This window comes from Leptonotus elevatus, chromosome 2, assembly GCF_054856555.1.
Source record: "Leptonotus elevatus isolate MCC_2025b chromosome 2, RoL_Lele_1.0, whole genome shotgun sequence".
Taxonomy (NCBI): domain Eukaryota; kingdom Metazoa; phylum Chordata; class Actinopteri; order Syngnathiformes; family Syngnathidae; genus Leptonotus; species Leptonotus elevatus.
In genome coordinates, this window is record NC_141240.1 from 17,033,658 (window position 1) to 17,320,842 (window position 287,185).

At 40.0% G+C, this 287,185-nt stretch overlaps 11 protein-coding genes across 35 annotated transcripts; 9 read left to right on the forward strand and 2 right to left on the reverse strand.

Annotated features, from left to right (window-relative positions):
* The first annotated feature begins 21,769 nt into the window (after positions 1-21,769).
* LOC147178626 (solute carrier family 41 member 1-like) lies at positions 21,770-37,122 on the forward strand. Of its 3 annotated transcripts, none has more exons than XM_086067443.1 (11): positions 21,770-21,912; positions 23,328-23,674; positions 29,910-30,017; positions 30,463-30,534; positions 31,291-31,435; positions 31,775-31,921; positions 32,247-32,391; positions 32,551-32,630; positions 32,942-33,076; positions 33,491-33,639; positions 34,947-37,122. In XM_086067443.1, exons 2-11 carry the CDS (start codon positions 23,363-23,365, stop codon positions 35,115-35,117), a joined length of 1,464 nt encoding a protein of 487 aa, XP_085923569.1. In that variant the 5' UTR covers positions 21,770-21,912; positions 23,328-23,362; the 3' UTR covers positions 35,118-37,122. The 3 variants fall into 3 exon arrangements, with proteins under 3 accessions (XP_085923569.1, XP_085923570.1, XP_085923571.1); XM_086067444.1 differs by having other exon boundaries at positions 21,899-22,045; XM_086067445.1 differs by lacking the exons at positions 21,770-21,912; positions 23,328-23,674 and adding an exon at positions 25,970-27,584.
* A 1,208-nt stretch (positions 37,123-38,330) lies between these two features.
* Positions 38,331-60,021, forward strand: pik3cd (phosphatidylinositol-4,5-bisphosphate 3-kinase, catalytic subunit delta). Its single transcript, XM_086067442.1, has 23 exons — positions 38,331-38,752; positions 40,290-40,476; positions 41,459-41,687; positions 42,520-42,743; positions 42,894-43,070; positions 44,846-45,001; positions 46,267-46,356; positions 48,903-49,124; positions 50,221-50,317; positions 52,571-52,701; positions 52,778-52,828; positions 52,922-53,089; positions 54,297-54,418; positions 54,499-54,642; positions 54,718-54,817; positions 56,202-56,362; positions 56,826-56,935; positions 57,030-57,108; positions 57,195-57,362; positions 58,166-58,289; positions 58,707-58,852; positions 58,938-59,070; positions 59,146-60,021. The coding sequence occupies exons 2-23, from the start codon at positions 40,336-40,338 to the stop codon at positions 59,281-59,283; spliced, it is 3,111 nt and encodes a 1,036-aa protein (XP_085923568.1). The 5' UTR covers positions 38,331-38,752; positions 40,290-40,335; the 3' UTR covers positions 59,284-60,021.
* Positions 60,022-60,630: 609 nt separating this feature from the next.
* On the forward strand, positions 60,631-82,700 carry ctnnbip1 (catenin, beta interacting protein 1). The gene is made up of 4 exons (XM_086067446.1): positions 60,631-60,792; positions 73,975-74,089; positions 74,510-74,600; positions 81,234-82,700. The coding sequence occupies exons 1-4, from the start codon at positions 60,644-60,646 to the stop codon at positions 81,290-81,292; spliced, it is 414 nt and encodes a 137-aa protein (XP_085923572.1). The 5' UTR covers positions 60,631-60,643; the 3' UTR covers positions 81,293-82,700.
* Positions 82,701-98,419: 15,719 nt separating this feature from the next.
* On the forward strand, positions 98,420-129,435 carry clstn1 (calsyntenin 1). 4 transcript variants are annotated; one of them, XM_086067042.1, is made up of 19 exons: positions 98,420-98,622; positions 111,399-111,521; positions 114,030-114,059; positions 115,327-115,522; positions 115,695-115,903; positions 116,351-116,500; positions 116,713-116,898; positions 116,978-117,226; positions 118,791-118,912; positions 118,992-119,154; positions 119,397-119,447; positions 120,187-120,344; positions 120,459-120,607; positions 121,181-121,425; positions 123,367-123,537; positions 123,611-123,756; positions 123,838-123,973; positions 124,511-124,695; positions 126,428-129,435. In XM_086067042.1, exons 1-19 carry the CDS (start codon positions 98,541-98,543, stop codon positions 126,620-126,622), a joined length of 2,946 nt encoding a protein of 981 aa, XP_085923168.1. In that variant the 5' UTR covers positions 98,420-98,540; the 3' UTR covers positions 126,623-129,435. The 4 variants fall into 4 exon arrangements, with proteins under 4 accessions (XP_085923168.1, XP_085923170.1, XP_085923169.1 ...); XM_086067044.1 differs by lacking the exon at positions 119,397-119,447; XM_086067043.1 differs by lacking the exon at positions 114,030-114,059.
* Positions 129,436-130,739: 1,304 nt separating this feature from the next.
* On the reverse strand, positions 130,740-134,156 carry lzic (leucine zipper and CTNNBIP1 domain containing). 2 transcript variants are annotated; one of them, XM_086067048.1, is made up of 7 exons: positions 133,976-134,156; positions 133,675-133,798; positions 133,171-133,306; positions 132,617-132,715; positions 132,437-132,532; positions 131,659-131,734; positions 130,740-131,581 (listed from the first exon to the last, which is right to left on the reverse strand). In XM_086067048.1, the coding sequence occupies exons 2-7, from the start codon at positions 133,773-133,775 to the stop codon at positions 131,526-131,528; spliced, it is 564 nt and encodes a 187-aa protein (XP_085923174.1). In that variant the 5' UTR covers positions 133,776-133,798; positions 133,976-134,156; the 3' UTR covers positions 130,740-131,525. The 2 variants fall into 2 exon arrangements, with proteins under 2 accessions (XP_085923174.1, XP_085923175.1); XM_086067049.1 differs by having other exon boundaries at positions 134,017-134,155.
* Positions 134,113-138,047, forward strand: nmnat1 (nicotinamide nucleotide adenylyltransferase 1). The gene is made up of 5 exons (XM_086067046.1): positions 134,113-134,257; positions 134,960-135,112; positions 135,231-135,414; positions 135,984-136,108; positions 136,293-138,047. Exons 2-5 carry the CDS (start codon positions 134,998-135,000, stop codon positions 136,691-136,693), a joined length of 825 nt encoding a protein of 274 aa, XP_085923172.1. The 5' UTR covers positions 134,113-134,257; positions 134,960-134,997; the 3' UTR covers positions 136,694-138,047.
* Positions 138,048-138,190: 143 nt separating this feature from the next.
* rbp7a (retinol binding protein 7a, cellular) lies at positions 138,191-143,129 on the forward strand. Its single transcript, XM_086067050.1, is given in 6 exon segments — positions 138,191-139,574; positions 141,614-141,735; positions 141,737-141,793; positions 141,876-141,934; positions 141,936-141,975; positions 142,823-143,129. Coding segments are annotated over 6 exon segments (408 nt in total). The 5' UTR covers positions 138,191-139,501; the 3' UTR covers positions 142,880-143,129.
* A 1,122-nt stretch (positions 143,130-144,251) lies between these two features.
* On the forward strand, positions 144,252-161,775 carry ube4b (ubiquitination factor E4B, UFD2 homolog (S. cerevisiae)). 2 transcript variants are annotated; one of them, XM_086069147.1, is made up of 29 exons: positions 144,252-144,579; positions 145,455-145,674; positions 145,807-145,942; positions 146,045-146,132; positions 146,882-147,026; positions 147,110-147,335; positions 147,510-147,959; positions 148,925-149,026; positions 149,878-150,019; positions 150,184-150,284; positions 150,705-150,819; positions 151,036-151,119; positions 151,441-151,497; positions 151,750-151,866; positions 152,059-152,157; positions 152,237-152,350; positions 153,178-153,376; positions 153,908-154,046; positions 154,140-154,239; positions 154,409-154,536; positions 154,627-154,725; positions 154,993-155,228; positions 155,356-155,482; positions 155,579-155,723; positions 157,179-157,313; positions 157,463-157,654; positions 158,271-158,445; positions 159,782-159,928; positions 160,324-161,775. In XM_086069147.1, exons 1-29 carry the CDS (start codon positions 144,556-144,558, stop codon positions 160,386-160,388), a joined length of 4,107 nt encoding a protein of 1,368 aa, XP_085925273.1. In that variant the 5' UTR covers positions 144,252-144,555; the 3' UTR covers positions 160,389-161,775. The 2 variants fall into 2 exon arrangements, with proteins under 2 accessions (XP_085925273.1, XP_085925274.1); XM_086069148.1 differs by lacking the exons at positions 147,510-147,959; positions 148,925-149,026.
* Positions 161,776-162,974: 1,199 nt separating this feature from the next.
* Positions 162,975-217,907, forward strand: kif1b (kinesin family member 1B). Of its 17 annotated transcripts, none has more exons than XM_086066995.1 (54): positions 162,975-163,281; positions 164,737-164,895; positions 179,948-180,024; positions 180,131-180,310; positions 181,404-181,472; positions 182,361-182,539; positions 183,164-183,275; positions 184,227-184,304; positions 184,396-184,461; positions 184,624-184,641; positions 185,032-185,107; positions 185,514-185,592; positions 185,667-185,809; positions 186,457-186,498; positions 187,501-187,572; positions 188,461-188,672; positions 189,344-189,423; positions 189,589-189,664; positions 189,889-189,942; positions 190,712-190,774; positions 190,967-191,046; positions 191,581-191,687; positions 191,899-191,982; positions 192,107-192,287; positions 192,366-192,438; positions 199,049-199,154; positions 200,317-200,465; positions 201,228-201,406; positions 201,494-201,634; positions 202,677-202,928; positions 204,047-204,165; positions 204,285-204,370; positions 204,443-204,572; positions 204,815-204,968; positions 205,120-205,210; positions 205,285-205,403; positions 205,479-205,534; positions 205,693-205,893; positions 206,942-207,050; positions 207,333-207,399; positions 207,545-207,629; positions 207,815-207,920; positions 208,149-208,175; positions 209,297-209,411; positions 209,495-209,628; positions 210,088-210,149; positions 210,242-210,387; positions 210,480-210,740; positions 212,508-212,579; positions 212,654-212,775; positions 212,905-213,057; positions 213,160-213,352; positions 215,135-215,253; positions 215,336-217,907. In XM_086066995.1, the coding sequence occupies exons 2-54, from the start codon at positions 164,790-164,792 to the stop codon at positions 215,376-215,378; spliced, it is 5,904 nt and encodes a 1,967-aa protein (XP_085923121.1). In that variant the 5' UTR covers positions 162,975-163,281; positions 164,737-164,789; the 3' UTR covers positions 215,379-217,907. The 17 variants fall into 17 exon arrangements, with proteins under 17 accessions (XP_085923121.1, XP_085923125.1, XP_085923123.1 ...); XM_086066999.1 differs by having other exon boundaries at positions 188,539-188,672; XM_086066997.1 differs by lacking the exon at positions 208,149-208,175.
* Positions 217,908-220,025: 2,118 nt separating this feature from the next.
* Positions 220,026-227,907, forward strand: pgd (phosphogluconate dehydrogenase). Its single transcript, XM_086067717.1, has 13 exons — positions 220,026-220,168; positions 220,480-220,555; positions 220,969-221,148; positions 221,959-222,024; positions 222,102-222,220; positions 222,362-222,431; positions 222,521-222,655; positions 222,723-222,912; positions 225,119-225,249; positions 225,334-225,467; positions 225,551-225,650; positions 227,215-227,337; positions 227,527-227,907. Exons 1-13 carry the CDS (start codon positions 220,161-220,163, stop codon positions 227,644-227,646), a joined length of 1,452 nt encoding a protein of 483 aa, XP_085923843.1. The 5' UTR covers positions 220,026-220,160; the 3' UTR covers positions 227,647-227,907.
* Positions 227,908-229,543: 1,636 nt separating this feature from the next.
* On the reverse strand, positions 229,544-236,781 carry tardbpa (TAR DNA binding protein a). Of its 2 annotated transcripts, none has more exons than XM_086067719.1 (5): positions 236,065-236,781; positions 232,336-232,499; positions 231,543-231,683; positions 231,261-231,431; positions 229,544-231,189 (listed from the first exon to the last, which is right to left on the reverse strand). In XM_086067719.1, exons 1-5 carry the CDS (start codon positions 236,303-236,305, stop codon positions 230,695-230,697), a joined length of 1,212 nt encoding a protein of 403 aa, XP_085923845.1. In that variant the 5' UTR covers positions 236,306-236,781; the 3' UTR covers positions 229,544-230,694. The 2 variants fall into 2 exon arrangements, with proteins under 2 accessions (XP_085923845.1, XP_085923844.1); XM_086067718.1 differs by having other exon boundaries at positions 231,540-231,683.
* Positions 236,782-287,185: the final 50,404 nt, after the last annotated feature.

Consider the following 287,185-nt stretch of genomic DNA (forward strand, 5'->3'; position numbering starts at 1 on the left):
CTAGGGAGTTATGATGAGGCAAGCAGCTTCTTGTTCTCAAGTAGCCCAGAATCTGAAAAAAATAAAAGAATGCCACAATGACGGCAGTCACTAAAGCCTCGTTTCCACCGCCGGTATCTACCCTACTCTACTCTACTCTGCTCTGCTCTACTTGGCTCTGCACCAAAAAGCAGTGTGTCTCAACTGCCACGGCCACCACCCGCAAGACCCTCCTCACTTTGCCAGTGATGTCATGGTAAGGCGACCGCAGCTGCACTGCACACACAGGCAAAAACAATGAAGAGCGCAGATGGGGTTTTTTTTGTAACTGGTGCTTGGTTTGTGCCTGTTTATTTCAGCCTGAAGACATCAAATGAATATTGCAGCAGCCAGAAGACTGCATTCAATAATGTTAAAAAGGTTTGACCTCCTCAAAAGTCCAAGCATTAATCTGTTTGGAAGCCATTGTTGTCCTCTCTTCGTCGTTAATGGCAGCCGTTTTCCCGGGGTGGTGGTTTGCGCAGCTGCACATTGATGACGACATGTCCCGAACCAATCATTGGCCTCCAAAATAATGACGTCACGTTTTGGAACTGGGTCACTTTTTTTAGAACCGCAAAGGAGCAGGTACCAGGAAAAAGGTGAGTAGAGTAGAGTAGAGTAGAGTAGAGTAGAGTAGAGTAGGGCCCGCCGGTGGAAATGAGACTTTTACAGCCCATATGTGATTTTTCTTTTCCATTAATTATCAAGTGACCCATAATGTGATATCACTGTGTTTAGAAATAGTGAGCAAGAGATATTTTGACTTTTATATCCTCTGTAATCCTAAACACCCCCATTTTCTATGGTTTACTGCTGGAGGCATCTTGCGGTGAAAGTCTCGGGGTGTCTGGGACCACAGCAGAGCCCTGCCAAGCCATTGTAATGTTAAAATAGCCACTGCATTCTTTACACCAACACAAACACAGAGCCGAGCTTGGAAAGTCACCCATTTTGTTCGCAATTCCAAAAGTGTCTTGGAGCAAAGATGGTAATAGTTGTTATCTAAAACTAATGGGTGATTTTATATAATGACTGTCAAGAATTGAGCAAACAGTCATTAAGATGAGAACTCAACGGTTTTTATAACCTTACTGCATTGTCATATCTACATTTATAATGTGTGTCAACATCTCTATGCAGTTTATCTAGATAAGTGCACAATCTAGATACATAAAGCCATAAAGTTTTATGATACTGTCCCACTATTTCAACTAAATGGCAAACCTAAGAAAAAACTAAATCTTAGTGCTAATTTTAATAAAGTAAAACCTTTTAAAAAATGGATTGGCATGCACATTGAGAGCTCTTCCTGTTATTTTTTCTTTTTTACTTTACTTTTTTAAAGATTTATTTTTGAGAGAAAGAAAGAAAGAAAGAAAGAAAGAAAGAAAGAAAGAAAGAAAGAAAGAAAGAAAGAAAGAAAGAAAGAAAGGATGAATGGATGAATGGATGAATTAATGGATGAATGGACGAATGAATGAATGAAAGAAAGAAAGAAAGAAAGAAAGAAAGAAAGAAAGAAAGAAAGAAAGAAAGAAAGAAAGAAAGAAAGAAAGAAAGAGAGAAAGAAAGAATGAATGAATAAATGGATGGATGGATGGATGGATGGATGGATGGATGGATGGATGAATGAATGAACAGTTTTCCCACAGCTATGTTGTGCTCCATCGGTAGGATCGTGGGTGAGCTGGAGCATATCCCAGCTGACTTTGGGCGAGAGGCAGGGTAAAGCCTGGATTGGTCATCAGTCAATCACAGGGCATAAAGCCAAACGGCGGGAGCGGCATGACTCAGTGGTAGACTCAAACCTCAACCCATGTGACCATGTTGAAGTGTCCTTGAGCAAGATAGTGGACCCCCAGTTGCTCCTGGTGCTGTGTCATCAGTGAGTAAAATGAGGAAACAGTGTAAAAGCACTTACCTAAAAAAAAAATTTTTTAAGTGCTTACACTTCTACTATAATTCCACAAAGACTACAAAAGCCTCAAATTCCAATATGAACGTAACAAAGTTTATGGATGACTGTCATCAGAAAATTTGATTTGCATAGTTGGGCTTTCCATATAAAAGTTGCCCATGTTACTTAATACACTGGCAATCCACAAGTAACGGCATGTTAGTAATTGACACGTATTTTTGCTCCAGTCGGTGAACATTTTTACTTGATTCTGTGGGGAAAACAGCCAATAACATTAGCGACGGCCCGTGAGCTCCTTTAGTTAATGTTCAAGTGTGTGCAAGCTCAATGCCACGGCTTTTGAACACACACACTCCAACTCAACTCAACAGAGTTTTTTGTCTTAGAAATAACAACTGGGATTTTCAGTCAAAAGGCCTACACGTTAAGGTGAATACTTAAAGGGTTTGCAAACCAAATGAAATAGTCATGAACTTCACAGCAGATGGAAGAAACAAACATTAAAGCACACGATGAAAGGCCTTATACATTGCATTCATGCTGAAAGAACATTGTGTTTTCGTCAATCTTAGTAATTTGTTCTGCACATTCTTGAAGTATAACTGTCTTACTTGTAGATTGTGATTGCTGAAATCTGGGCTATGCCTTATTCAATTGCCATGACTGTAAAATGAGATTTGCTTTCAAAAAGAGCTGTTATAGTAAGAAAAACATTTTCTACCATTCTCTACTGAATGTCCTCTTTCTTTGAATTGCGGGCATTTTGTTGTGATTGCCCATGCTGTCAAAAATAAAAGAAGACAATCCAAGTGTAGACTGTCCTGCTGGGTCGCTGAAATCTGCATGCCAATAAAAAAGGATAAGTCATGTTCTATATCAAAGGGCTCAATTCAGTACAGTGGCAATATAGTTTGCTGTGGTATGATTGGAAGAAGTAACCCCAGCAGTGGCTTGCAAACGGTTATAAATATATATTTTTTTTACATATAACACATTTCATACTTACAATTTTACAATAATAATAATAATAGTTCTCACAATCATTTGTATTCTCTGTGTTTCATTCCTATTGTCAACACAGATGACCACCCAATCTTGAATAATTACAACAGAATGTCTAACCACTACTATATCATTCCATTTGGTTCGCCCAATGAAAGGAGGCAAAAATGCAAACATCTTTGCTATATTTATTGGACTATGGATGGATGCTGAAAAAACAGCATGCACTGCCTTCAAGTAGGGATGGGTACCGTTTGCATTTGAACCGGTTTGTTTTCCAATTGTCAGTATCGGTACTTTTGTTCTGCTGTTTGTGGTAATAAATGTTAATGAGCCAGAGATGATGGAGTAAAAAAAAAAATCATGGTATAACATCAATAAAGTATCAATAATACAAAAAAATAATTAATATTACAAATTACAAAGTGAGAAGCAAAGCGGCGGTGCTCCCTGCATATTGACCATTTGCACCGACGTCACTGCCCTATGACGGATGGCGGAAGGAAATGATTGTTGAATGGAAGTGGACGTGACCCGGAGCAACTTAGAGACTAAGCGACTGCTATTTTACAAATTAAAAGTTATTATTGCCCATAGAGCCATGGAATCTATTACTTCAACCGAAGTTCGCCTGTCAGTCGAAGTTACACATTTAGTCGGGACTCATAGAGCGCGATATTTACTTAAGTTGGAGATCGCTAGTTTGAAAACAGCACTTACCTTCTGTTGCGTGCTGTTTTTACCAAGTTAATCAAATCGCCGACTTTGCCGGAATTCACAGCGCACGACCTATATCATTATGTAGTCAATGCCTTCTCTTTTCCTTACACCGGGGCTGATTCAAAAGCTTGTCGCTGGCTGAGTCTCTGGGACGAGATGCTACGCTCACACCGGGGGACAATATACCTCGTAATGCAATGGTAAAACTTGCTAATCATGCTAACTGTCTTAGTTTTACATAGTCGGTTCTATGTTGAAACGCTGTGACGATGTTATGTTACTACGTTTACTAGCATGGAACAAACGACTATCGTAGTGGCAAGCTATGCGGTAATTTCATGAATATGACTCCGCCTCCAGAGTGAAAAACACCAAGCACAAAGACGAAATCCCCCATTATTAAATAGTCAAATGCACTTAATAGTTTTAAAGAAGGTGCATTTTAAAACTAAGCTGTGTGTCCATGCAGTTGGAGTGGACGCTGACTATCTGGCTTGTTAATGTGATTTGAAACACGCAATTCGGCACTTCTGTTACAATCTTTTTTAGAGTGTGCGTTTACTAGTAAAATGTATGAACATTTATCTACTAATTACAACATTTATCTACTAACGTCGCAAAAAATGATCGCTGCAAATCCGTGAATACTTTGTGGGCTGCCGGTCCTTTCTCTTGATTGCTGCTACCAATCGATGTCTTTTGTCTTCATTCGTAGGTATGCGATAAAAAGCAACATTTGGTTTACTCCTTTGTCTGTCTGTGCAACCGACCGCACAGCAAGATATGGCCATTTTATAAGATAATCGATTAGATAAAGCCCATCTAGTTGGTGTATAAACTTTGTGATTACTTCGCTGTCAGCCTCTGACGCCTCATAAATCATAATTTTTGTGTAGACATCAGTTCAGACTTCAGTTTAGTTTTTTGTTGTTTTTATGTAAAGTCTAGACATTGTGCCACAAAGTTGCTGGTTTGTTGTCGCGATTACTGACAGTCTGTTCACAAACAAAGCCATTACTATTTTGTTGTTGCTGTTGTTGTTTCGATTGAATGTACTGCTTTGAGGATGAACCTAATTAAGTCCAAGGTGGAAACGACTGACTATCTCAAATGTGCCAAATTTTGCACTAGCACAATGCAGAACGATGACGCAATGTGAGCTAATAGGATTGAGAGCGTTTTTTTCTGAACACTCATCTGTAATGCAACATGATGAGAAATTGGACGTGTTAGTGGGGTGTTACGACGTTGCAGCAGTGATTGGGATTTTTATGTTATAAACCAGAACTTCTTTTGGGATGTCTACTTTCCTCTGTCACACAAGAATGTACTGACATGCATGAAGACCTTGTGAAGGTTTGACTTCCAAGAGAGAAGAAGTAGGATCACTTTCTCACACACACACACACACGCACACACGCACGCACACAGAGCTTGAGTCTGAGCTTTGTCTTGAAGACAAGACTTTAAATGTTACCACATGCTTAAAAACCCAGCAGTGTGTGTGTGTTCTATTCAAGTCATGCTCACGTGGTTGTGTTCATGCATAGCAGAATATACAGTATGTTTGCATGTTTTCCTCTGTGTGTCGGAAGTCTGGAATGCAAGAGACTGTGGGCACTCGTTTTATTGTCCACTGTTGATTACTTGGCAGAAAGTGCTTTTTTTTTCCTGTTTAAAGTCAACAGAGAGAACACACACACACACACCTTGAGGTTACAGGCACATTAGTAGAAAGCACACAAGGATTATGTAAGAGGATGCATGGCCACTCAGACAATGTCTTTTCCAGAAATGGCCCATCGTGGTTCAAAACGATCTGCTTATTTCAGTTTTGCTCAGCGGTCACACTATTTTCTGCACTTGTGTACAGGCAAGTGTGTACGATCCAGCAGTTTCACACACGTTTATATGAATGTGGGAAAAGCTCCTGACAATTCCAAAAAAAACATTTGTCTCGTAAAGGGATCCAACCAACATCACGCTCCAGAACCACAAAGTGAGGAGAAAATCACAACCAGCATATTTGGAAGACTTATTTTGTGCCATCCGAGGCTGCTCCCATAGATGGTGTGAAAAAGAACAAATGTAGTTTTGTCAAAAGTGTCTTCCACTATTGGACTATATATTTCAATTAATATAATTAATTATTTCTTAAAAGAGGAGGCGAAATGATTGCTGTGCTCCCTTAAAGTGACTGTGTGTAATCTTTAGCACCATCTAGTGGTGAACTAATAATTAATTCAAATTGATTTCAATAATATGCCAAAAATATGTTCTATCACATCAACGTACATTTCTTTATATAAGCATAGTTCTAGTAATCGCTAATAATTATATTACATGGCTGGAGCCTCACCTTACAAGAGTCTGACATGTTTCGCTGCCATCTTCCTGCTACGGATGCCCATAGGACAACTTTGCGAATGTATTCATCCCTGATGGTGCTTGCATCTAGTGTTGGACCCAATGTGTCGACTGTCGCTTACCTTCCACATCTAGGTGCAGGTGGTCGTCATTAAGTCCCGTGATTTGGGCTCCCATCACTTGCCACCTTCTGATTTGCTCTCGCAGGCTTTTTCAAGTTTTTATTGTTGTTGTTTTTACTAGCTTCTCCAGATAGCTGCTCTTGTTAGCTGCTCGGGCTAAATCCAGCTAGCACGGTCTTTTGGCGTCACTGGGTTTCACACCGGCTTCCAAGTTACAGTTGCTTCCCGAGATCCTCATTCGCCAAAACCAAAATAAGAATTGGTGGTAGGCTTGCGAAGTGTGGTCTCTCTGAGTCACTGTAGCGTGCGTGCTTCGAAATACATGCACTTCGGCTTCAGTTTATGATATAGTGACATCTAGTGGTCAACTATTACACACTGTCACTTTAAAGTGCATGAATCAATTCAGTGGACTGTTTATGGCTAAAAATATGTACTGGTACTTAAAATAATTCACTGGTAGTCGCATGGACCAAGGCTAAAATAGAACCCATCAAAATGTAGCATTAGTCCATCAGTCGAGAGAGAGAGAGGGAGGGAGGGAGACAGAGAGAGAGAGAGAGAGAGAGAGAGAGAGAGAGAGAGAGAGAGAGAGAGAGAGAGAGAGAGAGAGAGAGAGAGAGAGAGAGAGAGAGAGAGAGAGAGAGAGAGAGAGAGAGAGAGAGAGAGAGAGAGAGAAATTATTTAATAATATTCCATTTTTTATCCAAATGAGATCAGATGATAGGATGTAAAATGCTTGTAGAGTCTGCATTTGCAAACTTCAGGGCAGTATTTGATTTGAATATCCGTGAATCTGTTTTAACTTGGCAAGGTCGTTCCAAGCCAAGGGTTCTGCTGTGGCTGTCGAAGCTTCTTGAACTGAAGCAGAAATTTGATTTCAGTCATGCAAGCAATAAAAACCTTCTGTGAGTCTTCTCTCTTTCATTTTATTACACATTCACTTTGATGGCTTTCCAATGTGTGAGTCTGCTGGCAGAAAATAATACCAAAAGCTGTTTTGTAACATTCTCGAAAATCCAATTCAAGGTTGCACACAAACTGACATTTGATTCAAAAAAGTACCTTAGCGCTCACTGTGAGTAGTTGCTGAACCCCACAGGGAGAGTGTTCCAATAGACATGCAGCATAAAGCCGAATAAAACAACAATAGTGTTTGTATTTGAAACCTGCTTCTCATTAAGAGATGAAAAAAAGGAAACTTTAATTAGACCCATGTTTATTTGATTGGAGGTCATTTTTAAAAGATTAGATTTACTTATATTTTTAATCTTGCAATGTCCACGTACAGATTTTAGAGACTTGTGCACCAGACTTACAACTAAACACAATTTCACAAACAGTATGTTGTAGTGAGTCAGTGACATTTCCACAAGACAAAAAAACACATTGACTTTGACAGCTGTTTTGTCATGCTTAAGTGACAGTAGAGATGGGCTTGTCATTTACTTCACTCGCTATGGTGTGTTTTACAACCTCGCTGCATTCTGGCTGTTTCCCTTTACTCACAGCAGGCCATTGGCCCTGTGAAAGGAATCAAAGACTCTCACTCACTTCATTATATAACTGCACCGCTGCCTGTTTTGCAACAGTTTCTCTTCATTTTAAAACTAGAAGCTGCCACCTATGGGACAATTGGCAATCAACAGCAAAGTGCAATATTTACTAAAGTACCACTCATTGTCACACCCACTTAAATGGGGCGAAATTTGTTCTCCGCATTTGACCCATCCCCTGAGGGAGCGGTGAGCAGCAGCAGGGGCCTTTCTCCGGAATCATTTGGTGATCTAACCCCCAATTCCAACCCTTAATGTTGAGTGTCAAGCAGGGCGGCAATGGGTCCCATTTCATAGACTTTGGTATGACCCGGCCAGGGATTGAACCCACAACCTCCCAGTCTCAGGGTAGACACTCCACCACTAGCCCACTGAGCTGGTAAATGTTAATGACAAGAAAGTTAGTTTCTGCTCTTACTGACTGTGCTCATCTCATTCACTGCCATTGACGGCTATGGATGTCAGGAATTCATTAGAACTATTTCTATTAGTTTAACATTTTTTCCACTTTTGTTAAGTTTTTTTTTGGTTGAGTATGAAAACCTAGAAAAAAAATTTTTTAGAACAGATATAAAATTGATGATTAATCGTGAGTTAACTAGTGAAGTCATGCCATTAATAACAAAAAAAATGAATCGCCTCACGCCCCTAATTTTAAATAGTCTTTTCTTCTTCTTTTTTAAAGTAATTTTAATTGTTATATTTTTAATAATCTTTTCTTTTTTTTAAAGAAAAAAATATTTAAAAAATTAGGGACGTCAGGCGATACATTTTTTTAAATCATAATTAATCGCATGACTTCACTAGTTAACTGACAATTAATCACAATTTGTATATCTTTTCTAAATGTACAATAAAAAAATCTAGGTTTTCATACTCTTGTTAACAAAAGTGGGAAAAAAAATTAAACTAATAGAAATAGTAATAATATAATATTTTTGACGTCTATAGCCGTCAATGGCAGTGAATGAGTTCATTACTGAAGTCAGTCAATTAGTATAATTAATTAGTGACTACAATTTGTCAGTCAGTTAGTTAGAGTGTAAGTTTGTTCCAGAAGTTAGTGTGCTTGTCAAATGTCAATTATCTTAATTACTGTTGATAGAAGTTAGTTAGTTAGTTAGTTAGTTAGTTAGTTAGTTAGTTAGTTAGTTAGTTAGTTAGTTAGTTAGTTAGTTAGTTAGTTAGTTAGTTAGTTAGTTAGTTAGTTAGTTAGTTACAAAAGGCACCCAGCTGCTTACTTTCTCTCATCCCAACAAATCTGTCTTTTTTGCACACAAGCCATGTATGCACCCTGGTTGGAACAACCCTGAAATGCGGCCCAGTGAAATCTAGCCCTGTGCAAAGCATGCACATGAAGGTGAATATATCATATTGAATGGTTTGATTCAGTTAACTGCTTGGCGACAAGTTACTTGCTCGTGCTCTTTGACAGAAGGAAGGTTGTAGAGCACCGCTGGTATGAAATGACAAGCACAAATTGATGGAGCTCCAAACATGCATACAGTCATAAACACGTTCAATGTTCTGATTAAATTAATTTTATTAGGTTTATTTTATACAGACAGGGCTTGACACTTTTTTGCTCACAAGTCACTATGGCTAGTGGTTTCCCACAATTATAGCTTAGCTGATGATGATAACTTGGATCTTTTTTTTCAGTTGATGTAATTTCCCTCTCTGCCAGTGTCATATCATAACTGATACAATTCTGACTGGGTATACACAAACAAAAAAATAAGCCAAAGCTTCTGAGTTGTTTGACCGTACAAAGTATTTGATGTCCCAAAGGTCAACTGTACTTTATTTGCACACAAGCATGACTGCATACATTTGCAGGAGGGGTTGTGGCCCCGGGCATCCACCTGAGGGGGGTATCCGCTCCAGAGGATGCTACACAACCCCATCTCCATAGATGAAAACATTTCAAATGGTCACCCAACCGTAATTGGCTCGATGTTCTGTCCGCTCCCCCTGCCCCGTTGACAATCGTTTCCCAAGGGGCATCAGTCTTGGACACACAAGTGTCAGAAGGCAGATTTACCGGTATGTCTACAGCAGGGGTGGCCAAGTTAGGTCCTCGAGAGCCACTTTCCAGTCCGTTTTCCATGTCTCCCTCCTTCCGCGAAGTTGAATGAAATAATCAGCTCATCAAGATCAAGACCAAGATCCTGATCATGAATCAGGTGTGTTAGTGGAGAGAAACATGGAAAACAGGCTGGATAGTGGCTTCAGAGGACCGAACTTGGTCACCCCTGGTCTTCAGCAACTGGCAAAATATCTCCAAAATATTCAGTCTGCACCAACCCACCAGGAACAACCCCCCACCGCTCAGGCCCCCACCCCCACTCTCCTTATGTGCATGTGTCTATAGTTTTCATATACTGTAATTTGGAGAAATTAAAAGTCACATCATATCATATGGTGCTGACCAGGAATAGCAAAGGAAGGGGAACAATGCTTTTCTTTGTTACAATGAAATACAACAGACACAAACAAACATTTTCCCTATGAGTAAAGTACCATTCAATACCTTGCTTTTTCCCCCTACGTCTTGTCATGCATAGCACTTCCTTAATTTTGTTTTGATAATAATAATACTGGTGGGCAGCCTCAAAATGATTTTTAATGTAAGCAGCATGAGCTTGCATTTTTTCCTCCTCTGACAGATTCAACAACTGCTCCAGCAAATGTGATTTATGGCGGTCAAATACTGAAACGCACACAAACCACACTCAGTAACACACAATTAAACCGTCCATTCAGCCATCCATTTTCTATACCACTTATCCTGTTCAGGGCTGCGGGGGAGCTGCAACCTATCCCAGCTGACTTCGGGCAAAAGGCAGACTACACCCAGAGACAACCATTCGTTCTCCCACCGGCCAAATTTATTATTCAACACCCTACGATCTCTTCTGGTCAATCGTTTCTTATTTCACCTTAGTGACGACCTGGCTATAAGTGGCTATAAGTGGCCCTTGAAAGCGTGTCACATTTTGGCTTAGTTGCATAATACTGCCCCAACGCTGAGTTTTCCAGCCCGTGACTTGAAAGAATAGCTGGTTGAAGACAAAGAAGACCGCCATTTTCGAGAAATAGCCAAAGTCCAGTTGTTATGATTGGTGTCCTGCCCTGCACCTGTACTCGTCATCCTGTTTCCTTGTGTCATCCAATCATCTCCCCCAGCCACTTGTGTCTTGTCCAGGTGTCTCTCGTTGTATTTAGTTCCCTGGTTTTGTTCAGTCTTTGTTGGATCATTGTCACTGTCACCACTCTGGTGTTTTGTTGTTACTTTGATTTTTGGTCTTTTCATAACTTTGTTGGGTTTGTTTATTTTGAGTTTTACGCAGTTCCCCTGTTAGTGTTTTTTGTTAAATAAATCGTTTTCAGTATTACATGCATGCCTGCCGTGGTTCTCCTGCCTTCCTGCATTTGGGTCCTCTACTCCGCACCGTGACACCGGTGTATCCACTGTTTTCCTCACCCATGCATGCATCTGCCAACTAATTGACAAGTTTGCCGAGTTTGTGATGAAGTTCTGCCTCCACGAGGAGAAATGTCTGTCTCTTGCTGCTCTTTTACCACTCACCCTTTTCTTCGGAATCTAGGCAACTTCTCCAAATCTCTTAATGCCATCCTGATCGTCATGGTAACTAAAGCGGACTGGTCACCACTGTATGTGGGTTAGCAGTGGCTGTTATACATACATCTCAGCTCAACTGAGCTCTCAAAACAGGCTAATTTCTGAGAAGCTAGGAAAAAGTAGTGTCCAATTTCTTGATCCTTGAGGAAAAGAACAATAAACAGAATGAAACATTGTTTAAAAAAAACTAACAATAGCATAAGAGAAAACAGTGCTATAAATTGTTTTGTTTTTTGCTGTTGAGTGAGGCGTCAAAAGGGGCAAAACAAAAGTTAGCCATTTGTAGTCAGTAGAAATGTGTGTGCGTTATAGTATCTTTGTATGTGCACATTGATCCTGATAAACTAACCTGGAACTGGTCGCTTTCCTGTATGCGTAGGGAGGGGGGGCTCATTTCAAACAGTATATATTAACAAACATATCAAGAGTTCAGTCTTACAGAACAGTAGCAATGTGAAAAATAGCTTAAATATAATTGTAAGACTACTATCCATGCAGAAATAAAGTATTTTGTCAGCAATACTTGTCATTGTGCGATGATGTTGGTTAAGAAAAATGGAATTGAATTAAAATTGAAACAAGTGAATAAAGTTGTTTTCCTATGCTTGAAAAGAAGCACCAATTCAACTCTCGTTGACACAATGACATACAGAATTCCACAAGTTTAAGGAAAAGTGATAGAAAAGTTAGATTTGGGTTTCTGAAGAGGCACATTTTCTTGGCATAAGTTCCCAAAATTGCTCTATTGACCCCAACCTGTAAACCCAAACTTATAACGACGCCGAAGTCATTTTTTTCAGATTTTTCACAAAACACAAAAAAAATTAACGATTTGCATCATGATGGGATGATTTAGGCAAAACAAATCTTTTAGCAGAAATTATTTTAAGAGGGTGACAATAAGCATCTTTGATTGACTGTTCTGTTTTGATATAATCACAAAGACCGTTAGAATTCACAAGGAATTGCGCATCCCAAGAAATGGCATACATAAATGTGTGCGTGTGTGTACAAGCATTTACGTAATGACATAATATCCTTCAGTAAAGGCTTTGGCGTGTACAACTGTATAAGGAGCTCCAATCATCCATCAGCCGGCAAAACTTACGCCTTATTATGCAACATGTCCCAGCATAGACACAGTGAGCACACTGCAGAACATCAACACGTGTTCCTATTGGCTCATTCAGTAACAGCTGACACACATGCACACTCTCTGCACATGCACGTACAGTACATGCTGATCAAGTTATGTGATCTAAACATAAACATAATCTAGAGATTAAGGTATGTGTGTTGTACCTGCCAACATTTTAAAGTATGTATCCTGCATTAACCTGAGACTCTCACAATGAGTTACTCGGAACCGGGTAATAGGAATCGACAGTATATGCAAATAGTCGGCAATGTCACTTTGTAAAGAAACAATAATTACAGACGTGGAACAAGAGCTTATTATGCATATTTGGTAGATTTAAAATCTGACTTGAGACATGTGTTTCCACTGGACACATTAGCAGTGCGGAAAATGCAACCCATCTGGAGAAGCATTGTAAGCGCCATCTCTACAATGACACTGTTGTCCTCCATTGTTATTTTCTTTTTGAAGTTTTAACATATGGCCAGATTGACAACTTGCATACTCCTCCGTGAGTCATCACCTTATCGTGGTGGAGGGGTTTGCGTGTCCCAATGAACCTGGGAGCTATGTTGTCCGGGGCTTCATGCCCCTGGTAGGGCCACCCATGGCAAACAGGTCCTAGGTGAGGGACCAGACAAAGCATGGCTCGAAGGACCCCAATGATGAATACAAACTTTGGATTTTCGTTTCCCTTGCCCGTACGCGGGTCACCGGGGCCCCCCTCTGGAGCTAGGCCTGGAGGTGGGGCTCGAAGACGAGCGTCTGGTGGCCGGGCCTACACCCATGGGGCCCGGCCAGGCACAGCCCGAAAAGGCAACGTGGGTCCCCCCTCCCATGGGCTCACCACCGGTGGAAGGGGCCAAAGGGGTCGGGTGCGCAGTGAGCTGGGTGGCAGCCAAAGGCGGGGGCCTTGGCGGTCCGACCCTCGGCTACTGAAGCTAGTTCTGGGGACATGGAATGTCACCTCTCTGACAGGGAAGGAGCCCGAGCTGATGTGCGAGGCTGAGAAGTTCCGACTAGATATAGTCGGACTCACCTCCACACACGGCTTGGGTTCTGGTACCAATCCTCTCGAGAGGGGCTGGACCCTCTTCCACTCTGGAGTTGCCCACGGTGAGAGGCGCAGAGCAGGTGTGGGCATACTCATTGCCCCCCGGCTGGGCGCCTGTGCGTTGGGGTTTACCCCGGTGAACGAGAGGGTAGCCTCCCTCCGCCTACGGGTGGGGGGGACGGGTCCTGACTGTTGTTTGTGCTTATGCACCGAACAACAGCTCAGAGTACCCACCCTTTCTGGAGTCCTTGGAGGGTGTGCTGGAGAGCGCTCCCCCCGGGGACTCCCTCGTTCTGCTGGGGGACTTCAACGCTCACGTGGGTAATGACAGTGAGACCTGGAGGGGCGTGATTGGGAGGAACGGCCCCCCCGATCGAAACCCGAGCGGTGTTTTGTTGTTGGACTTCTGTGCTCGTCACGGACTGACCATAACGAACACCATGTTCAAGCACAAGGGTGTCCACATGTGCACTTGGCACCAGGACACCCTAGGCCGCAGTTCGATGATCGACTTTGTAGTCGTGTCATCGGATTTGCGGCCGTATGTGTTGGACACTCGGGTTAAGAGAGGGGCGGAGCTGTCAACTGATCACCACCTGGTGGTGTGTTGGCTCCGATGGCGGGGTAAGATGCTGGTCCGACCAGGCAGGCCCAAACGTATTGTGAGGGTCTGCTGGGAACGTCTGGCAGAATCCCCTGTCAGAAAGAGTTTCAACGCCCACCTCCGGCAGAGCTTCTCCGTTGTCCCGGGGGAGGCGGGGGACGTTGAGTCCGAATGGACCATGTTCCGTGCTTCCATTGTTGAAGCGGCCGATCGGAGCTGTGGCCGTAAGGTGGTTGGTGCCTGTCGGGGCGGCAATCCTCGAACCCGCTGGTGGACACCAGCGGTAAGGGATGCCGTCAAGCTGAAGAAGGAGTCCTATTGGGCCTTTTTGGCCTGTGGGACTCCGGAGGCTGCTGACAGGTACCGGCTGGCCAAGCGGAATGCGGCTTCGGTGGTCGCTGAGGCAAAAACTCGGACATGGGAGGAGTTCGGTGAGGCCATGGAGAACGACTTCCGGACGGCTTCGAGGAAATTCTGGTCCACCATCCGGCGTCTCAGGAGGGGAAAGCAGTGCGCCATTAACACTGTGTATAGTGGAGATGGGGTGCTGTTGACCTCGACTTGGGACGTCGTGAATCGGTGGGGAGAATACTTCGAAGACCTCCTCAATTCCACCAACACGCCTTCCTTTGAGGAAGCAGGGTCTGGGGACTCTGAGGTGGGCCCCCCTATCTCTGGGGTCGAAGTCACTGAAGTGGTTGGAAAGCTTCTCGGTGGCATTGCCTCGGGGGTGGATGAGGTTCGGCCGGAGTTCCTAAAGGCTCTGGATGTAGTGGGGCTGTCGTGGTTGACACGTCTCTACAACATCGCGTGGACATCAGGGACAGTGCCTCTGGATTGGCAGACCGGGGTGGTGGTTCCTCTTTTTAAGAAGGGGGATCGGAGGGTGTGTTCCAACTTTAGAGGGATCACACTCCTCAGCCTCCCAGGTAAGGTCTATTCGGGGGTGCTGCAGAGGAGGATCCGTCGGGAAGTTGAATCTCGGATTCAGGAGGAGCAGTGTGGTTTTCGTCCCGGCCGTGGAACAGTGGACCAGCTCTACACACTCAGCAGGATCCTTGAGGGTGCGTGGGAGTTCGCCCAACCAGTCCACATGTGTTTTGTGGACTTGGAGAAGGCGTTTGACCGTGTCCCTCGGGGAGTCCTGTGGGGGGTGCTTCGGGCCCCCTGATACGGGCTATTCGGTCCCTGTACGACCGATGTCAGAGTTTGGTCCGCATTGCCGGCAGTAAGTCGAATTCGTTTCCTGTGAGGGTCGGACTCCGTCAAGGTTGCCCTTTGTCACCGATTCTGTTCGTAATTTTTATGGACAGAATTTCTAGGCACAGCCGGAGTGTCGAGGGGGTCCGGTTTGGTGGCCTCAACATTGCATCTCTGCTTTTTGCAGATGATGTGGTGCTGCTGGCTTCTTCAAGCCGTGATCTCCAGCTCTCACTGGAGCGGTTTGCAGCCGAGTGTGAAGCGGTTGGGATGAGGATCAGCACCTCCAAATCCGAGACTATGGTCCTCAGTCGGAAAAGGGTGGAGTGCTCTCTGCGGGTCGGGGATGAGGTCCTGCCCCAAGTGGAGGAGTTCAAGTATCTTGGGGTCTTGTTCACGAGTGAGGGTAGGTTAGAGCGGGAGATCGACAGACGGATCAGTGCAGCGTCTGCAGTGATGCGGACGCTGTATCGGTCCGTTGTGGTGAAGAAGGAGCTGAGCCGAAAGGCAAAGCTCTCGAGTTACCGGTCGATCTACGTTCCTGTCCTCACCTATGGTCACGAGCTGTGGGTCGTGACCGAAAGAACAAGATCCCGGATACAAGCGGCCGAAATGAGTTTCCTCCGCAGGGTAGCCGGGCTCTCCCTTAGAGATAGGGTGAGAAGCTCGGTCATTCGGGAGGGACTCAGCGTCGAGCCGCTACTCCTCCACGTTGAGAGGAACCAGTTGAGGTGGCTGGGGCATCTGGTTCGGATGCCTCCTGGGCGCCTCCCTGGGGAGGTGTTCCGGGCATGTCCTACCGGCAGGAGGCCCCGGGGACGACCCAGGACACGCTGGAGAGACTACGTCTCACGGCTGGCCTGGGAACGCCTTGGGATCTCATCGGAGGAGCTGGCTGAAGTGGCTAGGGAGAGGGAAGTCTGGGCTTCCCTGCTAAAGCTGCTGCCCCCGCGACCCGACCCCGGATAAGCGGAATTGAAGACGGAACGGAACGGAACAACTTGCATAGAAGTCTGCGCTTCCTGTGTTCACTCGTGGGATAAAGTATGATTTAACAACGCTGTAATATGGAGGCCAAGCAAGTCGTATAAAGAAACATTATGTCCGTGCACCACAACTGCTTGTTCTTCCCGGTCTTCCAAAAGCATTTTTCAAATAGCTTGTAGCAGTTTTCAAAAGTCTTATTTCTTTTTCATTTCATTCATGTGTCACCCACAAGAATAGACACTTCTGAAAACGTGTTTCCACAAAATGAATTGGCAGTCCTTGCTTTAAATGCCAAAGACGAAGGAAAGTACAGTATCCAGTTACCGTAGAAGCCATTTTAGCCAATGAACATCTTGAAGAAAGTCAATAAACAAATGGTACAACAAAATAGGACAAGCCGCAGTGGAAGCTAATTAAATCATAAACACAATAAGAAGATAAGATCGATCATAAAATGAGTCTAGTCATTAAAGAGTTTTCCCATCATGCAAATGTTGAAATCTTGAAAGCTTCAGCTGCCTGGAGGCACCATGTGTGGATTTAGACTCAGCAATTAGAATCCATAGGTTTTGGATAATTATCAGGCATTCTGTGCATTGACAGATGGCAAGGAGTCACAAAATACTGAATGCACGCACGCTTCTTACCATTTCAAAGCATCTGTCTCAAAGACAACTCTGAAGGCATGTGTGCAGCTGCTCTTCACAGGCAAGTGGGCCAGTATAATGCTGAATGAATCACTCTCTGATGCTTGCATTAAGATTACGTATTAAAACCCTACACATAAATCGGACTGTAGAAAGAAGCCACACATTAATCTTATGTATGCACACACAAGAGTTGTGGAACGATTATGTTGATGTATTGCAGGAGTGGCTCCGTCTGTAAGCAATAACTGGCTTCCATAGTTTTTTTATTGTGGCTTATGTGGATGAAGAACCTCATACCATAGGTGATTGCGGTGTCGCCTATTGGACATAATGCTGCAATGTTGTCTTTCCAAAACACATGGATAAGTTAAATACGAATGTGACAATTGTGCCCAGTCACACACTCAAGTCAATATGACACACATGTTCCAGATTTGAGTTACTTAAAGTGAAATAGAGTCAGAACTGTTAAAAGTGAGAAACCAAACAACTGGTTATCAAGCAAGTGAAGAAACACATTCAACTTTCACCCAGGAAAATTACGACGGAAGACAATTTTCATGGAAATAATTGTTGCAAAAGTGGGTGAAGCCCTTTGCATGTGTGTGTGTCCGTGCGTGTTTGTGTGCGTGCATGTGTGGACGAGGCGATAAAGTGAGGAAAGTAGAAGTATCACAAGGCAGCTGGTGTGATCAGCAGCAGGTGCTCCAAGGTAGACAAGAGTTAGATTATTTTACTTTATATTTAAAAAACAAATCTTTATATGTCATAAAAGTTGTTTGTATATATATATATATATATATATATATACATAAATGTGTGCGTTTGCGTGTACTGTGTATCTATATATATATTAGGTTTTAGATGGCGAAGCATTTTCCAAAGTGGTTGGTAACTGACAAATAATTAAAAATTGAGTCTTCTGTGTATCAGATCTGCCCTCTGGTTCCATTCCAAATTTGAATGCTTCTTTACAAACGTACAGTAGCATAAAGTGTCAGAAAGCCGCACATTCACTCTGACCACTCACTGACTGGCCAAATAGTCTCTCTGATAGCATGGCTGGCAACACGAAACTGAAGGATTTATTTATAGCCATATTACAAATTTGCGTGATAGTTTCCACCATGCTTGCCAAAGACTCTGCAAACACATGACCACCTAACTGTCAAGCACTGTGCTTATCAACACACATGTACTCCGTCAGTGATAGCCTGTGAAATGGACAAAGAAACACACAGTCCCACTTAAAATAATAGTGACGTGTCATAGGTACGGATGTGTGTGTATGTACGCTATGTAGTTGATCTAATTTCCTATTAAGGTGTTAATGAGGTGCTGCAGCCGTGCAGCCAGGGTGAAACGACATCACATTCACTGTATCACGAACCAACAACTCAAAGCCTATTGTTTTGAATATGTCTGTTGAGAATAAACTGCTGCAAACTCGATTTCCAGGTGAAAAAGTATCCATGTTTACAATATTTACATTAGAGCTTATTGGCATTAAAACCATAAGGTTTTCCTGATAGATCAAAACCTTACAGTGTCTCTGATTGAATGCATTAATTTCATATATAATATGCATCAATAGTGTTACGCGAGACCCCAGGCCACTTTTCCACTAGAACAAGGACTGCGGGTTGTAATTTCAAAATACCGTGGAAAACTGAGAAAACCACGTAACAGTGAATGCATCAGTCGCCATACAAACAATAATAGGGGGTTTAACTCAGGATGTGTTGACCAGGGTAAGAAACGCACCACTTTTTCCAGCTCCTTCCCTCTGGTCGGTGCTATTGAACAATGCACACCCAAACCAGCAGGCATTCATATTGACAATTCCGAGGCTCTGTGTGAATGTGCACACTAGCACTCATAGTACACTACTAAGGGGTCAAACCCATTTTGTAGGGGTATCCGAATGAAGGTGGCAAGTCAGACTTTTCTAACTGCAAACCAGAAAGTGTGCATGGGGACGCCCCTTTAAACTGGGAGATCCGAGTTGAAAAGTCTGTGCGAAGGGAAATAATAGGGAATAAAGTGACATATTTACTGTAACACTTTATTTATTATAACCCTAATTTAGTTATTCAAAGTAAGTAACTTCACGTAACCCAATGGGATTTGGACTGACTGCGTTAACCAGAACAACAAACAATTTATCGTAATCAGCCATCGTTGTTGTTTACATTTGCCTTTATTACTTAAAGTAGGATCAGTCCGACTTCCCACCTTCCTCGAAGGCAACATTAACTGGTGAAAGGAACCTCTCCACTCAATGAACAGCATTGAACTTTGGATCATAGTAATTTTTTTTTTAGGATTCTTTTGATTTCAAAATATGATCAAATGCTGTTTGACTACTATAACAATCTGACTGGTTTGTATGCTAGTCACAGGTAAAAGCAATACAATATGCCATTTTGTTTTCATTGCGCGGAAATATCAGAAATGCCCAGGTGTCCAGTTCCAGAGGTGGGCAAACTCGATCCTCGAGGGCCGGAGTCCTGCATGTTTTGGAGGTTTCTCACTTCCAACACAAGCTGATTCCAATCAACAGGATCGTTATCAGGCTTATACAGAGCTTGCTGATGAGCTGATCATATATCAGCTGTGTTGGAGAAGGGCAACATGCAAAACCTGCAGGACTTCGGCCCTCGATGCCCACCTGTGAGTTATACAGTATATACTGTAAAATTAAATGGTTTGTGTGTCTTGTGATTGACTTGTAACCAGCTGGGATCGGCTCCATTTATCCATGACCCATTGGCCCTAATTAGGAAAAAGGAAATCTAGAAATAGAAAACAGAAAACAGATAGATGGATCGATCTAATGGCCTGCTGTCCTAATACTTCTTTGTCCATGTAGTATGGATCTCAGAGATCATGGCGCTTTGAGTCAGGTGACTTGTAAAGAACCTCTTTCATGAATACATGCTACCTTCTAGTGGCGAAATGGATAACTGCTGCTTAATCAATTGTGTAGATATTTTGACTCCGCTTGTAACAAACACGAGAGGTCATATACCTCTTAACTTCTAACCTCCAGACACATAACATATAGACGCTAACATATAGCAAGTCTACTACTGTTCCTAATGAAGTGGCCAACTGGAAGAAGATCTAACGGTTAGGAAGGCACACTGTTCTTATGACTAAACTTGATACCATGATACTGTTCATCATACATGTGTTTACCATATGCATATCTCACAAATCCTTTGATGAACTACAAGTTCATTTAGCTTTTATTTTTGTGAAATACCGAGTTACCCTTTATATAAATACAAACAGATACATCATTTTTTGGTTAAGAGGTTCTTTTATAAACAGTTAAGGGGCTTTATAGTTAATATTTGTTTGCAACTAGAACGTTGCAAGTAAGTCATATTGGTGAATCAGACAACTCTAAATAGTCTGATGTTTAGCTGTGCTAAACAAAGGCATATTTTTTTTATTTTTTTTTCTATTATTATTATTTATTTATTTTATTTTTTTATATAATGCATACTTTTACTGTTTGTTTATTTTTGTTTTGTTTTTTGGTAATAGATTAATTTAAGTAACAACAACAAATCTGAAGAACCGTGTGGGGCTGAAAGAGCACTTTTTGGCCAGCCGAGCCAAAAGAGACAGTTCTCTAAAAGAGATGGGATTCCCATCACTACAGTGTGAATGCATATATGTGCAACATATTAGATATGATTAGAGAATGCCACAAATTAAAGACAGCAGTTTCCAGAAAATGTTTCTAATTAAATCAGTAAAGCTCATGAGCCTTAAAGAAAAAACACTGGTAGTCAAAATCACCATGAAAGTCAGTGTGGTTCTTATAAGTGGCCTGATTTGCAACTTGATGATAACCTCAACTTGATTAGAAACTGTCTTTCCAGTGTCGAGTATTTTTGTTCCACGGCTGACAAAGTGCAAGTTATGTTGGCTGCTGTCATCACCCCAAGCAGAGATGGAATAGGACAGGAGGAAAGGGGTGGAGGGGGGTTTTCCAAATCTGCCAATGCCATGAAATTCAAGACGGTGCCCCATGATGCAAGCACACGTCTTCTTCATATATTGCATGTAGTACTCAAGACACAGTTTAAGCTCAAGAAAATATGTTCTTAGACTCAATATAGACAGACATTTATGTTCAAAACAGTTGCAGACACACGCACCCTCTCTCTGAGCATAGTGTAGTTATTCTTGGAAGCTTGCGGCTAGCTCGACTACATGAGCACTAACCCACAACTTCTGAAGACAAAGGTAAGGACAATAAATTAAATCTCAACCTCACTTTCAGTTAGTTATTCCCACTGTGTGTATTATAGCCTTATGTATGTTGCATTGTGGGAGAACAGAAGATGTTCTTTTCTAGCCACAGTGACATAATGAGTACCCGGTTCACTCAGCATGAAGATCATTGGTCTTACTTAAAGAAAGGCAGGCATATGTTTAACACTTCATTGTATTGTCCTGTGCAAAATACAGTCAAACTTCCAGCCAATATATTGTATTTTAATGACATTAAAACCCTTCCTGCCGAGGAAAAAAAAAGTATTACTTTTTAATGTTGATGTATTGAACATTTGAGTTTGATAAATGAGGTGTGAATATGTGTGATATTGAAAGGCTAGCACTGTACAGCACAGATGAGGGCGAACAGTTACACGTGATATCCACATGGGGGCAATCTTTCAGTTAATAACGCTTTTACTCTATTTTTAGCCAATCAGAGATTGCCTAGTTTTCCAGCGGTTTCCATAGGAGCGATATTATGGGCTGTGCGCGTGGCTACTTCCGGTGTGCAGTCGTTCTCCCCAGTCCCAACTCATCCGGATTTTTCTTTCTTTGTTTTGATAACCGATTTAATGGACACGGATAAATGAATGCTTTCTCGCGGATTTTCGGGACATCTTGGCCGTTTAATGTGTGTATTTATATTTGTTTTATTTTAGCAATGGCTGTGAATTGGGTTTTTAGAGATGGAATCGAAATAGTAGGTGTTTGCATGCTGATCTCCCAGTACTCCAGCTTCCCCATTCCCCAAACATGTTTCCTAGGTAAAATACAGATTTTAAATTGCCCATAGATGTGGTTATGAGTGTGAATGGTTGGTTTTTCATATGTGGTCTGCGTTTAGCACATGAACAAATTCAGCCTGCTTCTCGCCCAAAGTCAGCTGGGATTGACTGCAGCGCGTGAGAATAAGAGGCATTAGAAAATGAATAGATGGAAAAGACTTGGTTGGAATTAATATAAGTACAGCACAAATCTTGTTCTTTCTTTTTTTAAATCAACAGTTGAATTCCCTGCATGTGCCTGAGTTAAGTCCTTACTATTCAAACATTCTCTGAGAAAATTGGGAACCTTTTGAAAAATACCTTAACAATAAAATTCCTGGAACTGCACCTGTTTCAGGTTAGCAACAAAATTCCATTGTTTTTCTTTTCTTTTTTTCTTGGACCTAGGGAACTGTTCACGCAGTGTGGCCATTTTATAGTTTTCAATTAACATGCACGTTTTTAAAGATAAAGACAACCCGAAACATTTCTTTACGACATGTCTATGCAGTTCCACCAGTATAAACACGGTATTCTGTTTAAAATTGTGTTTGTGGAACATGAGTTCAACACAATCCACCCGTTTGTATCCATCATGACCATTTTGCCACTTGCTGTCAACTTAAAATGTCATCATCATAGTTGCTCAGGTAATTACCATTCATGACTTGGCTCACCTGTTCTCTGAAGCTGATTCGTGATTGGCCGTTACCTCAACCCTGAGTAATTGTGATGTTATTTTCATTCAACAGCAAGTGGCAAAATGGCTGCCCCTGAGATGGCTAAAAACAAGTGGATTTTTTTGCGGATTTTTCATATTCCACAAATGCAATATTAATCAAAATGCTATGTTTAGACTAGTAGGGAAACAACATATCGTAAAGAACATTTTTGGGTTGATTTCCCCTTTCAAATAAAGTTGGAGGAAGCCAAGTTACTGGGTGAAAGTGAAACACCATGCAAGCATGGGGGGAACACTCGTGAACGCTGATGTGATGAACATAATTCTGCCCACTTTAAAATTGTTTTGTTGAAAGTCAATGTATTAACTGCGCACAGTCCTACTAACTAACTAACAAACAATCAAAAGAAGAAATTTGGCAGCGATAAACAATGTTTTGTGAGCAGTTAATTCCAATGTCATTCAGTGCAAGTTGTTTACTAGATGTTTCCTCAACACAGAGTAATCAAGACTTGTCATTTTAAGGATGATCTTTATAGTACACAAGTGTAAAACACATGTCTTCTATAATCCCTAATCACATAATTTGTATGTTCCTAGATTAAACCAGTGCCATTACTACCAGTACAGACATCATGCCTGGCGAAGACAAGACATCACAACAAACCCGCCAGAGGAAAAAGAACAAAAAGTCCCGCTCCAAAGGAAAGAGCCCTGTTGCAGGTCCCAATGCTGGTCTGGCTGGTAACTTGGATGGAAAACCTGAACTCCACTTACCCCCTATCATTCAGCCGCTTCCTAAAAAGCCATCGGAAGTGAGGACTAAAGTAGCAGTAGCCAAAGTTGAAGAGGAGTCATCCCGAGCAATATGTCTGCAGGTTCTTTTTCCGTACCTTCTGGCTGGAATGGGAATGGTGATGGCTGGAATGGTGCTGGATAATGTACAGGTGAGTTTAATCAAAAGGAGGATATCAGATGAGCAGGTGCTGTTGTTTATTACAAACCTGGACGATAGCCAAGCGAAGTATAGTTCTGAAAGTAGAGGCAACAAGTTTTAGCAGATGTTTGTGCTATTTGAGTGTCTTTATGACATACTGTTGTCTTTTTGTCAGCCATCTTTGTGTAATTTTGAATGTGCGTGGTACAATTCACCCTTCAACTCTTCCAAGGGGTTCAGTTTACCACCTACCTACTATCAGACGTGTTGCTGGATGCTTTGTGATGAGCTGATAGATGGCTCATTCCTCTTTTCCCCTCTCTGATTAACACATTTTATCCGCATTAGCGCACATCTTTTGCACCAAATGCTCATCAGTGTCCCAGCTGTGACTGCTGATGGGTTTGGCTGAATATGTCCTCAGGGGGATTTAAAAGGACACAGAGTGTCTGAATGGGAAGGACATGAAGACAAAAACACTCCGGGCGTAGTTGTTTTCTTAAGTCCTATTATTTTTAATTTTTCTGTGCAGTTGCATTGGCATTATGATAAATAAATAAAAATACCACAGTATATATTCCTACCTAGGGACCTTAAATCACAAAAGTCGTTATGCCCAAAATGACACACTAAAAACAATAACGTCATCAAAATATGTATTTCTAACCATGTTTTTTCAACCACATTTTTTTCTGCCATCATTGAGGTATATAGATGTGTGGATACATAGAATGATAAGGAAATATTACAGTGTTTATTATTGTGCCATGTATAATAATCCCGCTGGCGCAAGCAGTAAAAAACAAACATCGTTAATTAATGATCCCCTCAAAATGTTGATTTTTGTGTAATTTATAGCGATTTTGTAAAGTGTACCGAAATCTATGATACCAACACAGTTTAATATAATTTCAAACTCATTTTACAACATGACCCTTCGGTCCATTTCGGTCTCAGAAGGAAAAAGTACATCGGAGTTGAGAGATGGACAGATACTCTGTCAAGGGGAGGGGAGCGAGGACACGGCACTTGTTGAAATGCTGGTTCAAAAAAAGACCACAACTACGAATAAAAATAGTAAGTATTAATGATATTTCTACTAGATATTATTTTCATCTTGACACACACTTGAATTGTTACTAGGGTTATTTTCCCGATGACAAAGGCCATAGTGATTGACATTTTGACCACTTTTTGTATTGTAATAGAGTCTGATCTATGTTGGCCTCTTAGCTAAAAACTATATCAGTCTAAAATTGTGGGATACAAGGGCACCGCTCACTGAGCAATGCGGTGGAACTCCACTCAACACTCGCGCAGTGTGTGGAGTTCTGCCACAAAATTTCATGAGTAGCCGAGTCTTGCCCACTGGTGTTGTGGCAATTCAAAATTCGCAGGTGCACAATGTGGCGACGTCGCAAATTATAGCCATTCAAAATATATGGAAGCTAACTCGCCTCCAAGCCACACAAATACAGTATTGTGTTTTATGTCAATACTTAACCATATTTATTAGGGGTGTGCCCAAAAAATCAATTCTCATAAGAATCGCGATTCTCATTTAGCATGATTCAGAATCGATTTTAAATGTCCCAAAATCGATTTTATTTAAAAAAAAATTATACTGTCTTGCCTTTGTCTGTGTGTGCCTTTATTTGGAGTGCTGTTCATGTTGTACCCGGTTTGGACACTGAGGGGTAGTAAAAATATACACGAGCTTTGTGTGTACCGCACTGGTTACATTCAAATGAATGGAAACGAGCCCCACCTTCAATATATCCCCATTTATTGTCACCCATGTTCTCTTTCTTTAACAACCTGCATTTTCCTTGACTGACACTCAATCTTTTTTTATGGATTAAACAAAGTGGTACTGTATAACATATTGTATGAGGAGTCCCAGAACACGATACAGGCTGGCATAGTTCACATCGTAATGGTAAATCGCCCAATGTGCAGCGGTGAGTGGCCAACTGTCCGTTTTTGCCATGGTGGGGCCCAAGTCAGATTGGTAGTGTATTGGTACCCGTTTGTGCTTTTGTCACAATTATCAATGAACCAACCGCTGATGCTCTCTATTGCCAAGCATATTCGTCAGGTTTGCGTTCTGGCATCATAAAGAGAGCCATACAAATCATGCAAGTTAGAACTAGGCCTTTTCTGGTGGCTCCTTTTAGGAGAAGCTGAAAGAGGAGAAAATATTAGTGTTAGTACGTGCCGGTAAGCATGTCATTTCCTTCCTGGATGAGTATGACGTGCGATGGAGACGGCCCCTCCTCCTTTGGTGCTATGTCACGGCAGAGTGGAGGGGAGCAGAGCAGAGCAACACTACCCTGATGCTATACAGCAGAGAAGGAACACCAGACGCCTACTGCAATCTTTTTACAGGATCTTTTGGATCACTTATCGACAGCACGGACCTGTTTTGTTTTTTGATAGAGAGGCACCTGATGGACAGCAGAAGGGACACTACTCGGTCCAGACTCCATCAGACTGATCGGACTCAATCATTTATTAAACTGTGACAATATCATTTTTGGCAGCGTAGTGGCTGTGGTTCTGCTCAGAAGATCAAGGTTACTTCTGATTGGATCAAAATGAGGACTAAATACAACGAAGACTGTGTGGAACTCAGTACTTTTCTTTTTGCCATCTCAACCTGTGTTTTCAATTGAATAACTTTTCATCCTAAAAGACTGATTAAAGCCATTTTGAACATGTTAGGATACGACAAGAGTTGAATCGCACATGTAGGGCAATGAGTGGAATAATTGTGAATTTGTGACCAATGGCAGAGTAACAGTGTTAAACCAAGTGGTGCTGTTAAATGGATCGCTTCACTGCTGACTCACCGATTAGAGGCCACGCATCATTGTATGGCAGCTGGAAAAGAAAAAGTAACCTTGAACTTGCTATCCTTAAAAATGTAACGGAAGAAAGACTTACTTATTTTACTCGCCACTTAAATCTAGTGGTCAAAGTTCTGACAGCCAATCTAAAACTGTCATAGTAACAAACTAAATATGTTGTAATGTAATCGAAATGGATATAAACTTTCTTGTGTCATTTAGATGTAACGGTAATTTTTTTAAATATCGCAATGTATCCTTTAACAACTTTGTCAACACTTTTGAATGAAACCTAATTATTGGAATGTTTTGTCCCACAAAGTTAGCATTACAAGTTATACATATAGCTAGACCTTATACCAACATCGTAACTGAGTTTAGTGTTATACTTTACCGTAAGCTTAAATATCATGATGCAGGTTGTATGATTTAACCTACCCTCATATTTGGTTTATTTCTTGAATGAGACTTCAAAATTGAAACGTCTCACTCTCCACTTAAATTGACCTCAAACTTAATGTACCAAAATGGACTAAATGCATTTCATGCTTTTAGGTTAGACTTGTTGCTTGTATTTGTCAGTCAAATACTCAGCCCATTCATTAGGAGATCTTGAATTGACTTTTCTTTTTTTTTTTGCCTTAATTGATGATTGATTTTGTGTAAGCTTTTCCTGGAGTCAAGGTACAGGCTGTTGCTGTTTCTGGACTTTTCATAACGTAGTTCTTTATGAAGGAACCACCAAGGAACCTTTGGAGCTGAAATTCTACATTATTTTTCTCTAATTTCTTTCTTGCCTCCAGTGCCTCAACTCCCAACTTTACATTTCCTCGGATAGCGCGACTACATTAAACTTAGATAACCCCTTCACACAACATGGCGGTGACTCATCTGGAGCTGGAGCTTTGCTACCAGGGGAATAAATTGCGTGGTGTGACGTGGAAGCTCACACACTCGGAACACGGTTTTCTACCTGAGCGCTCTTGGCTCATTGCGCTGCAGGTCTTGGTGCCGTTCCTGGTGTCAGGACTTGGACTGGTCTTCGCAGGTGTCGTCATGGATCTGATACAAGTATGCAAATCTGTATGATAAAGTATAGTTGGTTTTAGACACAGAAAACAATGTGGCTGGATAAAGGAACATGTAGCACCACTTGTGAACAGCTAAAGTATTAATTAATCTATTAATTAGAAGACGTTAGGTTTATTTGGATGTGTTCCAGATTGGCAGTAATTTCAATGAAATGATGGAAGAATGCCAACAGCACAGTTGGGGAATGCTTTGCAGTGCTGCATCAGATCAAAAAAGTTTCTGGGTTTGAATCTGTAAGTTTGCATTGTTCATCTCATGCAAGTGTTAGATTAAAGACTTGAAAGAGTTTACGGTGTTCTTACCGTGCCATTCACCAATCCAGTCAGCCGGGATAGACTGCAGCTTACCTGTGACCCTGATCTTGAATGGGTGGAATCTAATTGAATGTGTTCATACAGCATTATTTTAAATCCCATCACATCAAGTTGTACATTTTTGTGCTTAGCATGTGAAATCTTTTTGGGTTATGTAGGGTCAGAGTGATCTCAGTGACCAGGTTTGGCAGACTGCGGGAAAGGCCATGGTTTAGATATCTACGATGTTTGCAACAACAACAAAAAAGAGAGAGAGAGAGTAAAAGAAAGAATAATGTCTTTCTTTTTTTATTCTTCTTATTTTGTACATTTGTTGTTATTTTGGTATACACTGTGTTATGTCTTAGCTGGTTGAGGTTTGTTGATATATTGTTAAAGAGGCAAAATTGTTCAACTTTTTGGAGACGTTTTTGACTAATTGCTAATAAGTTGTATAAGCAATTGTTGGAAATTAGGGATAGTCATCAATGAATTATGAACAAACGGCAATGACTTTGGAAGTGATTGAGTGATAGTTTAGGGAGATTAAATACATCCATACTGATTTTTGCTAACTCCTCAAAACAACATTATTTCGTTTAATATGACACTGATATTGAAATTTAGTAGATTTTCAGAATTTTTGAGAGATTTTCCAATCCTGTTAAAAATGATGAGTAAAACAAGGAAACTGTCCTTCCCAACCCTAATGTAAATACAGTTTTAGAGGCTTTGCCTTTGCAGAAGACCTTTTTTATTTCATGGAAACAAACTAATTATATACTAATCACTTTGTCCTTAAACATCCATCCAACCGTCCATTAGCTGGCGAGGTCTGCCAAATGCGCCAGACACCGTTTTTCTGCTAAGTGTCTGGAGTAACAACACCGAGTTTAATCATCGGCTCCTCGCCTGACACATCAGCATCAGCAGCAGGAGCCGTATTGCTGCAGAAATGGGCCGTCTCCCAAGATAACCTCGCAGTCACAGTATGGCAGTAGTCGCCTGAGTCCACTAGTCACCGTTTCTTTTGTGTGATGTGTCAAGCTTCGTTCCTCTATGATGATAATAAGCAATATACTGTTAAATCTGCTTCCATGAAAATAGCAGAAATGTTCAGGAAATTGTGTATGTCTACTAGAGAACGTTCCCTTTTCCATGTCACTGCACACCTTTCATTGGCTCTTCCCTCCGTGTCGTTTCTCTGTATCATTTCTCTCTTGGCAGCTGCAGCCGTTCTATGTGCATCTATTTAAAGACCCAAACCCCATGAACCTGCCAAGTAGACTTGCAGTCAGAAAAAAAGAAGTTAACTCTAAACTGTACATCCTGTGCACCCATTGAGCCTGTGTTGTCAAGTCAAGTCATTTTTATTTATATAGCGCTGTGTTGTGGAAGACAAGACGTGGAAGCAGGGAAAATAGACTAGTAAGTTACATATGGGATGCACCTATTTAACTCATTCACTGCCATTGACGGCTATTGACGTTAAAAATGTACTCTTGTTAACAAAAGTGGAAACAAATGTTAAACTAATAGAAACAGTTCAAATGAATATTTGACGTCTATAACCGTCAATGGCAGTGAATGAGTTAAGGGACAGAAAGCAGTGTTTCCCACAGATTAGAAATCTACTTGGGTGGGTGGACTCCGGCGGGGGAGGAAGGGGGGTGCGGGTGTTCTCAGTCCTGTTACTACGTCTCCTCCAGCCTCACGATCCACAAGTGAGTGACAGCAAACTAACGTTACATGCGGTATATCCGGTCACGACATGTTGTTTTTTTTTCAATATATTTTTAATTGATTTTCTTGAAAACTTCTTGGGTGGTGGCCAGTTTACTTGGGTGGCCAACCCAAGTATTAATATGGTGTGGGAAACACCAGAAGGTTCATACTAGAGTACATCTGTAGTGATGAATATATTCTCTTCAATAAATTCAAAATGTTCTATTTTTGAAATGAGGAATCAATTCAATCCTTACCAATGTTTATTTTCTTGTGTGTGTTTCAGCACTGGGATGTGTTCAAGGTCATCACCGAGGTGTTTATCCTTGTACCTGCGCTGGTTGGGCTCAAAGGAAACCTGGAGATGACCCTGGCTGCTCGCCTCTCCACTGCAGTAAGATAAGAATATTTACCGCACAAGCCTCCTAATGTGTCTGCATCCTAAGAACCTCAATTGCACTATGGTTTGTTCCCCAGATAAATTTAGAAATGAGCTGATGGGTAGCCAATCAATAAAAACTTTTCTTTTTTTTGTAGAACACAGATATCTGCAAGGCCAAACAATTCCAATTTTCATCTAATTTGGTTGTCTGACTTGGATAGGATATTTGAAATTCATCAGTAAGCTTCATTATTGATCTCTCCACACCGTAATGTTAAGTTATGAACTTAACTTGCGGTTTGTACCATGTGCTATACAAGAGCTTCATAGTGTAACTATTACAGTTATATCAAATCAATCGGGAAAGCAAGGCCTTCATAAAAACAACCGTTTTGACTGTATTTAGCCTTTAAGTATTAATTGTGATGCAATTATGAATTTCTGTCCATCACATCAGGCCAACACAGGACAAATGGATGACCCGAATAAGCAATGGGCCATGGTGTGTTGCAATCTTGCACTAATACAGGTAAGGTATGCCTTGGTTGGTTGGTTGGTTGGTTGATTGGTTGGTTGGTTGGGGATAGTGAGTAGTGTTTGCAAGTTCAAATTTGACACTTGTAGAAAACAATAACACCATTTGACACACAAGCCGTATTTTTTTTTTAGCTATAAGTCGCTCAGAGTCCTTGTTGACGATTTAAAATGGCCTACCTTAACTAGAATCCCGAGTTACATTGTGGCCAAAGGTAGAATTCTGGGCGGTTATTGTACGTTTTGGTGCTGTGAATCCGTGTTGTGGCTTAAGTAAGCAGCATGCTAAACTAGGTTGCCATGATGACTACACTTCTTCCGTTTCCATTTTTTCTTCAACTTTCTTTTAGTATTTAGTATACCTCTTCTTCCATTTCGTCTTCTGTCTTTTGTCAGTTGGCAAATAGTTTTGGTGCATTACCGGCAGTGGAGAGCAGGTGGCAGTAAAGCACAGAAAGTCAACACGAGTACTAGGGAACGGGGATTTTAGATGCCAGTTCAAACTAATTTTATGTTTAAGTTGCACCTGAGTTTAAGTCGTAGAACCAGCCAAACTATGAAGAAGAAAAAAGTGACTCATAGTCTGAAAAACACATTATTATTTAAACCCACAGTTTGTTTTTATACAGATATAGTTTTCTATGTGTTTAGTATTTAAGGGCTAATAGCCGCAATTTGTAACTGCTAAATTTGATATTATTTTATCCATAAATGTCTGTATTATGATCAAGTTATTGTGCACTCTCCACAGGTTCAAGCTACTGTAGTGGGCTTCCTTGCGGCTGTTGCGGCTGTGTGTTTAGGAGCCATTTCCAGAGGTGGTGTTGAACTTAACCAGGCAGCTGTTCTGTGTGCTAGTAGCATCGTTACTGCATTTGTGGCTGCTCTTTCGTTAGGTCAGTGACCCAGGACCCGCTCTTTTGTTCTGCATTATATTTTTGCAAACCGGCAAAAATGTATCCATCTTTTAAACATGGTTTATGACTCATCCTAATCCAGAATTTACCAATCAATATTTGCTGCACTAAAGAAGACTTAAAACGATCCAAGGTGTTCACGAAGTTATTCTAAATCTTTTCTTAATGATGCAAGTGGGCAGAAATTGTAAAAGTGTTGGTCATAAAGATAAACAGGGACCATCTTTGGATGTCCATATTTCTCACCAAGAAGTAGTCTGATTCACGGTAATAGTAGCATTTGTATTTACCCTCTGTCTCATTTCTTCTCCCTCACAGGATTATTGATGATTGGAGTGATCATCGGGTCCAGGAAGGTTGGAATCAATCCAGATAATGTGGCCACCCCTATAGCTGCCAGTCTGGGTGATTTGATCACCCTATCCCTGCTGGCTGGCGTCAGCAGCACCCTTTACGAACACATAGGTGAGTAAATACAGTCGGCATACAGCCGGCCAACTATGGTGTGTGTGTGTGTGTGTGTGTGTATCCCCACACAGCAAAATTGCCAGTGTTAGGTTAACACTAAGAGTGTTAAATCTAACCAACCCTGCCGGAATGTTGAAAATAAATGGTTGTGTGAAATGCAGAAAGGCTATAAAAATGATTTCACTGTCAGAAAGAAGTCAGTTGAAGAGAATACGCTGACTGTTGTGAAGTGTTGGCATTTTTAGGATCGCTGTCAGCCCTGTACTATTGATTTTGGAGCTTATTATAATTTGGGTATTTACCAGTTGTCTTTGGTTCACAGATACATGGTACCTCTCCCCGTTGGTGTGCCTGGTCTTCCTGGCTCTAATCCCACTCTGGGTTGTGGTGGCCCGGCAAAACCCTCAGAGTAGGGAAGTTCTCTATTCAGGGTGGCAGCCTGTTTTAGTTGCCATGTGTATAAGCAGGTATATAGAAGCACATAACATTTCATGTTAATTCATTCTACATGTTTTTTAAATGTGTTTTATTAACATAGACTAGAAAAAAATGTTTTCCCAAATCCCTCCTCTGAAAATAGATTTTTGATTGTAATCGCCTTATTCCGATATTCTGTCTCTTTCCAGCCTTGGAGGTGTGATACTGGACAAGACGGTCAGTAATCCCAGTTTTGAGGGGATGGCTGTTTTTACACCAGTTATCAATGGTAAGATAAATCACAAGAATAACTAATACACTTATGACCATTTCATGTTGGGTTTTTTGTGTGGCATTGTTTAAAATGTTTGCCAAAATTGTAAGCAATGAATACAGAGTTAACAAAACAAAACCGTAAGAAAGAAAAAAAGTATGATAGTAATTAATTTAAGCAAAGAAGTACTGTAATAGTATACTGTACATTGATTTTCTGATCTGCATGCGTTCATTTGGCACCTTCACCTTCTGCTTGTTATTAGTAGTGATGTACAATATATATATTCAAGTGTACTCATTGTCTATCAATCTTGACTGGATTAGGAGTTGGCGGCAATTTAGTAGCCATCCAGGCCAGCAGACTGTCGACCTACCTCCACCTCTGGAGCATCCCAGGAGTGTTGCCCTACAAGATGAGGCAGCATTGGCCCAATCCCTACATGACATTCTTCTCCTCAGGTAACACCATCAAAATATCACGGCATGCCTGTAGTGGCCGTTTGGAAGCAGTTGACTGTTCATTCTAAAGATAGTATTAGTTTCTAACTATAGCTTTTTGATTCACTGTCACCACTCTCCTGTATACCAATTATATCTGCAGTACGCAGTTGTGTTCAGGGGAAAGGGTATGCAAATATGTCAGTCATTGTGAAGAAGCCAATAGGATGAGGTTGCGCAGGAGGTAATTACTTAAAAATAACAAGATGAGTTCAGTGTCTCTGTCAAACCTTAGTTAACGTCCTAATTCAAGCGAGAATAAATACAAAAGAGTAACCATTGCTATATGGCCCTTTTCATACTTTAGACCAGGCATGTCAAACTCATTTTAGTCTCGAGCCACATCGTATGTCGTAATTCTTTCAAATCCCACAGGTTTGAACTCCAAATCAGCACGAGTGCTGCTGATGCTGGTCATGCCCGGTCACCTGGTCTTCCTCTACGCCGTCTCTCTCTTGCAGGGAGATGAGGTGGCAATCACGTTAGCCTTTGCTGCTTGCTACCTGTGTGCTGCTCTGCTGCAGGTACATTCACGTCGTATTCACGCCACACACTGTGGAAATACTCGATATCAGAGAGGCAACGATTGCATGGTGGTTTCTCTGTCTTGCCAACTGCAGCCAAGAAGTTCTGGGTTTGAATCTCAGCTCGGCTTTTCAGTGGCGTGGTGTTTTCATTAGGGGTGTGCCAAAAAATCGATTCTCATTTAGTATGATTCAGAATCTATTTTAAATGTCCCAAAATCGAGTTTATTTCAATTATTTTATTCTGTCTTGCCCTTGTTTGTGTGTGCCTTTTATTGGCAGCACTGTTCATGTTGGCCACTTAGGGGCAGTGTGGTTCCGCTCGTTCTGATACACTGTTAAGTTGTAGCAACATAGAAGCAAAAAGTCATGATCAAGTTATTCCAATAAGAGTTTTTTTTTTTTTGCAGTGTAGGATGTTAAGATGCTTCTCTGTATACATTCCTGAAGCGTTTTGTATGAATAGTCGTTCTTTTGCGTGATGAAAGTGCCACGAGTAGCGCGCTGATTAGCATTAGCAAGTCAGACTGGAGTAGATCATGACAATTCTTTGCATATCTATAAATTGAAGCAGAAATTATTGTCAATCAAATCATTGTTTTATCTAAAATCGTTCTGAATCGATAATCTATTCTGAATTGAATCGTAGAACCAAAAATCGGAATCGAATCGTGAGACAGTCAAAGATTTCCAGCACTAGTTTTCATGTTGTTATGACATGCACGTTGGATTAATTGAAAACTCGGAATTTCTCATTGACGTGAATGGTTGTTTGTGAATATTTATGTAATATTTTATTCATTGTTTTTTTTTCAACATTTGTTGGTGTTGGGTAGAATACAATGAATACAAAATATGCTACATTTCAAATTCATAATGTTTTTTTTCCTGTTTACAATATCTGGTGGCCTCTTCAATCAGCAAACTAGTTTGGTCTTTAATTACACCCTCTGCTGGTTGATTCAAAGTATTGAAACCATCTACACCTCATTGAGCCTTGTCAGCCCCATTTTTGTTTTTTTTCACAGAAATCACACTAAATTGCAGTCACTGGAAATCCAAAATTTATACGCAAAGTAACGTATTCCCACAACTGTGTCTGCTTTCACACAGAATTCCACAATCAGATCTTGGTTCTGTCAAATTTTCATTGGTAAAAGAAAAGTGACTAAAAATCTAATTTCTTATTTTTACTTTAGGCCGTATGCAATACTTGTTGGATTGCAAGGTTGAATTCACGCCCACTTCTTTATCGATGCCCCCGGTTCTGACTTTTGAATCCATATTTCTGTGCTTTATTGCTCCAGGTGTCTATCTTACTTTATGCGGCCGACCTGATTGTTCGTATGATGTGGCGACGTTCACTGGACCCTGACAACTTCTCCATCCCGTACCTGACCGCCCTGGGAGACCTGCTGGGCACCGGCTTTCTGGCCCTGTGCTACCATGTGACGTTAGTTCACAGTGAGCAGCTGTGAATCGGCTGTCCTTTTTGTTTCCTACTGTTACTTTCCATACAGCGGTACACATACGGACAATACAATAAGGAATATGTTTCGGATCCAAGCATATGAAAATGCTACATGGGATGGCATATTTAGTATGTCAACTGTGCAGCATTTCCATCTTTTTCGTGCTGTAAATAATATTTATTTACAGCTCATCTATCAATGACGGAAATGGGGCGTCCCTGTATTTCTAAGTGCAGAGTGACATGCTTTCGCTTGCATTCGCAACCATTCGTCCGCCACTCTGCCTTTGTTTTGACGAGAGAAATGAGTTGGGGATGATACAGGGGGGTTTCTGCTCAATACCTCTGCCGAGTTCCATGCGTGTGACCACGTGACAGCACATCAACTGTGAGTATGACTGCATCACCCTGGTACATATAAGCATTTCTTTGGAACTCACTAGGAGGACATTACTGCTCGAGACCATGTCGCCAGCTCGAATCCTTTTTTTAATGCTATTTATATTTGAAAAGATTTTAAAAGAAGGGATTTGTGATGTTTTATTGCCGGCCCTCTTCTTAATGTTTGTTGCATGGTTTGTTCACTAGAGAGCACTGTGCCTCCCCTGTTGGCACCACGTTGAACATAGGTAGCAGTGGAGACAATCATAAACCAATCAAGTTGTTGAATTAGCGGTAATTTGTCAAGCAACAAAATCAAATCCAGCAAGTAAGAACTAGTTAGTGGATGGGGGCTTTAAGGGCGGAAGATAAATATATACAGCACACTCACATTACTCACAAGTCTCTAGATTGTACATGCGCAGAATATAAAAAAAAAAAGTAGTCATAAAATATCTTATTTTCCTCCCAGAAATCCATCTTAAAGGTTTTAATGTCCACGTAAATTCTCACATAATGTTTGTTTATCGAGACCACGTTGTTGTGTGTATGGAGAAAAAAAAGATGAATAAATAAAATAAGGAAAGTGATAAAAAAAAGATCAGACACAAAGTTTTAAAAAATTTAATAATTATAATAAATTGGTTTGCCTAGGTTCTAATTAACCACCCAGTAATGTAATTTAAAAGCATTAAACACACACATGACAAAAATGCACACACATTGTTTTTTGTTCACCCGCTTAGCCCAGCTTCTGCCAGATAATCCCAATATGTTTTGTTTTGTTTTTTTTAACCTACCTTAAACAAATAATGCAGCTACTTTTAATATATCAAATGCACATTGTTTTAACACCAAAAGGAACTTTGACTCGTAGAGCACAGAATCAAACACACAAAATCACTTCAAAAATATTCAAAGCTATGAAAAAAATAAGATAGCATCTTCAAGTGCTTTGGGATCATACTTTGTGGTATGTTTATCACGGATGGGCTTCTCAATGTCCGTCTTCTGTCAAGTGACCACTGTATGCTGTTAACAACAAGAGGCCAAGTGCAAAATACCCAAATGACGCAAGACTGCGTACTGTACTTGCACTTTTGAATGTCGTCTACCAATCTGCAACCATGTGAATGTCAAATAACATATTTCCTCAAATAGTGGCCTCCTCTATGAAGACCTGTATACCATCATCATCTATTTTCTACATACGTGATATTAAATATAGTACATTATTGAATAATGCATTATTTAAGTATATCTAGTTGTGAAAAATATTGAAAATGTATTAATATATTTAAAAAATTTGTTCTGCAAGGCCCTCCTTCTAATAAATGTGTTACCTCTAATGAACATCTGCCACTATTTGAAAAAATACTCTCGTTCTTTCTTCGACAGTGTATAAATGTTGTACTACTGTAGCCGCTACTGTAACCACGTGAACACACCCACATGTATGGCATCGAGGGCCTTTTGTCACAAATGTATATGGTACATTGTCATCTCAGCTTGCACATCTGTCTTATGTGCTCGCAAAAAAAAAGAGTGTTATCAAAATGTGATGTGTTTGGCAAATTTATACGTGTGAGCTTTTGTCTTTATATTTGAATAAAAACAAACTGTGTGATGAATGTCGCTGGTCCGTACCGGCAATTTTACAGTCACTGGCAATGCAATCCGACATGATGTGCAAAGACGTCTACCGTTTTTGCAAAACCTTATAAAGTATTGACTAAGTCATCATAATCATATACCTTCATGATTTGTATTTCGAATCGAGGTATGCATCCAGGGTCACCCATGAGATATGCAGTATGTTAATTATCTTGTGTTAACTATCCGGTTTGCTTTAGGTCACTACGGTATAGTGTGGTGTCGCTTTTGGTCATGCTAAATTGATGTTGTTTCTCTCTCACAGGCTGGGAAAACATTCATACTTTCACTGCAGCCCTGACCAAAAGTTTCTCTTCTGCACAGTCACTTCCTGTTTTGTTTTTGTCTTTAGCCAGCTGGTCTTAGTGCCCTCACAAACACTTGTCATGTCTTTTACGTTGCATTTTATTGAAGCTAAGGAATTCATTTGCAACAAGAGTGCACATAAACAAAATAACCATAGTGACCGATAAACAGACAAACATGCCTTATGTGTTACTGCAACTCGTACATGAATATTAAAAAAATCTAAAGATTGCTACAGATTTTAAGACTCAAATTATAAAATGGAATGCTGAAAACAGTTTGCCAAATGAGGCGCACATTAAGCGTAACCTAAGAAATCTTACTTGCATTACTACTGTGTGTGCTAAATGTAGGTATATGCACACTGTTTGAATTAGAAAAATTTCCGCGGAAATTTTGAATGGGCTTGCTGACTCTTGCAAGGTGGAAACACGCAATACTTGGAGCAATAAAATTTAAACCGTTGAAATCGGTCAATTATAAGGACAGGTTTAGATGCTCGCTCAGTGGTGACACGAGCACAAAGAAGCATTGTAACAATTGACACAAAGAATAACTCTTGCCTTTTGGATGGAGGATAGATGGATAGATAGATAATCCCGTTGGTGAAATTCAGGAGGCGGCGCTATGATTAAATAACAAAACTTTTGAATTCAAATTCATTCATTTTCAAGATTGTGTTGTTTTTAAGTGAGTCTTTAAAATCACATCGTAAGATTTTAGTTGAGAAAAAAACATTAACTAAAATGTTTTGTTGAATTATCTTATGTTTCATACAGTATGTATTAATTTCAAGCATGACAACCACTTTTTTTGACCTGATAGATTTATACTGAAAAGTACTACCCTTTTTCCATTTTTTAATTTTACATTTTATAAGTTCATTCATGGTCAATGTATTTGGAGCATTAGAATACAATTAATAAGAATTAGACAGTAATATTCTATATTTATTTTATTTCTTGATACACAGCATCTTTCTGAATGTGGTTTCATCTTTTTTGTGTGTTTTACGTTTGTTCTGGCGTGGAAGAAGCTCAACTTTTGTCAGACGGTCCCTTGGCCGCGGGCACCTGCGAGATAATGCGCAGACACTCATTCCGCGTGCGCGCCACATCCCTGCGTGGACGCTTTCCACGCGGGCGCCCACTACTCTCGTGCACCTGGCGTGAACCCCACAAAATGGATATAATAACGTCTCACGGTGCGTGATTCTTGTCCTCGATGGCAGTGTAGCAACCTCCATCTTCTCTGTGACAGTCCCACGAAGTGGTAGATGACCGGCGTGCAAGGCTCGCACAGGCAAGTGTTTTCCGCTCGCTCCACACCAATTTGCGCATAGTGTTGTCATGCTTCATACCAGACTGTGTTTTACCCTTAAAGTATGTTTTCCTCCCAAAATAACTTTTACTTTCTCCTCATTTGCTGCTATTGTCAACATACTGTACCGTGTGCAATCGTGGCGCTTTATGCGGCTGACATAAGTGTCCCCTTACCAAAATCAATGGTGTAGAATTACTTTATGTCTGTACTGATATTGTAATTGATTTGTTGGAAGCACACCATTACATTTCCAAAAACACTCACATTTGTTTTGTTTTGTAATGAATATAGCAATTGAATTTTTAATCAACCAATAGGCATGATTTCAAGTTTCAACTATAGATTGTCACACCAACGTGTGTGCGCGCGCGTGTGTAGACCAATTATCAAAATATTTCCTTCAAATTGCATACAATTAATATCAATTTTCAATTATTTTTTATTACTTTCTATTTCCTGTCCTGATATTTTATATAAACCGATTTTAACCGGAAAATTGTTTATTGAGCAAGTGAATCGAATCAGATTGTTCCACTTAAATAAATCGTGATAAGTATTAAATAGTCTTTTATTGGAGAAATGCATCTTATTAGGAAGTAGTACATTTACTGTATACCCTAAAAACAGTTGGGTCAAAAATAACCCAACTATGAGTCAAAAATGGACCAATCCTCTACTTAAGTCAATTTGACCCAACTTTGAGTCAAGAAATGGGTCTTTTAGTGTAAATCAACTCATAAATATTGGTCAGATCCTTTATTTGGGTCAGAAAATTGGGTGATTTTGTATAAAACAACCAAACAAAGTTGGGTCAAATTGACCCATAAAGTTGATTGGTCCACTTTTGATCCATAATTTGGTTACTTTTGAGTGTACTGACAAGTTCATTAAAATCTATGTAAGATGACAACAAAAAAGTAATTGCATCACACACTTTCCAGTTGAGTCCAACCAAATTGAATCGTTGCACTTTCAAATCAAACCATCCTTGAATAATTTCTCACCCCACGTATTGAAAACTGTATTGAATCGTCTTTTGTGGAGAGATGATCACCCCTAATATATATATATACATATAGAGCCATGTTGTATAAAATGGAAATATGGATGGATAATTATTCTGTGAATATCTCTTATTAAAAAATTTTAAACACTATCAGCTGGGCATAATAGTTGTCGTTATACTATAGACTATTGATATTGTTGGAAAAAATATCACGATCGTAATTATTATATCATGAGTTCCTGTGCAATATTCACTACCCCAAGTCTTTAATTCATCACTTTTGCAATCAAGAATACTCCAAAGCTAGAACTCTATGCTCAAAATAAGACAAGCATTAACTTAATATTGCTGTTGCAATTTAGTGTGCCACTTCACTGTGAAACAATTTTAATATTTCCATGACCTTATTTTAGCTTCATGATATTAGAAAAAGCTGCCTGTTATGACACCAAAACCACACGCGTGTGTCAATGGTGGCCATACTGTAAGCATGCACATTTGTGTGAGCAGTGAAGGAGGTGCTGGCGGTAAATGAGAGGCCGTCGTCATCATCACCATGCCCCCGGGGAAGTATGGGATGCAGGAGGAGTGGGAGCGGGAGGGAGAGCAAGGCATCAGGATGGACTTCCTGTTGCCCACTGGCATCTACCTCACATTCCCAGTGTCTCACAAGGACACCATCAAGAGCATCAAGATGGTATGAGCGCTACCAGCAGTAAAGTATACGTATGATTTATGTCTGAAATGTCCTGGAAAAATCAAACTAGCTGAATCATCTCCACATCAAGTTTGGGTATTATACAAGCCGCATTTCTCCTTGGCCGCTTTGCTGCCAATCTTCTTATGAATGTGAATGTGCTGTTTCCATGCCAACCGCTCTGCCACCTAAGACAGTTTGATTTAGCTGTGTTTCATAATGATACTCTTGGAAGCTTTTAAGATAATTAAGAAAGGTTCTTTTTTTAATGTTAAGTGCTCCAGTAGTTTCAGGGGTAAAAAAATAAATAAAAAAGAGTTGCATATGAAGTTTATTTTTAGTGTTTTAGTAAGAATTTCTCATGCCTAGAAGTAAACATTTGTTCTTATTTTCTTCTGCATGTTTCAACAGTGTGCAAATGTCTCCGTATAATATTTACTACTTTTAAGATAGATCTCAGTCCCCAAAAAATATTCGCTATGACATTTTGGATTAAATTAAGGCCAGAAAAATAGTTGTTGCTAGAAGATCCCAACACTTGCTTGTTGCTTGTTTGGTTGAACGGTGTTGTGGAAATTTGGGGCAAAAGTCCATGGACCATAACAAAATCTCCCAAACACATTTGGAAAACAAACAAAAACAATTGAATTGTACAGGTTGTAGACTACATTAATGGTGGAAAAGGTTTTGAAATGGTTTATTTTAGTCTCCTTTTTTTTTTATATTCACAAAACCCTAGCACTCGAACAGGGGTGTGTAGACTTTTTATACCTACTATATGTTTAACTGGGTAATTGGAGCCAATTCCAGTTGACTTTTGGACAGGGGAAGGTTACACGCTGGACTGGCCAACAGCCAATTACAGGCTACATTCAGACAAACAAGCATTAACACTCAAATTCGCACCTATTTAGTCCTCAATGAACCTATCATGCATGTTTCTGGAAGAAAGAAAAAAACTTTGTTTTGTCTTTTTCCCCAGATGGTTTGGGAAAATGCCAGAGGGGAGGCATTGTTCACGGCGCTGGGTCACCCGGACGCATACGTCTTCACTTGCATCAAGCAGACGGGCGAGAGGGAGGAGCTGGAGGAGGAGTCGAGGCGCATAAGTGACGTGCAGCCCTTCATGGGTGTTTTGAGACTGGTGGCCAGGGAGGGTGACCGCGTTGAGAAGCTCACCAACAGCCAAATCAGCTTTTTGATTGGCAAAGGTCAGCAAAATCAGCGTTTGATGCCCATCGAGCTATCTGGTCATTTAGTGACATCAAAGCATCTGCAATTCCCCCATTTTTCCCCCCGTCTTGTACAGGAAAGCGCTTGCGCAGCTCTCGGCCACAGCTTTTGCCCACGCCGTCACACATAGACCCACTTGCTGACGTCACATGCCACTCGACCAGGCTGTTATCTAACAAGCAGTTACTACCATATGCACATTTTGTATAGTCTTGAGTGGAATGACAATGGTAGTTAACGCTATTTTACCTAGTCTAATCCTAGAATAGAAGAGAATCAGCCTTTAATAGGTCTATGGGGGTTTTTTTCTACCTGCAAAAAGACTCATTTGAAAAGTATTGTGTCTAAACCTCTAGTTCAGTACTTGTATGTGTCTATGTGATGCTTAAGTCGGGAGCATATTTACAGCGTCAGACAATGTGACATCAGTACGCAAATAACAAATACGACAGTATATATAATATACAGATGTGAATGTAAACAGCAGCCAGTACCATGAAGCAAAATATATGCATCAGTAAATACTTGATAGACATTGGGGTTAAGGAGTCTGTCAAGGAAGGAAATGCTGAGTACTTTGATGGTGTCTCGCATTGGGTGGGAGTCACAGTCAGAACTGGCCATCCTTATCAGGCTGTCCAGTTTGCCCCTGTCAGCAGCTGAGAAGCTGCTGCCCCAGCAGACCACTCCCTGAAAAATGAAAAAACAAAAAACAAAAAGTATGCTGCCTAATGCGGACTGTCTAATAGTTGTAGCAAATGAAATAAACCTCAAATATGGGACTGACTGGGAAGTTTGTGATATTTTTAGGCCTGCATGAGTTTGAGGCCCAGAAGAACCACGAGGTGAGCGAGTTTCGGACCAAGATACGAGCGTTCTGCGAGGAGAAGTCCCAGCAGCGGCAAGCATCGCCATGGCAACAGTGGATGGCATACATGTTCCCGTGTGACCTGGAGCCATGCTGCTCTCTGCCGATGTGTGGCAAGTCACAAAACACCAAGATCTTCATCAACATCAAGTTTGAGGCTTGTGATGTGAGTTCATATTGTATGTAGTCCATATAATCAAGACACCAATGGGGTAGAAACTACAGTTTTTATTTGGAGTAATGCATTCTCCGTCCCACATGACCAACTCTTCAAAATCTCATTGAGGACTGAGACGCAAACGTGAATGTGTGCTAGGAAAGCTTCATGGTGCAGCAGGAGCCACAGGACCTGCCACTGGCACTGATGAGGAGCGCCCTGAAGAAGAAGGCCACCGTCTTCCGCTCGCTGCGACAACAGCCCGAGGACTACACCTTACAGGTCAACGGCAGGTGGGAGTTCATCTATGGCAGGAACCCGCTGTGCCAGTTTAAAGTAAGTTAATCATAATTTATCCATTGCTGTCTTTCATTCGAAAGCCTTTACAAATTCCGTTGGCGTAAAGCAATTTTAATATACACTGATGTAGTAAGTTGGCCTTAAAATCATATACAGATGGAATTCTGGATTGTGCTTAGTTAAGACTAGCATCTCTGGTTTCCATGGCAACTTCAGACTGTACTGATCTCTAATAATAGTATGATATCACAAGATTTGAAGAACTTTTGTGACATTAATTTTGAAAAACTATCATGTACAGCTTGCAGGAAGTACCATTTATTAATGCAAATGACAAAATTGACCAAATCTCAATAAAATGAAATATGAATACTAAATATTTAACTTTTTGCGTGCTTTGCTAGCAAAACAGTCATCAATTAAGAGTCACCCAAACAAATCATCATGATGCAATAAGTTTTGCAATTTGTTTTCATAACTTGAATTACTGTTTTGTTCTCTTGTCATGTTAACATTTTTCTCAATAGGCTACTCATGGTAAGCCTTTACTTTAACACCAGGAAATCAGCTTTAAATTGTTGTTAATGGCACACTGTTAGCTTGTTTGATAAGTTCAGCTATTTAATTTTAATAAATGACACAGAATAAATACAATGGCATGATTTCTCACTCACACAAAGTGTAAGTACCAAAGTAGGACAGTAGCTAGGCTATCTGCTATGCTAAGTACCGGTAGCTAGAAAATGTTAAGTAGAACACAAGTAACCTAGTTGGTCCTACCTAGCATCTGAAGTTATCGATGTATTTTGTAGTTGAGTTTCCTAATTTAGCTGGACTTAAATCAGACAGACTAACACATATTGGATTGCATTTTATTAAATAAATAAATAAGCAGAACGTGTTTTTTTGCACAGTATGAGAAGCTCATGATATAAACTAGTACGTATAAAGGTTTGGAACAAAGTGGACTTCTGTTTCATAACTGTGTTTGCTTGTTTGTTTTGTTTTGTTTCATTTATTTATTTATTTTACTTCAAGACATTGGTTGTCTTAGTGCATTATATTTGGCTAGCTGTGAACTATTTTAGCATAAAGCTAATTTTAATGTGCCGTGGGCTACACTTCAAAATTAAGTTTCTGGGGAAATATCGACACAAGTGAAACCAAAACCTTATTTCTGCCCATCTTGTTCCATTGATGTCAAAAAGTCGAAATTGTAGATTGACCATGAACCATTCAAGGTTCGGTTGGCAACCCAGGCCAGTGATGCTACCTGCAGGCCTGACTCATATCAGTCCAGCTAGCAGCACTGCAGGAAACAAGTGCATCCATTCAAGCCCTAACAAGATTTGGACTGCATTAACCTAAACAGCAAACAAACAGCCTCCCTCCCAAACATTAGTTAACCTGCGCTCTAAGCAGCACTTAGGGTGAAGTTTCGCATTAAAACATGTCATCTTCTGTCTGCTGTCTGCCTTGTTCAATACTGTTTGGATTTTAGTATTAGTATTCCCAACACATTTTTTTTTGGTCTTTAAGGGGAAGTCAACTCCAAAATTTTCTTTACTATAATACTGTATGTTCTATGTGTCTCAGCTAGTCTAAACATGGCATTCTGATTAATATTGCATCAGCTTAGCTTCAGAAAACAGATGAGCCATGATTGGTTGTTCATTTAAGAATAAAATATTTGACCTTAGAGTTAGTGCAGATAGGATAATTTTAAGTCAAGCTTATTATTGTACAAATATGCCTCTGCCTGCTGTCCCTCCATGCAAAGTCACCTTTCCTTTTATTTTATTTTTTTCCAGTACATTTTCTCCTGTTTGAGAAATGGGCAAAATCCACATCTGACCATGGTGCACCACTCCACCATCAGCAAGTATCAAGAGGAGCACGGGCGGATGTGTAGTCAGGTGTGCAAGAGTCGCTCCTTGTCCAGACCTCCCCCTCTGCCTATCAAGAAGGTAAGAGGTCAGCGGATATTTGGTGTCTTTCACAAACACTTCTCACACTCTTCCGGTCGTCGTCACAGTTGTTCCACCGGGACATCATGGACTTTGGCACACTTGAAACGTGCTGAGCGTCACAATGTAAATAATTGACATTTGATTTCTTGCTTGCTTTGAATGTAGATGCAGACACTGGAGAGCAGGGAGTTTATTTTGACAAAGAATGCAGGGAGCCAAAGTTGTTCTAGCATTTACATGATCAAGAATCCTCTCGTATTTGTTGCATTCATTTCACTTTATCCTATTTACTAACTGTACTAATATATTGTAAATAAACTAAACAAGCTATTCTACATCCTTAGTGCATATTATCATTCGTTGTTATTGAATAATTGGTTGATTATAATTATGATTAATTATCCGTTTTAAAATTGAAGATGAATTATTTTTTTATTATAAAAAGACATGGTTTTAAAAAGAAAAGGCCCACCCCTGCTATAAAATAGGATGTAAAAGTAATTTTTATGTGACAAAAAACATGTGCTTTATCCATCCATCCATCCATTCTCTGCACTACTTGTCCACCATTTATTCTTTTTTTTTTTATTCCAATTTCTCCTTCAACAACATATTTGTGCGGTTAATTATTGAACTATATCCAGCTACTGTGAAAGTGACATGCAATTTGAAAACAACAATTTCTATAGTAAATAAATGAAATGGAAAGTCACCAGAATCAATGTAACTGTTGTAAAATTATTTAAAAATATATATACTGGTCTAAATATAATCTGAACATAAACAGGCAGAATTCATATGGCTCAATCATAACCTCATCAGCCAATGAAATTAATTTGCATGTGCCAGTCACACCCATTTTTGATTTTTGAATGGCAAACGAGGGGCTGACAGGTGCAGGAAGCTCGAAAGACGCGCAGGAAGGAAATTAGTCCACAACAGATAAGCCGCATTATAAGGATTCTAAAGAATCCTTGTTATAATGCAACTTATCCGATCAAATTAATTTCACTTCAGTTGACTCACAGCTATTGCGGGGACACGAAAGTGTGCAGCAGAGCAAAATAAAAGCAACATATAAAGTTATTCTGTTTCTTCTTGTTCCTACGAAACATACTTTTTTTTTTACATCAATCTTTTGAAATACTTCTCAATAGGAAAGTGTAGCAACATGACATGCATGCAGTCCATGCAATATAATTGTACACAATGGAGGCGTCTGAGGGAATAAATTTCCTTTCTCTTCTGACTTGCTCATGCAGCAGAACACATCGTCCCTGTGGTCCATCCATGAACCTTTCTATATCCACCTGCTACAAGGCAGTCGAGTCAATGCAGATGAAGGAATGAAGGTAGGTGTGCATCCCGGTGTTTTTTGTTTGTTTTTGTTTTAACACAGTATCTCTATTTCTCTTGTAAAAAAAAAAAGGATAGTTTGACATATAAATGGCATGGGTGGGGGCTGGGGGGATACATCGGTTCAGACCACACGCTTCCCATAATTCATCATAGCGGTTGGTTAAAGTTTCAAAACAGGAAGTGGGGAGGGCCTATATCTGTTTTGTCGATGCCTCATTCTGGGTTGTAGATTCTGAGAAAGCCCTCCCTCTCTCTCTTTGGGCTCTATTGTTGACACATTTAGGGAGCCATCTTGTTTGTTGAAAAATGACACCGTTTATCATTCAACAATAATCCATATCTACTTCTTTTTTTTCTCCAGCCCCGATATACGTAGGGAATCCTTTAAATGGGTGACTGTGTGTCATCGTATTGGACTCTAACTACGTTAGCGTTTGGGTTGCTTTGCCTTGTGTAAGTGCACTTCCAGCTGCTGCCTTATGACTCACGGTAAACGTGTCCTGTCATATAATGATCAGCCATGTCAGTTGTTGGCAGGCAGATGCTTGAAAACACGCCCCTGGGGGAGAATCCACGCTCATATATTTAGTCAGTACAGACGTGGACTATCTTGATTTGGCAAAGGGCAGGACGTGAATGGTCGCACAATATTGGATTTTGACTCCAGTGGCCGTGTATTGAGGGGAAATACAAAGTGTACACCCTTTGACTCATCGCCTGAGTGACACAGGAAACGCTTAATCATCTCGTCGAGCACGTATCAACCACTGTCACACAAGCTTCCACGCTACATCTCATTCCCCCATCCTCTAACCGTGGTGGGCAAGTTGCTTCCAAAATGTCATGTCACATATTTTTCTACCAGTAGTTGCTGTCTTTTGAAAGTGTTAAGTATTCTTATGTTACTGACTCTGAATTGTAATGTGTTACACTCCTTCGGCGTTAACTTTCACTTAAACACTTGTGGAACACTAGTCTAATAACCTTTGATGACCTTTAACAAGATAACAATAAGAATTAGAAAGCATATATATAATAATATAATAAGAAAGAATTATAAATTAAAAATAAATTAATAGGCCAACATTACATCACAGTAAATTTTCGTAGAGTAAATTTGACTCTAAAAAGGCTACATTCGCTCTAAAAACAACAACAACAATATAATGCTCAAGGATTGAGGAACGATTCTTTAACCTTCAGCATGGGGGACAGCCACTCTGGACTTATTTATTGTTAACTAACATATTGTTGATGTGTCCCAAAGGAGACCAAAAATGGCGGTATACGAGGATTCCACCTGACACTTGCGATATGTTAAGACCTAGTAGGAATGGCATGGGTCAGTGGTTAGGTTGGCTGTCTCCCAACGGGAAAGGGTTAATGTGATTGTTCCTCAACTGTTGAGTTTATTTTTGTTTTTTTTAATATTTTACTCTCTTCCAAGTATAAAGTTTACTCTGTTTGGACTGGGACCGAATATAGTCTTTTTCAAAGTAAAATTTACTCTACAAATTTTACTGTGCATTTACTTTCATACTAGTTTGTTTTTATGTTTACAAAATCAAACAAACTATTTTTTTTTATATTACCACAGATTAACTAATTCACTCCCAGCTATTTTCACAGAAGCAATCCAGTTCACTCCCGGCAATTTTACTGGATTTTGACTGACTTTGCAAGGCCCACAGAATATTGTGTTCTATTGCTATAAAAACATGAAACCTACCAAAAAAAAGATTACAGACTCTTCTTTCATCCAGAAAATATATAAATATTTGTATCTGTTAACGTTTTGCAGCAATTAGCGTTAGAATATAGCTACGTTTCATCATTCTTCACAAATCTATTTAGAAATGTGAGTAATAAGCTTTTTTTCAACATGGCCCCTGGTTAATTTCCTATGCTCTGTTGCCACCTGCTGGCCATTTGTGTAATAACTACCATTTTTTTCAACCGTTCTTTGCACTTGAGAGGCTGCATCAAAGACTTCTGTATACTCTAGCATTAAAAAAAAAAATGTTTTTAAAAAGCGTTTAAATACATCTTTAGGACACTTAAAACATTTCAAATAGAACGTATTTATACGTTTTTTGGAGCAAATTAGTTAAAAATATGTATTATACTTCAGTTTGGCGCTTAAAAAAAAGGTGGTGAAAGCTGCCTCATATTTTTGCTAAATTGTCTATTTCTTTTCAACTCAGAAAAGGCTGGGGGGCTGAAATTGAATGACATTTTACTTGGCATTCATGGACACTGAGAAACATAATTTCACATGATCAGTAGTGCTGTTGTAATGTCTCTCATCCAATGTTGCATATTGAACAACAGAGTTAGTATTTAAAGAGAAATGAGAGATTGAAGTCAAGTCAAAATGTCAGCACTGATGCTTTTTATATGATTAATTAATGGATATGACTGGGGGAAAGACCATGTCTAGTCAGTCATTACAATAGAAAATTGAACCAGCACCAGCACTGTCGTAATGGGCTAAATTACTTACTTACTATGTGTTTTTTTTTTTTTATGCCCCCACCAGCTTGTGGTGCAGGCTGGCCTCTTCCATGGCAGTGAGCTGCTCTGTAAGGTGGTGACCAGCTCCGAGGTGACAGTGTGCTCGGAGCCATTATGGGACCAAAAGATGGAATTTGACATCATCGTGGCGGACCTGCCTCGCATGAGCCGCCTGTGCTTTGCCCTCTACGCCGTCTTCGACAAGGCCAAAAAGCCCAGAGGCACCAAAAAGAAGAATAAGAAAGCGGTGAGTTGTGATGAGTAAGATGAGTTTCCTGTGTGCGTGTGTGCGTGTGTGCGTGTGTGCGTGTGTGCGTGCGTGCGTGCGTGCGCGCGTGTGTGCGTGTGTGTGTGTGTGTGTGCGCGCGCGTGTGTGTGTGTGTGTGTGTGTGTGTGTGTGTGTGTGTGTGTGTGTGTGTGTGTGTGTGTGTGTGTGTGTGTGTGTGTGTGTGTGTGTGTGTGTGTGTGTGTGTGTGTGTGTGTGTGTGTGTGTGTGTGTGTGTTTTGCAAGCGTGTTCGATGGGCAGGGCTGTGGTTCGTCCGCTTCGGCTCTTTTATCTGTGCACCACTCTAAGGAAGTTGGCAAACGTTTTCAAGGGAATACTAAATTCATCTTTACACGATTCAGCTTCTGCGACACCCCCGCCTACTGTGCCGTTTAAAATTGAATTGACTTCCCTTTTCTAGTAACTAGTCTGTAAAGAGTCGTCAAACCAAAAGCCAAACCGAGACAAACTTCCAATGAATGCGACCACACTTGGCCAAACCGTGACACCTTTTAGTTCAGCCAAGCTGTAAAAGTAAAAGTAACCAGTCGTGAAAATAGGATTGCTTCCTGTCCTCGTGAGGTATTCCAGGCTGTTTGCTTTATGGATGTGAGTCACACTGTAATAAAACTCAAGTGTGAATGTGAAACAATGTGTTTCTCAAAAACGGGATAAGAATCAAATAGGCACCAGTATTATCTGTAACACAACTTATTTACACTATACGGCTCTGTAACTATTCACAAGGCTCATTGGAATCATACACTACAATGAGGCTTCCGTGTTCAACCCCACCACATGTTCAGTACCGTGTGACAATTGACCGATCCACTCCAGAGTTTTCTCATTACAGCAACTATGGTCACCGACATGGTACAGTAATGGACTCAGGTGGCCTCACTTCCGCTTTCTGCGACACTTCTCTCTTCTGTTGCTTGGAAGAGAAGTGCCACAGATGTGTGCGAGAAAGGCCAACGGAAGTAACGCTAATTTTGGACATGGCTTATGCTACACAAGAGTGATGGGTTTCAGACGAAATACAGTATATATTTTGTTATCTGTGTTTGTTTTTTTTAGGATTGTCCAATAGCTTGGGGGAACATCATGGTGTTTGACTACAAGAACCAGCTGAAGACCGACGAGGTTCTTTTGTCCACATGGCCATCTGTTCCTGGTACTTACAGCAAGCGCATTATCATGACATCAAAATTACAAATAGATTTCTGGTGCTCCGGCTTCATCCCACATTACAAAAACAACAAAGGCCCTTGAATCATCCATGTGTGTGAACGTGAGTGTGAAAAGTTGTTTATCTTTATGTGGCCTGCGATTGGCTGTCAACTAGTCCAGGGTGTATACCGCCTTCCACCTGTCAGTCAGCTGGGATAGGCTCCGCCTCACCCGCAACATTAATGAGGACATGCACGATGGAAAAAGGATAGATAAATGGATGGAAATGATAATAATAATAAATACTGTATTTTTCAGGCTCAGACTGTTACCATAAAAAAGTTTAACTGTGACTGTACGACAATATAAATATAATAAAGTGAACGTGTGAGAGTGAAGTTAACTACTTAAAAGGAACCCCGACTGTAATGACAAGTTTGCTCTATATTATTTATTTGGTTGTTACTGACATAACCATGAGATCCATTTTTCAAAAATCCTTTCCAGTTTAATACATTTTGTAGAAACTTAATTTGGACGTATTCCTTGAAGACATTTGCCAATTTCCTTAGAGTGGTGCACAGATAAAAGAGCTGAAGCGGATGGAGTGTGAACCATGCCATTGTTATTTACGTCGCAACGCATTCAGTGCGTAGTGACGTAGAATGGCGGCAGGCTCTCTGCCGACCAACGTGAAACCCCCATAAAGAAAGCAAGGTAAGCCTCCGAAGCGTTCCTAAAGGGACGATCAAAACTCTGGAATGCGTCTGGTGAATGACGAGAGCGCTGCGTGGGGGAGGGTGACTCTCCCGATCGCATGTTGTTTCTTTAGGAACGCTACGAGGCTAAACTTGCTTTCTTTATAGTCGTTTCACATTGCTCGGCAGAGAGCCTGCCGCCATTCTACGTCACTACGCACTGAATGCTTTGCGGAGTAAATAACAATGGCGGCGTATGTCCAAATAAAGTTTCTACAAAATGTATTCAACTGGAAATGATTTTTGAAAAATGTATCTCATAGTTATGTTAGTAACAACCAAATAAATAATATAGAGCAAACTTGTCATGACAGTCGGGGTTCCTTTGAAATAAAACTAGCATAAAGTAAAAATTGGCGATGTTGGGTACCACTTTTGTTTAGACTGATAACAGTGTGAGTACTTAATTCATATCAATATAAAATAAAACTAATAATCCAGTGGCCAGAACATTGAAATGGGCATCTGTCAGACATGTATGCCTTTAGTTGCTTATCATAAAACAAGCACAAGAGTGGTACGCGAGTATCAATAGCTTGAAATAAGGATATCGGCCCATTGCTGATACCTGGTATTGGTACTCTCCCATCCAGAGTAAAAAATACTTGGAAGATACCTGACAAACATAAGAGGGAACAGGAAGATGATTGCAGAGCAATACTGGCACCTAGTGGTATTTTATAGGCTGAGGTATTGCTGGTGTTAACGTGTGTTGTGTGCCTGCAGGCAGCGTAAGAGCACGACATTACTGTACGTACATTTCTAGTCGTTGAATGTTCAACATCTACTGTATCTGTTGGTAACTACAAGTTCGCAGGAAAAAAGACCGCTATTCACTCTCACTTTCGCACCCTTTCAAACATGTGATGAAGCCAGAGTAAAGCCCACACAAATATGGGGAAAATTCCACAACAAAATGCCAGGCTCGAGATCCATACCCAGAATCAAACAAAAACAAAAACACATTTAAAAGAGTAAATACTAGGGGTGGGAATCTTTGAATGTCTCACGATTTAATTCCGATTTTTCTCCACACTGCAAAAAAACAACTTTTATTGGCATAACTTGATCATGACTTTTTCCTTCTACTCTCTAATGTGACTACAACGTAACAGTGTATTAGACCGCGTGGAACCACACTGCCCCTAAGTGGCCAAATTGGGTACAACATGAACAGCGCTCCAAAGAAAGGCACACACAGACAAAGGCAAGACATTATAAAATAATTTAAATAAAATCGATTTTGGGACATTTAAAATCGATTCTGAATCATATAAATAAGAATATTTTTTGGCACACCCCTAGCAAATACATTTGCTATGCTCAAGATCCAAAGGAACACTTTTAATTGTAAATGTCCATTTTTGGTAAGAAGACTCATCTTGTTTTCTTCTTGGCCTGTGTGACTCATCGTCCATTGCGTGAGCTAAAACATGAGGTTGAAAATGCAGTCATGCAGGACACAATCAAAAGTATCACACGTGACATTTTTCTTACAGATGACAAAAGTGGTCTGTTGAACCCGATGGGAACAGTTGAGAATAATCCCAATGTGGACAGTGCAGCTGGGCTTCTCATTCGCTTCCCGAACATCAGGCCCCACCCTCTTTGCTATCCTCCTCTAGACAAGGTGCTCGATACAAAAACACTTGACATTTTGCATCAAGTATATTTCATTCAGTCAATTAAACTGACTGTCCTTCCAGATAAGTGCTATGGAGACAAATGGTGATGCAGCTGTCGCAACAAAAGAGGAGGTTAATATTTTATACTTTATCGCTCTCGTCTACATTATATGAAAATATTTGTTGTGTTTTTTTTCTCTTGTTGCATTATTTTGCTCTACGCAGAACATGAAGCTGAAAGAAATAATGGACAACAAAAACTACACAGAATTCTTTGAGGATGAGAAGGAGCTGTTGTGGAAGCTGCGCACGGTAGTCAGAGACCATTATCCGGAAAGTCTTTCCAAGCTGCTCCTCATCACCAAGTGGAATAAGAGAGAGGATGTCATACAGGTACCAGGGATTGTTTTTGGATGTCTTAAAAATAAAAAAAGTTGATCTGATTAACTCATTCACTGCCATTGACGGCTATAGACGTCAAAAATTCATTTGAACTATTTCTATTTTTAAAAAAAGTATGAAAACCTATACTTTTTTTATTGTACATTTAGAACAGATATAAAATGTGTGATTAATTGTGAGTTAACTAGTGAAGTTATGCGATTAATTATGATTAAAAAATGTAATCGCCTTACGCCACCAAATTTTTAATAATCTAAGTCGCATCAGGCGGTTACATTTTTTTATCGTAATTAATCGCTTGACTTCAATAGTTAACTCACGATTAATCACACATTTTATATCTGTTCTAGTAGTATAATTAAAAAAATCTAGGTTTTCATAGTCTTGTTAACAAAAGTGGAAAAAATTTAAACTAATAGAAATAGTACAAATTAATTTTTGACGTCTTTAGCCGTCAATGGCAGTGAATGAGTTAATTTTGAGAAAACTAACATGTTAAGTGTGATCGATCTAGTTTTGATGTTTTGAAGTTCAAGCACTTTAAAAAAAAAAATATTTAATAAAATCTGCATTTTTTTCACCCATATACATACAGTAAATAAATACACTGACCAACCACTTCTAATGATATCCAATACAAGGGCTGAATTCTGCCTTTACAAAAGTAATGATGATAATAATGAATAATAATAGAAGGGTAATAATTTAACAAGATGTTCATAATTCTGATTGTAGAACTTTATTGCACATCCCTGTAACAAACCCGATTTGAAATCAACGTTGATTTAAAAGATGCGAGTGCATCGAATTGAACCAAATCGTTCTGCTTTAAAATATATTGAGATACCTATCAAATCATTTTTTATTGGCGAGATATATCTTAGAAGGAATTGCCACATATATAGTACTGGCAAGTTCATTCTCAATGTATGTCAAATGACACCAAGAAACCGTCCTTGAATCGTATCACACTCCATGTATCTGTATCAAATTTGTCTTTGCATTATTGCATCATACTGTGAACTGTTCCTAATATTTTGGCTCTCTCGTTAACTATTTAGGCTAAGCAGGCTAGCCGGCGATGATGCAATGCAGTTGCACACCAACACAAACTACAACCATAATGAACACTTTGTTAAGACTGATCCAAACTGACATTTAGTGGAGGTAATAATCAACATGCAATATGACTCTTTAGATGGTGAGTCTTCTGAGGAACTGGCCAGAACTTCCTGCCATCCCTGCCTTGGAGCTCTTAGATTACAGTTTCCCAGACCCTGCGGTCCGTTCTTTCACCATCAGGTGCCTCAGGGAGCTCAGGTAGTCAAATTTGTAGTCACGTTGTCGCTTGTCATTCATGAAGAACGCTATCGTTTGAGAAACACGTTCTCTGCCCACAGCGATGACGAGCTACTGCAGTATTTAATCCAACTGGTCCAGGTCCTTAAGTACGAGTCTTATCTAGACTGTGACCTCACGACGTTCCTGCTCGAGAGAGCCTTACTCAATAGGAGGATCGGGCACTTTCTCTTTTGGCATCTCAGGTGAGGCACGGACAGCGCAGCAGCAAACGGAAACGACATGTGCGTCTGGTCTTGAAGACTTTGTCTTGATTTTAGGTCAGAGATCCACGTGCCATCTGTCAGCTTAAGGTTTGGCCTGATTCTCGAGGCCTATTGCAGGGGCAACATCCACCACATCAAACTCTTAACCAAACAGGTACACTCAAACCCCGTGCAAAATTGTAAATATGTTTATTATGCTGGATGGCAAAAAACATTTTGTTAGCAGCTCTTCTGGTTTACCACCAAGCCACATGCACTGCAGAGCAAGGAGCAGCTTTCACAGACACCCAGGGAAGATTTATGAATAGGCATGAGCCCATATGAGTAAAAATACCACAGTATTAAAATTACAGCTTTAAAATGTGCTTGTTTGAAATTTTTGGGGAAACAGCATTTTTTCATGTATCACATTCTATTTTTTTTTTTTTTTACGAAATAAAGAAAAAAGGGTACATTAAGAAACATGTACCATGTTAAGCGTATAAGTAAATAAATGTTTATTCTTCCAATCACTGATGGGCTATTTTTAAAACAGACTTTACACATACACTTTTTTTTTTACCTCATTCACTGCCATTGACAGCAATAGACGTCAACAAATAATTTGAACTATTTCTATTAGTTTAACTTTTTTTTTCATTTTTGTTAACAAGAATATGAAAGCCTAGAATTTTTTTTTGTACATTTAGAACAGATATAAAATTTGTGATTAATCAGGAGTTAACTAGTGAAGTCAAGCGATTAATTATGATTACAAATTGTAATCACCTGATGCCCCTAATTTATAATAATCTTTTCTTTAATTTTTTTTAATAATCTTTTTATTCTTCTTTATTTTTTATTTTTAAGAAAAGAGTATTAAAAATTAGGGGCGTCGGGCGATTACAATTTTTAATCGTAATTAATTTCCATGACTGCACTAGTTAACTCACGATTAATAACAAATTTTATATCTGTCCTAATACAATTTTAAAAAATCTAGGTATTCATACTCTTGTTAACAAAAGTGGGGAAAAAGGTTAAACTAATAGAAATAGTTCAAATTATTTTTTGCCGTCGATGGCAGTAAATGAGTTTAATAAGTAGGCTGCAATGCAAACTGCAAGCACTCAAGGCCTCCGCTGGCTCATGCAACACGTGGACTAACGAAGGCAATTGACTTCAAAGACTGCTTGTGTTGTATAGCAACCTTGCTTTAACTGCCTATTTAAAGTTAACCAGCAATATCGATTTTGACGCCTGCGTATCGATACGTGTATTGCAATGAGGCCCGCAACGATGTATTGCTGTATCGATTTTTTGGAGCACACCCCTACCCCATAGTGTAATAAATCAGATGCTACATTAGCACATCCTGATGTGATGAGATCTACAGGTCATCCAAGTTCAATTTTGATACCCGTCAAATGTGCATTACGTTTCAGAAAAAAAACTACCCAACACTGTTGATAACATAAAGAACTTGAAAAGATGCACGAAGCAGATAGATCAACCCAATGGGCACGCATTGAAATGTCTTTATTTTGCCCATGTTACAGAACGAGGCTCAAGGCAAAATGAAGGTCCTCAGTGACGTTGTCAGATCAGGTCCCCAGAAGTTGACTGCTGAGGACCTGAAGCTGTTCATCAGACAGGAGTCGGATGCTTTGTCCAACCTGCTGTCACCACTCAACCCCAGCGTCATCCTCGCTGAAATCTGGTTAGGCGCACACACGCACACACGCACACATCAGTTAACAAAGTTTTAGTTCAAGTTGTTGTAGTTGGCAGTGCTTGTTCTTACCGAGAGGTGTGCAACAGAGCCTTACTATCCGTGTAAAGGGAGAATCTGTAATAACTCTGCAAGTGCAGTTAATGTTGTATCCGGTGAGTGCATCAAGCCTACTGACAAATAAACCCTTTTGCAGAAATCCCAGGTCATGTTGATTAATAATAATGATCCCATTTAAGAGCAGTCAGTAAGAGATGCAGCCATTCACAGTATGATTACATTGGCGTCTCTCTTTTGTATAAAATCAACTTAACAATACCATATTTGAGAGAAGTCAAAATCTGCTTTGTTATGGATTACTCCACCATTAACTGTACGCTTAATAAACAATTTAATCTCTAGCTCAGGATTTAAAAAGTTGTGTGCTCATTGTAAGTGTTGTGTGCTGTAGTGCAGATAAATGCAGATTTATGGACTCAAAGATGAAACCACTCTGGCTGATGTATAAGAGTCCCTGGACTCAAGGTGACATGGTGGGCATCATCTTCAAGAATGGGGATGGTGAGTTGCCCCCCCCCCCCCCCCCACTCCCAAAAAAAACATTCGATATTGAGAAGAATGAAGAAGTAAATGATGTCACTCCTTCATTGTTCAGATCTTCGACAAGATATGTTGACTCTCCAGATGATCCACCTTATGGAGAATTTGTGGAAGAAAGAAGGACTGGATCTCAGGTAGGAATTATTTATAGTCCTGCAAAGCACACCCTGGAAGGACTGTACTTATACTCATCTGTTTTTTTCTTTTCTTTTGAGAACAGAATGATTCCATATGGCTGCTTATCCACTGGGAACAAGATGGGCTTCATTGAGGTGGTGAAGAACTCGGACACCATCGCCAATATCCAACGAAATAACAGCAACAGTGCCGCAACTGCTGCCTTCAACAAGGATGCCTTGCTCAACTGGCTCAAATCCAAGAATCCAGAGTGAGTATCCAGAAAATGGGATGGGGGGGGGGGGGGGGGGATTATTGAGGAATGATGTGAATCAATTACAACTCTGAGGTAATGTATATAAACTGTTTCTCTTAATGTTGTGCATGGTGTTGTAAATTATGTCATAATAATTAGAATTAAAATAATAATAATAATTTAAAAAACACTATTTGTAAATAGTTATTTCTGATAGAACAAAAAATTATAATTTTGAATCAAATAAACATTGACATTATAAAGGCCCATGATTAGCAGGGTCCCTATAAAATAGTATTATCATTTATACAACAATCCCTAATGGCGCTGTTGTCTGTGAACATACATCGTGAAGCTCATGTTTCCGACATTGAAAAGCCTATTAATGGCAAACTAATATGTTGTGTTCAGCAATTTGATACTTAAACACTTGCAGGCGGCATGCTCAAACGTAGCACTTTCATGCATACACTGCCCACATACATACGTCGGTCACACTGAGACGTGAATGCTGGTCAAACATTCCTTTGTGACAATGCACGTACAATAAACTTATGACTCGTTCTGACTCGAATCCAAATATTCTGGTTGGAGTTTGTTTTTATTGGCAATTTGCAACTCGATTCAAGCCACTAACGATTCATGCCCAGCCCTAGTGTTAACTATTTTTAGATGTGCTATGCATATCAAGTTGACATGGCAATTTTCTTGTATCATAGCTTCTAGTTGACCAGCTAAAGGTCAAACAAAAATATATGATGAACAAACAATAGCATGTTGAAGAAACACTTACCTATTCATTCTTCCTGTTTTTCCAGAGACAAACTGGAACAAGCAATCGAGGAGTTTACGCTGTCTTGTGCTGGCTACTGTGTAGCTACTTACATCTTGGGCATCGGAGACCGTCACAATGACAATATAATGATCAGGGAAACTGGACAGGTGAGATTTACATAAGATATTTTCTATCTCGCCTCGTCACAGTAAATGGGAAACAGAAAGGTCAATATGCATCACTTCTTTCTTTAAGTATTTGCCAGTGTTTACATTTTGTCCAATCAAGCTATTTTTAGAACAGGCCCTCAAGCTACTCATGTGTTCACTTGACCCAGGCGCACTACATTGGTAACCTCTGTATTAGAGCAATTTAGTGCCAAGTCATTAGTGAATGGATCCATTCATTTGGGACCACCCTCCACAAACTTTCATGGAAATCTGTAGAGGTTTTTTTGAAGATTTTGCATAATTCTGCTCGCGAAACAAACTTTCATTACATTGATTCTCAGATTAGTCAGTAAAATGTAACTGTTTAAACTTCTAAGTGTCTCTACGGTATGTGACTGGTCAACTGTTGTTTAGCTGTTTCACATAGACTTTGGACATTTCCTGGGCAACTTCAAGCGCAAGCTGGGCATCAACAGGGAACGTGTGCCTTTTATTTTGACGTACGACTTTGTCCATGTCATCCAACAAGGACGGACGAACAACAGTGAGAAGTTTGAGAGGTATCATTTATTTTCTTTCTTTTTTTTAATGAGTCTGCATCTTCACAAGGGTTTCTGTGACTGAATCTTGCATCCTTGTTGTCAGGTTCAGGGAATACTGCGAGCGGGCGTATAAGATCCTTTGTCGAAACGGGACGCTGTTTGTCAACCTCTTTGCAATGATGAAGGCAGCTGGACTGCCCGAACTCTCTTCCTTCAAGGATATTCAGTACCTAAAGGTATGCACAAATCATGCCTGCCAATCAAAGTGGGGAAGGGAATCATAATGATGGCGTGCTTTGTTGTTTTCCCAGGACTCTTTAGCTTTGGGCAAATCAGAGGAAGAGGCACTGAAGAATTTCAAAGTGAAGTTCAACGAGGCTCTGCGAGAAAGCTGGAAGACCAAAGTCAACTGGATGATGCATTCACTGGCCAAAGACAACAGACCATAAAAGGAAAGCAAGCAGAACTAAAATGACAATATAACGGACCGAAAAGGCAAGAGAACACAATCGGACGTCTAGTTTTACAAATGGCATTGGACGATTGTTTGCAAGTGATTGAAGAAGAGAGGAAGTAACAGGCAACCAAAGACACTGGAATAACCGTGAAGCCATAGATGAGTGTTAGTAAGGAATATTAGTTAACCACAACATTGCACTATACAACATACACCGTCTGTTTTGGGCAGTAATGGGTCATATATGATTTCTTTGTATGCTATTTAATGTTAATCACTTGTAAAAAAATAAAAATAAATAAATAATAATAATATATACATATATATTTGTAAAGGTGTTTTACAGCTATTTAAGTTCATTCGCAGTATGTTGCCTTTGCAGTCCGAGTAGTTGGGAAGATTTGATAATGGTGTTAATTGATTCATCCGAGTCTGAGGCCTTTACTTTGTGAATCAGATTGTGTTGCACCATGTCAAATTCTGTTTAAAAAAAGTTTATTACAATGATTGTTGAATGTATTTTCTATTCTTAGGTGCTAAGGACAGATGTTCGATTGTCGGTTGTGATTGATGAGACGAGCTTGAGTGTACAGCAAACATAGTCTCATGTCATTTCCTCAAATATGGCAGGGTAAAACTTGTGTGTACATTTTTAATGGGATGCAGTACTCAGTACCATGTCTGATTGTGCATTTCTTGTTTCTGACAATGAAGTCTCATTTTGATTGTGTTTTTATGACTGATGTGTCAGATGCCATTCCAGAGTTTGTCCTTGCTGTCGAACATTTTACTGTTTGACTACTGTATATTTATGTAACCCTCTGGAGAATTATGCTCATTCTTTTTGCACTACATCGTTACATTTCATTATTATTTACATTGCTTTATGTGCTTTCTACCCTGTCTCAGCTCAGGTCCTCCTGTTTGCAAGGTCTCCCAGTGCTTGCATGTCCCCCTCCCCCCAGGTAGCCTACTCCGATTTCATCTGATATTCCAAACGTTGGTTAGGTTTATTGAAGACTCTAGATTGTCGATTGAGAAAACCCGCACTAGCACAGGGAGAACATGGAGAATCCATCCACTGTCGTCCACATTTTTTCCCTACGCATAAATTAGAGCATCTAAATTTATGTGGAAGTTTAGGGGGTGGATTAAGGTAGCATTTCAGAAACGTGTTAAACGACTATAATATACTTTCTCTTAGGCAAATTATCTGCCACGGTTGTCAGTGAGTCATTTATGTATTTTGGGCTGTGTGTTCAAGAGATATTTATAGTTGAGTGTCTGTGTCAGACCGAGCCAGGGGCCCCATATGGTTTGGGCACTGGGCAGGGCTAGCTGCATAGCGCCCCATGTGGCTAAGAGCGGCGTTACACAAAGCAAAGCCGCAGGACCGCTGCGTTGAGCTGCTGTGCGCCGACAGGAGGGATGTGACCCCGGAACAGGACGACACACTCCATTCAAACACAGCGAACAAGAAAGAAAAGCTGGACCAGGAGGGGTAAGCTCACCTTTGCTTCTTCCAAACATCGCCATGGGCGGGTTCGGGTTATTTTCAAGAACCCTGGCTTCCCAGCCCTCTAGCAGAGCAGCGGCACCTGGTTGGCGTTCGCACCCAAAGGAACTTCATTCAAGGCTTTTGTCTCGGGCATGCTAGCGAGTTAGCTTGGGTGGTTAGCATCGACTACTTAACTCTGGGCAGTGCGCGTTAAGAGGCGGCTCAATATAAATAAATAAAAAACGTTTAGTTGTGTATAAACGCGAGTCGGTTATTCCACACGTTGCTCGGTGTTGTGTTTCACGCTGAAAAAAAAACCGTTTAAAATCGTGAGCAAAATGTTCGCTTACTTGCTAGCGACAGAGCCGCTACGGTTTAAACGTCCCGCAACATGATTGAACCCATCACTGCAATTATGTGCTTGTCCTTTTCAAGAAAAACACATTTTCCAGCCAGGTCCATTTACGAGTAAAACGCACGACAATGTATTACTTGCTGCCAGTCTATAATAATACATCTAACATCAACAATTAAGTTGGGTTCATTCATTCGTATCCATCACTATATAAACTGCTGAACCAAGGCACATACTGTATTTTACATTATTAAACCATCTTAGCTCACTATCATTGAAATGATCATGTTTATAATGCATACTGTATGTGACGGGTAATTGTGCTTTTTGTGATCTAGTGGAAGAGCATTAACAGTAATTTTTCAGCCTGCCACTATACGTGGTTGTCATGGATAGAGGAACAATAATGTATTGTTTTATTAAATACCGGTAATAATTTTTGGACCAGTTAAGCAAATTGCATAAATTCCTGCTGCACACCTTAAAATTTTCCTGACACAATAATGTACCACCTGAAAGTGGTTGGGAATTTGCTATCAAATAATGCATGTAAATTTAAAACCAATAAGGAGTGTGCTTTTTTTTTTTTAATTCCTCTTCAGTATTCATGTTTTCCCTAACTATGAATGCACCTCATTTGTGTTTCCTGTGTGAATCCGCTAATGGTTCAACTTCTCCTAGGCTTTTCTATTTTTGGATCATGCCTGCATAGATGCATTGTGCCACCCTGCTTCAGAGTGTTCACATTCTGCATGTGAGGTTGCTGACAGCCATTTATGTATTGTAGCTGGCACCCTTTCAGGAGCATTGTGGAGAGCGGCGGCCCGATGGGGTCAAGTGTTGCGACCCCTCTTGGCAACGAGTGGCTTTTTTCATGTGCCGCAGTAGGTCTACCTCACTTTGGTTTGCACAACACCCTTACTGAATGGCTTGTGTGGAGGCCAAATTCTGTTATTTTGGCAGGTGATGTTTTTTTAAACCACACTGAGCCCAAAGTTGCTCATCGGTTGCCTGTGTGCTCCTGCTTGGCTTGGCGCAGGCTTTTGACACCCTGTCAGCATTACCGGGCCGTATAGTAGCCTTCTGTGGTCTGTTACATTGGCTCGAAAGCTGCATATGTCCTTACGTGGCTCAACACAACTGTCCAAACAGACAGATGGCTGCAGTGGACCATCTGGTCCACTGAACATAAATAGACTTGGTGAAAATAAACTGCTAATAATGACAAATTTGACACTGTCCTATGATCCCAAAACATTTAAATATCATTTCAAACTTATAGTATCTTCATTACCCCTATTACAGATGTTTGTTTTGAAAAATGCACCGGGACTGTGCATGCTTGTTTCCATGTAGTATTCTTATTTCTAAAATGAATTGCAAAGTCAGTCAGCATTTCTAAACTGCAGATCGTGTTCAACCTCAGAGGCTCCATTGTATGGCTGACATACCTTTGCACGTTGCTCATGGCTCACGGCACAATATATTTCCAGAGATCATATAATGATTCTCAAGTCAGAATTTGATGCTGTGCCTTGACGCGCACACGTTTGAAATCTTGCAGCCTGAACCCCCCCCAGGGAGCAACTTAAAGGCTGCAGCTTCTGTTGCAGTTCCTTTGAGCATCCCTGTGCAAGGACTTTAGAAGAACCTCAAACTGATTTAATTATGACTGATGTTGTGTTGTATGGTAGGGCACCATGGCCAGTCAAATAAAAACACTTTGGCATTATTTGTAAAACTGTGCAAGGGATTTGTGTTGTTAGTCCATAATCATTCCCTACTCTAACAAATTGATTTTTTTTTTTCAAACTAGTCGCTGGGTGCCACTTGAATAAATAAAAGCCTAGCACCTCACCTGCAATTATCAACATTAGTTAACTGCAGAGCCAATTTGAACTCTGTTGCAAACCAAAACATCACATCAAACCGTCCCCCAGATGTAAAGTGTGGAGACCTACCACGTGTTGTAAATGATTTCCCTGTGCGGTTTTAAAGATAAGCTCATGTAAAGAACCCATCTTTTTCAGCGATTCCACAAGATGAGCGCTCCACAGAGTTGTGTGTGTCCGTTTTTATATTCCAGGGAGCTACGCAACCTCTCATGTCCGCTCATTTTGCTTCAGTCTCTTCTTAGAGTTTCTTGCCATAATAGTCCCAACGACAGTGTTACAAGACATTTGTTTTTTATATTGGGACTATTATTTGATATTATTCTTCCAAGGGATGCCTCCACCCATAATATTACTTTCAACCTCTGGCCTTTTGGTATTCTTATTGTTACATATTAGCCTTAACAACAGTCAGTCAAACGACCTTAGAAAGCCAGATTTGAAGCAGATCTGTTCACTTGAGCTGTGTTGTTTGAGTTTCTGCCTCAAGTGGTGACAACAAGACATGACCTACTTAACAATCACGTTTGCACAATCCAGTTCATCGCCATTGTTTGGCAATACTGTAGCCATTGTTGTAGGCACAGTCCATGTGAGGAGGTGGCTTTAATCAAGGGCAGCCCGTTGACATTCACTTAGTCTAAACCAGCGTTTTCCTCCGGCCTTCTGCGTTTTGTCATCTGACTCAATTGAGTCAGTTAGCACAGCAGTTAATAGCTCCGATAGGCAGGAAAAAAGCTACATGATAAGCTTAATGAGCACCATTATATTTTGGTGGAGCGGAACAGTTGAAACTCCAATACGCGTCATTCTGAACCTCCATTGACTTGATTCTTGAACACTTTAAAGTTGATTCGTCTGGATATATTACGAATAGTAATACTGCAGTAACAGTTTGCTTTTGCTGTCATTTGTAGTGGCTGTATCTGTTTCCCGTTTACTGTATCTCAATGGGGCTCATCTGTCAGAGACTCTTTTGGTGTGCTTGTATCAGGGCTGCAGCTGTTAAAGATTTTTTTTTTTAATTGAGTATTCTAGTATCAATTAGCGCTGGGCGATATGGAATAATTCTTCTATCACAAATGATATAGGCTATTTTATATCACGATAACGATATGCTACGATATATTTCCCATTATTCTTTAAAAAAATTCTACAACACACTATGACTGTTTACGTTTTCTAATTTTATGTTTAAGTGACATTAAACAGATGTGTATCAAATGAGAAATGCATCCTTTAGTTGTGCTGCTATATACAATTATCAAATGCAAACAGAAGAGGCACAGTGGCATATTTTTAAAAACATTTATTCCGCTATATAAGAGGGATTAAAAAAAATGTTTAAACAAAAATCATGAGCTCTATAATTTTGAGAACGTTTATTGTGTAGATTTCAGAAGTCATAATCAAAACTCAGGACTACATTGTGAAAACAAATAACTTTTAGTGATATAAAATGTATTGGCTTTAGTATATCCATCAATTTTCTGACTCGCTTATCAATATTAATAAACGTTTAATCCTCCTCCCGGTTGACGTACATGACGCCGTAACAATCACATCACTTCCTGTTTACCGACGTTTGTAGCATGAATTTGCTAAGTGTGTAGCATTAGTTTCTCTCTCCAGATACTCATTAAATTGCCTGCTATTTTACTGTTCAAAGTTAGACACGCTCCACTTTAACGCGGTTCCATCAAGACTTTTGTGAAAAGTGTAATTGATCACCCAAGCACTTATTGCCACGTCCACGATAACAATAGCCAGTTAGCATAGCAGCTAGCACGGCTTCTTCGTCTTTCTCACTGGTTAATCACTATTTGTAATCGCTTCGTGAGAATGTCGGTACTTGCGACTTTTATAAGCCGCCTCCATGTAGGCTATTATTACTAACTCTAGGAGCGAAAGCACAACCTGTTTATGTGCAGTATTATCCAGCCGAAGCCCGTTGCTCTGCTAGTAGAACCGATCTCGTCTCGACTTGAGGTCCCGCTTGTAGGTAATGTAAACATCCCAGCGAAGCTTTTGGGGCTGCCCCCGCCATTCACTTTTTGGAAAAACTTAAAAATCCTTGTTTTAATGAGGCTAAAAATGCACATGTCATGTAGACACGCAAACTGCTATGCGAAACAGATTATTTCAAGTCTTGTGTTGGCCGAAAGGAGCGGAGTTCCCAGAGTTGTTTGAGGTGGCTTTTTTTTTTTTTTAACAGTTATTAATAATTATGGGTTTGTTTTTTTATTTACGTTTTTCAAAGTAGTAGGATTCATTATTTGCATTTACTCACCTTGTTTTCTATAAATTTTCATTGGCTATATAGCGGTTCAAATAATGGGTGGATGATAGTTGGCACCGTAAGCTTGTAATGTATAGCCACACTATGCATCATCATGATTCACTGTTATAAGTTGTTAAGGCTGACACCTAGGGACAGCTATGTGAAATAAGCATGCAAATGAATGCTTTTGTCTATCAAAGAAGCGTTTTGGCACTTGTTTGCTGATAGTGACAAATGCCGATAGACACTTTTTTTATCGTCATATCGCCCAGCACTAGTACCAATTATCCCCTCAGTTAGATAAAAAAATATGTATTTTGCAGTACTGGAGATCACCATCCTCACATTCACATATCTGTGACTTTGAGTGTGTATGACTTTAAAAGGTGGGGCCTTGCCTGGTGAGCGATGTGGGTGTTGGCAAATGAAAGTATAGAGTTTGTTGGACATAATACTATCCAAATTTACTTGGATATTCCGGTATGTTTTATCCTTGTGGTCACAGAGCTTCTCTCCAGAACCGGGCCAGGTTGTTGGCAGTTCAGTTGGCTCCCGCTGCATCATGCTTGCAGCCTACTTGGGTTTCCCCGCACATTCGCCGAGCTTACTAGAGCGCCTCACTCAGTTATTTGTCTCACTATGGTTTTGTCCAGATCAGCCAGAGTTCAGATTGTAGACATTTACTGTCTTTATGTCTCAACTCCTCTTACTGTTACTGAACATTTGGGGGCATTTTTGGCTCATTTCCTGTTCACCTACTTCCTGGAGGAGTTTGATTTGTGAAAACAGTCCAGTGTTGTGCATCATGTGAGCTGCAGATTCAGCCAAGTAGCAAGTGACACAAGTGGACAGGCCCGTGACTCACAAACACTCTCTGCCCTTCGTGACCCTCTGCAAATATGAGGGCCTATCACATTGCATGTAATCCCGGAAAGCAGACTCAGCACAGTCAGTGTTAATTGTTCACAATATTTTCTGAATTTCTCACCTTTCTCTCTTAAATTCCAAATGCTATGTCAAGAATGACTAGACCAGTGTGTCACTTAAAGTGTTGCTAATTTAACTTTCTAATGTCTATTAGATGTTGCACTACCGTGATGATGTCTGTGACATTTAGCAAGTAAGTACTAAACGGAGCCCGATCTCATTTGCAGGAGCTGCTTATCTCGTTGTAAATCTAAACGTCTAAACTTTGCCACATCGACCAACATACATTACATTACAGAGTCCTCATAAATACTAAATATGTTTTCCATCTTGGAAAAAACAAATAGATTAACACATTATGCTTTCATTGTAATATTTTTCAACACAGCAATGCCATTAATATTGTTGTGAATGGGCCAGTCGTCCGTTTAAAGGAAATCCCAGACTTAAATGCGTGCATATACTGATGGTAACTTTATGCTCTATTAAAAGCATTTGTCAGGCAAAATGTCAAAACATGTTTAATAATGCGACACCTTCATCAATAGGGTAATTGTCAAATGGACATGCCATGTTCGTGACAAAAGTGGACTTTACGCTCTAGACCAGACATGGGCAAACCCCGGCCCGCGGGCCAAATACGGCCCGTTATGCTTTTCAATCCGGCCCGCCGAACTTATCCAATAAGGCTAGAAAAAAATTCAAAATCATTAATTTAATTTTGTCCCTTCAATGCCCGCGTTTCACCAATAGGTGGCGCCAGGATTTTTATTGTGGGTGGGCCTGAGGAAAAATGGGTGGGCCAGAGAAAATATGCAAAAAAAAAAATTCCCTTCACATCCCTAATAGTGCTTTACCGCGGGTACCAAGGACAGCGATTAAGTTGCCGCTCTTAACACACACATATTATGGCGTTATTTCGCTTCTTTAATTACGAGGGCGCAGAAAATAAAATTGCTGGCGCGGTCTCACGTAAAGTGAAGGAATGCTGTGAGTGACCATCTGACCCCGTCTGTAGAAATGAGCGGACCAAAGAAAAGGAAAGTGGACGGTGAGGGCCGAGTGTTTAATAAAGAGTGGACAACACGATATTTTTTCACTGAAGTCCGATCAACGGCTGTATGTCTGATATGCCAAGAAGCCGTTGCGGTTTTCAAAGAGTACAATATCAGCCGTCACTTTGCCACGAAACATGCAAATTATGCTAGCAAGCAGTCAACACAAGAACGGGAGGCTACTGCACAGAGGTTGGCGGCTAATTTACAGGCTCAGCAGAATTTTTTTCACCGACAAACTTCAATTCAGGAGTTAAGTACCAGGGCAGTTTTTTTGCTGGCGTTCAAATTGGCAAAGGCTAGCAAGCCTTTCTCCGAAGGCGAGTTTTTGAAAGAATGCATGGTAGAGACAGCAAGTCTCTTGTGTCCGGAGACCAAAGGCAAGTTTGAAAAAATCAGTTTATCACGCAGGACAGTGACTCGCCGTGTGGAACTGATTGATGAAGATATAGTGAGCACGTTAAATAAAAAGGCGGGGACCTTTACGTTATATTCGCTGGCACTTGATGAAAGTAACGACATAAAAGACACTGCTCGGCTCCTAATTTTCATCCGAGGGATAAACGACAGTTTTGAGATAACTGAGGAGCTTTTGAGCATGGAGTCGCTGAAGGGGAAAACGCGAGGAGAGGACTTGTATGCACATATGTCCGCTGTCATTGAGAGGATGAAGCTTCCTTGGAGTAAACTTTCCAATGTCACCACGGATGGATCGCCAAATTTAACAGGAAAAAACGTCGGACACGAATAAATACTGCAAATCACTGGACGACCTGCACAGAGAATTCTGCCGTCGCTTCTCTGGTTTTAAACAAATTGCCTCATCACTTCAGCTGGTGTCCTGTCCCCTGTCACAAGAGCCTGAAACAGCACCGCCGGAGCTGCGGTTGGAACTGATCGATCTTCAGTCCGACTCTGCTTCAAAGGAGAAGTTCAATGACTTTTATGCCTCACTGAACGAAGCCGCGTTTCCAAACCTCCGGAGGACGGCACAGAAGATGCTGGTGTTGTTTGGCTCGACCTACGTATGTGAGCAGACGTTCAGCATCATGAACATCAATAAAGGCCGTCACAGATCCAAGTTAACTGACCAACACCTCAGATCTATCCTGAGAATTGCCACAACAAAACTAACTCCAGACTTTGATGTACTGGCAAAAAAGGGAGACCAACAACACTGTTCCCACTGAAATTTGTGAGTTTTTCTACTTATGTTCTGTTATGAAAAAAAAGTTTGAAAGTGCGTCTTTTAATTGAGTGTGCCTTTACGCACAGCAGTGGAGCAGAAATGATTGACATTGAGTATTTCGTTGAGTAATAATATGTTTTGAATGTTGAAAGTGATCATCTTTTTTCAATAAATCTTGATTTCTTTAACTTTACGCCTTGAATTGAAATCTATTAAAAATAGATGCAATCACCAGGTTTGACAGATCACAGTGTATGTGCTATTATAATCTATTTACATTTCTCATCCCACTTTGCCAAATAGTGTGTAAATGCCGCATCTTGCATATTCATTGAGGCAAACGTACTACCTGGATTAGGGCTATTTTATAATAATCATAATAATAATAATACATTTCATTTAAAAACAGCACATTTCAGAACACCCAAGGTCACTTTACAAAACATAAAAACGCAGCAAAAGTTGAGCTAAAACAATAAAAATGAAGCTATTGGAAAAGCTGTTTTAAATAAGTGGATTTTGCACATTTGAAAAACGCAGTCCTTAGTGCACACTATAAGTAAATCGGTTTGTACATTTATCTGTGTGTGTTTACTGTGCTATGAGGTCCAAATGCTCCTGGTCCGGCCCATCTGTCAAAATTTCAAACCCATTGTGGCCCGCAAGTCAAAAAGTTTGCCCACCCCTGCTCTAGACTATAGGCGTATTTACGCAAAAACTCGCCGCAGCGGACATTATGAATAAGGAAATGTGGCTGAAAGGAGGCGCGGACAGAGAAAACCGAGGTTCATTGTGAAAAAAACTTGCAACCGACCAGGTTTGGTTCATGGAACATGTTACTACTACTACTACTTAAATTACCTCTTTTTGTGAAACAGGCTAGAGTTACCTCGTTTTCTCTGGTTTCAATTACCTCCCTTTCTGAATGGAAAACGCAGAGTTTCCCACATTTCAGGGTTTCTTGAGCCAGAGTTCTCACTAAACCTTCTTTGTGAAATAGACCCCTGACAATTTGTGTGCAACCGCCAAAGAGGCATAACTAGTGGAATTCTGAGGGTGTCCCTAATTCCTGGATTATGAGGTTTTTATGAGACATGAATTTCTTACAGATCCATTTGTAAAATATGTCACATATGTCAATATGTCCTGACTGAAAGCAATTTTGTAGCCGAGTGTTGCTCAGGTGGCTCAGCAAAGTGTAGCAATTAATAGCATGTCACCAACCATCAAGACACAAATAATTAAAAATCTGTAACTCGTGCTATTATGACTAGTTGTTTGTGATCGGTGCGTTCAAACTCCAAGCCCCCATCAGCATGTGGAAATGTTCCTTGTAGGTGGGGAAAAAAAGAAAGTCCGCTGACACTGATCCTTTCTCACCAATTAATACAATAAAATGCCAACATTCAGCTGTCGGCATAATATAGTAGGCAAACATTACGGGTATTGGGCGGTCGGTGAGTTTATATGGGCGAGGTATGCCTACCCCGCCCCCTCCGCACGTCAGCCCAAAATCAGCATGAAAGAACGTCTTTGATTCCATCCGGAATATTGATTGCCTGTGTCTGATCCCAGTTGAGCATCCCTCGAGGGATTAGTGTATATCCAGCCCACCTAACATCAGCCCCACACAAAGGATCTTGACAGCATCTTTGTTGCTGTCCTTGAAATGTTATCAAATGTCTAACACAACCAAACATCATACACTTTTTATTTCTTAATAGGTTTTAATGTCATTCATCAGCCATCATTAGTTTATAATTTTTTTAAAGATATTGTCCAAGAATATATGTCTTTACAAGTAATCTCTTTCAAATATTCTTATTGACACGTCAAGGAATATTATATTATCATTTACAAATTAGATATTCATTCAATGTAACAATCCAGTATATGTTTTTTTTAATATACCATTGCTGCTCTTTATTAACAGCATGGCTTGTTACCAAGAATGGGACGAGACACAAATCCTATAAAACAAGATGTCTCACGAGATTGAATCCACAAGACGAGATTTTCACAAAATGTGTAATATAAAATAATGGTTGTATCATTATTTTATAATATTTATATTTTTTTGGAGCAGACTGCTAGCTGTCTAGCTCTGAAGTGCAAATGTAAACAAACCGTAGTCACTTTTGTTACAGGCTCATAAAGAGTCACTTTTTTACAGGCTCATTTTTAACAGCTGCAGTTGAGATCTTTAGTTCTTTACTCTTACTGAATTGCACTTCTGTCTTAGCAAGCAAAAAAAAAAACTGTCAAAATAAAATATATCTCATGCTGTGCAAGGACGAGAAATCACATGGCGTTCTAATACCGCAAGATCTCATAGTACAATATCTCGTCCCATCCCTACTTGTTGCCAAACAAATAATGTTCAATGCTAAAATGCATAATTGCTGTCTGTGATTCCAAAATTACAGTTAAAATAATAATAATAATATTCCTTGATTGAGATCCAGCGTTTTATTAGCCCAGCGGCCCTCCATGCCAAAAAAAAATGGAAATTGTTTATACTGACTTCCCCCATCAATGAATGACAAATAGTTAACTCTGGATGTTTGTCGGCACCCCCACCCCCCACTTCACCCAACATGATATATCATTTGGACATTCAATTCGGTCTCCTCAAACCCCTGCCAAATAAATCCAGTGAGCTGGCTAAATTGTTCATATAAAAGGATGAATATTCTACCTGTTCAAAATTCCTGTCTTGTCATTTTTTTGGGCTGGTGGTCTAATACATTTGCTCAGCACAGTTTGTGTTTTACCCGGCCAACGTAGAATACAGTACTACATGTTTTTCTACTCTTCTAATTTCTAGTTCCTGATGGAAAAACGGCTACTGGTATTAGCTGACATGGCGAGTACCGAGACCTTAAAATAAGGTCGCGGGTAACTGTACTCGCCAATCCCTAATCTGGAGGATTTTTTCCCGGGCCATCTAAATTCATGAAGGTCTTTATTTGACTATCCAGACTAGAGACTTACTCAAAAGAATGATTTTGGTAAGAGAAAATAAACATCAGCCTGGGCACTGGAAGGACACTAAATATGTCCACATTTCCAAGCATCAAGCACCAACATCATGAAAGCAGTAGGCCTATTTTATACCCCCCAAAAAATAGGCATATATACTTGTAAATAATAAATATAGGTATCTAGGTATAAATAATATAGATGAATTTTATACTGATTTTTTTTCCTGGCAGAAAGAGATTTAATAATGTTGTCAAGTCTCAAAATAGGTATGAATATTAATGCACTTGTTGCATAATCGCACCATTAATATTTATTTTTTTAATGCACCAGAAGGGCACTCGCGCTAACATTGGCAACCAAAACAGCAGCTCCATCCATGTACCCGCATCCCTATTTGAGCCTCAATTAACTGTAGCCCTGCATCAAAGGGGCTGTCACCGTGTATTAATGGCCCAATAAGAGGCTGAACTAAATTACCAGAACTATCAAAGTCACTGTAAGACAAATCCTTTTTTGCATACTGATAATCCCCCCCTATCCAAGGCTTATCCTTTGGACGTTTCATTTAGATGCAGGACTCTTTTGTGTAAAGCATTGCTTTCACTTATCCAATTAGCAAAGGCTGGTTGGATATGAAGCTGCGCCACATGCTTGGTGCATGATAGGTGGGATCTTATGCGACACCAGCTGACCTTAAAGTGCGTGTGCATTGCCAGCTTCTTTTATCGTCTTCTGACAATCCTCCACACTTCATCCTCTTTTGCCTATATTTTGCCTCTATGCAGACAGACAGTAAAAATAGGTCATTAGTTAGACTGAGAAGAAGAGATGGAAAGAGCAGGCAGAGATGAGATATGTGAGGAAACTGGCATTAAATATTAATGAGGCCTTGCCAACTGTGTAGCTAAGACTACTGACGAGCTTCTAACGATGTATTCCTGCCAAAGGTGGTGTCGGCTTCTGGTTTGAGAGCATCATTTTCAACTGCATTTTTTCAAAATGTATTTTTTATTTTTGCCTTCTCTGTTTTGCATAGCTGGCCAGTCTCTAAAGAGAATTTCTTAAGATAAGGCGATGGCTGTCAGAAAATTGTCTTGCAACTCCTGTCAGATTGAATGCAGACATGATTAGCTGAAGGAGACGATGCTTTGTCTGTTCTGAAGTCATCATAGAAATCAGATTTGCACTGGCTTCCCGCTGTGCCCACTATCAAAAGGGGGAACAAATTTACCGCATGTGGATTGTTGTACACGAAAAACTTCAATCGACACCAGTAGGGCTGCTGCATCAAGTATTTTTAGAATCAATTATTCTACCAATCATTCCATTGATTTATCGAATAATAAGGTAATAATTAATTTGCATTAAACAACAAAATGTGCATGTAAAGTGTAGGCATTATTGTTGTTCTCATGTTCCATACTAAATAATTGTGTGTGTGTGTGTGTGTGTGTGTGTGTGTGTGTGTGTGTGTGTGTGTGTGTGTGTGTGTGTGTGTGTGTGTGTGTGTGTGTGTGTGTGTGTGTGTGTGTGTGTGTGTGTGTGTGTGTGTGTGTGTGTGTGTGTGTGTGTGTGTGTGTGTGTGTGTGTGTGTGTGTGTGTGTGTGTGTGTGTGTGTGTGTGTGTGTGTGTGTGTGTGTGTGTGTGTGTGTGTGCGTGCGCGTGTGCGTGAGCGTGAGTGACCTGAAAAGGTGGTGCCTAGCCTGGTGAGTGATGTGGGAGTCAGCGAATAAGCTTGTAGAGTTGAATGTTGTGTGTCGGTTTATGTCTGGCTGTTAACTGGCTAACCTTTAGCCAGTCTGGCATGTTGAGTGCATGGACGTCAGATTTGGCCTTAGCAGCTTGCGTATGAAATGAATATACTTGTTACATATTTATTTTGTTACCGTTTGTTCAGTAACGTAGTTGAAAGTGAACCGGCGGCTGTGTCTATGCTTAACCATTTGTGGAGGCAATACAATATTTTGCAATTAGTGGTGGTAAAACAGAGTAAATTAGCCAACCTTGGCGATTGTAGATATCATGTTGTGGTAACGTAAGTTAATTCTGCTCTCCAGTATATTTTTTGTACATTATCTGGTTTTGTAAGTGTGAAATGATCCAAAACTTTCATTCTCTGTTTTTTATATTTATATTTATTTATATTTAATATTAACAAATTACAATACTATAACATTAGCATTGGTGCTGCTGGAATAATTATCATTATAAAGCAATTTTTTTTATTAAGATTTGTTTTGAAGTTATTGATTTAATCAGTTCACCCCTAGACATGGACACCAGACAACGAATAATAAGATTACTAATAAATACAGTAGAATGAAGGCCAACCATACAAACATGGCAGAGAAAAAAAAAGTATGTATACTCAAACAAGTGATTTTTTTGTTGTTTTCAAAAGGTTGTGTATTGTTCCCTTGTGCATTTCAGTCTTTAAATGTGTAGCTGTCTTTTGTGTGTGTAAAGTGGCTGTGTTTTATTCATTGTTTGTGTGTGCGCAGAGCCACAGGAGCAGGGGGGATGAACCGCGAGGAGGCCCCGGGAAAGTCTCCTGAAGACATGTACATCCAGCAGAAAGTGCGGGTCCTGCTAATGCTTAAAAAAATGGGATCGAATGTACGTAGAACACGCAATGAATCCTGTCCAGCTGATTTTATGTCTACATCAGCTTGCATCTGTAATTGCTTTCAATTTGCCTCCGTTGTTATCATATCAACACACTAGCCACAACATGAGCTTAATGTACTTACTCTACGCCATCTAATGAGCTGCATTCTGCATTTGCAAACATAAAACGGTTTTGAATGACACTGTCAAAAGTACTGTGATATTACGATTTGGTGTTTGCAGTGGTTTGGAACAGCGCTGCCTCATACTGAGGGCTGTTTCTAATATTTTGATCACCCTATTCAGCTACATGATGTGGGAAATGTGTAATAATACCAAGTACAAGTTCAATAATAAACATACTGTGTCTTGTTAAAAACATATTAGAAATTCATTGTTGGTCATATATTTTTGATACCTTATTTACAGCTTACGCCAAGTGAAGAGGCTTTTCTCCGGAATTATGCAGGTGTGGTCCACAGTCAGATGAGCCAGCTGCCACAGCACAACATTGATCAGGGTAAGGCTGACGCACGCACACACACACACACGCGCGCGCACGCACACACACACACACACAGCTGAGCATCCAGTTAAGGGTATTCATTCCCACGTCACAGAAGCACCTTTGTGACAGTCACAAAACTGGAAGTAATCCCTCCACACATTTTTCTGGTGTGTGTGCCCCAGCAGACCTCACAGATTCCCTGACAGAAGCCCACTCAGTGTCCCATAGCACTATAACATTACTCACAGATTATAGCATTACTCACACAAGCAAAGAAGCTGACTGCAAGAGAATGAATCATCTTGTGTGTTTTTGTAAAGACTGCTTTTCACACGTGTCCGGGGCAGAGCTGGAAACGGCACAAGTCTGACCTCTGTCAGCATGATAAAGTATTGGTAGATGGTGTGAATGATTCCAGATATGGTTGCCGTGATGGATGTTTGCCATCAGATGGCGCTTTTGACCACATTTTTCCTCCAACCACTCTTTCTTCATCAGACTGCCACAAGATGGCGCTGTCATAGCAGTTACATGGAGAGATTGCATGACTTTGCACAGAACTTTAACGGCCTGCATTATTTAATGTTATTCTGTATCATATTACATGTGTTACACATATTAGAAAGCATGTTATGTACACTCAAAATGTAAGTTTTTTTATTATTATATATATGTATGTATATATATATATATATATATATATATATATATATATATATATATATATATATATATATATATATATATATATATATATATATATATATATATATATATATATATATATATATATATATATATATATATATATATATATATATATATATATATATATATATATATATATATATATATATATATATATATATATATATATATAGGAAAAAAATAGCCATAGCATACAGCACACAAACTGATATATATATGTATATACATACATATATATATATATATATCAGTTTGTGTGCTGTATACTATGGCTATTTTTTTCCTTTTATTAAACCAGTGATATATCAGTGCAAGCAGGGAGACCCTCACTACTTATTAACCAGCGCAGCTGGCAAAAGGTGTGCCGAGTATGCATTATACATCACAGAAAGAGACATATTTAGTGTCTGTTGGCAGACTGCCAGCTCCCTCCCCCTGTGCGCTCGCTAATAAATAATTAGTGGTGTTCATCTTTTCCAAAGTGCTATGATTAAGCCTCGTGGAACTAACTGTAGTGCCGTTAATCTCTTGGAAATGTTCAGTCCAACGTTCAAGGACTTCCTTTACAACCGTAAAGGTGATTTGAAAAGGTTCAGTGGTATAAAAAACGATTTGATCTCATTTACATGTACCAGTAGTATTAGTGCAACACATACAAGATTGTTTTTAATCAGCCAGCAACTTAAATCCAGAAAGGACTCATCTAAAATTTTTATTGCTCTCTGATAAATTGAAGGCAATTTAAAATGGTAGGAAATAACTGCATAATACAGTTTTGGAGGGATAATGAAAGGAAATGAAAGTTGATGAGTATTGGAAGGGATCAAGCATACATACCTTGGTGGTGTGATTTTTACCCCAGAATAACAAAAATAGACACTGTCTCAACCTAACAAACTGCAGCAGAATGCGTAACATGATGGCACCCATTTTTACACTTCCTCCTTCCTCTGCTGGTGTGATTATTTTTTTTCCTCTAATGGACCCTAATTTTGTTTTGTTGTTACATTACAAAACACCAGTCTTACATGTCATATTGGTATGAAAACAGCTGTGATTAAAAAGTAAACAGTCTATATTTACATCGGTGGTTGGCATTTTGAAAGAACCTCGGGTGGATGACTCCTCCCCCTCGGCATGTCAAGTGTCCATTGGCTTCCTCGTCTAAAAAGCAAGATGTCATCCCTTCAACATTACACTGCAATATGTTGATGAGTTGGAAATGCATTGAAGCCATCAGAAAACCCGCAGAGGTCACATGGTCCCCTTTTATAGCAGCGTCTGGGGGAATCTCATCATGGGGCCATAGAGTCATGTGTCACACACGGCATCACCGATTAGGTGGCAGGGGCACAGATGTTAAGTCGTGCTGCACGCATTGCAGTATGAGTCAGCTAAGTACAATCTCATTTGGGAGGGGAAAAAGTGCACTGTAATGTAATCTGTCCATTATTGTCCCCTCCTAAGAAACTTAAAGGATCAATGCGGTTGTTATACAGATATGGAAGTCTCGCGGTCACTACCTTTGCATTGGCCCTACTTTTAATTGTCTCATTGCCATATACGCTTACACACAATGTTTTGCCATTTTCATCAGCTTTGGAAATGGGTACAGTAATTTCTGGACGACAAGCCTCTACTTTTTTCACTTGCATTCGACCCTGCGGCTAAATACAAAGGTGCGGCTTATCCATCAGATCACAAGGGGGCGCACTACAAAGGAAGTGCAAGAGCGTCAGGCAGAGCAAAACAAACCAAGTGAGCCCAAATACAGGAGAGACAGAACGTGAGCGAGACAATTTTCACCCTCATTATGGAAAATAAAGTAGTGGGAACCCAGTGTGGTAAGATTAAAACACCTGGGTCTGGCTTGTAGTATGTAGTATTCCCCAAATTTCACTAGCGCTGCTTAGTCAGGTGCGCCTTGTAGTACATAAATTACTGTACTTACTTTTTTCATCTGCTGTTGATATTAGAACTTTTTTTTTTTACTTGGGCAGATTCCTTCCAGATCCTAATTTGAAATTAGAATTGTTTTTGTGTGTAATATCATATCCTGTCATACTATCTAAATAAAAATGAGAGTAACTTACTCCTGTTGAAATTTAAATACAGCTTTGTAAAACAGAACATTTTAGTCCTCGCAACAGTAAGCCAGACCAATGGGCTCGTTAGCCCCTCTTATTTAACAAAGGAAAGTTCTCCCTTCCAGAAGGACACCTCAACAAAGGCGGGGAGATACGTAAAGGAGTTGCCATAGCAACCTCACTTGTCCCAGGAAATATTAGCTCCCCTGTGGGCTTTCGGTGTTGTTGCGACGCGCTGCAGCAGTAGATTGGAATAAGAGGAGAGCTGACGTGTTAATTACACAGCCCGAGTGTGATATTTTAATTTTAGTTGCATCTCCTCGTGCACAAGTATGCTCTCTTGTTTCACTTGATGACCTTGAAGCTAGTAGAATGTCTTATTTTTGCTTTGCAATGTTGGAAAATATAGACCTGTTAGCTAAATTTCCTATTAAAAATGAATCCCCGCAAATACAGTATGTTGGATTTATTTCAACCTTCAATATGCTTTTCATCTCCATCTCAAAGATGTTCCAGTGCAGATATGCAGCAGCTTTATGATCTAACCTAGATGTGCTTAATCAGTCTCTATCGCAGGCGCCCTCAATAGATCTGTGTGGCCCAAAGAAGCCATCCAAATCATCTTCCCATTTAGAGGAGAAAATCATTTTGATATGAATCCAAGCTATCAAATATCACTTCGGGTAAACCCAAGCCATCCTTAATTAAGCATTAGACTGATCAATCATATGAGCTGTCATTCATCGTCCAAATGTGAAGATTATCTGCTTGTTGTTGTCAACATGTTAAGCTTGACCACTTATACGGTGGGTTGGGGGTGAGGGGCACAGATTGTGACTTAGAACATTACTCGGCCGACTCGTAACTGTAAACATTCAGGGGCTGCAGCTTCCACATTATTTTTCACATTAAGTTGAACTGCTTTTTTGGGAGAATAAAACTCATCAACTTTCTAATGCCTCCTCGTGTAAAGACTCCACATCTCACTTGTACCTCTAATAAATTCAAGCGCTAAAAAAAAAAAAGTTTTGTTTTTGTAGCACAAATGTTCTAAAATCGTGCACTTGCTGGTAATTTTGTGTGATTTATTTGAAAACAAGCTCAGCAGAGTGCCAACATGCCTTGTCGTCGTTGTTTTCGTGGATGTAATCCACAAGCCAGAGCTGTAATCATGCTAGAAGAGCCGTGTCGGGGACAGCTCCCAACTATTGCCGCTCATTGAGTTGTGTTAAAATGAGCTAAAAGCGTTTTTGCCTGCAGCCTTCTGGCCATTATCTGTCGCCTGGCAACGGCTTTAAGAGGCCCGGCCTTTCCAGTGCGTAAGCCACAGCTTCTTTGTGTAGCGCTTCATTGTTGTATATTGAAGGGTGTGTATGTTTGTTTGTGGCCGAGCGAGGTCCAAACATGACTCATAAAATGAAACAGATGCATTCTGACAGTCTTCTCCCACTTCCTATTGTCCCTTTAGTCATTCGGCTCAAACTGAGCAGCGTCAAACGTCTTATTATATAGAGGTTGCTGCACCATTCCGGCGGAATGCCATCGTGAGGTGTTGCGTGATTGTTCATTCTCCCGAAGCGCACCTGCCTTCTTTAACAGCAAATATCAACACGCCGTGTCCTGTTTTCTCTCGCCTATTTGGCGGCTTTATTACCATAACCACATTTGGTAGGCCAGTGTGCTCCCACGAGACAAGAAGCTTCAAAGTTCACATTAAAAGCTTCCCCAGCCCCCTTCAAAAAAAAAAAAAAAAAGAAACATCTTATCAAGCTCGACCTAAATGCTGTATGGAAACATGATAATTGTCTCAGCGTGTTGAGGAGGGTCTACTCTTTGTGCCAAATAAGAGAGAAAGCTCAAGGTCTCTGATCTACTTTGATAGCTGCACAATAATTAAATCTAACAGGCACTTGAGGGCTGTGGAGATAACAGCTTCTTCTTTTTTTTTGCAATCACTAGCTGCTGTTTCCTTCGTGGCTGTCTGGAAAGGTGTTGGCGGTATTTATGTCAACATTCAGTTCATTAACAGAACAGGAGCCGAACAAGATTTTTATTTTATTTTTCATTTGGAGTTTATGTTAAAATCTCAGTAAATCTTTTGTGCACATATGCTGTTGTATGTTGATTTACTTCCATTAAAAAGAAGTGGATCATTTTCAATTTCCAGTATTTCCAGTTTCTATGGACAGCTTGTAAAGTGAAGTTTAAATGACAATTAAAATGGTTATTTGACCATTTGTAAAAATGTTCTACATGATCTGTAATTCAATTCAGCTTGTAATATAGTGCCCGATATTATGATTCCCTTCAAATGTTTAATGTATTTGACTAATAACATCAAGTCAATTTATAAAGAGTGTGTGGTTTTTAATTACTTTTAGTTGGCAGTGTTGTTCAAAGTTTTTCCCGCAGGTGTGTGCAGCTATGACAACATGACGAATGACTGATCCTTTGTTTGTATAACAGCATACAGCCTCCGTATGTGTAGGCGTCCAGAACTTAAGACTTGACTCATCTCACTTTCTTCTTCTAAGCGGTTGGTTCTGGGTAATTGCGTTTAAAAGGAAAAATAAAACTCAAAACGATTGAGCCCTCACTTGCCCATGGCAGTTGTTGGACTTCAAATTGGGAGGAAGTTTACAGGAAATCAGATCATCAGGAGCTAAGTTATTGGATTTATACATTTGAATGTCTTTGGGACAGGAATTTCATCACATACGAGATTTTTGGTCAAGCTCAGACCTCATGGAGGAGTTTAAGGCATGTATCAAACTTAACATATCTATAAGTCACTCCAGTAAAAAAAAAAATTATAATGAAGAAGAGAAAAACATACAAGTCGTACTGGACTCAAGTCACATATTTGGGGGGAAACTTACTTTACAAAAACTGAGACTCAAAACAATAGCTTAGATTTGAAACTTCCACTTCAAACCATGGAAAAGTTTTTCTTTTTAGTTTAAAATGGCTTACCTTAATTACATTCTTGCGTCGCATTGTTGGCCAAATTACAAAGTAAATCTTTGTTGTGATGGATGCTGCATGCTAAACTAGCGAGCTAGCTGTATACATCACACATTAGTTGCCATGAATTCTACTTTCTTCTGTTAGCAATGGGCTATTTGCCCAAATCCACTACTTCCTGAACTCAATACCTTTGTTTCCTGTTTTACATGATTGGACAAGCTGATTAATCCAGGTGTGCCTGACCTCAGTAACCATGGCGACAATGGGCAGACACACCTGGATTAATCAGTTTGTCCGCTCATGAAAGACAAAAAACAAAGGAGTGCTATTAAATTCAGGAAGTAGTTGAGCTGTGCAAAGAGACCATTGCATCAAATCTCGGCTTTGAAAGGACGCCTGGAAGTGGGCAGACTGACTCTAAAATGGCCGTCACAAATAGATAAATTATTAAATAGTAAAGAACAAGTCGGCTGAGTTTCCCTGTACTTACGTATTCACAAAATTACACTCAGGTGGATCCTGTTTCCACTGATCATCTGTGTTGTTTCTACATCTTAATGTGGTTATTCTGACTTGATTGGACATGATTTGGAAAGGCACACACCTGTCTATATCGGGTCCCACAGTTGACAGTGCATGTCAGAGCACAAACTAAGCATAAAGTCAGAGGAATTGTCTGTGGACCTCCTCAACAGGATCTGGGGAAGGGTACAGAAAAACGTCTGCTGCTTTGGAGGTCCCAATGAGCCCGGTGCTATATTGAGGAGAACTCAAGTCTGAGCAGTAGTAGAATAGACAGCCCGGGTTGGCTGGAGGTGAACTGACAGGATACGGCGACAGATCGAGCTTCCAAAAACATTTCCTGTCTGACTTTGTCTGACAGGTGCGGAGGACGTAGTGATGGCGTTCTCGCGGTCAGAGACGGAGGATCGACGACAGTGACCACGAGCCCTTCCCCGACCCCACCCGACCCCGGCCCAGTCTACATATGTACGCAGATGAGCTCGAGAGCAGAGGATCGACCAAGAAGGGACAGTTTGTTTCCCTTCCAATTTAAAGGAGATGCACTCAAAGCGGGTGGCCACGGGTCAAATCCTTGGTCATTCATCAAGGTGGATGACGGATGAAACGTTCAAGTTGTGTGGATGGGCATCAAATGTTGTTTTGTTTTGTTGGATCAAATGAGAAGCAGCGCCGTGTGGTGACTTGCCGTGATTGATCTGCGGGGCCTCCTTTTAGAAACACCAGCTGCTCCTTTAAGAAAGTCGCGACATCAAGTCACTGCGTTCACTATTCTTTACCGATCGTCTCGTCGCTCAGCGGCCAACACTGACCATTCGTTGTTGTTTTTCTTCCGCCCAAGTATAGATTTGTTGTTTCTGACCACAGAAGCCGTCAACACTATGGAGGGTGAATCAGGTTTTGTCGAAGGCCATGTTAATTCATACCTCCTAGGTCAAAAAGATCTGTGCCCACACACTATGGCGTTTTGAAGGGGGAAAAAAATTCCCTACACGTAAACACATTTTAAAGGCTCGAGTTCATTTTGGCCAATCACAAGCTTCTATTCCTTGACGTGCATTGTTTCAAATCCGCACCAGAAACATGAATGAATATTCTTAAAATGAACTTGGCTTTGACCTTCTCCTACGCAACACACTTTGAAAACTTGGCCATGACACACATTTCAAACGGTTTGGGAGAGCTCAGTGTTTTAAAAAAAAATTGCCTCTATGAGTACATATGGTTAACTTTAATGTCTAGCGAGCAGCTAGCTGACGTGTGCGTGCGTTCATAGCAAGCCCACTATCCATCACCAGCTGCCAATTATGGGGGGGGGGTGACAGGATCAGTGTGATGTATGTGTAAAACATTGCGCGGAGGGGGATTTTTTTTCTCTCATTTGAAACGAAGCCCCACTTAGCGCTTGTGCTGCTTTATTTTTGAACAAGTGTGGAAAAAAAACAAAAGGAATGACACTAGAAGACACAGGTGCACATTCTCCCTAAAACATGCTAGCGGTAGTTGTTATTTTTTTGGGTTATTGTGACATGGGGAAAAAAATGTTTATTGTACAGTTACTTGGGAAAACTGATTGTGTGCTGTTTGTTTTTTTAATTAGCACATTAAGACATTAGTTTAAAAAAAAAAAGAGACATGTAATTTATTGTTTACTGAACCAATTCCTTCTCCTCAAACACATCGTTGCAGTGGTCATTTTTATCTACAAGGAACCAAAACAGCAGAACTGTGCGTGCTGTTTGCAATCGTATTGTCTCTCTTGCACTATCAAATGGGATATTGGCAACAACAAAAAAATGCATACATTTTGTTACTCACAAATTCTGTTCAGACAAGGGTGGGGGGGGGGGGGGGTATTTTAATCGACTCGGCCTATTGATCATTTCTAGTCACATGCTCAGTATTTAATGTTTTAAGTACACTTTGTATAACTTAATGATGTCATTGTAACGTTTGAAAGTCAAGCATGTCTGCTGAGGAGCTTCGCCTCGTCTCACATTGGCCGTTGTGCGCTTTTTAGTTCCTTTTTTTTCTTATTGTCCTCAGCGATCAACGCAAACAGCCAACAGATGGGGCGACAAAGAACTATCTTTGTTTACTTTTCTATTTTTTGTCTATGCATCTTTTTTTTTTTTTTTCTGAAGCTGTCTTATTGTACATTTTGCTTATCAATGTTCTGCAACTTTATGTTGCTGTGTGGCTGCCTGCGCGCGCGTGTGTGTGTGTGTGTGTGTGTGTGTGTGTGTGTGTGTGTGTGTGTGTGTGTGTGTGTGTGTGTGTGTGTGTGTGTGTGTGTGTGTGTGTGTGTGTGTGTGTGTGTGTGTGTGTGTGTGTGTGTGTGTGTGTGTGTGTGTGTGTGTGTGTGTGTGTGTGTGTGTGTGCGCGAGCGTATGTAAGAGAGAGCAGGCTGCTGTTGTATTATTACTGTGATGATTTTGTTTATTGTTTTTTAGAAGGTGGGACTTTGTATATTATTTTAATCTCAATCAACATTGATTAGTTGTTTGCAATGTCTTGACCTAAAGCTTCCAAACCTATACCAACTGAAACATTAAAGGCATTTCAAACAGTGACTGCTCTCACTCACTTCTTTGAACACCATTGAGTAAAATTTTGAATTAGTAATGCACAAAGACGTCTAAGGATCCAGTCTTCAAAGTGAAGGGTAACAGAGATGTATGCTTATTATTTATTTTTGACTTTGCAGGCTCATATAGGCAGAGTGTGCTGTCATGTTTGGTTATTTGTAGTCCATGAAAGTGCACACGGGGACGCTGGATCCATTAATTGCAACGTACAACAACTACTGTTTTGTTTTAAATAATGCAGGCTAATCTTGATGTTCATCTCTATTTTATACAGGTACTGTATGTTTTTTTAATACTGCTTGGTACAGTAATTATTCATGTAAAGTTGTCAGTTGCCACTGCTACTCTCGTAACCTGATTCTGGTTATAATAAGTACACAGTCCTGATCAAAGGGTTGGTTTTGATGATTTAAAAAAAAAAAAATAAGACCAATGTAAATCATTTCAAAACTTTTGACACCTATTATAACCTGCACAACAATCCGACATTGTTGGGAGTCGCATCTTACAGGACAAGCTATGGTGCGCAGGGAGCATCCACAGCATCAGAAGGATCTCATCGTTCAAAGGGATCAGTCAGGAGAAGGGTACGAAGGAAAGTGAAAGCCATCGTTCTCAAGTGAAGAAAAAAAGGCACAATGGTGAAAGAAGGAAAAAAAAGTGGTCAGCGAGGATGCCAAAAGAACGACTGCAACATTGAAGGTACTGCAGGAATTTCTGAAAAATACGTAACATCAATCTCATATCTTTATATACCTGGACAATATTTCTCTTATAGTCTCATTTTTTATTTTATATCACGACAACCTAGGTAGCATTTGAACAGTGGTGTGTGGATAGACTCTACTGTACATACATATTTTTTGATATTATTTGTGTGCTGCTATTGAGTGAGTGCCTCCCACTGGGTGAGGCAAAACCAAGAGGAATCCAGTGTGGAGGAGGGAGAGGCACGCGGGCAGCAATGCAGCGTCACGGGCCAACACAAAGCTGTGCGCATGAAGACACACGCATACACACACACACTGCGGCCCACCCTTCAGCTCATGACTAAGAGATGAGATGGTCTCTCTGATTCTCACCACTGCTCAAGCTTCTCTTCACGAGCAAGTGGAGTTGGGAGGGTTTCTTTTAAAATGTATTCCGTTACAGTTACCTGCTAAAAAATTTAGTTAGTAATGTAAACCAAGTACCATAATATTAAAGTAATGTAACTTGAATACTTTGGATTACTTTTGGATTACTCCAATACCGAGTATGCTCATGAAGACAAAATAAAATAAATATTTAAAAAAAAATATGCGGGGGTAATAGGGACCCGGGCAGCCTACAAATAGCAAAAATCCTTGTGTAATTAAAAAGCATGTAGGCTATTGATTGATTGATTGAAGGTCATATGTTGTTTTCGAACTGTCACTGAAAGCAACCACACCTCACAGTTCAGACAGACAGACAGACAGAGATGGCTAGATAGATAGTCATCCAATGAGGATGACGATGTGTGACATCAACTGCAAAATGAACTTTTATCCCAGTCACAAGTTTAGCCGTGTATATGTTGTGTATGATTTTTAAATAGTGAATTGGTGGGAGGAAGATTTGTTTGGAAGGTGTAACTCACATTATGGTTGTAGGCTAGCGGGCTAGCTAGCAAGAAGCTACAGCGCGTAGCATGCCGCTGAACTCTCAGCTCAAACTTTTGCTCCGAGTAAGTTCCAGTGAATCCTCCCGTCCGTGAAGCTTTTTTTTTTTTTTCTGGAGAGCTCAGTATTGTTCATTCGGTAATTTTACCGATTTGACATGTCATCGTCATTGCTTTCTTCTTTTTTATATATATATATATATTTTTTTAAATATATTTTTATTTTGAATGTGTGTGTGCGTGCGTGTGTGTGTATTCATTAGTTCACCTAAAACCTATTAAAAAATCCCATACCGTTCACCGTAACCGAACACTTCAGAATCCAGCCAGAGTCGTGAGGCTGTCAGGAGACCCGAGGAAGGACCAAAGAAAAGAAAGGAAAGTGAAATCCAGCACCGACCAGACACCACGGGGGGGGAAGCTTTTTCAAACTGCCAGCGTGTGGAGGACGCGACTATTCAGTTTGTTTGTCCCCACCTCCCCGACATGTAGCAACGGTCCCACTCGTGTGCACTCTCTCTCTCATTCTCTCTCTCTCTCTTTCTCATCGTAAAAATTGTAATCCCTCGAAGTAATCCCCATTTTTTATAAGTGTACCTGTAATCTGATTACACGATTTTTCCTGTAACTGTAACGGAATACAGTTACTTTTTTTTTGGTAATCCGATTACGTAACGGCAGTACATGTATTTGGTGATATCGTTAGACGGCCATTTAATTCCAATTCACTTGAGCGCAACATTTGGCCAGGCTGGTAATGGTTTTAATCTTGTTGGAAAAGGTGTTGACAAATATTGCACAGGTGTGCCTTAGGCTGGCCACTATAAAAGACCACTGTGAAATGGGCAGTTTTATTGTATTGGAGTAGTCTGGGCAGTCAGAGAACCAGTACAGTATCAGTACAGTATGTACAGTATCACCTTCAATGGCCTTTTATTGTGCACAGCCTATTGCATTTCTGATGTTTCAAATTCAAAGAGTTGTTCAAATATATGTAACAATCTAAAGCTGAGCATTTTATCTGTGTCCCACAAACACATTTTTTTTCACCTCAATTTAACACAGAGACAAACATTTTGTTTGTTTAAACGTGGGTCACATTGACCCAAAAATGTGCACAGGTTAACCATATGCCTTTTTCGTGTAACAAAGAAACAAACATAATAGGAGGGTTAACTGTCATGCAAATGTAGACAAGTTAACTGCTCTCAAACGAATGTTAAATAAAAACACTCGCCCTGTAAAGACCCGTAACTGGAGATTGAACAGAAAAGTGATTTTGAAGTTATACTAGTGGCATTTCATAGAAATTGCTGGAATTAATCAGTATCGCAAACCAGAGGCTTTCCTGTGTCACAGAAAGTTCCATTTCAGGTTCTATGATTCCCATTAATTTGCCATTAACAGTACACATAATAATATTCCAATGAAAAAGTAATACACACTTGTGGCCTTTACAATTATGACATTTGCTTTTGAAACATTATTTTTTTTTAACATTTTACCAGCCTTCTGCTCTTTCTCTTTGTATCGGTGCAATGCAATATTGTATAGTATAGTACACACATCATGTCCTCCTCCAGGATTCCCACTCCCGTGTATCCGCTCACTAACACACACGCGGAGATGTCATCATAGGAATTTGGCACCACTCAAACTTTGCATCAGGGGACCCATTAACGACGGACGCTTTCAAACTTACGGTCAATGAAACGTTTTAATCATCAGTCAATTTTCATACTGCCGCCAGTGCAATTTCTGCCAAAGAGTTTAACCTGTCAATGTCATAACTTAAAGGACATCATACAGCTCATATTATCAAAAGAGCTTTGAGTTAGCTTGTGTTTGCTACCGAGATTAGTCCGGTAGAAGTGGAACAATTTAGTGTGGCATTAATAAGACATTTTTAAACAGTATCACACAAATAATCATTCAAACTTATGTGTAGTTCAGTGAACATAACATGACAAAAAAATCTTAACTGCAAATCGAACCCTTTTTTTTTAATGTAAGTATAGTAAAGATATTTTTCCCCACAAATAAAAAAACAAAAAAATCTACCTAAGAATGATATAACAGTATAAATGTATTGTTCCTTCAATAGCTAACATCTGGCAACAAAAGTGAGAACACCCCTATGTGAAACTGCTTACAATGTATGTTTGGATGTATTTTTTAATATTAGATTGCCCGGTTGGCAAAGTCAAATTACGCAACCACTCGTAGCATTAAGGTCAGCCCGTTGAATTGACTTTTCATTCACTTACATAATTTCCTCTAATGTGCTTTCATACGTACGCCTGATGGTCTGTTTTATTTTGGTACACTTTTTTTGTTTGTCCTTGCCTAAACTCTGTTTGGTCATTGAGGATTTGTTGCGGGTCACAGTGGTCTTATTTCAAGCCATGACTAAAACATTTTCACATGTAGATCACAACGCATGGATTATGACGCCACTGAATGCCCTCTCATCCACAACAACTAACGCACAAAATATCATCTTATTATTGACATAAAACTCTGAAATTCTCTTTTAGTGCTTGAGTCATGCCCCTCCAATTGTGGTTGCCATAGCAACAGAGGATAAAATAGCCCAAGTGAATGCTGAGGTTGAGTGTGTGCCGTGAGAGCAGGCCCTGACTTCCCCACGGAACCTCGAAAACAGAGCGTCGCATTGAATTGGATTTGATTTTGTTCGCGTCTCTCAGCTCACGCACAGCAACGGCCCGTATCCTCCGGCCCGCCGCTTAAAATTACAGAGTGTGCAGCTGTCCCTGGGTTATCTTTTTCCTGAGACAGATTCTTCGAATACCTGCGACAGAATTACCCTGAGGGTGACACACGGCCAGGGAACCAATTTGAGGGGTGGCTGGACATCAATTCTTATTTTGTACTGTGACATTCTCCTGGCAGTGGTCCTATGGTGGGCTTTGAGTGTTTTCTGTTTCTGTACAATCTACATATGCCAACTTCAACCTATGAAAATAATTGTTTTGATATTTTCAGTTGAGTAGAGATGTGCATGTGAATTTTGCTAACCATTCATGACGTTTTTTGTGTCATTAAACAAAGATTAGCTTTTGTAAATGTACTCATAAGTTTACAGACCCTTGGGGAATATAAAAATTCAAGTACAACTGTATATGCGATGCCTCGCGAACATTGCCCTCGCCAACATGGACGCCATGTAGGCATGTGGTTTATAGCCATGATAATACAGTGGTACCTCGGAGTTTGAACATAATTCTAGTGTTCAACCTCCGAGCAGCGCATCATTTCAACTACCACAACGTGAGCATTCAGCATTCATTGCTCGGCTTCACTCGGCTACCTGTTTTCAAGGTATGTTCGGCTTAGCTTGCTTTGCTTGGGTGTTCGAACTCCGAAAATAAGTTCACTCTGAGGCATTTTTTACTCCGATTTTTGGGTTGAAGTCTGAATTGTTCGAGTTCCGAAACGTTCAAACTCCAAGGTTCCACTGTACTGCACTCTGTCTGATCTAGTCTTCTATTCACATTTGAAGTTAATATTACATCAAACACATCTGTGTACTAGCCTAAGGCTAATCAAATTGTAATTTCCAACCTTAAGCTGATGTTAACATTTACTGCTAAAGGCTAATCAAGTAGCTCATTACCAGTAAGGTTAGCAGCGAACTAGCCAAATAGCTGACCGAGATAATTGTGATTACTCAACTAATCTGTGGGAGGTTTTCAAAGCGTGAAAGAATAGCTAAATGCAGATTGTTAAATGGACCCTGAAACAGGACAAATAATAACAATAATCAAATGAATACCAAGAACACAGTTAGCAACATTTACACACTTCACATAGCACTTCCTGTTCCACTTCCATTATGTTGAAGAAAGACAAAATGCACCACTTTCAGTAGTGGATTGCCAGAGATTAAAAAATAAATAAAAAATCCCTCATAGTCTATTGGGGAAATGTCTGGAGACCTTATTTGACCATTTAAAACTTAAATGTGTCAAACATGCATCGACTCCAGATTTGCCCGTGTATTAATGCTTTGGGCCTTAACTGGATTAACGGCATGCACAATCATGTGAATTGATGTTTATTTTTGTCTGGCTACGTACTTGTATCACTTGGAGAGTGTGTGTTTGTGTTTCCCAGGCGACTGGTGAGCTGTTACAGCTTATTTACAGCAATGTCCCTCTGGGCAAGGCGGCTACCCTATGGAAAGTAAGCCCAAAGTGCACCTGAGTAATAATATTTTTTTTAAATCGGATCAAGACACCTCCTGCTCATGATGCCTTATCTCTGTCATGATATATGACCAAGTGATGTTTTTGATTCACATCTACAGACTCCTTCCATCCATCGCCCCAACTGTGCAAAGAATTTGCTTTAAATGAAACATTGTGTTTGTTAACAGGATGAAAGGAGCTTTATCCAAACTCATTTCTATGTCTCCTCTGTGAAGAGGTGTGCTAGTGACAACCCCTGTATCAATTACCTTCCCCATCCAACCTCCCACTGACACTGCAACGCCATCTTTATATGGAAACAAGCAGTGCGTCTGTGCAGTGCGTGCTAGGTATTGAAATGGATGAAAATAAACAAGAAGTTGAATGTTGAAAATACAGTGTTTTTCCTGTGAGAGGAGGAAATGGAAGGATGAGTGGAAAGACGAAGCTGACGGAGAGCTGCAAAATCAATAATTCAAAGGTCATGGAGAGACAGAGAGGAAAGAGGAGGAGGGGACTGCTATAATAATGTTTCATAATCCTTCATTAACGTGCATCTCTTGGCCTCCTGCTTTTTCATACTGCAAGGTCGCATTTAAAATGTTTGAAACGGTTATATTACATGATAATAGGAAACCGTATCTCATACAGTTCACATCTTTGTCAGTATTTTACTTACATTTTTCTTCACATGGGACAAGACAGCACACTTATATATGTGTTTATGCCGTATCACTCCCAAACGTAACCGAATAGTACCGAACCATTTGACCTTGAGAACCCCAAAATGTCTGAATGTGAACAGGGTAGCATCCTGTCCCTCACGTGTTCTACTTTGGATCAAGAGCCATGCGTTGCTTCAACTGTGACATACTTGCGCATCCCGAGACAGATTCACTAAGAAAATGACGACTTAGCGCACATGCAGGATTATTTTCAGTTAAAACACTTTCTCGTGTGGCATTTTAAAAGCCCACTGAAAATAACCGAGCCAGTCACGGCATAGCTCGAGTTTCATGTTGTTGTTGTTGTTTTTTTTGTCAGAGGTTAGTCATTCCGAGCCGCTCCGATATTGTCAGCGGGCAGATCATGAAGTGTTTTCAAATGGTCCGTCTCTGCGGCAATGACCTGGCCTCAGCCTGTTAATAGCAGGATAGAAACATCGAGTAATTACGTCAAGCCTCGGCGCAAAACAGCACCACTTGTAATGGGTCCCTCAGCCTCAATGGAACCAACCAAGGTCCTCCCTCCCTCCTCGTGTTTGGATCAAATAAAGTGTAGACGTACTCCACAGCAGGCTTGTAGCAAGCTATGATGATGATGATAATGATGATGATGATGTGTATGGCCTTCACATGCCTGTATGCGCTCTCGACAAAACCCTAGACACTCTGATGTAGGGAATGGCGGTAGTGTATGGCATGTGTTACAACTACATTTGCTTCGTTGTGTTTATAAGTATTTTTAACATGTGCCTAAATAAATGAAAGGAACTGTCACAGAGATGCTTGATTGGCGATGTCTCCTAGTATCTCTTCCACTCTACTGGGAGTCTATGATTTTTTCCCCCAGTCAACTATAATGTGCTGAAAGTCAAATCTATTACTGCCCAACACAACCTTGGATCGGTTTCACGTAAGACATACAGTATTTCGTCAGACCGGCATACAGATAGATAAAATCCAATTATTTAAAATTCAACTGACCATTATGCTAACTTAGTGGGAGTAGGCAATTTCTATTTCTAATTTAGCATTTCTCGTGTTGCACTTTTTTTTTCACCGTCACAACGTTGTTGTGTGTTTCCTCAAACGACTATGATGAATAAAGTTTTCGTTAACACGCAGTGGTTGTCTTCTTCCTACTGCTGCCATTGTTCCTTGCCACCAGAATCTTAGCAGGCGCAGCTATCAGCATAGCCAACACTAGCTAGGCTAACCACTATTGTCATCCTCCGCAATCATCTTATTTTGTACTCTCAGGCCAGCGCAGACATATGAAGACTGTGTTGACTTGTTGGCCACGTTTCACTGCTTCACAGAGCGTTATAGTCGGGTTGGTCAGTTGGAAAACAAGATGCCAAAAAGGAATGATTAGCAATTAGTTGACTTTGAGCGTTAAACGGTGATGCCAAGTAGTAACGTCAAAGAGTGATCCAATTGGTTAGTATGGGTAAAATAGAAATTCTGAATGCATTTTATTTTCTTGTGCATTGCTATAACTGAGCAGATTTTCTCAGAGGGACACATGGATATTGATGCTGCCACTTTTAACCTCCTACACTCTGATTTCACCCACTCACCATATGAGCCTCCTTCTCGGTTTAAAAGGGGGGTGTGGGGCAGACTGCTCACTTCCTCTGTCTGGACAACAGATTTTCCCACGCACAAATAGAGATGCAGATCTTAATCACAGACGTGGCTCAAATGAGGCTGCAATGAGCCTTAGGTCTACAGTATGTCTGAGTTATCGTCACCTCGTGTGTGGTTGAATGGGGGCGCTACGTTTATTGACAGAAAATGAGGGGGAAAGAATTACTGGCGACTTACAATGTAGCAAATGTCCGTCGTGTTTTATATTCATCATTCACTGACATTGACGGTTGTAGACGGCAAAAATTCATTTGAACAATTTTTATTAGTTTAACATTTTTTTCCGCTTTTGTTAACAAGAGTATGAAAACCTAGATTTTTTTTATTGTACATTTAGAACAGATTTGTGATTAATTGTGAGTTAACTCGTGAAGTCATGCAATTAATTGCGATTAAAAAATGTAATCGCCTGATGCTCCTAATTTTTAAAAATCTTTTTTTTTTAATTGCCTCAGGCGATTAAATTTTTAATTGTAATTAATCGCATGACTTCAATAGTTAACTCACGATTAATCATAAATTTTATATCTGTTTAAATGTCTAATAACAAAATTCTAGGTGTCCATACTCTTGTTAACAAAAGTAATAAAAATAGTTAAAAGGAATTTTTGACGTCAATAGCCGTCAATGGCAGTGAATGAGTTAAGGCCTTCAATTTCACTTTTCAAAACCAGTCTCCAGAGAACCAAAAGGCCCTATCACAGATGAATTACACACAGCGCCACTCCTTCCTCCCCAAAGGTCTTTGCGGTTGAGCCCAAGAGGTGAGCGCTTGACACCGGCTTGACCCTCGCTGTGAACTCTTGTTGTATTATGCCAGAGAGGAGGTCAGGTTTTATTCACGGCACCCGCACTACTCAGAGCAACTTGATGCCCATCTGGAGGAATGTGCCACACACAGCTGGCATATTGTGACGTTTTCATTTGACTGTTGACTCTTTGCATTTGCGTTGAATGCAAACAGCTGGCGATTAAGCTCCAACATCATGAATATGGATGCGGTTGTGCTGAAGGTGCGGCCTCGGAACTCAGTGTGAAGACTCCTTGAGCACTGTGTGGTGGGCCCAAGTCGTTTGTGAGCTGATGAAACCTCCATCTGTCAGATTCCCGCTCCGAGCTTGGCCTTGTGTCATTAACAAAAGGGCCTGAGAGACAGCTGACACAGTTGACTGCTCTCAATGTTGGATGTAATTTAGGTGAAAGCTTGGAAACATTAAGAAACGAAAATTCTATGGTTTTCCGTGGGACATTTCGCTACCTTTTGCTAAGTCACACTATGAATCACACTGCAGCATCGAGCAGATGTGATGTCCAACACAAAAAGAAAAAGGAAAAAAAATAATTATTCAATTGTGCCTCTTACTTTTTAAACACATCACTTAACTCATTCACTGCCATTGACGGCTATGGACGTCAAAAATTCATTTTAACTATTTCTATTATTTTAACATTTTTCCCACTTTTGTTAACAAGAGTATGAATACCTAGATTATTTTGTATTGTATTAGAACAGATATACAATTTGAGATTATTCGTGAGTGAACTAGTGCAGTTATGCGATTAATTACGATTACAATTTTTAATCGCCTGACGCCCCTAATTTTAATAATATTTTCTTTAAAAAAGAAAAGAACGATTATTTAAAAAAAAAGATTGTTGAAAATTAGGGGCATCAGGTGATTAAAATTTGTAATCGTAATTAATCGCATGACTTAGTTAACTCACGATTAATCACAAATTTTATATCTGCTCTAAATGTAGTATCCTCAAAAAATTCTAGGCTTTTATACTCTTGTTAACAAAAATGGAAAAAAATGTTAAACTAATAGAAATGTATAGTTGATTGCTGTCAATGGCAGGGAATGAGTTAAAATGATAGTATTTAATGCTATTGTTAACAATGATAACATTAATTGTACTAACATAAGGGCCTGTTAGTAGCAGCCAGCTAAGCTAATAGGCTAACTACACTCCTGGTTGCAATATTTAAAGGCCTATTAAGTTCCCTGTCATACAATGCATATTTATTGATTGTGGTTTGGGATATTTTGAGTGCTTGGTCACATTTTTGAGCCACGAGCGCAAAATTAATGATATTAAACACATTATATAAATACCTACTGATGTTATTAAAAACTGAGCATTAATATTTTTTTTCCATTCAACTCTGGTATTGAAATCATCATCATATCATGCAGCTGTACTTAATATTATGGCCACTGTGTGTACTATATCATTGTCAGCACTTGGGGGTGGGGAGGGGGGGTGGGGGGGATGACCCCTAGCACAGGAAAGTTCAGTCAAAAGAAAAAGAAAACTTTAAAGGCAATGATGGCAGTGGTGCACATGGTAAGTTGCCTGGAGGTTAGTAAATGGCCAGCGGTGAATGCCAAGGATGTGAGATAGATGAGAGCGACTCAAGTGGAGGCGAATCAATCACAGAGGATAAGTTTAAAAAGTTCCCCCATGTGGGGGTTGTTTGATTTAGACCGCAAAGGCGGCTTAAAGGTGCAAGACTTTTCACTTGCTGTGTGATCTGTTGCCACGGTCGCCGACACACTCTGGCCTTAAGCTTTTTTTCAGAAAGAACTTGGCATAATATCTGCTTGCTCTGAAGAGACATTTGATTTCAAAGAGGATTCATGAGCAAGACTTAACATAGTTTATCCCAAGTGTTATTTAATTTTTACATAACAGAAATGTAAAATGTAAGGAAGCGTGAAACGTGGAGTAAACATTTTTGATGGGCAAATATGTATTTGCAAGCAGGTTTAAATGTGTTTGCAAGTATATTCAAGCGTACTAGTAAATGTTAAAAACCTTTTGCAAGTTAAAAAAAACTAACTTTTTTTTTTTTTTTTACATTTGACTTACATTATACCAATTTGTTTGAAAATTAGGTAAGTAAACTTGTTTATACTAAGTTTTATGATTTAGTATCATTATTATTATGTCTGTTGCTGCAGTGAATGATTTCCGCCCGGGACATTGATTTGACGTACATTGAAGTACGTTCGAACCCGTATTTGCCAGTCAAAAATGTTTACTCCACAATGGCAGTTCCATGCTTCTAGATAAATGTGAGCATTTACTCTATCAAATATATTGTGTAGCTAAAAAAGAAAATATGATGGGTTTGGTTGAAATAATGAAATAAATAACTGTGATAACATTTTGAGTGATTATTTGTTGTGGGTTTTTGTTTGTTTGTTTTTTGTTTGTTTTTCCAATATAAAATATGCCTTTACAAGTTCTTTGTTGCATCTTTTTCGGTTGTGTGTTGCCATCTTTGCCCTGATGTTGAAGAGAGTGCCTGGAGAAAAAAGCATGATGAAAATCAAGCATCTAGATTCAAAATATTTAGATCTTTCTAAGGCATTTAATGAAATACTGAAAAAGGAAACAATTATCCGCAAATCATTTAGTCTGACTTTCCTTCTTCCAAAACCACATGAATAATGACAGTTATTCCGCTAATAGAAGCAAAACAAGTGGAACAAATAATGAAATGCCCATTTCCTGCGATGGCCACTCATTAATGGCACATGCAGTCTAGACGCAAGAGAGGAAACAGGGAATGTACAAAGAAGTGCGGTTTCATGGTCACATGGAGTTTGATTTGCATGATTGCAAGGTCATTTTGTACTCTCTGTCTGCTGCCAGTTAGGCAACACAAAGCTGACATCCGCTCCTGCTAAATTGACTCAACATTACTTGTGGAAATCTGTTCAAACTATCGGCATTGCCATCTAGTCATCATGCAAAAAATGAAATTAAGACTCTGAAAAGAGATCCCTTTCAAAGCTTTCCAAACATCATATTAATATTGTCTTTTAAGATGCTATTTGTGTATGTGGCTGTACTATAGTATGTGTTGTATTTGTTGGAAATCAAATGAATAGGAATAACTGTTCTCTTTTATTGATTGCCTTGATATGACTACATTTGTAAATGTTCTCTTTTATTTATTGATTGTTTTTGTATTTCCTATTAATTTTGGCACTCCTGTGACTCCATAGACATGGCAATAATAGTAAGAGTCACCTGAATTCTCAAAGTTAATCATGTATTCTGATCCTACGCTTGTCCCCTAGTATCTCATCCACACTCTTGACAGTATCGTAGGAGTGAGCGCAAACGTACCTTACCAACCTTGCCTAAGACTTTTTTTTTTTTATGTCTACTCTATGGGATAAGAATTTTCATTTTATTAAAAGGCATAAAAACTGAATTCTTTTTTTTTTTTAAGATTTAAAAACAGAGTTGTCATTGATACCATGCATGTATGGGAAACTTGTTTCCTATCAAAGGCCAAAATGTATATATGATAAACCAATGTTTATTTCTATATACGACTTATGAGCATTTGTGGGTGTTTTCATTTTAGGATTGCATTTCAGACCGGGAGCGTGACCGAGAACAAATAAAAGACAATGGAACTTTTTTGGGGAATCAACAAGAATCGTGAAAACAGTCCTAAACCCTCACATTGGTGTGAGGTATCTTGAAGGAAGTAACACCTTTCTGATCCTTCTGATGACTCGCACCTATCCTCGGAGCCTTCCTGTTGCCAGGGTCCATTGTACTCCCATAGGAATGATAATGGACACTCTGTTCATTCCCTCCCCTACCCCGCATCTGCAAAGAGGGGGGTGTGGGACGCTTTCACTTTGTCCCGGCCACTTCATGTCTTGCCAAAGTGGAAACAAACACACGATTGTCTTCTCAGCTCTACACTGATGGCCATAGACTGTTGTTATGCACTCCTCACTTAATTGTGGCAACACACAAATTCATCCATTCTCGATTATTTTTCTGTGATCGTAACCATGAGGTCTAATGACTGACCTTTATTCAGGAGTTATTTCTGCAGTGTATCGTTATGTACAAGAGCATGAATAATACTAAATGAAAGAGATTGTTTTGTATGTTTTCCATCACTGAGGTGCCAGAGCATCTTGGGTGTTGATTAGATAGCAGCTCTCATTGCCGTTTCTAATTTGATAGTCTCGCATTATATTTGTAGTATCTTTACTTGTTTAGGGGGCATAGTTTCCTCTATCTATTTTCTACTCTTGCCGGGATCGCCTCGGTACGGTACTCAGAGAAATCTCAAGCAAGCACAGGAAGAACATACAAATGCCACACGTGAAGGCCAGAGCCGAGGTTCATCATTCAAACATCGAAACCTCAGAACTGTGAGGCAGACCTTTGAACCACTTCTTCCACCCATGCTGCCAGAATGATTTCATCACATAAATATAAACATACTTATACATAATATTTCCTATTTTCAAAAGATGCAGGTTGATGAGTGCTTGAGTATCTGCACCCTGTTCGGACTAAATAATACGGCTTGTGTGTGTGTGCCTTTTTTGTCGTTATGAGCTGTATTCATTCTAGGCGGTCTCGCTCTTCACGTTAGCATGATCACCGGTAGCGTGCCTATTAGCCTCCCGGCCCCTGTGTGACACCAGAAGGTATTTGTTGTTCTCCGCCCTCGTTGGTCTTCGCGTCTCAGCTAAACGAGCCGCATGCGCTCCCACAATAACAGTAGTGACGTCAGTGGACAGCAACGGACTCGTGTTGCCTTCAGGCACTCCGCTTTACCTCAGATATTTGAGGGACTGCTTGCATGTTGAGCTTAAACTACAGAAGGAGGCGAGGTTGGCTTGGTTATTGTCAGAAGGCAATATTATTATTATTGTTATTATTAATAATAATAATAATAATAAAGTTTTAAGATGTTGGGCCAACTTGAAGAGCGATAAATGCCTTGGCATCTTGCATATAGAATGGTTCAAAGTAAAAGTTGGTTGCTAGTCTAAATTAGCTAGTTATACCATATAGGGATGGGACTATTGCTGTATTACTGTTGTTAAAATTTTACATGTCCCTAGTACAGTGCTGCATGGTTTTAAACTTTTCTCGGGTGTATAAGAAGGAGATAGATTTATACAATTTTTTCTCCCCCCCCAGATTTATACTCTTTTTAATCTCACAAGTTTTAGGGGCGCTGGGCTTCATTTTACGGACTAAAAATGGATTACAAATGCGCTATTCATTGCAGTAATTCACAAGGTGCAAAAATATATTTAACATACAATACATTAAGTACAGTAACAGACAGTAAACTTAATAATAATATAAACTTTTTATATTAATTTTGTAAAATACACTATTCTGAAAACAATGTTATTATAATACATTATTTGTTCAATCTTTATCACTGAGTGTCCACGTGGTATGTTGTAATTATGCACCAGCAATGATAATAATTATAGAGCATTGTTTGACAATTATTATTTTAATTTGACTGATGAGCTAAATATATACTGTATGCCATTTTATAATAATCCTTGTATATTGTGAGTTGGCCGTAGGGAATGAATGTATGAATACTATTGTATCTGTACTTCTACTTTAGTACTGATTCTGGATGATCATTGCTGCTGTTTTTTCAATTCAGTGCACAAACTAAAAGGTACCGACATCCAAAGATAAAGGAAAATAAGATATGTATTGGCAAGTACGTTATTTCTGTATGCATGCAAGAAGAGTTGTTGCAAGTTATTTTTCCCCCCCTGCCAAAAATAAATCAAAAGCTAACGTCCAAAAGATTCCAGCCGTCTTTGAACGCACCAAAGTGCAAACCTGCGAGAGAAGCGGCGATTGAATGGATTGCAGACGGCCATTTTAGACCTACCGTCAACACCGCGGATTCATCTGCTGCTTCCCCCCCCCCCCCTTTTTCTCGCTAGGTAAGACCTCCGCCCGACTGACGAGAGAAGTACAACGAGAACAAGAAGAAGGGCGCGTGTGTTCAAGTTTGTCGCGGCTGAACTCCAAGTCGGGATGCGCTTCCGAAGGAATAAACTCTTTGCATCCGCCGTCGTACTGGTCCTGGCGCTGGTGTGCGCGCTGGATGCGGCTAAAGGTAACTAAGCTGGGATTTCTATGCAATGTTTGCTCTGTGTGGAAATGTCGGGTGTTTTTGCTTTGTTGTGTTTTATGACGGTGATGATAACCGACGGCTCTCTCGAGTCGCCAGGCTCGTTGCTTAGCCGGTGAAGGTTACAGCAAGGAGGGATGCGTGCGGAGGAGGAACCTGTTCGGGGCTGGTCAGCTGCCCGAGTCGCAGCAAGTGCAAAAAGCGATGCTGGATCCAACGTACTCGCGCACGGCCTTTCTTCCGCACTAAAGCCACCACTTCTATCTCGCATTGCGTTTTCAAACGTCAGAGGCCGAATTTAATATTAATTAAGGCAACGGAACGACGCGTTTCTGTCTTCTGGTATCCGTTTATTTTTAGCGTTCGACTGCACCGCGTCGTCTTTTAGCTGCTTTAAATAAATAATGAGCTTGCTTCCCCCCCCCCCCCCCCATTTAAAACCTCATATTAGTTAGCTTAAAAAAAAAAAATACATCTACACAACAAGGATTAATTAGTTGTTCGTTTTGAGGTTTGAACTGAATAAAATAACATATTTAGGGTTGCTATTAGCAGGCCTCGTGCTGGCTACGCATTGCAGATCCATCCTGTGGAATTGTTGAGGACAAAAACAATTGGTTCCGGTCGTAGTGGCGTGAGAATTCCCTGATGAAGACAGAACGATGGTGGAGGGGGCTTCCAAGTCTGGATGTATTTGATGCAGGCGGTGCGCCTCCCACCTGCTGTCCCACGGCTCAGACACGATCACCCTGTTTGTGTGAAACCGTGGCTGTCAACCCACCCTGGGGGTTTTGGAAGTGGCTGCACATCAGCCTGTCATGGAGGCTGTGATCTTCTTGAGGTGAAGAAGAGGAAAAAGTACAATGTCAGACAGCAAGGCAGTGCTGTGTTGGTCTTGTTCTCCAAGGCGGCAGTGTGGCGTATGCATGCAGGTAATAATTGTAGAATTGATGAAAAGTCACAAAGACAATGTTGCCGTTGTGGCAAAGTTGCAGTAATACAACTCGTTTTTTGCACAGCAGAAAGAAAGAAAGAATAAATGTATTGTTTATCTTTCTCTACATGTTGTTGCCTCGTTGGTGTTAAAATATTTATTTAAAGATTTATATTGTGACGTTGATGCTATTTGCAAACCCGCTTATGGAGTTTAGCATGATATGTTAGCATTAAGCTAGCACGAGTAAGTGAGTGCCGGAGAAGCATACAAACACTACAATGAGAATTGTAACAATGTCATCTACAAAAACGTGACCGATATGATTGCAGGGTCCAGCATGCCACAGTAATGTAAACAAGACAAACAACAACCAGAACAATTGGTTATCAGTTCACCTCCAATCCAGGGCAGTTTTTGTGAGCTGCATCTGCTGGCTTCCCAGCTCTTAGCAGCCAAAGTCAAGTGTGAAATCACCATCTGGGTGAAGGCTTATGGTGTATCAGCCCAGCTTTGTGTTTTATCAGCACGGTGTTGCTTCTGATTCTGTTGCTCCAGCTACTGTGTTATCACCCCAGAAGCACACTCAGGTTGACCTCTGTCATGTTCAGGTCTTGGAGGGCAACGATGTGGTGCTTATTTACCTGCCTGAAAGTTTTGTCGTAGATGATCTCGCATTTTTTATTTTTTTTCATCCTGTCAATTCAACAGCAGTGGTATAGGAATTTACAAAGAAATTCAATTACTGCACAATGTCACAATGTATTCCCTCATGTATATGATCTTGCAAAAATATTTGACCTATATTTCTGTAGTGTATGAAAAATTTGTGCTTGAGGTTCTCCATAAGAGCGATTCAGCATCAAAGAAATTCATCACATTTCACACAACTTGCCCGCACTACTGTCTGTTTGAATTCCCCTTTTTTCCCTTGCTCCAGCATTACGATATTTAATTGATTATTGACATGTATGAAGCCATTCACAATTGTCTACACATTTATTACGATGCATTAAAAAAAAAAAACGTTTCCCCCAAAAAACGTGCGTGCGTTTAAAAGTTGATCATGTGGTAAAAACTGTCCTGGCTCAAAATGTTTTGATTTTGAGGCACCCTACCCTACATTAAACATTAACATTTAGGGATTTTGAACCGATACCCATAAACCAATAATTTGGAAAGTGTCGATAACCGATAAGCAAGCCGATAATTGTTTGCAAAATTAACTTGAATACAAATATACTTTTGAGTCCGACTATATGTCTAACATGTACAAATACATTGAGACATTGTGTAAAGCACCATGAAGCTGAATTTTATTGATATCTCTGCTTCAAAGACAACCACTCACTCATTTTGAGTTTGCCAAAACAACACAGTCATGTTTTAAGAATGCAACAATAAAATGCGAGGGTAACATTTTGGGGAGACAGTAGACACAGTAAAGAAAGCCCACACTGGCGACTGCCATGTTGCCATGATGCATCTTCTGTGAACACGAGGTTGCGCATTATGACATCACAAATATGCGACACTGCCATAGGAGAGGGGAAAGTTTGAGGAGTTGGGCACAACTTGAGCCACAAACACAACAGCATGGACCAACGTGGCATGTCTATTATCGGCAGATTTCTTTATTATCTGTATAATGTCAAATTGGTTGATAATTATCGGCCACCGATATTATCGTGCATCCCTATTTAAATTAGTTGGTTAACTTCAGAGTTTACCTACTGTGGTCGTGGTGTATAGATTTCATCCATGTATTTAAATAATGTTGTATGGAAAAGATCCCCGCCCCCCCCCCCCCCCTTTACTAATCCTTTTCCTGGTCGACATGTAAAGCACTCTCCACAGCCACTTAAACCGGAGGAGTACTTCCATTGATCCATTGCAGATTGCCCATCAGTCTCTTTTACAGCATTGTGCGAGGTCACCAAATTAATTGTATGGTTATCTGGCTGGTTTGCCTTTGTTCACAGCATTTCATCACATCACAATGAACACTGACTACGTTTACATGTCGTCAATATTTGGGTTAGGGTCAAAATTATGGTTTTGGAAAGATTCGGAATAACTCGTATATGTGTGACTAGACAAGTAACTCTGTACATGGTAATGTGATCAAGAAGCTCACTGTAGATTCTCGTGTTTGATGTTGAAGGTCGTGTTGCCATCTTATACATAAAAATGAAAATGTTAGTCATTTTAAGCAAATCACCTTCGATTAACGGGATTCAATTTGAGTGTCAGTGATTCCTTCCATATTGGAGTATTAACATTGTCAGTGGAGTAACAGAGATCACAAATGCTGACAAATCAAGCAACTGTATATTGTCTGGAAGCAATTTTGGGAAGATAAATGAGACCAGTAGATTATTTAATTATATGTTATTCCGGTAATTCTATAAAATGCCATTTCAAAAGAGTTTCTAAACAAATGGTAGCCATTACAAAATGTCTTGTGCCTGCATTGCCCCGATTATCTTTACTTGGCCTCCCAGAGGAGCTCTGTTTTTACAAGCTGACTGTTTTTTTTAAGGGTTTCTCTGTTGAACAAATGACTTCTTTTTTTTTTTTAAGGTCTGGAGTTGTGGGTCTGGATTTCGCTATAGCGTATCACAATGTGCCCTCTGTTCAAAGGACCACGACTCAAGTCCTTCAAGAATGTGTACATGAGATAATCCCCAGAAAGAGTCAAACTTTTGAAACCCTTCGTTTTTGGTAAATTGCCCAAGAGGTCCTTAAGAGATTGGTCATAAGAGAAGTGGTGACTTGGCTCTCATTGGTTCATTCTCAGGCTTAATGGAGTTAGTGACCCGTCAAGAATGAGTCATTGAGTTGTGAATATCTACACCAGATGACTCGGAAGTTGTTGTGCTGGTCCCTGCGGAAGCATTTACATTCATGTGAGACCTTTTATTGAGGTAAATGTGGTCATATTTGGATGTGAAAATGCAGGACAGAGGCTAACTTAAATATTTTGTTTCTTGGTGAATGTATTAAATGTTCATGACCACAGATGAGTATTGAATTGGAATATCTTAACTCTGACAGTACATATGTTAGAATTATGATGTTCATTGAAAAACAAAAGCTTTCATGTGGTGGCATGCCCACATTGAGCTATTATGGAGAAACAGGCAAGAGACCTTGTTACCTGCTCCGGCAGGTCGGTTAAAGCTCGAGACGTCTCACTTCTTCACTCTCGCTCTCAGTGGCCCTTTTGTGCCATTTGCACAGAGAAGCAATTGAGTTGCATTCAAGGTTCTGCATCTCCCAGACGCCCTCCAAGTTCCCCCCCTCCTCGGAGGAGCTCCACGGCCGCAGTGGGTGTACCCTATGTCGGGAGCTTGTAATTGCATGGAGGACAAACAAACCCTGTTGCCTGGTAGGCCAACTGAGAGGCGCCCCTATGTAGAGATTGGAGGTCCCTGAGGTCTTGAGGTTCCAGGCTGTTTAAATCCGCCTTGAACAGGTCACGCTCTGTTTTGGAGGCGACTCGTATCAACAAGCTCAGGAGGCTGTAAGGCCAGATGGACAAATAGAGAAGTGTGTTCAGACCGTGAGCAGATTGTTCCTTAATTATTCCTACGCTGTAGATTTAAGAGAGTCACTTGAGTTGAATCAATTTAGTCATGCAAAGTTGCATATGAATCACATCTTCACCTACTGTTTGGCAGCAGTTCTTGTTCATTTGGATGACCTCAGCACAACCTGCAGCTGACGTAAGAGGCACATTTGTGGTTGCCTTGAAATCTTGAAAACTGTCTACTGCTATTAATCGATGTTACACTTATATAAAACTTATTAACTCTTCACACACTTCAAACAAAATGTCATAAGATTCCTGTTTGTGTACTTTTAAGACCAGTTTTGTGGTGTCCATGGCACACTCTTCTTCTCTGATACACAATTACAGCCTTGGAGTTGGAGGCACTGATGAGCGATTTCTGCCTTGTGGTTAACATTGGTATTACATCTTTCAGCAACTGCAAACATTTTTTGTTATTAAAAAGGATTCAAATCCTCGCTAAGTGTGGGCACGGGCTGTCAATTGCCCATCTCTGTTTTTGTAGCATGCCTGCCACGTAAGTAACAACTGTTTAAACATTGTTCAATAGCACAAGGTCTTTACAGCAGTGGTAGAGGTGGTTGAGCTAATAAGCTCCATGAATAAAGCATAGCTTTTCACTGCCATGCCACACAGACATGACTCTTGCCTGCACCATCATTACACAACATCCTCTCAGAGGGTGCCAGGCATTATCTGACTGCCTGATCATCTGCTGCAGTCATGATGCTGCAACGTGGACAGCTGCTCGAGTATTTCTCAGGCTACCTCTGGGTGACTAGGAGGATGAGAACTGTCTGGCAGCGGTATATTTGGTTTGGTCTGTGGCAGTAATGAGTGTGCATAACACGTGCAGTGCTCGTTAAGCGTTTGAAAGAGACTGGAGTATTTTTGAGTCTCAGGTTTACCACAACCTGTTGTGGCTTTATGGTCTTTCAGCAAGTCTTTCATCATGGTTACTGGGTCAAACTCTTTCAGTTAGTCTTTCTTTAAAAAGACTTAAACAACCATTTAAAATACATTGTAATTGTGTTTCTAAATTTCCCTGTTGTGTGTTGGGGAGTGTGAGATTATATAATATGTTGCTTGTAAAGATTGGCCTTTGTTGTTGTTTTTAGATGCTTTTTGTCCTACTTGTAGTCTTTTTATGTTAAGGCCTAGATGCACCAATCCGACGTTGTGAAGTCGGATCGAGTTGGAATACATCGGGGGAGCGTTTCCAGCAAATTCGACATGTTGAATCAGCGTCGGGGGCATTTGATCGCTGTGATTGGCTGTTAGGTAGCTAATCAGCGTACAAGGCAAGAAGAGCAAGTGACAACGCGGATAAACAGTACTCAACTCAACTTTATGGCTTTTCAGGACAGCACACGTGAATATTAAAGTCCCCCATAAAGAGGATATGATTATATTTCAGCATGATTTCGGCTAGAAGATTTGCAAAGTCGTTTAAAAAGTCCTTATTGTATTTTGGAGGTAAATGACAGCACAGCACAGTGACAGTTTGGCCAACTTAAAAAAAGGTTGCTTCAAAGCTGTGATCTATGTGGTAAATAGACATGGTTTACATTAAAAAAAAAAAAAAAAGAAGAAGTTTTTTAAATAGTCGCCGTTCCTCCACCTCGGCCCGACGTCCTCGGAGCGTCCAAGTAAGCACAGCCAGCCAGGCGGTAGTAATGCAATCATAGCGGTGGGCTCACCAGCAACAGTCCAGGTCTCTATCAGGCAGGGGAAGTCCAAGTTGTTGGAAAGGAAAAACTCCCTCAAAATAAACGTTTTGTTTGTCAATGATCGCGCATTTAACAGCGCGATCCTTGTGGGAGCAGCAGGGGTGCATGGCCCTTTCATCTGGCGCTCTCGAGGAAGCTCCTTCAGAAGCTGGAGGTCGGCACAGCGTCCAAAACACGGAGGGCAGCACTGCCGAAGCTTTTCGGGTGAACCGACGATCGGTAGCTGCCAGGAGTCGACAAGGTCCAGGATACGCCACAACGGAGTTCATCCATGCCTTCGGGAACCAGAAATGGACGAAGCTTGCTCCAGCACCTGTTTTCGCTTCACCAGCTGGCCGCCGCGTTTACCCCGGCGCCGCTCTCAACACCGGTATGAGTGGTTTACATTTTTATATCCCGCCCCTGTAAAGAGTTTGCCGGTGGCCTTTTGGAATAATGACTACCGCCGCCGATGGTACGGAGGGGAATTACTTTTCGCAAATATTTTTTATTTACATAACTGCAAATAGATGATCAATTAAATACAATTATTAATAATCAGAAAATGAAAAAATAAGACAATCACTTTTTAATTTATTTTTTATTTTTTTGTCATTCAGGACTATTACGATTTTTAATCGATTTTAATCTAATAAACCCAGCAGATGTTTTTTTAAAGGTCTCATTTATTCAAAAATAATTCCTGTGCAAAATCTTCAGACAATAATAACGTTTACTGATTCAATGTTCAAGATGTTTGGCCTCAGAGTTTCGTTTTACTGCTACTTTTTCATGATGACCGAGGGATTTAGTTGAACACAACAAAGGCATTACACAGTGATATTGACCCACATCGGCAGTTGAATAAGTATCACTACAAATGGTTATGTTGAAGTGCTGCACAAATAAGATATTATATAGATCAAATCTGTAAGTGAAATAACACCCTAGTGGGGATAAGCGGTTTGGAGAATGAATAATACTGAGAAAAATATTCACTTCTCCTTTCTGCTGCTGGCTGACAGTTGACAAGCTGCCTTAAAGCTTCACCTCAAAAATGATATTTTGCACTGTGTATTCTTGACAACTTTATGAATCTTGGAGGTTAACTTTTGACACACTGTATAGGTGTCGCATCATGTTTCTCCAGCTGTGCTTTGTCACTGTTAAGTGCGTATGAGAGAGAGAGAGAGAGACTGAGAGCCTGTGGAGGACAGCGGCCCTGCAGTGACACCGCAGTGACACAGCAAAGTTTGCATGGTCATTGTCCGCCCTTCTACAAAATCAACTTGATCACATATTGCACCTGATGTGCATGGTCCAAAATCCATTATTCACCAGGCAGGGAGTGTTTGCTATAAGTTATTATTTGGTCAAATGCGACAGTGGCCACCTTTCTAATGCTCTGATAGATTGACTTGCAAGTCTCATGGCCTTGCCAGTGAATAAATGGACACATCTCGTTATCGGATTAAATGCCTTTCAGTTTATTTGCTATGTAACAGGATTGTGTAGCTGCTTATGTGTTGCTGGTTTATAAATGTTTCCAGTGTCACACCATTTCTACATCTCTCCTCACCTTTTGTTGTCTTTGTCTTTTACAATGTACACTTCACTTTTATAAAATCCACTGTTTTCCTTTGATGATGAGTAATGTCAACATGTATTGACATAACTAGATGTTTTTTTTTTTATCTGCTCCCCCCGGGATTTTGTAGACTGTTACATAGATGATAATCATGAAAACGTAAAAAGTCTCATCTGTAGCTTGTTTAATTCAAGTACATTGCAGGCATAGGAATTTGTTTCCAAATTAAGTTAAATTAGGAAAATTCCTGTCCATTCATCCATCTATCTTCTACCGCTTATCTGAGGTTGGGCCACGGGGTCAGCAGCTTTACAGGGAAGCCCAGACTTCCCTCTGCCCAGCCACTTCAACCAGATCTTCCAGCAGGATCCCAAGGCGTCCCCAGGCCAGCAGAGAGACATAGTCTCTTCAGCGTGTCCTGGGTCGTCCCCGGGGCCTCCCGCCGGTGGGACATGTCCGGAACACCTCTCCAGGGAGGCGTCCGAACCAGATGCCCAAGCCACCTCAATTGGCTCATCTCAACGTGGAGGAGCAGCGGCTCTACTCCGAGTCCGTCCCGTATTACCGAGCTTCTCACCCTAAATTCCTGTTTTCTCAGATTATTAACTCAGTACACAAAGAGTATTGTGTACATCTCAAAGCCCAAGTACTAATCTCATTCACCTTAATTCCTGCCCCCCCCCCAAAAAAAAACCCGACCCTGTTTGCAATTTACTCATTTCAGACAGATTTCAGTAAATCTTCCTTTGTATGAACTATGAAGTCTACATTTGTACCAATTAGGGCTGCCACAGACGATTATTTTGCTAGTCGACTAATCACCAACAGTAGTCGCGATTAGTTGACTAATCTGAACATATCTTCGCTGTCCTGTGAAACACATTTATGTCCATTTTTATGTTATTTTATTTTATTACGTTTTTGGGATGTCTGCATTCAGTTTCATCTCATAAATGTAAAAAGAAAAGAAGACAAAAATGAACATGTTTTCCACAAAACGACAATATGTAAATAGCAGCATATTGCACCAAAAAGCGGCATCATTAGTTTACATTTTGAATTCTTTAAAAGTATGTACAAATTAATAATGAAGACAATTAAGATTATAGTACATTGAACTTTGATTAGATTTTGCATCTTGTACCATAATTAAAATGTTAATAAATTGTTTCATAAAAGTTTTCTGACCTTAAGCGACATACATGCACATGAAGCGTTTTAGATGACCCTCTGTTCGATGAGTTTCTTGTGGAAAAATGCGTACCCTTTCTTCTTTTTTTCGTGATAGAGTTTTCTTGTACAATGCTATTTTCCACATCGGCAAAGGTGATTTTTGGCAAATGTTTGAGATAGTGTACAATATACTCTGCGATCCATCTTGCTTCTAGCGCTTAATATAAGGACCGGAAGTTGAGACACACAACGATCACTTAGCTTCCCGGTTTTGTGAAAAAGTTCGATTGGTCTATTGATTACGAACAGATCGGCGGGACCAGTACAATATGGGTTCTATTCTCGTGTTTGTAAATTAATTCTGCTTGCTAGCCAGGTTAATTTTTTCTTCTTGGTACACGGGGCTCTATTTTCTTGCCAAGCTCAAGTCTAGTACGACGCTCGGTCTAACTGTGCGCACTTTTGGCATTTTCTTGGTTGTGTGCAGTTAGAAACATGCATTTTCGCTTCCCAGCCAATGGAAGCAGCTCCTCTTATTTCCTTTCCAGTAGAACTTTTTATTGCCTACCTGGTATGGGTGACATTAAAGTATTTAACTCTTCTAAAACTTGAGAGTTGTGACTCTCAAAGGCCAAAACAGTGCAATATCCATGTGATTCCGACATTTATGAGAGAAGTGCAAAAATAGCTAAAATTAAATTAAAATAAGAAATAACATACATGCGGTATCTTTGAGAGACGTCATGGTATTAAGCCTATCTGAGGTAAGAACATCTTGGATGAATTAGAATTGCCATTAAGACATTATTTCCTGCTGTAAACCAAAGTATAGGCTGATGTGCAGCCAGATTTTTTTTTTTTACAATAAATAAATAAATATTTTAAATTAAACTAAAATCCAGATATCAGTGAAAGAATTCTAGTTGGACTTGTCACTTCATATGACGTATTTCTGGAGGGGGAAAAAAGAAAATAGATCAAATTTGACCTAAATAGAAAATGGAGAAGTCTAACATATATACACCATATGGTGTCCAAAAAGTTTTACAAAACCCGATATTCAATTATTTGAAAACTTATTATAATTAGCAGACACATTGTTCGAAATACAGAATAGTTGTTGTTTTAAATTTCCAATGGCTTACCTTGAGTAGAAACTGGCGCTGCAATATGGTCAACGGTTGAATCTGGTTGTTATTATTGCACACACTGGTGTTGTAAAATAGTGTAGTCTTCGTGGCAAATGTCAATGCTAGTCTGCATGCTACTTGGTACACTAGCTTGCTGCGGAGACCATAGAACGCTCACAAAAGAACATGTCTACGGTGTACATGTTTTTTCCCCCACCTATATTTTATATATTTATGGACTTGTCACTTAATAAAAGCTGTCGAGACGATGGACGGGCTGGATGTGGCCCAGATGTTCCATAAGTTGTTAAGGTCATACATTAAGGTGGCAAAAAAAATGAGCACCAAACAGCCTCTGGTGCTCATTTGAGAATCACACCACCATTTTTATGTGCATCCTGTGTATAAGGAACAGTAAGAGATCTCATTTTGTGGCTGCTGTGAAGTGGGCATTTGGAGACCGGCTTCAACCTCCAATCCTGCATTACTGGGTAGAAGTTGAATTTGATTTTGTTGTTTCATACTCTCCTGCGTTAAAATGTTTTATTCCAGATTTCCTTTAATCGTCTAGCCTTGAGTTGTTTCGTCTCATTCTTGTCCTTGAGGAATTAATGTAATCTGGAAAAAGGCTTGTCTTGACTCCAGAGCACATGTTTGATTGACTGTTGCATGACCTTATAAGTACTGTACTTCTCAGCACTTTGTTCCAAAAGCAGCTATTCAGGTGGCTCTCAAGTACGTTGCTGTGCATATATATATTTTTAAAAGATAATTAAGGATTTTGTGTTTACTGACGTGATGTATCTTAAATTCAAAAAAACAAAAATTAGAAAGCCATAACTGGATAAACTGGATAACAATTTTGCATAAGGGCTACTGTGTCTTGTAAAATTCAGTGCTGGATAGAGTTAAACTCTCAATACTGGTTGACAATTAGCAATGTGAGGCCCATATGTGACCTAGCTAATTGTATCTGGGACTCTATAAAGGCTAAAGAAGATTAATGTTGTAGTTTGTCCCCACAATCTGTCTAAATACATCCACTTCCCTTCAAGACACATTATGCTGCAGATTAATCAATTTCTTGACCTTAAGCTTGCTCCTGCTCATTGCTGCACTTGCAAGATAATGTTTACTCTGTTAAACACAAGTTCAGAGGGTGTGATAATTGTTGTTGTTGTTTTAATTTTAATTTTATTTTTTAAACAGTCAGCCTTCACAATTATTTTTTCATCTTAAGTTAACACAGCATATTAAATTGTCTTGGTATTTTCACTGTGTGATTCTCATTAGTTGAGGTGCCTGCATCATTCCAGCCCTGTGCTAGTAGCACCTAATTAATTTTCAACGATTGGGACCAGAAATTATGTAATAGCAAACACAGTATTGTGTACTTGCAACCAATTACCATTTCCTGGAAGTCAGATTTGCCATTCAATTGACATTTAATGTTGTATAAAAGTATACCTGTTTGTCTGGGTTATTTGAACGTTTACGTATTTATGAGAATTTTATGTTGTTGAGTATCTTTAATAAATGACAATTTGTGATGCTTTCTTATGCATGAAATAGTTGTCTCAGTAATTATCAAACAAGGAGCAAATGTTAGCTGTCAGGTAGCAAAAATTAATTGGCATACAAAATATTGTTTTTATTTTGAGATTACAGCAAATTGCAATTGTACATTAACAAAGCATCTTTTGATTTAGAAGATAAATGTTTTCCTTAAGTTGAAAAAAGAGCTAACATTTTAACATTGCCAATTTTTTATTTTATGTAATGTATATTGATAACAGTTAACTAGATGGATTATTACATAACCAGAACAGTTTTCCACAGTACATGAGGGCCACTGCCTTTACGCCTAGTTGTCATTGTTGTTGGGGTTACCAACTTGGAATCAAGTGGCTTACAGTATATTGATAATTAACCATACCTCTTAAACCAGGAAAATAAACCGACAGTCATTTAACACAACACAAGACAAGAGTTTGTAAGCTTTATAAATAGGTCTTGCATGCACAAAGAGATTATGTAATGCTTGCAGTATTTAGCATCAAAATAGCATACTACCTCAACAAAAGATGGCCGATAAATCCTTAGACATGCTTGTGTACAAAAAGTCTTCCCTCTCCTGTCCTTATGCGCTGTCATGCACAGTTAGCATCATATCGTTTGATCGGTGGCATAGCGGCGGCATCATCTCGTGTCTCTCCACATTGGATGTGAGAGAGCTGTCAGTGTTCTTTTAGCCAACCCAAATGTGCCACTCACTGTAGCTTTTTCTGCAGCTGCCAGCTACCAGCTACAATAGCCTTGTACACGCCGCTCACTGTTAATGGTCCAACCACTGTTGCACACCAGAACTTCACAGAGAGCAGTTATCATTCCAGTCGAAACTGGAATGTGATGAGTCATTGGGAAATTATGTCTTGTTTTGCATTTCATGTTTAGAGGCACCAAAAATAATGAGGACAAAATCCTTGATATCATCGAGTATATTGCAGCCCGGCCCAGTGGGAATTACTCACGCCGAGCTTGTTACTAGTACATAGTAGAAATTTAATTGACGTTTTTTTTTCACCCTAGCATTGAAAATGTTTTTTATGAGTTTTAATAGACCCTAATGCTGTGCTTTTTCTGTTTGCCACAGTAAATAAGCACAAGCCATGGATCGAGACGACTTACCATGGTATCGTGACAGAGAACGATGACAAAGTGCTGCTGGACCCCCCTTTAATTGCACTGGACAAGGATGCACCTCTACGCTACGCAGGTGAGGAAGAGGGGCTTAATGCTGATACTGTTTTTAAAACTGGATTTACAATTTGTAAGGAATGATTATGTTGAACAAATAGCTAAATTAGTCATGGTCTTTCCATCTGGTGTGAAAATGTGTAACCCTTATGGCAGTTGCATGGCTGCCGACCATTTCCTCCAAATCCGAACCTATTTGATATTCAGAATAGATCAAAATAACCTTTCATGTTTAATGAAAGGGTATATGGGGGGAATTAATCACATTGGAGGTGACTCTGGCTGAGGGTTCAAAGCACCACAGCCCTGGAAATGATTTCCCACCGTTTCACATCACATGAGAGTGTTGGGATCTTTTGTCTGCGACTCCCTTCCCACTCAGTGCACTCTCACCACTTGATCCGACCCATTTTTATCTCAGATTACCTTGTGTGATTTAGCAAGGGAGATACTTCCAACCACGTGCCCGTCAGAGCTGACTTCTTTACAAAGTCAGCTTAATTGTAATGATTCCAGGAGCAAATGTAAGTACAAATGTTTGCAACCATTTGACAGTTGCTGTGAATATGAAGTCCAAACACCCTCGTTACAATCCTAGGTGATGGTAAAATTCAGAGCAATTATGTCAGAACCTTCACAGAGAAAATGCTCGGTGCATTGTGAGCAGGCGCGTTGTCATGGTGAAACAGCAGTCCTGCCACAAACCTTGCCTTCTCTTTGAAGACGTGCTGGTTGATCATCTGGCCCACACTGACGTTTATAGTTTGGGTTTGAAATGTATCTTTTGTCCTGTAACGTTTCTGACACGCCTCATGTGTGAGTGGCAGCATCATGCTTTGCGTCTGCTGCTGAAACTTGACCCTTAAACAAAATTACAAACAGTTCCAAAGTTACCTAAAATAGAAAACATGGAAAAGATCTGAAATAATTTGTATTGGACTTGAGGGGGCTTTTTGCATTCCAAAAACATTTTGTGTGTTGACTTTATACTTCATATACTATTTGTATATCAATTGCATATCTTTCACATCAATAAACTGAATAGAATTTGATGCCTGCACTCTTGCCAGTCATGTGCGTAAACGGCATGTCCATGTGAAGTATCTCCCTGTGGCCAAAGCTGGCAGCCTGGCTTCACGTGGCAGCAGGGATGACTGACTGTCGTGCCAGCCGCCTTCTAGTCAGTCCATCTGTGCCAAAGAATACAGTTAACTGTAAAGGCCAGTGAAGCCCAATCACTGGCTCTCAAATCAGAAAGTTAAAGATCTCATCTCACTTATTACTCAGCGCTCGCCCTAAAACTAGTCTGCCTTTCAGTGTGTCCATCCATATCTGTATAACGACTTGATTTGAGGCTAATGGAGCACGGCTTTTGTGCAGGCTGGAACATGAGTTTTGTGTTCAAGGGTGACTATCTTACAACAGCAAGAGGAAATATTTTTTACTTGATTATGTTTTGTTTTGTAGGATGCCAATTGAAATGAGAAAAACTGTTCCTGCAGCACATTTAGCAGGTGAATGTTCTGTTCAGGGTTACATTTTGTATACACGAGAGTTAGCAGTCTTTTGTGATGGCTGATCCAGGCTGTGGTACTGAGGAATTCATGAAGTCTTTGTGTGCTGCTCATTAGAGCCGCGGTGAACACTGAGGCCCACAACTCGGACTGCATGACTGCACATGGTCAGCAGCTAATGTGACACCCACTCCGGATTGTTGTATTCAAGCAAAACAGAGATGACAAGGCCAGCAGAGGCCCTAATGTAGCATTAAAGCATTAATTGTCCTTTATAGCATTTTTATAGTCAAGATTGACACGGTGGGTGTTTTGAACTCTTATTATCTTTCTGTTGTTGGTGCAGTTTTGTACTATGAAGATACATTCGTTCATTAAATTACTGTATTAATAATAAATAATCCACATGGCGGCACGGTAGATGACTGGTTAGCACTTCGGCCTTCCTGGGTGGAGTTTGCATGTTCTCCACGTGCCTGTGTGGGTTTTCTCCGTGTACTCCGGTTTCCTCCCACTTTCCAAAAACATGCATGACAGGTTAATTAAATACTCTAAATTGCCCCTAGGTGTGATTGTGAGTGGTTGTTCGTCTGTGTGTGCCCTGGATTGGCTGGCAACCGGTTCAGGGTATACCCCGCCAGCTGGGATAGGCTCCAGCATCCTCGCGACCCTTGTAACTTGAGAGGAATAAGCGGTTAAGAAAATGGATGGTTGGGTAAAACCTTTCTGTTCAATTCATCTCTGACTTTTCTCACGTTTACACATGGGTGCTGCCAGATGTCGTAGCAACAGTCATTGCTGCCAATTCGTGAGACTGTGAGGAAACACTGTATGTCAAGATGTTCTGTCACCTGACTATTTTTAAATAATTTGATTATTTCCTTATCTGAGCTATCTGAGCTTTTAAACATGAAATGAATCAACATGTAAGTTCCCTCCTGTCTTCTGTTGTCTCTTTTGCTTCTAACTCTTCTTTAACTGACCCCGGTTTATCTTCTCTCCCCTCCCTGTAGAGAATTTTGAGGTGACCCTCACTGAAGAAGGTGATCATAGGCTCTTTCTTCTGCTTTGTGCTTATCGTTACTATTAACCCACTAACACAAAATGGCATCTGCACATTCACACAGAAATGCCCGTCATGCTCCGTATCTACCCTTTTGGTTTTTGTCAACTTTTTTGTTTTTATTCCCCCTTCACTGTACTTGTAGAATAATTAAGAGTTTTGCAAGCTGGATGAACAGTATGATGTGGGGCTTACTAAATTAGAAATATCTGTGCATGAGGCATCCATCGCAGTTTGCAGACCCTAACAGTTTTTCAGCTATCACCAGGAAACAGAAGGCTGCTTCAAAGCAGTTCTTCACTCAATTGATTTTTTTTTTTTAATCTATAATTATGGATATTAGTTGAGGCACAGTTTTAGTAATGCCTCAATGTGAACTATCTGATGTTGACATTTTTTTCTAATTCTTAACTCTTCAAATGAAAGCTGCTGAGATTGTTAACCAATGCAAACTCTCTGCTGTTAATGCATCTTCGCCCGAGTGGATTTTCTTTTTATCCTCCACCACTAATATATCCCATTGGCATGGCTGCAGTTGTCATTTGATATGGATGTCAAGCAAGTTGATATTTCTAACCCCAGTTCTTATCCAATAATTTACATTTAAATGTCTTTGCTGTGCATTTAATTGGGAATCAATTGCACACAATAGCTTTGCAAAGAAGGCTTTGATTTCATGTTTAAAAAGACAGCAGTGTGGTGACACTTATATGAGTTTTAATACTCTGAAGATCCCCACCACTCTTTTTCTTTCTTTCTTTTTTTAAACCTTTGTTCTGCACATTTTCCTCACAAATACCTTGTAACTTTATTCATTACAGAGAGAAATTGGTCACCACTTACAGTACACTGCTCTATAATGTTCTTATTTTGGGGTTTGGGTTTCTTGTCTACGATTATACTTCTGTGAAATGCTTGTCCACATCTTTTTGGTTTCTGCCTGCATGACTGAATGCTGACAGTTTTTAAATGGCTTGGAAAAGACGTGCCTTCTTCTGTATATTATTGAATGTCCCTCACCCCCACCCAACTCCCCTCCCAAAATGCTCACCCAACTATAAAAGTGCTTTTGGGCTTCCTCCACAGACACCACCCACCCAAAACGTCAATTTCCCGGCTCCTAAAATCTGTGGCTGATCATTTTTTTGCCTTAATTTCTTAATTTTGCTGTAAATAATTATTTTTGAAACTGAAGACATTTCACTACGTTTTAAAGCAATGTCCTTTGTTTTTGTTTGTTTGATCAGGTGAGATTTGCGGCTTCAGAATCCACGGGCAGAATGTCCCCTTCGAAGCTGTGGTCCTGGACAAGTCCAGTGGCGAGGGAATCATCCGGGCAAAGGACAAGTTAGACTGCGAGCTGCAGAAGGAGCACACCTTCACCATCCAAGCATATGACTGTGGAGAAGGACCTGATGGTGCCAACATGAAGAAATCACACAAGTCAGTTTGAGTAGTTTGCGTCTAGTCCTGAATTGGTCCACCAATTGTATCATGAAGACTGAACATTTCCATTTTCCTTTCATTTACCTCTTTGCATTACCCCCCATTGAGTCATCTGGATCTTGCAAAGTTTTGCAGCTGAAGGATATTAACTTGAGTTTGTCTTTGTCAGGGCCACTGTCCACATACAGGTGAACGACCTCAACGAGTATTCGCCCGTGTTCAAAGAGAAGTCCTACAAAGCCACCGTCATCGAGGGAAAGAAATATGACAGCATCTTGAAGGTGGAGGCGGTGGACGCAGACTGCTCTTTCCAGTTCAGTCAAATCTGCAACTATGAAATTGTTACCCCAGATGTGCCCTTCACCATTGACAAAGATGGTAAGGACTCCGGTCATTGAACTTCACAGCCCCTGTGAGATTAAGAGCCATTATTTGCATCGCGCTCGGCACATTGATTTTTGCAATCAATTGGGCCCGCTGGACGGGTCATTTAGAATGCACACATCTTGTTTCTTTGTGAGACAAAGGCAAGGAAATATCATCCAAACTGGTCTACTCTTCAAGCTGGACCATAGTTTTGCCAATGTAATTCAGTGTTTTGTTTTTTATTCTATTTTAGCTGTCTATGAACTATTACAACTCGCCGTTGAAGTGAAACGTTACATTATCCTTCCATGTGTGTTTTCTATTAATGGTGCTGTAACTACTGCTTATCAGCATACAAGTTTAAAAAATGACCCAGTAGTTTGAGTCATCTTATCTCACTGCAGCGTTGGCATTAAACAAACAGTAACTGACACCCAAGCAATTTCTTGTTTCAATCAGGCTTCATCAAGAACACGGAGAAACTCAACTACGGCAGAGAGCACATGTACAAGCTGACTGTGACCGCTTATGACTGTGGAAAGAACCGCGCCTCTGAGGACGTTCTCATAAAAATCAGTGTCAAGCCAACTTGCAAACCCAGCTGGCAAGGTAGCAACACGCTCATCTCCTTGCTACTGTGTACCTGAGTAAGAAGAGCCTCATGTCTACAGTTATTGCCAGAAGGCTTAATCTATATTGGCCTTGAAAGGAATTGTTTCATTTACATAATTTGTATTGACAAGCTAGTATCAACTTCCACGCCTTATTATCGCTGCGTTGAAGGACATTTTTGTCATACTCCCCTGATTTCTTGTCCTCAGGCTTCAATAAGAGGATTGAATATGAGCCTGGCACAGGCAGCCTGGCTCTGTTCCCCAGCATGCACCTGGAGACCTGTGACGAGCCAATTACGTCAATCAGAGCCACAATTGAACTTGAAACCAACCATATTGGAAAGGGCTGTGACCGAGACACCTACTCTGAGAAGTCCCTGCACAAGTTGTGTGGTAAGGAACATCATTTTGGAGTAGTGGGAGTCCATTGAAAATTATTCTGGTGACTAATTGAGAAAAAATTATAAATTAGGGGCCAGCTCCGGTGCAACTGAGCTGCTGCCAGCACCCAGCAACTCTGCCAACTGGACTGTAGGACTTCCCACCGATAATGGGCACGACAGCGACCAGGTGTTTGAGTTCAATGGCACCCAGGCCATCAAGGTCCCGGACAGCTTGGTGAGCACCAGCCTGAAGGAGCCCTTCACCATATCTGTGTGGATGAGACATGGCCCCGGTGCCCACGAGAAGGAGACCATCCTCTGCAACTCTGACAAGACAGGTAACTCCACATAAAGGTTTGATGGCATTTCAAAACGTCTCTGGTTCATTTTATAATCCTAAATGTTTGCACAAATAAAATCTCATCCCCAATAGGCATGAGGTCGTCTTTACAGTTGAGTAAATTAACTAGCCTAGACACCATTTGATGGGAGGCGGTATGTGTTTTCATCGTTTCCTCCATTATGGTCTCAAAAAATTGTGTCCTTCCAGGCTCTCTAATCCATGTTTTTGTACTCAGCTGGCTGCCTTTTATCTTTTTTTTTCTCACCCCTGCCAATTTTTGCTCACTTTTCCATTTTAGTCTCTAGTTGTTAATTTGAAGCTCACGCTGGATCTTATTGACTGTAAAGTCTCAGAAATGTGTTGATGGTTCATCAACCTCCTTTCTCCATCTTATGTAACAAGGATTACATCAGTGCCGTTTTGCACTGGACAGAAAGAATCTGTACTGCCTGTGATCATGCCACCGTTATGACCCATCCACCATCATATGGGGTCATAATTTTAATGAGCTGTTACCACTTTTGTTAAATTGGATATTTGCTGATGTGATATACAGTTTATTAGTGACCATTGATGCCTTTAAATGAACATAGCTTGTTATTTTGCTGCAGTATGTATCAGTTTCTGTCAAATGTTGAATTTATAATGATAAAGTGACAAGTGTTGAGATTTATTCCATACATGTTTTAAATAGTGCTGTCAAAGTTAAAGCATTAATTAATCACAAAAAATTATCGCATTAATGCTGGTTTAACGCAGATTAATCACGCTATTAATTTGACTGCTGATGATCCTCTAGCTGACAGCGGATGGTTACGTTAAAGATAGCACAGGTTGTGTTTCAGCATTAAACATAACCACACATGCATTTAATAAATGTTTATGTATGAATATTTGTTCATGTCAATCTATTGGGGTCAATTTTTTCCATTTTAAATTATGCAAGTAATTAACTGATTAGAAAAAGAGGATGAGTGTGTGCAGTGGACAACATCTTTTTTTAACATTAAATGTCGAAAATATTAAGGTGCTCTTTAAATTTGGCGGGCATTTTTTTTGGGATGAAAATACCTTTTTAACTCATTCACTGCTATTGACGTCTATAAACGTAAACAAATCATTTTAACTATTTCTATTAGTTTAAAAATGTTTCCCCACTTTTAAAAAGAGTATGAAAACCTAGACATTTTTTTAATTATTATTATTATTATTTTTTTTAAAGATTATTAAAAATTAGGGGCGTCAGGCGATCGCATGACTTCAATAGTTAACTAACGATTAATTACAAATTTTCAAATCTGTTCTAAATGTACAATAAAAACTATTCTAGGTTTTCATACTCTTGTTAACAAAAGTGGGGAAAAATGTTAAACTAATAGAAATAGTTCAAATTAATTTTTGACGTCTATAGCCGTCAATGGCAGTGAATGAGTTAATTATGCGATTAATCGTGATTAATCAAAATTCTAAAATGTGATTCATCTGATTTAAAAATGTCATCGTTTGACAGCTCTAGTTTTAAATTCATCTTGTAATGTCTACTCATATCCCCCCTACAGACATGAACAGGCACCACTATTCGCTCTACGTCCACAACTGCAGGCTGATCCTTCTCCTCCGTCAAGATCCGTCAGAGGCGGAGAACTACAAACCAGCCGAGTTCCACTGGAAACTTGACCAGGTGGGCTACTGTTGCCAGATTAACTCAAGCTGTTTATTTTTCCCCAAAACTGTTTTTATACGCACTGTGTTCTCTGCAGGTGTGTGACAAAGAGTGGCATCACTATGTGATGAATGTGGAGTTCCCCACGGTGTCGCTGTTTGTGGATGGGGCGACCTTTGAACCTTTCCTGGTCACAGAGGACTACCCACTGCATGCCTCTAGGATTGAGACTCAGCTCACCATTGGTGCTTGCTGGCAAGGTAGGAAGTGTAAACTTTGCCATGCAATAAAACGAAGGAACATCAGATTGCTTGCAATGCAAATGTTGAGATTACTCTGTGGAATCTGTTATTCATATTGACTCATCTAATGTTTGCAATCTATTAATACCCTCAAAGATTCTCTTGTGATGCAGCGTAAGCTCCAGTGTAGAGCGAATCCCTCTAGCAGATCCTCAACCTTCCTCCCTGTCTCTCCCGTCTCTTTTTCCTGTCCTCTACAGAACATTCGGGACATGACAATGACACTGAGACAGTCTCTGAGTCTTCCTCAGGTTGCCCAAAATGTTTCCCTTCTCAGATACTTTTATGTGTCCATCATGTCGCACCACGCTTACTGCATCCTCATGCCACTTCGACTAGAATGCTTCCTAAACATTCTAGTTGCTGAGACATTTATTTTCACATTTTGTTTTCAAGCATGTTGCCATGTGGACAAGGCCACGACTTATTGCTGTCTGTATCATTTTTACATCATCCTCATACACTAAACCTTATACAAAAGATTAACTGGGATCGACATGGGATAAGCACAAAACGCACTGCTCAGTGCAGCCTCGTCTTTCATAGCATGACATTGACAGCGGAAATGGATGTTAATCCGGGTCAGATAACAGTGATACATGCTTACGTAGAGGCAGTAGATTGATACACTGGTCTACTTCATCTCATAAAGATTGATACACACACCTGTCTGGAAAATATCAGTCTCCCAGGATGCATCTTTAAATGTTTTGATCATTTCATCTTTACGTTTGTTCGTTCTGTACTGCAGTAAACCAGCAGTACAACTAACGGGACATTGCATGTGTATATGTATAAAATCACCCATTATTTTGTTGTCTGAGCGAGCCTCATTTGGGCACGCAAATTAACTTGCATGAACTTCAGACTGCATTTGTACCTTGACCCTGCATGTACCAATATTCTGGCCGAAAAAGTGAAAAATGATTAATTCCTCACTGTCTGTGTTTCTTTGTTTTATCTTTGTCATCACTGTGATGACGTACACAGGCGGAAATGCACGAATGGCCCAGTTTTTCCATGGAAACCTTGCAGGGCTGATGATTCGTTCAGGCAAGTTGGAGAACAAGAAGGTGATTGACTGCTTGTACACTTGTAAGGAGGGCCTTGATGTGCAGCTGCCTGAGGAGGTCGCTTCCACGGTCAAGGTGAGCAGAGCAGAGCAAACCACACAATCCTACCTTGGCTCATCTTAACTAATCTTGTGCATCTGTCTTGACATGTCTGTAGTAGCTCAAATACCATCTTGTTTACTCTTCCAGGTGGAGTTTAACCCCAACCAGTCCTCTCTGACTGTCGAGGGAGACGATATTGACGCTTTTGACAAGGTCATGCAGCACATCTCCTACTTGAACTCCCGCCAGTTCCCAACACCCGGCATCAGACACCTTCGCATCTCCACTACTGTCAAGTGAGCAGCAGCTACAAACACTGGAGCCATTGTTAGATTCTTCGCTGTCATTGTTACAGAAGTGATTTTCTGGTTTTAAGTTAGAGGGAGGATTGTTGAGGTGAAACCGAGGACAAGTGTGTAACCACAACAAAGAGAATTGACTAATTGTTTCGTGGTTAGAAAACAACGGCACTGCTGATTTAGTGCTGCATTAAACAGGCTTTCACATATGCACACACTCAATGAGAAATACAGTAACTTTTTGTATTTACCATCATTCTAAATGATCTCAGCCAAATTTCTGTTATTTATTGTTCATTTTTTTGCAGATCAAAAATAATTTGCCCTCGCTATAGAAATGTACAAACCAAAACATAAAGTATAATCCCTTGTCTTGTTATCCTTACTATAAACATATACAAACCAAAACATAAAGTATAATCCCTTGTCTTGTTATCCTTACTATAAACATATACAAACCAAAACATAAAGTATAAACCCTTGTTGTCAATAGGTATTAAAGATTTTGTCTTGCCTCTCACTGAAATTCACTCACAGGGATACTAACAAGCACTTACTGTATCCCTCTAGATGCTTCAACGAGGAGTCCTGCGTGACCATGCTGGATGCCGAAGGTTACGTGATGGTGCTGCAGCCCGAGGAGCCCAAGATCAGCTTGAGTGGCATCGACCACTTTGCCCGCAGTGCTGCCGAATTTGAGAGCCAAGAAGGCGTGACACTTTTCCCCGAGCTGCGCATTGTTAGCACCATCACCCGTGAGGTGGAGGCGGACACGGAGCCCGAAGCCACAGAGGGAGCGGACGATGACCCCACAGGTGGGAGAAATGCACACTGGAATTCAACATTAGCTTTTTATAGTCCCGCACTCCCCTTTTTGGTGTTGGGTTTTATTTCTCTCCTAAATGGCATCATGCGCATTGAGTCATGTGATACCTGAAGCAGTACAAGACTGTGATAAAGAGGCAAATACACTGCTAATAGACGGGTTCAATCACAGCGTGGTGGATGGATTATGCCATGTAGCCAAAGGGATTGGACAGAGTGAGTGACAGCTAAATTGTTTACTCCTTGATGGGAGGGGCCAATGGAAGCTCACCATCTGTTAGCTTTGTACTGTACACAAGCTGAGATCAGGAGACAATATATTTGCACAGTGGGTGAAACAGAAACTGGAAAGTTTCATGTGCTGCTAATTAAGCATTGCACAAGCATCCATGACTTCACTTAATTGTAGCATCCAAACTAATTTAAAAGATTTTAAACTATAAATATGGGTATATGCTGCAACAGTTCATGAATTAAATAATATGTTTTATTTACATTAACATATCATTTATTTTTACATTTGAAATTTGCACACTTGAACTAGTGTGACACGGATACTTGCAGTTTTGAAAAATTACATACACTGATGGAAGCATGACGAAACATAAGCTGCAACTGTTCTAAAACATGAGATGATGCTTTTTTGTATGAAAGGCAGCTGACATGTTGCCATAACTAGTATGAGCTTTTGGTTTTAATCTCAGCAATGACAAATCCTGTCCAATCTACTGGAATATTATACACATTGCACACTTTATATATTCGTGGACACTTTCTCATATGTGAGAAGGTGTTTCTGAAATTTGGGCAGAAATACATTTCATACATTTTCTCAATTTGGGTCAAAAGTACAAGATATTGTAATATATCAAGTCATTCACTAGCTACTTCCTTTGAGCATCTCTGGATTCCGTTTTTTTAAGGAAGTTCCCATTTCTTTGCTAACTGAGTCAGATGACCTGGAAGTACTTGGAGGAATTATTGTTCAAAGTCCAAATAATCTTCAGAAAGATGCCTTGATGTTACAAACGGTGCTTCTGACCACCGTGCAATGCGCAGCCATGATGTTTGCTACGAAAAGTCGAATCATCTTTAACAGTGCTGTCTTTTCTGTTGTTTGACGGGAAGCACTCATCTCAGCATGACCCTCTGAACTTTTCAACAAAGTTTAAGGATAGGTCCTCTGAATCAGCAAACTTATATCCATTTTGCTATTGAAAGAACATCTTCGATTTACAGTAGGATACAATCTAGGAATCCATGTGTTGGTAATTAACTCATTCACTCCCAGCCATTTTCACTGAAGCAAACCCCCTTCGCTCCTGGCTGTTCTACTGGATTCTGGCTGATTTTGCAAGGCCCACAGAATATTGTTGTATTGCTATAAAAACATGGAACCTACCAAAAGAAAAATGAGAGTTTCTTCTATCATCAGGAAAAAAAGTATGTTTGTATCAGTTTCCATTTTGCAGTAATTAGCATTACAATATAGGTAAGTTTCATCAATATTCACATTACTGGTGAAAACACTGACAAAAAGAGCTTGTTGCAACATGGCCCTGGCTGATCTATTATACTCTAATGCCACCGGCTGGCCGTTTTTTGTAATAACTACCATTGCTTTTAAGTCACCTCTTTATGTGAGAAGGTGCATTGAAGCATTCTGTATGCCTGTGCATAAAACAACAAAAAAACGTGTAGATACGTTTGTGGGAGTGAAGGACAAAGTATTAAAAAACATGCTTACACATTTTTGGGTTTGAATGAGTTAATAGTTTTCTAAGCGTTTCTAGTAATCCATGTGGTAAAATAAATGTATGTTTTATTTTTACCTGCAACAATAAGACTCATCTTGTGTTTTGGACAAACTGGGAACTATTTGACTTTTATGTCTTAAACTAAAGTAAAAATCCTCAATGTTGTCCATTTAGTCCAAGAGACAGTTGTGTCCGAGGAAATCATGCACAACCTGGACACATGCGAAGTGACCGTGGTGGGAGATGAACTGGACGCGGAGCACGAGGGCCTGGAGGTGGACATGGAGCAGCTGCAGCAACGCGGCCTTGAGATGAGCGCCTCGCACCTTGGCCTCGTCATCACAGGTACGGACAGTAGCGCTTCTCTTCAGCCAGCTTCCGTTTGCATTTTTAAGACATGCACCTCACTGTGCCCCAGGCGTCAACACCATGGCCAACTACGAGCAAGTCCTGCATCTCATCCGTTACAAGAACTGGCACACGGAGGCGCTCTTTGACAGGAAATTCAAACTGGTGTGCTCGGAGCTCAACGGGCGCTACATCAGCAATGACTTCAAGGTCGAGGTAGGACTGAACTTGGTTTTGTCTTGTAACTATGATGCCTTCAAAGAGTTTACATGTGTTGTTTGTGTGTATCCTCTCCAGGTGAATGTAATCCACACAGCCAGCGCCATGGAGCATGTCAACAGTGCCATGGTGCAGCCCAACTTCATCAACCCTGTGCATCAGGCCTCCGTGGACTTGTCTGGTCACAACCTTGTCAACGCTCACCAGGCGTCAGGTACTGCGACGTGGCCAGCCTCACTTGTGAAAACCTCACTAAATCTTCTCACGATATGGTAGCAAAGATATTCACTGACCTCTAGTGGCAAATTTTATTCAAATGATCGACCCGTCTGGAATTCAGTTGGGTTTAGAGTATAATCCAAGAAAGGAAAGGAAATTAGAAGCAGTCTAAAAGCCTCATTTTTAGTGTTTAGTGTGAAGCACGTGGCTTCTGGTGCTCCATCTTGGAGTTGGATTACAGTCTGTTAACTACAAGTAGGACATTCAGGATTCAGTGTTCGTTTGCCCCCACCTCCCATTTTTATTTTTATTTTTTTAATGGCATACGTTTAGGGATTACACTTGAGTGCGGCCTGTGACATCTGTGCACCGCCATTTATTTCCCGCTTCCAATAAGCTTCCAGGCTGTCGGGCTAGCTAAGCCTGCCAATGCACGAGAGGGCCTCGATAATGCTAATATGGGCTAACCTGGGCTGCGTCTTACCTGGAGTGGGCTTAAAACAGGCATCATTGTATGCGTTTGTGTCTGCAGTGGTTCCCAGCGCGGCCACCATCGTCATCGTCGTCTGCGTCAGTTTCTTGGTGTTCATGATCATTCTGGGCGTGTTCCGGATCCGGGCCGCACACCAGCGCACCATGAGGGACCAGGAGAACGGCAAGGAGAACGAGATGGACTGGGACGACTCGGCCCTCACTATCACCGTCAACCCCATGGAGGTAAGAAAAAAAGGAGGGGTGGTTGGTAGGAAGACAGCTGTCTACCTGATAATGCTCTCTGCTTGATGGTGTTGTCAGTGGCCTACTTTTTCACTGAGCTGCCATGATTGACAGGCTGCTGGGGATGGGGAGGGGGGTTATTTATGGAACGATACCTTGCTGATTTGCATACAAGACTCACGCGCACACACAGCCAGTCAAAGAGGAGTTTGCATGCTTTCCTGACCTATCTTTATAGAATTTAATGATAAACTGATATGTTTACTGATAATTGGTAGTCAAGTAGCCCGACAATATTTGGAGCTAAGGGAAAAATATTGATATCAAAGTAAAAAAAAAAAAAAAAAAAAAAAAAACTCAGTTCTGAACTTTGTTAAAATAACCTCAAAATTGCAGGTTTTTATTTTAATTTAGACATACATGAAGTGAAGGGAACTCCCATCGTCATATATTATTAAGCATTAGAGTCCATTAAAATCATTTGTATCCATTTCACGGGGTGACCGTTTTGTCACTTATTGACTGAAAATGACATCACGGTTGCTCAGGACTGAGATTGACGAATCACGGCTCACCTGTTTTCTGAGTTTGGCCATGTGCTGTTCACAAGCTGAGCCGTGATTGGTTGCTACCTGAGCCCTGAGCAAATGTGATGTCATTTTCAGTCGACACCAAGTGGCAAAATGGCCGCCCAATGAGATGGCTAAAAGTAGGTGGATTTTGATGCTTAATTCATATTCCATAAACACAATTATAATTCGAAAAACGTGTTTTGACTAGTGGCTACTACATAGAACATGTTGTTGTGAAGTCAAATGTTGACTTGACTTAAAGTTAAATAAAAACCTAATCAAGTAAATAGCTCACTAAAGTTGTCTACAGTAAATAAGGTTTCCTAAATATCAATATAATTAATGTTAAAGGTTCACTTCACAAACCAAGAGGGCAACCTTTAAAGCAACACTAAGGAACTTTCAGTTTACGTTGATTATGGCGACACCATATGGACAAAAGTGGTATTATGTCTGAACGAAGACCACATTTCCTATGAGGACAGGCGCATTGCATCGTGTTTTTAGCTCACTCCTGCGAGTGAAATCCGGGCCAATGTTGATCCTTGACTGTCCTTTCATCCGGAGTAGCTTTTGACGTATGCTATAAAGCAGTTAGCACATTTGTAGTTTTTTTGTGTGGCAGTGTTCCTACCATCCTCCTCAAAAATGCTTAGTGCCAGCGAAAATGATACAGACCCCCTTAGGCCATGGCAACATTCAACTAGTTTTAAGTCGAGTTATGAAAATATTTTATTAGGTTGAAAAGTTACTTAGTGCTACTTTAATGACTGCTTGTGTGTTAGACAAGGTTTTGGCTTGATTTACTGAAGCTCTTCCTCCACCATCCCGTCATTTCAAAGTCATTTCTTGCCACTAAAATGGAGCAAGACAAAACTCTTTTATATTAGACAGGGTTTTTGCGCCATCTTGTGGCAGTTTGAGGTATTTTAGAAAGAGGTGGGTACCACTGAATGCAATTTGGTGCAGATTAAAATTAGTTTTTGGGATTTGGTGGAGGTTTTTCCCAACCGAAGAAACATTTTTACGAGTCTGTTATATTTCAGTTTGCTATCACCCTGCAAAAATATAAAATCGGCTTAGTCTACTTATACGTGGATTTTTTAATGTAAGCTCCTTTAGCCTCAGAAGGTTTCACAGATGCCTGTTCATGTACGCAGACGTACGAAGACCAGCACAGCAGTGAGGAGGACGAGGAAGAAGAGGAGGAGAGCGAGGACGGGGAAGAGGAAGACGACATCACCAGCGCCGAGTCGGAGAGCAGCGAGGATGACGAGGGTGGCGAACAGGAGGACCAGCAGGGGGCCAGCAGACAGCAGCAGCTGGAATGGGACGACTCCACCCTCACTTACTAGAACAACACACGCACAAATGCACACAACACACACACGTCACTAATTTGCACTCACTCTGATGTTCATCCTCACCACATGTATACAAGGATCCGTGTTTCAAAAAACAAAAACAAAAAATTTCTGGTCAAGGTTTCCCTCTTGTCATTTTAGTGGCCGTACTCGGTGTTGTGTAGTCATCAGTGGCTTCTTTTACTTAATTTATTCTATTTGCATTCACAGGAAATCTTGGCCAAAATTCCTTTTCCAGTGTGAGGAAGCCAACCGTGCACTTTAAAAAAACAAAAACAAAAAAAATTCTTCCACACCAGGCTTCGGAATCTTTTTTTTCTAGATTTGTTTCTGCAGCTGAAAACCCCCACTTGTAGGCCAGTGACTTGAATTAACGCTTTTAGCAGCTAGACCAGCGTTGGCTTGTTTTTCTTTGCTTTGCTTTTTAACCTTTTTAGTGCATGAAAAAGTCATATGTGTAGAGATATCCGTTGCTTTTTAAAGATGTTGTAAATATTAAGAAACCATGTAATTAGTCAATGTGCTTGTGAAGGCCTCCGCCACAGGGTCCAATATCTACAAATGCTAACTATTAGTGTCACGCAGGTTGTAGCATGTCGCTGAAAATGTGTACAAAAATTGTCAGCTTTCATGACCGGTGTTCTGAGGACGTTTTCTTTTTCTTTCTTTTTTTAGCCGTTTGTGTTCTCCTCTGTGCGCAGAGGACACTCGCTTCGTTTTGCTTGCACGCGCATCCCATTCATTCCCGCTTGACCTCACTGTTGTAAAGTGTGCAGATGGACGACGGTCGCTAAGGCAGGCGGGCCGCGAGCAGCCCTAAAAGGCAACCATCCTCAGCGTAACTCACAAAGGGGCAGGCCAGTTCCAAGTCTTGTCACCTGTAAAGTAAATTGTCCGCGCTGCGCAGCTGTTTTAATGTGAACTAATAATATTAAAGCATTTATCTCCAAGTAGTAACAATTGGGTGTTGTTGGACTGAATATTGGACAATAAGACTGCATAGCTTGTTTACATTTAGTAAACGTTGTATACGTCGTTCTCCAAAATGTACCTTTCACTCACATGAGCAAAGGAGCAGATTTGGCCACCTTTTACTGTGCACTGCTTGTTCATTCGCTTCTGTATAAACGGCACTGGCAGACACGCGAGTGATGCCAACCCTCCCCATTTCCCGGAAGGCCCGGGTGGCACTCCGAGGTCGATCCCCGGACATTACAGACGTATAATGTTGTGTTAAAAATAATGGGGGGGAAATTTGCGGCACATGATCAATCAAAATGTCACCAAATAGTGAAATAAATGAAATGCCCTTGTCTCAGTGCACTCACAAATGATCTCCATGGGAAATCGGTGCCAGTTTAGCTGAGTACGAGGCTATTCTGTTGCATGAATGGCAACAAGTTACAAGGTAATTGCCGTCCATTGGAAGAGCCAGTCATTGTTCTGCCTTTCACTATTGTCGACTATACATTACGTACTTGTAGGAAATCATTTTCAGAAAATTAAGTCACAAGCCGCAATCCTCTTTTGTTACTTATTTTCATTTGGCGTTAATTCACAAATAACATGGAAAACAACAACAAAGCAATATGGAATAACGATTGTCGTTATTGACGTTTACATTTACAGGAAAACGTACCAATATTATGAGAGTAATATTCAAAAAGAGAGTTGATGTGAATTATTTTGGAATAATCAAACGTTGGGAGTTGTGTTGATTTCCGCCTTTGGGAAATCAGGAAGGTCGGTATCTCTGGAATGGGTGGGCATGAAGTCGACGTGACAACTTTCCGCCTTCAAAGTTTGTATCTGATTGCTGAATGTCACCTTTCCGGCAAAATTCTGCTTCGCTGGGTTTTGTCTGAAAGGCAAAGCGGGTTAAATGCCGGATTGTCTGTTATGGCTCTGGTGCGAGATCTTTTGAGATTAAGAGGCTAATTGTAATTAGAAGAATGTCACATTTGCATGCAAATAACGCTTTGAATTATTTTTGTGCAAAGTCCCCTCCGTGGCGCCCCCTGCAGGCCTGATGATGGGAGTGCCTTTTGCTAGTCACAGTGCAATGAGCAGATGTAACAAAGCCCTGCTTGTGTTTTTAATTGCGTCTTAAGTTGTTGTTAATTTGTAACTATAAACTGCTCAGTTTCTTACCGAAGTTATAGAGCGGGGCTAGTTTTGATTTTACACACCGTCGATGTGTCCATGTTGATGTGTAGCTGATGTAGAGCCATTGTGTATCTTCTATAGATATTGTACTAAATTCACCTCTAACCTGATGTACAGGATGTAATGACAACGCTTTGGCAGCATACGTGAGTATCCAATGTGTGTGCGCGTGTGTATTGTCGCTTTTTTTTTTATTATTAATTTTTATTATTTCTTTTTAGGAAAGAATCACTTTTGTGTGTGTGCATGTGCACACCAACAAATCAGATATGTTATGAGCCCCAATGAGCAACACATTACACGCCCCAATTGAATGTGTCAGTTATATTATATAAATTATATAAAAAAAAGAAAAGACAACGATAAATAAGGCCTAAGGTTTTAACGTCGCATGAAGACTGGAGAGCGGGAGACTTGATCCACGTTTTCTTCTCTTTCACACATCCACAATACCCTTTTTGGTTTGTTTTTGTTTTCTTTGACAGTTGCTCAAAATGTCGAAATGTTTTGCGAGTTGGTGGTGGAAGGTTCCTTTGTGCTCGTTGGAGCTGCTCTCACTTTTCTACTACCAATATACAGGCGAACTGTAGTCAAGTTGATGCTTGCTCGTGGACAAAATAAAGGAGAATGACATGGAATTTCCGCTTTCTGAAAAATTTCATTCCTTTGTCAGCTGCCTGATTTTCTTTTTTGCAAGGTTTTCATATGCATGTAGTTAAATTACACTAATGGTAATTTTATATCAGGTAGCAAGGCCTTCTCTGAACTACATTTACAAATTCTAAATTCTACAAGTGTTCCCTCCTTTTCCGCTGGGGTTACCCCCCCCCCCCCCAAAAAAAACCCGCATTAAATTAAATCCACGAAGTAGTTAGCTTTATGTTTTGCATTTATTATGAATATTTTAAGGCTCTAAAAACCCTCACGACACAGTTTATACACTTTTCTCATCGAGGCGTTTACATTTTCTCACATTTCTCTCATTTAAACATTCTCAATATTTAAACCTTAATACATTTTATAAAATAAGTACATTACGGTAAAACCAAAACTGCATGCAAAATTGCACAAACAAAAAATCCGAGAGACAGAGATGTGAACCGCGTTATAGCGAGGGAACACTGTATTTGTTCTCTGAAATTGTAATTATTCATTTCCAGCAGTCTATTCCTTTCATTTCAGAGCATTTTTCTGCACTGCTTCAAGTGCAGATATATGCAGGATAAACTTTTTTTTCGTAAAACTGCACAAATTAAACAATATTTTTTTTAGAATGGATTCTATTCAACTATAATTTCAATTTGAAGGTGGTGGAATTAAAAGGTGGAAGGTATCAAGTCCCCAATGAAGACACAGGACTCAAATGTACAGCCTGCAACTGTGTACACAGACGAGTGGAGGTAAAACATTTACACAAAATGTACCTGAACCAAACACAATTTTGGGTCCGAAATGTTTACGAATTTCTGTTAAATAAATCGAAGCCATCAACTCCTCCGAGGTTGGCAGGTGATCGGTGATGAAGCAACCGCAAAGTGGGGATGCACTTGAATATGAGTTAGCCAGTCGACGTCACGTCGCCACCAAAATCGGATCTGCTAGTTTTGTAAGCTTTTCACCTTTTATCAGCTATTAGATATAATGATGTATAAACTTAACCATGACTCATTTAGACCTGTTATGCATAAAACAGTGGGGGGTAAAAAATAATTAATAAATAAAAACTTTTGACAGCTTGGGAGCTTTAATAATTAGCATCTCTGGTGAGTCTTTGTCATGTTATTATATAAATGTTGATTCTTTACTGCTTACGTTATCCGTGTTGCTACAGTGTATGCCTACTGCCTTGCTTCTATATTATTGGAGGGGAAAATGTTTTGTTTTATAAATATATTGTTTAGTTGATGTTGCAATAAAGAGCCGGAAAAATGAAGGCACAAAAAAACTGATAAAATGAAATTTAATCATTTGAGATAAAACAGAAATATCAGATTCCAAGTTGATGTCCATTTATGCCTAAATATTCTTCATACTGTATGCAAACCATATATTAAAAATTGTGTGCAATAGAGTATCAGGGCTTCTATAAAATATTCTTGAAATAAAGTTATACAACCACAATAGTCACAATTTAACAAGTCAACTGTCACAATACGAGAAGATGGAATTTGACAACAGTCTATGAGCTTAAGTAGTAATATAAATATCGTGCTTTATAAGAAAGTCATAATTTTTACGAGAACTTGAAAGATTAAGAATGAAGATGGAACATTAGAAAAGTTTGATTTGACCCTTTGACCTGATTTGTTGTAATATTGCTGTTTTAAAATGGTGAATGCTTTTTCCAGGACCCCAATACTCCCATGTACCATACACATCACATGACACTTCCAATAAAACGGCCACTTGATACACATCACGGAACACACACATTGGCAATAAACATCTTGCACATTCATGTTTTTGTCTAAGATAACAAAAAAAATACAGTAAAAATGCAGCACAAAAAAAACACATTTCTGGTGCAACTTCTTTTTCTTTTTTTGCACATTACAACTCAAATTGTAGTACCTAGAAAAACATACACATTTAATACACTAAGGCCTATAAAATACAGTTTAAAAGCATCTACGAAACAAGCGCATTCGTTATTTACAAGTGCAACGGTCAGTTTCCACCCCCTCAAAACACCTGTTAAAATATATATTTTTAAATGAAATGATGGAGGCTACGCTTTGGTTTTTACACCAGAACTCGCTAAAGCCAATATTTTATCTTCAGACCCTAAAAAAGAAGGATGGAAAAAATAAACAAGTGTAGTTTCATTTCAGTTTTAGCATCAGAAGAGTCATTTTACTCACCTGTTGTGACTTTTTCAAAGTGGCTTATCGTAGCCGTGGAATTTTCAGCCAGGAAAGTTTCGTCCTCTGTTGTGAGCTATCAACAAATGAAGACATTTTACCACTGGAGGTCAGCAGTAGTTACAGTGATGAGGCAAAGTTGACTCTGTTGCTAGGTAGGACCAAAAACTTACCTCATACTGTAGTATTTGGTGTGTGTGTGTGTGTGTGTGTGTGTGTGTGGTCTTGTTTTTGTCACACAGTGGGGCCAACATTCCGTGATTTCAGAGTTGTGGGCCCACCTGTCCATGCGGGGCCCCACAAGTTTAGACCTCTTTTTGAGGGTCAAGACTTGGTTTCAGAGTTTAGGTTTTAATTAGGTTATGGTTGGGGTTAGGGTAAGGAATAGGGGTAGGCAATCATTTTTGATGGTTGGGGTTAGGGGGAGTGGCTAGGAAATGCAGTATGTCAATGAGATGGCCCCACAAAGATAGTAAAACAAACCTGTGTGTGTGTGTGTACATATATAACTATATATATATATATATATATATAGTTATTTAAAAAAAACATCTAATTTAGATTCTATTTTTTTCCTTATAAAAACACACCATGAGACAAATATTCAAAACAAATACTTTTAAAAAAGCAATTATTTCCTAATTGTCAACTGCTACTTTGAAATCCTTAAATTCTCACTGTAAAATTATGACTTTATTCATATTAAGTTATTTTTTCTGAAAAATATTTGAGTAGTATTTGTCTTTCCAGTGCTCTCCCTAAAGCTCATTTTAATCACCTTCTCTCCCAGCTTCCTCAGTGCTGTGAGCACCTCCATCTTCTGCTGTGTGTACTCATTCCGAGACAGCTTCCCCACCATGACGTCACGGTCCATCTGTGCGCAAGAATGTCACATGGGGTCTGATGGAAATCGGAAACAGATAAGAAAAAAAAAAAGGGAAAAAAAGGACATTCAAACCTCCGCCAGTCTGGTTCTGAGCTGCCCCGGCTGCTTTTTGGCAAAAAGTCGGATCACCTCTGGAGTTTTGAACGCTTGACTGATGGCAGCCTGGATGGCCTGAACAAAACACAGGCAACAGACGGATAGATATTACAGATCATTACAAATGTTGTCACTTGTGTGGAATTGATCAATCGATTAATCGAGTCTGGGGGACTGAAACGTTTGAGTGTTTTTTAATGAATAGAAGTTGAAGAATGTCAAAGTGGCGCTTGCATCTTTAGATTTTTTTCTGTGTGTGGCCTTCAAAGAAAAACATGCTGCCTCTCATATATCAGTTTTGCTCCAACAGCAGACATGTGCTATGTTGGTCAACTCTAGCATGCCATGGTAAGCATACATACAGTGATGTTTTTGTCTTTATCATGTGGGGCGGCTCACGTTTTAAAAATAGGTGAAGATGATTAAAAACTAGCATGCGTGTACGCCGCTTTTGTGAGAGGCATTCTGGTTGATCAGTGGTACACGTCGTTTAAGTCACAAGACTTGTTGAGTGTGTCCGCTGCGCATACCAACTGCATGCCGCTGAGTTCATCCACGAGAGTCATGTCTCCTGTCATGATCTTCTTCAGGGAGTCGTTGAACTCACTCAGCTGCTCCAATGTCTCCTTCTTTGTCTCCTCATATTCTTCTTCATCGAGCTCCTCCCTGCAAGAAAGACATTTTCACAAAGCACGAGTCTTTTTCTTCTAGCATCCATCCTTCCATTTTCTACAACACTTTCTATTCATCCAAGCTGTTAAGCGGGGTACACCTTGGAATGGTTGCCAGGCAGTCACAGAGCACACGTAGACAAACAACCATTCACACTCACGGACTGTAGTCTTCAATAAACCTAACATGCATGTTTTGGGCATGTGGAAGGAAGCTGGAGTACATGCAAATTCCACACAGGAAGGCCGGATCAGACATTCGAACCCAGAACCTCTTAACTATCAGGCAGACGTATTAACCTGCACATGCTCTATATACGCCAGTAAATCAAACGTTTAGTGTACTCTGTCTCCATACACCACCTGCATTCTTCCAGATCCTGCAGCTGCTGCATCAGTCTGTCAAGTTGCTCCTCCATATTCTGTCTCAGTTTGCCAGTTTCTGATTTGCCACGGGAAGCCATTCTCTACGAGTTCCCCACCGAATCTATTGTAACACACGATAAGGATTTGTTTATTACACGTCAAGTTAACGTGCAACGGGGACTACGGTTACCATGGCGTACATGTTAAAGAATTCAAGGATTTAACCAATTAAGGAGTGTTCTGAAGTTAGTTAGCTGAACAGTTAGATAGCATGCTAAAAAATGGGATAACAGCTCACCAGGACTAGATGTGTAAATAGTCGGAAATAAATATTCATACACAGTTCATAAGCTTTCCGACATGGACTTCTCGACGCAGTTCAAACTATTCCCCGAAGTGTTTCTTCTTGTGTGGTTCGTTGTGGGGGGGGGTTTTGAGATTGTGAACGTAGCTCAAAAATACGGTTGCGGTTCGCGACTTCTTCCTGGTCGACTCAGCCAATCAGCATTCAGAATGGCAAGATTGTCATACCCAGAAGTTGGTCGGCCGATCGAACGCCTGACTTCACTGGAGTTGTCTGGTAAAAGCAGTTCCTATTAACTATTTTCCTCAACATTCTTCTTACACGAGTCATATCTAAGATTTCTTTGTATTTGCTCTAGGTTTATTTTTTTTATTTGCCACCTACCATGAGATGCAGTTCTATAGTCGTTGTTGTTGTTTAGGGTTGGAACGAAGCTAATATGCTAAAGTTAGCTGTGTTTATAAACACTATGCTGCATTCGAGGAAAATGGGAGGTTGGAATTGTCCCACTCGAATTGTCGCAATTTCGACCTCAAAGTGTTTGAGACGAATGTAAACAAAAAAAGATGGCAGGTTCCGATATAAGGTTTGCTGTTCTATTTAACACAGGCAGTCCAAATCACGTTGTGTTACGTGAAGTTACTTATTTCCAATAATTGATGTAATAATAAATGAAGAAATAGAGTTACCGTGTAAATTTAAGTTATGCTTTTGCTATTCACGGTCTTAATGGGGGTTGCTATTGTCGAGTGACGCCAGATTGGAAAACTTCCTGAACAACTATTCACATTCACAACTGTGGACATTTTCGAGAAACAAAACATTATTATTTTTTTACTAGGAGATAAGACAACAAAATCAAAAAGTTGTCCCCCTACGTTTAAAACAACAACGACCAAATCACAGCTTTATTTATTTGAATTTTTTGGACGAGGATCATCTTTTTGTGCACCTATCACTTTGTATTTTTCCCTTCAGTGTGGAGTGTGAAGGTGAACCTTGCCTCAGAATGAGGCATGGAGGACGAGAGGCGAACAAAAGTGGTCCTTCTCGCGTGTGGATCCTTTAACCCCATCACCAACATGCACCTGAGGATGTTTGAACTGGCTCGAGACTATCTGGAGGACACAGGTTGAGTAACTTCTGGTCTGTTCAAACTTTGTGTGTATTTATTTTTATTTTTAAAAAAATTGGGGGGGGGGGGCGGTTTATGATTCTGACCGAAAGTACTCAAATGACATTTTGAAAGGTCGCTACAAGGTGGTGAAAGGCATTGTGTCTGCGGTTGGGGATGGCTACAAGAAGAAGGGTCTGATTGAGGCTTTCCATCGTGTGAAAATGGCCAGACTGGCAACAGAGAACTCCGAGTGGATCACAGTGGATGCGTGGGAGAGCTCGCAGCCTGAGTGGGTGGAGACAGCCAAAGTGATTCGGTTAGTGAGTTAACAACTTTGGCTTTTTTGACAACCCTCACTGTCCAAAGTTTACTTTATATGATCGAGCATGTTATCAGCATTTAGAATGGGCATGATTTTAATTGTTAAAAAGTGATTGATTCTTTGAACTTGATTAAAGGTTTATTCATATATTTAAACTTTTTCCAGGTCTCTGACATTCTTTTGTGTAGGTAAATAATATAGAATTACTGTTGTGGTACACTTAACATAATAGTAATACTCTGGTTGAAATTTCTCAAATGAGTCACTGCTCACCCCACTCAGCTTTTGTTGTGCGGATGGAGCGACAAATTCCAGAATGTAAAGAAAAAAGCGAGGTCTTAATAATTGATAATAATTCTACATTTCCTTTGTATTTTTCCCTAGTGAGGCAGTACTTCCTCATCAAGCCGCCTAATTAGAATTGTCAATTAGTATGTGGATGTGTGCAAAAGCTGACATATCACCAAACATGAATACTTTCCCAACTATTTGTATTCAATAAATCACAAGTCAAATTTTCAAAGAATTAACACCTTCAACAACTGTAATATATTTTTGTTCAGGCATCACCACTCAGAACTAACAGCGGCCAAGAAAGATGGTGATGATGTAGACACGGTCAAGTATGTGAAAAAGCGACGCATTGAAGAGAATTGTGTTGAGAGTTCATCATATCACAAAAAAAGAGGTGAGTTCTATAGACTGTGCTAGTGTTGCTGATCCCATTTGATACTAAATCAACATAGAATGCTTAAGTGGTCATTATTGTGATATTTGGGTCATTATCTTTCATTATCCAGATTGGAACAAAGTTGTATGGACTGATGAGAGCAAGTGATGGAAAGGCGTTAAACTGTCTACTGAAATTACAGAAGCAACTCAACTGATGCTGCTCTGCGGCGGCGATGTCCTCGAGTCCTTCGGGATCCCCAACTTGTGGAAGGAGGACGACATCGCCGAGATAGTGGGCCGCTTTGGCTTGGTGTGCATCACGCGTTGCGGCAGCGACCCCCACAAGTTCATCCACCAATCGGACATGCTGTGGAAGCACCGCAAAAACATCCACGTGGTCCGCGAGTGGGTGGCCAACGACATCTCCGCGACGCACGTGCGCCAGGCCCTGCGTCGCGGTCAGAGCGTCAGGTACCTGCTGCCGGACGACGTGCTTCGCTACATACATGACAGCCACCTCTACAGCGCCGAGAGCGAGCAGAACAACGCTGGTGTGGTTCTTGCACCCCTGCAGAGATATGCAGGTGACCCCTCCAGTTAAAAAGTAGTGCTTTTGCTTTGAACAGACACTATTTATCGAAATTAGGACTAGTGCCTACTCCACAGAAGAGTACGTAAGCTGTGTTCAAGTTTGTAGGCTGAGTCCTTCGGAGGCTCCTCCTTATGTAGCCTCTGTGAACCGCATATGGCGAATTTGGACAGGCCTTCAGTTAATTTGAGCTCAGCCGACGTGTCCACACTAAAACGCATAAGTGCGTTTTTAAGATCATTCGCGAGCATGCTCGAGGCGGCAGTAGTTAGCCAAATACTGCTCGTCTCTTGACGTCACTACCGCAATACATCACACAAGCACAGACTTGTCTGTGCGTGTATTTATTTGTTGTTTTTTTAATCATAAAAAAATACTTGGAAACAAATACAATCAGGGTACATAGAGGAAAAACAAAGAAGATAAATACAAAAAAAGACAAGCTCTTTTTAACCAACTTTATTTTTTAGAATAACACAAATCAAGCATATGTTTTAGGACCTGGGGGAAGAAGCAGCCTTCACTCAGGGCTAGGGGGTTTTAAAAAAATCGATTGGGCAATATATCGCGATATTACAGTGCGCAATTCTCGAATCGATTCAATATGCAGCCGAATCGATTTTTAAACATCACTTTTTGATGGAAATATTCAACAAAATGTCTTACTTAGGGTTAGGGTTCACACTTTAAGCATGGAAGAATGTTATATTAATGGAACATTAAGCCTTAATATTTTATTTTAATGCCGTTCAAACATGAAACAGACTGCAACCTGTTTGTCAAATACAGTTTCAGGTAAATAAATACATTTTCATACAAATCTTACAGTGTCCATGTACAAGTTTACTGATTAGTATTTGATAAATTTGAGCAAAAAAATAAAATCGCAAAAATCTATTTATAGATTTGCATCGGGATTAATCGCATCAAATCGAATCGTGACCTATGAATCGTGATACGGATCGACTCGCAAGGCACTACGCAATTCACACCCCTACTCAGGGCCCATCTCCATGGAAACGGAGGCCAGATTTGAAGGCTAGATTTGAACACCGCGTGAATTCGAGGCGCGCTAGAAGCAACGTCATTTGGCTGACAAATTCGGCCTTTGGAGGCTGCAGCCTGCAAATTTGAACACAGCCACAATAGAGTAGTACCTTTTGATTTGGTCATCTATCCAAACAAAATTCCACATTGAGATCAATTGTATTTGGCATAATTTGTTCCAGAGTCCAAACTGCCATAATCGTAAAACCTTTCGTCATTTTAATTAATAATTCATAAAGACAAGTTAACCATTCAACTAGTCATTGCATTGTTGATGGACTTGACTAAAATGAATAAAAATGCTGCCTTTGTTTTTCCACTCACAAGTGTGTTATTGCTATTGCAAGCACATCAAAACTTCATGCTTCTTTTTTTATGTTTTATTTTTAATAAATTGTTGTTTGGTTGGAGGCAACAGGGGTGACATGGTTAGCACTTCTGCCTGACATTTCTGAGGTTCAGAATTTGAATCTCGGCTCCAGCAAGTCAAGTGTGGAGTAGCCTATGTACTGTTTGTTCTCCCCATGCTTGTGTGTTTTTTTTTTCTTGTCACCTTCCAAAAACATGCGTATTGGCTGCATGGAAGACTAAATTGTTCATAAGCGTGAGTGTTGGCATGAATGGTCGTTTGTGTATGGTGTGACCAGCTGCGATTGGCTGGCGACCAGCTCACCCCCATTTTTATTTTTTTTTGCTGATTACACTTGCGCTGAAAAATAGGGGAAAGAACTCAACCCAATGATGTGCCATTGTTGTAATACAGTAATAATTTTATGGAGGTTAAAATGAGCCACCATCTTAACTCATTTACTGCCATAAATTTATTTAAAAAAAAAAAAGGTTATTAAAACTTAACGGCAAGAGGCGATTAAAATTTGTAAATGTAATTAATCGCACGACTTCACTAGTTAACTCGCGATTAATCACAAATTTTACATCTGTTCTAAATGTACATTGTTGTAATACAGTAATAATTGTATGGAGGTTAAAATGAGCCACCATCTTAACTCATTTACTGCCATAAATTTATTAAAAAAAAAAAAAGGTTATTAAAAATTAAAGGCAAGAGGCGATTACAATTTTTTAATTGTAATTAATCGCACGACTTCACTAGTTAACTCACGATTAATCACAAATTTTACATCTGTTCTAAATGTAAAAAAAAATTATAGGTTTTTATACTCATGTTAACAAAAGTGGAAAAAAAATGTTAAACTAATAGAAATAATTCAAATGAATTTTTGACGTTTATAGCCGTCAATGGCAGTGAATGAGTAAGGAGCTGATTATTTGAGCCAACTGACTGTGTGCATACCCTACGTCCTGCATAGCTGGAGAGAGGAAAAACCCACACAGGTGTTTATTCATACTACAAAGCTGAATGCCCCAGTTAATGCCGCTGACAGTCAATATGATTTTTTGTCCTTGATAGGCAGTGTTTCTTTCACCTGTGCCATAGAAAAGGAAAAAGTATGCGTTAAACATTTTGTATATTTTCTGACAGATGACAAGTAATGAGGGCTGCCATTATGAAAAGATGTGTCTGTGAGCTTGTAAAAAATGCCACAAAACCATTTGGCTAATTGAACGACATAGACCCATCTAACTTGCCACCACCCCTGAGACCTTCGCCCTTCTACACCGAGCTGCCGTAAGGGGGCACCTACTCCAATACCGCCAGCTACTAAACACATTTCTTTCGAGTTCAAGTCTTTGCTTAAGTCGCTTCAAAACCGCTCCTGTGGTTCGAGTGCATTAGAAGGCTCGCCGAGAATGCCTGCAAGCTTCTGCGGCACATGGGACATCATCAGCAATGACAACTTTGAAGGCTACACGATTGCATTAGGTAAGATGCTTTCAAGTTCTTCTTGTCCGGACTCATCATTTTTTGTTTGGGACTGAACTGTTTTTAATTTCATTGTTTAGTCTTAGTCAATACTTGTATATGGGTAAATGCGCTGGGACGTCCAGCTAATGCACACACAGAAAGTGAAACAATATACTTTCGAGGAAGACTTAGTCAAAAGTTAGCATGTTTGTGTCTCTTTTCTAAGGAGTTTCTTCGCAAAGACTCATCCAAGTACTGTATGCCTTTAGGGACCCTAATTGCTGGGGGGGGGGGGGGGGGGGGAAGAGCCTTCTTTAAAATGTGACCATAATTATTGTTTAACTGAAGCAATTTTGCTGGGATAGTGTGTCTCCATACAAATATACAAATATACTCGTTTGTTATTGTACTTTTAATGGCTGCTGACAACAAATGGAGTTTGAGAGTTCTTTATAAAAAATAAATACCAGTTTGCACAAATAATGTGGAGTATGAATCGAACTCATTAAAAATTTGGTTTGACAAGAACAAATGATCATTCAACTTAAACAAAACCAAGTTCATAGTTTTTGGCAATAGACAAATCACTCGAGTCAAAATTATGGTAAACTCAATTGAAATGGAGCGTATGAAAATAAATTTCTTAGAGTAGTTATTGACGATAAATTATGTTGGAAGTCACACATAGAAAATGTCAAAAATTATAAGGATACTCTCAAAAACTAAGGATGTCCTGAATAAGAAATCATTATACACGTTATACTGTTCATTATTATTACCATATTTAACCTGTTGTGTGGAAATCTGGGGAAACGCATATAAAACAAATACCTATCCTGTTTTTAAACTGCAAAAAAGAGCCACAAGAATTATTAATGGATCAAAATATGCAGAACCAACACATTCACTATTCATTAAATTAAATACAATGACATTTTATGACTTAGTTGAGTTTAAAATAGCACAAATAATGTACAAAGCATACAACAATCTACTCTGCCACAGTATCCAGAAACTATTTGAAATTAGAGAGAGTCCTTATGACATAAAAGTGTCTACAAAAAATCTAAACAAGAACAAATATTAAGCAAAGGTGTGTTTCTGTAAGAGGTGTCAATTTGTGGAATCATTTTGCTTCTGTCCTGAAAAGAATGTTTCAAAGCAAAGTTCAAGAAAATGATTTAAATCAGACATGAGCTGGTAAAATTGCAGAAATGTTGTCAATTATTTCGATGTATCAGCATGAGTGCAATGAAAATTGTATATATGAGTATGAGGATGAATCATTATGGTGTATGCCTATGAATTACATGTGCTGTTGGCAAATGTACGTACATGTCAAAGGGCAGTTGTATATACAATCAGGTTTATAAATGTTTTCTTTCATTGAAATATATTAACCTATTATTGGCTCAATGATGAAATAAGTCAAAACATACAAAGAATAAGGAGTAGGACTTGATAAGTTTTCAACTTCTTCCTATTTTCTTTTGAACATGAACATGTAAATTGTGTAAATTCTGACTTTGCTAATGATTCTTTTTCTTTTTAACTTTTATTTTCTTTCACTTTTATTGTATATCTTGTATTGCATTTATACAAAAAAAACTTTTTGCTAGAAAGAAACTGCATAGGCATTATTGTACTTAAACATCTGAAATGTATACAGGGTTCATTTGAATGGTGGCATGTGTATGCTGACTCCCATTAAATATAAATTAGAATGTAGTTGGTTAATTCTAAACACAGCTACACTTGGTTGTTATTTTTATTTCACCTCTTGAATACTCCCTCCAATTGCGTTGGTCACATTTATGGTAGAAAAAGCTATTCAATTATTTATCTTGGTCTCATTTTTTTTACATCACAAAAAAAACTAGGCATTTTGAGAGGGGTGTGTGGACTTTTTATATCCACTGTAATAATAATCAAAACAAACAATTATGCAATGTTTAACGAAATGGCACAGACACAAAGGCCTAGTTTCAATAAAAGCCCTAGAGGCGTGTCCCAGTACTTAAATCCACCTTATCTGTTCACGTGACCACTTTCCCCAGATATCAGCCCTTGCGTTCGAAAAATTGCTCTGAGGCTGAAGATGAGGAAGCTGATAGAACAGCGGGGTAACCATTGCGTCATCAAAACGTGCAGCACCTTCAGGAACTAAACCCTGTCCTTCCCGAGTGGGTCAAGAGTTCGAGGAGTTCACGGTGGGCTTAGACATCAGGCACATGAAGGTGAATACAAGTAGCCGAATGAACGATTGAGGGCCGTGTGTTGAATTTGGATGAGCTATCGTTTTTTTCGTGTGATGCGCAGTCGGTGGTGAGGTGGGAGGGGAACAAGATGGTGTGCGAACAGACTGGCGAGAAGAAGAACGGGGTGGTGTCACTGGATTGAAGAGAACAAACTTCACTTGGTATGATTCCACGACATTGACATCACGCAAAACAAGCACTATTGCAATGCATATTAGTATTTTTTTCTTCTTCACCTCATCTACAGCACATATTTTTCACGTCGATCAATGTATGTATTATTTACTGAGACAAATTGGAAGGACATTTGTAATGTCAACAACAATGAAAGTGACTTTGACACCTTTACCTGGATTGGCACAAAAATGTAAAGATTTCTTTATTGCGCCAATCTATTTTCGTAGATATACAATAGTTCACCGAATATGAGCACATTTATAATACAGGTTATGACTAATTGGAGGTGCAACGATTATTTTTTATATTCGATGAATCATTAAAAAAAAAAATTATTGTCCAAATATTCAGAATTTCTGCTTCTCAATATAGTAAATATTGTCTGATTTCTGCAGTCATCTATGAAAGTGGACTGATTGTGTTGAATCAAAATATAACATTTTAGAAAAAAAATATGTTTGTGTATTTTCTGCACTGTCAATTTGAAATAATGTCATTTTTGTGAAGAGAGATGGAATTTAAAAATGTTTTATTATTTTTTTTAATCCGATGTATCAATTAATTGACACAATCATTGGGAGATTATTTGATTATTAAAATGATTAGGTGCAGGTCTATTCATGCAGTAATACGTTTGGTACATTATGTCATTTGTGGGGCAGCACAGTGGAAAACGTGGTTAGCACATCTGCTTTCTGAGGTTCGGGGTTCAAATCTCACCTTGGGTCCTCCTTCCTCTCACATAAAAAAAAAAAAAAAAAATTGTTTTGTTTTTACAAGCTCATAGAAAAAACGTATTACTAATGTGTCATCTTCCTTTCATATATTCAGGATCTGTATTGTGAAGGGGAAATCTGCAAGCAGGTTTTCAAGAAGGTCAATGACTGAAGAGGACGATTGTCACAAAATGGACATCATAAGAAAGAAATGAGCTCTCCTGTAAGCGAATACATTACACCACTAGAGAGCAGCACAGCAACGTGACTTTAATGTATGTACAGTAGTTATGATGGATGATTGTTTACCGTTGCACCAAGGCTATTTAGCTCATGACGAGCTAAAGGAAGAATAGCTTATTTTTATTTATACATTTTCTCATAAATATTATGCATGAGCATTTGTGTCACCTGCAATTCAAATAAAAGGTCAATGAAAAAAAACAAAGCAAGCTTTATTAATCTCTGTTGGTATACTTAACTCATTCACTCCCAGCCATTTTCACTGAAGCAACCCCCTTCGCTCCCGGCTGTTTTACTGGATTTTGACTGATTTTGCAAGGCTAACAGAATATTGTGTTCTATTGCTATAAAAACATGGACCGACCAAAAGAAAGATTAGAGTCTCTTCTTTCATCAGGAAATATTTATATATACGTATCTGTTTCCGTTTTGCAGCAATTAGCAGTAGAAAGTTTCATCATTATTCTCAAACCTGTACAAAACATTGGGGAAAAGAACTTGTTGCAACATGGCCCTGGCTGATCTCTTAAACTCTGCTGCCACCTGCTGGCCGTTTTTTTGTAATAACTACCATCGCTTTAAGCGACCTTTATGCTTAAACCCAAAGGTTGGGAAAGTATAACCCACGGACCACAAACGGCCCACTCAATGTTTTAATTAAACTGTGAACTGCATTGTGGCCATTTTTGTATAAATATTAATTTGTATGTATCAATGTATCATTAAATATTGTGTTAATTGATTTATTGTAAATAATGAAAATATTAATATTTTATAATTCGTTTTATTATATGTATATATGTGTGTGTATACATATATATTTATATATATATATGTGTGTGTGTGTATATACGTGTATGTATATATGTGTGTGTGTATATATATATATTATATGTGTGTGTGTGTATATATGTGTATGTATATATGTGTGTGTGTGTGTGTGTATATATATATATATATATATATATATATATATATATATATATATATATATACGGACTGGTCGTCAGCCAATCGCAGTCATATTAAATACAAAAAATAAAAAATCTATTTTAAATACAAATTTGATTTATTTAAAAAAAAAATGTTTCATTCATTACATTACAATATAATTTAGAATAAATGCATACATTTTCCAAACCGCTCATTCCTCAATAATACAATTAAAATATTATCATTAGTATTATTTCTAAAGTGCACTATTTGACTCTTTTGGAACTTTTTCTAACATCATCAACATATGACTCACCTGTGCCTTTCCTGTGTTGCTCCGCCCACTATGACGCAAGAGTCACGTGACAGCAAGTAGAACCAAAATGGCCGCCGTTGTATTTTGACGTGTAATAGCTAGCTACTTTTCTTTTTGTTTCACTCTTGACTTGTCAGAAAAGCCAGGCCAACGAAATACTTTTTGGACTCGCTCTATGTTGCTAGTACTCGCGTAGTACTGTCCTCGTTTTATCTTCGAGACAATCAAGACTGACACAATTAGTTGAACGAGGTGGACTATGCATATCTAGTTCAGATTGAGGCTAGCTAGCAGGCTCTGGCTGGCACATAGTGCAATAGTTGAAATTGAGATAGCTGGTTAATCTTTCAGCTGCGATGGAGGAATTGAGCGCAGACGAGGTAAGGAAAGCCTATCAATGACTAGCTGTTGTATGACTCAACTTGCATCCGCTCATCATTTACAGATGATAGATTTACACATGGCTCAATTTCCTCAAATGGGGTTAGCGGCTAGCTTCGTGCTGCTCATAGCTAAGAGGCTATCACAGAACAATTGAAGAAAGACACTGGCGACAAAACCACACATCAAGCTCGACAATAACAAACGACAAGCGTGTCAGCCACCCGGACAATACGGCGCATTAAAAAAGAGAGAGAGAGAGTCGACAAATGCGTCTGTCATTGCTGTGTGTTCGTTTGCATGAGCACCGTACGGTCGTGAATTAAACAGCTAACTCATTGCAGACAAAACCTGGTCCCCGATTAACACGTTTTAAGTACAAATGAACACAATTGCTTTGTTAAGTGCATGATAATGCAGATCATAACGTTTTATATTTGCTTTTACTGCTAACTTTATGATAAATTGATTGGTGGATGAGATTGCTGACCTTGTTTTGCTAACATAATTAACACCTGAGAGGATGATCTTTTCCTTTGAGAACAACACATCTGAATAAACAATAGGGTATTGTGTTCATTGTCACGCGACTCAATTTTGATGTTAAAGCGATTCCAAAGTGCCGGTATTCTCAAAATAAAAAGTGAACGTTCATAGTGACATAGCGAAGCTATTTACTATTTATGAGACTAATTGTACAGATGTATAATGAATGAAGAGATTACACAGCTGTCATAGTAATGTATTTTAGTAATACTGTAACCTATTCAAGCATGATTTTAAATGGACATTATTACTGTAACTCTGAACAGCACTAATGACAATGTGTGTATTTAGGCTTAACATTTTTAAAAAAAAAAACTGTTTATTCAAGATTCGCAGAAGGAGATTGGCACGGCTGGCAGGGGGACAGACCTCACAGCCTAACACCCCTCTCAGCACCCCCTTGACATCCCCACAGAGAGAAACTCCACCGGGACCCCTCCCTGGACCCTCAGGTGTAACATCTCAGCCCCTGCCACCAGCTGCCTCGCAATCATTAGGGCTCAATGCTCACAGCGGTACCCCTGCCACATCCCCCATTGGCACCACTGGTAAGAAGAACTTGACTGAGAATACTAGAGTTTTTTTCTCCACTTAACGGAGACGACGGTTTGTCGCATCTTGTCTGGAATATTTCTTCCTTATGTCTTCAGTGTGCTCATGCGTGTTTTGCCTTTTGCAAGGTGTGGCTTACGGCAGTCAAAGTAGTGAAGGTGTGAGCTCCCTTTCCAGCTCCCCCTCCAACAGCCTTGAGACTCAGTCCCAGAGTTTGTCCCGTTCACAGAGCATGGACATCGACACCGCCTCTTGTGAAAAGAGGTAACCATATTTAACAATGGTTTGCACTGAAAAGATGACTGTGCTTTAGTTATTTACATATTACATATAACTCAAAGAAAATGTGCTTGTGCATTGTTCCAGCATGTCCCAAGTGGATGTGGACTCAGGGATAGAGAACATGGAGGTGGAAGAGAGTGACCGCAGGGAGAAGAGGAACTTGACCGAAAAAGTAATTAACTTTTTTCTTACGAGGGATTTGACTTTACATCAGTGCTCACATATAAACACAGGCAAATACTGTGGTTAACATAAATGAAACATTGTTAAGTTTTTAATATGTACTTTAATCTCGGTTGTGATCTCATTATTGCACCATTAAATGAATTTGCACTTAGCACGTCTGCTTGACAATTCTGAGGTTGGGGGTTTGAATCCAGACTCCAGCCTTGCTCTGTGGAGTTTACAGCTATGTAATATTTCCCTGTCCTTGCATGGATTTTCTCCGGGTACTCTGGCTTGCGCCCACATTCCAAAAACATGTTTCTTATTTGGGAAACTGTCTGAGAGTCAGAATGTGAGTGTTAATGGTTGGTTGTCTGTATGTGCCCTGTGCTTGGCTGGCGATCAGACCAGGGTGTACCTTGCCTCTCATTCAAGGTCAGCTGGGATAGGCTCCAGCTCACCCCTGAGGTTAAGCGGTATAGAAAATGAAGGGATGGATGAATCAATTTGTTAGATAACTGACATTTTTGTGTGCATGTTGATCAATCGATCAAGGGCTCACATTTGTGGGAGTGGTATAGTATGCCATAGTCTTAGAATTTATATATATTTTTAAGGTTGAAAGGAGTGTAACCGAGTATAACTGTACATCCTTTCCTCAACCTATGTCCCCGAGGGGAGGTTATAATGTCCAGTGTCACATGTTAAAAAAGTCATCTTAAAATGTCTTGTCTGATTGAACCTGTGTACACATAGGAAACCTCTGCAAACTCGGATGTCACAGAAGACCAGGCCCTGCAGCTCATCTGTAAGATCCTGCGCGTTTCATGGAAGGAGCAGCATCGAGATGTCATCTTCCTCCCTTCATTGGCTGCTGAATTCCAGCGTAACCCGAAAGATGGTATGTTAGTGTTGTCTTTATCTCCAAAAAAGCCATTTTAAGTGGAGCTCTGAATTCTTATTTCCTCATTCTGTCTCCTGCAGTGTACTCTGATTTTAAAGACCTGATCGGCCAGATCCTGATGGAGGTCCTCATGATATCCACCCAGTCGCCTGTCCACAACCCCTTCGCCAGCTTGACCGCCACCTCGCAGCCAATTGCCGCAGCCAAATCTCCGGACCGCCACCTGACATTGGTACATCCCTCCAGCCAAGGTGGTAGCCCCATGGGCCCCGGTGCAGGGTCCTTTGGAGCCAGCTCTCTGTCAAGGCAAGTGATGATGCTTATTGTTCCTGCAGTGTACAAAACCACCAATCTTATCAGAGCTGCTTTTCTCCCCATTTTTTTGTGTGAATGACTTGGAATTGCTTAAGTATTCCAGTTATTGTTGTTATTTGATAAATATTGTCATGGCAATCATCATGTGATCAATATTATTCACAGCCTTTATGGGTGTAGTAGCCCTTACCCAATGACTCTGGACACTGCCAAGAGGACCTCACCAAATGTCACCTCCCCCACCACTCCCTCTGTACCTTCTACACCATCTACGCCACAGTTCGTTGTTCCTCCCAGTCCACCTCCTCCCGCTGCTCCCCTCAGACCTTCCCTCAACCCTCCATCTGCCCCCATGCCCATCTCCCAGCGTTATCGGCCTTACTCTGTCTCATCTCCCTGGGGAGCACCGTCCCCGTCAAGCCCAGGACAAAGAGCTCTTAGCTTTTTTGCACCTTCTCCTAGCCCAGCAGGCCCCACTGTGCCCCCCAACACCCCAATTCCTCTGCCAGCACTGAGCACCCCGTCCCTCCACTTAAGTTTGCTCCCAATGGTTCCGCCTTCTCCCAGAACAAATGCCCGACAGGCTGCCTTTGCGTCAAGGATCCCACATTCTAGGTATAACCATTTGCATGTTTGTGTGGGCTGCACACACAAGCCATCCAACTAAAATATTAACCTTTTCTGATTCGCCAGACTTCAGGCTGGAAATGGATCCTAGTACAAATTTTAACACATTTAATGTAATAGTTACGTCACATGTGAACTGAACTTCCTCAATTTGAGATGGTATGAATATTTGCTAATGGCCAAAGTATGGATGCGGCACGCATAAAAAAAAAATCGATTCATTTACACTTTTGTCGATTTGTGTGGTTGAGTTACTTGTTATTCGTCGTGTCTTGAAGCAAGTGAGAAAAACCCTTTGAATGCCACCAACAGAAGTTTGTTGTCTAAAGGACATCATTACAGGTCTGCAGCCGCGCAGAACTCTGCTACGGCATACGTTTTTCTGCTTAATGCTCAGAAGATTTAGAGAGAGATTGTTTGAAAAGTTAAAATTACGTTAAAATCAAAATGATGAAGCTGATCAGCGGAATATAGCCATCATAAATTTATATTGCTTATCAGAGGATTTTAAACTACTCATACCTATTTTTCATATTTACAATAAACCAAAGCTGCTTATATACATCCTTTGCTTTTATCTTGTGTACTAAAAGAAACAAATAGCTTTGCAAATAACTCTCAAGATTTGCTAGACCTTTCTAGGGTCAACAATGTGGTGGATTTCTCAAGCATGTAAAAAACAGCTTTTCCCTTCCAGCTCCGAACTAGCTGCTTGAGGATGATGAATGTTTCAACAATTTGTCAACACCACAACCAAATATGCTTTAATTCACAACAATTAGCCCACAAGCAACTAACTAGTTTTGTACAGTTGTGCCCCCGCACCCATACTATGTTCCTTTACCTTCCCAAATTTGTTCTAAAATTTTCATCGCCTTCCGCTTGCTTTGTTCCTTTATGCCCTTTCTTCTCCAATCTCGACCTCACTCCTTTTCCTTTCTTTGTCATGTTAGCCCCTTGTCCCTCCTGTTTTCCCTCTCTGACATATCTCAGGACAGCAGCGATGAGGAGTCTGAGGAGGAGGAGGATTTTGCACAGGTTCAGTTTGGGTCCAGGTACACCGCTGCACGGTGTGTGTGCATTTGCGTGTGCCTGCTTGCTCAGCAAAGGCCTGCTGCATGCACCAGTGGGCCTTGCCACTAACGGAGCACAAACACTGTGGTGGAAGATTAACAAAAGCAGGCTTGGCTCCCTTTAAGAGTGATTTATGTGTTTTTAGGTTGTAATATTTGTTTTCCATATAATTATATCTGATGGGTGTTAAAAAAAAGAGGATAAATTATACCTATGCAGTATTGTGGAAAAGTGGTTAGCATGTTTTGTTCTAAATGTTTTAGTTTTTCATCTTAATGGAAGTGCTTATGGTAGAAAAAAATGTCTTCTCGTATTTATGCATGTAAAATGTGTTAATGACTCTAGTTGCTGCTTCTAAATGAAATTGGACGGCCACATTTGCTGGTGCTGGATTCATTATTCAGGGCAACTGAACCAAATGGCCTTAACATTACATGATTTAACAGCTTATGTGTTTTGTCATGTTTGAATCTGTTGTGTCACAGTTGCTTGCCTGTGTTCCTTGAATAACTAAAGCTCATGTTTCTACCTTCTGTGCTTTGAAGAAGCTCACATATACAGGTTGTGCTGTTGCAGCTGACCACTAATGGCCTTTGCATTAGCAATGACAATCCTCATGCCAACTGTTCTATCTGTAACGGACAGTGTTTCCTTTCCAAGAGCCATGTGCATTGTGCTGTGATGCAGTCACTAAAGCCTCAAGTGTGTTTCTTTCAGGACCTGTGATTGAGAGCTGGCGCGTATTTGAAGCTAACTGCACATCCTAAGCAGTGTGGATATGTTTTCATTCATTGTTGCATATGTTTGATTCCTCCTGTTTGTGCTTGTTTAGTCGCGGCGCATGTGGAGGGTCAGTGTCTTGTGATTTGGCCGGCGACCGCTTCACCATTGAAGCATGCAAGGAGACAGAGATGCTGAACTACCTCATTGAGCGCTTTGACAGTGTTGGCATGGAGGAGAGGAAAGCTCCCAAGGTATTTGGAGTAGATAAATTAGAACATACGACCTTTTACTAACTGTCCTGGGTTCCTTCCTTGTTTTTTTTTCTCCAGTATTCAAGACAGCCAGTTTATGTAAATCTCGAGGCGTCCATTTCTACTCATGCAATTTCAACTCTTCTATCTTTACTTTCCCTCAGATGTGCAACCAACCAAATGTCAGCCAGCTGCTTAGCAACATTCGCTCTCAGTGTATCTCTCACATTGCCCTGGTCCTGCAAGGCTGTCTGACCCAGCCTCGGTAAGTTTTCCTGGATCGTTTTTATGTCTTTGTGCCGTAGAAATTAGCCTCTTTAAGTAATACTGTCGTTTTAGTGATTATTATTGTCCCAACAAATGCCTTCAGGATCTTTTTTTTGGGGGGCCAAATTGGCAAATTCTAAGGATGCTTTGACCTAGCAAAACGCACAATAAAACCCTCAGCATAAGAATACACAGCATATATATTATATTGTAGATACCACTAGTGTAAAACGGCTGGGATGAGGTTCACAAACGGAAAAAAACTTAATGTTCCTTATTTTCTCTCTCAATAAGATTATATTTTGTCCCTTTTTATACCCCACTTTCACTGTCTCCATAGCAACTCCTGTTTCCCTCCTCTCTGATAGATTATTTATATTTTTTTTGCAACAATGCTTTGTGTGTTTGCTACATGCAGGAGCCCTCTCCAGCATTCTCTGCTGGTTCCTTATATGCTGTGCCGGAACCTCCCATATGGTTTTGTCCAGGAATTGGTGCGCATTACCAACCAGGAAGAAGAAGTATTCAGACAGGTGCGGCACACATTTGGCAGTTCGCTATCTGCAATTGTATTTAACAGTCGGCAGCAGTAAAGCACAAATTTAGATTGAGCTCATCAAATGAATACCTCATTCTCTGGCTAATATTTTCAGTGACGATATTACTTGATTTCAGATTTACTGCTGCTATCTATGGGTTGAATTCTGGAAGTTAACAATCATGACAACATTTACTCCCATCCTTCTCAGATCTTCATTCCTATCCTCCATGGGCTGGCTCTCGCGGTGAAAGAATGTTCCTTTGACAGTGATAACTTTAAATTCCCCCTCATGGTAAGAAGTTGGTGACTTATGTCTTGTTATAGTGTAGGTAAAGGTCCAAATTGGCATGATTACCATGTCCAAGGAGCCTAGATGTTGAACAATGTGTCACTGGCAGCCTGACATAAAAAACACCTGCTCAATTGACATTTATTCGTTAAAATAATGTTAATATGTTAAAATAATGTTCCCCTTGGGCTGCTTATTCTTTCTTTGACCTGAAATTCATGGTACTGCTGCATGTAATGGAAAAAAACAATGTTACAAAATGTATAATCAAAACAAGTGAGGTAAAGTGTGTTTATTTTAGTTATGTTTCTTATGTTTTTGTAGGCATTAGCTGAGCTTTGTGAAATCAAGTTTGGAAAGACTCACCCTGTGTGCAGTTTGGTAAGTGCACAGCTCGATGAGCAATCGTTATGTCCTTTTGGCACAGACTGTTCTATTAATGTATTTGTAAGGTCAATGCGTTCCCATCAAATATTTCCTTGAGACCTGAGTGGCAAGATCAATCTCATACATCTTTTTGCTGCCCTGCTGTTCTTACTTTTTCTACGATTCATTACTTCTAACAAGATAGTCCTTCTATGGACTCTTTTTTTAACACTTTGTGTTATATTTCAAAAAAAATCCTTTCCATAGGTAACTTCACTTCCTCTGTGGTGTCCCAAACCTTTGAGCCCAGGATGTGGCAGAGAGATCCAGAGGTTATCCTACCTTGGTGCTTTCTTCAGCCTCTCTGTGTTTTCTGAGGATGACGTAAGTACTCGGCTCGTCCTTTTATATCTATTTTCATTTCGAACTCTTATTAATCTACACAGACGCATTTTACTAGTGCCTGCCGCACATTCACGTAAATGACCCTAATACTGCAATTAAACATTTAAAATGCAGACTGCATCTTTATTTTACATATATTGAACATCTCTTGATGCTTTCTGTTTCCTTTAGACCAAAGTAGGAGACAAGTATTTCTCTGGTCCAGCTATCACCATGGAGAACACGAGAGTTGTCAGCCAATCCTTGCAGCACTATCTGGAGTTGGCAAGGGTGAGCTTCTGCCTCAAATGGCTGTCATCCTCGCAGATTACTTTTTTTAATGTCCCTGTTATAAATAATTTGTTTTCAGGGTGACCTGTTTAAAGTTCTTCACAACATCCTGCTAAATGGAGAGACTCGAGATTTAGCCCTAAATTACATGGCAGCTTTAGTCAACTGCAATGTGAAAAAAGCCCAGATGCAGGTAGGTTTTTTTTTGTATTGGTTCTCTTCCACATTCTTCCCGTTCAGCAGAAACGTCATTACATATACTTGTACGATCTATGACATCCAATACAAAGCCTGTACCTTATTTTCTTCCTTTTGTAAGACAATAATTTGATTTAGCTGTATAAGTGAACAATTTTGAGGTTAACTTATTCAAATATATTCATATTGTTTTTGTAAATCAACATTGCAGCACATTGATTATCTAGATTTCCTTATTTTGTTACACCCTACTGCAGTGGTAGGCAATGTGTAGCTCCAGAGCTACATTTGGCTTTTTCATCCCTCTGCTGTGGCTCCCAGTGACTTTAAATAAATAATGAATAGTAAATTTAAATGTTATGTTTAATTCATTTCTTACTTTCTTTATGCTTTGACGTCATAAATATGAGGTCTTTAAGAAAAAAAAAGAGAAAATAATAAATATAATAATAATATAATAATAAAAAATAAAATAATAAAAAATAAATAAATATGAGGTCGATTCATATAGTCATTGACTATTTTATTTGAAAGTAAGCTTCACCCAAATGTCTTTTCTTCACAGTTCAAAATGTGTTTTCTGTAGCAGTTCATTGATTTCATAAATGCAACACACATGCAGGTAAGGAAAAACTATATGCAGAGAGATGGTCCAGAGAGGTAGTTCAAATGACTGTTTGAGCATTTAAGGTCCCTACAGGATATTGTGCATCTTTAAACCACTGCAAACTACAACCATATTAATAATAAAAAGTGTTAAATGAAGACCTCTGACAGACTATAAGGCAATTTAATGTGAATGTGTTCCCCCTCCTCTTTCAGACCGATGACAAGCTGGTGTCGACAGACGGTTTCATGCTCAACTTCCTGTCAGTGCTGCAACAACTCAGCATGAAAATCAAGTTGGAGACTGTGGATCCCTTCTACATTTTCCACCCCCGTTGTCGCCTTGTCGTCAGCCCAGAGGAGACGCGCCTGAAGGCTACGATGGAGGAGCTCAAGAGCTGGCTGTCTGAGCTGCGTGAGTTGGCTTTGCTCAAAAGGATTAGATTAAAATAACATCAAATAAACTGTACATCCGGTAAAAATGATACATGCACTGCATTTGTTGTGTAGGGATTTATCAATTCTTAGTTGCATGTTGTCATGGCTAAACTACAGTTAAGACTCTAATCTACTGCTAGACTAATTAAACTAGTGATGCACCAAACATTCGGGCACCGCAAATTTTCGGCCGAAATAAAAATCAAGCCGAAAGAGGATGTTGTGGTGACGCGTTTGGTGTTTAATGTACCATTCGCTAACATGTCTCTGATGTCTGTGGTGTGGACCCATTTCAATTTATATTGTGCTTTGTTAAAATGCCCGTGCTAAATAGGCCTAAATATTTTTACAATAATATTATAATTTTAATTAATTATAATAAAAGCAATGATAATAAAAAATCGGCATAATTTTTTTCCGCCGTTTCGGTTTTGGTCCAAAAATTTCATTTCGGTGCATCCCTAAATGTAACCGTTTTTGTGTGTGTGTGTGATTTCTATATATACAGATGAAGATCGCACCAAATTCTCTGAGCCAAAGTTCCCCACAGAGTGTTTCTTCTTGACTTTGCATACTCACCATTTGTCTATCCTGCCTGGCTGCAGGCGTTACATCCGCAGATTGCGGGCAATTCGTGAGCTTAACAGGTAAACAAATGCTAATGCATGTGAGATAACTATAGTTGCCGTGGTGTTGTTGAGGTCTTTTCACAGTATTTTATTCATTGTGCCTTTTATTAGGACTGTAGAGGAGCTGAAAAACAGTGAAGCCCAATGGAAGGACTCTCCTCTGGCCAGTCGCCACAGAGAAATGCTCAAGCGCTGCAAAACCCAACTCAAGGTTTATATTTTTACATGCACAATCACTCCTGTTTCTTTGACTGTATTATGTCCGTACTAGGTGGCGCACTGATTCTAAATAGTAAATAATTCCAGTTGTTCCTTAAATGCTGAAACAGTACTGCATTTTCTTGTACATTCACACTAAAGTGATCTTTATGACCTCTCAGAAACTGGTTCGAGCTAAAGCTTGCGCTGACGTGGGTCTTCTAGATGAGAACATGCTCCGCAGATGCCTGCAGTTCTACAGCACTGTCATTCAGCTTATTCTCCGTATGGTTGACCCTGCTTACCCAAAGTGAGTTGCAGGACTGTAACTGATGTGGCGTCGTGCTATGCTATGTTATTCGGTTGACTATATAAGTTCATTTCTGTCCTTTCCTCACAGCATCACCTTGCCGTTGAACCCCGAGATTCCCAAAAGCTTTGCTGCGCTTCCGGAGTTCTATATTGAAGATGTGGCTGAGTTTTTGCTTTTTGTTGTGCAGTAAGTTCACAGTTTAGTCCTCCACAAAATAAACAAATAAATACAAATCTATTAGGCAACTATACAGGTACATACGTAATGATGTTTTCACATGTGTAGTAGTCCCTTTTCACACAAACTAAACTTAGTCCTCCTTTGGAAATAGTCATTGAACTGTTTGTTAATAGGAAATACCTTATGTAGATGGATGTGGCACTGTACATACAATTAAATACACTGTCTGTCATGCACATTAAATAAGAATCCTTTCATTGCACTTTCTTTCAGATATTCTCCCCAAGTTTTATATGAGCCTTGCGTTCAAGATATAGTCACCTTTTTGGTGGTGTTCATCTGCAGTCAGAACTACATCAGGAATCCATACCTTATTGCCAAGTTGGTAGAAGTTCTGTTTGTCACAAACCCTGCCGTGCAGCCTCGCACTCAGCGCTTTTCTGAAATGATGGAGAACCACCCCTTGTCCATCAAACAGCTGGTGCCCGCCCTAATGAAGTTTTACACCGGTGAGTGTGTCTGATTGCTAAAAATGACAATTTGCTTTCCTGTACATAAGTATTCATGTAGTTTATTCACATATTTGTGTTGTATATGCCTGCTGCTGACTCTTCTTTCATTGTCTCATATGGCTAGATGTTGAGCATACTGGTGCCACCAGTGAATTCTATGATAAGTTCACAATAAGGTACCATATAAGCACCATCTTCAAGAGTCTGTGGCAAAACATTGCCCACCACGGCACATTCATGGAAGAGTTCAAGTAAGTTTAATTGCAAGGAACAATTTGTGATTTTGTAAGACAACAAGTGACTTAATATAACCCAATTAACGTATTTTCATGCTCACTTCTCTTTAGCTCTGGCAAACAGTTTGTTCGCTATATCAATATGTTGATCAATGACACCACCTTCCTGTTAGATGAGAGCCTTGAGTCTCTTAAGCGTATTCATGAGATTCAAGAGGAGATGAAGAATAAGGATCAGTGGGATCAGCTTCCCAGGGTTTGTACTTAGATTCATATTTTCCTAAGCCAATGAGGTTGGGGTTTATTTCACCAGCATGCTTTGAAATTTCCTGTTTAATATGGTGATTGGGTATGTTTCCCAAGCTGTTCTGCTTGAAGTCACACATTGATAATGTATCCGATTTCTTTTTTTTTCTTTCAAAAAAAGAAGAAAAAAACATCTCATCAAATGTTATCAGTTACAATGTGAAGCCATGACTTTTTTTTTCAGATTAGATCCAGATTTATATTTAAATGTGCAATATTATTTTCTGTAATTAACTTTTAATTGGTTTTGTTTAAAAAAAAACAAAAACAACAACAACAATCAAATAATTTTGACCATATTCTGCATATACTTGCAGTCTTTCAATTTATAAGTGTGTAAATACAATTAAATGTTCCCTTTAAATTAAACAAAGGATTCAAAACCAATTGCAAACACACACATACAGATATAAATTCATCCAATACACCAAATGTCCCACATGCATATATTTATTCACACATAACTTATGTCTATAGAACTATACACATTCTTTTTTTCTTTTTTTTGCCATATTCAGTCATTATCAAAAGTGAAGTCCGGTCATGGGGGGTGTAACAAAGTTAATCCAATTCCCCTGGTAGCAAACAAATTGTCCATTTCTATGACAGACACATGTTGTGTCTTTCTCTTTTGTGTAAATGTTCACTGCCACTCTTTCAGTATTGGGATTTCTTGTGTTAACTATTTTCAAGTGACTGGTTACTTGTTACCAACAGAATGCTGACCAGTTGTTTGTCTTTCAGTAATATTTGATAACCCCCCCCCCCCCCAAAAAAAAAACAACAACAACATGATAGTGGTTTACTTTGTTTAATACCGGTTCTCCAGCAAATTGGAGTATTGTTACCATAGTGGAATAACCCAAATTGGTATGATAAAGTTATATGATCAAGATTTTCCAGTCCAACTCTGCCCAGCTTTGTAAGCTGATGCATTTCCATTGTTATCTCCATGTTGTTGTCCATTCTTCCCCTAATATGTTATTTGGCCCCCTCCATTTTCCCACTTCATTTTAAAATAAGATGTTGAATATTGTTTGAGATTAGATAGACCCTTGTGCATGCATGAAATAATTGTGAGTGATACTACTCCCTTTGCCTTTCACCTCTTTCAGTTTCATATCAACATAATATCGCATCTGTAGGTATTGATAGAAATCCTGTGTGCCATATTTTTCCTTAAAAAAACCCATCATGATTTCAAATGGTCACACATGTATTTTGTTCACTTTCATATGATTTGGTGTGTATTGTATGTAGAATAATATTAATCTTAAATTAGTTACAAAAATGTAAATCAAAAATCAAGCACTCTTCATTACACCATAAACTGGTGTTGAGATTTAACCTTGATGAGCAGTTCACTTCACTGTCAATGTCTGTGTGTCTTATTATTCTTGTTCAGGACCAGCAGCAGAGTCGCCAGTCCCAGCTGACTCAGGATGAGCGGGTGTCTCGCTCCTATTTGGCCCTGGCCACAGAGACTGTTGAAATGTTTCACATCCTCACCAAGCAGGTCCAGAAACCTTTCCTCAGGCCTGTGAGTATCTGTGGCGCCACAATTATTCTAGTTAGCCAGGAGGGGAAAGGTGTCAACCATATTTCACTTCATACAAAGGCACTCGTATTTGCCTTAAATGGACATACAGAATAAGACAGGATATTCTTAACACGGGCATCTTTTTTCAGGAACTGGGCCCGCGTTTAGCTGCCATGCTGAACTTTAACCTCCAGCAACTATGCGGGCCCAAGTGCCGGGACCTGAAGGTGGAGAATCCTGAGAAGTATGGCTTTGAACCCAAGAAGCTCTTAGACCAGCTGACTGACATCTACCTGCAGCTAGACTGTGCCCGCTTTGCTAAAGCAATAGCTGATGACCAGGTTGGAGACATGGTTTTCACTTAACTCTAATGAGAGTTTTTAGATGCGATAATTCTGTTTGACTTGAACGCTTAAAAACAGAAAGGGAGTATATGATGAATTACAGTCATGGTAGTCGTGCTGCCAATTATTAGCGGTATGTTATGTTCTGAAAGTCTGTAAAACGTGAGAATATATTCTTGGAACAAAATACAAAAATGAACTCCTTATATTGTCTGTAAAAATGAACAGAAGTCAAGGAAAGCTTTCACTTTCCACCAAAGTACGTCGCGGGCTTGAATTTTAGACCTGTGCTATATTATGAATAGAATCCATTCTTTGAAAGGAGGCTACACAACTGCTGCTGACTCATGAAACTGAAAATGTGTTTTAAAATATAATTATTACAATATCAAAAGCACTAAATATCTGATAGCGGACTGTAGTGTATGATACCTATACACCCTTTAACCACAAGCCGCCCTTGCTATAACAGTTGATTTTAGTTTGCTGTTTATTTCTGTTCAATTTGTGGGAATAATGTCATTTTATTGACAGACATGAAAAAAGTTGTTGTGAGAGTGCAAGCGACACTCGTATAACATTCTGTTATTTTGGTGCTTGTGTGTGTGTGTAGCGGTCGTACAGCCGAGAGCTCTTTGAGGAGGTAATCTCAAAAATGAGGAAGGCTGGTATCAAGTCCTCAATCGCCATTGAAAAATTCAAGCTACTATCTGAGAAGGTGGAGGAAATAGTGGCCAAGAACTCCCAGTCAGAAATGGACTACAGTGACGCACCTGATGAGTTCAAAGGTCTGTATGTGTGCTGCTGTGTCTGGTTTGGGGTCACCCCCGCCCCCATGCAACATGCTTATATGTTATAAGACCCTATATAACTATTTAATTCTTATTTCTTATGTTGTGTAGGTCTCATTATTAGAGCTCTGTCTCTTCCATCGTCATGTTATGACTTTTTGGCGGATTCATTTCTAAATCGTCAAAACACTAGTATGACTAAACCAATGAACTCGTTCACTGGTCTTTGACTACTTTAGCTGTCAATGGCAGTAGCAGTGGATGTAACAAAATAACGTACGTGCATATGGTGAAGGGGAAAAAAAGTTGTAATCCGATTTATGGGCTATTTTTAAAAACCTAAAACTGTATAGTTCAAATTCATTTATCCATCAATTTTCTGTAGCACTTGTCCTTTTGTAGGGGCAAGGTGAGCTTGAGCCCAGCTGACCTTGGATTGCATGAGGGCCAATTGCAGGGCACATATTAACACGCAACCATTTATATTCATATTCAGACCTATGGACAGTTTGTAGTCTTAAATTAACCTAACGTGCATGTCTTTGGAGTGACAGGAAGCCTGACTACGCGTACAAAATCAATATTCCACCATGTCGCCTGATTCAAAGCCAATGCTATTTTTTTTAAAGGGTTAATTCATTTGCCAAGAAGTGCATCACAATGATAGCATACATTTATTAGCCCAAAAATAACGACTGTCATCTATGGAGCATTTTAATGGGGATGATATGTAATCTAATATATTTCTCAAAGTTTTTATTAAACCCCTCCTAAGCAATAAAAAAAAAGCATTAGAAACCGTTTAGTGCTGTTGGAAAATGTATTCTAATTGTAGGTGCAGTTCCCCATACATTATAAAATATACCATGCATGGCCATGTAATGAGCTATAAGCTTCGACTGTACTTGACTCCAACTGTTGAATAGCAGACATTTGCATGGGATTTGCCACCCCATAAAAGTCATAGACAATTTGGACAGAGGCTATCCTATAACCACAGCCTTATTATAATCTAGAATAAGAATGTGGCCTACATACCTCCTTTGATTTCCCGACAAGACTGCCATGGTCAACAGGAGTGGTTCACACATGAGGCACAGTCGACTCAGGTTTCTGTGCGACCAAAGTCTCCCACGCTCTATTTTATTTATTTATTTATTTTACTTATAAGTCCCACTTGTGACATGTCAAGTGTGGGGAAAATAGATTAATTACTGTTAAGGATTATTTTTTCCCCTCTATTATTTGTGCAAAGCTTTTTTTCTTCTTTTTTTTTTTTTGCCCCTCGTTTTTATTCATTGTATTCAAATCTTGTTACAAACTTTTCTTCCAGACCCTTTGATGGACACGCTGATGACCGACCCCGTGATGCTGCCTTCGGGGAACATCATGGACCGATCCATCATCCTGCGCCACTTGCTCAACTCCCCCACTGATCCCTTCAACCGGCAGCCTCTCACTGAGAGCATGTTGGAGTCAAGTAACTACATTTATTTTAATTACAGTGGGAAGACTTTGATTATACAGTGGTACCTTGACTGTTTGTGTGTGTGTGTGGGGGGGGGGGTGCAAGCGCATGCATACTACATCGTGAGGACCAAAATACGTCTTTAACCAACAGATTAAGGACATTTTTGTGAAGTGAGGACATTTTGGCCGGTCCTCACAAATCAAGACCTCTTTTTGAGGGTCAAGACTTGGCTTTAGAGTTTAGGTTTTTCAGTTTATTTTTTGGGGGGGAAATTTATATGGTATTGAGTAAAAGGCAATGTAAATGGTTACGAGCTTGGACTCAGATCAAACTCATAAATCCACGTACCAATGTATTTTGGTGAAATTCTGATCAGAACATGCTCCTTACTATGTGTTCCACAGTTCCTGAACTGAAGGAGAGGATCCACACATGGATGAGAGAGAAACAGGGAGGACGACTTATCTAAAGACTTGATGTCACCTACGCCTTGCCCTGCTCTCCACAATGACGGCATCTGGCCCAAATCACCTGAATTCAGTGTCACTGATAACCAACAATAACCAACATTGATTTTTATTTTTGCCCTCCCCAGGCCATTACAATGATATTTAACACATCATAATAAAGTTAAGAATTACTTTTTTTGGTTTGTGTTGAGAATTTGTGTATACTGTATTTAACAATTAGGTTGTTTCTAAGACAACAGTCTTCATCACACACAGGTTTACCAGAGAGCAACATACAGTGACTTAATTGAATATTTCCTTTACGGTTCTTGTGTTTTGTAACAATGTGTATGTGGGCGTGATTAAAGACTTATGATGCTTTTAGGGTGACAGGCTGTGATGCGTATTTGGAAGTTGTTGTAAGAAAGAATGTGACAATAACGAACTTGAGTTGGTACACTAAAAAGAGTTGTTGAGCCAATTTAAGATTACAAATTGAATTGTTGGCCAACTTTAAAAAAAAAAATGCTTCAATTGGTAACACACAATTGAATTAAGTTAATCCAAAGTGAATATATTAAATGTAATTATCAGTTCATTAAATTTAATATACTGGTATTCACTTGAATTATATTAATCCGTTAATCCAACATGAGTACAAACTTTAAAAAAATAAAATAATTGCTTCAGTTGGTAACACGTTTAAATTAAATTAATCCAAAGTGAATATATTAAGTTTAATTAATTATGAGTTCATTAAACTTAATATATTCACTTGAATTAAGTTAATCAAAAGTTAATGTTAAATTTAATAATTAAACAATATATGCACTTTGGATTCACTTAATTCAATTGTGTGTTACCAATAGAAGCAATTTTTTAAATTGGTCAATAATTAAATTTGTAATCTTAAAGTGGTTCAACAATTCTCTTTTTAGAGTGTATAATGTGCTTGAGTACCACAGATGCACCAGCTGTGCTTGTTGTAGGCAGAGTTAAGGAAGTAGCTTAAACAATCTAAAATATCCTTTTGAGTGCAGTCAGATGTTACAAGCATTGATGTACCAAAATGTACTTTTTTTTTTTTCCTTTTTTAAAAATTATTTTACAGTCACATTTCCTCTGCTGACTTTGAAAGAAATTGGCTTCTTTTGGGCGCATGGCTGCTATTCCAGAACCCTTCAACCCTACAAGAACAAATAACTCATTAACAGGCAACTTGGTCTATACATGACGGAATGTAGCATGAGCTCTAGCAACATCGGAACACCTTGACATGTCTAGAGATCGTCTTTCTCGCTCTGTACCTATCGTGACCTTGCTGACCTTAACTGTACAGGAAATGATCTCACACAACTGTTTTGGAAGCTAGGATTTTGAACTGAAAATAAATGATAATGCACATTACTCCAAAACTGTGTGATTGTTTTACCCCCTCACCTTGGACTGTAGCTCCAAAGGCAAAAGTGTTGTAGTATTATGACATACTTCATTCGAATAAAACTATTAACATGACTAAATACAGCATATGCAAATGCATCCAATCTTCAAAATAAGTAATTCTGGATGGATTAATCGAATCAACATCCAAAGGCCGTATCCCACAAGGACCCGAAAGAGGAACAAGTCAAGACCATCAGCTTTTTCATTCAGAGTAATTAATCACTTGCCTAAAATTCACTTACTGACTTGATTTTGTGTGATGTCGTCTTCCCTTGTCTGTATAATTTTTATTTATTTAGTTTATTTATCCAGCATCAGCGCTTTCCTGGCCTCTGTTGGCTTCTTGCATTGTTTCTCCAATTCAGTTTGTATCTCTGCTGGATATTTCGGCTTGCGATTGTGTCTTATTTTTTATGTATGCTTCTTGTTCTGCCAAATTACTTTGCAAATATGTGTTACATTACAAAGATGATGATGATGATGATTGTTGTTTTAGCCTAGCAGGGGTTCCAAACTCATTTTTGCTGCAGGTCACATCGTAGCTATGGCTTGCTTTCCTTCGAGGCCGTTATGACTGAGTGTGAACCCAAATCATTGTATGAATAAATGTATATTTAAATATAGTACACAACAATTTGTTCAATAGGCTAATTCGTTTTTAAATCAAAGCCCAGTAAAAAGTTAAAAGGGGAATTGTTCATAAAAAATGGTTGGAATCTCTCAATGGTTTTAATGGGAAGACAATTTGCAATTTTGGTATTTTAGCAAGAAACATGAAGTTGATGCACACAATTTGCTTTCGTGGGACACAGAAATAGAATAAGGCGGGCCAGATTTGTGCTAAACTCTGTTATGAAGCACATTTACATCCTCGTTATTTGTGCATGGTTTCCTACTAAATAAACTAAAACACATTTTGTAAAACTTGAACCCAATTGCTCGGTAGACGGCGATCTTTGCGGTGGCTCTGGTATGGGTTTAGCGGAGCCAGCCGTGCGGGGAGCAGTGATAGAGAAATCCTGCAGTGTAGCGTCACTGTAAAAGGAAAAAAAAAATACTCACGCCCTTTCCGTGTCTGAAGCTGCCCATTGGTTTATTTCGCCATTAGTCACCCGAATCTATTCTCTCACTGGCCGAACGAGCTGTCGCTCATTGCGCTCGTGAGGGAGTTGACGTAATCTGGGTAAATCAAGACAGTTTATCAATTCTCTCCGCCTGCCTGCAGATAAGACGTCCGCCTTTTCATCTTTACAGGGAAATAAGGCTCTACAAGGGCTCCTGGATCACGATTGGAGCTCCACCCGGCGGAGGCCACCACTAGAATGGGCATTTTTCTCGAGAGTGGACTTTACGACAGTTTCACTGCTTGCGCATTCTGATAGAAAAACAACACGTTTGACGTCCGCTAGCTTAATCGTTAGTCGCCGCTGCCCTATGGTGTGTGTGCTGCTGGAGTGACAGTCTTCGAAGGTGAGTAATTACAGTAAAGTTTGTCATTTAAAGCCTGAAAGTCACCACTAAACGAGGTGGTTATTACTCTGGATTGACAGGCATTTATTTGTTCGTGGTTTGGCTGCTGAGCATTAGCCTGATTTAGCTTGTCCTAGACGGGCGGGTGTGTGGTGGTGTCCCCGTACCGTTACCGGTACCGTTATTATCAAAACTTTAATTTTTTGCTTCATAATGTCTTTTATTTGCTTAAAAATACATTGAAAGTGGCTGACTTTCTAGATATTTCCGCCGCCGGGTGCGAGTCGCACACATATGCTAAACCCCAGACGTTAACGGTGCCCTGATTAATAGTACTGATTAGAAAGAAAGAAATCTAGGGTAGTAAATAAAGGATGTCCTGTCATTTCCATTCATTGCCATTTATTTTAGCCCCTCGTTTGGGGTTCATCGGGGACAATGCGTCCGTGCTGTGCTGCTAAAAAAAGCACCCGGCTGCATCCTGTCGCACTATTCAACAATAAACAGCACCGGAGGATTAGCTTGCTTGCTCACATCTTGTTTTTAATGGGAAACAAGGTCCGATCGCTTTCCCGTATAAAGTTTAAAAGGTGCTGGATGCAACTGCCAGGCCTGGCCCTCTGTCCTGCCGTAGCGCCAAGCAAAGAAGACTGGGTTGAATTTCATGGGCGTATGCTTCAACTATGGCTGACTTGCAAGCTTCTGCAAAGTAACGATTTGTTTTGGTTAGATGTGTAACGCCATCACTTGACAAAGTTGAATTCGGATGGCTTATGCTTGTATTTGGAATTAGCTTTCGGTAACATCTCTTGTAAAGTTTTTTTGTTTCACTATTCACTGGGGTTAGATACAGAGACACACACTACAAAATAGCAAAAAATTGCAAGTAATGACATCGCAAAAATCTTAAGAATTTCCTATATTAATTATTCAACCTGTAAATAGCCGCCAAAATTATGGTTCCTCATTTCATCTCAACATTTTCCTTAATAAATGGCTTAGTCTCTCCGTTGAGATGTATCACTTAAACATACTTCCTTGATACCAATGACTAATTTCCTACTTTCCAGTGCTCAAAGCCAAATTGTGGCATCTATGACTGTTATAAAAAAAAAGAGCATGAAAACACAAGTGCATGCTTGAATCACCAATAATAGCGACTAGTTGGAGGTTCACTCACTGTATCAGAAACAATTCTTTGTCTTTTGTTCAGCACTGCATGTGTCTTACCTTGAGCGACTGATCAGCTGTTTACTTGCGATCAGGAGCTTTTTCTGCATCATCTTGAAGTTTACTGGCCTAATTTTGCTGCAAAATGACAAGGGTATACTCTAAATGTAAGATAGGCAGCTATTAGAATTTTTCTTAGACTTTGGTCAGCCATTTTTGTTGACTGTTGTGGTTGTCCTGTCATGCCTTCAGGTATTTAATGTGACCATTTTCTTCATCCTCTAGGAGGGAGGGGGCACACGACAAAATTTACTAGGAGACCGTCCCGCACCGCCAACATGTCCGGGGCGTCGGTGAAAGTCGCCGTTCGAGTACGGCCCTTCAACTCGAGGGAGACGAGCAAGGATTCAAAATGTATCATTCAAATGCAAGGCAACACTACAAGTAAGTCTCTCAACATGTGCACACGTGAGCCATGTTCATGTATGTCTACTTTTACACACGTTATGAAATCCTCTTTAGTGGAAAAAAACATTCACTTCAATTTATTATGAGCATTTGTGAGTTTAGGATTGCACTTGGGGCCAGATCCAATGCTCTCGGCGGCCACTCATAACCCACGAGCCGTAGTTTCCACACCCCTGCACTACTATGTTACCGCCCTTTGGGCCTTTTAGCAGCAAACAGTGAAACAGTTGGGGACAAACAGGCCTGAAGAGAATAAAAAGGCTTACAGGGTGACATTCCTCCTCCTCTTCCTCCTCCTCCGAAGCGGCCTGCATGCCTGAGGAGTTGTGTGTGAGAAATGCTGAGTTGGTTTGTAGCAGGACACCGAGGGGCCACAGTGCAGCCTGACTCCACCCCCGATTCATCAAAGCTTTCGATCCACACTTTCTGTTTGTCAATGGATGTGTGAGTGGCTTTGTGTTTTTTATTATGGATTGCAGTGTTTCCCACATATGTGAAATATACTTGGGTGGGGGGACTCAGTCCTGCTACATGCGTCTCCTCTAACCGTATGATCCACAAGTGAGTGACAGCGAACTAATGTTACATGCGGTACAGCTGGTCGCGACACGTTTGTTTTTTTAAAATATATATTTTTATTAAATTGTCTGGAAATCTACTTGGGTGGCCCGCCCAAGTATGAACATGGTGTGGGAAGCACTGGATTGTTTTGATGAGTGTCATATCCTTTTTATAGTTGTTGTAAAGCTGAATGTTTAGCCAATGTGCATAAATCCAGTACTTAACAAGTTTACCAGATGAACACTTTTATTTGCCTGTAAATTTCACAACAAAGCGAAGCAAAGTGTTAATGGGTTCCACTTAAAAATTATTTTATTTAACATGTGCAATACAATGAAACTTATGAGGTGGAACACAATCCTATCTAGGAAGTTCCAATTTATTTGTTTAAAAACACATATTATTTTAGCTAATAGAAATATAAACTGTCAATTTGTCACCATCACATTTTTTTTTTTATAGCTATGTTTATTTTAAGTTAACATTATTCACTGCCTCCTACTGCATGTGTAAAAATATTACCTTAAGCTAATCATTGCTTCTCCTGAGAAATTAACGCAAAAGGAGGAAGGCTTAATCTCTTTTTGGGAAGTCGGCCTCCTCTTTAGAAAGACAGGCCCAATGTACAAATGTAGGACCAGAATGTGTTTCATGGTCTTGTGATTGAACATGTGTGCTTTTTGTGACTGTGAGTCATCAGGATCGCGACGGTGCCAGCTTCCACTTAAGTCGTACTTCCTCTTCCATCTGAGATATGAGCTCAAGTCTATCTCACATGAAGATTCATTGATCCAGTCACACCAAGCTATTCTCCCAACTGTGAATTTGTTCTGTCAGTCAGTCATATCAGACTCATTAAACTAAGCCTCCATAAATCTACCCAAGTTTCTCAAAACAGTTATGGCTGACTTGCTTCAGCCCCCTGCCAAAGAAAGCTTTGTGTGAAATCCAGAGTGCCTGTTCTCCATGTCCTTGGATTTTGTTATGCCCAAGGCAGAACTGCATTGGAATATGCAGCATTTTGGTGGCTTGGATAGTCCTTGCATAGTCCTTTGCTTATCATCCTAGCACACAGGCAGATTGCAGAGCAGAAAGGGGTGCTGGCAGGTGGCCACACTCTCACTTCATTGCAGATGGTATGCAGGGAATGCTATCTTATTAGGATGCTGAAAGGCTGAACATAGCTAGTAACGCACACACAAACACACACGTTTTGACGCATGCTGTTAAAACTTGTAGGGTGAATACAGTGCAATTGATGTACTTGGATTATCTTGTTGGTAAACCCAACTAGCCTGTACACACAGTTTTACGAACTCTTTCACCAATCTTTGTTGAGATATTTAGGTCACTGGCGCTAATGGCCACCAGAAAGGCAAATAATAGTTAGGCATCTGATGAACTTGTACATCCAATACAGTAAGTAAGGCTTCATAACTTAAATTGTGATTTATAAGGTTTCGGCCCGCACATAAATCGGAAGCATTTTACCCAATAATGATCAGACTGATTTTTGTTGGTATTGGGAAGATTTGTAAAGTAGCGGCACATTTTGTAATGTTCTCATAGGGCTGTGCAATTCATTGAAATTCAGTTACAATTTACAATTTCACTCCACAATTACAAAATCGGTATAATTGTAAACAAAAAATAATAATTATTCATCCTAATTTGGAGTTGCTTACATTTATGTATTTGCATCTTTTTTTATTTAAAATGACCAATTTAATAAATCTTGTTTGGTCCAAAAGGAACGCGCATACATTTAGTGTATCAAAAAAATTGTTTTGTCTTAATAAATAAAAAAAAATATATATATATATATATATTTTTTTTTTTACATGTTTAAACATTTTCTTGTTTTGTCCCAAAAAACGAATGATTGTCCTAATCGGGATTTCAGTTATTATCAAATTAATCGCAGCCCTATGCGTACCTTTCGTATTTATACTATAAATATATATATAATATTGTATTCGCTCAAAAACAAAGCACGCTGTTCATATTTAATGTTCTGATGTCACTTAAGTCCTGTCGCTGCACAATTGTACCAATACTAATCGATTATATTTATTTGATATTTAATACACAAGTGTATATTAATTTTTTTGCCTAAAAAGAGACATAACCTCGCAATTGTAGATGAGCATTCGACTAAATTTCCTTGATGGTCTCAATGAATCGATCTTTTTAAACATAATTTTTAAGCATGAATGTTCTTAATTCCTGCTTCAATGCGAGTGGTTTACTGAGGCTAGTCAAGGTTTCTGAAGAAGTTGCCATGTCAGCCATCCATCCATTTTCTGGACCAGCATCGCAGAATCAACAGTGCCTCTTTGGGTTACCAACAAATAGTGCACTCCATTTAGCCTCATTTGCTTTAGCGCAACTAATCCGATAACTAAACTCCCTCTTCCAACTCAGAATGCCATCCGATGCAAAGCTTAAAATGATTTGTGCATTTCCCCCCACCTCGTTGAACTCCGAGAGCCAAGGCTGCATGACAGGAAAGTTACATTGATTGGTCAAGCCTCAGCAGCTTGACAGACATGGCCTGTTTAATCGAGTTTGTTGGTCATTGTGTAGGTGTTAGACAGATGTGTCGTCGAGATTGTGACACTCCCCTTATTATTGTCTGGCTCAAGGGCGTATTGTGGGGCTGTTTGTCAATAACACTGAAAAACAGACTTGGCATCTTGGGGGCAAAGGCAAGAAGGATATGCTGCCTCACTCGCCTGCTCCTCATGCATAGAGGGTTGTCAAGGATCGAGTTCTGGCAAATTGATTGTTCACTGTTCAGGGAATGTGTCCAAGGCCTCTGCAGGCAGGCAGGCAGGCTGCAAACAAGTAAAGGCCTCTTTGGAGTGGAGACTCATTCTCTTACAAAGCAGAACTAATACCATTAGAATAGGATGACGCCATACGCTTAGCCGTTTTGCTTGTGTTTCAAATGGCATCCACAGCCTACCTTCATTAGGGGCCTGATGTTTTCTCGTCTGCCGCTATGTTGTTATGTAACTCGTCTTATGTTCCCGGTCAGCAGCCTTGCATGTATGGATGGCCAAAAATGGTAGACTGATCGTGCACTCAGTGAAGGCCTGATTGGACTGTTTGTGGGGGGTCACGCATGATTTGTTTGTCATCGTACCGCAAATGCTTTAGGAAAAACACAGGCGTCCCCCAACTTTGTGTCTTTGGAGTGCATGTTACATAATACCACCTCTCAAAATGAGCATACACTAATTGACCAACTGAAGGTCAACGCAGCAATTAAAATGTCAGATCCAGATGAGGGTCCTCTTTGAGTGCACTACACTTGATGGTGACATAACAAAATATGACCGTGTTTACTTCACCTGAATGTGGTGCCGCTTGGTCAGGATCCATCTTTTGGATACCGGCACAACTTTGGCATATCATGATGCGGTTGAACCTCCTGCAGACAGGCCTGATTGACCTGATTAGAAGCAGTAATCCACAGCCTTGCCTCAGGATGCCACGCCCTACCGCCGTAATCCCGCTGACCCTTGTCGGTGTGCGCTGACACTCCAGGGTGTCACATTCCTCACCGCCTCATGCTGGGATTGACTTGGACCAACACACATGTGCCCACGTGCACCACTTGGAGAGCAGCTTGACATTTCAGACTGACCTCCTAATGAGGGAGTGGGGGGGACTGCAGGCAGATGTCTGTGTCTGCTAGCAGTGCACGACGCGTGTGTCATAAGACTCTTGAGGCACTAGCATAATTGCATGTTGCTGACTGCTTCTCAATAGGTCATTTATTTGACTTCAATAGCGAGATACAGAAAATACTTGGCGATCAAGACTAAATAGAAATGGATTGTGCACATATTGACAAACAACCATTCACACGCTCACGTTCACATCTATGGACAATGTAGAGCAGTGATCCCCAACCACCGGTCCGTGGCCCAGTACTATTCTGCCGTAAAAAAAAAAAAGTAGCCATAGTCAATGGTCAATAAATAGACCTGCATCATTCTGATATGATATTTTTTTAAATTAAGGCCTTGTTCAAAATTTCTTTGCGACAAGAATAACCATTAAAACATTCGATGGAACGTCTGGCGAACGTTTACATAAAAAACAAACGTCAGACTCACGGGCTTTAGTTGCTATCAAAATAAAAGCGATAGACACTGTTGAGTGGAAATTGAACCACATTGTGAGTAATGCTATATATTTTGTTTCAGTAGACAAGTATTTTTCCCTATGTGGTGGGGAACAGTTGAGCCATGCCACATTTTGCTCACCTCATGAGTGTTGTGCTCACTGTTGCTTTGAGCCTGCGATGGCGCTGAATGGATACTGAGTCGGAGCTGGCTTGTGAGTGGGGGGAGGGGAGCTGTAGAAGCAGCCACATTAGCAGAGGCGGTGAAAGTCATGCGCAAGCTTTATTCACATGTAGGGTAGCGTGACGCGGCATCACAGGCCGTCTCGTTGCTTGCCTTATAACTGACGCAAATGCATATTTTGTACATTTGAACTAAAAGGATGACGGGGGAGAGATGCTGTGGTGTCACTTTGAATCAGATTCCTGATGGACTGGTGTTTTTCAGGAATTGGTTGTGAAATGTTAAAGGGGATTAAGACGAGTCAGTCTTAGTGGTACATCTGATAAAGTCCACACTAATACAGTCTTCATTTTTTTAATTTTGTAGAATGAAGTATTTTTTTGTGAAGAATTTGCTGTTCGACTGACACCAGTCTCATGAAAAACAACCTAATAGCAACACAATGCAAAACAAGTCTGTTTAAATATCCTTGTTAACCTTCAATGGTTGTTAGAGAGTGTCTGTATGACAAAAGAGTCTTGTGTTGTTTTGTGATTTCCTTTTTAGAGGAAATACTTAACAGTGGAATACAAAAGGACAGCATCTAAGTGAATGAACAAGGCTTGTTTATTCATGGGCTTGTGTTGTGAGCGCGCTGCCATTAAACAAAAGCAGCACTCACTCATTTTTTTTATTTTTATCGGATGCTCTGAAGCCCCCGTTTTACCAAGGAGTAGAGATTTGACTTTGAAACAATAGAATAGAACATGAAATGTGAAACAATAACTACACAATAGCAAATTCAGCAGTACCAGGTGACGGATAATCAAGTGTTGAGTGGAATGTCGTTCATGATGTTTATGTTGGTCGGCATGTAGCACTGTACCGTGTCATGTTCCTTTTGTGCCAGGGTTACACCATATCATATACCACCTACAGTCCCCGCCAAATGTAGTGGAATGGGAAGGTCAATTCCTTTGTCTTTGATGTATACTGAAGACATTTGGGTTCCAGATCAAAAGAATTCCAACTTTTATTTCAGGATATTTTCATCCAGATGTGTTAAAAACTCAAGACAAAGCACCTTTTGTGTGAACCCACCCACTTATCAAGTGAGTAAAAGTATTGCAACAGACATAATTAAATAATTTATTTCCAATAATAGTTTATTTGCTGTGCTAGGGTAACATAGCTGGGCCCTTTCCCCACATTCAAGAATGCAAATGTTTTTTTTTTGTTGTGTTTGTGCCCAAACCAACACTGTTCTTTTTCCAGACGGTTTTGTTCGCCTTCCTCCCACAGTCTGAGTGCTGAATTCCTAGTGCAACTGCAGTTTTTTTCTTCTTCTTGTAACTGCAGTTTTATAGTCAAGGCACGGTGAGTTTTGTGGGCACGATGCTCGTTCTTTAATACTTGTGAACATACCCATTCCTGTCCACCTGTCCAGAAAATGTATAAAATTTGATTTTAATCTGATGATAGCTTGAGAATGTTTTTCCGCACAGATCAGTAGATTTGTTCATGATGCTACAGTGCTTACGTAAAGCCTGAAAACATTTAAAGTGAGACTCTGGGTCCCTGAGTTGCAGCAAGCTGAGGAAATCCAGGTCACTGCTTTTTAAAATGGGCTCCTGTTGTTTGCAGTGAATGCAAGAGCTTCTGCGTTTACTGTATTTCAATGTCTACTCTGAACAGCACAATCTTGGATCATATGATGCTCTTAAATCTGGGACACATTTAAGTCGTAAGACTAGGTTGAAATTTGAATTAGTTAATTGTGTTGTGAATATTGTTCACGGCCTGGCATGGGACAAAGAAATGTAGAAGTGGTCTAAACCCGTAAAAATCAGTTGCTAGCATAGCATCAGTAGGTTTCAGGGAAATGTGTACAGTCAGGGCAGGCAGGCGAGGCATAGCCTTCCTGGTGTAAAGAACAAGCGCAGGGCTCTTCCCATAGATACATAACCAATAGAGGAATCCTTGGCTTGTTGGACATGCAGATGTAGCAGTCATCTTGAACCGTTAGCTCACACTTTGAAGCGGCATCCTTTGGTATTGTACTGCCGGCACTGAAGACACCTCACTCTGCCAAGGTCCACACCCTGAGGATCAAACCGTTTCAGAATTTGATGTCTTGCTGAACTACAAAGCCCATCTGAAGTGCACCCAAATGCATCACACCTCTAGCAGTTTGCATCTGTCCGGTTTGTTGTAGCTTATGGTGGACAAAAGTCAGCACCTCATTCAGACTACTGTGATTTTTTTTCCCCTGAAAAAGGCCAAGGTTCTTGCAGTGCCTCTTCAAAATGTGAATGCTTAATATGAATGGTTAATCTCTAGCCAAAAAGTATAATTTAACGAGTTCTTCCACTGTAGGCATTTTGCACACTTGGGAATTGTGACTTGGCACAAGTAAGCTGTGTATTTCTCGCAAGTCTGAGTTTATTTCTCGTAAATTTGTGTTTTGCTTTTCTTGTAAATTTGCCACTTTATAATGTCACAAATCTGCGAGTTTATTTCTTACAGTTTTGTGAGTTTTCTCTCTCTCGAAACATTACCCATTAAAAAAACAAATAATAATACGCGGCCCTAATACGGTGTCGTACATCTTCTATTTTGGCTTCATATTTTTGTATCCGACTCCAGAGGAGTCAGTGCCTCACCAGTCATGAACCTCATCGCACGTCACTGGTTTTGGCAGTTTGCTGGCACGACATTCTCCTACACCATAGCGATAAGGTTAGGTTAATAATTAATTGATCCAGAAAGAAATTCGGAACAATAAAATGTTAAAACTATTGGAGTGCAAAACTCTCTTGGCTTATCAAATTTTTGTGAAGAGGCTAATCCTCTCGTTTGTATTGCCAGTTCCTGAAGGTATATTTTTTAAGTGCCAAATACCAATGTTGTCAGAAGTTATGTGGTTGTATTTATCGTATGTATGTGTGTGTGTGTGTGTTTTTTTTTTTTTTTTTGGAGATCTTTTTGAGGCCACACCTGCAAGCTGGAGAACATCCATTTTGGATAAAGTTCCATGGGCACATTGGGCAGCATAAGCTGTCAACTAAAAAAACATTGGATCTTGTATCATTTAGGTAATATTAATTGCTGAGTTGTAAGTAGCAGTTGTGTTCAATAAACACAACTTGAAAACTAAGTGGAGCGTTCATAGTTTCATTTAGGTTTTGAGCTGTTTAATATCACAAGTTATTGCCTGAGAGGGTTCCTTCATTTCTTTGTTGTAGTTCTGTTGTTTCCCCCCCTTTTTTTTGTTTAAACCCTGAGTGGAGCCCTGCTGGGTTAGCATGTTTTTTTTTCTCTGGTGGTTTCTACAACCCCACCTCTCGTGTTGTGTTTGTGCGGGTGTGCGTGAGCTGTTAATATCAAAAGAAGTCACAGTATGCAGCAGTTATCAGTGCCTCTGGGCAGTGTGAGCAATGTACAGTATGGTTTGGCAGGGATTGAGGTAGTTTGGTTGGGCAGCTGAAATCTTTCCATTCCTTCCCGTCACTGACAGTCTGTCGGCATGCAAAGCACTAGCTGCCATCTGCTCATGTATAAATAGGCAGTGGTCAGACCTGGAACAGCTGGCACATAGGCCAGCACTGCGCACTCTACCACTGCTAAAGTAACTTTATTTATTTTTTTCCATCAGATCTCCAATTTTGCATTACTCTGGTTTATTGCGTGCAAGTGTTTCTCCATGCATAAACCAAAGAAGTCATCACTGACTGACTGATTACCAGGGCTTTTTGTAACAGGTGGATTATGTGTGCCAGTCTGCTTCAATTCTGGGCAAAATGTCTTAAGTCACAACAATCTTTATTGTTTCACATCATATTGACATAGAAGGCTGTCACGTTCTATCGCTCCCGTATATTACTGAGGACGTTGGCTTAATGTATTGAAATCTACAATTTAGAAATAACAATCAATTTATTGATTAATTAAAAGTTGTCATAGTGGAGTTCTACATTGATGTAGCCCAACTTCCCACAGTTGATGGAATCAATATTCTGTTGTTTCTCATTAGACCACAGATTATTAAAACTGACTCAACTACACCTCTGCAGGCAAGTAGTTTCACTCAATTATTGACTTGATTTCTTTTTTTATTTTAAATTGTATATTGAGTCTAAGAAATTAACCGGGGTTATCTATTTTTATCATTGCTACAACAAATATAATGGCTACTCGAGCATAGTACTCTGTAAATCCTATGTGAAGTTAACTTGCAAACCATTTCTCTTTTTAAATGAGACTCTGCAGGTGATTACTAAAAAAAGGTAGTAGAGTCAATCAATGTGAAAAGCACTATTGTAATGGTGTGAGTTGAGCAAACAAAGCCTTGTCATAACAGATTACCCAACATGTTTTGCATTCAACTGCAGTACCCTGTATTCAGCGTATTGTTCTCGACGCTTCCTGTGCTCCCCCCTCTACACTCTATGTAGACAAAAAATGACGTGATCAACCTTGTAATGGTGGGATGGGGGTAGTCTGCTTCATTGTTTCAACAGACTCGCATCACAATGCTGTGTGCATTAAAAGATGCACTGCGTGTCCTTGACTTGGACATTGAGGTTCTCTGTAACCAAAGAGCCAACAAAGTTGTTTTGGAAATGTTGTATGTCCGGTGTTGTGGCTGCAGCAAGCTCAGCTGTTTGTCAAATGTTGAACAGCGATGCTTCAACACTACTTATAGCTCACAGCTTTGAGTTGCATCCCTTGATAACTCTGTCATCTGTGCTGCAGCCCCGGCAACCGATACACATCACACACTCGTTCAATGACACGAGATCCACACACAGACATCAAGTATTCTGTGGCAACGCAGAGTGTGTCCCTTGCAGTCTTTAATGCTTATGCTATTTAAGAGCGAACAACCATTAGCATCCTGTTGCCCTGCTCAAACCATCAGCTTATGTCAATATGAGTTTATGAGTTTTTTTCCCTATAATACATGTACAAATTCTATAAATAATATAAAGTAGCAGTATTATTTAGGCGTAGCATTAGAGCTGCAATGGTATGGATGGCTGTACGTGCATGGAGTTAGCATGATTAGGCAGGGGTATGTGGATTGGTCATGAGACATCCATTTACCAGATCACACACAGCCACACATAGAGGCCATTTGTACACATACTGTACTGTCTGCGGGCAGTTCTTTGCACTTCTTTCAATGCGGAAATCTTGTCCACTTCTGATGTAAATGGCTCTATAGTAGCATTCACCGTAAACTCATTTGGAAGGGGATGTCACACTCCAGTAACAGACATACTGACGCTGTTTGACAATGTCCATCTGTGCCACACTGCCACATTTTTTTCCCGCGATTAATACAGAAGATACATCAAAAGATTTTTTGTATTAGACATATTTTCATCACCAACAACATACCATATATTTCAAGTTGTATGTGTGCATTGTCATAGTTGTAATAATTTGTAAGGTATAATGTTACATTTCCATAAAGATCTTAACTCTATCCAATTTAATGTGGTGGTAATTAATATGAATTTCGCCATTTAATTTTGACGTGCACTTTGGTTCAGCGGATTCATAGTACACTTTGTATATAGAGGTATTATTGTCAATCATTTGCTCAAAACATTACAATTGTTATTCAAGGTTGGCGCCACTTAGATCGTTAAGACAAGTGACAGTTCGGCTTTTCAGCACGTTGTCTGTCATCGCTCGCCTCAATTACAAAGTAAATTCAGGAGGTGTGGCCTAAAGCAGAAGTATGTTTTTGAAAAGACAGCCCTGACAGAAAATATAGACGCAGAACGTTTTACAAACACGCCATTATAAAACATGTTTTCATTGGTTGTTGGAAGATGGAAGAAACAATAGCGAATTCAATGATGTTAAAAAGTCTAAATCATCATTAATTGGAGAACCCCTTACATGGCTTTCATTGGGCAGTGACACTCTAGTAGGATTTTTCATAGATGTTTTTTGCAGATGGCAAAAAGGCACTCCACAACACTGCATGAGAGCCGCATAGATGTTCTTCCAAGGACATGAGCAATTGCATCATTAACCATGCAGTTCATATTTACTGTATGCAGGCCGCAGGGAGGCTAGTACCATTGTAATGGCTGAAAGACAAACTTATGCTAATTTCAATTCAGCACACACTCACCAGCTGCATGTATATTCTTAAATGTTCATTGTTTAAAAAAAATCATTTGGTGCCAATCTTTGTGTCCAGTCTAGACATGCTTGAGTCCTAACTGGTAAAGGGCAGGACAATTCCCCTTCTGCTCTTTTCAAGTGAATGGTCCGAGCTTTTAGTCCCCATCTGGTGTGCAGAGACCCTCTAACAACCTCATTACTTGGGGCATCTTCACTTGGGTCATCTTATTGGCCTCATGTTATATGCTGGAGTGGAACACAATGGTTGGCTATGATCAGCTGAGTGACTTTTGCTAGCAGGATGTGGTTAGTTAACGAGTATGCACCTAATCATGAAATGGGAAGTGCACAGGGAGCACCAACATCCGGCCTGTCTTATCCTGCTCATCAGGAACCGAAAATCCAGATCAGTGACATTTCGGAGCAAATAAATATTTGACTAGGCTGTGTAATGGTGTCTGCGCAGTGAATTTATCTCTGCTCAGTGACTCGTCTCATTGTTCATTGCATGCCATGCTTTTATGTAATGTGAGTTAAGTGTTTTTTAGATAATCAGATGCTGACCCAGTTATTTGCTGTTTTGTATATCTTAAGACTTGATGTTTACAGCTGTTATTTTATTACACAGTATTGTTATGGTTTTTGCGTTATGAAAGTTATTTTATTAATTCTTATAGTTTGACCATTTCAGGAGCTTAATGTCTGACTTTTGAAGAAAAATATTGACACTCACAGTTTGCCATATGTAAATATTAACGTGCTGAAATTGATTGCTTTTGGGCAGTTGCGACATTATTATCCTTAAACCTATGTTCTGTACACTGTCACTAAACAGCTGTGGGGAAAATAGTTTGAAGAAACTGAATACAGAGTGCAATCAATGTGCTTCATCCTTCTACTAGTGTGCCAAGTTGAAGTTGTTATGGCAACCAGTAACTGCTTCCGTACCTGTTGCCATGGTTTAGAAAGACGTGTGATGACTGTGTTCATTACACAGCAGACGCGCCATTTTAAGTCCAGAATGATTTCTATGCTGGGAATATTTACTCTGAATTGAAAACAAGAGAGTTACATTAGCATGCTGCTCCATGGCTTGATGTTGGTGTGTACTGCGTATGCATCCATTTCTGTGCATAATCTCACATAGTGAGGTAAAGTTCACCACCGTCTGGCTTACTATTCAATACTAAAATTCAACAGTTTGACAGAAGGAATAGCACAGTAACAGTAGGGAATTCTTCTTCTTCACACATCGCCTTGTTGGGAGCAGATCTGTGCATTTTTACACTGCTGTATTTTAGCTTTTATAGTAGCTTCACTTGTGAGAGAGCGTTCCTGATCGACCGGCAGGACCATATGGGTGAGACAGATTTCTATGTGCAGGGGATGGTGGCAGTCATGGCATTTCATAGCATGATTCACCTTCAGGCTTCAGGTGATGAGCAGTCTCCTATTATCTGCGTCTTCGAAAATTTTCTGCGTCTTCAATAAAAACAAGACACAACCATTTTTGTTTGACAATAGATGTCTCACATCATGTGTGATAATCAGCAAGACAAGTTGGTCCCCTCATTTTGCTGGCTTGTCATAGCCATCCCACACTATCGTCGTCAACTTTATGTTTTATTGGTGTTTACTGGCACCAAGTCATTGCTCATGCTTCCTCTTGTTATTTGCCACTAGTGTAGACTGTTCCACGAAAGGGTAATGGAAGGGCACTGGTCACCAAAACCCCCCTACGTTTCTAAGTACTCTAGCTCCAATTTCCCTTTGGAGGCAGGTCAAAGGTAGCTTTTAGCTTTATTTAGACACTTCTATCACTGGATCCTCTTTCAGTAACCAATATGGAAGCTCCTGCTCTGCCATTGTACCCTAACTTATCAGTGGATGGGGTCTTCTACCTAATTAATTTTACCAGGAAAGCTAATGATCAATTCTCTAAAAAAACAACAACAACATTTTACTGTTGTGCGCATGATCACAACCAGCAGGTTATGATTTTCATTCATTGAATATTCTGAACTATTAGGCAACATATTGCAGCCCAGGAAAGTTGTGCCGTAGCAGATGTAAGAGCTCTGCCGTATTATTATCATCGTAGTGTAATATAAAAACGTCTATCGTACAATATAACCCTCTGCCGTTTATATTGTTAATTCAGATTTTAGATTTGCTGCCTTCCTTCTACTTAGGTAATCCTGTTTAGTTTATTTTCCTCTGCTTAGTGGTTAGTAATATGCTTACCTGCAACTAGGAGGGCCAAACATGAATAGAATAAAAGAATATTGCTGAATTGAATTATTGATGAGAATCCATAATAGTTTTTGTATATATGCCACCGGGTCTGGACAGGTTTGCTGTGTTCGCCAGGCACTTTTGCAAGAAAGGTCTATAAAGGTTTTTCTTCTTCTTCTTGAAGCAAGAATATGAAACCTGAGATCTAAATTATGGCAATACTTGACCACGCCATATGGCATTTTTATCGCACAATAGACCAGCAAACTGATCAATGTCGTGATGATGCACGCAACATGTCACAGTGATGATGTGGACTGGAGAAAAATGTCCAATATTACAGCGTACAGGCCCGAATAAGTCATTATTTTTTCAACTTAATCGTCTTAAACCTTTTTTCAGGGAAGCAGATGCCATTGATATCAGCACTTTTAATGCGTCATAGAATGAAGGAAAAGTAATTTTGAGTCGTGGGTTCATACAAGTATGTGGGTGCAGCTCAATCATGTTGTTTTTGTTTAAACTCTACTGCTGATTGCAGCCAAGTCGTGCACTGCCGCCACCCACAGTCGACACACTCTAAACAATAAATCACATACAGTACATACATCTCTCAAAAATGCATAGTTGTTTTACCTGTACTGGCATTTTGGCTCCTTTATTATGGAATGAAATGCAATGGACTGCTGTTGCAATTGTCAGATATTTAGCATGTTGAGGCTGTCAGTGTTTCAGTGTCTGAGGACACGTTGTGCTTTTCTGTCAGTATGTGACCAACGGAGGGCGATACCCAATCCCCTGTCTCTCCACATCTGCTGCATTATTGATAAGTGCGCTGAATCCTCTGAGTACTCTGATGGGGACATCTTGATGTGAAAGCCTCTAAAGCGTCCTTAAGTCAAGGTGCAAGTTGAGGTTTTAATTTGCCTGTTAGTGAAGCTCAGAATTTGCATTAAATTTAAAATAATTATGGCGTTGTTGTCACATGACAGAAAAAAAGCATAAGCATCAAGATGGAGATTTATTTAGCAAAATTGCGATTGTTGCTAGGCCCATTACATCTACTCACTTTCAAACCTTAGTCCCACACATTTATTTGCACATCCACCTCGTTCACCGCCCCATTACATTGCTAGCAGAAGACACACAAGAAAGATAAATGTCTGTTTAGTAGAAAGGACAATTGAAAAACTGTAAATGGACCAACATATCAATACCTGCAAATATCCTCCAGTAAAGTCTCAGTTTCAATGTGCTTTCTTTTCTTTTCATCTTGTATTCAGTGCGTGGAACGCTTTAATAGCTTGCCCGCGGGTAGCAGCAAGCATGGTTGAGAGGGATGAAATGCCAGGCATAGTTGCAGATTCATGTTCATTAAGAAATGTCTGTGTGGCCATAGGAAACAGTCCAGCTGTACATAAGTGAAGTGTCATTGGGTCTATGGCAGATACAGCAGGTGTATCACCCAACACGGTCCAGTAGAGAAAAGCCACGCTTGGGGGTCATTTAAAAGAAGCGGGGGTGAGGGTTAAAAGTTGAAACAGCAGGTGTGCTTCTCATTAAAATAAACTATGTCACTGGTAATGAGGAATATTTAAGGGATCACAAGGTTAGAAACCTCCAACGGATTGAATGAAAATACTCTGGAAGTTAATTGTCAAATACATAACTACAAGAACTTTACACACGTAAATTAGCTATAATATTTTAAACTGGATTGGTTTAGAACAGTGTTTTGAGCTGCAAAACATTAAAAGTCATCATAACACAATTTTGTTCCTCATCCTCAGCTATTCTCAACCCCAAAGCCCCAAAAGAACCAGCAAAGACCTTCAGTTTTGATTACTCCTACTGGTCCCACACGACGGTGAGTCGAGACATTTTCTGTTTTTAATATTGATTAATAAAAAGGAAACACAGTCAGTTATTGTGTGTTTAACATTCTATGCATTCTGTCCTTTGTTCAACTGCAGCCGGAAGACCCCTGCTTTGCTGCACAGAACCAAGTGTACAATGACATTGGCAAGGAAATGCTGCAGCACGCCTTTGAGGGCTACAATGTGTGCATTTTTGCATATGGCCAGACTGGAGCTGGCAAATCCTACACCATGATGGGCAAACAGGAGGATGGCCAGGAAGGAATCATTCCCATGGTTTGTCACTTAATGCTACATTGTCAGGGGTGCACATAAAATGTGATGACTGGAAATGCACAGCACGAGGACTGGAAATTGAATATTGCGCTTCAGTTCAACGGTGACAACCGTGTTTTTGCACACTAAGAACTGCTTAGGCCAGCTTCAATTCGAAAAGCTAAGTAAGATATCCGTGTACGGTATTTTGTCTGGCAGTGTTCCTACCATCCTCCTCAAAGTTGCTTAGTGCCAGTAAAAATGATACAGACCCCCTCAGGGCATGGCAAAGGTACCATTCAACTTGTTTTAAGTTGATGTTTCATCAGATGAGTTATGAAAATATTTTATTAAGGTTGAAAAGTTCCTTAGTGCTACTTAAAAATGACATATTTACACATATAAAAAATAAGTCACTATTTCATTTACATTCACAAAAAGAAAGATATCTTCAGGGTACATATTTTCACCCCTATACTTCTGACATTATGAGAACAAACAACTATTAGCCATTTTTAGGATCCAAGAACATTTACCAGGGCAAATTCCTCTCACCGTGTGCAGTAAATAAGATTGGTGCTTATCGTGAAGACCACAGTTGGCGTTCGTACCTTTTTTTCTGTCTTTCTTTCTATCTATCTATCTTTTTTTCTTTCGCGAGTAGTCGAAGAACTCATTGAATGCAATGTTTTTATGGTGTTATTACTGAAGACAAGTCACTGCTTTTCGTTGCTTGAACTGTTGACACGTGCACACCAAAATAAATGCAAATGTATACTAGACGTTTTAGTTTGACTTCATAAAGGCTGCAGAGACGATGAACTTGCTGGATGTGGTCCGCCAGCCCTTCCTTGCACAGATGTGCCGTGTCTTTAAGTTCATGCATGAGGTCGGTGGTTCATGAAAAATTTGCGTCAAACAACTGCTGGTACTGATTTGAGAATCACGCCAAAATATTTATGTGCACGCCTGTACCTATATAGTGACACTGGAGGTACGGATTTTTTTTTTTTAATTGTGCTGATGAATGTGCTTAATGCTTGAAATGTTGTTTTCTGTAACTATCTTTCCATGGGCTATTAGTACTAAGATGCTGATTTTATCTCCCTTCCAGCTTTGTGAAGATCTATTTGAGAAAATCAATGAGGGTAACAACAAAGAGGAGCTCTCGTATTCTGTAGAGGTAAATCTCAGGCTGCTTTTCCATCTATTATCTTATTATTCTCTGACATTGGCTTTTCTTCTCAACTCTTCCAAGCACTCATCTTAATGTGTATTTTGCAATATGAATATGGCAAAATATCTTTTTCTGTACAACTTTTCTCTTGTGAAATATGGATGATGGTGAGTTGGCAGATCTGGGATACTGTGGTATGATGTTCCAAAACTGAGAGAGAGAGAGGCAGTGTAAAAGCCACATTCAGCTATGTGGTAACTACAAAGAAAGATCCTGTATGAGGATGTCCCGATATGCTGGGGCTCATAAGAGATTAAAACATCAGCAAAATACCACAGGGTCTGCTTTTGCAAAGCCACAAAAGGTACAATGAAGTAAGCACCAAAATATAATGGTGGGATGTGATATCATCCTGTCTTTAGCTGTTTTTTAAAAATGCCTTTTTAATGAGTTTTGTTTGGATTTGGAAGCTATTTTTGTCATTGGAAATAAGAAATACATATTAAACACACACCCAAAAAAATCCAACAACTCCACAGGCAATTTTAAAGCTAATATTTTAAAAGTATTGAGATTCCATTGGAATCTGCCTCCTATGAATGAGAGTCCACTTGCATCATGGTACCTTAACATATCCACACGGTTTGTTTTTGTTTTCTCATTCTCACATTATTATTCTCAAAATTAATAATTCAAGGAGCAAAACGCTCCGAATTAATACTTGCTAAACTGATACACTGATGCATTAATTAATAAAAAAATTTGAACTGTGCTTTTCTTGGAATATTTTGCCTGAAATTTTGGGGTGGGCCTATTGGACGTTGGATGTTTCACTGTACATGATAAACATATTCAGGTTTGGACAAGGGACTTACTGTATGCCTTTGTCTGTAGGTCAGTTACATGGAGATCTACTGCGAACGGGTTCGAGATCTGCTCAATCCCAAGAATAAAGGGAATCTCCGGGTGAGGGAACATCCACTTTTGGGCCCCTACGTAGAGGACCTCTCCAAGCTTGCCGTTACTTCCTATACTGACATCGCTGACCTCATGGATGCGGGCAATAAGGCCAGGTGTGTAATCAAATCAGCAGAAAGGATATAATGTAATGTAATATAATATAATAATTAGATGGAAGGTGGAAGTTGTTGTATCACTTATCTTCTTGTTTAGTATTGTACAAAGAACATGAAATTGAAAGTGAAAACACAAACTCCTTGCAAATTTGAAAGTTTGAAGCTTATTATCAAAATGACATGTCTCTTAAATTGAGCCTTTGTTTGATGTGTTGTGTGCTTCTCGTTAAATGAGTCATGTCACTTGCATTAAATTAGTGTCCACGTGTGTGTATTTGTGTCGCTGTGTGATTTCCTGCAGGGAGGAGTGAACCTCGCCTTAATCTTCCTGTGCTGACTCAAAAGGGACAGTCACAGGAGGAGATGTGGGTTTTACACGCCATGTTCTAGAAATAAGCCCTCCGAGTGTGCATTGTGTGTTTGTGGCTGATGCCTTTATGGTATTATCCACCTCCACCAAGCAGAGTAATCCCTAATTTTGAAATCAGTCTAATACATGTGAACCCTCGTGAAGAACATGTTGTGTGTGAGAAGTAATTTCGAAACTGAATATGAATATTTAAACAAAGCTTTATGGTGTTTGGACTAATATAATTACAACTGTTATCTGTTCACCAACAGAACTGTGGCTGCCACCAACATGAATGAGACCAGCAGCAGGTCCCATGCAGTTTTCACAATTGTCTTCACACAGCGAAAACATGACAGTGAGACGGACCTTTCCACTGAAAAAGTAGGCGACTCTAAAGACTCTGAGGCCTTTCTCACCATTCTTACAGTTGTCAGTGGATGTCGTTGTTGCCCCATTTTGTATTTACAAGATAGGGGTGTTCCGATCAGGGTTGTATGCTGCCGATTCAGTTATCGATCATCATTGAGTGAGATTGTCTGATGCCAAACGTGCAGTGTCTAGTTGGCTCAGGCTGCAAAGTACAAGCTATAGTCATTTCTGGACTTTAAGTCGCTGCTTTTTTTCACTTGCATTCGACCCTGCGACTAATACAAAGGAGGGGCTTATCCATCAGATCACAAGGGAGCGCACCATAAAGGAAATGCAAGAGAGTCAGGCAGAGCAAAACAAACCAAGTAAGCCCAAATACAGTAGGAGAGAGAATGAGAGCGAGACAATTTGTGTCCTCATGGAAAAAGAAAGTGCGGTAACATTAAAACACCTGCGGCTTAGAGTCCGGTGCGGCTTATATGTGTAACAAACTCGAGTATTCCCTAAATTTAGCTAGCACAGCTTATAGTCAGGTGCGCCTTATAGTCTAGAAATAGTTTTTGGGTTATCAGAAAATAATTGAGTGACACATGTCGACATTCTTTTCCACGGAAATCGGCTGATCGCGATGGGTGTCTGATTGATCGGACCACCACTGATTAATTTCAAACCATTTATTGTATTTATTTTATAATGGCTTAGCTAGCTTTGTGATAGAATTTCCTCACGCACAGACAAAGCACACTGTTTTGATGAACATAATACTCCCCAGTAATATCCAACAATATATGACAGTAAAAGATGACCAACCATTAGTATTTTGTTTTGTTTTGATTAATTACTTAATAAAAATATGTAATTAACTTGTCTATTATCACTGCATTTCGAAGGATCGTGCCACTTCTGTATCACAAGTTACTCAGCGATACATCCTTCATGGGTAAATTTCATTCTGCTTTTCAGGTCAGTAAAATTAGTCTTGTGGACTTGGCAGGAAGTGAAAGAGCAGATTCCACTGGAGCTACAGGCACCAGGCTCAAGGTAAGACAACATTTTTGCATAACTGAAAATGAAAAACAGCATGAATGGCTTAACATGTTCCTACTTATGTGATATAATTATTTGGTTGCAGGAGGGCGCAAACATCAACAAGTCCCTAACCACATTAGGAAAGGTCATCTCTGCCCTGGCCGAAGTGGTGAGTGTTTTGTCTGTTTTAATTTTGCTCTTCTTTTCCCTTTGTCTTCTCTAAATAAAACAACCCTTTCTTGGAAAGGAATTGGGGGGGGGGGGGTTCCCTGGCATGCTGTAATGTCTGCCCTTGTCTTTTCTCCTGTCTTTGTAATACCCGCTTACACAGGATAACTCTACCAGCAAGGTAAACCCTTTGACAGCTCTCAACCATTAACTTCAGATTCATCCAATTGAGCCAGTTGACTTGACTGCCTTTTGTCATATGTAGTATTGACATTCTGTGCTCTTTATTAATACACGGTTTTACTACACTACTAGTACTTTTTGTAACGCCATTTATAATCTATTTAGTTACTGTAAGTGCTGTGCTTTCAGCCTCCTTGGGCTGTAAAAGGTCTTTCACGGTTTTGGCTTAGCGCATTTCTAGCGGCCTTATTGTGATGATGCAACATCAAAATCGCAAACTAATCTATAATAATTTAGTAAAATCACAACTGCCATTGTTGTTACATTACTCACTCGTAAAAATGTTTTATTCCACCTGAAAGAAAATGTATTTGCATTTTTTTTTCAGAGCAAGAAAAAGAAGAAGTCAGACTTCATCCCGTACAGAGACTCCGTTTTGACATGGCTCTTGAGGGAGAATCTTGGTACGAATCTTAGCAAATTTGAATGACATCACTTGGCACTGGAATGATTGAATATTATGTGTGTGTGAGCAAAACAATGTACACAATTTGTATGCTGTGAACCAGAAGTGACAAAATTCCTTTTATGCATTACAATAATCTGCAATGTGCCCAATTCTTTGAGCCTGTTTGTGCCCCTCTCTATACAATGCAGCATATATACAGTAAAAGTATTGTAAACTACATATAATCTAAAGTTTATGAATATGGAACAAAAAATGGACCAGCATGTTAATGTCATTTTCCTTAGACAAATGACAAAGTCAGGTGCAAATGTATTTGTTTTGGGGAATTGATCAACATTTTATTTTTATTCAGTTTTGTCTTCCAAAAATGTCTTACGGTTTATGCATATTGCTTTTAATAGGTGGAAACTCCAGAACTGCAATGGTTGCCGCCCTAAGTCCTGCTGATATCAATTATGATGAAACTCTGAGCACACTGCGGTAAGATTCCCATCCTGCTGGACATGGTAATAAATAATTCCAAATCATTAATATTTTTTATTTGTGATTTCTAGCTACGCCGATCGAGCAAAGAACATCAAATGCAATGCTGTCATCAATGAGGATCCCAACAATAAGCTGGTGCGTGACCTTAAGGATGAAGTGGCTCGTCTGAAGGAACTGCTACATGCACAAGGACTGGGAGACATCCTGGACAGTGAGCATTTTATCAGCATTATACACACCATGTGCCTCCTCTTCTCTCAACATCTCCTGTCTCCTGCACACTTTGGTTCCATTGCCTACTTACAAAAAATGTGATTTCATTGTTTCTATAAAAAAAAGTTTCAAACAAATTTTGTGCGCGACTTGTTGCAAAAGTAATTAAAAAAACACACTCACACACAGCACCTCTGCTTTTGTGCCATATAGTTGCCTATAGGATATGCATATAACGAGGCAATGATTGAACTATCTTACAATTATAACATGATAACTTATCAAAAAGGATTTTCAACCCAATTGCAGGTTTTTTTTGTGTCCAGCCAGGATTCAAATAGATTCCATTTGCAATCTTGTTTAATTTCAACCAGCAGATTCTGCAAATACAAATACTGTTAGATTACTTTCAGTGCGAGAAACAATGAAATACAGACACTTTGGTTATTGGTACCACTCCATGAGAGGTACAAGCTGGGCCTACAGTAACTTGCTCTTTCCTGACTGCACTTTACACAACCACACCCGTGTTGCCATTTGTTGTCATCATCGTTTTCATTGTCATCCTGCTCAGTAAATAATGTCTAAAACCTCTTCTACCATTCTGAACTCTGACCCCTTTCATCTTTTCCTGCTTCCCATCAGTCGATCCTCTAGGGGATGATTGCCCAGGAAGTGGAATCAAATGTTTGTATATGTCTGGTTGTCATGCACTGTTTCTGCTGTTTGCTCTTTAGTAGTTAAGATAACATTGCTTTTTGAGCCATGTAAGCTCTATAGTGAACTAGGGCTGGGCGATATATTGACATTGGTAGAGTATTTTTTAACAATTTGTCAGCCATGTCAGTACTCATAGCAACTGAAAATAAAAAATCCCTCGCATTAAGTTTAATGAACAGTATATATTTTGTACGTATAGTATCATAACTTGAAACAAAACCAGTGAAATTCCCCCTCCCTCCATTTTTAATAAATTGTAGACATAGATTTGGGATGGGAATTTAAAAAAAATGCTTGGCGGATTTAAGGATGGCTTTATCAGTAGTTATTTTTAAAGCAGCACCTCAGCTGGTGGAATCACTAAGTGTACTCGTTTGACCACAATTAGTATAAGAGGCAAATCAACAATTAAACCACACAATTACCAGAATTATTTAAGATCACTTATTGTGAATGAATAATTACTAATTGCTTAATTATTATGCCCATCTCTTTTGTTGAGACTGTAATGCTAGCTGCTGTCCCCATTCATTTAAGACAACTTCATTTAAGAGGCCTTATTTTGTAGCTTCAACTTCTACTCCCAAAAATAGGAATCATTGTAATCCTTGATTGTATGTAGTCAGATTTTTTTTTTATTATCCAAAAGGCTTAGTTTTATACAGCCATATCGCCCAGCCTTAATTGAAACTGCTACCAGCTTTGCATGAGAATGTGGAAAAGATAGAGCTGAATAGAAATGCAAGGCTTCCCTCGCTGTGCTGGTCTGGCCCTATTTAGCATGTTATCAGGTTATGCTTGTGTTGATGAAATCAGCTAATTGTAGAGTCCCATCTTCCCAAGTGATCATTAAGAGTGTCCCCTTTTCAGGCTAGTCCCCCATTTCCATCAGAATATTAATATATATTATAATATTTCATTCTATAACTCACATTTGGCAGCTGTCTTCCTTTGTATTTATTGCTGCAGGTGACACGACTCAAAGCTTTAAAATGCCACTGCTCAGTTGTCAAACTGAGGTTCAGAGCTTCAGATCAAAAGGTGCATTAAATAGAAAGTCTATGTGGTGTGTGATCAGATTCCACTAACCTAGAGTGAGTAGTTTCTAGTTGGTTTGATAGTTTGCCCTATGCTGTATTCCTAACACTTCTTTCCTCATAACCTTTCATTGTACTAACGTTACTATTTAATGTGTTTGAATTAGAATTTAAGAAAAAAAAGAGACATATTTGGCTCTTGTGACTGCCAAATTCCTCCAAAGAAGTTGCATACTTTAATATGTGGACCTTGCTGCAAAAGTATTTATAATCCACCTCACATAAAAAAGGAAAATGGTGCATTTTCTCTTTGGTTATATTGACATTTGGACCGATTGTTGTGCTTCTGGCATGATATGGATGAGGGATCAGCGATAGCTTGAGTGTGCGCGTGTGTTTCTGTGTGAGTTGAACTGCAGGCTAAACTTTGGCAGCATGTCGTCCAAGGCCATTTGCCCTCTGAATCATCTTTCAGCATCAGTCTGGCGCCCACGCTAATTTTGATACAGGGATAGCAGTTTTCGCACAGACAAATATGACAGACCAGACAGTTATTTTCAGGAGTTGTACAGAGACAGATGCAGATAGTTGTTTTCGACTCACTTTACAAACAGTCAAAGCAGAGGGAAGAGCTAACCCACTATATCTGGAGTGAAAACTGCTTCTCTGTAGCTGACATTATGATGTGCGTTTGTGTGAACCCGTTGGTACAATATGTGTCTCACATTGGTCTTCCCTCCTTTTGTCCCCCCCTTCCCTGTCTCCCGTTTCTTCCTCTCTCACAATTTTGTATTTCATTCCTTTCATTTAATGGTTTATCACCCCTCTATCCTGCCCTGGCCCACTTCCCTCTCTGTTGTCGATCTCTCTTTCCCTCTTGCTGTCGGCTCAGACCTCAAAGACATTCAGAACAATAAGAATAGATACTTGATAGCCTCAGAGAACCAACGCCCTGGCCATTTCTCCACAGCCCCTATCGGTTCCCTGACAGTCTCTCCATCCTCTGGCTCACTGTGCAGCCAGGGGGCCCTGCAGTCAGCCACCAGCATCCAGGAGCGCATCATGTCCACTCCTGGTGGAGAGGAAGCTATTGAAAGACTTAAGGTAAAGTTGGTGTGGGTCGCATCATGTCACTCAAGTCGACAAGTCACAGAGGAGGGTTTTTTATTGCTTGATTATTTTGTTTTCAATTTTATTTTATATATTTTTTATTTTTAAACATTCACTTAAAATGCTTTCTTGTTTTTGGGGTAGACTTTTCCGAAAATAATAATGTATTAAATTACAAGATTAAATATGTATTCAACAATACAAATTTACACAATGTCAGAAATCAGATGTTAATATTCATGTAACGTCATTTCAAAGCAGCAGTAACCTCCCATCAATCTAATACTGCTCATATGACTGTTGATAGAGCAGTGCAACCATCCAACCGTTAGAAGCTGCAGTTGCCATGACAACCAAAGTGCCCACTCTGTCTGTCATCAAATGACGTCAAACCTGAACCGCAGATATGGAGGAAAGTGGACAAAAATAGCACCTGAGTAATTCCGCTTTAGCTCCTGGAGTGAGGCACATAATAGTCAAAGGCGGCATGTATATTTTAGTGTTTGTGATTGCATACTCATTGTTTACCCTTGTGATCCATTTGTAAACATGACATTAGGTGTGGAAGTACAAGTTAAACTGGTGTTTAATGCTTTGATCAGCAAATCCACAAGAACAGACGATTAACAAGTTCACCGTTTCACACTTTGACTTCTGTGTTTTAGGAATCCGAAAAGATCATTGCGGAGCTCAATGAAACCTGGGAAGAGAAACTGCGAAAGACGGAGGCAATCCGCATGGAAAGGTCACTATAATCAACCAAATGAAGCACGCTAAGCTATGTTGAATCTTTGGTGCCATTATCCTCAACATATCACGCACATGATGACTTTTCATCCGTTGTCTCGAGTAGATACCGTTACCGTACCGAGTAGATAAATTTATAGAACCTGCTCTGCCTTCCTTACAGGGAGGCATTACTTGCAGAAATGGGCGTAGCAATCCGCGAAGATGGAGGCACTTTGGGGGTGTTCTCCCCAAAAAAGGTAGGCCAGACACTCTTTTATACATTTACAAGACTGATTGCAGAATGAGTTTCCAGACGGAAATTTTGTGATTCACTCCCTTCCACCTTTGCTTCCTCCTTTGTTTCACATGTTACTGTGTTCTATGAAAACCCTTCATTGCACCATCTTTAGTTGTTTCTTTTTATCTTTGTATTGTTTTGTCTTTCTTTACACTTGATAATTTGCCTTCTTCGTGTACTCAGCTGAGCCATGAAAGTCCATTTGAAGAACAGTTTGATTGTTTTTCCGCCAAGAAGGTTTGTCCATTCAAGCTGGCAGAAAAAGTGAAATTCCTGAGTAATTCCCTTAGGAAGAGTAGCTGATTGCTGGCATGCCCTCTTTTTGTGTACTGTAGATTGTAGAAGGAATACAAAAAAATATTTTGTAATTGCTTATGCTACTTTGAAGTTGAAGTTTCACATAGACCAGTGTGATGTTCCCCTTTTCCCCATGTCCACATGGCTCTACAAGCTATGAAGGCTTTTCCATTGACTAAATCTGGGTACTATGAAGTGCCTGGTTAGCTGGGGTTCCACTCTTGCTGCATAGATACCATTCGGCCCACTTGAAACATTTGATCTTTACACAGTATTAGCTTACCCTGCTGCTGTGCCTTCGCTCTGGATACTGCAGTATTATTCTCTGCAGTCTCCACTATTTTTTATTTTCGCCAAGTCTTTTCTCAAAATGTTTCTCCTTACTGTATGTAGCCAGTGGCCACATTATGAGCAGTTTTACTCTTTTGTACTTGACGTGGTCTGGCTAGAGTTGTCCAGTTTCCTGCAGAGCTATTTTGAAGTGGAAAACTGGTCACCTCAAATCGAGGCAAGTAAAATAGAGTTGCACCAGAACAGTATAGTGGAAAAGCCCTTGTGCTGACATTACTCTTACCTGCTTTTTCTACTTAAGCACAAAATTCATAGTTAGTCATCCTGTGCAGTTAACTGAGTTTTTTTGTTTCCAAAATTTTTTCCACATTCATTCTTTTTTTTTTTCTCTTTCATTCACTGCTGCTCCATTGGTTAGCATTTCAATGAGAAGCCTTGTGATCTCTATACAGACTTTAATGGGGTCTTCTCCCCAAAGAAGGTTGGTTATTGTTTTACAGAGAACTGTGTTGTGGTAGCGCTAGCACGAATCAGTCAAACAGTCAGGAAATGTGTTTGGAGTAGTTATTTATAAGCAATGTTTGATTGAGAACTCGCCCACCTAATGCACCCAATGTTGGTGTTTTTATACTGTGTCATAGTTAACTGTCTCCCTGTCATGTTTCTCCTTTAGACTCCTCACTTGGTTAACCTGAACGAGGATCCTCTCATGTCTGAGTGTCTTCTCTACTACATCAAAGATGGCATTACAAGGTAAATTAAACTTCATGAGTCACCTTGAAATGCTGAAGAAAATGTAAACGTTTGGAATAGGTCCCAAGTCTAAAATAAAGGACGGCCATCGTACATGCATACAGCCCACTATTTTTGCTATTCCGTAAAAGGTGTGTAACACTTTGTTGCCCATTTCATATCTCCTCTTTCTAACTAACCAGGTTAGAGCACTTTCTCCCCCTCCTCTAATACCTCTTAATGAATTTAAAATTATTGTATGGCTTTCTGCACTATAACTGCAGTATTCTTGCTACAATAAAAGCTGTGTTATGGGTGAAGGAAATTATATAGTTATTTTTCCTGAATTGATTCCTTTTCTTCCTTTGGATCATCCGTTAAGTAAATGTGAAATTATCGATTGGCAACAAAAACATTCACACAGATTATTTGACATTTAGGAATACTAATAAACATATGTTAATAGATCTCATTTAATGGTTGAAGCTAGCTTTATACATAAATGCCTGTCTGCGCAATGCAAGTGAATAAAACTGGCCTCTGTAATGGTTGCAGGGTGGGACAGGCTGATGCTGAAAGACGGCAGGATATAGTCTTAAGTGGTGCTCATATCAAGGAGGAGCACTGTATTTTCCGCAGTGAGAAGAATGCCCATGGAGAAGGTAAACCACCATGCTATTAAATTGTGTTTGTTTAGTTGAATAAAGTTTTACTCAATGATAATCCCTTCCTATGTTATAGTCGGATATAAAAGCAGATGCAAATCAGCACTATGTTGTAAATGGCTATGGCTAACGGATGTATACATATGTGCTTTTGTCACAGAAAATATAGATTGATTTCCTAATAATTGCTTGTGTGTTTCTGCTGAAGTTATCGTCATGCTTGTGCCCTGTGAGGGATCTGAGACTTATGTAAATGGAAAGCGTGTTGAAGACTCTATCCAGCTGCGTTCAGGTATGCTCAATTTAAATGGGCCAGTCTCATTCAAAACAACCCAAATAAACAACAGAAGAACTAAATCAAGCAATTAACACTGTTTTCCCTGTTCGTTTCACCGCCCCCACCTGAACTCTTTCAGGAAACCGTATCATTATGGGAAAGAACCACGTGTTCCGCTTCAACCACCCCGAGCAAGCCAGGGCGGAAAGGGAGAAAACGCCAACGGCCGAAACCCCTGTGGAGCCAGTGGATTGGACCTTTGCTCAGAGAGAGCTGCTGGAGAAACAGGGCATTGACATGAAACAGGAGATGGAGAAAAGGTGATGCTTTAAATGGAATTTAAACCATGGAAGGTACTACATAATGCATTTTTCAAAGCTGACGATCTTTTTGGGTAGGCTCACTGAAATGGAAATCCTATACAAAAAAGAGAAGGAAGAAGCAGACCAACTTCTTGAGCAGCAGAGACTGGTGAGTTCAAAGCAGCTGATGTTCCTACAAACTTACAACTGAGGTTTATTTATTTATTACAATTGGCTTGTTGGTATAGAGTTGCAGCAAGTGAGTGCTGAGTGGGTTGAACCATAGTGTGTAGGAGGCTGTCTGTGTGCTAGTTAGTAGTAGTAGTAGTAAGGCAGTTTTCTGACTGACACAGAAAACGTGTCATTTTTATACAAGTTTTGGGTTGTTTGGAGTCAATTTCCAGTGGCCCATTTAAATTGCCATGTACTAATTCTTACGCTGAGCTATGTGTGTGTGCACCAGTGCATGTCTATTTTTCTTGCATGGAAAAATACTTTTGAAGCAGATAAGCTTTCAATTGATTTTCTCTAGCAATTTGAAGGACTGAATTAGATTGGGAAGCTTTCTCCTTTTCCCCGAACCCCTTTGTCACTTCTCTTCTATGTTCTGGTAGTGCCTTTGAATCTTGCAAAACAGCAGGTACTAAGTAGGGATGGGCATTACCAAATTGTGTTGATTGATTAATGAAGGGTTAATTAATTGTTATTTCTTTGTTATATTTGGCCATGTTTCAATGTGAATGTTTCAGTGAGCAGTATAATGCTGCCTGACTTTAGCCAGAGCGGAAATATCTTATGTGGACAACGCTTAACGTTCTATAGTTTTAAGTTATGTTCTCCTTCTTTCAGACCGCAAACTAGTTCAACACCTCTGCTGGTTGTAGCGAAGGTGGAAAATCCATTTTGCCTCAATTATGTCAAGAAACCATTCAAAACTTATCACTGTCATTTATCAATTCCACAAATTTTTCACTTAATCAAATAATCATGTCCATCCCCAGTCAAGTGTTTTGATTTAGAAGGGAAAAAAAAGGTCATTGTCAGAAGAATCCCAAGCATATTTCTATGAACAGAGGCTGCTTTTGCATGGTTCATGTTAATTGCATGTATTCTTCACTCATTCACTGCTGGCTGTGGACTCAGTTGCAAGATTCGCTGTTAAGCTAGTTGACCATTTGGTGGCTGTAATTTTGCTTTGACTAGTCTAGATTTCTTGCTTCTTGATTCTCATCTCTTCAATGCAGTTGCTGACATGTACACTGCATTGTGATTGCAAAAACTCTAGCAGTAGTTTTTGGCAGTGACAATGTGGTTTCTCATTGACTTCTTTGCCCAACTTTGTGAATGTGACGCCAGTGAAGGGCGCACCTCACGAACAACGTTATCACTGTTCACAGCTGAATTAGTGAATCGTCAAACCTTACAGCATCATCTCAGAGCAGCGGGTGTTAAGGTCCAAACTCCCGACAACAGAACATTTATATTAAGTGTGGTTTAGTTGTTCACAGGCTCTATAATCAACAAGACATAAAACACGACACAAAACTACACTTACTGGTTGTGATCTGTAATGTTTTTGTTTACCAAAATGAGAAACTGCATTCATTTTCCAACTAACCTTTCTTGTAGTGGATTAACACCTACCTTCACCACAGCCTGTCCTCTCTTCTGGCTTTCTGATCAGCTGCAAGAACACGCTCTTTTATTAATCAGCTAATACTAAAGACACTCAAACCCTGTGGACTGAACGGGGACAGCTTTCAAATCCAAGAACGTGCATGCATGCTTGCCCGAAATAGCATGTGTGGGACACAACTTTTCAATTATGAAGAGGAATTTAACAAAACCATACAAATCAGCTTCAATCGGCAGCTTCTGTCCAGATTTCTTTGCTCACCGTAACAGGCATAATCAATTTTTACTTTTAATATCAATATGCAATCATGGGAGCAGTATTGTTAAAACTTGCTATCACATCAATTGACTATTCAAATTCATTTTTTCCATTTCAAATTATCCATCTTTTCACCAGAGAATTTAAAAAAATACCAATTTGAAAAATACAAGAAAGTCAATGGAAGCCACTGTTTACTTGTTTTATTGTAAATATAATTTCATTGTACACTTGGAATGATATGGTGCACGTTGCCATACATCTAGTAATGTGATGTATGCAAAATATTAAGATAATTTTGTTCAGCTGCATTATTTACACCTAAAATGTGATCATGAAAATGTCCCGAGTTAAAGTACTCCCATGTTGCATATTCATACATTTGTATTCATCTTTATTTAAAAAGCATCCTTCATCCTTTCTTTGATTTCCCATTGTAATTTCTCCTTTTTTTGGGGTGGGGCCATTTGGTTTGTTTCCTGTGTTGTTCTCTCAAGGATGGCGACTCTGATAGTGGGGATGACTCAGATAAGAGGTCTTGTGAGGAGAGCTGGAGACTGATCACGTCCTTGAGGGAAAAGCTGCCCCCCAGCAAACTACAAACCATAGTGAAAAAGTGTGGATTACCCAGCAGCGGTAAGCGAAGAGAGCCCGTAAAAATGTACCAGATCCCTCAGCGGCGCCGCATCACCAAGGACTCCAAGTGGGTAACCATCTCGGACTTGAAGATCCAGGCAGTCAAAGAAATCTGCTATGAGGTAGCGCTCAACGATTTCCGCCACACACGTCAGGAAATCGAAGCGCTGGCCATTGTGAAGATGAAGGAGCTTTGCGCAAGCTACAGCAAGAAGGACCCCAATGAGCGGGACTCATGGAGGGCGGTGGCACGGGATGTTTGGGACACTGTGGGGGTTGGTGATGAGCGTATTGAGGATGTCATCACCAATGGGTCTCGAGCAGGTGGGGTTGTCATGGATGAGCTGAAGGTGCACATTGATAAGCTGGAGGACATCTTGCAGGAGGTCAAGAAACAGAACAACGTGAAAGATGAGGAGATCCGTGCTCTCAGGAACAAGATGGTGAAAATGGAAAAAGTCCTTCCCCTCATCACCCCCGAGGGTCAAGAGAGACCTCCCAGTTCTGACCCTCTTCCTAGCACAGTGAGTACACCGAGCCCCCAACCGCCTGTGCCTGAAACATCTGACGCGGAGTATGGGGAGTCCCAAGCAGGCCTAAGCACAGGAGATGACTCAACCCTAAAACGAGGCCACGCACGTTGGATACGTCAAGAGCAGCTACGCCTTAAAAGCCTCCAGCAGCAAGAGATCACCAAGCAGCTCCGCCGGCATACAGGGCCCCACAGATTTATACCCCCAGAAGATCGCAAACTACGTTTCCCCTTCAAAAGTAACCCCAAACACCGCAACTCGTGGAGCCCTGGCACTCATATTATTATTACAGATGAGAAGGTCATCGAGCTCAAAGTGCCAAAAGAAGCTGTTGAGGAAGAAGATGCTGAAAGCCAGGGTACTGATTTACAGTCTCAGGAAAAGATAGCTGCTTCCGTCATAGAAGTCACTCCCCCATTGCCAAGTCCATCAGTCCAGCGCCGTAACAAAAATTTTGAGCACGGAATAAACCAGGGTCAAAGACATAACCATAGGAACAGCTATCATCAACAAGCCTATGAACGAGGCCGCAGCAACTCTTTTAACCTCCGCCAGCGGCCCTCAGGTTCTACGGAGCACCTGCATCAGCCTGAAGCCAACCGCAGGCACACGCAGGCCTTCTACCAGCCCCGCCACTATCAGAACCAGCCCTCATACCCCCAGCCCCACCTCCAACAGCCGTGCCACTATAATAGCACAATGTATATCGATGGAGGTTTCAATAGCTACCAGCAGTACTATCAGCCTGACCATGCTAACCAACCGATCAACTTTCAGGCACCTCCACGGATCCGCAGGCAAATGTCTGCCCCCAATTTGAAAGCCAGCAGAGAGACAGCGGTTTAGAAGTTGAACTGAAATCTTTTTAGCAGGCAAAAACATTACAGATCACAATGAGCATAAAAAAGACTGTTGTTGGTTGATCCAAAAGTCTATGTAAATGAAATTGTATGATTGATATATTATAGTATATCATGCTGTTTGACCACAATCCCCATGCCATGCTCGCTGTTCATTTTTCAGCCTGTGAGACAATTCATCAATCATCTTTTGATTTGCCAAATGCATCTTGGTTGATTTTCAGTGTTTACATATTTGCATTTTACTTGTTGCTTTTTAATTTTTCAATTTAGTCAACTCAATATGAACACAGATGTGTCTAATTGTTGCCGTAGTACACACATTTTGGAAACAAAATAGATTTCTTCCCATCAACCATATAACTGAATGTTATGATTGGATGCCAGCGGAACCTCAGTTTGAACACATGATGCATATTTAATGTTTTAACATTGATAATGGAATAGCTTAATGCACTATTAAGAAGTGAGGCTGCCTATAAAAGGTGTTCAATGAAAGTAGAATTTAGAAATGTGGCCTTTTCCTTTTCATGTTTAATTTACAGTTAATTGTGTTTTATAGCTGTTATCTTACGTAGATATAGTTCTAGTATGCTGCTTGATTTAAATTAGTAGTTCCCAGAGACCTGCCTTACAATGTTGGCGAGAAGACAATATTGACCAGTTGTTGATGGTTCAAATGACACAGCCTATAAACAACTTTCAGTTACTTTATGAAAACGACGCCACTGTTTTAACTAGTGCCTATTTTATTAGCAGCAAGACTGCCTATGAATGCCTTTATGCCTAAAGCCAGAACTTTTAGTTATTTTCTTTAATACTGTATGGCCTTAATATCCATAATGAAAAATCGGACACACTCTGCATAATGGGAAAAATTTACCATGAAATGTTTTTACGTTTCCTTACCTATGCTGTAATGAAAATTGAATGATATAATATGGCTTATGCAACACTTGTAGTCTGCCTACCCTGCGCCGACTATCTTTTACATACAGTACATCAACATAAATAGCCCATAAATGTGTAATTAGAGATCGCCTTTTTTAATGTTTGCATTGGTGCACATGGCAACCAGGTAAGCTGTAAAGTACAGTACACTTAAGGGCGCTTTCACACTAGGGCCATTGTACCGTGCCCAAGCACGCTTGCTGCTAAAGTCCGGTAGTGTGAGCACAATCGATCCGCGCCTGAGTACGGTTCGGATTCCCAGTTTAGCATGATTGGGAGAGGTGGGCCAAAAAACGGTACGGTTGGCCGCACATGCGCACAGCCGCAGCGAGTAGAGATGAGATGGCAGCAACAAAGGGCTCACGTTGGTCTGATGATGAAGTGCAGTCTCCCATGATGACATATTCTTCTTCTATGTTTCGGAGGCAACTGGGCCCGGACGCGGTTTGGTTAGAGTAATGTGAGTGTGAGCCGGAGGGCCAATCAGGCCTCAGTACGGGACGGAAGATATAGCCCTAGTGTGAGTGCGCCCTAAATCCAATGTACAGTGTACTGTTCTTTTGAAATATACTGTACATGTATGTATGTGTTAAGTGTTATTTCAAAGCGTCTTTTTGAACATCTGCTGTTTGAATTTGCATAATCGAAGTGCCTCATGGTGATCATGCACAAAACTGTGTTCAAGTATTTTGTGACAATGTATTATTGGAACCATGTTGTTCACAGGGTTTGAAAGAGTATACTGTATTGACATCTTGTGATGTCAGTCAGTTTATTACTGTAATAAATTGATACACTCCAAGCACATTCATTTCTTATAAGTGCAATTTTGCCAAAAAGCATAGAATTGGCTCCCAACCTTTCATTTGTAATGCCACAATAGTGGTAGATTCTTGTCATAGGCACTCATGAATTTACAGGCTATGCAACTTATGACGTTGGCTCATCATCATAGGCTATATCGTACAGTATGTTCAGCAAGAGAAAATCTTCCGCACAGAGGCCAGAAAATGACAATAAGAGCTGGAGTTCTTGAAAATGAAATTCAGGAATGTGGGGGAGGAGAGTTGAAGTAATAGGCTGCAATGTTCGGTTGCCCCATTCAACCATCAGAGATTGTAGCTACTGCTAAGCGTTACCCCAACTTTAAGTCAAAGTCAGTGTAATACCAATTATTAGTTGCAACAAAATGTGGTCAACTCCAAATGCTTTAATTGTTGAACTGACCCTATAAGCAATACAGAAAATGGATGGATGGCTGTTCTATTTTGAATCTCTGCAAATTCCATCAACACCCCTCCTTGTTCCTTTCATTTAGCAATCCTTAAACTATCTTGAGTTATTAGGCTTACCATGCCAAACTCTTAAGATAAACATAGTTTCCCCTAATATATTAATAATGTGTCACAGAAGACACAATCGCGTCGTAAATAATCTCACAAGCATTATTGTTATTAATGATGTAAAATGCATCAACCACCTGATGTTGTATCAAGGCAGAGATTCATTGGCTGCATCTTTGGCAAATGAGGTGCTCAGTAAATGTTGGACTGTGCTAGAATTTGTAATTTGTTGGTAGGATGTCAGCAGGGCGGAGGTCAAAAACAAATGAAAAGGCTGCATTGTCTTCCCTCAAGACACTGAACAAAGACGATGAGGTCACCAGGACTGGAGGCGGTGCGGCTCTCATGATGATGATGATGATGATGGCGCCCCTCATTGGATTACAGTAGACTTGTGCTTCTACAGAACCTCACATCTTTTCCTCCAGACATTGTTTCCCTAATGTGCAATCGTTTTGAAAAGCTATTAGTAAATGCCAATACAGCATGTAGCTATTGTGACGACTGCTATATAAGCACTACTGGTGATGTGGCTTATCCAAATGTGTTGTTGCCTGTCCAGGTATATGAGAGCAAGCTACAAGAACTTCAGAAACAGGTTGAGACTCGTTCTCTGGTTGCCGAAACGCCCGATGAGGAAGAGCTAGAGGAGGAGGACGAAGAGGAAGGTTTGTATTCAGACCATTGATTCTTAAGTGGGTGTTTTTCTTGTTCCATTTAAAAACACATTCACTGCCATCCATTTTAGAACATTTCTAAATTTTCAATATCCACACGATATTATGTTCAATAATTATATATAAACCGAATCTGACAATTGGTATCATAGACTCTCTTTTCTGCCTTGTCCCGGTCTTTTATAATCTATAGTAACAAATAAATAAATAAATAAATAAAAAATAAGTAGGTTGCACAAAATGCAGCAAGTACTCCCATGGGCTCTCAAACTGTGTTTATGTCTAACAAAATGGGACAATGATGTCATTACTGGTGGTTGGGCATCAGTAAAGTTTGACATTTACAGTGGAGCGTAATCAGATTCTCCTTCATCTAGCCCCGTTGAAAAAAATTGAATTGACAAGTATGCTTGTCAAAGGCAGTTAATGACTAATTAAAAAAAAAAAAAAAAACTTCACATCCCAGCAGGACTTGCAAATTCTACGTCATCACTGAATTCACTTGGAATAGTATCTACGTCAAATGAGCTATAATTTTATATATATGTATTTGCCTGTGTTATTTAAATATATAAGTAGAGTAGACTAGGTAGCACATTTTTATCTTTCAAGTTTTAGTATTCAGTCAACTTTTGTTTCATTAGGTATAGTATTTTTTTGCATTTTCATAATGGATTAATGGCATTGGGCATTAATCCAGGTGTTTGCCATGTCTGGCTCACAGATCTGAGGTGTGTGTTTTCCCAGCGCACACTGGCCTTTCATATTCCAAAAACGTGCATGATGGGTTAATTGACGACTAAGTTATTCCTAGAGTGTGAATGTGATGTTTTGTTTTTCTACACTAGTATATGTACCCTGTTTAACTTCAAACCAGTCCAAGGTGTAGCCTGCCTCTCAACCAAAGACAGCTAGGAGAGGCTCCAGCACTCCTGTGACCTGAACGAGAGGTTTAGAAAATGTATGGCAGGATGGATAGACCGATCCCTGACTGCATTACTAAGATATTATATATATATATATAAATATCAATTTTCTTGACACAATCGCTTCTCGTGGGACATGGCAATTGAATAACAAAGTTCCACCAGACGTGTTCTTTGGACTTCTGGCAGCCATGTTAATGAATGCATTGTCTCCTGACGTCCCACAGTGCCGTGGACTCAGCACGAGTTCGACCTGGCTCAGTGGGCCTTCAGAAAGTGGAGGTTCCACCAATTCACATCGCTTCGCGACCAATTGTGGGGGAATGCCGTCTACCTGAAGGAGGCCAATGCCATCAGTGTGGAACTAAAGAAGAAAGTAAGGAAAATGATTTGACTTCAAGTTTACATTATCCTCCTCTTAAAAATTATTCAGAGAGTTAAATGAATATTTCAGTGTCAACAGTATTCCATATGCAGTATAGTATACAAGATGGACCATTGTATGTTTCAAGTGAATCCGTTAATTCAGTGGTCCCCAACCATTTTTCTGCCATGAACCAGTTTCCGGTCCTCCAACCTTCTGTCGAGCTGAAGTGTGGTGGGGCGGTTTGTGTGGTCCAGTAGTCTGCGGACTGGTGGTTCGGGACCACCGCTTTAAATCATCCATAATTGAGAAATTGCGACTTTCTCATCAGCAATCCAGCATGAGTGGTACACTTTTCCTTTTCAAGGTGCTAAATGATTGATAGTGGATATAAAGTAGCTTGTGTGCCACAAATACATTTTTCAATTGAGTGTATTTCCCCAAACCTAAGAGGAAGACACTTCCTTCATGATGTAACAGTATAGCTGGGATTTATTCACTTAGTCCTTTCAAACAGAGCTTGCTATGTCTGAGTTGTGCGATCACACAGCAGTTGCACCTTCTCACACACACACACACAGATAATTAAATGCATGCAGTATTAGTATGACAGTGACAATTGCTTTCAACACAGAAGGAAATAACATGTTTGTAGGCCTACAAACTCCTGTTATTTCCTTAGAAGAAAGTAGCTCCTGGTGTAGCTGCTGACTCACCTGTTCACTTTTCAGCACACACTTTTCTGATCTATGCTTACCACCCTCCATCTTCCAGGTCCAGTTCCAGTTTGTCTTATTGACGGACACACTGTACTCACCCCTGCCCCCGGAGCTCTTGTCACCAGAACCAGAAAAAGAACGTAACTCCAGGGCTTTCCCTCGTACGGTGGTGGCCGTTGAGGTCCAAGACCTAAAGAACGGAGCCACACACTACTGGTCTCTCGAGAAACTCAAGTAATGACCGTCACACGCAGTGAACTGGCTTCAGTGAACTTTGCTTCTGAATATATTTGTATTCTGTATCTTCTCGTCCTTATACAGGCAGCGTCTGGATCAAATGAGGGAGATGTATGACCGGGCAGGAGAAATGGCTTCCACAAACCAGGAGGACTGCGGGGAAGGCACTCTGACAGGAAATGACCCCTTCTACGACCGCTTCCATTGGTTTAAGCTTGTTGGGAGGTATGTAAAAGTACGGGAAAACACATACATACATCTGAAATATTTACTGCTCATTCACTTTTTGTCACAATTATTGGCTTCAATTGAAGAGATGAGTTTTGTGTCACTGTCAGTTTTGGTTATCCCTTTATTTTAAAATCATTTGCTTTAATCAAAGTTTTCATTTGTGTCACAAGTTTGTTTCCCAATATGTGTAAAGTGATATCCACGTTTCACTATTTATGTTTGTCATTCTCATTCAAACTCATTGTATGCATTTATTTTCCATATTTTTGTTCACAAATATATATTTTTTATTGTTTTGTTTGGTGTTTCATGTCATTATTCATCATGGTTTATTCATTTGACCTTTTGGCTTCTTTTTGTGTGTGCAAATTTTCATTGTATTTACCTTTTTATGTCACTTTCAGTTTTTATTTTCTGTCATTTTGCCTCTGCCACATACTGTACAAAAGCATGTTAACAATTTAAAAATATTGCGCTGTGTACCATTTTGTATTTCGCTGGTGCCGGGCAGAATCCTTGTCACCTCCACAATCATCTCTTTTCATGGACCCCCCTTGCCAAAGAGAGCAAGCCATTTTCAATAATTTGTAAAAATAACACCCATGTGTGTGGTCTGACCAATAATATAGATGTTTGAAAAAACATTACATTTATCAAATTGTTATTGTGTGGGTTTTGGCCAAACACCAGCGAAAAGCTCCTCCGTTAGACTCTATGCATGAGAAGTTGAGAGTAGTTATCATTTTTCCATTGCATTTAATTTAAAATTATTTCTTTTGTAGTCCTGTCTCTGCTTGTAATACTCCTTCTTTATTAAACGAAAGCAGTAAAATTGTGCCATTGTCAGGAGCAAAACATTTATTTATTACTAGAATTAAAATATAATAATTGTGTGTATGATATTAAGGTTTCATTACGTGGAAAATTTGAATGGCCTTCATGAATTAGGTTCGGCATACTATTCGGCTGTAAAAGTTTTTTTCATTGTTGCTGGGTTCTGCTTGGTGCCAATGTTCCCGTACAACTCATCTCTCAGCTCCCCCATCTTCCACGGTTGCGTAAATGAGCATCTGGCTGAACGCACGCCCTCGCCCACTTTCTCCACCACCGACTCTGAAATCACCGAGTTGGCGGACGAGCGCCAGAGCGAGATGTCTGACTTTATCGACGACGAGGCGTTCGTCGACGACACCAGCTCAGACGCCGGCACGGAGGAGAGCTCGGATATCTTCAGCGATGGCCAGGACCCCTTCTATGACCGCTCCCCCTGGTTCATCCTGGTGGGAAGGTTGGTGACTGGAGGTGGTTTTTTCCATACGATGCACACGCGGGCTAGCACAGCACTCAGGACATTTGGTTAGGTGATATGCTGCTTGGGTTTTTGGTGAGGGAAAATTACATATCAGACAAACATTTTAAAAAGTTACAACAAATCATCCGATTGCTTAAAAATATATATTTTCTGAATTTATTATCTGAAGAAGCCTATCCAATAGTTTCAGAACGTTTCAGATGGCATTATAGCAGTGTGCAGAGAGAAATTTAATCTGTGTGGTCGTAATGAAATATGATTAGTCACACCACTCCAGCCTGCTGTGCAAGACTTGCTTTTCATCGAAAGTGAAAAGCCACCATCCTTTTCTCTTGCCGCCTCCTCCTCCCACTGTGATGTCATTCCTTGCCACCATGACACCACTGACTGTATTAACTCCCATCTGTTAAAAATGTATTTTTTTGTTTTGTTTTATTAATCCCCATAATCCTATTTATTTAGGTTTTGTTTAATTGGTTGTGTGACATGATGTTTATGTAGGTATTAACAGAGTGACAAGTGTTTATTTGCAGTAATTCAAAAAGTTGGTGATTTAATCAAAATGTATTATGGTGGAGAAAGAAATGAAACATCTGTGGCTCAGTTTGGAACAGTCATGGTGTGATGACACAGTCGGCCATTCTCAAAGCAGCGCAGACAGCATCACCATGACTTCAGACATTCTGCACATTGATATCTCTCCTTTGCCACTGGCCTTTAGCAATTCTGATAGGACAAGATGAGAGAAATGGTGGCGGTAGAGAGAGTCTGGGCCACCAGGGATGCAGGATAGCAAACCATGTTCACCAAAGTAAAATGTCAGCGTGTGCAAGATGAACATGGCACAATAAACCACCTTTTTACAACCTTCCCTTCTGTATATTGTAATAATAAATGGGTAGAGAAAGGAGTGTGCATCTAAGCTTCTTTTTGCCATTTTTAAACATGGTTGTCACTCTAAATATTGTAAATAAAAATGTCAGTCTATAGCTACAGCTTTGAGAATTGCTAATATTACAATTGGTTGAATGAATTGCATTTAACATGCAGCACTGCGGCAGATTTGACGTTTATTCTTTCATTTCCACTTGTAGAGCTTTCGTTTACCTGAGCAACCTGCTTTACCCCATACCACTGGTTCATCGTGTTGCCATAGTAACAGAGAAAGGAGACGTGCGGGGTTTCTTGCGCGTTGGGGTCCAAGCCATAGCTGGTGAGTAATTATTGAGGAAAAACAGTGCTTCTGAACCTGTACTAGATTCCGCTTGATATTACATGTTGTATTTAAAAGATCCCCAAAAAATATCTAAGAGGCCATATATGTGTTTGTAGCTGATGAGGAGGCCCCAGACTACGGGTCTGGAGTAAGGCAATCTGGGACTGCAAAGATATCCTTTGATGATGACTACTTCAAAAAAGTAAGTCCAGACCAAAGGTAGTAGGAGTAGCAATTTCTGCTAAATGTTAACCTCTTTTTTTTTTTCTGTCAGAATGATTTCCCATCCACAGTTATGACCCACTCTGGTTTGTCCTTGGAAGAACTGCGCATTGTGGAGGGCCAGGGTCAGAGTTCAGAGGTCATCACCCCCTCGGAGGAGCTCAACAGAATCAATGACATGGGTATGGCTGCCAGACCTTTACCCCTTGGCAGATGGTCTTGTTGAATGCAAAAGGAGGCTTGGGAATGCATACACAAGTGGTTTGAGGAACCAATAGCACTCGCCTGCGTTTAAAATCATGAGCTTTGTTAAGTGGCTAAGCATGAACTTTATTGCTTTAAGATGACAATGTTTATGCAGATTGAGATTTCAGCAGGTCATTTCCAGTGACTCCAATTCCAAACCATGGCCCTCCTCTTTCAGACCTCAAGATGGGAAACATCCCAGAGACCAAGCTGGCTTGTGGCGACGATCTACCAGGCCAGTTGGAGATAGGCAGCACCTTCACCTTCCGTGTGACCGTGCTTCAGACCACAGGGGTCCCACCAGAATATGCTGATATCTTCTGTCAGTTCAAGTGAGTCCTCAACTTCAACCTTAAGATCATTGTAAACCACTAATAAGGTAGGAGCACATATGTGCAGAGACAGAGAAATAATATCATATCCAAAGGGAATCATCCTCCAGCCAATTGCAAGTGATGCACTGACATATTTGATTTTCTGAAGTTTCCTGCATCGTCATGATGAAGCTTTTTCCACCGAGCCCTTGAAGAACAGTGGCAAAGGCACTCCTCTGGGTTTTTATCATGTCCAAAATGTGAGTATAACCAGCGTTCATGTAAACATCTGAACCAGTGAACAATCACTCAGTTTTGACAACTTCCTGAGCAGATTTCAGTTGAGGTGACAGAGTCCTTCATCGAGTACATCAAGACCAAGCCCATCGTGTTTGAAGTGTTTGGCCACTACCAGCAGCACCCGCTGCATCTTCATGGCCAGGACCTCATCAGGTGGGTGACAAGGAAAGTGATGAACTAAAATGTGCTCTTGCTTTGGTTTAAAGTCATTCCCATTTGTTCCCACAGTCCTCCAACACAATCCAGGAAATACTATCCTATTCCAATGCCACTGTCGAAACCTGGTAAGGCTTTTACTTCCATGGCACCATATGTGGAAGCATCTCACAGTCATTGATGTTTGCTTTGTCAGCATGCTTCAAATGACCTTCCACTTGTCTTTCATTTCTCGCTTCCTTTGGATTTTCTTGCACACTCACCACGTGATACATTGCGACCCCAGACCATACTCGTAAGATAGAGTTGCTCCGCTACCTGATGAGTGGCTATTTGAACGGCAAGGTGCTGGACACTCTGTCCGAGCACGCCAATGCCTTGGCCTCCACCGCTGTGGCCAGCCTGGAGGATGAAGCTGACCAGCTCTCGCACTTTCCCTTCCTCTCAGTGCTTGACGACCCGGTCTTTATTGTGCCCAGGCATCATGGTTGGTACAGCAGGCAGTGAAATAGCTTACGTTGCAGGCATTAGGTTGTATGTGGTGATTAGTCTAGCGCTTTGCTTTTCTCCAGCCGCCACTGCAGGTGATGATAGCACGATGAGTTTCTGCTTGACCTTGCCACAGGTGTATGTAGTTCCCCGTCTCTCTAGTAATTGTTTACTAATGTCCCCAGCTCCCAACCACAGCCCAGTCTGTTGCATTTGCTGCATCCCAAAACTAAATTAATGTAAGCCTTTATACGTTCCGATGCAGAGCATTTGCTCAGAAGATGACCACACCACACTGTAATTATAGGACGTGCATACTGTAGCTGTTTGCTTTTGATGAGGATCCTGTCGGCAGTAGAATAATCTTTCATTGAGCTCATCATAGCAAGTCCGATGGGACTGTATGTCAAAGACTTGTCATACTGTATTTGAAGGGGATGTCAACCCCTCCAAATTATTATTGACAATAATATGTTCTATGCAGCACCACGAGTCTAAATATGGTATTCTGGTTAATAATGCGTTAGTGGAATATGAGTTAAAGAGCAAAATCCAGCCGTTTTTATCAATATTAGAAGGCGGCCATTTTGCAACTTGCTGTCAACTGAAGAGGACGTCACAGTTACTCAGATCTCCGATAACAACCAATCACAGTTCAGCTTCAGAAAACATGTGAGCTGTGATTGGTTGTTGCCTGAGCCCTGAGTAACTGTGATGGCGTCTTCAGTCGACAGCAAGTGGCAAAATGGCCGCCCCCTGAGATGGAGTCAAATTGGCTGGATTTAGCTTCATAACTCGTATTCCACAAATGTAATATTAATCAGAATGTCATGTTTAGACTAGTGAGGTCACATATATTATTGTCAAGCAATGTTTAAGGTTGACCCCTTTAAATTCTCGCTGTGGGGCCTGAAGAGAATTGTCCAGTATCTCTTTTGAGAACACGTGCCTTTTAAATTTTTAACATACCAACTGAAAAGCTTATTAGGCCATCTTACTTTTCCAGAGTTATTATATTTACCCAATGTATGTCTGTGTTGTATCAGTCCCAGCCACCAAGTTGAACACAATCACCAAGTCCAACCTTGGCCAGTGTGTCAGCAAATACGACCTACTCGTCTGGTTTGAGATCAGCGAGCTGGAGCCGACAGGAGAGTGAGTTTCTGCATGTACATGTTATGTTTATACGTAGAATAATGTAATTAATTAGTTGGTTTTAAAGAATACATCGCAACATTTTTTATTTATTTAGAGGATATCAAATATTTCTCTGAAAGGTGACTCTTTAGCATAAATAGATGCACTTGGGACACCAATAAAAGAACAAAGTGGTATTTGTATATTGGACTTCACACTTTCCATTTTGTGGTTACCTGCACATTTGATGTTTAACATGTATGAGTGTCTGAATTCTATATGACCTCTGATCCTCTGCAGGTACATTCCAGCTATAGTGGATCACAGTGGAGCGCTGCCTTGCCATGGCACGTACCTGCTGCACCAGGTAACAGAGATGCATGGTCTTTATGTTTAACTCTACAATTTCTCATTGCGCAGTTTCAGATGTTATTAATTCAAATGTTCATAAAAACGAAAAAGCGTTTCAATAAAAGCTACTGATCTGAAGCTGCTGTCATGTTACGCCGTAGGGAATCCAGCGTCGGATCACTGTGACTCTAATCCACGAGAAGGGTAGCGAGCTGCACTGGAAAGATGTTCGTGAGCTGGTTGTTGGTGAGCAACTGAGATTGATCGTTTTTCAATGGGCGGGTGAAAAATAACATTAGGAAAACATCATTGGGTGCTTTAAAAGTTAACAACACAGCTAATTTGAGGCAACATGACATACTGTCTATACAAAATCTACACTCTGAGTAGAGCTCTGAATTTCATCCGCCGGCCATTCTGTGTCCCACCAGGTCGTATTAGGAACAAGGCTGAAGTGGACGATGGCGCTGCTGATGCGGTCTTGTCTCTTAACATTATCTCTGCCAAAAACATCAAATCTTCCCACAACTCTAACAGGTAAATACAATACAGAAAGATGTCTTCTCAAAAGTTGTTGTATTGTATCACATCTCATACTGTAATTCTGATCCGGTGTGTATATGACTGTGTGAATGTCTCCTACAGTATGTTTTGGAATCACTGCATGACCATTGATTTGCTCCATTGTTGCTTGACTCTTTGTGCTTCTCTTTTTTTCTGTGCATTCGTCCCTCCCGCTGCTGCTGGACTCTTGATTGTGCTCAGGCTGTCTATTGATAAGGATATTGATAGGTACTAGTGACTGGAGAACATAAGGCTCCCTTTCTGAAAGAACTTTATTCTTCTCTTTAGTTCAATAGATTAATAGAATTCAGTTCCTAAATAATCTGTGTGCTTGAATGTATGTTGCCTTTTTATTTGTCAATTCTGTCCACTGACCAGGGGAATTATTATAATACAATCTGGCCCCCCCAAAATAAGTCACACGTAATTCACATACATTCAAAGCAATATTATTTTCAACATCTAAATCTTTGTATCTTTACAAAGAGTTTCTAAAAAAAATGTTTTCCAAAATTTACTATCAGGGTAAATATAGGCTCTTCAAACCTCATGACAGAATTCTACCATTATCCTCACATGAAAACTTGTTTTGCTTTTGGCCAGGCAGGTATAATCAAGCATAGGTGATCATGTACAAATTAAACACTATGCATAGATTTTTAATTTTGTCACTCTCACTTTGAAGCACTGTTGCACTGTACTTGCAAATTATTTTGAGTCCTAATTCAAGATCGGTGTGGCAGTTACCTGTCTACTGATATATATTTTTTGTTGTTGTCTGTTTTCGGATAATTTTTTGGGTGAAAACATTTGTGTAATTTCAAGTTGCAGCCTTTGCCTTATAAGCAAAGGTGAAAAGAACCAGACCAGCTGCTATCATGCAGCGGACAGATGATGTCTGTGCAGGACAGCGCCCCCTGCTGCCAATCATGACAAATAAGTCTCAAAATTGCTCATCAAAACAGACAATTTAGTTGTGTTATCTGAGAAGATGTTTTTTTTTTTTAAACTGTAGCCCTTTAGGCTAAATTGTGCCATCAGTCACTCAGAATGCTTGCTACACTTTCTAGCACCGCACTGCAATGTCGTGTTGTGTCGTCGAGCTCTTGGCTCAGTGTGTTTCCTGTATCATGTTGTGACTAGAAAAACATGTGAGTGCCACTTCACTGCGCAGTGTCAATGTCAAGGTCTGTAAGTTTCAACTCCCAACATGACACTCCCCATAGCTGCCTTTTGACCTTTATTTTCCAGAGCTAGCGACCTTACCCTGTCACCTCTTTGTAAAGCACTAAACGAAGGGGATTGTCCACACATTTTGTGCTCATTGTTTTGCTTTTGGTCCCCTGCAGGACCTTCTACCGCTTCGAGGCAGTGTGGGACAGCTCCCTGCACAACTCCCTCCTGCTAAACAGAGTTACTCCTTATGGAGAGAAGATCTACATGACGCTGTCGGCATATCTAGAGGTTTGCAGCTGCGCCTTAGTCTTGTATCACCGCAGAATCATCTGCTATTTTTTCTAAATGTGCTACCTGTCTCCTCTTCGCAGCTTGACCATTGCATCCAACCTGCTATTATCACTAAAGACGTCTGCATGGTCTTTTACTCTCGTGATGCAAAGATCTCACCTCCCCGTTCCCTCAGGAACCTCTTCGGGAGTGGCTATTCCAAAACCCCAGACTGGTAAGACTGTAGGCCATTTTATTATTAACGAAATTCGTGATTTGTCAAACTGGCATCCAGAAATTCCCAAGGGGTTATGTTCAAATAAGCATGACTGAGCCCATGATTGCCTTCCACCGGGCTCCCTTTTTGTCATTCAGAATGCTACGTGAAAATGATTCCACTCGAGCTGTTTCTTTGCGAGAATTTAAGTCTGTAGTCGAGTTTTTGAAGAAATCAGAAAAGTCAATAATTACTGTATAGTGAGCAAGTGGCTAAGCTAGCAACACTGACTCTGTAACATGTTGATATGTTCAAAAGATAATTTCCATGGCATATGGAGTTCACCTGTTAATTGTCGTAAGGATTATGAGGGATCGGCTCCTTGAAAAAATTCTCCCATGTCATGGGTCCCTCGACTGTAAAACTATTGATATGTCACATTCAACTGTATGACTTATCTGCTCTGTTTATTCACAGCAACCGTGTTACCGGAATCTACGAGCTGAGTTTGTGCAAGATGTCCGATTCTGGAAGTCCAGGTGAGCTTTTGATGATAATGTTGGAGTTCAAGTGCAAAATCTCCAGATCTGTCAAGTATGGACTCATGGAGAGTGTCGTTCATGGTTTTCAGGCATGCAACGCCGGAGGAGGAAGGTCTTGGACACATCAGTGGCGTATGTGCGTGGCGAGGAGAACCTGGCAGGTTGGAGGCCCAGAGGAGACAGTCTCATCCTGGAGCACCAATGGGAGCTGGAGAAAATGGAGCAGCTACATGAGGTGCTGTACATGTTTAGAAATTAAATTCACCTGCAAGCTGAGGAAATAAACATTTTATGTTATGATGCTTTCTTCTTCGTTAACTCGTCTAGGTGGAGAAGACCCGCCACCTCCTCCTACTGAGAGACAAACTGGGAGAATCTGCCCCCGTGGGATCGGGGCCAACCAGCAAGTCCTTAAGCGAGTTGCTGTCTCCGTGCATGAGCTCGGGCAGCTTGTCCACCTCCACCTCCATCTCCTCGCAGATCTCCAGCACCACCTTCGAGAGTGCCATCACGCCCAGTGAGAGCAGCGGCTACGACTCCGCTGACATCGAGAGCCTGGTTGACCGTGAGAAGGAGCTGGCCACTAAGGTGACAGCAAATTCTCCTCCATATGGGACAATGTACTATGAGAAGGTTGACGATAATGCTTTTTTTTTCCCCCCAGCAGAAAGTGTTTTTATACTTTTGATTTTGTACAATGTCATCTTTATTCCAGTAAATATTGCATTCCTGATCATTCTCCTAACGATTACCTTAAAAGTCAAAACAATCTAAAGTAACTACCTTGATGAAATTTAAAGAGAAACATAAGTAAGTCATCATACGTACAGTTCTGAATTTAAGGACTAACTTTTCCAGCACAGACACCCTAACTTCACTAGTTTGTTTTGTAGGTTTAAAAGTGTTCTCTTCACAGCAAACTTTGTTTTTCGGTAACAATGTGGCCTCATCCCATCCTTCAGAAGTCTAATATAATAAGTCTTATTAGATTTGACAACATTTAGTGCATAATTATCCTTGATTCTTTAAGTGGAAGTCAACCTTAAATATTTGTTGACAATAATATGTTATATGTGATCTCACTAGTCACATGACATTCTGATTAATATAAATTTTTTAGAGTATATGTTATGAAGCAAAATCCAGCCATTTTTATTCATCTAAGGTGCCATGTTGCCGCTTGCTGTCGACTGAAGATGACATCAATGTTGCTCAGGTCTCAGGCAACAACCAATCACAGCTTACCTGTTTTCTGAAGCTGCGCTGTGATTGGTTGTTACCTGAGACTTGAGCAATATTTATATTGTCTGCTGCATTCGAGGACGGTCAGAAGTCGGACTTTTCCGACTTCAAACCAGGAAGTGTTAGAGAAACCATAACTCAGAAATTCCACTTGCAAAGTCGGGGAAAAGAAGTACCCCGACTTCACCGACGGACTACAATGTGATGTCACTCTACAATGGCGACCCCTTTGGAAACACAGACCGTGAATGGTAAAACACAATTTACTCGAGTATAAAACTAGGTAGCTTTCTTCACTCATAAATATTCGACATAACTTCACATAACACAATGTACGTGACAGTATGCCGCTATCTCCCTGCATGAAATTATACGGTGAACTACTGAACTGTATGAAGTGCTTATGAAATAAGATAAAAACAGTCAATGAAGCAAAATTGCGAGAAGGCAAGTTTGCTAGAGGTCAAAATTAGTTTTGAAGACCCAAATAAAAAACTATTTATCACTATCCGCCATTTTGGTTGTTTACTTTCGCCTCGAACGCTTTCAGGTCGGAACTGTAAAAACAACAACTCAAATGAATCTGACTTCCGACCATCCTCGAATTTAGCAATCTTCAGTCGACCGCAAATGGCAAAATGGCCGCCCCCTGAGATGGATAAAAACGGCTGGATTATGATGCCATATTTAGACTAGTGGGGTTGCATAGAACATATTATTGTAAAAAATAAAAAAAAAAGTTTATGTGGTCTTAAAGATGCCACAAAAATATACATACAGAGACATACTAACTATTCAGACACCATCATTTCATTAAAAATTGAGCCTACTCTTTGTGGCCAGAAGGAATAAGAGGTCTTAAATCTGATGGCCTTTATAAAGCATATGCAGTCTGTCAAAGTAGCAAAGTAGTCGGGCCTAAATTTATGGCACGTTCTGCTGACTCAATTTCTTCAAGTTACAAAACAAACAAAATAAAAAAATAAAAAACGGGCAGCCTCCACATAACTAATACATTAGAATGATTTTTAAAAAAGTGACTTCCAAATCAAGCAGCTGCCTCCTTCTGTTACTGGGCTGCGAGCTGACGATTGTCATTTGGTTCCCATGTAGTGCCTCCGCCTCCTGACTCATACATTCAACAGCGAATACAACCAATTGGTGAACAGCATCAGCGACTGCAAGGTAAGGCCACCGTCACGTCACAAGACCGATGTCCCACCGCATACGCTGTCTTCAATGTCCGTCTGTCCTCTCAGCTGTCTGACATCTCTCCGATGGGACGTGACATGTCGGTGACCAGCTTCAGCAGCGCCACGCTCACCCCCTCCTCCACATGCCCGTCTCTGTCAGACTCCCGCTGTGGCTCTGTAGAACAGAAGTAAATCTGCCATTCAGTCTGTAGCGAGCTGACCTTGATCAATTCTTATTTTAATCATTTGGGTCAGGGTCGTGTTTATGTTCATAATAATAACGCAAGCCTTTTTAAACTTGTGTACTTCTCCTCAAGGACTCCGGAGAACTGTTCCCGTGCGTCCAGCCCGTCCTGCTCAGAGTATGACAACTTCCCCATGGTTCCCACCCTGGAGGCATCTTACCTCGCACGTGCGGGGAAAAATGAATTCCTCAACTTGGTGCCTGATATTGAAGAAATGAGGCCGGGGTGAGAGCTGCTGCGTGCCCCTGACTAAATTTGAAGTCTTTATTGGAAGATGACTCTTGCACAAAATCGGACCTTCAACTTGTACTTCTGCCCCCGCATTAGATCTGTTGTGTCCAAGAAGGGTTTCCTAAGCTTCATGGAGCCACGCTCCAACTCGTGGGTGAAGCACTTTGTGGCCGTGCGCCGGCCTTACGTCTTTATCTACAACAGCGACAAGGACCCGGTGGAGCGGGGGGTCCTTAACCTTTCCACAGCGCAAGTGGAATACAGTGAAGACCAGCAGGCCATGCTCAAGGTACGACTTTCATGAGGAAGCACTTGAGCTGTGGTTTCAAACTGGATGCCAAGTGTCACCTCAATAAATACTTACAGGTCCAAGTACCACCATTGTGACAAATATTCAAATGTAGTAACATTGTAGGCCCGAGTGTTTGAAAAACAGAGGCAGAGATTTTATTGGCATCTATGCTGGGCAGAAGCAATCAACGGATCCTAAAATCTTAGAGGAGATTACCCAAAATCAAGGCCTTCATTATCCTCACAAATTTTAAATGTCATTCAAAGGTCTCACATTTGCCACAAGCACAATAACTAATATTTCTGAATTGTCTTTGTAAATTGTATTGACAAATTTGAAATCAGTGATTTGCATTTAGAAATACAGAGATTGCAATGAGCGGTAACACCACCAGTAAAAATTCAACCATTGTGATATGATATTTAGCTTACATTGTCCACTCTTAGTGGTCATAGTTTTTTTTTTTTTTTAGATGCAAGCCGTCATTCGACTGATTTTTTTAAATTTATTTTTTGCCTTGACTTGCAAGCAAAAATTTGAGATATGAGCGCTGTACGCTTCAGACTTCAGACTCTTTATTGCCATGCCCAGTGGGAATTCACTGTCAAATTAAATGTAATTCAAAGAGAATTACACATTTAACCCATCAAGGCACCTGGCAAAACATGCCTCTAAAACCCAAGGGTGACTTTTGAGTCACCGCCCGAAAACCTGTAGTTTTCCTAGAAATTCAACAATATAAAAAATAATTGATATCTCAGCTCCTGAAGCAGATAGAAACATAATTCCAAAAACATTTGAGAGCTTACACCTGTGGCGTTCACACAAACCTAAGTTTATTATTATAAACCTTCAATATATATATTTTTTAAATTTAACTAACAACTGTCGCATCTGCGGGTATATTTAATTTCAACACTGGAGCACAGTTGTAATAACCTCGGGGGATCGAGTGGTAATTATTCGTAGTCCGTTACAAAGCCGTCAAAATGTTCAACATCCTCATTGTCTACAAAAATATTTCTTAACAATATGTCACTGTCGACTCGTTACACTCCCGCGCCGTCGTCAGTCGCGTCATTTATTTCATAAATCCCGCGAATCCGAATCTGCATCAACCATAAACGCTCAAATAAAATTCCAGAACATGCTACGAGGCCCCGTCACCCTCTCGTGTATATTCCGATTAATTTAATCGGCTAAGAGACCATGAATTGATCAAAACAAAATGACATATCCGCTCTCCCGGATTTAAAGGGAGAAGCGCTGACACGCGCTCCCGGCCTTAATGGGTTAAAACAGCTACAGTAGATAGCTTTGCTTTAAAACGGTGTCTCACACTGATCGGCACATGCTTGCGAACATAGTCAATTTTGAGTTTTCGTCAGTGTTCGCAAAAGGTTGAAAGTTGTTCGCAGACAGTTTTTGCTTGTCACTAAGGAATTTCGAACCCTGACAAAAACCCCAACATTTTTGATATGACTGGGTTAATTGTGGAGGTTTACACGTGTGCCTGTATATCACTGTTGTACTGCCCCCAGGTGGCCAAGGGGTGCACGGCAAAAAGAGCAGCGCAATATCCACTGAATTGAAGAAAAAAATATGGCAATTTTTAAAAAATGAATTAATTACAATTATGTCATTACGCTGTTTTTACAAAGCACAATATTGTAGAGTGCTACTTTTCTTACTAGAAACACGCAACCAAATTGTTGGCTGTTTTTTGGTTAGTCTGTAAGCAACTGATTTCAATGCAAAATAATATTATTTTCTTGTCAGACACCAAACACGTTTGCTGTGTGCACGAAGCACAGAGGGATCCTCCTGCAGGCCAACAATGAGAAAGACATGAACGACTGGCTGTACGCGTTTAACCCTCTGCTCGCGGGAACGATAAGGTACGCGCACTTGTCTCGCACTTGACTTTTGAATGAAACTCCGCTGATCACGGTCTGCTTTCTTCACCGCGTTTCTCCGCAGGTCCAAGCTGGCAAGGAGGCGTAGCGGTCTCATCAAGAACTGAAGTGGATCCCACAAGCTCCATTCTTTCTAAACGAAACGCCTTTGAACATACCAAGTGTTAATACCTATTAATCAATTGTGATTCTTGACAGTTTTCTCCTGTAAGTAGACTTGTGGCTTAACGTCTCCTTTCTTGCGATTTCTGTCCCACTTTCCTCCTCGGCTTTTTGCTTTATTCACCACACGGTCTAATTTTGTTCCGCTTTGCTGTCATTCGCGTCCCTAACTAGTAGCATGTCGTGATAGTCAACTCGTGTGCACGATTCTGCCCAAAACGTTTCTCTGGCCACTCATTTTCTGTTTGCCAATCATCTGTGAAAATGTTACCCAGTTTTGTTTTATTTATCTTTTTTCTTTTTTTTTTGCATGATAACTGCAGCAGACCTCAGGGGAACACCCAATTTGCTTACACAAATACCAACAAAAAAAGGATTAAATCATGAAGGGAAAAATATATCTCCAAGGGATGTGTATGCTCTACGCAAGGCAACACGCGTTGAAGAACAATTTGCTGCTAATGTCGTCTTTTTTATGAGAGTTGCTTCAGGTTTCTGCCTCGTCCTAACATAAGACGCTAGGCCCGCTTCCTGCTCCCGGACGGCCATGAGAGAACAAACCTACATAGCAAACGGCGTGCTTAGGATCTCGCCTTAAGCGATGGACCTTCTCCATGCTGTAGTCGGATCCCGTGTACATAAAGAACCCTGCCTGTAGGGCACATATTTTGTTCCTTGTTCCTTACATGAGCAGGACAAACAGGAAGGTGAGCTTATGTTTTAATGTGTGCTTCAGGTGTGGCGAACCAATCAATGGGGGCATTTCCCGCCATGCAACTCTAAACGCAAGCAAAACTTCAGAGAAACTGTATTAAAAAAAATACAATATATCATATAATACACAATGCTACACGTGTTGAAATATTTTGACTTGAAATGTCCCCTTGGTCGGAAAAAGGTTGCCCACTCCTGATACACGCACTCGACTCGAGCTCTTTTGGCTCTCCGCATGCTTTTCGTGTTTGTCAAATTGAAGGAAGCGGCAACATTTCATGCAAAACCGCTTGCATTAGAAATCCACCCGATGTCAATGTGTCAACACCATGTGTTCTCTTCATTTGCTCTTTTTAGTTGCTGTAATAATAATTGAATGAGGATGTTTTGTATAAAACATGACAGGGCATTTGTTTCTATTTTTGAACCAGCTGCATTAGTGTTTTTTTTTTGTTTTGTTTTTTTACACATGTAAACTATAGCAAGACAAGGGCCGTAATGCACATATCAAGGCTCCACTGGATGGCTGTTACGCAAACGGGTTGTTTGAAAGAAGATGTATTCAAAGGATAAAATACTCAAGTACTTTTAATCATGCTATGGCGGTGGGGAAATAGTTGCTCTGTGCGTTTTTGTCCGTTCCTGCTCAGCTCATTTTGGTGCCTCTGTTGTGATGTGATTGGTACGAATGGGCGATTTTAAACTCTGGCCAGCCAACCAGTAGTTTCCCCGTGTATGACGTGAAAACATTGACATGAAATGAAGGTGAACAGAGGCGCCAAATGACATCATTGACAATGTTTTGTTCCTCAGGTCTGCCAACCTGCTGGTCAACAAATGATATCTGATGACTTTTGAGATCTATATTTTTTTGCATTCTCTTCTATTTCTTCTGGAGATGTTTTTGCATTGCCTAATTTGTCAGAGCAGATATTTTCCACCCGTGTGGTTAATTTGTTGTCATACTTTGGAGTGATTATTTATTGTTTGCGATGTACATATTAGTTTGCAGTTCTTTGCACATGTTAACATAAAAAGTTCAACTAACTGATCAAAATCTGCACGGTTTAGTTGCTCTTGAACCAAATAATGTGGTGTGGCAGTGGAATGTTTTGTGAAGATGTGTGTATTTCCAGTTCACTCATAGCGAGGGGAGGAGGAAGAAACAAAATGACACTCACTGCTCCTTGTTGGGGACAGTTGGTTGCTTCCTTTTTTTCATTTGAAAGGGATTTGAGTGAAAGTGTGCCTGTGATTGCAAGCATATTCCCTCACACGCTCTACTCGTACTAGCCAGCAATGTAAATTCGAACCATATTAGGATTTGATTTTATCTTATATCAGGGATTATAATATGAAGTAGCTGACGATATCTAAGATGACTAATACATTATTGTTTGTGCTTCTGTATTCACCTCGACACATTTCCGTTGATGCCTTTTGAACAGAACAAGCTTCTCCCCTTTTGAAAGTTGTCATTTAACCCTTTTGAGGTCACCAAACGTTTCAAATAGAAAAGGCAAACATTAACGTTGTACATTATTTGTTTTTGTTTCCATACTTATTTTGTAAATATCTGTGTTGTATGGAGCTTGAATTAAAATGTAAATATGTTTACTGTATTTGTAATAATTATAATCCATTCGCTGTATAGCATAGATGTGTCATGCAGATATCCTAATAACTGTGTATGGTAACCCTGCACCATTGGTCTGTCTAGTGAATGAGGAAACAATAAAAGTGCAAACTGGCGAGAACAAGTAAGGCCTGTTTGTCTTGTTCTGTGTGTGTGTGTGTGTGTGGTCTTGTTTTTGTTACATAGTTGGGCCAACCCCTCCATATGGGGCCATTTTGCTGGGCCCCACAAGTTAAGACCTCTTTTTGAGGGTCAAGACTTGGTTTTAGAGTTTAGGTTTGAATTGGGTTATGGTTGAGGTTAGGGTAGGAAACAGGGTTAGGCAATCATTTGTGAAACTTGGGAGTTATGCGAAGGGGCTAAGAAATGCATTATATCAATGAGATGGCCCCACAAAGATAGTAAAACAAACCTGTGTGTGCACTTGTACACACTACATTGTGAGGACCAAAATAAGTCTTTAACCAACAGATTGAGGACATTTTTGCCTGTCCTCACAACTCAAGACATCTTTTTGAGGGTCAAGACTTGGTTTTAGAGTTTAGGTTTGAATTGGGTTATGGGTGAGGTTAGGGTAAGGAATGGGGTAGGCAATAATTTTTTATGCTTGGAGTTAGGTGAAGGGGCTTAGAAATGCATTATGTCTATGGATGTCCTCACAATTCTATAAGTGTGTGCGCATTTGTACCAGTGGTACTCCGAAAAACTGAGGTCTGCGACTGAGCCCACTTATTATCTTTAAAAGCTCTCATATGATTGTGATGTAATGGTGTGGCGAGGAAACCTCTGAAAAATATTTGCAGCTTAGAAACATACCTCGGGTAATAATATATATATATAAAAAAAAAGAAGCTAAATCACTGCTTTTGCAAGTCGCACCATGTCTACCACAATTTGACTTCAACATTGCCTCTTCCAATGAAAGACAAAGTGGTTCCACTCATGTTGTCACTTTCTTAGCGGGAATTGAACGTCGTAGTTTTTGAAAAAGTCGCTAGAGTGGTTGGAAGAGTTGGCATCACTGAGTGCTTTTGAAAACTAGCACCTCTGTGTTTGCTGCCATGTTGGTCATGGAAGTACAATTAGATTTTGACTGATTTTGCAAGGCCCACAGAAATATTGTGTTCTAAAACATGGAACCTACCAAAAGAAAGATCAGAGTCTCTTCTTTCATCACAAAAAAAGTATATATATATATATATATATATATATATATATATATATATATATATATATATATATATATAAAATATTTTTCTGTTTGCAGAAATTCGCATTAGAATATAGCTGAGTTTCATCATTATTCACATACCTGTTGAAAACACTGGGAAAAAGAGCTTGTTGCAACATGGTCCTAGCTGATCTCTTATGCTCTGCTGCCACCTGATGGCCATTTTTTTGTAATAACTACCATTGCCTTAAGCGACCTCTTCAGGTCAGAAGCTGCATCAAAGTTTTCTGTATGTTCTAGCATTTAAAAAAAAAACATGTAGAAAACAACGTATAAATACATTGTTTGGGAGTGAAGTACAAAGTATTAAAACAGGTATTTATATGTATTTGTAATATTACATAAAAACTAAAGAAACAATTTACAGAAGCTGCATCATTATACTCATGAAATAGAGGGTTCAAAATGTCTTGTATTTAATATAATACATCTGGTTTTATAGGGTTATAGTGAAATTTCCTCTGTTTGTTCTCAACTTCTAAGTGTCCTTTTAATTTGTGATGAAGGAAAATGCTGGACTGATACAAATTTAACATTTCCTTAAGCTCAATTAACAGTTTACACAACTTTTAATTTCTAACTCTGGGAACATTGACACTTAACTGAGTCATTTTCTAGAGCTATTTTTAGAAAAGTGAAAAACAGAAGAGATTTTGTAAGACTCAAGTACCGTAAAAAACCCTCCAGACATAATTTAGGCCCTAAACTGCTACCAGTCATGGGATGCATCCTTAAGACTGTTTCTTTATTATTTATTCATGAAAATACGGGTGATTGTAACACAATATTACATAAAAACTATTTATAAAACATATGGCCACCTTTAAATAATAATAATAATAATAATAAATACATTTCAATTTCTTTTTTTATACATTTCAATTTCTCAACTCTTCGCTTACGTAATGTATGACGCTAGTTTACAAAATGAGTGACGGCAGACGTGACCAATAGTAGATCAGATATCTCTCCTCAGGATTCTGGACCAATCATAACTCTCGTCTACCCTCACCTCAACAGTCTGACGGTCTTTTGATTGGCTAAATGTCTGGGTGGGATGGAGCCACCAAGCAGAGGGAAGAACGAGGAAGAGGACCGTCTGTCATTTGGAAATCTCACGGTAACATCGACAACTGACTGACCACAATGCCTGAGTAAGTTCTTTGCACCCCTTTCACAGTTTAGTAGGACAAAACTGTAGTGATATATATATTTAGTGGCTTTCTAGGCTTTTTCATTTGAGCATATAAAGATTAGCTTGTTTGCTAGTAAGTGTCGCAAGTACATGTGAGATGAGATTTAAGGAAATTCACTTCCTTGACGTTTTACATGTACACTGCATTGCATTTTATTTGGCGAATATTTTCTTTTTCTGTTGTGATGCGACTCTGTCAAATTGTCAATAAATGGTTTTCTTTTCAGTCATATGGGACCATGTTATTATGTCTGTGTATTTTTCTCACAGGGCAGACATCGCACTCATTGGTTTGGCTGTCATGGGCCAGAACCTCATCATGAACATGAACGACCATGGCTTTGTCGTAAGTTATTAGCAAGTTTTTGTTTTTAACGCACCATACATGCTTATTATATTGTCAGAGCTAGCAAAAGTGTTCACAATCACTACTTAAGTCGAAGAACAGATACTAAAAAAAAGACTGTTGAAATAAATTAGAAGTACTTGATTAAACTTTTTAAATAAGTAAACAGATACAGTGTCTGAAAAGTTCTTGACTACAAAAGTACAAAGTAACATACAATACAGTTTTGATAACCTGGCACGAAGGGAAAAAAAATACCCCAAAAACCTATTTTAACAAAAATAAGGAGTATAAAGTACAGATATGTAAAGAAAAATACATACTCGAGTACAAATAGCTGAAAAATCAACTGATGTACAGTAATGAATATTTCCCACCAGTGGAAATCATGTATCCTGATGTGTGTTGAATAGGTGTGTGCCTACAACCGCACCGTGTCCAAGGTGCATGACTTCCTGCAGAATGAGGCAAAGGGCTCCAAGGTGATCGGCGGCGAGTCACTCGAGGACATGGTGTCCAAGCTGAAGAAGCCCAGGAGGATCCTCCTGCTCGTCAAGGCCGGGCAGGCCGTGGACGGCTTCATCGACAAGCTGGTTGGTCTCTGCAATATTTTAACTCATTCACTGCCATCAATTCATTTAACTATTTCTATTAGTTCACATTTTTTTCTCCACATACATTTAGAACACACATACAATTTGTGATTAATCGTGAGTTAACTAGTGAAGTAGTGCAATTAATAACAGTTAAACATTTTAATCGCCTGACGCCTCTAATTAAAAAACTAATTATTTTCTTTTTTAATCTTAAAAAAACAACAACTAGTGAAGTCATGCAATTAATTATAATTAAACATTTTAATCGCCTGACGCCCCTAATTAAAAAAAAATATATTTTATTTTTATTTTTATTTTTTTAACTAGTGAAGTCATGCAATTAATTACAATAAAAAAATTGAATCACCTGACGCCCCTAATTTTTTTCTTTTTTTTCTTTCAAAAAACATTAATAATAGTGAAGTCATTATTTTTTCCTTAAAAAAAAGGACATTGTAATCGCCTGACGCCCCTAATTTTTAAGAATCTTTTTTCTTTTATCTTTTTTTTAAATAAAATAAAATAAAAGATTATTACAAATTAGGGGCATCAGGCGATTACATTTTTTAATCATAATTAATCGCATGACTCTACTAGTTAACTCACGATTAATCACAAATTTTATATCTGTTCTAAATGTACAATATTTTTTCTCTCTCGGTTTTCATACTCTTGTTAACAAAAGTGGAAAAAATTGTTCAACTAATTGAAATTTTTGACATCTATAGCCGTCAATGGCAGTGAATGAGTTAACAGTGCCTGAACACTGCTTATTGATGACTTTGTTGTGTTTTTGTCCTCCGTCAGGTTCCCCTCCTTGAGGCTGGAGATATCATCATCGACGGAGGCAACTCTGAATACAGAGACACCACGGTAAGGAGATGAACGTGACGTTGTCCTGAATGTTCCATGGAGGATTTTTTTGGTGAGCGCTTTTGTGCTTCTCATAGCGGCGCTGTAAGAGCCTGAAAGAGAAGGGCTTGCTGTTTGTGGGCAGCGGAGTCAGCGGCGGCGAGGAGGGGGCACGCTACGGACCCTCACTCATGCCGGGAGGACATCCAGAGGCCTGGTGAGATGTCGAGATTATGAATGCTGCAAAATAAACATGTTTGGAGTTTGTCACCGCCTTTTTCATTTCATTGGGTTTTTTTCTTCGAAGGCTAAGATTGTGTTTTTTGAAATATTTGCTTGCCGCTCTTCCTTTTTGAAGGCCTCACATCAAAGACATCTTCCAGAGCATCGCTGCCAAGGTGGGAACAGGAGAGCCGTGCTGTGATTGGGTGAGTGTCTCCGTTCGACTTTGGGGACGTATGTGAGCTCCTTCGCCGTCTTTGCCGTGACGCGACGCGACGCTTCTTCCCCTGCGCAGGTGGGGGACGAGGGCGCGGGTCATTTTGTCAAAATGGTCCACAACGGCATCGAGTATGGCGACATGCAGCTGATTTGTGAGGCTTATCACCTGATGAAGGACGTGCTTGGGATGGACCACGACGAGATGGCCAAGGTGAGCTTTGCGCATATGGTCGCCTCCAGTTGACCGTAACTGCCGGTTTTGCTTTTCAACCTGTCAGGCTTTCGACAACTGGAACAAGACCGAGTTGGACTCGTTTCTGATTGAGATCACCGCCAACATTCTCAAGTACAGAGACGCGGACGGCACGCATCTTTTGCCCAAGATCCGCGACAGTGCGGGTCAGAAAGGCACTGGCAAGTGGACCGCCATCTCAGCCCTGGAATACGGCACTCCTGTCACTTTGATCGGTAAGGAAGTGCATCGTTTCCATTTTCTTTCAGCTGCTGAGTCATCGTCAGATGTGCCATGTCACACCTGTTTCAACAGGCAGTCAAAAAAACAAAAAAATCAGGAAGCTGCACACAGGAAACAAAAACACTATAAAAACAACTCGACACACACACAATGTATTCAGATAGAAGAAGATAAGATGAAATGAATCAGAAATAGGTCAGCGTTCACTTGCGATCCGACTTCTGGAATCGCAGGCTGAGGTCGGCAACTCGTGAAAACAAGCAGTGGTTCTCGCTTAGTTAGTGAGCCATGCTTGATTCGTGTTCGCCCTTAAGAAGATTGAAGGCTTTTCTGCTCATCTCAGGTGACATAAGGGGGGATTTGTCTGACTTCCATCTGACTCATGGCGTCGTTCATGAACAGCCAAGTTTCTTCATGGAGGTCAGGAAGCACAATGAACGAGGTGTTGAGGATTTACATTCGGGATGTGTAACAATTATTTGAATAATCCATTAATCAGTTGATTTTTCAATTAATCAATGAATTAAAAAAATTAATTAAAAAAATATATATATTAGGGGTGTTAGAAAAATCGATTCGGCAATATATCGCGATATTACAGCGCACAATTCTCGAATCGATTCGATATGCGGCCGAATCGATTTTTAAACATCAATTTTTTATGGGAATATTCAACAAAACGTCTTACTTAGGGTTAGGATTCACACATTAAGCATGGAAGAATGTTATATTAATGCAACATTAAGCCTTAATATTTTATTTAATTGCTGTTCAAACGGACTGCTGTTAATTGCAGTGGCTCAGTTATAAGCCTGAATTTTCAGATACATTTTCATACAAATTTTACGGTGTACATGAACAAGTTTACTGATGAGTATTTTCTAAATTTGAGGGAAAAAAATCGCAATAATCAATTTATAGATTCGCATTGGGATTAATCGGTATCGAATCAAATCGTGGCCTATGAATCGTGATACGAATTGAATCGCCAGGTACTAGGCAATTCCCACCCTAATATATATATATTTGTTAAATTGGGTTACTGGTCTGTAACATCTTGAAAAAGAACTACAGAAATGGTAGAATATTACTATTAAAAAGTTGAAATTACTAGGATTTGGAAAATGTGAAGTTTATCAATGTATCCAAACAATTAATAGATTATATAGATGATCAAAAATAATCATCAATTACTGTAATTTGATAATCGACCAGTTGTTGATTTATGTTGTTGCACCTCTAATTCATATGTATTAATGAGTGCACCCCAACCGATTTGTTAGAAAACATTTGCTTTCACAATCCATACTTTTTATGACATTGCGTACTGCAAAACGGCACTTTAGCTTGACATCCAGAAATACGAGCTTTACATCCTCGTGTGTGATTTGGAGAAAGAGAGAGCATCAGCACAACAATGGCTTACTGTGTGAAAGCTGAGCTGATGGTCAACATGCGGCTGCAGTGTGCGGGTGGGGGGTCTTTTTGGCCCTGCTGGTGTCAACATTCCTCGCTTTGATCATTCAGTGTACGCAGGCTGGACATTTCTGTGTACTTAAATGCATTTGCAGGCTGTTTATGGAGTTTCTCCTCAATGTCACACTTAAAAGCTCAAGTGCAAAAACTTGCTGTCACTTCCTGTTGATCATCCCACGGGAAATCTACCAGATAGGAACTTAGTGTTGCGCTTCACCATCAATTTGATCAACCAGTAATTAAAATAACAAAAGTAGCCCCAAATCTGCTGTTAGTAGGGCTGAGTATCGATTCTAATTTCCTCAGTCGATTCGATTTCAGTTCGATTTGGTGTTTCCCAATTCGATTCACGAATTTCAATCCAATATCGATGAATCAATAAGCATCAATTATTCTTAAATGTTAAGGACATGATTAAAAAAAAAACACACACAAATATGAAATTCCAAATTCCGGTCCTCTTTATTTGAGAATTTGTGTAGGATAACTCGTGCTGGCTGTGCACTTTTTTTTTTTTTTAGCAGGTCTTGGGGCGCGTTTTGTTGCAGCATCAAAGCGACTTCAACCGCTTTTTGTTGGACGCAAGTCATTTGAAATTGACTTGACACACTTTCTTCCTCCATATCGCGCTTCCTCAATAACCTGTTTTGTAAGTTGACGGGAAACGGAATGAACTTCCTCGCCCTGACTCCTCCTCCTCCTGTTGCGTTACCATCTTCTCAGGAGAGGCCGTCTTCGCCCGATGTCTGTCCTCCCTGAAAGACGAGAGGGTGGAGGCCAGCCGCAGCCTCACGGGGCCGGCGGGGGTCAAGTTTAGGGGTGACAAGGCCACCTTCTTGGAGGACATTAGGAAGGTACCGCCAAGCACAACGCACACAAATCCATTCACGGGAAAAAGATTCTTCTCGCCGCGATCTCACCGCGCGTTGCGTTTGCAGGCCCTGTACGCCTCCAAGATCATCTCCTACGCGCAAGGCTTCATGTTGCTTCGTCAGGCCGCCAAAGAATTCGGCTGGTCCCTCAACTACGGCGCCATCGCTCTCATGTGGAGAGGAGGCTGCATCATCCGCAGGTACGCGCGGTGGCGGGAACGAGAAACGTGCTTGACCCTCGACCCTCACTTTCCACTTAAGTCGTGCCTTCGCTTCCCTTCAGCGTGTTCCTCGCAAAAATCAAGGAGGCGTTCGACAGGGACGCGGAGCTGCAGAGTTTGTTGCTGGACTCTTTCTTCAGTGACGCTGTGCAGGATTGTCAGGTACGAGGAAGCGTCGTGCTGAAATCTCTGCGTTGACAAAGACGCACTTGGCGCTGACGCAATTTCCTCTTTTGCAGTGAAGCAACTTTGACATTGTGTTGTCATCTTTTGAAATCAAAACACAGAAAGCCTGTTCAACCGTTCACCTGGCTGGCGAACGTGTCATCAAAACAAAATGCACTAAATAGTTTTAGTTTAGCAAAACATCTGCCATAGCTAATCAAATTCTGCAATAAATATCAAATTTCATTAAACAAGGTAGTAAATACCAACATGATAAAAAGCATATCCAGTCCAATAAAAATTGACCTCTTTCGAACCCTCGCTTCCTGTTTGCAGGTCAAAGCTCCGCGGCACAACCCGCTGAGACAGTGGATTTACAAAAATTGACGTCTTTAGCCGTCAATGGCAGTGAATGAGTTAACTTAGTTTGCTAGCGCCACAGATAGGAAGTAGTTATGACCATATATGGTCCTATAGGAGCATAATGTAGCATTGATTTTGCTTTACAAGCTAACAACAACACACCAGATCTGAACCCTCTCCCCGGCCACGCATAATACGTTCTCTGGAACTAGAACCTCCTCTCAGGACAAAAAACTTGGGACGAGTTCCTTCTCTTAAGACTAAAACCGGTTGTCCGGACTAGAATGTTCTCTCAGGATAAGAATCTTCTCTGGAGACTTGTAGCATCTCAAGACTAGAACTTTTTCTAGAACCTTCTGGACTACAATGTTCATTGTGGATAAGAAACTTTCCTTGGAACGAGAACCTCCAAAAATCTCTAACGACAAGAACCCTTTCAAGAACTCAAACTTTCTCTGAGGATTAGAACCTTGGAACAAGAAACCCTAACTTGGTGCTAGACCGTTCTTTTCAGTAAAATTTCGACTTCCAGAAGAGAGTGTAGATATTTTGGACTTTCTTGTTTGGGGTGAAGATTGTTTGATTGAAGATGTGGTTTAGGTGCTGAACAGCACACACTAGGGGTGGGAATCTTTGAATGTATCACGATTCGATTCCGATTTTTTGGGGTCTGCGATTCGATTCAGAATCGATTAGGAACGATTTTTGATTCAAAATGATTTGATTGACAATGATTTTTGCTTCAATCTACAGATGTGCAAGGAATTGTAATGATCTATTCCAGTCTGACTCGCTAATGCTAATTAGCGCACAACCCGCAGCACTTTTATCACTCAAAAGAACGTCTCCACACTGCAAAAAAACAACTTTTATTGGAATAACTTGATCGTGACTTTTTCCTTCTACTCTCTAATGTGGCTACAACTTTAATAGTGTATTAGACTGCGTGGAACCACACTGCCCCTAAGTGGCCAAACCGGGTACAACGTGAACAGCGCTCCAAATAAAGGCACGCACAGACAAAGGCAAGACGGTATAAAATAATTTCAATAAAATCGATTTTGGGACATTTCAAATCGAATTAGAATCGTGATTCTTATGAGAATCGATACATTTTTTTGTGGGGGGACACGATCCCAGCTTTTAAAATTCTGGTCCGAGCCCGCAATGTCACTGACATTTCTCACTTGATGTTTAGGAGTCGTGGCGTCGAGCGGTCAGCACGGGCGTCCAGCACGGCATCCCCATGCCTTGTTTCACCACCGCTCTGTCCTTCTACGACGGCTACAGGCACGAGATGCTGCCTGCCAACCTTCTCCAGGTAACATCTCTGCACTCACAGGAGTAGACCACATTGAATTTGTTGTTTGTATGCAAACCCCCTTCAGCACACCCATGACCCCAATGAGGGCAAGCCCTATAGAAAATGGATGGATGGGTCAATAAGAGTTGAAAGGCCTTGGCGTAGGTCCGTGCCCTGTGTCAGTCCTGCTTTGTTGTTTGTGATCAGGCCCAGCGAGATTACTTTGGGGCTCACACGTACGAGCTGCTGACCCAGCCGGGCCGTTTTATCCACACCAACTGGACGGGCCACGGTGGAAACGTCTCGTCTTCCTCCTACAACGCGTAGCGAGGACAACGGCAAACACACGCATCAAGTGCAAAAGAGGACATGTTACACATTACGCCAGTTTAACCGCAACATTTGAACTCGTAAATTCAGATCAGCAACGTGTTGTGGCGCTTCTTATATTTCCAAAAGTAGAATTGTAGAATACGTGTCGCTACACAGTCAGACTTAGGCCGGGGTCCGCGGTGTTAACACTGGATTTAAGCTGAAGCGTTGCTTTGTACTGTACTCTGCTAAATAAAGATTTCAATCCCTTTATAATTAGCTTGTATGCTCCTTACTCACAGGATTCACGCGTGTTTGTGTGTATTTCTAAATGAGGGGACAACTAATGACCCGCTGCACTTCTCACAGTTGTAAATATACAGTTCATACAAGGAGAAAAAGTCCCACTGGTATACCTGCCTTCAGTGCCTAGACAAACGTTTTTAACTCCTATTTCAACAGGTCTACAGAAAATGCAGCTTCCACATTTTGGGGGCGACAAACCTACCACCTTTTGTTTTTAAAACATGTAAAGGACAATACATAAAAGGCAGACAGCAGTGATTGAAAGGACAGTAAAATTACAATACAAGAAATGGTCTCCATTGGGGGGGGGGGGGGCACACAACTGTCATGGCTGCTCGAAAAGGATTTGCTTATTCAAATCAGAAGCTTCTTCTTCTTCTATGAACCCGGATTTGAACATCTGTGGAAGGATGGAGAAGATACTTTTAAAAGCAGAGACAACTGGAGCAGTTTGCGCACAAGGTTTGAACCAAAAATAACTGCTGGCAGGTGCGCAAATCTCATTGACAGACAGAATTTGATTGCATTGAAGTTACGAGTACTATAATTTTTGTCCAAGCCCATTTCATTTAACAATTTAAAAAGTAATGGCTGATTTTGATTTTCTATAACTAATGATTTCAGTGACCATTGTGGGTTGTGGTGCATTACCAAAAATATCGCCCACGTGCGCAAACTTGCTCATTTGAAACCCCAACAGCAGGTGCATACCCAAGTCTCGCGGTTGTCCGCTAGGTGTCGCCAATGCCGCAGTTTCCTTCCCCCAAACTAGGGCTCTGCTTATTTGCTTTGTCTTTTAAGACTTGACATTAGACGTCCAAAAATGACACACACGTAAATAGCAATCAATGCACATTTTTAACATAGGAATGCAGCAGTTATGCGGAACAAGAAATTATTAAATAAAGCAAGTTATTAAATGTGTGAATTTTAATCTGGAAGGGAACATTTCCATCTCGAAACTTTTGCAAACTAACATCAAGCAATCATTTGAAAGGAAATGGACAAGGACTTTTACAAAGCAGTAGCATGAAGCAAACTCAAGACTCGAGTCACAAGCAATAAATGAGAGTAGGCATCAAAATAAATGATGCAATGGAAGCGGACAGGCTCAGAATAAACGGAGCTCAAAATATCAACATAAATCCACTTTTTAACTCCAATGACAGACGACGGTGATCGACTCAAAATCTTTTATTTTGCCACAAGACTAAATGATGTCCGTTGTCCATATGATCCTTGACACTCAGCTTGTGTGCACCAAATCGTAATTTACAATGAAACAAAGAAAGAAAAACAGACGACTTCCTGTTAAGAGTAGACCGGACAGGTTTTGGAAGAGGTCAGTGTAACTTGGGGCCAACTAAACATGGGAGGGTCCAAGGTTCCTCGCGGGCGGGATGAAGATGATGATCATCCTTTCCTGGATTTAAGGCATTCGTGTGGAAATTCCATTGCGGCTTCTCTCGCGGTCTTCAAGTCCCACCCGTGAGCGACTCCTGGTTCCGATGTTCCGTGTCCGAGGGCCCCTATACATGTGAATTAAAGCGTTGGCAGTTCAATTACTCGACCGAGGGAAAGAAGTCATTGTGAAGAATACATCGTACCTAGTCAAATTCTCATTTTATTTTATTTTCAATCCACAAAACATAAAGGAGGGGAAAGAAAACCATCATTCAAAACTCAAACTTTCCATAAAGCCATATTCAAACATTTGCCATGTCAGCACACTTCCAAACGCTCAAACGGCAACAAACTAATTTCCACACATGGAGGGTGCGAGGTCAACACAGAAAAGAAAAGCACGCAAGCAGACACACGATCCACATTGAATCGGACATCAAGAGGAAAGCTTTGGAAGGATCCAAATAGTCTTAGCACTTGGACTGTGTTGTCAAATGACTACTTGGGCTGCGAAATGATGTCCTTGGGCTGACACACGCACACTCGTACAAAGCCACAGCTTCGTCCAACTCTCGCAGGCATTTGTCACTTGTCCCGTCCAAAAACGAAAAAATACGAAAAACCAGGCAGTCTCTGCTCACTCGTGCTTTCGTTCACGTTGCACTCGTTCGCTCGCTCGCTCCACACCAAATCCCACTCATCGATCTCAGACAAGAAGTCCACGACAAAGGGAGAGGAATGAGAAGGTGACACCCACCGTGGAGCACAGTAAATGCAGAGTGAAGCTTGTGTGGTGTTGATGGCAAAGCGTTTACACGTGATACTGAGATCTGTAGAACATTGCCGCCAGTGAGGCGCTTCCTCCCGGGAGCGTGCGAAACAGTTGGTTAACTGCAGGAGAGACGGCCGGCAAGGCGTTTCCATCAGGTCAGGTCAGGTCAGGAGAAAACACCAAAAAAAAACAAAAGAAATAGAAATGCACTGCACACACAAGACAAGGATCGGGACTGGCGGTCTGGTGGCACTCGCGCACGCTAACAAATGCCGCCGCATGCACGTCACGTTCTGGAAAGCAGCTAAACTCAAAGACTCAAAACAAGTGTCACACATTTGCACTCGTTAACACAAAAGGCAGTGTTGTTTTTTTTTTTTTTTTGTTTTTTTTAAATGTAGTATTTCTTTATAGTACTTACCCAGAAAAACCTAGGCCAGGGCCGGGCCACTTTGAAATTTCTGTACAGTCTCCGAGGGCCACGCTAAACGGAGCAAAACCTCCAACTAAACGCTTCTCCTAATTCGACGGCGGGACCCGAGCCCTGGCCTAGGACGCCGCCGCGACCGCCGCCTACGTATCTACATGCCCCAGTTGGAAGACTTGGTCTCCATGGAGGCTCCGAAGCCCGAGCTGAAGCCGCTGCCCGAGGCCGAGTTGCCGGCGGGCCAGCCCAAGCTGGCCGTGGTGGGGCTGCTGTAACTGGTGCTGGTGGAGCCGTACGTCTGATCGCGGGTGGTGGCGGCGGTGGTGCCGCCCGCCGCCGTGGTCATCCCCTGCTGGTTGGCCAGCATGCCCATCATGCCCCAGCTGCTCTGCAGCGCCGCCTGAGCGGCCGCCACCATTGCCGGGTTGAGGCCCAGGGCGCTGAAGTTGACCCCGCCCTTCCCCCCGCCGCCGCCGCCGCCCGCGCCCAGCCCGCCGCGACTCGCGCCGTACGCCTGACTGAAGCCGCCAGCCCCAAAGCGCCCTCTCTCCATCATTTGCCTACTGTTGTTGTGTTTGGGCTCGGCATTGGAGATGTGCACGCTGACGCCCTTGATGATCAGGTCCTCTCCGCACAGGGCCTGGGCCACCTGCCGACACAAGAGCAGCGGCGGCGTCACGACGGCCTAGCCGAAGAAGCTGGCCGGACGAACGGGCCTACCTGGTCGTCGGCAAATGTGACAAAGGCGAACGCCCGGAAAGGCTTGGGGATGAAGACGTCCGTGACTTCTCCGTACTGCATGAAGTACTGCCGCAGCTCATCGGGGGTCATGTCCTCCGTGCAGCGGCCCACAAAGATTTTACGACTCCGCATGGGCTCGTCGGGGAACGCCTGAGCGGCAAATACACAAACGTCACTCGCTTGCTCACTTCAGTGGCAAAACGTAAACCAGTGTCCGTCCATTCGCAAACACAAAACGTGAACACAAAGTATTACCACTACCTTGGAATTCGGGAGCTTGCAGTCGCACCATCGTCCGTCTATCATGTGCCTCTGAGAAATCACTTTCACCTGCGTTTCATATTCAGTGAAACGCACAAAGCCAAATCCTTTGGAGTTGCCCGTGTTTGCATCCCTCTTGATCTGGGCGGGAAACAAAATTGCTCCGTGGTTACATTTTGTCGAAACCAGAATTCAATACAGAGCAAAAAAAAGTCTTAGGCTGACTACTGATTTCAGAAACACTTTTTACAACTGAAAGCAAAATTAACGTGGGAGTTTCCACCCGACGACTTGTTGACAGACGGAGGCATCTTAACGACATCCAAAGGAATGATACCATTGGGGGGGGCATGCGTCCAACTTTGGAGCATAAACATGCTAGTGCAATCCCGACCAAGTGAAACATCTTAAGAGCATTCCAATTGCGATCAATTCAATGCCCTGAGAATGAACCAGAATATGCACAACTGCACGCTTAAACTGTCCCTCAACCGAACTGTGAAGTGCAATTGAAATTGGGGAATGGCGACGTTCATGTTTGTCGGATAGCAGGCGACTTCCTGGTTGGTGGACGATGGCAAGCCGCCATTATGATGCCGCCGGGTGAACACAACCGTTACTGCCATAGCAACTCAAGCAGTAAACACATTTCTGTCTCCGCTCATTTGGCTAAAACGTCATCGGCTCTTTTGAGGAAATGAGTTTCGCATTTTTGGATCGTGCGCTACTGTTGCTTCCCCAACACAACTTTGTGGCTTTAGACCTTGGCATCAAGTAGGATGAACTACACTACCTGCACCATGATGACCTCGCCAAAGGTGGTGAAATATTCTTTCAGGTCTTGTTCTGTGGTCTTCCACGGCAGGCCGAGGACAATTAGGTCTGATGTCTTCTGATAGCCCCGTTTGACTTTCACGGCAGAGGCGGCGTCTATTTCCTCCATCTTTCTTTTGTTATCTGCAGAAGAAGAAGAAAGACGAGTTGCTTTGAGGATGACCACGCGTGAAGGAAATGTCTGCTTGGTGGCTCAATAAATGTACAGTTAGACACACCTGCACTGTACATGTAAAAATGCTCAGGAGAAATTAACTTGTACAACCATGTGTAATTAAAAATGATACAAATGTTTTCAAAGTCTTATTTTTTGAAGCTTTTCTTTATTGTTCTTCACTTCTGTAAGAGGGATGCCAAATTCCAAGCCCAAAGGGACAAGTGACAACAGAATAAGACAACGTATATTAGCCACTGATCTTGTGGCTGTAGAGCAGTAATTCCCAAGCAGTGCGCCGCGGCACTACTTATACTTACTATTTAAAAATTTTCAGTGAACTTTGTAAGAGATATTGCGGCCCGCGAACTCTCTGCACGCACCTTCTGTTTTTGTAACATATTGGTCTATCTGTAGTAAGAGGAGATCAAATCTCTCCGTAATTGGCACCAAAAAGATTTGTGGCTGCCTGTGCCGGTAAATGTCAGTACGTCTTTTGCTTCCATTTAGGGATGCACGATAATGCTATTTTTGACCGAGACCGATAAACCACTCATTAAGAAAGTGCCAATGTCGATAGCCGATAAGTATGCCGATAATTGTTTAATTTGATTGATATTTCTGCTTCAAATACAACCGGTTACTCATTTTGAGTTTGCCAAAGGTCATGTTTTAAAAATGCAACAAAAAACTGGGAGGGTAACATTTTGGGGAGACGAAAAAAAAAAAAAAAAAAAAAGCCCACACTGGCGCCATGATGCATCTTTTGTGAACACGAAGTCGCGTGCATTATGATGTCACAAACATGCGACACTACCATAGGAGAGAGGAGGTTGGGCACAACTCAACAGATGGACAAACGCGGCTATCGGCTAATTTCGTTATTATCTGGTATATTTGTGTGACGCCAAAGTGGTTGATAATTGCCGAAAATTATCGGCTAATTTCGTTATTATCTGGTATATTTGTGTGACGTCAAAGTGGTTGATAATTGCCGAAAATTATCGGCAGATTTCTGTATCATTTGGTGGATCTGTTTTGCGTAAAATAGGTCGATAATTGCCGACAATTATCGACCAATTTGACATATCATCGTGCATCCCTACTCTCATTATTTTGCCGTGAACGGCTCTGACGGTCAACTGCTATATGCGGTCTCGTCAAAATGGACACACTTCACGAGCGTTTAGCATAGTGGTTAGCATTGCAAAGTCTCGTCAACTACAAATGACAAGCTTACTTCCACTCGCCGTGACGCCCATCAGCAGCAGCAAACCTGTACGTTTAAGAAACTCCTGAAACCATAATTTTGCTATTAATGCCATGAATCAATGTAGAGTAGGCTGATAATGCCAATAACCGCCTATATTTATGAAACAAATGGCAAACTTTGGAAAAAGATAAAGCTGTGGCCGTTAGGGTAATGTCAGTAAACGACTGCTTCGGGAAATGCTTCAGATTGTTCCGCGAGGTTTGAACCCCTCAAGCAGTGGCTCCATTCAAAATGAGTGTTCTTTTTGGGTTTGTTTTTAAAGGGACAGCAACGTGAAAAATCAACTGTTTGGAGCTTATAGCCATGCTAAAATGCTAATTCCTCACCAAAAACATCACCAAAGTGGTGTTTTCGTCCATTCGCCCTTCCATGAGAATTTCTAGGTCATTCTGCTCTCCAAGCACCAGCCCCTCCCAACCCGAGAAAACGAGCTGTTGGCACTTTTTGACGTCATTGGGTGCAGATCCACCCCCGCACCGCCTCTGCGGACTAAACACACGCCCACTTTCTCTGAGACCTCCATGGGATAATGACAAATGGAGCCCAGTTTATTAGTAAACATTCTGTCCAAATGAATTCAAAGCAATCAATTATCCTTCACATTTGCAATGCCAAACTGCAATGAAATGACAATTGGTCGTCTTGAAATCCCAGGTCTGGCTGATACTTGCGTAAGCTACGAGTAAAACTTTTACGATGTTAAACCTAACTAACTGAACGAATGGTGTATTGGTTAGAGCGCTCGCCCTGTAAGCAGCAGGTTCGTTTTTTTCCCCCTCCTCCTTTCCTCTCGCTCTTCTTCCCTCTCCTCGATTTCTTGCGGCAAGGAGCAGTTTTGTTTCAAATGTTTATTGAAGAATTGATGGCTTTTATTGCGTGGCCATTCGGAGGAGTTTTCAAACGCAGCTCTCCAACAGCAGACTGCAGCCAGCTCGCCGGGGGGCGCGGCAAGCACACGGGGAGAGGCGGGGTTTTACTGAACTTGGCGTTTTACTTCCGCATAAGAAAACTAACCAGCAAAACGCCTTAATATTTTATTAAAAAATTACATGACCATGATGTCAAAGGTAAGATTTAATCATTATATGCCTATTAGTTAACTGAGGAAGGGATTAAAATTGAGTCGCGGCCAGCTCATCGTTTGGACAAAGATATTGCTTCTTTTTTTTTTGCAGCGTAGCCTGTTTAATTTAGCAAGATAAGTTGGAGAGTAGAGAAACCGAGCGTCATCTGGCACTGCGCGAATATACGATCGCTACTGGGAATCCTTGAAATACGATCCACGTTTGGAGTGTAGTTGGTAGAGCTGACAGCTGGCAAAATCTGTTTAGTCACATTCAGTTGATTTTTTTAAAATGTTATTTTCGCCATTAATTTTATTTAACAGCGTGTTTGTGTTCCAATGAAATGCTGTACAATATGGGTGTTATAAAAAACGATTCGGCAATATATCGCGATATTACAGCGCGCAATTCTCGAATCGAGTCGACGTGCCGCCGAATCATTTTTTAAACATCAATTTTTATGGGAATATTCAACAAAACGTCTTACTTGGGGTTAGAATTCATACATTAGGCATGGATGAATGTTATATTAATGCAACATTAAGCCTTAATATTTTATTTCAGTGCTGTTCAAACATGAAACAGACTGCAACCTGTTTGTTAAATGCAGTGGCTCCGTTATAAGCCTGAAGTTTCAGATAAAGTAATACATTTTCATACAAATCTTACAGTGTGCACGTACAAGTTTACTGATTAGAATTTTCTACATTTGAGTAAAAATAATAATAAATCGCAATAATCAATTTATAGATTTGTATCGGGATTAATCGGTATCGAATCGAATCGTGACCTGTGAATCGTGATACGAATCAAAAGGTACTAGGCAATTCACAACACCTCATTGGGAAGCAAAAAACGTACACACATCAAACAGTCTAAATTGTTATGTCAACACAATTATTGGTGATACTTCAATTCAAACAGACGTGAAAATCATCTATGCAGCGCACATTGTATGGTTATGATACAATTGTCTGTCATGACTGGAGGTAGTTTCATGAAGCTTGAAGAAAGGAACCTTTTCTCGAACCAATTGGCTAGGGCCACAAGACGAAAACAGTAGATGTAAATAAAACCCAGCCATGTTGGAAAAGCGCAGTCACAATAATTTGATGCATGCATGACGCAAGTTATTAAGAAGTGAACTTGCATTTCCTACATCAAGGCCTTTAATAAATAAAACCCAAGTACTGTTACCTTTGGGGTAGTTGACCACGTAGACCAGGTTTCCCCAGTCGCTCTCTGGCGCATGCAGGACGCCCTCCACAAGCCGAACTCCACGCATGCACTGGGACTCGGGGTTTCTGTAGCGGAGCCCGCACGCCCCTGGAAACTGGGCCGCAACCGACGACAGCAGAACCGTGCCGTCGTCCTCCGAGGGGATCTCCATCGGCTCCTCGTTCTCATCTTCGGCCACCCGAATGTACAACTCGGACATGTTCTCTGAAAGGCCGGTAGCCAGCTTGAAGCCTATTGGTGCTACCTCGCTACGAGGGAGCTAAACACGCAAAAGGATGCGCTCGGGTTCGCTACTCAAATGTGCTTCCCCCGAAGCAAGTTGAAACTACCGAACGTCGACACTCGTACAACTGTGACTGCTCAAACGTTTGATTTGATTGAGCTGAGGGGCACGAAAGGCGTCACTTATCTCCTTTGTCGACGACAAACAAGTTAGCTAGCTAGCTACCGAAGCTAGCAAACTCGAGAGGGCTTGAGAAATGAATGAGGGTCCAATCTAGCTGTGGACTCGCAGTCAACGGATACAAATGCAGTATTCTTACTCACGATCTTGCGGTTGGATTAGTATGCGAAGAGTAGAAATACAATTTCGAAACACGACGGTGGAATTGAAGTATAAGCTTTGCTACGCACAATACACGCGCCACCGGCTAGCTAACAAAATGGCTGCTATGGCTGACGTCATCCTAATGACTTCACTGGAATTTTACAAGGATGCCAACCACAGACATAGATCTAAATGCCGCGGTAGGGCGACACTATACGGCGTTATCGTCGCCATGTTGGATGTGGTGGCTAAATCGAACGATGTTAAGAATCCTCGTTGCTTCAAGTGTGCGAGACGTTTTGCGCTACAGTCAGCTCTCGTGGAATTAATACTAAACATTGGCTTTGTATTGTAGCCTAAGTATTGGGGCATTATAACACTATTTCCCAATTGTTAATTGCTGACCCTGTGGCTAATAGGAGGTCCCGTCTGTACTATACATGAAAATAAATAAACTAAACGTAAGTATTCTTTGGTCCAAAAACCCAATCCACACAATCTACATGTCAGGATTTAGTTATTCCAAACACAGATTCAACTAGAAAATGCAATTTCTGGAGAAATTGTGTGTGAAGGCTGTAAATCTTAATGAAAACCCGTGGAATAGATGAAAGCGCTCAATGTGTCAATTGGTGGAATATATTGAAGTTGGAATGACGTGAATAGGATGAAAAATGTGGAAGTAAATATGAAATGTAGAATCTCCTATTAAGAATGAGTGGGGAAAAGTAGGGTACCAAATGGGGAATTGTGGGTAAGGCGCGAATTCTGGGAATGAAAAAAATAAAAGCGCCTACGGCCTGAATATTAGGAATAGTTTGAAATTGGAACGGAGTGAATGCAATGAAAAATGTGGAAGCAAATGTGAAATGTAGAATCTCCCATTAAGAATGAGTGGAGAAAAGTAGGGTACAAATTGGGGATTTGTGGGTAAGGCGTGAATTTTGGTACTGAAAGAAATGGAAGCGCACATGGCGGGAATTGGTGGAATATATTAAAGTTGGAATGAAGTGAATGGGATGAAAAATGTGGAAGTAAATGTGAAATGTAGAATCTCCCATTAAGAATGAATGGGGAAAAATAGGGTACAAAATCAGGAATTGTGGGTAGGGCGTGAATATTTGGAATAAGAAAAATATACCATAGAATGTCGTGAATTTTTGGAATATGTTAAAATTGGAATGAGGAGAATCGGATGAATTATGTGGAAGTAGATAGATGCCGAAAAAGTGGAAAGTTTGAAGTATAGGAATAACAGCAGCCTTCACACAAAAAATATTCATATTTCATAATTATTATTATTACATGCCAGCACCTCTTGAGCTGGTAGCCAGGTTCACTCCTCAGGATGTTTTTTGTTACCTTTTTTTGACTATTGTTTCCTGTTATCTCATACCTTGGGCCATCACAAGTTGATAGGGACCACCCCCAACTCGGGGCCGTTTGGTCACAGGAGCCAAAAAAACCACCCTTTTTGGGAAAAGCTTCTGGCAAAATTGTGTAATTGCAAATGGCGAGATACAGCAACTGCATAAATTGTCAGAAAGCTCTCAAATTTAGCATGGTGTATCCTGACACATGGGGGAACAATCAGGAAAATAATCATGGACTTTCTGTTTTCAATTCTCAGATATCGCCCTCAAAATACTCTAAAAGATAAAAAAAAAGTCTCTGCAAATTACTATCAAAAGTGATTCATTTTAAACATTTTATTGTACATCTCACTGCCTCAAATGTATATTAAAAACTTCCCACATTTATAACCTTCAATTTAAGTCCAAGATGAACTTTCTATCTGGAGTATTAGAGGAGCTATGACCAAAATACTCTAAATCGGAAAAAAACGGACAATTCTAGAATTATCATTCCAAATGGGATTACGCTATATTTCTGCATCTAAATAAAATCTTAAACAATATTTGAAACATGGGGTATGTAGTACTGTACTATCTGAAGTGAATTACATAAAAAGTGAATTATGTTATGCCCCCAGATGGACCAGGGTATCGAGGCGCAACATTAAACATGATCACACAAAAGCCGGGAACCAAATAGGAGATTTAAAAAAGAACAAGATCCTGACAAGGAATACAAATGATTTGTGAACATTTCTTAACAATAGATTCACATTCTGTGTAGCCAAATTGAGAAATAGTAGAGTGCAGCTTAACCATAAAATTAAACAATGATTAAATATAATTGGATTTTAATCATCTTCTTCCTCTTCCTGATCATCATCCATATTTGTATGGATTTCATCAGATGCTAAATCATCTTCATCTCTTTCCTCTTCTGCCAAGACATCGGCAAGGGCTTTGGGGATGACGTCGCCCTCAAACCATAGTGGTTCGAACTTGCCAGTCCTCTGTTCATGTAAAATCCACGGTTGAGAAGGGATGGGATCTCTGGGTAGTGCTCATGAGCCCTCTTCCAGACACATACCTGGAAGTTGACTCTTCTTATGAGTTGGAAGGTGCTGGAAGGGTCTCTGTTAATCTCTTCACATTCCCACCTTGCAAGGGGGTCCTCTTCCAGCACATAAAAAGAGTCAACTTCCAGTTACAGCGGCTTGAAAAAGTATACATCCCTCTTGAGTTTTACATTTTGGCACGGTACAACCACAAACAAAAACATTTCATTGCATTTTTTGGGTGAAAGTTAGTTTTTTTTCTAATTGCTAAAACACAATTTAGCAAGCGAGGCTGTTTTTATTTTATTGTATTTTTTTTTATCAAAACGCTTAACACAATTCACAAATTCTCACTCACAGGCGCCTAGGGACAATTTAGAGTCGATTTTTTTTCTCCAGTTTTTCAATCAAACGGTTCAAATTATTACGAATTTAATTGTCCATCCATCCATCCACCCATCCATTTTCTTAACTGCTTGTCCTCACAAGGGTAGTGGGGGGCGCTGGAGACTATCCCAACTGGCTACGGGCAGTAGGCAGCGGGGTACACCCTGAACTGGTTGCCAGCCAATCGCAGGGCACACAGAGACGAACAACCATCCACACTCACAATCAAATTCAATTAATTAAAATGAAAATGTTCAATGTAATTATTTAGCGATTCAAATTAAATTTGAAAGATTCAAATTCAATTTCTGGTGGCATATATTTCTGCACATACAATCAATGACATGTTTCAGAAAGGTTAGAGACCCTTGCTGTGGCCTTGTTGCAATATACTAAAACAGCAACAGAGGGCACTATTGTATTTGCTTTCAGAAACCTGGATTGTTCCGGAGCGTTCCACTGCAACTCTACAAGCTTCTTTTTTCGTATACCCACTTAACCAGTTTAACATGTTTTGTCTTAAAAGACGTTACTCCTTCTTTTTTTTTAATTTTTTTTTAATGAACTCACATTTCATGATTAGATTTAACTATATAATGTGAAAATCACAAATGCATTAGAGAGGAATAATTGCTTGATTGCAAGTTTCAGTAACCAATAAGTTGCTTTGCATTATCTTATAAATCTATTTATAAATAAGGGTATTATCCACAAAATGTCTGGAATCAATGCCAGAATAATGGTGGAAGCTCTGTCCTTGTGAGGCCTTTTCCCCCATTGTTGTTGTGACCTCCTGGTGTGCACTCAAGCATCTGTAAATGATAACACTGCAGTGTTACGCACTTACATGCATCATATACAATGGGCCGTGGGGCAGAAAATCTAAACTTCCTTGTGTCTTTGCTCCCCATCTGCTCGGTGAACTTATGAGCAGGAAATAGGAATAAGAGGTTCAAAAAGCACAGCAACATCCGCGCCTCTTTCATGTGGCGTCTTCTCGGCCATCACCCTATCTGTAGAGACTGTTAACTTTCTTTACAAAGTTAAAAATCTCTTTCATGTTCCAGTCTTCCTATTTTGTTTTAATTTCAGTCACAACATATGGTTTGCACATCTGGGAGATGCTAAGCGTGGTGCCCCCCTCCCCCCACCAGACTCAGACGCACACACACACACCCCCACACACACACACACACACACACACACACACACACGTACACACACTGCTTCTGTGGAGTGATCGAAATATGGTCTTCATTGTAAATGCTGATAATTACGCTCATTACAATCAACTTTTTTTTTTGGGATTGTCTGCTTTGAGGTTACCATATAAGGATGATTGGAGGTAGTTTCCAACATATGCCGTAAGCCTATGCACACGTGTACACACACACGCAAGCGCACATCTGTGCATTTTTATTTGGTGAATTTGAACTGGATCTGTAACAAGAACAGATTCATTGATATTATCATCCTGTGTTTTTTCTTTTTTAAGACAAAAAAGGTTGTGCTTCACCTTGACTAGTTTCGGCGACGACTGCCACCTTCCTTCCTTTTTTTTTTGCCATTCAATGATATTATGTTAGTGTTGTTAATGATAAAAACTGCCGTTTTCATTGTCTGATTTCCAAAATGATGAGTACTCTTTCCCAGTACTGGAATTTGCAGTGTTGCAACTAAATGGTGCATAACTTTTTTTTTCTCTCGAATTGTCTGATTAGATCAGGGTTTGAATGATATTCCAAATGTAAAACAAAAGCGCAGCAAATAAAAAATTCAAACACAACTTTTCTCATGTGACATTATACAGTTTAGAACTTGGCACCCTCATACTTGTCAGTGGAAACTTTTATTCTATTCACATAAAACGTAGACTGTGCAACAAAAAGGAATAAAACTCTGCGGCCCACTTTATATTCTTGTTTTTGCCTAGGAAATTTCCTTTCCGATCCTATCCGAGCGAGATGCTCCCGAAGTGCTTGGAGGATAGGAGCATTCAAATTCTACAAATGTTTAAGAAAGGTGCATGTATGCCACTTTTAAACTGCCTTTAACAAAGGTTACTTCTGACCAACCTTAACGAAAGTTCTTTATGGCTGCAAGATTTAAAGCAACAAGGCATCGACATAATTGACAGAATAAGTAAAGACGTTAAAAATAATGGTAACAAAAAAAACCCCTCATATAATAAAAATATTAATAAAACTTTTTGGGGTCACAACTGGATTGTCGGTGAAACTGAGAAATATACGTTCAAAACAAAAGGGGAGGTGTGGTTCTACACAAACAGAAATAACATTATAAACACCTTTCCATTATTTAATGTGCAATTCCAAGATCAATAAAATATCCTAGTATCTGTATTTTTCATTTTTTATTATTTTTTTGCATCTCAGGTACAGTCTGCAAGCGAGATACTTACGTCAGAAATACACAATGACATCGATTAGGAAAAGTGGAGTCGAGTTTGCGTGAAAGCGTATTGTCCTTTCCTATGTTTGGAAATAAGCACCTTTTTATTTCTCTTTGACACGATGATGTAATCCAACAGAGGTTAAGAATAGGTGGCGTAAAGATTAGGAGGTTTGACTTTCCAAATAGGCCCCATGTGTATGTGAAGGCAGCATTCGGCTCTTCTTCTCTCCCTGTTTTGGTTAATACGCAACTTTAACACTTTGAGACCGCCAACAGGCCACTGACGGAATAGCAGGCAGCCAAGATAAGAAATTTGGTTTGAAGACAGTAAAGAGGACGCGTTGCAGGAACGTTTACATGCCACTGATATTTTTATGTTTTTAAAGTGACATATTTTTATTTAAAAATAAATGTGTTATTCATTTTGATTGTTGCATTATTTAACGTTTCCATTCGATCTTTATGTACAGCAGTGGTTGTTTTTTTTAAGTGCTCTATAAATCGAGTTAAATGGTGTAGTGTCTAATTTAAATGCCCCTGCAAACCCGCAGACAGTACGGTGCAACAAACACCGTATATAATCGGACGACTTCTTAACTCAGCTCATTCAAACTCCAAGCCGGTTGATTGTATGTGCAATTAATTGGCTAATAACGACAAGAAAATGCAGTCGGTTGCTGCACAAAGAGAGGGCTGAATTTGCTGAGGACAAATTCAGCCCTCTCCAGTCTCGTCTGCTCTCCCGCTCATGTGTGCCTCTCAGCGCCAGGCTTTCGGCTTTTGGCACAGCAGACAGCGCTTCACGCCACTGGAGGGCCACAGCGAGGAAGAGGGGGAGGAAGGCTACGTGTGGCTTTGAGTGGTTGCCGGGCCTCTTCATCTCACTTGGTGGGTAATTACAGAATTATGGGTCAACCACGCATGTAACCGCAGTTACGTTGCACAGTAGCAGATGTGCTGGTGACATTATCCAGCAGCAGAGCAAAAGGTAAATAAAAACATCTGCAGCTGTTGCTACGGACCTTTGCCAAACTTGCCTCCGAGCCTAATTGTTCCCACATGGGCCCGCTCAGCCGGAGTAGTAAAAGGGGCGGGTAGGCCCTCCGTTTCAGAAATACCCTTGGAGAAATTTATGAATGGGGCAGCAATCGTCTGACGGTGGTTGTGGTGGTGTGTGTTTTGACGCACGTTTATGTGTGTGCCTGAAGACTAACATTGAAAAAGCATCATCGTCGTAAACAACTTGGCTTTTCTTCTACTGTCTCTCCTGCCAAAGCATCTCCTCAAAAGTCCTCTTGGTCACAGTTTTTCCTCTGCTGAACCTTGGATGTGTGTGCGTGACAATGTCAGGGAGGTCTCTGGTTGGACCCGCGCCAGGCCGGCTGCAGCCCACATGAAAAAAAAAAATGAGGAAGAGGCCCAATTTGAGAGATATCCTGTCTTTGCTTAACTTTGGACAACTGTACGTGGCCTGTCATTGTGTTTCCATGCGAAACCGCACTCACACATGTGGGGCACGATGGGCAATTCCCTGGAACATCCTACTCCCCAGTTGCTGCTACTGTGACGACTTGAATGCAGATGTCCAATTTTGTGACAACTAATCATCAGTATTGTAATCTAATTTATTCAGCAAGTATTAAAGTCACAAAGAAAACGTTTCTGGCAGCCGCATACATTAAACTGTACACATACAATCGAGTGAGAGCCAATACAAGAGCTATACCTAAAATGATGTCCTAACAAAGCACATTTTTGACACTGCTAGAGTCACTGGCCATCCACAGCTGCATCGCATGTGTTGTGCGCTTTGGCAGCCAGCTTCACAGCACAAGGCAGAAGTGAGTCTGCATGCGTGTTTTCTTGTGGAAACACACGATCGTGCAGGCCGTGTACTGTACGGTCTTCCAAAGTCAGGCAAAAGCAGGATGTTTCTAAAACGGAAACACTTCCTTCACCCTTTATAGGCCGCTCATTGGAATATATCATGAGAAGTGGTAAAGAAAATGGATTGAAGGATGGATTTATAATAATGATATACCAAGATAACATTTAAATTTTGTTGTACGTAGTTATTCTCCTTTTTGTTTTTGTCGTTATCTTTCTTCGCCAACCAGACTGTGGAATCTGTTTTGACTTGAGTTTGAATGATCACATCTGGTCCAATTGATAATTTTCTGAGCATGGGATATTCGGCGTTTTGAATTTAGTGTATTTGTAACAGCACTTGAGATGAGATTTTTTTTTAGAAACAGCTCTCAGTATGGTACAGTAAAGTTGTACAGTACAGTGGCCCCAAGCAAGAAAGGGAATGGGGGCTTCGGCAGATGGGATGAGGTTGGCACGGGGCACGACAGACAACCCTTCGTCTGATACATGTTCTTTAATTTTAAAATTGCACATCTGCATCCTAAATAATCAATATTAATTGTGCTTCGTTTAAATGAGTTGTTGAAAGAAAATAGAAACAGTGAATTGTACATTTGCATTTATTTAAACAAATACAATTTTGAACCAAAATCAAAATATATTGAATATTATAGCTAAACAACACCAGGAATAAAATAGCATATACAGATTTATCAAATATAGTGCAATGATACAAATGTACAAAACTTTGAACTAAAGATAAAATAATTCCATTTTCAAAAGTGATGCTTCCTTACTTTAGCTCGTGCAAAAGCACGTAAGTAAGGATGTAGTATTTTATTATTTTATTTATTTTATTATTCATCATTGAATATTTGCCTTAATACACATGATGTTGAATGTACATTTGTTTGCATATGAAGCGCAATAATCTTTCTCTTAGTTATAACTAAAACCGTTTTTATACCTTAGATTTATATATTACTTCTTGATGAATATGTTCATAGGCAGATGTAAGTCTGCATATATGTATGAAAATAAAACAAATGGTGTTATGGTAACTGTATTGTATGTACAGACTGTATACATTATCATAAACAATTAAAGAGGGTGTCAAAATTAGTGCGTTAATTTGGAGTTAATTTAAAGTTCCATTTTTTTTTTTTAAATGTGTCATTAATGACCGCCCCTTACTTGGAAAACCTCTACTGGGGGAATTCCAGTCGCAACGCAGCAGACACGTCCATGGCAAAATTGAGCAGTAATAAATTGAATAATAATTTAAATTAAAAAATCACAAGTTACATCATGTTAAAGATTAGACAGCTCTTCATATGAAAAGAAATACACTGAGATGCCACCACCGTCTTACAAATGCAATTATGCCATCTAGTGGCAGAAAATGACCTCAACACAAATCAATATCATACTTTTTTTTTTTTTTACAGTACAGTACATCTTTTTAATTTTAAGTCAATTTCATGAATTATTATGAAATTACTGCGAATGACTAAAAGATGCAGCCATATTTCTACTAGTTTATTTCGTCCTCACGTTTATGTTAACAAGAGTATGAAAATTTAGATTAAAAAATTATTGTACATTTTATTATACCTTTGGAACAGATATAAAATTTGCAATTAATAGTGACTTAACTATTGAAGATAAATTACAATAAACATTTTTAATCACCTGACACCCCTACTAAAAAGGTATACAATGTTGTCATCGAACATCAATTTCCAATGTTTTGTTTTTAGCAGTTCAATACAACTCTTGTTTTGCATCTCATAAGTTTTTACAAGTGGTCATCATGTTGTGGCTTTTTGGTGAAAATAGTATTTACGCAGATTTTATACACAATACAATATATGAAAACAGCGTCTTAACTCTTACTTATAGATTTTAGAAACTGTGTATGAAATATACACAAAGAAGGTGCATTATGGATAGAAAAGCAGGCAGGAACAGGGACAGTTGGCAGAGACAGACAGACAGAGATGATATGGTATGCTTTGGATCACGAGTGTTGATCATACGTATCAATAATATGCTAAAATGGACAACATAAATGGTACAGAACACACGGATGGGCAATATCATAAAGAACACGCACCCACTTCTGTGTTGTGCTGTGAATCTGGCTGCCAACACTCCCTCTCTCATTAACTGCAACTGTCAGATACTCTAGATGAGGAGCAATTAAACTCCATAATAAACACTCGCCATCAGTTCCTGTTTGATGATGTTGTTGTTGTTGTTGTTGATGACGACGATGTCGACGAACTCGGCGCTAACTAGTACTTCAGGGGTAAAACCCGAGCAGCCGGAAGACTCCTTAGGTCTGTTTTACGAGACTGGCAAAAAGGATGGAAAAGCAAAAGGCTGTTATTGGTGATTGCTAGCAAATTGCTGGTATTAAACAACTCCTGTTAGCGGCTCTTTCATATACTGCACCATCGTTGCAGAAAAGGCAAACAAAGCGGTGCAAACTGTCAAGATAAAGCGCTACTTGGGATTGGTGGTGCCTTCGGATGGTTTCGTAAAGGCCAGTAATCTGGGTGGCTGAGATGAGACCCCCGTGTTTGCTCTTGTACGCTGACGATAAGGCCGCTGCTCGTCCTCGCCGCTGATGAGGCTCGTCTCCCGTGACGAGGAGAACGTGCAGCAGCAGCGTTGGAGGGACGCATTTCTCACACTGATGAAAACCTGAAGCTTTTTTCTTTTTTTTTTTTTAAATTCATCCCGACTTTCCTTTTTATGTTAATGTACACATGTATGATATTAAACCTTAATCACATTTTGAACCCAGAGTTGTTGTAATGAGCTGAACTTTTGGTGACCTCATGAATAAGGCAAAGGTACATGTTCGCTTCAATTGTGCAGCCTGGGAAAAAAAAAAGACTGGGATGGATTTTCACTTAAATTTCAAGGCCGGATAACGCATTCTTTGGAATTTAAAGACAATAGCCTTTCTGTGGGTGGCTATAAAAACATGTATACAGCTGTACAACGAGTTTCCTCAACCTAAGGCAAAATATGGTGTCAGTTATTCCTATTATCACGCTGGGCACTGGAAAATAATAAGTAACATGTCCTGTTCCGAAAGACACAAATCTCACATTTCATGTTCTCAGTGGAAAAATTGACTCTTGTTTTGCAGGCATATTTCCCTTTAAAAAAAAAAAAACCCAAACAAAAGTGACAAAGTTGGATTTATTGTCTTCAGCTCTTTTGTCTTAAGTGGCCAGTGTTTGTGTCTTTGCCATGGAAACAGCGAGCGTATTTATCTTTACAGCCCTTTTACAATAACGCCCTGTTTTCCTGACCAAACAACAGAGGAAATATCAGGTCAAGCCTCCTTCCCCTCACTAATGATCAGGTCAAATCAGCCTCACTATTCAAACAGCTTCTTTCCATACACACTATTGCATTAGTCAGAAATGAAGATTTATGTCTTTACTGTGTGCATGTTTTTTAAAATACCTTTTTGTTCTTCAAGTGGCCTTAATGTTAAAGGAAAAGGGAAGTGATGTTTTTGTGTTTATTCTCAGGGTGCATGAAATAGAAACACGAGATGAAGTCTGCAGTCACCAAAATACCCCCCCCCCACCCCCTTTTCCCACCTTTTCTGCTGTAATTTGTGCAAAGGCTTGCTTTTGACATTTGATTTGCTGCAAGATAAGTGAGTTGCTTCCTCACAGGATTAATCTGCTAAATCCATATATGCTCAGTGTTATCATTTGCAAACATCCTTGTGTCTTTGCTGTAGGAGAACGATCCTTCCACCCTGCGTCTGCATGAGCCTCCCCCACCTCCAAGAGCAATTATTATTCCTTTTTAGGAGCTCTTCTTTCTCTACTGTCCTCAGTCCTCATCGTGCAACTCTGTTTCCTCACGCTGAAGAAAGTGACACTTTAGATGACAAGGAATCTGCATAAAAGCACAAGGTGTGTGGTAAGTGCATGTCACAATTACATTACTTAATGGCTGCCAGTCCCACGATATATCACATGTAATTTACATCAAGCGTCAGGGTAATAAAGACTTTGTAAAACTTACATTGAAATTCAATTAGAGTGTTGAATGCATAACCAACGCCGTGAAAAATGAACTCATTGGGGGTCCCTTTTCATTACTGCCCTGAGGCAAAAGAGACCATTAATTTAATACATTCCGTGTTTTTTCACATGAGCATTTTTAACTTGGTGCACATTTCCGTATTAATGTTTCTAATACAAAGAGAGAGCCCGGCAAAGACTACATTATACTGTAGCCTACAACACACACACACACACTGCAGTTGTTACCTTGAGTAGTATTACCACTTTCAATCAGTCATGCTTGAAAAATGACTTGGCCCTCAAATAAAGTCTAAAAAAAATTAATCTACGTATATACTGTTCACATATAGGTATTTGTTTTGTGGTCACTATTCCTTTACTGCAGGCACTATTCCTGGCATGGGAGGGGTGGGGTGGTTTCTAAACAACGTTGCAACAGCATGTCTTAATTATTTCAGTTTTACATCACAACACTGGATGTGCACCCTTCAGTCAACCACAAAGCCAAAACAAAACCGGGACCCCTTCAGCTTCAGCGTCACCCTTAAGAGGTGAGCTAATTAAAATACTATTTCATGAACTGTTCCAGCTTGGTAAATGTAGGTTTACCAGGGTTCAATAGACTTTACAACATCTAATGATTAGAAACACAATTACGGTTTAAAAGGAGCTAAAAAGAATGGGTCGGAAAGGAAGCAAACTTGTTTGTTGGTGTAGCGATGACACAGCGTGTCAGTCTTGGTTAACAGAGTGAGGAGGGCGGGTTATGTTAGCGCTGTCAACTTGATGTTACTAACAGTTTATCAACCTCTTTTGCACTTTTTTTAAATACAGGAAGTGCACAATAGCTGCGAGCTTGTAAAACCGCTTTTGTAAAGCTCTATACAAAATGGTATTTGTGATTAAAATTTTGAGATACAATACCAGTTTTTATCCATCTTAGGTGGCTGCCATTTTGTCCTCTCCTGCCTTCTACTGTTGACTGAAATTAACACCACAGTGTCCACGGATTCAACTTGCAAACATCACGTGATCAAACCCAGAAATTAAGTGAGCCATGGAAGATGAAATGGATGGATTAAAAATAGTTAAGCCCCAATGAATACATGATAAAAATGGGTGGCCTTTTCCCACAATTGCAATATTAATCATAATACTATGTTTACTCTAGTGGGGGCACATAGAAGATATTATTGCAATGACAAGTTTTTGACTTTTTGCTTTAAAGTCTGCTAGCTTAATGCTAACACATAATGACAAATGCCATAGAATGGCATCTATGTGTTACGTGTCATAAATTTCAAGTGAGGGATATTTGAACATAAACGGCACAGCCACACAAATAGAGCAACAATATACTATTACTCACAGGCATATATTGTTTTTTCTTTGTAAAAAAAATAAATAAAAAACTACTAATATTACAGTACTGCAGCTTACTGAGTCACTTAAAGTAGTTATATGCTTGTTTGTGTCTGCATATACTGATGACCTGGGGTCCATTTCACAAAGCAGGTTCAACAAACACTGAGAGCAACCCTGAACAGCAAGTTGACATACACTGAGATAGGAAACTCTATGTTTTCGGTTCCAGGACAGCTGATTTGAGTTTTATCAACACAGAGTAGTTTAACCGTTGTTGACCCGCAATGTAAGAACTGTAGTATATAATTCTTTACATTCTATATTGTTATATTAATACTCAATGTTTTCATAAAGTACATTATTATAGAGTGCTTTCTTTAACTCTCCTGTAACGTGTTTTTCTCATCAACTGCAATAATGTTCCTAGGTTTGTATATCATTACTAACCTAACTTTAAAAAATGTGAAATAAATTGTACATTTGGATTATACATATTAAGCCAAGCAGTAGTTTCATGTATTTTCTAAACTTTAAAATAGGTCAGTTTGACCCGCAATCCAATTGGAAGTTTAGTTATTTGATTACTGAGGGTAACATGAAAAGGAAGGGTCAAAAAATAATTAATTTGTAATCCCTTACAAAATATGCTCTTGCTCAATTATGACTTTTTTGTGTGTGCCACTACTTGTTTCCCCAGCATTCTACATGCGCGTTGCTAATGAAATCAGCTCATTGAACATTGCCCTGTGCAGTCAACAGTTCTTTTAATGAGCGGATGCTCACAGTAGCGGTGCATGTTAAAAGTCATAAACACATATTTGGGATAAAAACACGAGTGACACCGGCGCTCGTCTGAAAGAGTCCTGGCGAAGGAGGCAAATTCATGCGTTATTCATGGAAAAGCTGCGAATGTTAGTGCCTCTTTTCCTTGTTTCAGCACGCATTTCTTCCATTTGTCTTGTGATGCTAAATTTTTAACGTTTTCCCTTCCACATCGCATTGACGTTGCATATGATTAGTGAGTTTACAGCAAAATTGTTTCTGACACCACAGTGTTCACAAATTAGAATACTTCAGATAGGAAAAATTCCGCTGGGAATTCTTGCGCTTGGATGTCTGAAAGTGGCCTAAATATTAAATGCAGTGGCCTGCAAATGTGACAAAATCATTTGAATTAACAGAAAAGACGTGAACGCTAATTGAAAACTCTTGGTTTATTTATATATGTTAAGGAAGCTGCTTGTGTTTTCAAGAGCAGGACGCCTCTTCCACAAACACGACACCATATCCAGCGCAGAAAAAGAGCAGGAAAGGCTGAAGTGCATGTGTGATTTATTTATTTTCACCCAGACGGATACTCAGAGGTTTATACAGATTTTGCCATTTGGAGGTTGAAATAATGGATGGAGTGCTCATCCATTTTTAATTCCACCATGTTGTGTGAGGGGTAAACATGTTGTTTGAGATGTCTTTTCTCGTTTGAACTGTGTTTTCTCATTATCATTATGTGTGTTGGGAGCGAAAACTAGTCACGAAAGTGCTTAAAGTGTATTGTAACAAGTCTTGGGATTATTGCTGAAAGTTGCTTAAAAACGGTTACACGGTGCAGTCCGTCTTCTGCCAGAGGTCATCTTGGATGGGCTCTATAACTGAACGGAATAATTGGTATAGAAAAAAATATATATGGAGCTCCTAAAAAAAAAAGCAGGATAAGCACACGTCTAATAATGGCTATGATTACCCTCCAAATAAAATGTGATAGTCTAACAAGAGTGATATTTCCTGTTCTCTAAAGAAATCCATGTAACGAATACACTCCTCCGTCTGGACAGACACCAGTTCCCAGATCCACTGATAATTTTCCTTTTTAATAAGTCATAATTACTCAGAGGGTCTGACTGTGCTGTGCAGCCCTTGAAAATGAAATATGTTACATTGGGGCCTGATGGTAAAGGATATTGCTTGCCGTTCATACATAATTGAGCAATCTTGAATGTCAAACCAGTGGGAGAAAATGCAACAGAAGCAACAGAACACCTCACCACAAATCTGCTCGGCCTCCTCGGCTCTCCCAGGCTGCCAGCAGGGAGGAACATGTGTTATGTGGTGTACCGATGGGCCCGCAGGAGGTGTATAGTGACAGCTTTTAGGGGAGCTCTCCTATGCTCATGCTCTTTTACCACTGCTGCTGCTACAATGTTATGAGGCTATCCTGGTTGACCAGTGTTGAGAGGGTTACTTTTAAAATGGAATCCATTACAGGTACAAGTTACCTGCAAAAAAAAGAAAAAAGTAGTTAGTAACGTAATCCAAGTACCATAATATTAAAGTAATGTAACTGGATTACTTTTGGATTACTCCAATATTGAGTATGCCCATGAAGACAAAATAAAAATAAATATCACCACAATATATATTCTATACAATGTGCCCTTACTATTTGCGGGTGATAGGGACCCAGGCAGCCTACAAATAGCAAAAATACTTGTGTGATTAAAAAGCATGTAGGCTATTGATTGATTGAGTGATTGATTGATTGATTGATTGATTGTTTGATTGAAGGCCATATGCTGTTTTCGAACTGTTACTGAAAGCAACCACACCACATAGATAGATAGATAGATAGATAGATAGATAGATAGATAGATAGATAGATAGATAGATAGATAGATAGATAGATAGATAGATAGATAGATAGATAGATAGATAGATAGATAGATAGATAGATAGATAGATAGATAGATAGATAGATAGATAGATAGTCATCCAATGAGGATGACGATGCGTGACATCAACTGCAAAAATAACTTTTATCCCAGTCACAAGTTTAGCCGTGTATATGTTACATATGATGTTTAAATAGTGAATTGATGGGAGGAAGATTTGTTTGGAAGGTGTAACTCACATTATGGTTGTAGGCTAGCGGGCTAGCTAGCAAGAAGCTACAGCGCGTAGCATGCCGCTGGGCTCAAACTTTCGCTCCGAGTAAGTTCCAGTAAATACCGGTCGCCATTTCTTCCTCCCGTCTGTGAAGCTTTTTCAAACTGCCCGCGTGTGGAGGACACGACTAGTCAGTTCGTTCTTTCCCACCTCCCAGACATGTGGCAACGGTCCCACTCCCGCGGGCGTGCACGCTCTCTCTCTCTCTCTCGCCCTCTTTCGCACTCTCTCTCATCATAGAAATTGTAATTCCTCAAAGTAATCCCCATTTTTAATAAATGTACCTGTAATCTGATTACATGTTTTTTCCTGTAACTGTAATGGAATACAGTTAAAATTTGTTTGCAATCTGATTACGTAACGGCGGTACATGTATTCCGTTATTCTCCAAGCCTGTGGTTGTTGAGTAGAAGCACCTGTGGCTAAAGCCAATCGGTGACAGCGTTTTTACTTTCTGGACCTGGATTCCCCAAACCTGCACAGACTAAAGGCAGAGAACAATTCATTTACAATCACAGCGGTGATCTGTGATCACCCTGGCCAACTTGACATCATTCGCAAATGGAGATCTTCCTGCAGTTCCTTATGAATGTATCAATCTCCTTCATGGACTCCGAGCCAGCTTCTGCTTCCATCATGTCGACCATGCGTGTCTTCAGAATTGAAAGGGAATGAGAGGATCTGCGTCCATTGGCCTCCCACAACAGCGCACACACCTGTTTCTAACTGTGTACATCTGCAAAAATACCAAAAGAAAAAAAGAAAACTCCACAATGCGCACACGCTTGACTTACGCATCTGTCTATCTACTGTTTCTAACCTTAAGCATTAAAAAATATTGATATTGATATTCAACATTTGCATTTAATATGTAATATTTAGGTGTAGACTAATATTTATTTTTGTTGGCTATATTTAACTATTTAAGTCAAGTCACGTGTATGGATATAGCCCTTAATCATAAAACAGTCTCACACACCCACAGGTGACAAATATTAACGACATCCCCTGATCTTAACCACAAGAGGGCAAGGAAAAACTCCAAAAATCCCATCAGGGGAAAAATAAGAAACCTTGAGAAGGGACCGCAAATGTGGACATCCAGGATGACCAGGCTACAATGGATGCCAAGTGGAAAAAAAAGTCTCAAGGCAAGATTTAATACCTCTCTAAAAGACAAATGTTGTATAAAAAAAATATAAAGCTTTAATCCCTGTCTATATTTTACTATCCACGACTTCTTTTCCCACTTCTCTGATCCTTAAAGCGCAATGCATGAAGTCTTACTACTGTGCCAATTCTCCCTCCCTTACTTCCCTAAACACTGCTACGTGACAACAAAGATAACGTTTTCAGTCTTATTAACAGCACGATCAAATTGCTTGAATGTATGGCTACGAAGAATGTTACCGTAAAATGTTATTTAAAACCTTGGATTTCGTGAGACATTTTGCGCCAAGAAAGTGATGAATTCAGTTTCCATGATTTCAGGTTGTATTGTAAATCTGAGTTTTTGCAGTTTTGAAGTGTAATAGCGTTATAGTAAAAATAAACTAACAGAAGTGAACTTGCATGATGTGTTGAGAAGCTAACTAAAGTTAGCCTACTTTGATTTTTACTCGTAAAGCGTACTAACGCTGCAAAGTAAATTTGAACAGTACCACCAAAGGAGACAGTATGAGAGGTGTCCTGGCTGGTCCACTAATATTCGAGACCACTAAAGACGATTTGACTTGTTTCATTACTAAAATCCAGTGCAATAATACATATTGTTGCTTCAAACAGTGCTTCGTGACGTCTGTGTGTAGTCTTGTTTTTGTTACATAGTGGGGCCAACATTTCGGGATTTCACAGAGTTGCGGGGCCCACCCGTCCATGTGGGGCCATTTTGCTGGGCCCCACAAGTTTGGAACCTCTTTTTGAGGTTCAAGACTTGGTTTTTAGAGGTTTTAGGTTTGAATTGGGTTATGGTTGAGGTTAGGGTAAGGAATAGGGGTAGGCAATCATTTTTGATGGTTGGGGTTAGGGGAAGGGGCTAGGAAAGGTATTGTGTCAATGATATGGCCCCACAAAGATAGTAAAACAAACTTGTGTGTGTGTGTGGGGGGGTGCGTGTGTGTGCATGTGTGCACGCGCGTGCGTGCGTAATGGAGGTTTGGTAGGAGGAAAAAGCCTGTCAGTAAGCAAATATTACAACTTTACTATTGTAAATAAAATGCACATTGCTTGGGGATGGACACATTTTATTTTCTCCTCCTCACAGATGAACGAGCGTCTGCCTCCCCAGCCAAGTGCAAGCTTTATATTTTTGACGTTTTTGTGTTTAACGCGTTGTAAATGTTTTATATAGCTTATCTTCATGCTCTTCCTTTTTGCGTGTTCCTTTCCAGCTCAGTTATTGATGTCCCTGCCTCAAGTACATTATGCCTCTCCTGCTTGCGGTACCATTTTTGCATATTGACAGTAACAAGAAAATGCATGTATGGAAATGGACTTATTTGTGTTACACTTTGCTCACTAAGCTCTTTTTCAAATAATGTATGTAATGTAACACCGTAAAAGACTGCCGGCTTGAGGGAGGTGAAAGAAAAACAACACGCAGCTTCAGCTTTAAGCGACTTTTATTTCATCTAGCGTTAGCGGAATGACAAATTGTGTCTCTTTCTAAAGCTTTTAAGCGATGTTTCAAGGGCCCTTGAAGGGGGGCCAGGGGAGGTATAAGGGGACGAGGGGTGATATTGATAAGAATGGAAGGTGCCGAGAAATGTACTCCAGTGTAATGTGCCTTTACGATGGCCTTTTTCATTTAGGCTGACCGTTTTTTATGATTCAATTTCTCAGGTGAAGCATGATGAAATAGAACTGAGGGAGGGAAATGAAAAGAGGTAACACCGGCTTAACACAAAACCCTAAAGACTCCCCAGAATTAATTATCTGGCAAAATACAAGTGTTTCTTTGAAAACAGCGTGCAGAGCTGATAATAAACTGCCACCTTGCTCTGACAATATTCACTCCTCATTAACAATTTGCACGTTTTGAGTTAAGCGCCACACTTATTAGCTTGCCATCACATTGAATTTGTCTGGGATCGCTGCAATGCAAAACAGTAGGATTTCTGTTAAAGCATTAAATTGGACGCAGGGAGCTCTTAGTTAAACCATTTAGCACCGTTTTTTCTCGTTCCCACACGATAATAGTAATTTTCTCTTTCCGACTGCACATTCTGAGACTTATTCAGCACTTCTTCAGTACATTTAAATGGGATTTAACTGTATCTGAATGTACTCTAAGGATCATTTCATGTTGGCAATTATTTCAACAAAATAAATAAGGAAGTTTTTATCTCTGTAAATGACCGAATGGAGATCCAGTATATTTTGTTGTAAAATACGTAAAGACAGCATCATCATTTATAATACACAGACCAATTACAACATAATGTGCAGTTCATACACAACAAAGTAATGATATCCATTACAGGGGCCATTTCAAATATTCTGCTTTTACAGAGATAAGGAAGTTCTGTTTTGACACTCCAGAGAGGCCGTTATGGTTGTTGTTCCGTACTGTACTGTACCACTGCAAACTACACTACAATAATTAACATATTATTAGTCTAATAGCATGTTACTGAAGTCGAAAACGAAAGAAAGAAAAAAATACAACAAATTAAATAAACAAGAAAAGTCCATCTGTCTCGATTCCACCTTTGCGAATCACCCCATGAGCTGGATGGCAGAGAATCTAGACAGATATGAAAAAAAAAGCAAACAAACATAATTTTAGCAAGCTAATTTGTATTTTGTATTAATATTGTGACAGTAAGTTCAAAATCACTCTGGCAATTATGTCATTAAGCTAACAAAATATTTAAATTAACTGTCAGTCAGTGTATTTCCTTTGGCAGCATTTTGTCGTTGTGTGGGATAACATTATATTGTGCAAGTGGACTTTGTGTTTAATATAATCATTTTAATTTTAATCTTATTTTCTCTTTTTTTTTATTTTGACAAGGAAATTGTCTTTGGAAACTTCAGTTGGTGATCCAAATCCTACAAAATGACAGTGAAAACACTTTTGGCACAGGTAATAACAAACAAACAAAAACACATCCTGGTCATTTAAGTTGACATTCAAAACAGACCTTCACAGAAAAAATATGATGATTTCAAAACACTATAACAAATTCAACATTACAACACTATAAACTGCAAATCTGTAACTTCATCAAAATGCAAATTGTTTTTCCCCCCCACATCTAATGCTTTTAAAATTGTTGTTCAGGGTCTTCAGCTGACCCAGGACATGCATGGCATACAAAGAAAAAACAAAACAAAAACATTCAAACTCACATTCACATTCATTTTTAGGGAACACAAATACTTGTTTTTGGAATGTGAGAGGAAATTAGAATACCCGTAGAAAACCCACACAAGCACGATGAGGACATGCAACTCCCCCCAGACTGTTTTGTTTGTTTGTTTGCAGGCTTGCAGGCTTGCTGTTAGGTCTGTATTTCTGTTGCCCAATAAGCCCGAGTGCCCCCAAATGGGTTCTCTCGGACTTTAAAGAAGAAGTAATAAGAATTAATTTGTGAAACAATGCACTAATCATGAAATAATAAAATGATGTCGCACATCAAATTAAACAGAACCGGGGCTACAAGCATTTTTTACATGCCCCAAACACAGCTCAAACGCCAACTAATTTAATTATCAAATATAGAAGTCGGTATTGCGCCACACAGTGAAATAACTCGGCTCTCTCACTGTGCTACTTTTACTTTGAACCAGTAACATATATTACACATATATTTACACATCTGAAAAAAATCTCTCACAAATGTTCCCTTTATTATGACACAACAATTATACAAATAGACCTTGTGGTTGCAGAGATATCCTCTTTTTATTTTGGATATGTAATTTCCGAGCAAAAGACAAATAGCGTAGGGCTTTAAAGGGTTAAGTAGACTACAGAGGGTTCAACTGAATCCATTTTAAAATTACATCTGTTTCTTTTTCCTTTTTTATTTGGTTGCAAATCAGCCTGAAGAGAATTTGCCTTTTCTTCTTCATCGTTTGTCTTCGTTGAGTTTCCTTTTCTTCGTTTGCCAGCACTTTGTCTTCACACTCGAGATAAGACGGGAAATGTACTTCTTTTTTTCTACAGGTCATCCGTTGCAATATCTCACAATGCTTCTTTTCATGTCATGTTTTTCATTGATCGAGCTGATTTCTTTCAGCGATCAGCCATGAAGGAAAAATTATTAGAGCACATGGTCACAAATAATCCGTTTGTTGGTTCAAATTTGATACAGTGTTGTAGTAAGTAAAATTTTAGTGTAATACCACATGGAGGCATAATTGTAATGCTTATGTTTGAGAAAAAGATATTGGTGAAATACAGATGTTGATGAAGTTTATAGTAAAGGCAGCTTTTGTTGTATTAAGTTGAATGCCAAAAGTCTGACCAAAAATGTTTGGTAAAATGTACCATCATGATTATTGTTACAAAAATGAATTTAATCTTAACATGGGCTGTTTTGTAAACACCCGAAATTCACAAGGGCCACTCTGCCCCAACTGCAAAAATATTATTTCATTTCATTAAAAATAGATACAGTAGCTATGCTTTCCAACATTAAGAAAATGTATGCTTAATGTTAGTCTCTGTACGTACCGTACATTTGGAAGAAAAATGTATGTTGGAGATCTCGTTATCACTGCATGGAAGAGGATTAGGGCCAGTGACGAGTGAATTATATTTTTTTTTTTGCAGTATTCTCACTTTATTCTCAGAATTCTCACTTTAAAGTTAGAATACTGAGAATGAAGTGCGAACCCTGCCAACCTTTTTTCTCTCTCTTCATAGCTCTAATCCGTATGACTGGTAGGTGATGCGAATGAATTTCTCCAAATTGCTCTGAATTCAATTCTACTTCCAAATTCAGATTCAATTTAGCGACAATGTATGCGACTGGCATGCCGCAGTTAAAAGGAATGAAAGGATCCACTTTGATTGGCTATGGCTGAAGTTGGCCGTGACCACTCTTAGTGATACAGCCATCGTTCTTACATATCCACCGGCCTACGCTCGTGTGCGAGATGACCGACATTGGGCCTAACCTGCGTCCACACAATTATGAGCGGGGTTGACGGCAGTCATGAAAATAGATCCTTAGTGTTATAGTAACACTTTAGGCTTATTTTTGGTGTACGCCTTGTACACGCACAGTAAGTGAGTTGTGTGGCTTTGGTCAGAGGTTGCATTCAAATCTTGGTAGCAGTTCTAAAACTGCAAACTGCCCCTTTAATAATGTTAAAATGTTACTTAGAACATTGTGCGGTTAATAAAGATTTTATGATGGCGACAGTTTGACCCTGATGCAGAGTAATTCCGTTTCAGTCATTTACATTTACTTGGGATCGGTAGCTGAATTGCACTAAAGTCTACTTAATAAAATTAAATATTGTGGTCGTCATTTTCCTTGATTTTCCTTGCGGAGCAGCAGAAATATTTCCCAACAAGAAAACAATAAAATTGCTGTAACGCAGATGAGAAAAAATCCTATAAATCCTTTTGGCCTGAAAGTGAGCGCACCTCAATGATGAAATGGAGACCTGAAAATGTTTTTATAAAACATATTAGGGAATGTGTTCATTCTGTCGCAGTGATCTGCGCACAGTTGACGTTGATATTGATGTGTTGAAAGGCCTCATCGCCGCGTACACAGCCTCATTTTCCTGTCTCTCAATAAGCTTTTGTGGATTTATCCGCAGGCACATAAAAGGCTTTATAAGGGTGCTTACAGAGAGACTCCAGCAGAATTGGGCTTTTTGAATCTGTTTAAATGATTTTAAAGGCAGGGCTGAAGGCTATGATTTTTCTGATTTATTGCCTCCCCCCTCTTAGTTCAGATTGATGTTTTGTGTGTGTGTGTGTTTTATGGCATCATCTTGTGTCCAGAGATGTGGCTTCTCCAATAAAGAGCCTTTTAACTTTGCTCACATTTCTATAAAAAAGGAAAAACAAGAAAAGGATGAGAAACGGATTTGAAAAGGGGCACATGTGTGATGCAAATGACAGTTTGCAATTTTTTTTGGTCTCGAGACATGTTTACAATTGCATTTTGTTAAAACTCTCGCAAGGAGAAAAGCCACCGAGCCGCGGGTCGTCGTCTAAACAAAGGTGCTGCCCGGCATCCAAGAGGAGCGAGGGGGACAGGTTGGGCACAAGGAGAGACATCCATTTTAATTAAATGCTACACAATCCCACTCGTAGGCCTTAATACAAGTGGGCTTACTGCAAAGATCTCATTTAGGACAAACAAGATGACTGCATCTTTCTCTCACTATCAGCCGCAGTCCTCGCTGGGATGCGGGCCTGTAAAATGACTGATGTTCGTAAAAAGCGACAGTTGTGCCTACTAAGCACTTCTGCAGGGACGCTGGCGACTTTTTATGTGCGGGTTCATAAACTCCCAGACTAATGCACTCTGACACTCTTATTTTGATATCATTACGCCCTTGTACTCATCCCTTTTTTGAGGGGAAAAATTGCAAGTACTTTGAAAGTCGAAATTCATAAATACATTTATGTCAAACTGCACTTAATATTGATTTTGTTAGTGTACAGATTCAATAATAAGGTACAGAGTGCATGAATATTTAAATATAATCTTCATTTCTGCATCTCCTAATGGCCTTTTCTCCTCTTCACTCAATTTAAACACAATTTGAAAACTATAATGTATTGAAAATGACTGGAATTCAGCAATAAATCATTGCCAGGCCTTTTTAAAGATAGTCGGGTATTAGTCTCCAAGGGACGTGCACAATTAGATTTTGTTCAGCAATTATCCTTCCAACTACGTGTTTTCTGTCCTTTTTCAAAACCATGCACAAATGGAGAAAAGCCTAAATGGACTGCATGACAAAGAGGCTGGCCAGACATGTCACAGGTCAAACGATTCCCCACAATGTAACTTTTATTTTTTGCATCTTCAATGAAGTCCGTTATTGTTGGTAGCTAATGGCTCCAAGTACAAGCAAGAATGATGTGTAGCTCAAGCTGGCGCAAATGAATGAACATACGTGTAATAGGCATGCGGAGCCTCAGCGTGCGATCCATATGATGGCCATCAATAATTCATTCTTGACTTTGGCCTTTTGGGAGGCATTAAGGTAATATGAAGAGCAGCCGGGCCAAATGCTTTGCAAATCCTTTTTAAGCAGGATACATGGTATCATTTAGTCCATTCTACTTTACAGTGAATCTAACCACTTTAGATTCATTTTATTGAGTGTGATTACAATCAATTTTCGGGCTAACATGTTAGGCTATATAATGTTGTTGTTGTTGTTTTTTAATGTTACAGTATAGAAGAAAATACGCCTCCCTTGGGGTCGACTCTGTGGCACATTAACAGCTGCTCATAGTTTGCTGTACTTCCTCTTGGAGCATCTTTGCCACAGCCTCACTTCCAATTTGGTGACGAGACCGTTTGATTTGTCCCCACATTTAGATGTCCATATGGCTGTGGTTTGTTTGGAAAATTGTTCTCATATGATAACTGGAAAAAAATATGATTGTTTTAGGTTAGAGCAAGCCACAGTTTTATTTGCATCCCCTCGTATGGACTGCGAGTCTTCCAGCAGTTTGACTCCTCAGCCCTGTGATTAGTCCACCCCATAATATGTAAAGGTGGCCCAGCGGTGGAAACTAATAGCCTCCCTGTCCCTATAAGTTATGGATGTAGCCTTTTGTGCTGCAGGGTCGCACATAAAGGCCCCCCTTTTTAATTCCCACTCACCCATGGTCAGGCTAAATGGCTGACGGTGGAATTGAAGGCCCACGTTTATTCCAGTACACAAACACGTTGCATAAAAAACAAAAAACAAAAACTATTGCCAACCGCTTTTTCTCACTATTTCATATACAAAAATCCTCTAACAAGATATACAGATGGTTTTCTACAATTTAATTGTTATAAAAAAAAATTCTTGTGGATTGTCATTCCTTATCTTAAAATGACATATTTGTTGTTTTAATATTTGCATTTAAATAAATACATAAATAAATAACAATAATTTCAAATATATATTTTAAAGAAGGCATGTTTTTAAAAAAAAAATCACAATTCAAAACAGTTCTCAGGTGTATAGTCTGTGACCTGCTATCATCAAAAAGTGTCTGGATATAAAGGGGAAAAAAGCACTACACAAAATTGACGTTGTTATTGTTAAAATACACAAAGCATCAAGAATTATGGTACACTTTACACACCCTGTTCTTGCTGAAAGTAGCCTGTTTTGAGGGGGCGGCCCTGCCTCTTGCAAATGACCCAGCCTTTACGTCGCCCCAAATACTGCTGGGCCAATGGAGAGTACGACCTGTTACTAACATGACGAACGGTTCTGAGCATTTCGGAAAACAGCACTTATTTCTTTTTTTTGTTATTGTTGCTGGAGTAGATGATTAAAAATGGACAATTCTTTGTAATAGAGTCATTTCTGTCGCTTTTCATATTTTAATCCAGTTCCAAGGAAAACATGGTACATTAATCAAATATGACAGAACATACTCTTAATGTAATCATGCAGGGGTGATATGAATTGCAAATGTCTCCCTGATTGAACCAGTATCCCAACACACACTTAAATGTATTTCCATTAATGTTACAAAATAAAATAATCATGATCATTACTTCTTTCTTTTTTTTTTTCAAGTCAACGGCTTGCAAACGCGTGGGGACGTTTTAGAGTTTGCATGAAAAGCTGAAATGTAGAAGTGTCACATTAAATTGCGGCGCAGTTGGTGAATGACTCGAGACAAAAGATGGCTGATATTTCTCCATGCTCCATTTTCTGTGTTGAACAAGAATTATTCTTACTTGTGATCAAACTGCCCCCTTGTTGACTTGATCCACAGCTTAGAGCTTTAGAAGCATTTCAGACATCACATCACCCATAATGCACCTTCCAGAAACGTGAAAACAAAAAGAAAAGAAAACATCCGCAAAAACGAAACGCAGGTGCCAGGGAGTCAGTCCACTAATGACATCCTGCAATAAATATAATCCATTATGAACGAACAGGCGCTATTAGATGCACGCACGGCCATTTACGGCTGAAAATATCTCATCAGCATTGGAAAGTTTTCCTTAAAGAGACTGGGAATGCGCATTCTGCAGACATTGGCTTGAAATAGAGAGGCACCTTTCAAAACAAGTCAATATCCAGCACAGAAGAAAGAGGTCCTAATTAGATTCATTTGCTCCTTGGATCAATGTTTTCCTAGGGATGTGAGTTATAAAGTCAGAGTGGAGCATAAATAATCAAAAACAAATAAAGATGTGTGTTTGGAGAAATATGGCTGATAGTGCTCATAAAATCTCCGCCCAGCAAGCAAAAGCAAAATGAATATTTAAAGATGGGAAGGAAGAAAATAGCACAGGAAAGGGGGGCAGAAAAAAAAGCAAAAGGTGCAGGTTTCTAAAAAGGGGCTGACCTTGGCCGTCGGAGTGGAGGAATCCTTTAGAGGGTACCTTGGCCATACTTAGTAAAAAGTAGATAATTTGTTAATGTCACGCACTTGTTAGAAATGGCAGATAAATGGATTCCAGCCATTATTTTCCCACCTAAGTGAAGTGAAGGAGGAAACGTTGCGGAGAGGACAAACCCAGTTATGACTGATAAGTGTCTAAAAGCTAATGAAGGCTTCCCAGGCCAAGGTCAATGGCTGAGAGTGAGATGCTATGTGCTGCGGCATTGTCCCGCTGCTTAAATATAGAGGAAATATACATTGCGCTTTTAACACCTTGAAACATAGGAGAGAGTTGTATATGAAATATGGCCATGTAATGGCTTTTTAATGATGGCCTCCAAGCCCACTATTCTGGCCTGAGATTGGAAATCGGAGGTGAACCTTGATATCACTGCACTAAGTGCTTGTAATATACCGTAACTTCTGGCCGGCCCGTTGAAGGAGACAGTTCAGGCCAGCAGATAAATGCGCCTCAAGTGGACGGGGCCTCGGCTGGCAGGAGGACATGGCACTTGCCGTGACTTCGTCTGTGAGCGGACACGCGCTGATTTGTGGCTTTACGCACGAGTGACTTCGAAGTCTTTGTCTGTTTTACTGTGCAAATGCAGTAAGATTAGGGTGATCTGACCTCACTGTTTTGTCCCACTATTACGCAGGTCCCGTCCCGGCGTCCCATTTTTTTTGCCACGTGCCTGTCATAGCAATTCATACGATAAACCAATTAAAAGGGATTTAACTGTTAAATTGCTTCCTATTTACTTCCAAATTCATGTTTGTGTTCTCATTCGTACCAGAGTCTAATTGGTAGCAGGGCGGACTTTTTAGCAGGCAGTGACTACAACTACTTCCTACTTTCGCATCTAAGATTCATGGGAAATGTAGTCCTACTGTAGTCCGCTGCCATCCCGTCACTGGTCAGACAACACACGTTGAGTGTTACAATGCGTGACCGGTGTGAGGTAAACGGCACAGGGACCGAGCAAAAAAGGCTGGATAATGGTGACTTATTTAGTGCTGTTGAAGAGTCAAACAAGATAGCATTTAGCATTAGCGATTGATGCGCATGTCAGAAGTCTTTTCACCTCCCCGCCAGTTGACAAAGATTGACTAGCAAGAAGAATATACACAGCACGTTTGTGCATTGTTAGCGTTTGTTTGGGGTTTATCAAATGATTGGTTCATTCTTAATACAACCAAATACTCAGCAAGTGGGTGTGCACACTTGTGTAATTACAGGATCTCAACTGTTTTTTGTTGTTGTTGCCTCGCCTCTCGAAAGGATTTCTTTTTTTCTGAATTTAATTTACAGGTTTAGGTCACGTTCATAGTGGTCTCATTTTGTATTTTATTTTTTATATCACCTGACCTGAAAACCTGACATTTGATGGGGATGTGGAGACATTTTCTACTACTGTAAGTCATTTTACAACGTTACACTAAAAAAGTCATATGAAAGGAAAATGACGTATATTTGTCACTTTGCAACCAAAGCGTAGCCTACTGATTAATATTTTCCTCTGCTCAATTACTCTCATTTTTAAAAATACACACCGTATATCACAAACAACTCTTTATTTAGTTATCTTTGACTGGGCACTTACTGTACCTTGCATTGAGCAGCTAACTTAGTTACTACCAGATGATGAGCTGTTAACTTCCAGCAATGCCAATAGTGACATGGATCTTTCCCTACATCTTCTTGAAATTTTAGCACACTGCTTTCTCTGACATCTACCCATCAAGGAGCCTCACCAGGTTTTTTTTTTTAATGTTTACTAGAATGTTGCATTATGTTGCTGTCAGTGTTGGAAATAACGGTGTTTAAAATAACGACATTGGTAATTCCGAGTAATCTAACTAATTATTGTTATCATATTTGAAATTCCGTTATCATTATTGTATGTGAAATGCGTTGTGTTACAAATGATTTATTAGTTTCAAGGTTCGAAATAAGCTAAGTCGTGTGCACGTTTCCGCATGGCTTGCCCCGAGTTCATTGATGAAAATGTATTTTGCGCACAGTTAGAGACACTGTTGTCATATCCCGTCACAATAAAGGTGTATTGACACCTATGGCTGGCGTCGGCCGGTGTACTCACCCATCCCTACTTCGTTCACAATGAACATGTTAGCATTATTAGCATTATAAGAGCCACGTTAGAGATAAGGCGCAATTTCCTGACAATTCTGTTCCACCAAGAACCATTACGGGACTTCGAAACTCCACAAGCACTATGATAACTCCAAAGAAAAGATAAGTCATAGCGACACATTTGTGAAACACTTGCGTTTTTTATAGAACTTTATTTGCATACACATTATTTACAAACAGGATACAAAATTCCAATCAAAAAACAAGCAAAGAGTTCACACAAGAAACACTTTCCTCGTAGTGTAATTAATAGCGCCAACAATTGTATTTCTCAGAAACGTCTGCGCAAGGACTGTCTACAAATGACATATATTAGGGTGACATAAGTGCCACAAATTACCATACATCCAGTATTTATTGATTTAATTCTAATTGCTCTCAATTGGCAGTGGCAGAACATAGTTTGATATCATTATGGAGTGAGACATTTGTGACATAAAAAATCACAAAAATCAATGAAAACACCCTGAACATAATTTGAATTGCTATTAATAATAATAATAATAATAATAATATGAAATAAAAAAATCAAAATTATTTGATATAAAACTTTTTTTTGAAGTTGCGAAAATAGTTACTTTGCCTGGTAATGGATTACTTTTTTAATGAAGTAATTCAATTACTAATTCAGTTACTTTTTTGGGGCAAGTAATGAGTAACTATAACTAATTACTTTTATAAAGTAACATTCCCAACACTGGTTGCCGTTTGCTGTCAAGCCAGACGGCTATGAACTGGTTGCCAATATTAGCTACTCTTTTGCTAACATTAGTGACTACAGTGACGTTCGTGTTAGAACCCCCCCCCCCCCCCCCCCCCCCCCTGTTTTAACAATGTAGTACCTAACATCCTACTAAATCTTGAAAGAAAGTGTTGAGGAATGGGTGTGATTGGAATGACAGACTGCAGGTCACATAGAGTGTTGCTGCCGCCAATTGGGTACGAGCAGACCTTTGGCTGGACTTTCAGTTTTGACTTCCATAATCCAATCACTGAGTGAATAATTACAAAATAATAACAGTGTGCAACATCATCTTGGCTCCATCCACGAGCATGGCTTCGCCCCCGCCACTTGTGTGCTTAATGTCCTCTAAAGACCCATATTACACCCCAATTAGATGGCACTCTTGTTTCCTTACATCAAGGGCTTGACTCAATTGCCTTGTCACCCTCCCTTGGCCTAATCAATTTCATTACTCCAGTTACAGCCCAAGCCCTGGGAAGCGGTGCCCTTAAACTTCAGCTCCTGCTTTAATCGATCAATAGTCCACGTCCCTGCCAAGGTTCCATTTAAAGTTCATTTATTTTAAGCCATCATATAAAACAAGACAGCGCATCGATGCGGCCCCACTTTGTTTTATTCGAACGAGGGTTTCCACCGCGACACTCAAATCCACTCTGTTTTTGTCACACAGCTGTTCTGGGAAGACCCATTATTGTAGATCACTTGCTGTGTGTTGATTTAGCACAGGTAAATAAAATGAGTCTTTTATTTCTGTTTTTTGACAGCTTTCATTTTCTTTGAATTAAGGTAAAAGCTACAGCTGTCAATAAAATCACCTTTAGTCATCATACGGTTTTATTTTATTTACCTGTGTCTTAATCTGTTTTCGTTGTTTACATTTGTATTTTGTTTTCTCATGTTGTGTGTTGTTTTCTTGTGGTTCTCTCTTGTTTTGCTTGTTAATTTTTTTTCTTTCCAACTGTGCTCATCAATCAGGTCCTGTGTGTCTTTCTATGATCTCCCTCAGCCACTCGTGTCGTACCCAGGTGCTTCTTTGTCTCGGCAATTCACTTGCATTTAGTTCCCTTCGTACGTTTTTGTCTTTATCAATGCGTTATGTGTGCTGCTTCTGTTCCACGTTTAGCCGTAGTCATGTCTTGTTTCTTTACTTTCCGTCGTTAGTTTATGTCCAGTTTTGGTTTGTTGCTTCAGATTTTATTTTTGGACTTTGTTAATTTAGTATTTTGACTCCTTCCAATACCTTGTTTGTCTTTTTTGTTTGCCAAACCATGCCAATCTGTAAATTGGATAATCTACTATTACATAGCCTACTGAAGAGCCAAATTATGCACATTTTAACCAATTTTGAGACATAAACATCTAGCTTGCATAGAATCATCTGACTGTATATAAAGGAAACACATTGTCACTGATGTTGTCGTGGGTCACTTGCCTGACTCTCTACTAAGCATCGTGGGGTCCGTTCTCATTCACTGACTGTTATTGAGGATGGTTGACTGGCGACCAGTCCAGGGCCAACACGAGTGCCTTTGTGTTACCATGACAACTATTGATTGTGCATGCTGCAAAAAAAAAAACATGGCTGCCTGCCAGAGAAAGTAGAGCAGTGTTTGGACTGGTGTTAGACCTATAGAGCAAGAGGTGTCTCCTAAACAAGTTAGGATTGACACGCCGTGGCAGATTTAGGACTCAGACGCAGAGATTCAGGCCAAGGCAGATATTTATTAAACAAATAAAGTCCTCCTTTAGAGGGAAAAAACAAAGGCTATTAAATGTTAAACTTACAGCGCTCCAAAAGGGAGGATGTCTAAACTACAAACAAAACAATATTACTCCTTAACTAAAACTATACTGTGGCTATACAGTTACAAACCAAAGTTCACACAAGAGACAGGACAACAAGGCTGAGTACTGTGACTGGCTTGAGTGGCTCTGACGAAAACACTTAGGCACAAGACAGGGGAGACGCAGACCATTTAACACACGAGGGTAATGGGAAACAGGTGGACACAATCAGGAATCACGGTTGACACTGACACCACATGAGGAAAGGCAAGTGACCTGAAACGAAAGGAGTCAGAATTTTCAAAATAAAACAGGAAATGACAAGACAACCTCTTCGCGGCGTGACAAGGATATTACCAAATGTTTTTTTTTAATATTATGTTTTATGCTGATATAAAATGATGTTGGTATTGTAGGTTAGGTCAACTTTTAAGGGCGCTGATAATACTGTTCATGGGTGGAGAAACTCGGTGGAACAAGTCATTTAAATGTGTCCAAATGTGACATCACGTGCAATTTCGCACCTGATTGGCAGGCAGGCACTCTACTCACTCTAATAACAATATTGCACAGTTTTCAGCATGTTATTTTAGTGTCAATCTTCCGTTTGCCTGAGAACGCAAACGCGAAGAGACAAGAACAAAATATAAAATTATTTATTAGTTCCCTCACTTAAAGTTTCACAGGAGCCTTTACACCTCCACATTTCCTTTTTCACAGCCCATCGTAGATCTCAAGTGTAACTTCTTATCATCATCAGTTAATGAATTTCAATGATTAATGCAATATACCTAGGTCTGTCTCCTCCATTCCATTTTTTTTTTTACTTGTGAAGTCTGTTGGGGACCAAGCTTTGGTGCACAATTATATACAGAATTAAGATGATTCAATATTCATAAGGGTTCTATAGAAGATGATTGCGATTGTGCATTACCCCAGAAAACTTCATTATCATTCACAGCTTGACAAAAGCCTGGCATGGATTTGGAAATCTAACGAAGATAATTGGCTTTGAATATTGTCAATGAGGTAACCAATTTACATGAAAGTGCCCCCTCTGCCAAACAACTACATCTTGTGCGTTTGGTTTATATTTTGGAGAGCACTGGAGAGCCTTATTATTTAGTCTGCGTGTTTCATGTTGAAGACGCTGACTGCGAGTTCACACTTGAGTAGCCACACAGCCTGCTGGCGTCTCAGGTTGCATGACAGGTGTCAAGACAACCGCTGAGTGACTTCTGGGGACTTTGTTCATTTGTGCTACCGGTGAGTCGGCGCGTGACGGCTCGACCGCAACCACAGACCGGCTCCTCAGATGTCCACTCACATGAGCACGAACGCATAACCTGTCACGGGACATTTTCTCTCACTATTTGCTCATGTTCATTCATCATCACTTCAGTTGACAGAGCTGGACACAAGTCAACATTTAAAGTACTTTACTGTTGCAATTAATGACATAGTATTCAATCAAAGTTAATCAGTTCAAAAAATAACGCACAAGTGATGTGCCATATTTAGGTCTGTTGACATTAGAATGTCTTCAGGTGCTTAACTAATAATTTTGATCAAAACGTTACTCAGGAGGAGTGGCATAGCTCAGGTGGTAGAGTGGCAGTTTGATTTTACTCTCTTCGAAGTGTAGATTTTACTCTATTTAGAGCGACACCAAATAGACTCAGTTGAGAGTAATATTTACTTTACAGAATTTACTGTGTACGGAAAGCCATTTAAATATTTATTTGATCTGCAGCTTAAAGTCCATGTATTACTATGTTCTTTTTCTTCACTAGTAAAATGATTCAGCACACTAGTAGAATGACGTCTTACTAGTAAAACTTCGCCCCCACAACTGTGTTTCGCTACTGTGTGACATTTCTGTACAATAGTAGAATAACTTTGAGCTTTGACACATTAGTAGGACAACTACATGTTGTCCTACTAATGTGGTGAAACTGGTGAGGCAAAACCATGCACCATGCACACCGCTAGTACTCAGGTTGGGAGGGTTACTTTTAAAATGTAATCCATTACAGTTACAAGTTACCTGCTAAAAAATGTAGTTAGTAACGTAATCCAAGTACCATAATATTAAAGTAATGTAACTGGATTACTTTTGGATTACTCCAATATTGAGTATGCTCATAAAGACAAAATAAAAATAAATATCACCTTAATATATATTCTATACAATGTGCCCCTGCTATTTGCGGGTGATAGGGACCCGGGCAGCCTACAAATAGCAACAATCCTAGTGTAATTAAAAAGCATGTAGGCTATTGATTGATTGATCAATTGATTGGTTGATCGATCGATTGATTGATTGATTGATGGATTGATGGAAGGCCATATGCTCTTTTCGAACTGTCACTGAAAGCAACCACACCTCACAGTTTAGACAGACAGACAGACAGACAGACAGACAGACAGATAGATAGATAGATTAATAGATTGATAGATTGATAGATTGATAGATTGATAGATTGATAGATTGATAGATTGATAGATTGATAGATTGATAGATTGATAGATTGATAGATAGTCATACAAGGAGGATGACGATGCGTGACATCAACTGCAAAATTAACTTTTATCCCAGTCACAAGTTTAGCTGTGTATATGTTGAGTATGATGTTTGAATAGTGGATTGGTGGGAGGAAGATTTTTTTGGAAGATGCAACACATTATGGTTGTAGGCTAGCGGGCTAGCTAGCAAGAAGCCACAGCACGTAGCATGCAGCTGGATTCTAACTTTCAACCCATCAGAAAGACGAGTAAATTCCAGTGAATATCGGTCGCCATTTCCTCCTTCCGTCCGTGAAGCTTTTTCGAACTGCCCGCGTGTGGAGGACTAGTCAGTTTGTTCGTCCCCATCTCCCCGACATGTAGCAAAAGTCCCACTCGCGCAGGCGTGCATGCGCGCTCTCTCGCTCTGTCTCTCTCTCTGTCTCTCTCTCTGTCTCTCTCCTTCTCTCGCCCTCGCTCTCTTTCGCACTCTCTCATCATCGTAGAGATTGTAATCCCTTGAAGTAATCCCTATTAAAAATTTTTTTTTACCTATAATCTGATTACATGTTTTTTCCTGTAACTGTAACGGAATAGTTAAAAAAAATTGTAATCTGATTACGTAACGGCGGCACATGTATTCCGTTTCTCCCCAAGCCTGCAAATACCACATTATGTACACATCGGTAATTTTAATGATGTGCAACAAGGTTACGAATATATAGAGAGAGGAATTCTGCGTGTGACTATGAAATGACTCTTCAAATTAACACTTAACTGAGCTGACTTTAGGTTGTAAATTTTATTCTTCCCTTATATGAATGATGCCAACTTTTTTTTACTAGGCAACCAGGACAGACGTGTACCACATTACAGTCCACTTTTGGTTCTTTGGTTCTACGGAGAAAAAAACCAACAACAACAACAGAAAAGACAGACATATAAACACTTCATTTTCATATGTTTGACTTTAGGGATATTATGCTTTGTAAATCCTTCTACAATTCTTTTATTATTATCATGTTCTCATTTAACTCAATCACACGCAGCCATTTTCACTGACACAATCCCCTTTGCTTCTGTCTGTTTTACTGGATTTTGACAGATTTTGCAAGGCCCACAGAATATTGTTTACTATTGTTACAAAAAACATGGAACCTACCAAAAGAAACATTAGAGTCTCTTCTTTCATTGGGGGGAAAAAAAGTACATTTGTATCTATTTCCATTTTGAAGCAATTAGCATTAAGATACAGCTAAGTTTCATCATTATTTATAAACCTTTTGAAAATACTGTGAAAAATAGCTTTTTTTGCACCATGGCCCTGGTTGATCTCTTACACTCTGCTGTCACCTGCTGGCCGTTTGTTGTAATAACTACCATTGCTTTAAGCGACTTCTTCAGGTCAGAAGCTGCATCAAAGACTTCTGTTTGTTCAAGTATTAAAAAAACGTTTTTGGGAGTGAAGGACAAATTATTGAAATTTTTTTTGGTTTGAATTAGTTAGGAAATTTAAGACCTACATAGTGAGTGATGACTAGAATATTTTAATTTCATGAAACAACAATGTTAAAAAATACAAGCTTTACACTTTACATTTGATATATAATGCTTGTAGCTTGTGACAAGAGACCTAGACCTAAAATATAAGTGCTGAAATATTTCATTCTTAATTTAATAAATAATGTTTCCAAAATGTATACAATTTATACTACAATTTTTAACATGTTCTTTTACAAAAGCCTTATTTCATGAAGATGAAGGTGTATTTATAGTGTACATCTGAACGAAACATTTAAATATGGAACCTCTGCTTTCACTTATTCTAAAAACTGATAAACTACAAATTTTAACATATTACAAACATTATATTAAAATATTAAATATGTCTCTTCCAACCTGGCACCCACATCTAATTTCAAATGACTTTCTAAAATATAAGTAATTGGTTTTATAAAACACACCCTTCATTCCTCGACAAATAGACAGGAACATTTCATAATGGAGATTTTATGAGGTTTTAATACCCACTGTGTTAGTTTTAAGAGTGATGCTGCATGAGTGGTACCCATGGAACTCCACTTTGATGGAAGAGGCTTGATTTAGTTACATGTTTAAAGGCAGTAAAAATCCTCTTTGGTACACTGAGCATGTCAGCGTTGCCACATATGACACAGGCTGCTTGCAGTGGCGCTTTGGCAGCAAGAGGCCCGTCTCTGCGAGTGATTTCTTCCAAAGCGGGCCCAAATGACAGCATCTTGTTTTAATCAGGGATTTTGGCTGTGATAACTGCAGCGAGCGCTGCGAGGACTTGGCAGCCGCTTGCAAACGCTAACCGTGGCACTCGTACAAAATACACAAATATTTCCACAGTAATTATGTGTCAAGTCAAACAAGCAATTGAGGGCTCGGGGTGAATGTGTTGGGAGGCGGCTGAGAGCAAAAAGAGCGCGGTGAGTTACTTGGACGCACAAGCAGGACCCCAACAAGACAAATTAGGCCATCAGGCTTTTAAGGCAACAGGATATTTTTTTGGCCCTGCTAAGTGCAACGGACCGCGGCCTGCCTGCGAATGCTGGATTGAACAGCATCATGTGGTGTTGGTTGCCAGGTCTCGTTCCAGTGGAGGAACCCTCGCGGAGCTCACAAGATGCGGTTCAAAGACTCAGCGGCTGGCCAACGGGACTAAGCCATTGTGAGATCATTGACTTGGGCTTTTTTTGTGGTTTATAAAGGCTGATTTACGCAGCAATCTGGCGTCGTCACTTGAAAATGAATCACTGTCACACAGCGTGGTTCAAACGCTGCTGGAAAAAGGCAAGATGTCAAAAGAATTCACACTTCTACCAAACAAATCAACAGAAACTGCTTAGACCATGATGTCATCATATTCATTTTATTCCCAGATGGGAGAAACAGAATGTATAAAAAAATATATACATACAGAATTTTTAAATACATCAGAATAAAATGTTACATTTTCTTCTCTTGGGTGTTTTAATCAAGCATAATAAATTAAAATAATAGATCAAATGAGTGTTGTAGCCTATATACAATTTTTTTTTTTTTTTACATTTTAAACCGTGTACCCTCAAAGTCACTGTGCCTCCCTCTAGAAATAATCAAAGAAACAAACAAACCAAGAGGAATTAGGGTGACATCTGAAACCAAATAGGTGACTGTTTTTGTCTTGTTGTGCTGGATAGGTAAAAATGTTGCAAGCAAGAGTAAGTGGGGAGTTGCGGACACATGAGCTGACATAAGAGAAGGCAAACTGAATGCCTCATGGATCAGAATTCCACAGTGACATAAAGCAGGACAAACAAAACAAAGGTTCCAAACAAGATAAAAGCATATGTGCTATGTGGAGCACATATTGTATATTTGGCAGTCATTTATTCACTGATTAAACTGGTAAAATACGGTGCCAGCACCAGCCATCCACATCACTATGGAGGACCAAAACTGCCAAAATTAAAAATAAGTCAATGACGAAATAAATAAATACATAAATGAATAAAAGTGAAAATTAAAACGGATATAAAAAATAACAAAAATAAAATAAATAAAATAAATATAAATGGCAAAAAACAACAAAAAGTATTTCCCTAAATAAACAAATTAAATAAAAATAAAAATTAAAAAATTAAAAACAAGATTGAAAAAAAATAAATAAAAATAAAAACAAATGTCGAAATAAAAAATAAACAAATAAATAGATTTAAATATAAATCAATAAATAAAAAACGCTCTGCTCTACCATTTATTTATTTCATGTTGCAGACGCTCTGTCAGGTCAAAATGTTATTCAAATGAGAGGGTGGTCCTAAACATGTCTTGGGTTGGGCTCCGCCGTTGCAAACTGCCTTTCAATGGTCGAGTGAGCGGGTCGGTGAATAAGGAAGTCTCGCTGGCTTGCATGGAGAGCTCTAGCAATGGATGACTATCTTATCCACTGTCACCACAACTTGCGACTTGCGTTGCTCGACAACAAGCCCCCTCATTTGAATAACATTTCGACCTGACATAGCGTCAACATGAAATAAATAAATGTGAAAGCAGAGTGTTTTTAGTTATTGATTGATATTTAATATATTTCACAAAAGCAAACAACTGTGGTCACATCATCTTCACAAATTATTTTTCAAAGGTCGTAGAGCCGTGAGTGATGCAACAAATAAAATGATGCATTTAAGTAGTTGAATTGACGGAAATGCACTTACCTTCTCAGCTGACCATTCAACAGGCTTGTTCAAATCAAAAGTATCCATCCATCCATCCATCCATCCATCCATCCATCCTCTGCACCGCTTATCCCCTCATGAGTTGCGGTGGTGTTGGAGTGTATGGTACACCCTCAACTGGTTGCCATCCAATCACCAGGCACATCCAGACAAAACCTAACCATTTTCCTTGTTGTTGTCTATAAAACATCCAGATTTGGAACCTATTGATACATTTGTTTGAACTCACTGATAAAGTCATCTGAAAGTATTGGTAAAGTTGTTCTATCGCATTGGTAAGATAAAAGCTCAATGCTAACACAAAAGGAATTATTTAACCCAAAAGTGAGCACTAGTTAGCTGACTGCTGCGTATATTGGTACAGTCATCCACAATATAAGAGTAGTTTATTTTACACATCCACTTTAGCCCGCTCACAAAGGTATTATGTGACCTTCAAGCTCCAAGTATCAGCGCACCTGATTTAAAGCTTGCTTATCCAAACAGGACACCAAGCACTTGTCAATTCAGCAAAAACAATATCCCTGCACACACACACGCACACACGCACACTCGCGCACACACGCACGCACCCCCCCACACACACGTATTTCAAAAGAGGCTTACACAGGATCAGGAATTTGAAAAGTGGCCTCACAGAAATGTGTGCCTATTGGTCAAGTCACATTTGTATTTTGTTCTTCATTTGGTTGACGGACCAGTGGCAGGAGTCATTTGCAGGTCATTGTCTTTATATTTAGCTCATTGATTGCCTTGTTTTAATTTGGAGAAGTGAAGCACTAACATGCTCAAAGAATGGTGAAGACTGAATTTGTACAGATAAATCCAAGGTATCAGTATATGCGCTCCTGATGGGGCAGACTTCTAATTAAGCAAATAGAAGGAATTGCATGATAATCCGAGAAGGGCCCCCAAACATCTAATAAAAACAGATTAATATAGTTGTATTCAATTTAGCAGAGAAGAGGTGAAGGCGAGAGGAAAACAGACTGTTTTCTATCAAAACTACCAAAGGTTTCAACCAGTGTTAATTTTGACAAGACATTTTAATTTGGCTTTAGGTATAGTCTTTTGACAAAAATGTATTAAAGTTGTCAGCATAATTTAAGTCATCTGATTGTATTTAACACATTTAACACAACGGTGTCTTTATTTAACTTTGTTTCAATTAATTATATTGAACTGACAATAATATGTTGTCTTAAAATTTAGTTTTGACCTAAATAAAAAAGTGCATAATTGCCTGAGATTAATCTTATAAAAGCACAATGAATGGAAAACATTTGAACATTAAATAAAGTGCAGTGAACAGTTTCTGAGTGGTTCTTTGCTCCCATCCACGTTTCATTTATTCTTCTAATTAGATTTTGTGAATTTTCGTCAGTGTTGTTTTCATTTGAGTAATTGACAAAATTGTCAGTCAATTTAGTTATCGTCATCTTCTCAATGAATTGCTTCTATTTTAGTTTTTGCTTCATTTTTGTTTGAAAAAAATTATTGTGACGAAAAATATGGTGAAAATTCTGCATCAACGAAATTATCAATGGTTTCAACATTTTTTTACAGTGACACCAATGACTTTTTTTTACCGTAGACTGGCACACGTGCGCTCGGTGTAAAAATGAGCGCATCTCATTTCAACACGATTCTGCGCTGTTAGGGGCTGTTTTGTGCCTTTCTGGACGTTTCAGCCGACATAGCTGCCGGATTTGATGCTATATGTTATTTTTATGTCTAACCCTAACCATAACCCCCAAAAGGTCTAAATCTGTATTTATGTGTGAAAAGGCAATTGAGACAACTTTTATTTTTTTTAAATGTGTTTAGAAAAAGTAGACGACTGCCCATTTTTTCCTCCAGTGGTGCTCATGTGTTGTTGAAGGTATTTTGCGAAGGTCCTGACCACACAATCTCAGCCGACAAAAATAATAAATAAAAAAGATGTTCATAAATCTTTACAAGGGAAAAATTTAACTTTATTTGGCCTTTATCAAGGAATAGCTCATATAAATCTATCTTGTTAGGCATTCCGGCTGGATGTCAGTGACATCACAACCAATCAATGCTTTAGCTATAATAATTGTCATCTGTATTGTTTAATGAAGGATCAACCATCTCTGAAAAGTCAGCCAATCAGGAAGAGGGGAGGCGGGACGGTTAAAATATAGGTGAAAGGTTAGAATGAAATGTAATGCATTGCAGCAAAAATCAACTGTGATTGCTTTACTTTTGTGACATGTGACTCCCAGCACTGCATATAGAATCAGTCTTCTTTTTACCTGGGAGTCTTTCCAAGTCCCTAAAAAAAAAAAAAAAAATCAGTCCTTGGTTTTCATTTCAATTTAATTGATGCTCCTTTTATACATAATATGGGAATTGAGAAATAATGTGTGCTCGGATTGCATTTCTTATTTAAATGCTTGCATTGTCTGTTCCAAAAAAACTTGATTTCCCTCCTCACCCTGCTGCACAAAGCCCAACTTCCCAGGTGTCTGCTGCAGATGGCGTTAAAAGGTACTCGCTTTTTGAAGATGTTGTCTTGGGCTGTGGCGCAAATTCATTATTAAGGATATCCTTGGCTGGCTCTTTTATTATCGCTGTGTTTTTGGATGAAAACGTCCTGATTACTAGTGGAGTGAAGGATGAAGACGCGGGTCCCTGGATATTTCATCTGTGCAACTGTGCAAAATCAAAAAAGTTTTAATGAAAAGTGTGACAAGAATCAGAATAGTACAAAAGTCCTGCAGGTTCATCATCGTCTCCCAGTGATGCACATTTAGCCAGAGAGAAGGAGTAGCTGGAGAAATCATTTGAGGTTAATTGAGGCCAAAAAACTAAACAAAATGTTAAATGTTAAATTAAATATCAATGTTAACATGCTGGCTATAATAATCCCCCTTTTTTTGTTTACCTATAATCCCCTTCCCCCAAAACTATCCATTTATTCATATATTTTTATAAGTATGTTGAAAAGCACTGACAAGACATTGTTTTAGGGATTTGCACTCTCTCATGCAGTTAGCCAGTGGGGGGCGCTTTAGCAGTGTTGCATCTTTAAACCCGAGTGTCAAAGTGTCAAAACTTTCTAAACTTGCGTTTGTTTAAATTTGCATATGTAATATTTTCACACAAATAATTCAACTGACCACATCTAAACATTGTATGCTGTCACATTTCCCCATTATTATACACATAGCTGCAAAATTCAACAGTGCTCTATTGTATGTTTATTTGTAACGTTTGCAGTGGTGGACGACTGTACATCATACTGCGAGATGTTTGCTTCTTATATTCTGTCATGATTCATGTGGCTAAATTACCCCAATATTTGAAACAGCTTTTATAACAATGCTGTGATGTAACACACCACAATACTACCAAGTTGAGCTTTACGATCTTTGTAAAGGCAGCAATTATGATACAACTCTCTCTAAGTTATGCATTACCTCATGCACAATAGTGATAACAATAACAAGGATAGGAAGATGAAGAGAAAAAAATGCCATTTTAATCAGTGTTGATGCTATGAGTAAAGCAGAGCATCTTGTTGAGGGTCAAAGTGTCTTTTCTCAGATTTCAGTTCATTCGCACCAAGACAGTGTGACGCCTCCATCCACTGCCAGTCAATATCTGCAATGCAAAGGCAGCACAGAAAGGAAGACTCCAGAGGACTCGACACAGACAAGTTGAGTTTCATTTCAGAGGAACGGAACAGGGGGAGGACAGAAAACAGCAAACTCTTCTTGTTGTATATTAAACTCCCTTTATAGAAAATGAAACCTTTCAGAGGTTGCCGTAAAAGAGCAGAGTGCATCTGTCTTTTTGTTCCACTCTAACAAGGCAGTGGTATCCAAACACCACTGCGATAATGCATTTAAATATGAACCCTATTTTCTTTTTATTGTTATCTTGTATTTTCTCATTCCCCGGCTTCGCATCTTTGCGTACCAGATGTGCCTCCACGTTGAAGAATTATTTCTCCTCCCCTGAGTCAAATAAATGCAATCAATAATGCTCTCAGGCCTTGAAATATTACATTAATGTTCCATGTGGTGACATTTTAGCTGGAATTTCCAAATACATCACGCAGGTCCAAATTAATATTTATCAGCAAGAGGCTTTTATGCTGTGAAAAACGGTATTAGCGCAAACTCCAATAATAATCTTGTCCTCTTAGCGGGGGAATGGTGTCGGTAGATGCTGGAACACTTTGGTGGTTGTCAGCGCACCAGACGTCTTAATGTGGTCATACTTGAATTGGATTCACACGCATACACACAAAAACAAAAAAGGGAATTTTGTATGTATCCTTCACTAAACATTGCATGTATTCTCAGGCTCTGTAAACAGTTTAAACATTTCACGCTCTTTCAATTTACAGCCTATCCATCCCTCAAGGTGGTGTGGCTCTCATTTGACTTGAGTAAGGTGGGGGGCTCAGCATTGATAATATTATTCATTCAGCTATGTTAAACAATTTGCCCTTCCTATCCTTGCTGATCAGAGCAGAAATGGCAAAGAAATTCAGAAAAGATCGATACCTCAATATGTACTTGAACTCGCCACATAAAGACACAGAGTATTGAAAAAGGGCAAGATACGTTTATGCACACGCATGCTTAATTTAACATTGTAGGGCTCTTTTATTTTCTCCCCCCCGCCCCCCACACAACACAAGCAAATCTTTCCAAGGCTCATCCTGCCAATCCAGTGAATTGTTATGCATCTGTGACCATAGGGAATAGCATTCTATCGTTTATAGATCTGTTTTAAATTATTCTTGTCATTGAGCCTCAAATTTATGCCGCCATTGATCCAGCAAGGAAAATATGAAACGAATTGGGGTTGCTATTTGAGGACCTGCAGGTCAAGGAGATTTTAACATTGCTATTATTGAGCGTGGCATCTGTCGTTTTTCACCCAGACCGCTGCCCTCCTCACTTTCGCTGCTCTTCACTGCCAGACAGGGAGCATAAACGCTCCCAATCTGATGACTTCAAGGTGAAAGACAAAAAAGCATGCAAATAAAGCACGACCTAACATGAAATGGGTTGAACTGAAACGGAAGCTTTCATGCTTTTAAATGTATTTTCTAACTTTTATTAGCAAAGATTAGGCATCTGTTAACAGTATTAAGCAGAACTACCTATCTGAATACTTACATGCCCCAAGACGTATTGTACTCAAATGATTAATGATTCATTTAACTAAAACTGAACTAAACACAGCAGCTATTTTGCTATTTTATCTTTCATACTTAAGCCATGTTTGCTGGTCACTTGTGTCTAGGCAGACTTCATAGGCCATCCATCCATCCATCCATCCATCCATCCATCCATCCATCCATCCATCCATCCATCCATCCATCCATCCATCCATCCATCCATTTTCATTTCCTGCTCCCAGCCACTTCATCCAGCTCTTCAGGGGGATTCTAAGGCATTTCCAGGCCAACTTTTAAATTTTTGAAAACGTTTTTACTCATGATCATGACCACAGAACTCCCTGAGGGACATTGTCGAACACCTACTACAAGTAGAATAAACCTTAGCAGGGAGGCTAGGGAGTGCGATGCCATTATAGTTGGAACACACACTCTGATCCAACTTCTTTAAAAGTGGAACCACACCTTTAGTCTGCTAATCCAGATCCACTGTCCCCAATGTCCACGTGATGTTACAAAGGAATGTCCACCAAGACAGCACCACAACATCTAGAACCATTATTAGCTCCAGGTGGATCTCATCCACTCCCAGGACCCTGCCGCCAGTTACATTTTTAGTACCTCAATCACCTCAACTCCAAAGATAGGAGCGCCCACCTCAGAGTCCCTTGAATCTACCTCCTCAAAGGAAGACGTGCTAGTGAAATCGAGTACCGGTAGATCTTCTCTCCATGAACTCACAACGTCTCTTGTCGAGGTCAGTCAAAATTATAGGCATAAATCATAACTGCCCCATAAACCAGTGGGAAAAAAATGGCATTTGCCATTAGTAGCCACTATAGTCTGTCTGAATGACAAAGTAGGGGCTAGACAGCTGATGGACACACATGAAGGTAATGCAGTGGGCATTTCATTCCAGACCCACTCGCAAAGTTGAAAATTCACAGTACAGTATATAAACACTTTCCCACATAGTTTAAAAACACATTTAAACTTATTTAAACACTTTTTAAATGCATGCATATTAAACAATCACACCAACGTTTTTGCAAGCTTCTTGCATGTTTTGACATCCTACTGCCTGTCTGTGTGGTGGCTAACTGGAACGTGCATGGCTGAGCGCATGCTGCATCTAGCCCGTCCGTGTATGCAGGCTACAGCTGGCTCGGTTCCCTCATGGAGTCAAAGAGTAAGTACATCATGCCAATAAAAACAATTGCAGATTTCTGCAATTTTTGGGGGGAGAATTTCCATAATAATAATTTTTAAAAAATAGCTATGGTTTAAGAGCACAAATACAATTTCAGTGTGAAATTGTGGATACTGTTGGATTCAAAGGAAGAGTCCGTATTTAAGTGTGTAAGGGAACAAAAATGTAAAAAACAAAAAAAACATTCTTTGCTTCTTCATGATACAGGTAAGGCTCCGAGCCTCTTCTGAATGTTCTTTTTTCTCATGGGAATTTTTCTTTCCTTCCAATCTGAGCGTGATGAGCAGGAAATAGCTGTAGGAGAGGTTGTTCGAATTCACATTTGAGAAAGACTACTTGGGAGCAGCAAATTTCACTTTTAGTCTCTTAAGTGATTCCCTTTGTTGAAGTCAACCTGATTTAAATAAATATGAGAAGCATGTCGTTACTTAAGGAATAGCTTTAGCTAGGAACAGTGGAGTCTAATTCATTTCAAACATTTCTATGTTTAAAAGGTAGCACCTTTTCATCTCTCCTTGACCCAGTGACATTCTCCACAAAAGGTCAAGTGAAAGGTCTTATTAAGGTTATTTGACTTTCCGAAAAGCCTCTCTACACCCCCACCTTTACCTGACAGCCGAGAGAGAGTTTGGATGTTACTCCATCGTGTGGCAGTGAGCATCTATTATGTGTCTGATTGGCAGAGCGTGGCAGAGCATTGCACTCTTTGCCTGGGAGCTCAGAGTGGAAACAAGCCAGGTGTTGTGGTAACAGACTTCCCCTGTGGCCCACTGATGAAGAACATCTGGAGTGCTTCTGTTCCGCCACTTCTTTCCTGTCCCCAATATGACCAGGCGATGTAGCTAACAGTGCGATGCATGTCGACACATGGCTCCAAGGTCCCCTGATAGAGGCTGAGACGCTCCGATACTCCTTCAGTGACAGGCCGGCCCCGTCCACGCGTACGTCGCACTCTTCCCATATGCGCGACTGGCGCCGGGTGCAAAGGGTGCCGAGTTCAGTCGAGAGGTTTTCGATGCTTTCAGGCCTCAATAATGAAAGAAAGCCTTGCACAGTGCAAACAGACAGAATTAACTTGTACAAAAATACCATCTATATTTCACAGATTGAATTTTTATTTATTGATATAGAGTCTCTATGTATCGAAATCTTTTTAAACCTATCCCCCCCTTTTCGTTTTTTATTACCACAAAACTATACAAAGTTCACAACATTATAAACTCAATCCAACAAGATCCAATTTATGGATTGACACTGTCAGCGAGATCTTAATTTAACAACATATTTATTTTTGTGCTTGTACATAGTGAGAGCTGTTTCTGATATTTTGACCTTCTCATGTACAGTGGTTAAAGGAGGTAAGCAAACATATTAGGAAGGCCTCTTGATGTGTTGTAGTGCTAGTCTACAACACTGCAAACTATAACCACAGCAATAAGAGTGCTAAAAGAAAAACCTCTGAGCGTCAATCAAAAGTGAATGGCAAAAAAATTATGCTTCTCTCGTGTCTAATTACATTGCACAAGTGTTCACAACTACTGTACTGTATACATGTGTACTATAGTTACCTGTACTTTTTTTTCTGTAGCTGTACTGTAACAATGGCAGGCATGGAACAATCTGTGAATGCAACTTCTGATAGAAATTTTCTCATTGAGTATATTAAAAAATAAAATAAAAAATGTATATGCACGTTAAAAGAACAAATAATCTAGTTGGCCTCTTGTGTTTTTGTTCTTTGAAGGCCATGGAGGAGTTAAATCTGCTGGAAGCCTGCGCCACTGGCCAAATGAAGGGTAAGCACAGTGATCCAAAACACCCTCTGCAGAAATAAAACAATATATAGAAATGTGCAACACTGGGATTTAATTTTCCCCACCACCATCCATTTATATAATACATGAAATGAACCTCAAATTAATTTGCACCGAGGCTCTAAAGTAACAATGTAATCTCAGCGTTATAGCGCAGTTGCAAATGGATTTCTGTCTCTAGTAATTTTATAAGAAGCATTCCAGAGGTCACCTTAAAAGATGTTGCTATTTTTTAAAAGCGCAAACTACCCCGTGGCCTGTCAGCAAAAGGGAATCTCGGCAAGGCAATCTGTTTTGTGCCATCGATTTGTCTGCTGTTGCATCTTGTCACATGGTTTGCCTGTTAGCTCTGCTCCTATTGGCAGAGGTGACTAATATTATACCCGCACGTCTGTAATAGAGTGAGATGTCTCTGCTTACTTGTGTGCAATCTGCTCCTTCTGACCACTGCGCAATGACTGGAACGTGTGAAATGTTTAAAGGCCCTATCTGATATTACACGGCACAACAGGAACATCACAAATACGTTTTGAAAGGAATTCCTTATTATCACAGGGGAGTTACAATGGAGCTCTGTTCTCGGTGAGCGTTTGTATGTGCAGAGTTGGGCGGCTATGGATGACACGTGCCCCTTTTTCCCTTGATAGCCAAAGTGCACATTGATTTCTAAAATAATTTAGAAAGTTTTATGCATGCTGTTGTCATATCTATGAATGAAATACAGGTTTCCCTCGCTATAACGTGGTTCACTTTTCACGGCCTCGCTGTATCACTATTTTTTTGGTGCAAATTTTTTTTTCGTTTACAGTAATTTACCTATTTTATCAAATTCATGAAGGTTTGAACATTGATAACGTAACGCATAACGTTTAGTCTAATTTCTTCCACCAAACTGTCCAACAAGTCCTCCCAGGTGTGCCAAGGCATGTTAAAGAAAATGCCTCAGTCCACCGGAACACCAAGCAAGGCATCACCCAAACAAGATGCCCCAGTTTTTGCACCCTGTTTAGAGCCCATTCACTCAAAAAACAATTGGGTCAAAAATAACCCAACCATGGGTCAAAAATGGACCGATCCTATACTTTGATCGATTTGACCCAAATTTGAGTCAAGAAATGGGTCTTTAAGCATGAAACAACTCCTAAATATTGCTCAGATCCTTTACTTGGGTCAAAAAAATTGGGTCATGTTGTTTTAAACAGCCGAGAAAGTTGGGTCAAATTCACCCATAAAGTGGATCGGTCCATTTTTTATCCATAATTGGGTTACTTTTGACCCAACTGCTTTTAGAGTGTAGTGTCAAATGGATTAAAGTTCATTTAAGCAATAAAGCTAAGGCTAGCCCTAAACTTTTGCAATGTAAAAACAGTCCACTAGTTGTGGACGATTGAGTCCTGCCGCAATGAGCAAAAATATTTTAAGAAATCGATACGCTCACTCGGAAAAGTTTGTCAATGTTTATATATGCCACAAGATGGTGGAAAAGACCTGATTTTTTTCCATTAGACAAGGCTATGACTAAATGAAGATTCTCCCCTTGCCCTAACATAGTCCTGCGGAGACCAAGATAACAAGACGGCAACATTTTTAGATTAGCCATGGTTTTGGCTTGAGCACAAAAACAGTGAATTTCCTTTTTTGTTTTTTTTTGTTCTCAGCAAATACTGGAGGATATGTAGATGTGGGGGTTGGGATTTGTGTAATACATTTTTTTGTGTGCAACTTTTAATATACGTACTCACATTTAAATAAATAATATTTTACTGGCACAAACCGTTAAAGCACAGTCATAGACCATTTTGTCATCTCTGTTGTAAAACTTATTACCAGAAGCTTAGTAGTAAAATGTATAGCATGTGTGTAGTCCATTCTAATACAGAGCAAAAAAGAAAAGAAAAGAAGAATGCTCACAAAGACTGAAAAGCCATTAAACTGGCATCTTTTCCATTTTAAAAGGGCAAAAATCTGACATATGTCGGGCAGCAGCTGTCAGGCAATCAGTCAACGCAGCCGGAATGATTGTCCCTTTGCACTTCAAATCCACTCAGCATTTACAGAACTTTTTCATACGTCACATGAGCCCACCCCGATAACTCCTCAGCCATAACTCAGTACCTAAATTTAGGCTATATATTAAAGCTCTCCCAGGCTGGACACGATCTGACTTTTGCCTTTTTTGGGGGGTGTTAAAAAGGCAGGCGGATGGGAGGCTGTCCTTGTGTAGTGTTTAGTTTTCAAATTACCACCCAGACTCTGTGAAGGTCGCTCAGAATACACAGTGTGACATGATTCGTATATAAAAAAATATACAAATAAATGAAACTGCATTGTTGAGAACGACCCAATAAGACGGCACCATTGCTTAAAAACACAATGTCGACAACATCAATACTATATAATTTTATTGATTGACGCATCTTTCTTCTCAGTAATGTCACAAGACTGACAATAAATGACTCACTGTGATTGGATCTGACTTTGTGTGTTGCTCTTGTCCTTCAGTCACTCCCAAAGCAAGCCCGATCAGGTGGCTTGTAAATTTCCTCATTTCAGCAGTTTATGGATCGTCCAGTTGTTGTGTTCATACACGAGCGTTTCATCTGACCCCAACCGCCACTCTTTGTGTCTCAGCGTTTTCTCTGAAGGAGGAATTTAGGGCTCAGAAAGTTTATAAATAAGCCTTCTATCAAGTTCCACAACAGGTGTGACCTCTGTGTCCTAAAACTGAACACTTTCAGTGAGTGCTGTTCACTGAAGCAATCATCAAGGCAGGAAGAGTGTTTTGGACTAGCTCCAGCTTTATCATGCGTTGGTATGTGCTAATGTGGCTAAAATATAAAAAGTAGACCCATCATGCTTTTGCATTAATGTTAAACAACACCCATTCGACTTGGCAAAGCAGCTGCAGTGAGGACAGACAAGTCATGCTGTGTCTCTGCCAGTGCAGACAGAGCTGTACAATTTGGAGTTGGACCAAAAATGTTCTGGAAAAACAGACATCTAAAGCATCGTCATGTGAAATCAAATCATCTTAGAGTAGCTTTTTGTCAACAAAGGTGCATTTTTACAGCATTGCGTATAACATGGCAAAACTACTATCATTGAGTACTGTACTTGAAAATAATGACAAAATAACTACAAAAGTCAATAGGTTTGGAAACATAACATTAATTATGGTAACATAACATAACATAAATACTTTGACTCTTCATGTCTGTCAGACGTCGACGTATGGAGAGTTTTACACAATTTTAGCTTTAGTGGTTAGCTTGGTTAAAAAATATGAACGTGTTACTTTGCAGTGCCTGTAGGGTTAATTAGTTTTATGGTAAAAACTGTTTGAGTCTGGAACAAATAAATCAACTTTTCGTTATGCTTACCCTGTCAGAGTCTTTATGTTATAGAAAAATACATGTTTTGCAATTAGAACAACTTGATAGTCAACCAGTGTGAGTGCTCTGCCATACTGCAACCGGTGACCAATCTGCCTCACAGGACAGCTGGCGGCAGGGCCCCACCAGATGATGCAGGTTCTCATACTTTACAACATGCTTTCAAAAGTGAAAGGAGACATGCTCAGGTAATGATCAATCACAGCTCAGCTTGTGAATGTCACATGACCGCAACTGGCAAAATGGCTATTAATCAGAATGTCATGTTTACATTAGTGAGGGAGCATACTAGAACATGTTATTGTAAAGATTTTTTTTGAATTGACTTCAAATTTAATCACCATTCACCAAGCACCTCATTCATGCTTTTACAATTAGTGTGCAGATCTGTGCTTGTGGTACATGCGGCAGACATGTTGGCAAACACAAATCTGTAATTGGTTTGGCTTTATGACATTTTGGTTGGAAAAGAGTGCAGCTACTCTAATTATGACTTTTTTTGCCCCACGATTTGAAAATATAAAATAAACTCTAACTGTACCTTAAAATAACATTGTGTCATGACGAGAATAGCACCGCGGGCTTTAGTGCTCTGTAATATTTGTAGACCAGCCATGACACCGCTAATGCTATGTTAGCAATAGTGCCAATGCTAATGTTACAGTTGCCGTTGCCGCACACTAAAATAACAAGATGGTGCGTTTATTTGAAGACATGATATAGTAACACAAACACGTTTTGCTAGTGTTTAACATTCCAATGAATGAACGTGTTAAAGATGGCTTCTGTAGCTCCTGACCATGTCTCTGCCAGTTGTAATTCCTTCAAGTTGAATACAGGCTGTTTAAAACATTACAGCAACTAAGTGAATTATTTATGAATGGAACTTGGATATCCTATTATATTGTAATTGAACTGTTTACCTTTCATAATTATTTTTATTTTTTTATTATTTTTTATTTTTTATTTTTTTGTTATTTGTTATTTTGTTATTATTATATATCTTTTTTAATTTAATTTTATTATTTTTATTCATTTATTTTTTAATTAAAATACTAATTATATTTCCCACCTGTGGGTGGCGCACTGGAGAGAAAAAAGGACCATGTATTCCTAGGAATAGAATTGTAAAGTGCAGAGGGCCTCAGGTGTGCATGTTCACATCTGTCAATAATGCATAGAGAGTAACTTGTGAGTGATTGCCCCTGAAATGAAATGTTTTCAATGTTTGGATCTAAAGAAGTGAGAGAGCGAGAGAGAGAGAAAAAAACTGAATCCCTTTCATGCATTTTAATACATGCCATACATTCCGTCTTGCTATGAATACGAGTAGGAAAGTTGAAAAATTAAACTGCAAGGAGCATTCGGGCCCCGGGGGAATAATTACGGTCAATCATAAAACTTTATCACAGTGTGAGACAAACAGAGTGACAGAGACGGAGCTGATTGCTCAAATACATGCTAAACAAAGACACTCAGCCATGCATGACTGATGTGCTCCACTCTTCAGTCCTCTTAAAGT

What these genes read in the sequence shown, in the direction of transcription:
- LOC147178626 (XM_086067443.1), top strand. Translation starts at nt 23,363, where the DNA reads ATGCCTGGCGAAGACAAGACATCACAACAAACCCGCCAGAGGAAAAAG. An exon ending in TGTGGCTGCTCTTTCGTTAG is followed by an intron (nt 31,436 to 31,774) that starts GTCAGTGACCCA and finishes TCTCCCTCACAG; the next exon opens with GATTATTGATGATTGGAGTG. An exon ending in CATGACATTCTTCTCCTCAG is followed by an intron (nt 33,077 to 33,490) that starts GTAACACCATCA and finishes CAAATCCCACAG; the next exon opens with GTTTGAACTCCAAATCAGCA.
- pik3cd (XM_086067442.1), top strand. Translation starts at nt 40,336, where the DNA reads ATGCCCCCGGGGAAGTATGGGATGCAGGAGGAGTGGGAGCGGGAGGGA. An exon ending in AGGTGCCTCAGGGAGCTCAG is followed by an intron (nt 54,419 to 54,498) that starts GTAGTCAAATTT and finishes CTCTGCCCACAG; the next exon opens with CGATGACGAGCTACTGCAGT. An exon ending in TGATCAGGGAAACTGGACAG is followed by an intron (nt 58,290 to 58,706) that starts GTGAGATTTACA and finishes ACTGTTGTTTAG; the next exon opens with CTGTTTCACATAGACTTTGG.
- ctnnbip1 (XM_086067446.1), top strand. Translation starts at nt 60,644, where the DNA reads ATGTGGCTAAGAGCGGCGTTACACAAAGCAAAGCCGCAGGACCGCTGC. An exon ending in GAAAAGCTGGACCAGGAGGG is followed by an intron (nt 60,793 to 73,974) that starts GTAAGCTCACCT and finishes GTGTGTGCGCAG; the next exon opens with AGCCACAGGAGCAGGGGGGA. An exon ending in TTAAAAAAATGGGATCGAAT is followed by an intron (nt 74,090 to 74,509) that starts GTACGTAGAACA and finishes CCTTATTTACAG; the next exon opens with CTTACGCCAAGTGAAGAGGC.
- clstn1 (XM_086067042.1), top strand. Translation starts at nt 98,541, where the DNA reads ATGCGCTTCCGAAGGAATAAACTCTTTGCATCCGCCGTCGTACTGGTC. An exon ending in AACATGAAGAAATCACACAA is followed by an intron (nt 115,523 to 115,694) that starts GTCAGTTTGAGT and finishes TGTCTTTGTCAG; the next exon opens with GGCCACTGTCCACATACAGG. An exon ending in CATTGGTGCTTGCTGGCAAG is followed by an intron (nt 119,155 to 119,396) that starts GTAGGAAGTGTA and finishes TGTCCTCTACAG; the next exon opens with AACATTCGGGACATGACAAT.
- lzic (XM_086067048.1), bottom strand. Translation starts at nt 133,775, where the DNA reads ATGGCTTCCCGTGGCAAATCAGAAACTGGCAAACTGAGACAGAATATG. An exon ending in CAGGATCTGGAAGAATGCAG is followed by an intron (nt 133,307 to 133,674) that starts GTGGTGTATGGA and finishes TCTTTCTTGCAG; the next exon opens with GGAGGAGCTCGATGAAGAAG. An exon ending in AACTCAGCGGCATGCAGTTG is followed by an intron (nt 132,716 to 133,170) that starts GTATGCGCAGCG and finishes TGTTTTGTTCAG; the next exon opens with GCCATCCAGGCTGCCATCAG.
- nmnat1 (XM_086067046.1), top strand. Translation starts at nt 134,998, where the DNA reads ATGGAGGACGAGAGGCGAACAAAAGTGGTCCTTCTCGCGTGTGGATCC. An exon ending in AGACTATCTGGAGGACACAG is followed by an intron (nt 135,113 to 135,230) that starts GTTGAGTAACTT and finishes ACATTTTGAAAG; the next exon opens with GTCGCTACAAGGTGGTGAAA. An exon ending in GAGACAGCCAAAGTGATTCG is followed by an intron (nt 135,415 to 135,983) that starts GTTAGTGAGTTA and finishes ATTTTTGTTCAG; the next exon opens with GCATCACCACTCAGAACTAA.
- ube4b (XM_086069147.1), top strand. Translation starts at nt 144,556, where the DNA reads ATGGAGGAATTGAGCGCAGACGAG. An exon ending in CTGTGTTTTCTGAGGATGAC is followed by an intron (nt 151,867 to 152,058) that starts GTAAGTACTCGG and finishes TGTTTCCTTTAG; the next exon opens with ACCAAAGTAGGAGACAAGTA. An exon ending in AGTGGGATCAGCTTCCCAGG is followed by an intron (nt 155,724 to 157,178) that starts GTTTGTACTTAG and finishes ATTCTTGTTCAG; the next exon opens with GACCAGCAGCAGAGTCGCCA.
- kif1b (XM_086066995.1), top strand. Translation starts at nt 164,790, where the DNA reads ATGTCCGGGGCGTCGGTGAAAGTCGCCGTTCGAGTACGGCCCTTCAAC. An exon ending in GAGGCAATCCGCATGGAAAG is followed by an intron (nt 189,424 to 189,588) that starts GTCACTATAATC and finishes CCTTCCTTACAG; the next exon opens with GGAGGCATTACTTGCAGAAA. An exon ending in GTTTTTATCATGTCCAAAAT is followed by an intron (nt 205,211 to 205,284) that starts GTGAGTATAACC and finishes CTTCCTGAGCAG; the next exon opens with ATTTCAGTTGAGGTGACAGA.
- pgd (XM_086067717.1), top strand. An exon ending in GAGAGCCGTGCTGTGATTGG is followed by an intron (nt 222,432 to 222,520) that starts GTGAGTGTCTCC and finishes TCCCCTGCGCAG; the next exon opens with GTGGGGGACGAGGGCGCGGG. An exon ending in TGCCTGCCAACCTTCTCCAG is followed by an intron (nt 227,338 to 227,526) that starts GTAACATCTCTG and finishes GTTTGTGATCAG; the next exon opens with GCCCAGCGAGATTACTTTGG.
- tardbpa (XM_086067718.1), bottom strand. Translation starts at nt 236,305, where the DNA reads ATGTCCGAGTTGTACATTCGGGTGGCCGAAGATGAGAACGAGGAGCCG. An exon ending in GCGAGGTCATCATGGTGCAG is followed by an intron (nt 231,684 to 232,335) that starts GTAGTGTAGTTC and finishes TTTCCCGCCCAG; the next exon opens with ATCAAGAGGGATGCAAACAC. An exon ending in AGCTCCCGAATTCCAAGGTA is followed by an intron (nt 231,432 to 231,539) that starts GTGGTAATACTT and finishes TTTGCCGCTCAG; the next exon opens with GCGTTCCCCGACGAGCCCAT.